General features: G+C 52.8%; 15 protein-coding genes, 2 long non-coding RNA genes and 1 pseudogene across 54 annotated transcripts in view; 12 read left to right on the top strand and 6 right to left on the bottom strand.

Annotated features, from left to right (window-relative positions):
* Nucleotides 1–7,338, top strand: part of MIER2 (MIER family member 2) — a 16,518-nt gene extending 9,180 nt beyond the window's left edge. Inside the window, exons 8-13 of one of the 2 annotated variants that reach the window (XM_074808622.1) lie at nt 681–832; nt 1,559–1,640; nt 1,744–1,838; nt 2,641–2,744; nt 3,770–3,906; nt 4,637–7,338. In XM_074808622.1, the coding sequence (XP_074664723.1) occupies nt 681–832; nt 1,559–1,640; nt 1,744–1,838; nt 2,641–2,744; nt 3,770–3,906; nt 4,637–5,112 (1,046 nt within the window). In that variant the 3' untranslated portion in view covers nt 5,113–7,338. Of the gene's footprint in view, nt 1–680; nt 833–1,558; nt 1,641–1,743; nt 1,839–2,640; nt 2,769–3,769; nt 3,907–4,636 lie in introns of both variants that reach the window. The other variant, XM_074808621.1, reaches the window with a different exon arrangement.
* Nucleotides 7,339–10,582: 3,244 nt separating this feature from the next.
* On the top strand, nt 10,583–15,273 carry PLPP2 (phospholipid phosphatase 2). Its single transcript, XM_074808766.1, has 6 exons — nt 10,583–10,742; nt 12,828–12,979; nt 13,316–13,593; nt 13,778–13,835; nt 13,969–14,145; nt 14,230–15,273. Exons 1-6 carry the CDS (start codon nt 10,691–10,693, stop codon nt 14,365–14,367), a joined length of 855 nt encoding a protein of 284 aa, XP_074664867.1. The 5' UTR covers nt 10,583–10,690; the 3' UTR covers nt 14,368–15,273.
* A 7,602-nt stretch (nt 15,274–22,875) lies between these two features.
* Nucleotides 22,876–35,714, top strand: LOC141916274 (transducin-like enhancer protein 1). Of its 5 annotated transcripts, none has more exons than XR_012621094.1 (21): nt 22,876–22,969; nt 23,399–23,521; nt 24,038–24,186; nt 24,824–24,887; nt 25,334–25,378; nt 28,531–28,593; nt 28,789–28,863; nt 29,459–29,654; nt 30,130–30,146; nt 30,473–30,577; nt 30,710–30,754; nt 31,012–31,167; nt 31,478–31,607; nt 31,684–31,868; nt 31,943–32,019; nt 32,329–32,578; nt 33,688–33,935; nt 34,048–34,191; nt 34,273–34,423; nt 34,814–34,890; nt 35,103–35,714. XR_012621094.1 is itself a non-coding variant. In XM_074808611.1 (21 exons), exons 2-21 carry the CDS (start codon nt 23,498–23,500, stop codon nt 35,208–35,210), a joined length of 2,280 nt encoding a protein of 759 aa, XP_074664712.1. In that variant the 5' UTR covers nt 22,876–22,969; nt 23,399–23,497; the 3' UTR covers nt 35,211–35,714. The 5 variants fall into 5 exon arrangements, 3 of the variants coding, with proteins under 3 accessions (XP_074664712.1, XP_074664710.1, XP_074664713.1); XM_074808611.1 differs by having other exon boundaries at nt 28,789–28,830; nt 34,044–34,191; XM_074808609.1 differs by having other exon boundaries at nt 34,044–34,191.
* A 754-nt stretch (nt 35,715–36,468) lies between these two features.
* On the bottom strand, nt 36,469–54,437 carry TLE2 (TLE family member 2, transcriptional corepressor). Of its 16 annotated transcripts, none has more exons than XM_074808953.1 (21): nt 54,232–54,416; nt 54,057–54,154; nt 53,413–53,476; nt 52,080–52,124; nt 50,028–50,090; nt 49,715–49,789; nt 49,073–49,265; nt 47,061–47,108; nt 46,876–46,892; nt 43,539–43,640; nt 43,223–43,267; nt 41,817–41,957; nt 40,581–40,722; nt 39,211–39,371; nt 38,728–38,804; nt 38,140–38,389; nt 37,704–37,951; nt 37,448–37,595; nt 37,216–37,366; nt 37,018–37,094; nt 36,469–36,871 (listed from the first exon to the last, which is right to left on the bottom strand). In XM_074808953.1, the coding sequence occupies exons 1-21, from the start codon at nt 54,253–54,255 to the stop codon at nt 36,659–36,661; spliced, it is 2,382 nt and encodes a 793-aa protein (XP_074665054.1). In that variant the 5' UTR covers nt 54,256–54,416; the 3' UTR covers nt 36,469–36,658. The 16 variants fall into 16 exon arrangements, 12 of the variants coding, with proteins under 12 accessions (XP_074665054.1, XP_074665056.1, XP_074665061.1 ...); XM_074808955.1 differs by having other exon boundaries at nt 49,073–49,262; XM_074808960.1 differs by having other exon boundaries at nt 36,469–36,935; nt 54,232–54,413.
* A 7,909-nt stretch (nt 54,438–62,346) lies between these two features.
* Nucleotides 62,347–71,911, bottom strand: TLE5 (TLE family member 5, transcriptional modulator). 2 transcript variants are annotated; one of them, XM_074808968.1, is made up of 7 exons: nt 71,710–71,911; nt 71,158–71,255; nt 69,717–69,780; nt 67,319–67,363; nt 65,751–65,813; nt 64,237–64,311; nt 62,347–63,610 (listed from the first exon to the last, which is right to left on the bottom strand). In XM_074808968.1, the coding sequence occupies exons 1-7, from the start codon at nt 71,734–71,736 to the stop codon at nt 63,392–63,394; spliced, it is 591 nt and encodes a 196-aa protein (XP_074665069.1). In that variant the 5' UTR covers nt 71,737–71,911; the 3' UTR covers nt 62,347–63,391. The 2 variants fall into 2 exon arrangements, with proteins under 2 accessions (XP_074665069.1, XP_074665068.1); XM_074808967.1 differs by having other exon boundaries at nt 62,347–63,613; nt 71,710–71,907.
* Nucleotides 71,912–72,348: 437 nt separating this feature from the next.
* On the top strand, nt 72,349–76,495 carry LOC141916309 (uncharacterized). Its single transcript, XR_012621100.1, has 3 exons — nt 72,349–72,849; nt 74,315–74,404; nt 75,194–76,495. It is a non-coding gene; the product is annotated as an uncharacterized LOC141916309 (long non-coding RNA).
* Nucleotides 76,496–87,919: 11,424 nt separating this feature from the next.
* Nucleotides 87,920–103,806, top strand: LOC141916521 (guanine nucleotide-binding protein subunit alpha-11). Of its 2 annotated transcripts, none has more exons than XM_074809139.1 (7): nt 87,920–88,093; nt 92,500–92,684; nt 94,314–94,468; nt 95,457–95,585; nt 96,996–97,125; nt 97,812–97,965; nt 99,513–103,806. In XM_074809139.1, the coding sequence occupies exons 1-7, from the start codon at nt 87,958–87,960 to the stop codon at nt 99,701–99,703; spliced, it is 1,080 nt and encodes a 359-aa protein (XP_074665240.1). In that variant the 5' UTR covers nt 87,920–87,957; the 3' UTR covers nt 99,704–103,806. The 2 variants fall into 2 exon arrangements, with proteins under 2 accessions (XP_074665240.1, XP_074665241.1); XM_074809140.1 differs by lacking the exon at nt 87,920–88,093 and adding an exon at nt 88,278–88,739.
* Nucleotides 103,807–110,320: 6,514 nt separating this feature from the next.
* LOC141916323 (granzyme E-like) lies at nt 110,321–113,882 on the bottom strand (annotated as a pseudogene).
* A 2,874-nt stretch (nt 113,883–116,756) lies between these two features.
* LOC141916313 (mast cell protease 1A-like) lies at nt 116,757–118,798 on the bottom strand. Its single transcript, XM_074808679.1, has 5 exons — nt 118,706–118,798; nt 118,464–118,608; nt 118,137–118,272; nt 117,562–117,813; nt 116,757–117,232 (listed from the first exon to the last, which is right to left on the bottom strand). The coding sequence occupies exons 1-5, from the start codon at nt 118,767–118,769 to the stop codon at nt 117,098–117,100; spliced, it is 732 nt and encodes a 243-aa protein (XP_074664780.1). The 5' UTR covers nt 118,770–118,798; the 3' UTR covers nt 116,757–117,097.
* Nucleotides 118,799–125,987: 7,189 nt separating this feature from the next.
* On the top strand, nt 125,988–131,583 carry S1PR4 (sphingosine-1-phosphate receptor 4). 3 transcript variants are annotated; one of them, XR_012621113.1, is made up of 4 exons: nt 125,988–126,147; nt 126,252–126,388; nt 127,277–129,661; nt 131,025–131,583. XR_012621113.1 is itself a non-coding variant. In XM_074808827.1 (3 exons), the coding sequence occupies exon 3, from the start codon at nt 127,471–127,473 to the stop codon at nt 128,695–128,697; it is 1,227 nt and encodes a 408-aa protein (XP_074664928.1). In that variant the 5' UTR covers nt 125,988–126,147; nt 126,252–126,388; nt 127,328–127,470; the 3' UTR covers nt 128,698–130,930. The 3 variants fall into 3 exon arrangements, 2 of the variants coding, with proteins under 2 accessions (XP_074664928.1, XP_074664927.1); XM_074808827.1 differs by lacking the exon at nt 131,025–131,583 and having other exon boundaries at nt 127,328–130,930; XM_074808826.1 differs by lacking the exon at nt 131,025–131,583 and having other exon boundaries at nt 127,277–130,930.
* A 196-nt stretch (nt 131,584–131,779) lies between these two features.
* On the top strand, nt 131,780–145,572 carry NCLN (nicalin). 3 transcript variants are annotated; one of them, XM_074808885.1, is made up of 16 exons: nt 131,780–132,042; nt 134,903–135,093; nt 135,312–135,456; nt 136,069–136,163; nt 136,394–136,474; nt 136,688–136,791; nt 137,232–137,320; nt 137,497–137,636; nt 138,063–138,241; nt 138,457–138,544; nt 138,637–138,675; nt 138,792–138,955; nt 139,587–139,640; nt 139,731–139,809; nt 141,181–141,280; nt 144,750–145,572. In XM_074808885.1, exons 1-15 carry the CDS (start codon nt 131,862–131,864, stop codon nt 141,238–141,240), a joined length of 1,689 nt encoding a protein of 562 aa, XP_074664986.1. In that variant the 5' UTR covers nt 131,780–131,861; the 3' UTR covers nt 141,241–141,280; nt 144,750–145,572. The 3 variants fall into 3 exon arrangements, with proteins under 3 accessions (XP_074664986.1, XP_074664985.1, XP_074664987.1); XM_074808884.1 differs by having other exon boundaries at nt 141,464–145,572; XM_074808886.1 differs by lacking the exon at nt 131,780–132,042 and adding an exon at nt 132,061–133,158 and having other exon boundaries at nt 141,464–145,572.
* Nucleotides 145,573–146,035: 463 nt separating this feature from the next.
* On the top strand, nt 146,036–149,747 carry LOC141916432 (activated RNA polymerase II transcriptional coactivator p15-like). Its single transcript, XM_074808893.1, has 4 exons — nt 146,036–146,480; nt 146,749–146,865; nt 147,095–147,200; nt 149,112–149,747. The coding sequence occupies exons 1-4, from the start codon at nt 146,412–146,414 to the stop codon at nt 149,189–149,191; spliced, it is 372 nt and encodes a 123-aa protein (XP_074664994.1). The 5' UTR covers nt 146,036–146,411; the 3' UTR covers nt 149,192–149,747.
* A 5,457-nt stretch (nt 149,748–155,204) lies between these two features.
* On the top strand, nt 155,205–196,645 carry CELF5 (CUGBP Elav-like family member 5). Of its 7 annotated transcripts, XR_012621119.1 has the most exons (14): nt 155,205–155,493; nt 162,824–162,906; nt 176,155–176,206; nt 183,797–183,925; nt 184,525–184,604; nt 185,583–185,729; nt 190,593–190,737; nt 191,399–191,545; nt 191,757–191,819; nt 191,907–191,987; nt 193,069–193,212; nt 193,326–193,490; nt 194,506–194,829; nt 194,961–196,645. XR_012621119.1 is itself a non-coding variant. In XM_074808891.1 (13 exons), exons 1-12 carry the CDS (start codon nt 155,205–155,207, stop codon nt 193,451–193,453), a joined length of 1,485 nt encoding a protein of 494 aa, XP_074664992.1. In that variant the 3' UTR covers nt 193,454–193,490; nt 194,506–196,645. The 7 variants fall into 7 exon arrangements, 6 of the variants coding, with proteins under 6 accessions (XP_074664992.1, XP_074664991.1, XP_074664990.1 ...); XM_074808891.1 differs by having other exon boundaries at nt 176,155–176,203; nt 194,506–196,645; XM_074808890.1 differs by lacking the exon at nt 194,506–194,829.
* A 1,783-nt stretch (nt 196,646–198,428) lies between these two features.
* Nucleotides 198,429–200,697, bottom strand: HSD11B1L (hydroxysteroid 11-beta dehydrogenase 1 like). The gene is given in 5 exon segments (XM_074808351.1): nt 198,429–199,062; nt 199,364–199,490; nt 199,493–199,528; nt 200,387–200,480; nt 200,644–200,697. Coding segments are annotated over 5 exon segments (498 nt in total). The 3' UTR covers nt 198,429–198,875.
* MICOS13 (mitochondrial contact site and cristae organizing system subunit 13) lies at nt 200,650–204,179 on the top strand. Its single transcript, XM_074808487.1, has 4 exons — nt 200,650–200,724; nt 201,940–202,096; nt 202,848–202,899; nt 203,961–204,179. Exons 1-4 carry the CDS (start codon nt 200,696–200,698, stop codon nt 204,056–204,058), a joined length of 336 nt encoding a protein of 111 aa, XP_074664588.1. The 5' UTR covers nt 200,650–200,695; the 3' UTR covers nt 204,059–204,179.
* An 8,098-nt stretch (nt 204,180–212,277) lies between these two features.
* Nucleotides 212,278–232,124, bottom strand: LOC141916212 (scaffold attachment factor B1-like). Of its 2 annotated transcripts, XM_074808482.1 has the most exons (21): nt 231,747–232,123; nt 230,121–230,208; nt 228,877–228,941; nt 228,585–228,791; nt 227,222–227,284; nt 226,624–226,651; nt 225,222–225,720; nt 224,746–224,795; nt 221,603–221,703; nt 219,742–219,891; nt 219,570–219,646; nt 218,483–218,622; nt 218,063–218,154; nt 217,552–217,658; nt 216,077–216,370; nt 215,650–215,787; nt 215,144–215,186; nt 213,655–213,776; nt 213,093–213,205; nt 212,912–212,963; nt 212,278–212,644 (listed from the first exon to the last, which is right to left on the bottom strand). In XM_074808482.1, the coding sequence occupies exons 1-21, from the start codon at nt 231,933–231,935 to the stop codon at nt 212,515–212,517; spliced, it is 2,748 nt and encodes a 915-aa protein (XP_074664583.1). In that variant the 5' UTR covers nt 231,936–232,123; the 3' UTR covers nt 212,278–212,514. The 2 variants fall into 2 exon arrangements, 1 of the variants encoding a protein (XP_074664583.1); XR_012621083.1 differs by lacking the exons at nt 212,278–212,644; nt 212,912–212,963; nt 213,093–213,205 and adding an exon at nt 213,853–214,031 and having other exon boundaries at nt 213,659–213,776; nt 231,747–232,124.
* On the top strand, nt 214,031–215,955 carry LOC141916216 (uncharacterized). Its single transcript, XR_012621085.1, has 2 exons — nt 214,031–214,320; nt 215,623–215,955. It is a non-coding gene; the product is annotated as an uncharacterized LOC141916216 (long non-coding RNA).
* Nucleotides 232,125–232,394: 270 nt separating the features above from the next.
* Nucleotides 232,395–249,996, top strand: LOC141916213 (scaffold attachment factor B1-like). 5 transcript variants are annotated; one of them, XM_074808483.1, is made up of 21 exons: nt 232,395–232,715; nt 233,598–233,685; nt 235,143–235,207; nt 235,296–235,574; nt 236,757–236,819; nt 237,642–237,669; nt 238,642–239,140; nt 239,565–239,614; nt 240,398–240,498; nt 241,473–241,622; nt 241,721–241,821; nt 242,773–242,918; nt 243,705–243,793; nt 244,331–244,467; nt 245,512–245,805; nt 246,345–246,482; nt 247,240–247,279; nt 248,099–248,211; nt 248,991–249,103; nt 249,311–249,377; nt 249,598–249,996. In XM_074808483.1, exons 1-21 carry the CDS (start codon nt 232,524–232,526, stop codon nt 249,722–249,724), a joined length of 2,880 nt encoding a protein of 959 aa, XP_074664584.1. In that variant the 5' UTR covers nt 232,395–232,523; the 3' UTR covers nt 249,725–249,996. The 5 variants fall into 5 exon arrangements, 4 of the variants coding, with proteins under 4 accessions (XP_074664584.1, XP_074664587.1, XP_074664585.1 ...); XM_074808485.1 differs by lacking the exon at nt 232,395–232,715 and adding an exon at nt 232,782–232,963; XR_012621084.1 differs by lacking the exon at nt 248,991–249,103 and having other exon boundaries at nt 249,598–249,770.
* Nucleotides 249,997–270,338: the final 20,342 nt, after the last annotated feature.

Raw genomic sequence — 270,338 nt, 5'->3', positions numbered from 1 at the left:
AATCTCAATATTTCTGATTATTTTTAATTGCAGTCTTTCTTCTTGCTTTCCTCTGTGCTCTTACTGTACTTAAACGTCTCTGCACTGTCGCGTGCCGTGTTCTTATGGACTAAGAGCCTCAGAAGCTGGACGCGCAGGAACCGCTCGGTGCTGCAGCGCGCTCCTGCTGCTGGGGGGGGTGTGGAGGGGCGTCACAAGCTCTCACAGGGGAGGGACAGCCTTGCAGCTCCTTAGTTTTGTGTCTAGGACAGGGAGAAGGTCTTGAGCCTAGGCCAGCGTTGTAGCTCAAACCTGCCTTCGCCTCCCACCCCTTTTGTTCACTGTGTGCTGGAAAAGACACCTTAGAGCCTAGGGGTTTTTAGCTGCCAGGATTAATGAATCAAAGCAAAGGTCTTTGAGAACGTGGTAACAAAAACCTTGTCAGCCCGCCCTCCCGAAGAAGTGGAAGCAAGCTGAGCCTGTGCTTAGGGCTCTAAAAGAGGTATAAAGGGTATTAAGCTTATCTGCCCTCAAAATCAGGAGGGCAAAGGCAGTACCTTCGCAGAGATGGCTGTCGTCTGGCGTGCCAGGCATAGATGTCCTCCCTCCTCCTGCCTCTGCCATGCACGTACATGCGACCATTTCTCAAAAGCAGCAGAATTCTCTGTTTGATTAGCTTATTTCAGTGCTTTTTCTGTTAGCTTATGAGAATGAAGATCAGCTGCTTTGGGACCCAAACATACTCCCCGAGAGGGAGGTTGAAGAGTTCCTGTACCGCGCAGTGAAGCGACGGTGGGACGAGCTGTCTGGCAGCGGCCTGCCGGAAGGGGAGATGGTGAAGGACAACGAGCAGGTACGTGTGGGGGCTGCTCGCAGCCTGCGGGGGCTCTGGTGGTGCTGGCGCCGACGTGCAGCGTCCCGAGGAGATCCTGGGTGAGGGCAAACTCCCGTGATCCTCTGCGCAGGCCGGTGAGGCTGTGCGGCTCGGCTGCGGTTGCGGGAGGATTTTCACCTCCCGTTGGGAAGACGGGAATGGCCGTCATGGAGCGGACCACGGGCCTGTCTAGTTTAGTACTTTTCTTCCAACACAGTAACAGATGTTTGTGGAAAGCGTGTAATGGACTGGGCAAGTAGGGGATGGGTGCTGCCTTGACTGCATTCTCCCAGTATCCCAAACTCTCTGAGCCAGGGCTTGCAGCAGGAACATCCTTTTGGGTCTGTCCTCTAGAACATCGCCCAGTTCTTCGAAGCCAGCAGAAGATTAGACACTTGGCTAAGAAACCTCAGAGCAGTTGTGTTTCCTCTAAGCAGCCAGGTTAGACTCACAGTAGGTCTGCAGGAGTGGAGGCACAGCTGTAATCTGCTGAGCTGCTGGTAAAGCTGCATCTTTTCAGTCCCAGGGTTTGTAATCCGGTGCCTTGAAAAGTGAAACAGTCTGTGCTGGGGGTCAGACCGGGGCTAGTGGCAAAGTGGCTCCCGGGAAAAATAAGTTTTATGAGACAAACATGAGTCACAAGCAGGTTGGTTTGTGGTGTGTTGCTCAGGTACATGCTGTGAGTAATTTTCTTCTGTTTCCTAGGCTTTGTATGAACTGGTTAAATGCAACTTCAATGCAGAAGAGGCCCTGCGGAGGTTACGGTTCAACGTGAAGGTTATCAGAGGTGAGAGCCCCCAGTGTTCGGGTTCTGCCCCAAGCATCAAGGCACATGTACAGAATCTAGAAAGAGTTACGTCTCCTCCAATTCATCTTTCTTTCTGCTACAGATGAGCTTTGTGCCTGGAGTGAAGAAGAATGTAGAAATTTTGAACATGGCTTCAGGGTCCATGGGAAAAACTTCCATCTTATCCAAGCAAACAAGGTAAGGACACTCAGCCCCGCACACCACTAAGGCAGAGGAGAGGAGGCTTGTGCCTTTGCTCCAGAGGTACATTTTGAGCCTCGGCTAATGCAGGAAGGTCAGGACCGCCGAGTTCCAACCCCAGGCTTTGTGTTGACTCATGCTCGCAGGTGATGGGCTGTTCACTGCCCTGCTCTGCCTTATTTTCCAGGTGGGAGAAGTCACAAACAACACTGACCTGCATGAGTGATGTCAGTTAATTACTGATTAGCCCTTTCTGGAGTCTCAAAAGTTCTTTCCAAACTCTCAGCCCTTGCAGTACTTCTGTGAATGAGTGAGTTGAGCATGTGGATGTTTTGTAAAGTCCCCTGGGGTCCTCTAGAATGAAAGAGGCTGTTGTAGGGAGAGCTGGGCCCCAGGACATACGCTGCTGTGCTGGGAGTTGGCAGAACCAGAGAGTCCAGTTCTACTGCTGATTAATTGTGGGCATGTCGATGCTGGCCAGTGCGAATGGATGCAGGTTTGCTCTCCCGATGTTCAGCGTGCTGCTGGAAGCGCAGGAAGGTCCTGCACAGAGGTACCGTGTGTGAACCCACACTGGGGGCTGCAGCAGCAGTTGTGCACTCTGGGGAGTTCTTTCTCTGGCCAGTTACCACCTTGGAAATCTCAGTACGTGCTTCTGTTCCGCAGCGTAGATGTGTCTGTAGCTATATAGATTACTGCAATGCACTTAATTTTCTGTGCTGATCAAATGGGAGAACAGGCCTTGCTCCCCGTGGTGCACCTCGGGGCACGGCGTTCTGACGGCGATGTTTCTCCCCAGGTCCGCACCCGGTCAGTGGGCGAGTGTGTGGAGTATTACTACATGTGGAAAAAATCAGAGCGCTATGACTACTTCACTCAGCAGACTCGTTTAGGAAGGAAGAAGTACGTCCTCCACCCTGGAGCCACGTGCGTGGAATATTCTCACACTAAAATTAGTAATATTAACCTCCCAGTGAAGATTCCCGCTGCCAAGCGCCTCTGCTTAAAAGCCTGAACTTTCTGCTCTGGGAGGTTTCCTGGGTGGGACATGGAGGGGTGCAGTGGCTGTTCTCAGAACATGAACACTGTTAGTGTGGGCAGGGAGGATGAAGCAGTTGTTTGCTTGGATATGGACTTTCTTGTGTCAGAAAACACTGTTTTCAGACAAGTGCATCCATGGAAATCAAGGCTAGGGTCAGGGATTCAGGGCTGATCTCAGGAAATAGTTCAGTGCAGTTTTGGGAAGGGAGATTTTTAAGTTCGAAAATACACTATTTCTGATGGTTTGGAACCTGAATTAATTTCTTTCCCTGCTGCCACCCTTTGAGGCAAATTCCTCACTTTGAAATGCATGCTAATTACAGAAAATACTTTTCAAAAAGGTTGAAACTGAAACATTTTAAAAGGCCAAAATGAAACATTTAAGTTGAATCAATTAAAAACGTTAGATGAGGTGTTAGATTTTCTTTTTTTTTTTTTTTTTTTTTTTAAATTCTGATGCAGAACAGGGAAATACCTGAAATCTCAAATCTCCCCAGGGTGGGAAGATGTTTTCCCACCACTTGCTCTCTGCCGGCACCCCAAGGCTGTGGCAGCCGCTGCGGTCGTTCTGGGGAGCCGGCTGACCTGGGGGAGAGCGTCTGGCTGTTGATTTCGCTTTGGGAGGGGCTGAGGCTGGGGAGCTGGGCACAGCTCTTTGTTTTGGAAAGCTACAGAGCCCGTTCTGGCTTGTGTGGGCCGGGCTGAGCCGCGCTGAGCTGGCTGCGATCACCCCAGTGCTGAGCCCAACCGGGACAGACATTCGCTCTGGTGAGGTCTCCACAGTCCTGGAGCTTTAGTTGTTGGTGGTTTTTGGTCCCTGTCGCCGTTTCCCGCCCCGTGCCTCTGCGTGGCGGGTGGTGGCAGCGCTTGTCTCTCTGTCCCCGCAGGGATTACACCGACAATGACTTGGATGGGGGTGAAGTAGAAAACACCAGTCGTTCTCGGAGCTCCCCACCGATTCCCTCTGCAACCAGCTGCCTGGATGCTCACTTCAGCCAGGACCAGATGGCCATGGAGAGCGCAGGTAGCGTGGGGCTAACGCGGCACAGACCCTCCTTCGCCTTCTTCCTGTTGCCGTTATCCAGCCGTTGCTCCCCTCGCCCGGGCGCTCGCTTTGCCCCGCCTCAGGGACCAGCCCCGCGCGGATCTTGGTGCGAGCAAAGGAGACTTGTCTGTCTCTACGTTGGCCAGTAGTGACTTAAAAATTGAGTTGTTCCTGCCTCAGGCTGGGAGGGGCAGCCTCAGTCGTTCCCAAAGCAGAACGGTTTGCAGTAACTTTGGGCAGCAGCTCCTCCGGAGCTGGTTTAAGGCACCAGCAGTCAGGCGGGGCCGAGCAGAGCGAGCGTCTGCGAGAGGGCTCAGGGCAGCCCCAGATGGGTTCGTTCCCTCACCGTCCTGCTGCCGGTGGGGGCTTTGTGTGGGCACCTCCCGGGGGCTGTCGGCTCGAGGGGACAGGATTTAGGATTTGGCTTATCTTGGAGTGTCTCTGTGAGGTTTCCTTTACTTCCCATAGAAACACTGATGGTCTCCCATCTGCTGGCTGATCTCGCCTGCCTTTGGTGCGTGCTGGCAGGGATCTTGGTTGCTCTCATACAGAAACGTTTGTGCCATCAGACAAACACTGCTGTGATTAGGTGGGATTGAACTGGTTTCTGGGTTCCGTATGTCGCGCACTCACTGGCTTTCTTTCCCTTGCTGTCCCCCACCCTTTCCTCCTCCTTGTCTCCCCCGTTTCCCCCCTTTGTGGCGCGCAGAGCCCCTGAGCGTGGAGAGCACGGCCTGCAGCCTGGGCAGCATCAGCGAGTCGGGGCAGGGCTACGAGTGCAGCACGCCTTCGGAGACCAACTGCTCCTTCGACCCCGCGGAGGAGGCGTCCTCGGGAGCCAGCTCGGCGCCCTGCACGCAGCCCGGCCTCGCCCCCGCGGAGCCGGGGCTCTACGCCTTGCCGCCGGCAGGACCAGGACTCGCAGAGAAGCAGGAGATGTTGCAGAGCTCTGGTGAGACGATAACCATGGACTTCACTCTCCCTGCAGACATTAACGAGGGTTTGCCTTTAATTGCTGGCCCTGTGGATTTGGACAGAGACCCAGAGGCAGTGGTGGCCCCTGCGCAAGTGTCCTTATCGGTCACAGATTTTGGCCTCATCGGCATTGGAGATGTAAATAGTTTTCTGACTGCTCACCAGGCTTGCCCGGCTCCTGTGGCTCGGTCAGAGCCTTTGTCGCAGTGAGTCTCCAGTCACAAACCTGTCGCAGACCCAGCAAAGACTTTGAGCTGACTGAGTGAAATCCTGGAACTTCCACTGTTCCACAGGGACAGTTTGGAGCTGTTGGTCAGAATCTGTCTTTCCATCCTCCTTGATCCAAGGCTACAGTGAAACCAAACACCTTTCTGCTCCAGTGTGTTCTGACACAATCATGCAAAGCTGGCGGCCGGCTTTAGTGAGGGGGGGTCCATCACCCGTTTCCTTGACCACGCGTCACCCCAGGTAACGGCAGGCTGCTGGGGGGGCCCCTGCCTCGGGGCGGGGGAGTCATCCCTGGGCCCTGCAGGGACGCTCTGAGCGCAGAGATGCCCCGAGAGCGCTCGGGGAGCTGGGACAGAGGACGCGGCCTCCCCCGCGGGGAGCTGGGTCCACCCGTGCCGCGGGGCCGTCTGCCTGCAGAGACAGGCACGGCGATGCCCGGGGAGGCTGAGGAGTCGCGGCCCCTCGCCCAAGGCCGTGCGGGGCAGTGGAAGTCCTGCCCGTCCCCTCCCGGTGCCAGGGCAGCCGCGCTGCTGCCATCAAACCTCCTGCAGCTGCGCCCGTCGTCCCCCCGCTCTGCCACCGGTGGGATGTGGCCGGTCCAGCCCTTGGGCAGGAGCCTCGGGCGTGGTGCGGTGGCTGCGGGCGCTCCTCGCCTTCCCTTGCAGCGCCGGGTGGTGGAGAACGTGCGAAGGGAGTTTCTAGACCCAGAAGCAATGTTGGCCCCGGCGGCACAGCGCGGCTGCTTCTCTTCCTGGCGGGGAATGACTTGGCCCTCGCCGGCCGCTGGGTGCAGGGGGGTGAAGCGCAGATGGAAATGCCTGTAAGTGCCCGGGTCGGTCAGAGTTTGTCGGCTCTGGGAGGAGGTTGCGCAGCCCCCAGGGCACCGAGGCCAGGAGGTCGGTGCTAGCGCGATCCCGGCAGGAGAGCCGCCGGTCCCTGGGCATCCCCGCCCTTCCCACCTCACAAAGCTCTCTGTTTTCTGAGAGGAAAGTGTCTTTACTGCCATCAGCAGCGTTCAAGCAGGTGACGGTCCCGCGTGGCAGCGAGGCGCCCGCTGTGCTGGGACCCGCGGTGGCTGTGCTGGAGCCCAGGGCTGTTCACTGCCCGACTCTCTTCCCGGTCCGGGGTTTGCCACCGGCTTAAATCCACATGTTCTCATTCCCCTTTTTTTCCATGCAGGGAATGCTGTCTGCTGACTTGCTGGGCAAGGCTCTGGTGCAGATGTTGCCTCCCTCCAGCCATTTTCTGCACTTGGGAAGGGGTTTGGGTTGAGGTTTTCTACTTGTTTTGGTAGAGGCCTTCGGGCTGTGATCCTGCAGTCGGTTCTGCTGCCAGTGGATCTGGAAGATAACTAAACCATTAGCCCGCATCCTCCTTTCACACGGCCCCGGGAAGTTGTGCTCAGCCCGGCCGTGGGAGCGCGGACACGGCATCGGGCAGCTGCGCAGGGTGACAGGCCCAGAGCCTGTGTCTCCCCCTCCGCGCTGGCAGGGGTTTGCTTTGGTCCCCGGCCAGCTCTGCCCCGGGGTGCTGAGCCCCGACTCCCTGCTGCCGTGACCCGGCGTCGCTTTGTCAGCCAGACGCGGTAACCGGGGTCTCCCCTCCGGCTGCTCCCAGTTGCTGGAAACAGAAAGCAAATACGAGTGCCCGCTCCATAGTGGAACTGCCCAGGCTGTGATTCCCCTTTTCTGGGGGAGAGAGGAAGCTCCTTGGCTGGAAGGAGAAGGGGAGGCAGGGAGAGAGCACAGGCAGCCCTCCCAGGGAGGGCCAGGCCTTGGCATCTCCTCTCCATCAGCCAAGAACATCCTTAGTTTTCCTGAAACCATTTTTTCTTTGGTTTGTTTCAAGCCCTAATGAAAGGAGAGGGGAGGCTGGGGGAGGCAGAAATCTCTTATTTATGTTCTTCAGTGTTGTTTACAGATTCGCATGGGGTCTTTCAACATGAGTGCAGCGCTTTTTCCACATAACTTTAAGGGAGAGGGGTGGAAAGGGCTGGGACAGGGAGGGGGAGTCACTTGGGGAGGAGGTTTGGTTTTGGTTTTTTGTTGGGGTTTTCTTTTTCCTTCTTACAAAGCACATTCACTTTGAGCCGCTCCCAATGCTGGACTCTTTTCCCCTTCCCCCGCCCAAGCCCTACACTGTGAAGTGATACTGCCTTGAAGACCCCTCGCCGTTATTTATTTAATTAAAAACCTAATTTGAAAGTGAGCCGAAGCCTGTCTTGTTTCTGAAGACTGAGATGCAGCGGTCCTGTGCGTCGCCATGGCAGAAGCAAGAGCAGGGGTCCAGCACAGCGCTCAGGGTGCTCCTGGTCCCTACACGGGGACACCCAGGGCAGGGCCTGGGGCTGAGCTCCGCTCCTGGGTCAGTCCCTGGAGCCCTGGGGGACGGCTCCTCCCGTCCCGGGCGCTGCCGTTGCCTCGGAACAGCCTGAGCTCCTGGTGCAGAAGCTGAACTCGACCCGCTCCTGAGCGCAGCGGCCTCTGCCTGGCGAGGACCATCTCCCTCTTGTGCCTCCGGCCGGCCCAGCCCGTGGTCGGGGTGTGTGTGAGCTGCAGCTCCTGAATTTTCCCTCCTGCCACCGTCTGCGGAGGGGACCGGGGTGCCCGCTGCTCCTACAGGTGCCCCGAGTCCCCCGCAGCCCTGGCAGCCGTCAGAGGGGGGGGTCCCTCCGTGTCTCGCTGCCTTCAGCCAGAAATAACATCCTGGAGGCAAGAGAAATGTTCCTGCTGCAACTGCGTTGTGTGTTTCCGCAAGAAGGCTCGTTCCTCACCACAAAGCCTCTCTGTTTTGTCAGAAACTCCTTAAATTCTGTTCTCCAGCTCTTGCCTGGCTCTTAGCTTCTGTCCTGGGGCCTTGGGGGGGGGGGGGGGGGGGGGGGGGCGGCAGGGGCTCCCCTCTCCCTTGCGCACAGCTGGAAAATGCCACCCGGAAAACCAGCAGGAAAGGGGCAGCCCAGCCCCGCTCTGCGTTTCTCTGGGCAGCTCCAGGCAAGCCCCAGCCGGTGGGTGTGGGAGTGGGCAGAGGGTCCCGTGGGTGCCACGGGCAGGCCGGGGGCAGCTCTGGGCCCCAAGGTGGCACAACCCGCTGCGGGGCTGGGGCTGGGGCTCAGCTCTGCCCCACGCCTCGGACCGGGAGGTTCGTGAGCTGCTGCCGTGCTCCGACCCCGTCCAGCACAGCCCGAGGGGTGAGGGACAGCGGCGGGTTCCCGCTTCCTTCGAGGCCCTCAGGGAGGGTGGGTGTGCTCGAAGCCCTCGGGTGGGGCCCTTGTCCCTGGTTTCGCCGCCTTTTTTGGCCCCGCGTTCCCCGAGGGATGTTTCCGAGGATCGGCGGGGCCGACACCCACCGCAGGCTCCGCATCCCCGCAGGGCCGGGGGGAGGTTTCCCCTCTGCTCCCCGCACGGTTCTCCGGGCGCGGCCGCTGCAGCCGCGGCGCTTGGACGGCAGAGGGGGCCGCAGTGCCGCGGGGGACCCGCTCCGGGCCGGGGGTCCCAGCGCTCGGGGGGCCGGACCTTCCCCCTCCCGCCCGCTCCCTCCGCGGCTGCAGCGACCTGGGGAGGGGGCTGGGCCGCCCCCAGCAGCCCCCACCCCCCCGCCTCCGGCCCGGGCCCGTGGGGGGCCACGTCCTCCCTCCCGTGCGAGGGTGCGGAGGCAGAGACATGGGCAGAGCCCCGGCAGCGGGGGGGGAAGGGTCCCGGTGTGTCCCCCCCCGGAGCAGAGCATCAGCAGACCCCCGGGATGGGGTCCCAGCGCTCCCCCTCGGGCTGGGAGGGGCCGGGACCGGCGTCCCGCAGGACTCCAGGAAAAGCCCAAGTTGGAGGAAATCGAACAGGGCCCGGCCGCCGCCAGGCCTCCCCGCGCCCCCCCCGCAGCCCCACACGGCCCCTTCTGCTGGCCGGGGCCTCACGCGGATCGGGGGGCTGAGCCCCGCTGCCCAGCACCCGCAGGATGAGCAAACAGCGCGGGGCCGAGCTGAGAGCCGGGGCTGCTTCCCGTCCCCGGGACAGCCCCGGGCGCTGGGCCGGGCTGTTCCTGGGTGGCTCCCGCCGCCCCGGCACCCCGCGACACCCACGGCCCCGCGTGGGGCAAAGTCCCGGCCGCAGCCGCTCCGCGAGGCCGCGGGCAGGGGAGCAGCCGCCTCCTCTCGCTCCCTCTGCCCCGCTCTGGCCGCGCCGGGGGTCAGCACAGCCCCACCGGGCCGTGTCCTGCCTCGTGAGCCCCATGAAGCGCTTCGTCTCCGGCCGTGAGGGCGGCCCAGAACAGCCGGGGGCTGTGACAAGAAGGGGAGAGGCACCAGCGGTGTTCGACGCCGCGTCCCCTCCGTGACGGAGCCCAGGCACCCCACAGGTGCCGGCCAAGCTCCCCTCCCGCAGCCCCTCCGCTCTCCTGCCTCGGGGCTTTCACCTGCCCCACACCAAGTTTCGGGGCCCGCAGGCAGCACGTGGGGGCAAACCCTGTTCCCCAGCTGTGCCAGGGCCCCGCGGCACCGAGGGCGGGAAGGGGGTTGCACCGGGGCAGATCGAGGGAAGCCGGCGGGTGGTTCTGCCTCTCTCCTTAAATCCCAGGGCAGCCCAAGAGCGTTTCCAGCTCTGCTGGCTTTCCGCAACAGCCTCCACATTCTCCACAGGCCACTCACGCTGCACTTAAATAAACCAGCCCAGGCACTATCATTTGGGTGGTTTCTGTATTATTTATGTTTCCTTCCTCTCCTGACCAAGAGTCGGGCCTGCGGCCGTCCCCGCTCCCACCAGGGACTCTCTGCGGGAACCGTGCTCGACCCTTTGCTCCCGTCCCCGCTCCGGGTGCCACCAGTGCGGCACATCCCCGGCCCAGTGAGCGGCACCGGGAGCCCGTCCTGGTCCAACAACACCTGAGGTTTGGGAAAATACCACCCCGCGTTTCAGCGGTTAAATCGCAACTTAAAACAAATATGCGCCCCATCCTGTGTTTAAATCCGGCCTCTCCGCTGCGTCCGAAGACTCCAGGGGAACCCTCCTTCCCCCAACACCACCGCCACTGACTCAGCCGGTATCTGCTCCGCAACGAGCAGCCGCTGCACCGCGCTGCTCAGCCAGAGCATTTCTGTGGCCGCGTTCTTCCACTCTCGGGTTTTTCTTTCCCCCCCCCCTTTTTTTTTTTTTTTTTCCTCAGGCAAGAAGCCCGGGGCTGGCGGGATACACACGGCTCCCACATGCGGCCTCCCTCTCTTCCTCTCCCCTTCCTCTTGCCGCAGCGACTGGAGCCGGGCGGGGGGAGCCGGGGGGGGCCGAGGGGCGCCGGAGCCGAGGACGCCGGAGCGGGGTCCGGGGCAGCGGCTGGGGACGAGGGGGGTCCGGGCCGCCCCCGGCGTGGCTGGACGGGGCCGCGCTGCCCGCTGCCCCCCGCCCCCGCCCCCGCCCGCTGCCGCCCCGCCCCAGCCCGCGGGCGGGGGCACCGGCTGCTGGAGCCGCCCCGTCCCGCCCCGTCCCGTCCGCCCGGACTTTACCTCCCGGCCGGGCCCGCGCCGTTCCGGGCCATGTGAGCCGCGGGGCCGGGCCGCGGGGCCGCCACCGGCAGCGGGATGGAGCGCAGGAAGGTCTTCGTGGTGCTCGACGTGCTCTGCCTGGCGGTCGGTGAGGGCTCGGTACCGGCGCGGCCGCGGCGCCCCCGCCCCGGGCGGCTCCGGAGCGTCCCCCTGTCCCCCCGATCCTCCCCGGTGGGGCGGTAACCGGGGGTTCGGGGGCTCTGTGTGTGTGTGTGTCCCCCGCGCCAGCCCGTTGCCGGTGCTGCGGAGCCGGGCCGGGGGCAGCCCGGGGGGCACCTGCCCGGCCCCTGTCCCGGGGGCCTCCCGAGGACCCCCCTCGGGGCGGCGGGGCCGGGCGGGCGCCGGCTCCTGCCCCAGAGCTGCCGGGCCCCGTCGGGGGTCCCGGGGCTGCCCCGGCGTGGGGCCGCCCCATCGTCCGGGCGCCTTGGGGGGGGGCCCCGCTGCGCCCCGGGGCCGAGGGGGGGCCGGGGGGCCCCGGGGCGGGTCCGGCGGCCTCCCGCGGGGAGCCGGGGGCTGGAGCCGGTCCCGGGCCGGCGGGGCCCCTCCGCGCTGCTCGGGCAGGACGGACGTTTCCTTCTCCGGGCCCCGGGGGCGGCCGGAGCGGGGCCGGGGGACTCCGCACCCCCGCGCAGTCGGGTTTGGGGTGCCCCTTCCCAGCCCCCCCGCAGCCCCCCCCGCCCCCGGTGCAGGCAGACGCCCGTTTCTAAAACTGACGCTGACAAGCAGCTACTTAAGACGGACTAAAAATAAAGGCCCAGGTCGTAATTTCAGCCTGAGCCTCCCGGCCGGGAGTTACTTTCTTGGGCTCTAAGCACCGGTGGGGAGAGGCAGGTTCCTGTTTTTGTTTGGGTCGCTTTGCTCTCTCGTGTGCCGGTGTCTTATTTTTAGGGGAGCTTTTTTGGAGGATGAAATTATCCAGAAAGAAAATTGGTGTCTAATTTGAGCTGCAAATCAATGTCTGAGGCGTCTGCGCGCCCCCCCTGCGCCCCGCAGCCGGAGCGGGGTGGGGGACGCTGGGGCTCGTTCCTGGCTCCCTGGCAGCGCTTTTTGGCTGCTGCTGCCTCCGCGCGGGGGGGCGGGGGGCGGGAGGCGGCGGGATGGGGGTTTATCGGCGCTGGGGGAGCGCAGGAGGCGGCGGGTCCGGGCGCGGAGGGACCCCCCGGCTGCGCCCCGGGGAGGAGGGTGCGGGGGGGGCGGGGGCAAAGGTGCGTGTTCCCGGGAGATGGTGGAACAAGGGGAGGCGGAAACCGCCGGGAAAGGCGGAACCGGGAGAGGAGCCCGGGCTTAAGGTGGACTGCGGGCCGCGGGGGGAGCGCGCTGTGCGGGGCCTCCCCCCGCGCCCGGGACCCCCCGGGGCCCTGGCAGGGCCGGAGCGGCTGCGGGGGCAGGAGGTCCCCCTTCAGCGGGGGATTTGTGCGGGGCAGGGACCCCCAAAACCCCTTTTGATCTCAGCGACGATCCGGTCCGGGGACGAGCCCCGTGATGCCTCTGGCCGGGTTGGGGCGCGCTGGGTGAAGCCTCCTCGCCCCGACTGATCCCGCAGCTCTCCAGAGCCCTGCTGGGAGCAGGGGGAGGCGCGGGGGGAGCGAGGGCCGCGGGAGGGCGAGGACGGGAAGCCAAGTGCCCTGGGGTCTTGCCGTCACCCACAGCATCTCTGGGACTGGCTCTCCTGGAGCTGGTGTGAGGGTCCTGCTGGGGCTGACTGGGGCCTGGTGGCCCTTCCCTGCTGTAAAACAGGTTTGCAAGGTGCCTGTGCTCGTTAATTCTAACGAGCTCCATCCTCCTGGGCCGAAAGACCCTGGGGAGTGTGAGGAGAGGGCGCAAGGTCAGCCCCAGGTCTCCCGCACCAGGCCCTGCGGGTGCTGCGTCTGGGGAGGAGCGAGGCAGCCGGGGGGGCTCTGCAGGTGCCCGGTCCCGGCCGTCTCGTGTGGTATCTGGGCGCCGCAGGCAGCTGCGAGCTCTGATAGGGCCCTATCAGTGGCGGGGCCAGCGCTGGCGGGTGCAGGTCCTCCTGCCTGGGGTGCAGGTGACTCAGGACTGCGTCCCCCGGGGCGATCGATCTGTGCCCAGCAGCAGCGAGCAGAGACCCGGGGGCGAGGGGTGGGGAGACGGCGTGGTGCTGGGTGCCTGCGTGGGGCCTGTCCCCAGTCCTCACCTTCCTTCTGCCTCGCAGCGTCTCTGCCCTTCGTCATCCTGACGCTGGTGAACTCCCCCTACAAGCGGGGCTTCTACTGCAACGACGACTCCATCCGCTACCCCTACAAGGCAGACACCATCACCCACGGCCTCATGGCCGGGGTCACCATCACCTGCACTGTTGTCATTGTAAGGACACCCCTTCCCCCTGGGGCAGGGACATCCTGGCCCATTGTGTCCGGGAGCTGGGTCCCGGCACAGCCCATCTCCAGACCCCTGGCCACGGGACCCCCAGGTCAAGCCCCGCTCTGCTGGGGGTCAGGAGCTCCCTCGGGGGCAGCGAGACCCACGTCCCGTGGGGCTGGTTCCCTGTGGGGAGGGGGAGAGTCCCCGGGAGCTCCTGTGGCAGGCGGGTGCTGGGGGCTCCTCCGCCGCAGACCCGAGAGCCGCAGTGTCCCGTAGCCCTGGTGCTGGGGAGCTGCTTGCTCGCCCCAAGACCCTCACCCTGCCCCTTGGTCTCCGCAGATCTCGTCGGGGGAGGCATACCTGGTCTACACAGAGCGCCTCTACTCCAAGTCTGAGTTCAACAACTACCTGGCCGCTCTCTACAAAGTGGTGGGGACCTTCCTCTTTGGGGGGGCCATCAGCCAGTCCCTGACCGACCTGGCCAAGTACATGATTGGCCGCCTCCGGCCGAACTTCCTGGCCGTCTGCAATCCTGACTGGTCCAAGGTGAACTGCTCCATCTACGTGCAGCTGGAGAACGTCTGCCAGGGGGAGAGCAAGAACGTCACCGAGTCCAGGTGAGCTGGGGCCACCGGACACGTCCCCTCCGCCCACCCAGCGGTGCTGGGCTCCTGCGGCTGGTGGCAGCCCCGGACGGGTATCCATGCTCCTGCTGCGGGGCAGAGCCCGCCGAGCGGGTGTGGGGCTTGCAGGGCGCTGGGGGCCCGCTCTCATGGCCTGGCCCATCCTTTTTGCCCTCAGACTGTCCTTCTACTCTGGGCACTCCTCCTTCGGGATGTACTGCATGATGTTCCTGGCGGTAAGTGCCGCGCTCTGGGCGCGCTGTGCCCCCACGGGTCCCATCCCCCAGCTGCACTGGTGCCCCGAGCACCCCGTCCCCAGGCTGGTCGGTGTCCCCCACGCTGGGTGATTGCTCCCCCCTTCCTGCCCAGCTCTATGTGCAAGCCCGGCTGGTGGGGAAGTGGGCCCGGCTGCTGCGCCCCACCATCCAGTTCTTCCTCATCGCCTTCGCCATCTACGTGGGCTACACCAGGGTGTCCGACTACAAGCACCACTGGAGCGACGTGCTGGCGGGGCTGCTCCAAGGGGCTCTGATCGCCGTCCTCATCGTGAGTGTCCCCTGCGCGACCCGCTGCTCCGCCGGGTCGTGCCGGAGGGCTGCCCAAACCCTCTTTCCCGTTGGCCTTTCCCAGGTCCGCTACGTCTCTGACTTCTTCAAGGAGCGTCCCCCGCGGCAGTGCGGCGAGAAGGACCCAGAGCGCAAGCCCAGCCTGCCGCTCACCCTGAGCGACCCCGACTGCAATCACTACAGCTACCGGGGCGCCCCGTGAGCTGCGCACGGGCCCGACCGCAGACCTGCCCCTCGCCACGCTCTGCTCCCGGCGCGGGGGACGCTGGCTCCGGGCCTCCCGCCGCCGCAGGTACCTGCGGGTGGCCCTGCCCGTCCCCGCTCCCGGCTCCCCGCAGCTGCCGGTGCCCGGCCATCCCCGCACCCTGCCCACGGGAAGGGAAGGTCCTTGGTCCCCTGTGCATCTGAGTCACCTCCACGGCTGCTGTCCCAGCCCTCCACGGGAAGGGAGGGAGGGGAGGGTGGCATGTGGGGGTGGATTTATTGGGCTGACAAACCACGCCAGGCGAAGAGCAAACTCGTCAGGAAGTCTGAGGTTGCCTGTGCTGAGTGTGTGTTATCCCTGTCAAATTATCCAGCCTTATGAGTACAAATCCTCACAAGCACAGGGGGAGGAGGGCAGCTGCTGGGCTAGCAATACTATTTTGGAAAGGATTAAAGCAATCCAGAGCTCTTCCCTGTTCCCTGATTACCTTTAAAAGCATCCCCTGGGAGCGGAGGGTGCGCGAGCCAGGTCTCCTCCGGCGGTGCCTGACGCTGCCGTGCTGGGAGCGGGGGCTCCTTGCACCCTGCTGCTGCGTGCCTGGCTCGGGGCGAGGGGGATGCTCCAGCCTTTGTCTCTCCTGCAGCTTCAGCTGATGCTTTAGGGGGTGTAGGGGGAAGGGGAGAAGCTTTCTGTGGTAAAGGGAAATAAATGGGGATGTGGAGCTGGACACAGGACTCCGAACGCCCCGGGAAGGTGGGGAACGGGCCACGGAGCGGTCCCATCGCCAACGAGTGGCTGCCTCCACCACTGGAGCGCTGTGGGCCTCTCTTTAAACTACATGCATTATCATTATGATGTGTTTTTATAAAAATGTGTTTTTTAAATTAGATCATCCTTAAAGAATGTCTGTGTCAGGCCTGTTCTCTTAATCCATGGATGCTCCTTGCCTTGGATTGGGTGAGCTTAAGTGTTTAGGGTTCCCTTTTCCATGGGAAAGGGGTCTGAAGCCCCTCGCTAGTGGGGAGGTTTACTGGGGGTCTGTCAGGGCTGCTGAGCCCCTCTCCCAGTTGGGCCGGGAAGGCTGGGCTGGGCCGGGGCTGGTGGGACAGTGAGGGGCCCATGGGAGCAGCATCGTCCCATGGGAGGGAGCCCCGTTGGGGATGGGGCTGGCCTGGTGCTCCTCGCCCCGCTGCCTGTGGCGTCCTGCCTTCCCCAGGGTTGTTCTTTGGCCCTTCGAGAGGTCAGCACAGGGCTCCAGGGCCTGTCCCAGCTCGGCCCTGTCCTGGCGCTGCCTTCGCCCTGACCCCAGGAGCCTCCCGCGCTCCCCAGCACCGCGTCTGGCCTCTGCGAGGGGGAAGGGAAGGCGGGGAGAAGCTCTCGGAAAAAGTGACGTTTTGTGCCGGCAGCTCCCTTGGCTGCTTTGGCAGCCGGAGCCGAGGGAAGGCAGGGCCGTGAGAGAGCCTTGGCACGGCCGCCCCGTGTCCCTCCTGCAGCGGGGACGAGCAGCAGCTGGGGGGGCACGGGGGGGGGGGCCTCTGCCCTTGAGCCCAGCCTTGCTGGGGCACTGCCAGCAGGGGGGGCACCAGGAGGCAGCGCCCTGGCAGTGCCCCAGCAAGGCTGGGCTCAAGAGTCAGCAGGGCAGTTGCCCGTGATGTCAGCAGCAGCCCTGCCCGGTTCTGGGGTCCAGGTCGAGACGGGGGAGCCCAGCTCTGCCCACGGTGCTCGAGGCCACTTGGGTCCTGCCCGCAGCTTGCTGGAGGTGGGCAGAGCTGCCAGTGTGGCACGGGGACCCCCAGGGTCCCGGCTGCTGTAGGCTCCCTCTGCCTGGGCACGTCCCAGGCTCTGCAGGGTACCGAGGCCTGGGGGGTCCCCGAAGTCACCCCAGTCGCTGGGGGGGTGGGATGGCCCATCCCGGGGTCAGCTCTGCCTCCAGAGCCTCTTGCCTGCCCTTGGTCAGCGCAGCCTGGTCTGTCCTGGCCGGGGACAGCAGGTGCCCTGCGTGCCCTGGGCTTGCTGCGTGGTGTCGATGTGCTTACGCAGCGCCTGTTTCTCCAGTCTAGACAAGCCCTGACCAAAAATACCTTCCCTGTGCCGAGGGAACTCCCTTGCCACACGCTGCTTTTCTGTTTTCCTTTGAGATCTCTCCTCCCGCAAACCCTTCCCTAGTCCCCCAGCAGGGTCCTTCCTCCTGTCCCAGCCCTCTGGGCTGGTTGTTTAATATCTGATGGTGTAAAACAAAGCTGGTGGGAAGTGCCAGGGCAGGGCGTCTCTGCCGCAGGGTTTGCAAACAAAAGTCTGTAAGGGAGCAGCAGTTCCTGGAGTCGGGGGCAGCGAGACACGGCCCAGGGTCCGGAGCTCGTCTGCTGGGTTTTCCTCCAGCCGGGCTGCAGTGCTCAGCAGCTGCCCCAGCGCCTGGCACTGCCTCGACAGCTCCGCTGTGCAGCCAGGAACGTGCCTGCTCCCTTCCCTTGAGATCTGATTTCGCCCTTTGGATGCATCTCTGGAAAAACCAGCCGGGCCACAATGCTGCAGTGTGCGGCTCCGAAGGGCAGGGCAGCCCCGTGCGCGGCGGGGAGCTCGGCTGCTGCTTCCCTGGGTGGCTGAGGCTGCCTGTCCCTTCACAGCTCTGCCCCTGTGCCGGAAAGGGGCTGAGACCTGACCAAATTCATGGCATCCCCAGCTGTGAGCCACCTGCAGTTGGAGGGACACAGTGAGGGGCTGTGAGATGCAGCCAGCCCCTGCCCCATGTGCGTTCCCCGGCCCTTCTCTGGGGGGGACCTGCCTGTGGGGCGGCTCCTCGGCCCCGTGGGTGCCAGCAGGGCGCTGAGGAAGGCAAAGAGGGTCCGGATGCTGCTGTGGAGTCCCCAGCCCCTCCCGCCTTTGCTGTGGTCGTGGCTGGACGCTGTGATGGCTCCAGCTCCGGGCCAGACCTGCTGCGGGCACGGGGGCTGCCTTGAGTCCCCTGGTCCCAGCACCCGAGGGCCGGGGCCGGGCTCACGGCGTGGCCGGCAGAGCGGGGCTGGTCCTGCTCTCGGGAGCTGAGGGAGCGGGATCCAGTGGTGGGTAAAGTGCCCCCCAGCACCTCACGTGCCTCGCTTTCCTCACTCAGGGCTTGAGTTGCATCAGGCCCCGTGGGTCGGAGCTGTCAGGAGCTCCGGGTGTCCTGCCTGGTGGATCCCCGGCATTCAGGGCGAGCTGTGGCCCTGGGCACTGTGCTGGCTGGTGGCTGGGGTGTCCAAACCCCTTTGCAGTGGGTGACTCAGGCGTTAGGGATCCAGTCCTGGTTGTGCTGGGGCAGATTCAGCCGCAGGCTGACGCCAAGCAGCGTTGGCCCGCGAGGCACGGCTGGGACCTGCTCTCTGAGAGCCGTCCTGTTCCCCAGCGTCAGCAGCTCCACGCACCAAGTGCTCAGCCAAGACGCCTCCTTTCCAAAATAAGCTGCTTCTGGCAGCGCTCAGCCAGGCTCTGGCTTCCAGCCCCGCTCCGGAGGGGGCCCTGGGCTGCCTCCCCCAACCTGTGCCTCCTGGCTGCCTCCTGCCTTGCCACGCAGCATCCTCCCCCTCTCCCTGGCACCTGGGGCTCCTCCTGCCGTCCAAGGGGCTTCTTCGGGCTGCGCTCGCCCTGTCCCCATCCCCGGGTTGCCTCCTGCTCTGGCTCCATCCCCAGCTGACTGGGGCAAGAGGCAGCGAAGGGGCTGAGCCTCTCGGTGCCCGCAGCAGCTTCCAGGAGCGGGCAGAGGCCTCGCCAGGAAGGATGTTACTCATCCCCTAAATATCCCCGGCCCTGGCCGGTGGCCACGGGGGGAGGCAGCCACGGGAGGAGCCTGCGGCTGGGGGGGACTCGAGGTGGCCCCGCTCGGGAACGCGCTGGGGGGGGGGACGATGCCTCGGGCGGAGCAGGTCCCACCGTGGGACGGGGTGTTTGCAGCCTCGGGGGCATGGGGGGGGGCGAGGGCAAAGCTGGGGTGCGCGGGACCCCCAGGCCGCGGCGCCTGGAGCTGCCGGTGCTGCCCAGCGCGGCCCCCGGGGGCTGGGGGGGGGCCCAGCGCCGTTGCCGGGACGGGGCTCCCGGCCCCGCCCGTGCCCCGGTATCGGCCCCTGCGCTCCCGGGAGCACCGGCGGGAGGAGGCACCGCCCCGCAGCGAGTCCCGGCGCTGCCCGAGCGGGGCCGGAGCTGCCGGGGGCAGCGGGACGGCGGCAGAGGGCAGCAAGAGCCCGGCGGAGCCGCCGGAGCGACGCGCGGGGCCGCCCCAGCCCGGGGCTGTCGGGGAGACCCCTGGGGGGGCTCCTGGGGGGCCCCAGCACCGCGGGGCCGCCCCCCCGGCCCGGTGTCCCCCGGCGCGACCCGGCCCGGCCCGGCGGGACCCTGCGTGGAGCCCGGGTGCTGCCTTCAGCCTCTTCCTCTTCTCCTCCTCCTCCTCCTCCTCCTCCTCCTCCTCCTTCTCCTCCTTCTCCTTCTCCTTCTTCTCCTTCTCCTCCTTTTCCTCCTCCTCCTCCTCCTCCTCCTCCTCCTCCTCCTCCTCCTCCTCCTCCTCCTTCTCCTTCTCCTTCTCCTTCTCCTTCTCCTTCTCCTTCTCCTCCTCCTTCTCCTTCTCCTTCTCCTCCTCCTTTTCCTTCTCCTCCTCCTCCTCCTCTGATCCCATGAGTGCTGCCTCCCCCACACCCTTTAATCGACGATTCCTATGAAATCTGCCCGCTGCCACAGACTCGTTTGATCTCAGTAAGAGAAGGAAGGGGCTAGAGAAGAAATTAAATAGCAAAAGAAGGAGGAATCGAGGAGGGCAAAGCCCTGCCATGGGAGGCTGGTCAATGATGCCTCCCCCTCACCAGCGCAGCCAGGCAAGGGCCTGGCCCAAGCCGTTGCCCCGTCCCGCCGGAGCGTGCGGGGTCACCCCGCCCTGGGCTCTGGCACGTCCCCCCCAGCTGGGGATGCCCCTCCGCAGGGCGAGCGGCCGGGGCGGCAGCACGGCCGGGACCCCCCCAGCCGCATCACCCCGGCCCCGCTAGAGCCGCTCTGGCACGGAGGAGCTGGCAGCCCAGCCCGGGGAAGCAGCCAGAGGGTACGAGCAGCAGTTTGTTTTCCACCGCTTGCCAGGAGCCGCACGGAGCCGCGGTGCTGCCAGGGACGAGCTCTGCTCAGGGATGGCCTTTCCTCACCGGCCCTGGCTCCTGCGCAGGGGAAGGCCTGGCCTGCGGTGGAGCTCAGGGGGGTATTCCCGGGCTCCCTCCCCTCTCCTGCCATGACGTTCCCACCCAACCGGAGCTGCCCTGCGAGGCCACGAGGTCGCTGGAGGCCGCAGGTCCCTCTGCCCGGGTCACCCTCCTGCCAGCGTGTCTCTGCCTCTCGGGGCCGCTGCGGGAGACCTGGACAAGAAATGACCCCCAGGGCACGAGTGGGTCCGGCCCTGCCAGGCCTGCGCCTCTGCCCTGCCTGCGCCTCTGCCCTGCCTGCATCTCTGTCCTGCCTGCACCTCTGCGCTGCCTGCGCCTCTGCGCTGCCTGCGCCTCTGCCCTGCCTGCACCTCTGCGCTGCCTGTGCCTCTGCCCTGCCTGCGCCTCTGCCCTGCCTGCGCCTCTGCGCTGCCTGCACCTCTGTCCTGCCTGCACCTCTGCCCTGCCTGCGCCTCTGCCCTGCCTGCTCGGCCCGGGAGGGTTGGACGGGCGCAGGCTGGGGGGCCACAGCGGCAGGGCGGGGGGATCTGCCGGCGGCCTCGCTGCCTCCCTCAACCACGCTGCGATGGGGCTGCCCGGCTCTGCCCCATCATGCCCTCGCGCTGGGGCGGCATGACCAGGGGGAGCCCAGTTCCCCCAGTAACAGCCCAGCGCTGCCTCCAGCACGTCGCCTCCAGCACGTCACCCCCAGTATACGGGGGCACGAGCCCGGCCCCGGCCTGGCTGAGGGGTCCCCGCACCCGGCCCGGCGTGGGGAGCTGCTGCGGCCAGGGGAGAGGGACCCGGGGGGCTGCGAGGAGGAGCCGCCCGAGAGCGAGGGCACCGGGGCCCTGCCGGGAGCTGCTCGCCGGGGTCTCTGTTCTCTGCTGCGTTGGCCTCTCCCTCCTGCCAGCCCCCCGCAGCCGTCTTGGCCCCCCCAGCCCCGCGGGTGATGCTGGGCAGCGGCAGCGCAGGGACGGGCAGGGCAGAGGGGACGGGGTTCCCAGGCTGGGGAGGGGGCTTGGGCTGGAGGTGGTGTGTCAGTCCAGCCCTTAGCTGGTTTTTTTGTTGTTATTTTAATATTTTTCCCTTTTACACTCTTGCTGCCTTAACATGACCTTGGCCAAATTATTTCCCCTCCCTTTGAGATTTATGGCCCTCTTCCAGAAATGATCTGTTCTGTCTACGAAAATAGACATTGCGCTGTTATTACATTTTAAAATATAATAAGGGCCGGGAGGCCGCTCTTCTGCTGCTCTCCCTCCCCAGCCCCAGCACCCCCCCACCCCAGAGCACAAACCCCACAGGTCTCAGGGCCAAGAGCGGGTGCAGCGAGGGTGGGGGCATCCCCAGCCCTGTCCAGCTTCAGAGAGGGGGTGTCCCCCCTGGCTCCCCTCGGCAGAGCTGGGTAGTGGGAGATCAGCAGCTGCTCTCAGAAAATGCTGGGACTGCCAGGGCAGAGGAGGCGAAACGGGGTGGGCTCCCCACGGGGGGGTCCCTGGCTCTGTAAAGCCAGCGGGGACCTGGTTCATGGCTGGCAGTCCCTGCTCAGCGCCCGGGGGACGGCACAGCCCATCGCTCTGGGACTCCTGAGCCCTCCGGGCACACGCAGGGTGGCCTTTGCGCAGTCACACTCTATTTCAGTGGTTTTGTTGAGGTTATTATTATTATTGTTCTTTTCCACCAGGGCCTGGAGGCGAGCGGTGGTCCCCGAGGACGGGCCCTTGTCCCCCGCCAGCGCGGCGCCGGCGCGAGCGCTCCGCTGCGATGGTAGCGGGGAGCAGAGGCCAAGGCAAGTTCAAACCCCCCTCCCCAGCCCCATCTCAGCCGGGGGGGGGGGTGTCTGGGATCACGGGAGGGTCCTGGAGATGCAAAATGGCTGCAAAATAAACCAAACGTGAAAATCAGATCCAACGTGGACATTTCGGCTGTTGCTTTTCCTCCCCATTGCCCCGTTTGTTCCCTGACTCGTGCGGGCGTGTGTTTCCGTGTGCGACTGCGTCTCTGTGTCTACATTTTGGGGTAATTCACTCTGTTTTCCCCTCCTGTTGTGACCGCAGAGCCTGCTGCGGGCAGCTGGGAGCCCTGGGCGCAGGGAGGCTGCAGAGCTCAGCTCAGTTAAGGGGCGCATTTAACCGCAAATTCGACCTGCGCAGGATGTCCAGAGCTGGGGTCTGGACAAACACCAGCTGGGCAAAGGAGAGGCGCTGGGGAAGCGTCGGGGTTCGCTCTGCTCCCCGCCCGGAGCCCCCCATCACCCCGCGCTCCCGGGTGAGGACGGGCCGACCCCGCACCGGGAGGTTGGGGCTGCGGTGGGGAGGGGCCGGGGCTGCCGGGGGATTGAGGTTAAACAGGAGGAGAGGCTGACCCCGCACAGCTGCCGCGCTTCAAATGTTTTATTTCCTGCTCTGTGTAAGCCCGGATTGACCTGCAGGCAGCAGAAAATGTCGAACAACAAACGATCTCCCTGAAAGGAGAAAAACACCAGAAAACCCACAAGAAAAAGCCCAGTGGGTCGTAGGGAGGCCAGCCATGCGGCTGGAAACACGGGGGGGCTGCGGGGGGGGCAGTGGGGCTGGTGTAGGGCGAGGGGGCTCTGGCAGCGCGGGGCCCCCCCAGCTCAAGGGTTTGCCCAAGGGCCTGATGGAGCCGAGCAGCATCCCCGGGGCTGGGGGTGCGGAGGGGAGCGGGGGGGTGCGGGGGAGCGGAGCAGCATCCCCGGGGCTGGGGGAGCGGGACGGGGGCTCTCAGGACGGGGGGACGCGGAATTCTCGGTGCGCCGAGGCCTCCCGGGGGGGATTTCGGTGCCGTTTCTTTTCTTTAATTGATTAAAAAAAAAAAGGGGCGGGCGGAGGGTGGGCGGCAGCGGCTTCTTGTGTTTAGCGTTTATTAGGAAAAAGCCCCGAGCCCAGCGCGGCCGGGGGGGGCGCAGGGTCCCCCCTACAAACCGCACGGCGCCGTTTTGCGGGCGAAGCCGCGGGGTCCCCGGTGCCGGGAAGGGGCCGTGCCCCGCCGGCCGGGGGTCCGGGGGGTCCCGAGGGTTTGGGGGGGGCGGGTCCCCCTCCGCCCCCCCCCCCCCCGCGGCCTCCCGGCACCGCACGGGTTAACCGCCGCTCCCCGCCCGCGCCACCTCCCCAGATTGACACCTTCCGCGGGCGGCCGGCACCGCTGGCCAATGGAAAGGCCGCTCTGCGCGCCCCACGTGGGGGCGGGCCGCTCCCGCCCCGCTCCCATTGGCTGGCGGCCGGGCCGGCGGCGCGCGCGGGCCAGGCCCCACGTGGAGCTGGCGCGGGCGCTCGCGCCCGTTCATTGATCGCGGCCGCGGCGCGGGGGGCGGGGCCGGGACCGGGGGGCGGGGCCGCGGGGCCGGCCCGGTGCGGTGCGGCGCGGCCGGGCCCGGTGCGGAGCAGCTCGGCCCGTCCCGGCCCGGGGCCGCGGACAGCAGCGCGGTGAGTCCCGTCCCGCCCCGCCCCCGCCCGTTCGGGGCCGCCCCGGGGCTCCCGCGGGCCGGGGGCTGGGGGGCGGCGGCGGCGGGGCCGGTCCCTCCCCGCGGCCGAACCTGCTGCGGGCGGCGGCGGCGGGGCCATTGTCTGCGCGGCGCGGGCCTGGGCCGGGGGCGGCGGAGCCTGCGGGGGGGGCCGGGGAGCCGGCGGGGGGGGGGGGGTCCCGCAGCGCCCGGGAGGAGCCCCGGGCCCCCGCCCCCCTCCTCGGTGCCCGCGGGGATGCGGAGCGGCTCGGGGCGGGCGGGCGGCGCGGGGGGTCCCTGCGGGCGGGGCCGGGGTCCCGGGGCTCAGCCTGGCTCGGCTGCGGCTCCCGGCTGGCTGCGGGGGGGGCGCGGCGGCGGCGTCGCCGGGCAGTGACCCCCACCTCCCTGCCAGGGCCCGATCCGGAGCCGGGAAGCGTCCCCAGGCCCTGTCCTGAGCCTGCGGCGGGGCCCGGAGCAGCGAGAGGGACCCTGGGCCTGTCCGGTGCCGAAGATGTTCCCGCAGAACCGGCCCCCGGTGAGCCCGCGGTTCGGCCTCGTCCCCTGCGGGCCACGGGCGAGCACGTGCTGCGGCAGCGGCGCTGGCCCGGCCCCGCACGGCCCCGTGCCCCGGCCCGGGCTTCCCGCGCCCGCGGGAGGGGTCGGCCCTGGCCCGGGAAGTTGCGGCGCCGGCGCTGCGGGGGGTGGTTGGGCTCTTCCCAGGCCGGTGCTGAGCCCCGGAGCTGCGGGTCTGGGTTTATGTGACCGTGGGAGCGGGGGGGGGGCAGGGGCTGGGGGGACGGACTGGGGCGGTGGGGGGGTCCCCGCTCTGTGCCACCCGTGGCTGTGAGTCCTCTCCCGGCTCCGCGCCTGAACCGATGGAAAGGTGCGGAAGGTGCCCGCCTGTGCCCGGCTTCCCCCGCAGTGGCTCTTCCTGACGCCCCCCCCGGCGCTGCTCTCCCAGACGTGCCCGTAGCCCCTTCCCCGGTGCAGGAAGCCCCCGGGGTCCTGGCTGGGCCGGCAGCAGTGACCCCGGGGTCCCCTCCCTGCCCAGGCCCATCTCCAGGCACCCTCTGCTGCCTCGGGAGCCGCCGTCGCTGCCAGCGCCATCCCCAGCACCCCCCAGTCCCTCAAGCTGACTTACCCGGAGACCTTGGACCGCATCAAGGAGGAGTTCCAGTTCCTGCAGAACCAATACCACAGGTGAGGGGCTGCGCGTGCCGGGGGGGCGCTGGGCGAGAGGGACCCCCAGCGCTGGGCACCGGCGCAGCTGGCGGGGTGCCGTGGGCACTGCTCCATCGAGGACGGCTGTGCCAAGCCGCCACCTTGGGAGCCTGAAATGACACTGTTTGAGGGGGAAACTCGCCCTCCTCCTGCCAGAAGCCCTGGGAGGAGGGTGCCGGCTTCCCGGGCCCGGCCTCCAGGCTGAGCTGGAGCCGACACTTATTGGACGCGGAGCCCCTCTGTCCCCCCCGGCCAGGACCTTGCCTCCCCGTCCCCGCGCGGCGCTGGGGCAGAGCAAGGTTTGAAATGCAGCTCGGCTCTGCAGCTCGCTCCATTTGGGATGCAGATGCTGGGGAGGGGGTTAAAGCTCTGCAGATGGCTCCCTGACGCCTGGATCCCTTCGCTGTCCATCTCCTCTTTACCAGCCCCTTCCTTCCCACCCTCCTTCGGGTGGTTTTCTTGGCTTGTGCTGGGAGATGGGATCGAGTCTGAGAGCAGGAGGCTGGAGCACGTGGTGTGCTGGAGGGCTTGTGCTCCGTCCAGCCTGGGAGATCTTGTCTGGGGGGGACCAGAGGGTCTCTCTCCCTCCCTCCCTCTCTCCTCTTTATTTTTACAGCTTGAAGTTAGAATGTGAAAAGCTGGCAACAGAAAAAACAGAAATCCAGCGTCATTATGTCATGGTTAGTGAGCTCCACCTGAAGGGAGGGTGGTGGGGGATGTCGTCTCCTCTGAGCCATCAGACGCAACCCTGGGACTCCTTGGCTTCCCCTTGCGTTTGGGTTGTGTGGCCAGGCCCTGAGATATGGTTCCTGTGGCTGTTATTGTCTCTTTTCCCCCAGAATGAGCCATGGTGTTTGAGCAGGGCTTGCTGCTGCAGCTCCTGGGCGAGTTGTCTCCTTTCCCGCAGGCAGCGGGTGGGAGCCCCGGGAGGACCGTGTCGGTCTTTGGCCGTGTGTGGGGAGAGCTCTGCCGGGGAGGGGCTGGGGGCCACGTTCTCCTCCTGGCGTGGCCGCAGCGTGGGGGTCTCTGGCCGGGCTGACCCCCGGCGCCGGAGCCGGAGAGGACTCTGGTTGCGAGTCCCGCTGGGCTCCCCGGCCCTGCTGATGCTGCCGTCTCTCCCTCGCAGTACTACGAGATGTCCTACGGCCTGAACATCGAGATGCACAAACAGGTGAGTCGGGGTGGGACAGGAGCCCCGTCCTGGCTCCCCCATCCCAGCTCTCTGTCCCTGCCTTGGTGTCGGGGCCCTTCAGGTCGTCCCTTCCCACGGAAAACGTGGGAAGTCGCTCCCTGCCGCAGCCCTGGGAAGGCCGTGCTGGTGGGGGACGTGCTCCGTGCTCCGTGCTCTGGGAGCTCGGCGTCTCTCGGCGCCACGGCCCTGGCCTGCCCCGGTTCTCAGCGCACACGTGCGGTTTATCGCTGCCGTTTGTGGCCGGGTTCGGGGTGCGTGTTCCCGGCGGGGTCGCGATGCGCTTGTTGCGGTGCGGGGCTCGCGCTTGTGCGGCTGCTCGTGCCGGTTGTGAGTGGCCACTTGGGGACCGTCGTGGGGGAAACCGGCTCCCGTGGGGCGACGGGTGCTGCAGCCTCACGGCGGGGTGATGGGCAGGGTGACGAGCTCCGGTTTGCTGCCTTTGCCGCCGTCGGTACTGGCTGGCCCCGGAGGCAGCTCGCCTGGGGGCTGAGGAGCATCCCGAGGAGGGGGCTGGGGCGTGGGTGCGGGTGGGCTCGCACAGGGCTCGGGGCTGCACATCCCCCCTCACTGCCTCCCCACCTTTCCCTCCCTCCTTTCCTCCCGCTGTGCCGCTCCGGGTCACCAGCTGCTCTGAGACAGAAGGTTTCTTCTCATCTATTTTTAAAGAGGCTGCGGAGGAGCCCGGCGAGGCGTGCTGCAGCCACGGCCTCCCTCCTCCCCGCCCCGCGCCCCGCCGCCGCCTCCGACAACTGTTGCGTGGGAGCTGGTGTGGGGGTGCGGCCCCGGCCTCCAGTGCGGGGTGGGCTGACGGCCGCTCTCGCCGGCTTTGCGCCCACCGAGCGGCCGTTGGTGCCGCGGCGTGCCCTGCTCTGTGCCGCCGCGCAGCGCCCGAGGAGGAGGCGTGAAGCCGCCCTGGCGAGGGGCGATGCCGAGGCCCCGCCCGGCCCGGCGCCCCCTCCCCGGGGGGCTGCGTGCTCCTCTCATCTGGCTGCCGGTTCTCCCCGGGCCCTCGCAGGCTCGTGTTTTCTGCCAGCCCCAGGTGCCGCTGGCCGCTGGCCAGCGAGCTGTCTGCACTTTTAACAAGGGCCCGTAAGTCTGCTCTGACAGCCAGCGGCCATTGTGTGAGGGATGGGAGCTGCCTGCGCGGGAGCCGCGGGTTATCGCTGCTGTGGGGAGATCGGGTCCTGGCTCTGCACCCCTGCCCCCAGACCCGGTGCCGCTCACGGGCACGGACGGGGGTCCTGAGCGCTCTCGGCTGCCCCGGGACCCCCAGGAGGTTCTTCCCTGGGCAAAGCCAGGGCAGGGCAACCCCCGTCCTGCCTGCGCCCAGCCCAGCACCCCCAGGGCTCCCTGGGTGCCTGCTCCCGCGGTGCTGGGGTCGGCAGCACTGGCACCGGCAAGGGCCGAGGCACAATGACCTGGGCTGGTTTGGAGGGAAAAGGGGCTGGGGGCTGGGGGGCTGGCTGTGGGGGTGCAGGCAGCCACAGGCTCGGCAGGGGAGGCTCAAGACAAACGAGCAGGAGACGTTAATTTTTATTGTTGTTTTGTTTTTGGCATGGAAAGGGCCTGTAGCTTTTTATAAAACCACCTCCCCGAATCTGCTTGGCCTTGGACTTGCTCACCGCGAGCCAGAGGGGAGGTGACGGTGCTGGTGGCTGGGGGGGCTGCAAACAGCATGATCATTTTTCATGCTGAGAGCGTTAAAGTGCCAGTAAATTGCACATTAACGAGTGCGAGTGAATTGGAGGCAGCTCTCCCCAAGGAGCTGCTGCCCATCAGTGCATTAGGGAAGAGAATCCATCACTGCCGGCCCCGGGAGACAGCTAAATCCTTCCCAGAACTGCCGGCTGCCAAATCTCCTTGCTCCCCCCGCTTTCATTCTTTCCTTTCTCTTTTTTTTTCCCTCCCTCGGAAGGGGAAGTGAGGGTGGGTGTCGGATTGTTTCTGCTCTCTGTGGGTCTGGCAAAAGCGGGTCGGTGGCCGCTCTGGAGGGTGGCACGGGGTGTCCCCACGTCTGTGTCCCCGCGCCGGCCGGCAGCCCTGCGGCCCCTGGCCCTGGCCCTGCGGGGCCTGCGCCGCCCGGGCACGGGGGACGTGCTCAAGGTCCCGGTGGGGGGATCTGGGTGGGGGTCAGCTCCGTCCCTGGCTTTTGGGGCCCTGCAGCCTCCGGTCTCCTCCTGGGGCTGACGAGAGGGTCCGGGTTTGACCCCTCCTCTCACCCCGTGCTGGCTCCGCAGCACTTTCACCCTCCCCACGGGGGTGGGCAGGGAGTCCCTTGGGACGGCACCCTACCCGGAGCCCCCGGGCACCCCCCGCCTGTCCAGGGTTTAGAGGAGGGGTCCCCGGCTCTGCACAATGAGGAGCAGCGTGGGCATCTCTGCTGTTGCCTCGAGCGGTGTCTGCTCTGTGCCTGGGGCAGGGGCCTGGCCCCGCAGCCCCAGGGGTTCTCCCAGGATCGTGTCTGTGGGGCCGGGGATGGCTTAATGTCGGTGCTCTGCCCTAGCGCGGGGTGTGGAGCGTGGGGCCGGCCCTGCCCTGCTGCGGGCTGCGATGGGGACACGGCCCGGCACGCCGCTCTCCCTCACGTGCTGCTCCCACGCTCGGTGCTCCTGATTGCCAGTGGCACTCAAGTGGTGCAGAAAAACAGCAGCTGTAAGGAGAGCATCTCTCCAGGGCTTCCTGCGGGCTGGGAGAGCGGCAATTAGCGGCGGTGGCGCTGGCAGGAGGCTGGGCGGCGAGCGGGGGGCGCCTGCTGCGGTGCTGACCCGCGGGGCTGGGGGCTCGCCTGGGGATGGCCCCTGGCGTGTGGCCGTGGGGCTCCAGGTCCCTGGCAGGGAGGAGGCGGGAGCCATCCTGGGGCTCCGGGGGTGGGGATGGAGGGTGCTGGGCTCCTGCCTTTGGAGAGGGCGGTGTTAGGAAGGGGAGCTTTCCTGCTCCCCTGCAGGGTGTTTCTGCTCCTCGGTGCTGAGCAGCAGCTCCTGGGGCCGAGCGCCATCACCCCGCGGCTGCCTGGGTGTCGATGGGGAGGGGGCGTCTGTCTGCGCGTGGGTCTCCTGCGGCGTTGGGGGCCGCTTGGCACAGGGCAGCTTTGCCCCTCGCCCTGACGAGCTCTGCCTCTCTTCTGCTGCCAGACGGAGATTGCGAAGCGGCTCAACGTGATCTGTGCCCAGCTCATCCCGTTCCTGTCTCAGGAGGTGGGTGACCCTCAGGCCCCGGCTGGGTGCGCGAGCTCCTCCGGGGCACAGGAGCGTCCCTGCTCGGGGACTCGGGCCCTATGCTTTGGACCGGGCTGGGGGGCGCTGGCTTTGCCCGTTCCCTGAAGAAACGAGCCTGCCCCGGCCCGGCTCCGCGGCGTCACCCAGTGCTGACGCGCCCTTTGCTCCCGGCAGCACCAGCAGCAGGTGGTCCAGGCTGTGGAGCGTGCGAAGCAGGTGACTATGACCGACCTGAACGCGGCAATCGGGGTACGTCAACCCTCTGCCCACCCCCTCCCGCCACCCCTGGCCCAGGGTGCTGGGCTCTTGCCGGCGATGCTGCCTCCCATGCTCCCGCTGTCTCCTGGGCTGGGGACCCGTCCTGCCCTGAGCACGCGGGGGCCGGCTGCAGCCCCCCCCCCCCAGCACCTTCTCCCACTGTGGCTCAGTCAGGGGGAGGTGGGGAAGCCAGGCTGGTGCGGGCGGGGTGTGGGGGTGACGGGTGTCCTACCCCATGGCCTGGGTGGAGGAGGCGGTCGCCACCATCCCCACACCTTGGTTGTGCCCTCGAGACTGCAGTGGTAGGGTGGTGTGGATATGGGTCGGGTCCCCCATCCATGTGGATATGGGTAGGGTCCCCCATCCATCCCAGTAGCTCCTGTCGCTGGGTGGGAGGAGGTGGTGGGAGGGACGCGGTAGCCCCCACAGCCTGGGGGGGTACCGTGGGAGCGTGCCCTGCCCCTCCTCACCCAGCTCCCCGTCCCCTCGCTGCCCCAGCACTGCCGGTGGGGAGGAGCCGCCTCTCCCCCTGCCCGGCGGCCATCCTGATGCAGCCCTTCGCCTCTGCTCTCTCCTCCCGCTCCAGCACCAGCTCCAGACCCAGCACCTCTCGCACCACGCTCCCCCCATCCCGCTGACCCCCCACCCCTCCGGGATGCAGCCCGCCAGCCTCGCCAGCATCGGCAGCGCCTCGGGGCTGCTGGCGCTCTCGGGGGCGCTGGGGGCCCAGGCCCAGCTCCTCGCCAAGGAGGACCGAGGGGTCCATGACACCGAGCCCAGGGGTGAGTGGGGGGGGGCTGGGGGGTGTTGGGTCTGGTGTGACCCTCCCGGCAGCAGCAAACCCAGGAGTGGGTGGTGCTGGTCCCCGGGGCTGCCTCTGCTCCCCACGTCCTTCCCCTTGGGCACTTCCCCAGGGTGGGGGCCAGGGCTGGGGCGGGGCGGGGGTGACTTGTCCGTTCCTGGGGGCTCCTGGCCGGGCTGGCAGAGGGGGAGACTCGCTGGGCACGAGGGGTTTGGGTGGGGAATGTCCCTCACCGAGGAGCACATCCTGGGAGGGCCGTGGGGTGGGCTGGGGGGGGTCATCCATGGTGGGGGCCCGGGACCACGCTGCTGCTGTAGCGCTAGCCTGGCCCTGCCACAAGCACCCTGGCACCCACGGGAGGCGCGGGCGGTGTCCCGGGGGGCTCTCGGCGGTGGCACAGCGTGTCCCTCCTTTCCTCCTCCTCCTGCTGCCCCTCCGTGCTGCCGCGGCGACAGAGCGAGACCCCGGCCCGGTAAGAGCCTTTTCCTCCTCTTGCTCCGTTTTCCTCAGCCGGGACCCTGCGGGCGGGCGGCTGCGTGGGGGACGGGCCCTGCTCCCCGGCCGAGGCTCTGCTCCCAGCACAGCCGGGTGGGGGGTGCCCTCCCCGTGGGGACCCTTCCCCACCTCCCGTAGGCAAACCACGCCGTCCCCCTCCTCGCTCCTTCGGCAGGAGCTGTAGCCCGAGCTGGTGGCGTGGGGGCTGCACCGGGGCCCTCCATGCCCTGGGAGCCGCCGCAGCCCCGCGCCGGTGCTGCCGGTCCTGGGAGCTGGGCACTAACGCTGCGTCCCCCGGCCCAGAGCTCCCTGGCGCTGCCCAACGGGGAGCGGGCACGAGCCATCTCCGAGTACCTGAGCAGCAGCAAGAAGAGGAAGGTGGAGGAGAAGGATTTCGTTACGGACTATGTGAGCCCGGGGCTGGGGGGCTTGGGGCATCCCCGTCCCCTCTTGCGGGGTGAGGAGCGGAGCTGCCCACGCCTCTGGCAGGAGCGTGGGTGGCCTCAGTCCCTCTGGCTCCAACCAGCCTCTGCGTTTCAGGGCAGCGACGCAGACAAAAGCGAAGACAACTTGGTGGTGGATGAGGTCAGCGTGCAGGGAGCTGGGAAGGGGCTGGGGCCGGGGCGCACTGCCCGAGCAGGGGGCTGACAGGCTGCTACGGGCAGAGGTGGGCAGCACGCGGGGGTGGCAGTGGGACCCCCGAGTCGTGCTCATGGGCTGTTGCTGATGGCAGCGATGAGCCCCAGTGTCCAGGCTCCCAGCCTGGCCCTCGCTCGAGCCTGGGACGTCCCTGCACTCCCGCCTGCTCTGCTGCCGGCTGATCTCCCTCTCTGCCCCTCCAGGACCCCTCTTCCCCACACAGCGTCCACTCCTACTCGTCCCGGGAGAATGGGGTGGAGAAGGTCCCCCTGGGGAGGAAGGAGGCTGTGCCGCTGAGCCCGACCTCCATGGCCTCCTCGAGCAGCGCGTCCCCGTCTCGCAGTAAGGACGCGCCCACGGTACGTGGCTGCATGGGGCAGCCGGGGCAGTTCGCTCGGGGCTTCTGCTCGCGCCCCCCCCTGCCTGGGCTTGGCCAGCGGAGCTGCCGGACGTGGATCCATCTGGGCCCAAACCCGTGGGGTGAAGGCAACGCTGGGGGGACAGGGAGGGCTCCTGTTCCGCTAGATTCCCTCTTGTGTCCCATCCTGCAGACCTGGCAGTGCTGGGCCATCACGGGGTGGGGGGGGAGGGGGAACAGGGAGCAGCTGGCTGGGGGGACGGGGGAGACCCCCCATGCGGCTGGCAGATCTCTGCGCTCTGTTCTGGCAGGTGGAGAAGGCGGGGACGCCCAGCCTCAAGTCCAGTACCCCCACCTCGCAGGGTGACGCCACGGCCCCAGGCTCCAGCAGTGCCCAGCAGTTCCGCCCTGCTGCCGCCAAGGCCCCCGTGGACCCGCTGGGTGAGCTGCGCCCCGACGGCCCCCGCAAGGACCGACCCTGGGCCCCAATCCCTTCACGCTGCCTCTCCCCCAACAGCCCTGGGCCTGAGGAACCCGCTGGGAGTGCAGAGCCCCTACTCGGCCACCTTTGGCATGGCCCACCCCGCCGTGAACGGGGACATGGCCGGGAGTGGCGCCTACGCCAGCCTCCACCTCATGTCCCCGCAGCTCAACGGGGCTGCGGCTGCCGTGGGAGCCGGCAGCTACGGGCGCTCGCCCCTGGTGCGTGAGCTCCTTCCCCGCGGGGCCGTGGGGGCCGTGGGGCACGAGCTGCTCTCACCCACTGTCCCCCCCAGGTGGGCTACGACCCGCACCCCCACATGCGCGTCCCCGGGCTGGCGGCCGGAATGCAAGTGGGGACCTCGGGGAAACCGTAAGTGGGGCTGCGCTGGGCTGGGGCTGCGCGGGGGACGGGGCGAGGGGCCCTGCGGGGCTTCAGCTGGGCGGGGGCCAGCAGGGATGGGGAGCTCGGCCCGGGGGGCACCCGATTGCGGGCAGCCGCGGGCTGTCCCGTGCCCGGCCAGGCCTCACCGGGCACTGGCTCTGAAGCCAAACGGTGCTGCTCTGCTCTGGGCTCTGCGTCCAGACCGCACTGCCTGTGCCGGGCACCCGCGTCCAGCGTGGCAGCGGCTGCTCTCCACGCAGCGTCCTCGCTGGTGCTCACTGCTCTGTCCCCTTCCAGCGCCTACTCCTTCCACGTCAGCGCCGACGGGCAGATGCAGCCAGTGCCGTTCCCCCCTGACGCCCTCATCGGCTCCGGCATCCCCCGTCACGCTCGGCAGCTCCACACCCTGACCCACGGCGAGGTGGTCTGCGCCGTCACCATCAGCAACTCCACGCGACACGTCTACACCGGGGGCAAGGGCTGCGTGAAGGTGTGGGACGTGGGGCAGCCGGGCACCAAGACGGCCGTGGCTCAGCTGGACTGCTTGGTAAGGAGGGGCCCCCGCTGCGCCAGCACCACTCGCTTCCTTGCACTGGGCCACCGAGTCTGGGCTCCCCACCGGTGAGCTCAAGGGTGCAGGAGGAGTCTGAAAGTGGAGATCTGCTCCGGGGAGAGTCTCTGTGTTTCTAAGTGGGGGAGGGACGGTGGCTCCCCGCTCCCCTGCGCTGCCCCGTCTGCTCTGAGCGTCCCAAGCCGTTGGGAGGCTTTTACACCCCCAACCCCCTCCCCTTGGCACTGCTCCATCTGGCAGCACCTGCCCTAAGACAAACCTTTGCCAGTGTCAGCCCCCTCAGCCCAATACTGCGTCCGGGCCGGGATTAGATGGGCTGGAGCATCATTCAGATTCAGCTCTGTCCTTTCTGCTTTTGCTTGTGTGAGTCTGACTGGAGGGAGAACTCCTATTCCTTTTAAAAATAAATAAAATGGACTGTCAGACCACAGCAACTCGGCAGAGCCAAGCTGGAGGCACGGCTATCACCTGAGAGTATTTTTAACCTGTGTTCTTTGAGGTTTATTTAAAATGGGCTGCTGGAATTGGAGTCCCTGTGCCTGCTTTGAACAGCCCAAGCCCAAGTCCTTTCCTCGACTTGCTGGCCTCGGGGCCTGGGCAGCCTGACAAATATTATTCTTGGACGGTGCTGACCTTGAAGATACAGATGCATAAACAAGGAAATGACTGAGTCATGATAATTTCAAGCTGCATCAGAAATTCGGGAGCTGGGGAAAATGGTGTCTTAGTGCTCGGAGCCACGGGCTGTTTCAGCCTTGTTGGAGCTGCCTCCCAGCCGCCCCTCGACTCCTCCAGGATGGGCCGTGTCTGCCAGGCGGCTGCTGCAGGGATGCTGTGGGGCGAGGGGGTCCCCAAGGCCCTTGGTGGGGCAGTAACAGACTGAGGGGGGCTCCAGTGGGGGCTGGCCTGGGCGGCCACTCCAGGCGTGGGGTGGAGTGTCCCGGGAGGGGGGCAGGGGTCTGCCCTGCTCTGCTGCTCCTGCCCTCAGGACGAGCTGCTGGCCTTGGGGTGACCAGGCAGTCTGGGATGGGTGCAGCAGGGCTGGAGGGGAAGGGGTTAATGAGGTCCTCCCTCCTGCACCCCAGAACCGTGACAACTACATCCGCTCCTGCAAGCTGCTGCCCGACGGCCGCAGCCTGATCGTGGGGGGGGAGGCCAGCACCCTCTCCATCTGGGACCTGGCGGCCCCCACGCCCCGCATCAAGGCCGAGCTCACCTCCTCTGCCCCCGCCTGCTACGCCCTGGCCATCAGCCCCGACGCCAAAGTCTGCTTCTCCTGCTGCAGCGACGGCAACATCGTGGTGTGGGACCTGCAGAACCAGACCCTGGTGAGGTGAGCTGGGGCGGGGGCGCAGGGCAGGGACGCAGCAGGGTGCTGGTTCTTGGGGCACTGGCAGCCCTGATGGCCGTGTCCTCGCCCTCCCTGTCCCCTCTTTCCCAGGCAGTTTCAAGGCCACACAGATGGTGCCAGCTGCATCGACATCTCTAACGATGGCACCAAGCTGTGGACAGGGGGGCTGGACAACACGGTGCGGTGCTGGGACCTGCGGGAAGGGCGTCAGCTGCAGCAGCACGACTTCAGCTCCCAGGTAGGCGCGGGGGTGGCCGGGAGCAGCGCGGGGCCGGCTGGGACCTTCCCTGCCGGGGCCTGAGCCCATCTGTCCCCCCAGATCTTCTCCCTGGGGTACTGCCCGACAGGAGAGTGGCTGGCGGTGGGCATGGAGAGCAGCAACGTGGAGATCCTGCACGTCACCAAACCGGACAAGTACCAGCTGCACCTCCACGAGAGCTGCGTCCTCTCCCTCAAATTCGCCTCCTGCGGTAGGCACGCCCGGCCCGGCCCGGCCCGGGCTCTGGGACTCGTGGATGCAGTGTCCTCTCCTGGCCGCATGTCCCGGGCTCGTTGTGCCTGGGGCAAGCGCTGGATGTGGTAGCCAGCCCAGTCCTGTGTGGATGCTGGTGGCGGCCCTTGGGGAAGGGGCATCCATCCCTCCTGGAGCAACACCCGTGGCCGCACTCTCAGCTCTGTTGTCCCGGGACTCCCCTTTGTGTTCCTTAAACCAGCTCCTTGGCCAACGAGTGGCAGAGACGTTGCCTTCCCATCCCCACCTCGTGTTACGCAGCCTGGGCACGATTTGCTGCAGGAATGCAGCTGGTGGGCCTGGTTTTGTGACACGATGCTCCTCTTTGTCCCTTCTGTCCCTCCCACAGGGAAGTGGTTCGTGAGCACGGGGAAGGACAACCTGCTAAACGCCTGGCGGACGCCCTATGGCGCCAGCATCTTCCAGGTGCGGGGCGTGCACAGCCTTTGGGCCCGGGGGAGGGTGTTCCCCGGGTGAGGCTGCCCAGAGCTGGGACATGAGCTGTAAATGAGCCCCATAAGCAAACTCCTCCCTGCAGCCTCCCTGGGCACAACTCGGGCCCCGGGTCTCAAGGGGTGGGAGCGGGACCTTGCTCTGGGGCTGGTTCCTGCGCTTACCCCCTGCCCTCCTCCCTCCAGTCGAAGGAAACCTCCTCCGTCCTCAGCTGCGACGTCTCCACGGATGACCAGTTCATCGTGACTGGCTCAGGGGACAAGAAGGCAACGGTTTACGAGGTCATTTACTGAGGGCGAGAGAGGTGCCAACTGCGGGGAGGGCCCCCGCCCTGTGGACGGGTGGCCGGACTCTGCCGGCCCTGCTGCTGATTCCCAAAGAACGAGCAGCCCGCGGCGGGGGCATCCGCGCCGGAGGCGAGCGGCCAGGGGTGGAGGTGGCCCTGGGACCACGGCCAGGTGTCACACTGGGCTGGGACGTGGCGGCTGCTGCTCGCAGTGAATTTCCTGGGGACTTTCTCCTTGTTTTGGTCTTTATTTGTTGATTTGTTTCTAAATCTGGACTGGGGGAGTTGGGTGGGGTGGGGTGGGTCTGGTGGCGTTAGGGGGTTTTGTTTGGGTTTTTTGAAGGGGTTTTTTTTTGTTTTTAACTTTTTGCTGTGGGTTTTGTTTTGTTGGGGTTTTTTTTTTGTTGTTGTTGTTAAGGCTCTGGGCCAGGCCAAGGAGGATGGGCTCTGTCCTCATCTCCTTCTCTGCCTCCTAGGGTGTATTTAATAATAAAAACAAACAAAAAAAGCACAGCGGTGGCTTGGTGCTCTGTGGCTGGGGGACGGAGCCAAGTGAGGAGGGGTGAGCTGGGGGGGGTCCTGTCACCCCCTTTCCTGGCTCAGGGCAGGTTTGCTGCTGCTCCCCCCCCGCAGGCAGCTGCCTGCACTCTGCTCAGCACCGCCTTGGTCCTGTGCGCGGCACAGAACAGGCCCAGGGGAGGACGGGTGGTGGCGGCTGCTCTGCGGTGCCATCCCTGGAGCAGCCGCTGCCTCGGCGGGGTGTGGGGGAGAGGCCAGCGCTGGAGGAAGCGGTTTTTGAAGGAAATGAGATGTGAGCAGTCGGCGCTGGCTTATCGGTCTGGCTTCCTGCCAAAGCTGCTGGGGGGGGAGCGGGGCTGTTACCGAGCGCCTTGGAGCGCAGCCGGCCGCGGCGAGGGAAGCGGGGTGCTGCGGGGTGCTGCGGGGTGCGGCCAGGGCCGGAGCAGCTCCGCGGGGCAGGAAAGGCCTCTCCAGTGCCGCGGGGGCTCTCCTGGAACCCCCAGCTCCACTTCACCTCCCAGCCGGTGCTGGTGCCTGGGAGCGCCCAGCTGGGCCGCACTGGCTGGGGCCACCCTCGCTCTGGGGGGAAGCAGCTCCTGCTTCTGTGCCCCCCGCAGGGCTCCGCACCCCAACTGCCCCCATCCAGGGGCTCAGCCCCTGCTCTGGGGATGCAGCTGCAGGTGCCCTTTCAGGGGACAGGGACTGGCGGTACCACCCCAAGGACCCCTTACCACCAGACCAGCCACTCGTTTGTTCCTTTTTATTAGTAAGGGATTGAAAACACAGTTAAATACACTTTACTGATAATTTACAGCTGTTTCTGCAGCAGAAAATGCGTGCCATTAAATCAGTAGCAGTATTTCAGGAGCAACACTGTCACCTCGGTCACTCCTGGCCTCCCGCCCTGACTGACAGACAGGCCCCAGGGTGCCCGGATCAGACCCCGCCTGTGGCCACAACCAACGCTCCCCCCTGCCCCTCTGCCACGTGCTGGGCAGGGACCAGGGCCGGGGCCTGGCCTTGTTCTGGCAGGAGAGGAAGAGGAGGGAGAGCAGGGCTGCGGGAACCCCTGCCTGGATGGCGAGGGATGGTGGTGGATGGGGCCTCAGTAAACCACCTCATAGACCGTGGCCTTCTTGTCGCCAGAGCCTGTAACGATGAATTTGTCGTTGATGGAGATGTCGCAGCTCAGCACCGACGAGGACTCTTTAGACTGAACAAGAGAGAAGTGGGCGGTGAGGGCGGCGCTGGTGGCTGAAGCCGCCGTCATCCCCCCATCCAAAGCCTCCCCGCACCTGGAAGATGCTGGCGCCGTAGGGTGTCCGCCAGGCGTTCAGCAGGTTGTCCTTCCCCGTGCTCACGAACCACTTCCCTGGGGCAGGAGACACTGTGTGTCAGCGTTCGGGGCTCTGTTCAGGGGAGCTGGGCATGGGGAGGGGACACTGAAAGGCCCCGTCCAGGGCTGTACACAGCCCAAGCAGGTGCTCGCCTACCGCAGGAGGCAAATTTGAGGGAGAGGACGCAGCTCTCGTGGAGGTGCAGCTGGTACTTGTCCAGTTTGGTGACGTGCAGGATCTCCACGTTGCTGCTCTCCATGCCCACCGCCAGCCACTCTCCTGTCGGGCAGTACCCCAGGGAGAAGATCTGGGGGGACAGATGGGCTCAGGCCCCGGCAGGGAAGGTCCCAGCCGGCCCCGCGCTGCTCCCGGCCACCACCGCGCCTACCTGGGAGCTGAAGTCGTGCTGCTGCAGCTGACGCCCTTCCCGCAGGTCCCAGCACCGCACCGTGTTGTCCAGCCCCCCTGTCCACAGCTTGGTGCCATAGTTAGAGATGTCGATGCAGCTGGCACCATCTGTGTGGCCTTGAAACTGCCTGGGAAAGAGGGGACAGGGAGGGCGAGGACACGGCCGTCAGGGCTGCCAGTGCCCCAAGAACCAGCACCCTGCTGCGTCCCTGCCCTGCGCCCCCGCCTCAGCTCACCTCACCAGGGTCTGGTTCTGCAGGTCCCACACCACGATGTTGCCGTCGCTGCAGCAGGAGAAGCAGACTTTGGCGTCGGGGCTGATGGCCAGGGCGTAGCAGGCGGGGGCAGAGGAGGTGAGCTCGGCCTTGATGCGGGGCGTGGGGGCCGCCAGGTCCCAGATGGAGAGGGTGCTGGCCTCCCCCCCCACGATCAGGCTGCGGCCGTCGGGCAGCAGCTTGCAGGAGCGGATGTAGTTGTCACGGTTCTGAATTGGGATTTCAGGGAACGGGGCGGATGAAGAAGGAAGGAGCTGATCAGTGCATGGGGGTGTGTGCGGGAGATGGAAATCCTTTTCTCATCACAGACATGAAAGGACCCTCTTTCCTCCTCCACTGTGACAGGGGCACATTCCCCTTCCCAGCCCCCACAAAATGCCTTTCTCTTCCTCCTCACCAAGCAGTCCAGCTGAGCCACGGCCGTCTTGGTGCCCGGCTGCCCCACGTCCCACACCTTCACGCAGCCCTTGCCCCCGGTGTAGACGTGCTGCGTGGAGCTGCTGATGGTGACGGCGCAGACCACCTCGCCGTGGGTCAGGGTGTGGAGCTGCCGAGCGTGGCGGGGGATGCCGGAGCCGATGAGGGCATCGGGGGGGAATGGCACTGGCTGCATCTGCCCGTTGGCACTGACGTGGAAGGAGTAGGCGCTGGAAGGGAGCAGGAGAGGCTGAACAATCCCTGCCTGACGCCTGAATGCAGGAGCCGACCTCTCCCATTAGCTCTGCTTGAGCCAGGTGGAAGGTGTCTGGTGCACTCTGGGCTAATGAGGGATATAATTAACCAGCTCCTTGTTACCACCAGCTGCTCAGAACGAAATGATAGCCTTGGGCTCAGAAGTCGAGAGAAAGTGCAGCCAGGCCCTGCCCTACACCCGCTGGGTGTAGAAATGAGCCGTGGGGAAGGAGACCTCCCCCCCAGCCCGTGCTCTCGCCTCGGCCCCTCGCTGCCCACCCTCCCTGCAGCCCCGGCCTGGGGCCGCACTTACGGCTTCCCTCCGGGGACGGCGGAGAGCGAAGAGGAGATGGTGGAAGTCCTCAGGTGAGGGTGAGACTCAAAAGCCACCTGCACAAAGCAAAGGGCACAGGATGAGTGAAGTGCAAACCCCCAGGAGAGGACATGAAGGCTGGGTCCATGCCTGTCCCCGCATGCCCTGGGATGGGGCCAGCCCGGCTCTCTGCAACGTCCCTGCTTGCTGCTTCCTCCACATGTGAGTGACAGAGGCCAAAATGGGGTCCCAAAGCCACAGCTACACACCAGTAGGACCGGTGGGGGCTTCTCCAAGAGCTCTGCAGCCTCCACTGGCCCCGCAACCAGACGCCTCCAGAAGGGAGCCCCTCCTGTGGCTGCACGCGCGGCCCGAGCTCATCGCCGACACGGCCCGTCAGGGACAGCGTGTGTGCGGGACGGCGGGGGACACCGGCAGGGCCAATGCGTGCAGGCAGGGCGGGCCTGTCCCCCAGCGACTTACCATCGGGGCCCGGCCGTACATCACGGCGCTGCTGACCTGCGGCGAGAGGTGGATGCCCATGTAGATGCTGGGGGCCGGGAGCTCCCCGTTGAGGGTGGCGTGAGGCACCATCCCGAAGGAGGACGCATAGGGGCTGGACACGCTCAGCGGGCTGTGGAGAGCTGCACGGGGAGAGACCCGCTCACTGGCTCTGGCCGATGGGTGCGAGCAAGTGTCACCCTGGGGGAAAGGGCACCCGGCAGAAGCACGAGGCGGTGTCACCTCTGCACCGGGTCCAGCCAAGCCTGGCGTGAACCAGCGGCTCAGGAGGAGGGCGGGCAGGTCATGGATTGGGAGCCAAAGACCATCAGTCATGGACCCGGGATGCAGAGCCAGCGCGGGAGAGCAAAGGGCTCTGTCCCTCCACGGGATGCACCACGGACCAGCCACCGACCCGCAGCAACCCCCAGCTCGGCTGCCAATGCCTCTCAGTCTTGGCCAGGCCACGTTACTTGCAGCTGATGGCTAAGTGGCTCTACCTCTGGGGTTTCGATGGCTTATTGAAATCGATTCCAATTCAATTTTTGCTAAACCACTGTAATTTTCTAGCCAGACAAGGGTTTAACGTCTCCAGTCCTGTCTCTATTTCTCCCACGGGCTTGCTGTCCTCCTCCCATCACCTTCTGGCCCCTTTGGCGAGACAGTGGTCAAGCTGTTCCAGAGACCTTTTCCCAAGGCTCCCCTAGATGTCTTCAAGGAAACAGAGGCAGGAAAAGGGGGCACGACCAGTTCACCATCAGCCACCAGAGAGGCCACTACTGAGCACTCACTCCCTTCCCCTGTGCTTTCAGAAGAAGGTGGCGGCCATTGACCGGGGCTCCTGGGTCAGCTGGATCCCGCCCAGCATCTCTGCAGCACCCGGTGCCCCCAGACCCTCACCCCTGTGGAGATCCTCAGCCCCACAGGGACACTGGCCACGTCCCGGCCTCCCGCATCCCTGTGTGCCGGTGACGGCTCTCAGCCACCTCTTCTGCCCCTGCAGCCAAGCCCTGGAGCGTGTGGCTTCACATAGCAACAGCAAAATGACAACTCATCAGAGGAAAAACTGACGATCTCCAGACAAAAGACCCGCTCCCCCCCAAACACCCGCAGCGAAGAGCTCTGCACACTGACACCCGCCTCCAGTGGGTCCGAGCCCCCGGGAAAGCATCAGCGGTCGGGTAATTGCACGTAGGTGCATACGTTGGCTGCGGTCGACACCTTTGGTTACGCGGAGCAGAACGGTCGTCCCAGCTCTGCTGCCGGGAGGGAGCACCCTGCCTCCCCCGGGCCCAGCCCCGCGGCACCATCCGCGGCAGAGCGCGACCCCCCTGCCGTCCCCGGCCACTCACTGATGGTGTCGGTGGCGGGCGCCTTGCCAGGGGGCTGCCGGGCCGGGGCGGCTGAGCTGGGCCCGGGCGCGGGCGTGAGGGAGTTGCGGGTCGGCGGGGAGGTGCAGGGCTTGGTGGTGGGCGCGCCGGCCGGAGCGTCGGTCTGTGCGGGAGAGGGAAGAGCAGCCTCAGCAGTGGGACCTGCCCAGAGAGCGACCCCCCACACCGTGCGCCCGCCAGTGGCCTCGAACCGCCGGGGACGGGAGGGGGCACCGAGGGGCAGCTCCGGGCATGGCGGGGCCGGGACCCGGCCACCCTGCGCCCCATCCCCTCTCCCCTCCTCCTTCGCCCCGTGCACCCTCCCACGGGGAAGCAGCCCCACGTCCCTGCTCCCCCCTCGGGTGCAAACGCCCGGCACAAGCCCCGGGTCACCCCAAACCACCACAATCCTACAGCACCCTGCCGCCGGCACGAGGCCCCACGGGGCCGATACACAGATTTGCTGCTCCCTGGTGTGAAATCCCTTCTGCAGGGGGGACACCCCCATCCCCAGCCTGCGCCGAGCAGGACCAGGACGCCTGGGACCAACCAGCCTCTCTGAGCCCCACAGCTATTTCATTCCTCTCTTTTTTCTTGCCTCTCTTTCTTCCTCTTTTTCTGCCTGGGGATTTTGTCGACACCAGCAAAGGAAAAAAAATTAATAACAGAGAAAAGCTACGTGCTGTGCTGGCAGATTGCTCAGGGCGCTTTGTCTGCTCTAATCCGATTGTGCCGGGGAGCTGCTGCTCGCTGCTCCCCGTGGCCCCCAGCCGGCTCCTGACCCTGGGATGGCGGGGATGCATCGCTTTGGTCCCCGCGGTGGCTGGCAGGGCTGAGGAGTGGCAGAAATGTCCCTCCCCCTTCCCACACACTGATGTTTCAATCTGAGCATTGGGCTGGTGCTCGGCAAGGAGGAAGGGAAAAAAAAAAAAGAGAAAAATCAAAATCGATTGCTGAGAGCAGCTCTGGGGAATCCTGCAGGCAGCTGGATGGAAAATACCTGCAGAGCCAGGGCTGTGCCCAGCAGATGATCACCCTCCCTCTGAGGGCAGGGACCTCCGCTCCAGTGCCGGGGCTCTGGCAGTGGGGACAAGCACTCAGCACCAGCGTCTCCTCACCCACCTTCAGGCCGCAGCCGACAGGCCACAGACAAATTCGGGGCCACATCCCCGGCCCCGCTGCCCACCCACGGCCCGGGCTGCCCACGCCGCTCCCTACCAGGCTCTGGTCCTTCAGCTTGAGGGGCGTCGTGCTCCGGCTGGAGGCGATGGACGAAGGGCTCTCGGGCATCTCCCGGTGGACTGGTGGGAGCTGGCTGCTGGGCGCGTGGCTGGGGCTGCCGGGCTCCGAGGAGGGGTCCTGAGGGGAGAGGAGGTCTCTGTGGAGCGGGAACCCCAGTCCCTCTGCGCAAGCGGGCAGGCCCCGGGCAGCCACCCCCTGGCCCTGAGCCCAGCAGGGACCGTCGCCCGCAGCCAGCTCCCCACTGCCGGCCAGGTGAGCCACCCCCCAGCCGCTCGCCACCCCGAGGAGCATCTGCTCAGAGCCCTCAGCTCTGCTCCACCATCCCCTGGATCAGAAACCTCCTCGATTTTTCTCTTTGAACAAAAGTAGAGGTGACAGCAGATTCAGAGGACGCTGGTGGCCACAGATGCCTTTACGGGGAGGGCTGGTGACCAGCACACCCAAGGAACTGAGAAAGGGCCTCTTGGCAGCCCCTCGACAGCATTTCAGAGGCAAGGCCACCCATCAGTTCTTGCACTCCTATAACCATTCAATTAGGGCTCTGATTTTTATCACCATAATTACACTGACGAGCAGTTTTCGTAAGTGTCATTTTCTACAGAAATCCTTGCTGATGTTCCTTTCAGGGCTTATATTTTGTTGGGAAGTGGCAGGAGGAAAAAAAAAACAAAAAAACCCCACGTTTTGTTCCTCCTTCCAGTCTTCCAGGGGAGGAAAAGGGATGTCCCCGAAAACATCATCTCTGCCAAGAATAGCTGGGGCTGGGATAAAGCAGTGCTGCATCTGCCTCGGTGGGCAGGGAAGGCTGCACCAGAAGCACCTGGCGGTTTGGTGGCAAGAGACTGAAATCCAGCGCACTGCCTGCACTGAGACACGGACACAGGCTCTGCATCTTGAAGTCAAGGCTGCTCTAAGGCCAGGCACTGTGTGAGGCCGCGCAGCCAGGGCTGGCCGGGCTGGGGGCGTGCGGCGAGCTCTCCTTGCCAGAAGCAGCACAGCATGCCTGCCCACTCCTGCCTGCTCCTGCCACCTCCACGGGCATGAGTGGCCAGCAGCAAGCCCAGCTCCTTGGGGCTCCCATCCCAGCTCATCAGCCTCCCCATATGGGGAGAGGGGCTGAAACAGGATCGTGAAGCGGAGCCAAGTCCGTGGCTGGCAAAGCTGAGCCCTGGCTGGCACAACCTCCAACCCAGAGCACCGCGAACCGCAGTCGGCCTCGGCCGGCACGAGCACATCAGAGCAGGGCTGGCACGTGTCCAGCAGCAACGACCTGGAGCCTAACGAACCCCGAAGCTTGGGAAACAGAGTCCTAAACCTGACGACTACAGCTTGGGCTGGATGCCCTGCAAGGCTTCAGAACGCCCTTAAGGGTGTGGGCTTACCTCGTCCACCACGAGGTTGTAGTCGCTCTTGTCCCCGTCGCTATCCTGCAAGGGGGGAGAAACCCAGACAGGCTCAGCTGGGGCTGGGAGAGGCTGGACCGAGCTCTGGGCTCTGCCCCACAGGACCCCAGCCAGCACAGGGACCCCATTTGCTCCTGCTCATCACTTGTGGACCAGCACCACACCCTCAGGCAGCGACCTGACCCTCTACCTCCCATTTTGTCCATTCCTTTCTGCAGGATCACAGCCCTCTGCACCAGGGCAGGCACAGAGCTCCCGGCCCATCTCCCGCGGCCGCACTCTTTGGTGCACTCACATAATGCCCGGGCAGGTCCTTCTCCTCCCGCTTCCTCTTCAGGCCCGTGCCCCCCGTCTGCTCCTCGTCCTGCAGGCTCTCGGCAGGGGAAGCAGAGACGCTCTGAGCCAGAGAGGGGGAGAGGAAGGCGGGTGAGCGGCGGGAGGGCAGAGAGCCCACAGAGCCCTGCCAGCTGTGGTTCCTCTCTGGAAGGGACCTCCCAGCGCCGCTGGTGGCACCCGGCCAGCACCCAGCACGTAGCCAGCAGCCTGTGCAACCTCTGCCCCGGCCCGTTTGGGGGACAGGGGTCCCCGTCCCCCACCAGGCAGGTGTCAGGGCTAAAGGGGGAGGCACCACTCTCCCCCTCTGCACAGACACCGTCGCATCCCCTTACTGGTACCCTTGGCCAGGAGCCCTCTAAGATCCAAATGTACCTGGGGGCAGAGACGGGGTTTAGTCTGGTGCTTTAAGCAAGGCTGGGGAAGATGTTTCCAGATCCCTGAGTTCTAGCCCAAATTAATCTCTTCAGCTCTGATAGGGCAGAGAGAAGGGAAGCAGAACGGGGACGGGACAGTCCCTGGGGTTGCTGCCCGCAGGCTCCTGGCGTGGGCAGGAGGTAGATGCATTTTTAGGGTGCTCAGTTACTCTCCCACATGCAGCCCCAACACGCCATCTCCTCCCTTTCCCGGCCTGGCCCCAGAATGACTCCAAAGTGAGCTGCCCTCACCCCTTCCCCTTCCCACCCCCCCTCAAACCTGGCCAGGCCCCGCGCCCCAGAATTTGTCTGACCTATTCTTAAAGATCTCCCTGGGCAGGAGGAAGAGGGGGAGAACAAAGCCCTGCTGAGCCCCCAAACCCCCCCAGGCTCCCCATCCTCGCCGGAGCAGAGGGGTGGGTGCCGGGGCGGCAGCCCCAGCCAGCAGATGAGCCCCGCAGCGACAGGGATGGGGAGGACAAGGAGTCGCAGCCGGGACCTGGCCCAGCCACGGGCACCCAGGGCTGGTGAAGCAGGAGCGGAGGGCGGCAGCATCCCTGGCGCGGGAGAGCAGATCCGCCCCTCTGGGAGATAACAAGGCATGGCGGAGTGGAAAATCCCCACGGGAGACATCGTGTTTACTTCACCTTAACCTGCCGCTGCAGGAGCCAGCGGGCTGGGAAGCAGGACGGGGCTGGGCAGGACAAATGCCCCTTCCTGAGATGCTGCCAGCAGCTGCAGGGGTGTCTCACATCCCCACCCGCCCCATGCTTGCTGCCCAAGGACGATAATGCAATGAAGTGGTGTCTGCCCACCCGCAGCCCCCGGCAGCCCCCGGCTCTCTCACAGACCAGAGGAACACCAGGCTGACACCGGTTACCAGAGCGGCTGCCCTTCCTCCCAGAGCAGCTGGGGCAGTTTCTGGGGCACGGCTCCCCAACCCTCCAGGACTGCTCCACGGAGCTGTTCCTGCCAGCGGTCAGGGAGAAAACGACCCATCCCAGGGCTCCTGCACAGTCGATTGTCTCCAGCACAGTAGGATTAAGAGCCTCGACAGAGACAAGCAGGGAGCAGAAAGGATGGTCCCTGTCCCCTGGGTGATCTCTGGAGGAGGGCGCTGGGTATCGACCGTCTCTCCCTCCTCCTCTCCCTCCTGACTGCAAGCCTGTGAAGATCAATGCCAATTGCTCCCCAATGGAGGAGCTCGTTAACCCTTCCTTCCCCTGCTTATACCAGGAGCTGGAGCTCTGGCTTCCTGCAGCCACGGAGCCTGGGAAGGGAGTCACAGACATGGGACCCCTGACTGGCCGTGGGGTATCTGGAAGGGGAGGGTGCAGCCAAGCATTGCAGATGGGCTGACAGCACTGGGCTCAGGTAAGGAGACCTGTTCAGAGTGTCTCCTAAACTGGAAACTCCTTTAAAAGGACAGAGCTGGTTATTTCAGGAGCAGCCCTCGACCTTTGGATCCTTGCATCAGCAAAGACTGAACTGAAGTGGCTCAGAACCTTCAGCTACAAAACCCCGATGCAAACGCGGCCCACCCAAGCCAGCGAAGCAAAGGCTGCAGGGGCGCAAGAAGCAGAGCCCCTTGGTCTTACATCCTCCACTCAGACGTTCTCCTGGACTCCCCCCTCATCCCTGCTCACACACATCTGCCATTTGGCTGCTCCCACCCTCCACGCTGCAGCTGGATTCACTCCCCAGCCTGCAGCATCGTGGAGTTCAAGCCCGGCTCTGCTCCAGCCCGGACACGGCTGCGTTCCAGCGCAGCCTCCACCACGCGTGTGCCGTGGAGCGGGTGCCAGCTCGGGCGCAGGGGCCAGCCTGTAGCTGGACATCGGCAGTGCTGCTCACCGGAGGGACTGGGCTGCCAAGAGCCAGGGCAGAGGCGCTGGACCCAGCTCAGGGTGACAGCAGACGGGCTGGACACTGCCCTGGACAAAGAGGGGTGGAATGTGCAGCCAGACGTGGGTCAGGGCCCCCTTCGCTTGGCCTGGAAGGAGGCTCCTTCTAGCCCTTGGGGAAATCGGCTCTCCTGAGAAATAGGGATGACCCCAAAATTCCTCAAATCTGGAGACTTGGCCGAGCCTCATGAAGACCCCTGCGCTGCCTGTGAGAGAGGGCAGAGCTGCCCCAAGTCCCTCTGCCCACCCACCCCCAGCTCCGTGGCTTGCGGGTACCTTCTGGCCATGCTGAGCCCTTGCAGACTCGGTACCCGGGGGAAGGCCAGTCCTGGGGGCCTGTCACCCCGGTCACAGCCCTGAAAGGCAGCTCTCGGCAGCAGGGGATGTCCCCCACGCTGGGGACGGAGGGGCAGGAAAGGAGCCCACATGTTGGGAGGAATGGATGGGAGACTCGGAGCCCACCGCAGGAGAGCAGGGTGCCTGGGCTGGGGGTACGAGGGACACCTTGGACCCGCTCTCCCCTCCCGAGGGGCCCCGAGACCCCGACCCGGCCCCATGTGCACACGAAGCCCCAGTGCCTGCTGCTGCCTCCTCCCGAGAGGGAGTGCAGGAGGCTGCCACCAGACGAGGATAGCTTGGCTACCTCTGGGCTGTTTGCTCTGAAAAGGTCAGGAAACAAAACATTCCTGGAAATCCTACCGCGAGCGCTTGCCAAGGGAGCTGGCGGCAGCGCCCGCCCGCGCCAGCCGCAGCTCATGCAGCCCCAAAGCCAAAGGCCACCGCTGCCCCCAGGTCCCCCCGCTGCCCCCGGGGCTCCCCAGTACTCCCAGCCCTTCCCGGAGCTGGCAGCCAGCTCTGTGCCCCCAGAGCATCCTGGAGATGCTGGGAGCGATCCTGGGGGCTGCCAGGCAGGGCTGCGGCCTGACCACTTGCCCCCGTGTCAAGGCCACCAGCCCGGCCAGAGCCCGGCAGGACTTACCCGGCTCGGGGAGCACTCTGGGCCCAGCGGCAGCAGCAGGAGTGTCCGGCCCATCGGTGTCGGCGAGGCAGAGGGAGGAGAGGAAGAGGCTGTTAGTGTGGAGGCTGTGCCCGAGCACCGGGGTAGGGGGGAGCGGGGGGCACTGCAAGGCAACGCGGGAGGAGACACTGGCTGAAAAGTCACACCTGACCCATTTCCCACTTCGTCCATCCGCAGTGTGGATCCTCTGATGTCTAATAGGGGGTGAGCTCATCAGTCTTCCTCGGGGAAGCAGGGAAAATCTCTATCCACCCACCTACTTTCAAGAAACTCACTCCAGCTTTGGAATCTCTTCCCTGGACGCAGCGACGGGTCCAAGGCTGCCAGGAGGGGACGAGCTGGCCAGCCAGCTGAGACCTCCTGAATCACACCCATCCTGTTTCCTTGGGAAGCCACGCTAAAAAGCCCTGCTTGGAAACCCTCCGAGGCTTTCTGACACACACAACAGAACAGGTCCTTGTTTTCCCTGAGCTCAGGGAAGAAGCACCGGGAATTTGCTGCAAACCTAAGCATCGGGTACAGGCTGGGGTCTAGCAACCCTCCCTGGCTGATTTTCACTCCTAAGTATCTCACCAGCATTTGGAGAGAACAATCTCATCACAGTCTCTGCTGGCAAGAGGCGGGCGGGTGTCAGAGCTGAGGGACTGACTCTCCGTGTCGGCAGCTGCCTCAGGGCTGTGGTCAGCGTGGGGAGAAGGAGCCAGGTACCTGCCATCAGCCCTGGCTCAGCTTGATCCAAACCAGCTCTGGCTAACTATGGCAGAGCACCAGGGATTAACTCAAGCCATATGTAGCATTTCACTTTTTTTAAAAAAGAATTATTGTGGCTGTCTTTGTGCCCTCTGCCACGGCTGGGTGTCCCTGCCAAGGAGCAGCTCCGGGCTGTGCACGGCAGGAGCTGCCACGGGAAGCAGAGGCTGCCCGGGTCTCTAAGGGTTAAGGCAGGCACAGCACAGTCTGCTTTTATCCTCCCGGAGTTTGTTTTTCTCCTCCGGGGAAAGGCCATCCTTAAAGACACACGGACAGAAGTCCCCCGCAGACACCTTCGTGCAGGGGCGCACAGCACGCACCAGCTGCTTTCACCACCTTCAAATCTGACGAGCAAAACCGGCTCATGGTAGGAAAATGCAACAAACCCCTCCAGTGCCCAGTTCTGCTGTTACTGGGTCCTGTCCCAGCAGCATTTCCAGGCCCCAAATCAGGGGGGACATGAGGAGCAGCCAGCACCTTCCCCAGAGTCTGCAGAGGAAATTTTACTGCCTGTTTCTAGTCCGCAGAGCTGCCTGGCTGCCCCGAGCCCCTGTCTCTGCCTCAGCCTTCCTCTCAGCAAAAACACCCGACGCCTGCGCGCTGCAGAAGGTGACTCGGGCTCAGAGTGGCTTCTCCTTCACGCAGCACTTCAGCAGCCACCAGCAAAGCTGGGTGATGTTATTAATTTGGCCCAGGCCTCCCAGTAGCATTCAGAGCACTGATTTAATGATGATTAAATATTGATGATATTTGTAAAGCACTCTGTGATCCTGATAGGAGGAAGCACCCATAAGGCTGAGGAATTACTGCTATTCACAAGGCACCCCACAGGCAACAAGGCTCTCTGCTTTCGAAAACCCTTGCCACAGGCCCATGGCTCACACAATTTCTACTAGGGGCTTGCAACAGTATTTTCCCTTAAAGTCTCAGCTTCAGGCATCGGATCTCTATCTGGTGTAAACCTTGGTGTGAATACAGAGGGTGTCTCCGTGGTGGGGAACTCACACCCTCCCAGCTGCCTCACAGAGGAGGGACCCTCATGTGCCAGAAATACCCAGGGGAGCAGGAGGGCCCGTGGGTGCAGACACACGTGCCAGAGCCCTGCTGCCCCGCACCTGGGGTGCGCAGGCAGCCGCCCCCCACGCTGCATGGCAGCTGTTCCCCTGGTCAGAATATGAGCCAGCCTCCCCGGGGCTGCAGATATTTAATTAGCCGGATCTGTCATTCGCAGCACTTGCCACTCCCCCTGGCCCCAGGGAGCGGCTGCCAGGCACGGAGGAGCCCCAGAAACAGGCAGAGCAGGCGGCAGGATCCCTCCCAGCGCTGCCCGCACACCTCTGGGATGCCTGCCTGGCACTGACTCAGCCAGTCCTCAAAACATTGGTCCAGCTGTGCCTCTTCCCCTTACCTCTGTTCTCCCCATCCTGGGCCACTCTGTCCTCCTTGGCAGCCAGCTGAGACTGTGCCATCAGTGCCCCCGAGAGGGCCAGGAGCCCCGAGGCGCCACTGGCCCCGCTCAGGCTAGAAGGCTGCATGCTGGAGGGGTGGGGTGTCAGCGGGATGGGGGATGCGTGGTGGGAGAGGTGCTGAAGCTGCTGCTGCTGAAAGAGAAAGAGCAAATGGTCCTGGATCCGGGGGGAGACAGCCGCAGCCATGCCTGGCACCCCCCAGCCTCCCGCACGAACTGCGATGCAAAGCGCGATGGGATGAGGCGGGAGGGGAGCAGAGCTGCCGAGGCTGCACAGTCTGGGTTGCGTCACCCGTCCCTTCAGCCCAGGGCACCTCGAGCTCCTCCCCGGATGCGACCCCGACACACGGCAGACGAGCCCAAGCCGTGGCTCTGCCCTGCTCTGCTCGGGGCAACGGGGGCCAGGGAGGATCCCAGAGGCCGTCCGCCGCCTGCGGGACACAGCGACAGACCCTCTCACCGCAGGGACCAGCCCTGGCCTCACGGAAGTTGTGAAGACCCCGGCTCCCCCCATCACTGCACCGAGTGGTCCAAACCCGCGCAGGAAAGAGCCTGCACCCACGGCCGGGCAGTGTGACTCACCCCGACGATGCTGTTCAGCTCCCCCATGGTCACCTGCTTGGCCCGTTCCACTGCCTGCAGGACCTGCTGCTGGTGCTGGGAGGAAGAGCACGGCGAGGTCACAGCGCGCTCCTGGCTGGCGGCAGCGCAGGGCCCGGCATCGCCCCAGCTGCTGGGGGCTGCACAGCTCCTCTCCCATCCCTCCAGCCCAGGCACAGAGGGTTGTGCTCCCCCGAACCTCCCGTGGCTCAGGCTGGACACAGGTTCGCCCCTTCCCAAGGGGCTCGAAAGAAGCCTGAGCAGTCCAGCGTGCATCCCCTGCCTCCCCCCTTACCTCCTGTGTCAGAAAGGGTATAATTTGGGCACAGATGGCACTCAGTCTCTTGACAATCTCTGCCTGAAAGAGGAAGGAGGCATCACCAAGGTCGGGCAGGCTCTGAGCCCGTCCCCTCCAGTGGGGAGGAGGGCAGCCAAGCATCCTGCAGACACACGCAGCCCCTGCGGAGGAGTTAAACTCTCCCCACCCGCACCCGCTCAGCGCAAATCCTCCTGCTGCCTCGGCGTCCCTGCTGGGATTTCCTCAGCTGCTGCCAAGGGACGGCTCTGCCCAGGGCTGTGGGACCCTCCCAGGCTGTCAGGTCCCCCCAGGCACATGGGAGGGAACCTGACTCCTAAATCCCTGCGTGGATCCAGGCCAAGCCGAGCTCGGAGCTGTCAGTCCTTTCGCAGCCCAGCTGGCTCTGCTCAGTCCAAACCCATCTTGGCTTTGTGGGCTGCTGCGCTCACAGCCAGCGGGCAGGCTGGCAGGGAGGGAGGAGAGCCGAGCCGCAGGCGCTGGCAGCGGGCCATCGGCGTGCTGCTTGCTCTCTCCCCAAACATCGGACTCGAAGCCAGGGGGAGAGCAAGGGGAACGGAAAATTCACACAAACGAATTCAGCCCTCTCTGCACCGCGCCAGCAAAGCCCTACAAGGCACCGACGGTGGTACCGGCTCTGTCCCCCCGCTGCCAGCCCTGCCGAGGCCCTGGGCCAGTCAGCAGCTTTCCTGCTCCTTCCAGAGGGGAGCACAGAGCACCCCTGTCCCCAACCCCTGCCCAGCGAGCGGCAACGAGGAGACACAGAGGCCCTGGTGTGTCCTCTCCCAGCCTGCGGTTACAGACGGACCCGCAGCCCGGCCACATCCTACCCAGTAAGCGGCATTTCCCAAGGGAAGGGGCTGTGGCTTCCAGCCCAGCCTCTCCAGAAAAAAACCCGCGCCTCCCGGGGAAAACTTGATCTCCCTCACCCGCTGCAAATCCACCCTGGCACTGATGGAGGGATTGGCTGCTCTGAAGTGTTTTCTCATCTCAGGTTTCCGACAATCCCTGACAGCATTGCAGAGAGGTCAAACCACGCACAAAGCCGGCGAAGAACAAAGGGAACAGGTACCTGTGGCGCTCAAAGGCTGCCTGTGCCCCGGGAGCACGCCCGCGCCCCCAGCACCCCGGTCACCCGCGGGTCCTGGCTGCTGTGTCAGCCACCGCCTCAACGGGACCCCGGGAGCCAGAGACCACCCCCCACCTCCAGACCTCTCCTGCCCACGCAGAGCCAGGAGCTGGGCCCAGGTGGGCCAGGGCTCCCTCTCCGCAACCACTTGGCCATCGCCTCTGTCACCTCGTGGGCAGAGTCCCCAGTCCCGCGTGGCTCAAGCCACCCCCGGGTCACGGCCCCACCGGAGCTCAGAGCACGTGGGGATGGCAGGAACGTGCTCATGGGCGCTACGACTCTCCCTGCTAACAAAAGGAGCAAAGTCGGAGGGGCTGAGCCAGCTGGAGGAATATGGCAGTTGACTTGCCACTTTGTCAGGCATTGGTCCAAACTAATTTCCCTGGCAGAGAGCCCGTGATGACTAGATTGATAAATCTGAAGAGGGAAAGCAAATTAACGCTGGAACAAAAGGGGAACCAGGGAAGGGTGAAAACACTCCTCCAGCTTTGGGAAAGGAAAAGGGGATTAAAAAAAAAAAAAGAAAAGAAAAGAAAGACAACCCCTTTGCCTCTGGGCTCCAGCTCCTGCTGCTTCCTCCATGCCCCCTCCTGCATCTGGGGCCCCAGGGAACCGCCGTGGGGAGGTACGTGCCTGTGGAGGGCTCAAGGCCAGGCTCTGAGAGGTGCTTTGGGATGGCAGGGAGGAGGCCCCGTCCCAGAGCACCTGCCAGAACTCAGCAGAGCACATCCTGACAACTGCTGAACCCCTTCGCAGGCCAGTCCCTCGCACAGAGCAGTGCTACGTCTCCCGTGCCCTTACAGCTACATGGGGATGAGGGAGATAATTTTCCAACAAAAGTCTCCATACTCGGTCTCTTCCCCACCATTCCCTGCTGCTGGCCAGGACCCCACCTCACTTACCTGCTTGTGCATTTCAATGTTCAGCCCGTAGGACATCTCATAGTACTGAGAGCAAAATCACAACACAGCCTGGTTAGGAGCTGCCCAGACCAACCGGCCCGGGACCAGCCAGGGACTCGCCAGCCCGCCCGCCCCTGCTCCTCCAACCGAGCTCCACCGCTGCCGCCGAGGGTCCCGGCTGCCCCAGCCCACGAGGAACGGCCGTCCGGCACACATGGGCCCAGACCCGTGCCATGAGCCAGGGACAAGGGAGGGAGCAGCCACAGCGTAGACTGTTTAACACCTGGGATGACTACATGGCAATTTCCGCATTGGTTTAAGCCAGCCCCACTGCCCCCACATCCCCTCCTGGCCTGGCCTGTCCCCTCCCACTCCCCGGCGCAGCTGCCCATCGAGGCACACGCGTGGCCGTGCCCCTGCAAAAGCGAAGATGCCATCGGATTACCCCTTTCACCAGTCCCTAGTGACTCTGGCGGCAGTGACGGCATCAGACCCTGAGGACAGGGAGCAGGGGAGGACCGGAGGACCTGCCTTCCCCCAGCAAAGCCCATCTCAAAGGCAGCTGCCCACCTCTGGGAGTCCTGAGCCGCCCGGACGCTGGAAGGGACCTGAGCTGGCGGGTGACAAAGCCTAGCACAGCCCCGGCGCCAGGACAGGGCTGTCACCACCCAGGGCAGGGGTTTGCCCAAGTTTAGGTCTGTCTGCCTTTCGGATGGCACAACCCGGGTTCCCCCTTCCCCCAGGGGGGCCGGCAGTGTCAGATGCTGAAGGAGAGGGAATGCTGCTCCAGCTCTGCAGGCCCCATCCTCTCCCTTCCTTCCAGCAGCTCCCCCTCCTCCTGCCAGCGCTGCCAACAGAAGGCCCGGCGGGTCCTGAGGGTGGGTCGGTGTCAGGGCCTGTTACCCCCCCGCCCTGGCTCCTGCTCCTTGTAAGGGCAGCTTCCCCTTCCACCCAGAACACCAGCCTTGGGGGATCACTTCAAGACACCCCCTCCTCGGGAGAGGGGCAGGGAGCAGGGGGGAGTTCTCTTAAACGGCCAAACAGAAAAAGGAAAAAGAGAAAAAAGAGAAAATCTATGGCACGATTCCTGGGCTCCAGCAGCAGAGTGGCAGCAGACAGCAGCAGAAGAGCCAGCCGTTGCTAGGAATAACGATTAACCCCTTCCTAACTCACGCACCCCCCAGCTCCACCCCCAGGCCAGGCTCCCCCGTGGCAGGGGTGTCTCGGGGGAGGGGGCCGCCGGCCCCCTCGGGTGAGCGGCTGAGCACAGCCCCGGGACTCGCCGGCGGGGAAGCTCCGGGAGGAGCGGGGGGACAGGGCAGGGGCAGCTCACCATGACATAATGTCTCTGCATCTCTGTCTTCTCGCTCACCAGCTTCTCACATTCCAGCTTCAGGCTGTGAAGAGGATCCGCGGGTTTCATCCACGGACCCGCGTCTCCCGCCCCATCCCTCCAGCTCCCACTTCCCACCTCGGCACATCTCCCGCCTCCCCCCGCAGTCCCGTGGGGCCACAGGGGTGTCACAGCCCCCCCGGCAACTGGCGGTGCCATCCCCGGGGGACCCCAACCCCTGCGCTGCCCACACAGACCCCGCTCCCGCAGCGCTGCTGCCGCCCCCCCCTCAGCCGGGGGCAGAAGCCGCGGGCAGTGCCCGTGGGACCCCACTCCAGACCCGGCGCCTCGAGTCAAGGCTTCGCGCTGCCCCTCGGACCAGACCCCCCCCCTCCCGCTCTTCCCCGAGCGTCCCTTTTACCAGGGGCCCCTTGTCCGCCGCCTCCTGCCCCAACTCACCCCCGGGCCCGCGCACCGTCCTCCCCCCGCGCCCTCAGCCCCGTTACGACCCTTCTCCCGACGTCCCCCTCGCCCGCAGCCCTGTCTCACCCCCTCGGCCACCCCCGTCCCCGCAGCCCCCTCCTGCTCCACGCCCCCCCCCCAACAGGGTCCCGCGCCCGCAGCCGCGCTCCGCCCGCCCCCACCTGTGGTACTGCGCCTGCAGGAACTGAAATTCCTCCTTGATGCGGTCGCAGATTTCCAGGACCGAGAACTTGAAGGGCTGCCCGGGCTGGAGGGGGGTCTGGGGGGAGACGGCCCAGCTGGAGGCGGCGGCTCCGCCGCGCTGGCCCCGCCGCCCCCGCCCGGCCCGGTACTTACCGGGTGCCGTCCCTGCGGGAACATCCTGAGGGCCCGGGCCCCCGCCCCGGCCCCCCCGCTCCCCGCCCGTCTCCCCGCCCCTGGCGGGGGAGCTCCCCCCGCCGGGCTCCGGGAGGGCTCGGGGGTCCCTCGCCTCGACGCCGGCGGCGGGCGGGCGGCCGGGCCGCGGGCTCGGCGCGGAGCGGAACGGGGGGGGGTCGGCGGGGGCGCCGGGCGGCTCAGGCGGGGCGCAGCCGGCGGCCGTCGGGCGGGCGGACCGGGGGGGCGGCCCGCCGGGCGCGGGGGCTCCGCTCGCCCCCCATGGGGCCGGGGCCGCGGGCGGGGAGGAGGCGGGCGCGGGGGCGGCCCCGGCGGTCCCGGGGTGGCGGAGCCGCCGCCCGGCCCCGAGCGCCCCGTCCGCCCGCGCCCGCTTAAGGTGGCGCGTCCGCCCCCCCCGGGGCCCGCGACGGCGGCAGAGAGCGGCTCCGCCGCCCGCCCGGGCAGCACCGGAGCTCCCGCCGCGCCGGTCCCGCGCTCCCACGGCGGTGCCGGAGACCGAGGGGGTCCCGGTGAGGGGGACCCGCTGCTCCGGGACCCGACGGGGCCGCGCGGGAGGCGCCCGCCAAGGCGGCTGCCCCGGCCCCCCGCGCCCGCCGCGCTCGCCGCCCCGGGACCCTCCCTCACCCGGGCGCCCCCGCTGTTCCCCCACTCGCAGGCGCGGCGGCTCCGCGGGACCGTGCCCCGGACCGGGAGCAGAGCCGCGCCGACAGCTCCGGGGCCACGAGCAGCCCCGTCCCGGGAGCGCAGCCGGGCGGACGCGGCACCGGCGGGGCAGCTCGGGGGCACGGAAACCACAAACGAAAGCGGCGCGGCCGGGCCGGGGACCCCGGGGACTGCGGGATCCGGTGCGCGGCGATGCCGGCTCCTCACCCCGCCGCGGCCGCACTCGCCCGGCGGGGGTAACGCCCGGGGTCCCCTCGGGGGCGGGGGGGGGAACCTCGGGAGCGGCCCCTCGGCTGCCCAGGGCGGGGCGGGAGCAGCACCGAGGCCGCGCAACCCCCCGGGAGCGCCCCCGGTAACGCCCCCGGTAACGACCCCCCCGCTCCACCTTAACCGGCCTCACGGCCCGCAGCGGCGGGGCCGCGCCTACCATTGGCTGCCGCTGCGGGACCGCCAGCCAATCGCCCTGCGCCGCTCCCACATGGGCTCGTGACGTCACGCACCGGGGAGGCAATGAGAGGCGGTCGGTCGGTCGCGGGGCACGCCGGGAGTTGTAGTTCGCGGTTCGCGGCGCCGCCCGCAGCAGCGGCCGCCGGTCCCGGCCCGTCCCCGCCCGCCGCCGCCGCCGGGGCCCGGGGGGGCGGGACAGGCCCCCGGGGGCAGGACAAGGCTCCGGGAGGGCTGGATCTCGCCCCGGGCGGGCGGGGAAACCACGCGGCCCACAAGGCCTTGCGGCGGGTGCCGGCTGCCACTCAAAGTAACGTGGGACATCGGAGCCCGGGGCGGGGGAATGGGGGGACCCCGCGACCGGCCCCGGGCGCTCGGCTCCGCCGCGGGGGGTTCCCGGGAGCCCCCGGAGAGCGGTCGGGCCGGGCCGGGCCGTTACCCCGGGGCCGGCCCCCGCCTGGGGAGCGGAGCGCGGCGCGGCGCTCGGCCGCCCCCCGGGATCCGCCCCCGGCCACGAGCCCCCGGCGAGGCCGCGGCGGCAGCGCTGGCACCGACCCCCCGCCCCGCCGGGCTGCGGCCGAGCGCCCGCCCCGGGAGCCGCCGCTGCCCCCCTGAGGGACCCTCCGCTGCCCCCCCGCGCCTCCGCCGCAGCCGCTCGGGGGGGGGGAGCGGCAGCGGGAGCCCTCGGGCGCTGCGGGGACGGCGGTGCCGGGCGCGGCCCCGGGGGGCGCGAGCTGAACCCTGGCGCCCCGCGCTGCCGCCCGACCTGTTATTAATTGTTTATTTACTCGCTGCAGGCGGCGGCGGCCGGGCAGGGCCGAGGCACTGGGCACCGCAGGGTCGCCCTCGCCCCCTCCCCGCGCTGCCCCGCCGGGACGGGGCCTTCCTCCGGCAGCGGACGGGCTGGCCGGGCTTCGAGCCCCCGGGCCCTGCCGAGCCCCCGGGTTCGCCGGGCAGATCCAGTGCTGCCGGCGGGGACAGCCACGAGCCCGCTGCCTTGTCCCCAAAGCCCTTGAAAATCCTTTTTGTGTACGCGTGTGTATCTGTGTGTATCATGTATCTGCACACATGAATATACATATTTTAATCCAAATGTAAAGTTTTAGAGAATTTATTTTTGGTTTGTTGCCTTATTGGGGGAGTTGGTTTATTTAAGGAAAGTGTTTTTTCAAAAGCTGGAAACATTTCAGATCGTGTTTCAAGGGAAGGAGAGACTGAGAAGATGTTTTGCAGCATTTTTGAAAACTGCTTACCAAAAATTGCCGGTTTTCCTTAGGCAGTTTCTCTGTTTTCCTGTCTCGGAGAGTGACACAGGTAAACCTGGAACAGGCAGCTCTGGAATGACGGATGTCACAGGCGTCTTCATCACCCCCATTAATGATTGACGTGGGCCCTGGAGCAGGACAGCCTGCAACCCAGAGATTAATTTGCTTCAGCATGTGCTTGGGCCGGGGAGAAAACCACCACGGTTAACCCTTCGTGCCCAGGCCTCTGGATGCCGCAGCAAAGGGAGCGGGTCCCTCGGCGCAGGGACGTGGGAGCGGGGCAGAGGCTGCGGCCGAGACCAGGCAGCAGAGCTGGGCTGAGCCCCGGCGGCTGCCGCCCGCTGCAGGATGCTCGGCGGGGGCCCAGCTGCTCCCCGCAGCAGCCACGCACTCGTGCCTGGTAGCAGCAGCGCTTGGAAGAGCCCCAAAGGACGAGGGCGTTTGAAATCCATGCCAGGATCCAGAGGCGAGTGCTGTAAACAGCCCTTCTGTTTATAACCGGTGGAGAAACCGAACAAGCCCAGGCCTTGGGACACTCGGGAGCTCTGCTTGAACCCAGATCCAAGCAAAACAGGTTGCTGCTGCTGGAATTACCCCCATGATTTTACCTTTTGGCTCCCTCTGCAAACACAGGCCTGGGACATGGGAACACGGAGCCTCCAGCCCTTGCTGGGAGGGGCAGCGCCAGCTCCCTCCGGCTCTGTGCCTGGATCCAGTCGCTCCCCGCGGCCCCCCACACCCAGCCCGTCTCCAGAGGGGACAGTCCGGGGCAGGGACCAGCAGTTGCTCAGATGCCTGCGAGCAAGCGGGCTGGTGGCTCTCAGGGCAGCTGAGCCCACGCACAGGCTCTGCTCCAGCCCCCGTCTGGAACCCCCCGGGTGCCCCTTCTCCCTCCTGCTCTGCTCGGCTCCACTTTGCTCCGTCCCTCCCAATGCAGGCACCGGGCAGGCCAGCGGTGAAGAGCCACGTGCAGCCGTCTCGTGCCCGAAGGGTCTGCTCTGATAGCGCAGAGCTGCCACCTGCCCCTTTCCGCGGGTGTGTTTGGTGGCCTGGCAGGAGACCGGCGGGGATGGGAAGGGAGCGGGGGCACAGCTGGGCCCTAGTGCTGCCTCAGTCTCCGCGGCAGCTGGGGACACCCCATCCTCCGGTGGTTCCCAGCACCCACCCCTTCGGGTCAACGTGGGTTCAGGGCCCCGTTGGGTTTAGGCACGTGGACAAGCTCAGCCCTGGGCGGGCTTTTCGGCAGCCAGGCCGTGGTGGATTTGCATGTGGGGTTTTTTGGGTTGGTAGAGCCATTTTATGGGGGGGGGGGGGCAGAACCAGGGTCACCAGATTCAGAAGATTCAGATTTTCCCTACTGGGACTCAGTCAACCAGTTGGCCCGGCCTATGGAAGCAGGGAGCAAAGATGACCATGACGTTTCCAAACCATCCCATTTTCAGCTTCTCACTTGCATACTTGAATGAGGAGCCTTGAACTCAGTGGAGCCGAGTTCCTGGCACCCACAGACAACGTGAATTTCCCTGGGCGTTTATACCAGCAGCTGGCACAAAAGGGGGCCTTATCCTGGCTGGAGTCTGTCTTGGAATGAACATGAGATGAGAAGGGAAACTGCAGGAAGGGACTGGCAGCAAGTCAGCAAGAGCTGAGCCAAAGCTGCACTCGCAGTCGAGGTTCTCCAGCGCCGAGACACGCTCCTGGGACCAAACCACAGGTCCCCATACCCGGCCCCCAGGGCTGTCGCCTGCTCTTTAAAGTCACGTCCCCAGAGCGTCTGCAAGGCAAACCAAAGGCAGGAGCCAGTGGAGCTGGGGGGCCTCTCCCGCCACGGCCGGGCAGGACCCCCCCACACGCTGCAGAGCCCCCGCACTCCCACTGGGCCAGGGACACCTCGTCACCACAGGGCTGTGGACTGGGGGGACGCCCACAAAAAGAGACGTGGGAGCCCTTAGAGCAACCCAGCAGCTGACAGACTCTCGTCTCTGGCGCTGCCTTCGATCTGTACGTTGGCTCCTGTTTGCACTTACCGGCTCTGAGTGGTTTTTAATTATTGATGCCTCTTTTAGCTTTTATCTTGTGCTCACTGCAGCCAGGAAGGGCTTGGCGTTCCTGCATTAGTGATGAATTGGGAAGGAGGCCCTGCTCCACCGCGCTGCAAAGCATTCCTGGCTTGCAGGCTGTGCCATTGTTTCAAGCAAAGCTGCGCTGAAAAATGAGGAGGGTGGGAGCGGGAGGGGGATGTGGCGGAGGCGATTCCCGCTGCTGCCACAGAGGCGACAAGGATCTGTCCTACGGGAACAGGCTGAAGGGGGTGGGCCAAGAGTCGAACAGGTGTTGGAACCTCTTTCACCCAGTGAAAAACTGGCACCTGCTCACCTCATCGAGGAGGAAGATGCAGGTTTGTGACTCCTCCAGTGACAGGCAGGTGGAAGGGGGGGAGGAGATGTGGGGTGGCAGAGTTTTGCCAAGCCCCTGGCAGCTGCAAGCAGGAATCGATGTCAAACCCAGGCTAAATGCTGTTCTGCTCTGTGGTCAGTCCCTGGGGCACTGACAGATGGGGTCCTGCCCCTTCCCTCCAGACCCAGCCAACTCCTCACCCACCACAGCCAAAGCTCTTTGGGCAGCGGGACAGCGGCTGTCACTACCCTGCTCTCTATCCCCCTTTAAGGAGCCAGGGCTTTGCTGAGTTTTTCCAAGGATCCTGGTGCCAGGAAAGCTTCGGGCCAGGGCCCATCCACCTGTGTCCCTCTCCCACCCTTGTATCGCAACCTCTCGTGCACAAAGAGAAGGAGTTTCTCTACCAGGAGCCAGTCAAACCAACCCTCATTAGCAGAGCTGTGGAAGCCCCAGGTCACCTGCTTCTCACGAGCGTTGAGCCTCTTCTGCCAGGGCAGGAGCGGGGCTCATGGCTCCGGCTATGAGAGGTTACAAGGCAGAGCAGCTTGTTTGGAAGGAGAGACACTGTTTCCTCAAGTCTGCAGCTACTGAGAGAGTCACGAGGGAGGTATTTTTAACCCTTTTTTTGCTGCTGGTATGGGGCAGATTTTGGTATGTGGTTCGATTTGAGCCCAAATCTGGTGACGTGCCCTGTGAAGTGATGCCCTTCGGCCATCCAGAGCAAATGCAGCGGTTGCAAGCAGAGCCAGGCCGGAAGCGCAGCACTGCTCATCCCTGGGATGGGGTATCAGGGAGAAACACTTCGAGTGCAAAGCTAGCACGCTTCAGAAATGGGTCATCTGGTAAAGCAGGAGTGAGTGGAGCACGAGGTTCAGCTCAGCATCTGCTAGGAGGTGCAGGGAATTTGGAGAGCCCAAAAGCTCTGTCTTTATACTTTACAGTGGGTTGGTCTCCGCTAGGGAGCAGGGAGGTAGCCACAGCCCAGCTGGGAGCAGCTCCCCAGCCCCAGCCTGCCGGCAGCCGAGGATGCTCAGCCAGCAGCCTCGTGGTTTGTTCGACCCCCTGCCCACCGAACCGAGGCTGCTAATTAGCTCTAACAACAGGGACTCTGTTCCTCTGAAATCACCAGCCTGAAAACACCCCAGACCAATTTCTCCTAAGTCCTCCTCCCTTGCACATCCATCAGGAATAACATCCACTTACGGTGCTCCCTACCCCCAGGCTGAGTTTGAACCAGTGACCTGGAGGTGAAAGCGCTTGAAAAGCTCCAGCCCTCACCGCAGCCGCTCGCTCCCAGCGGGGTTTTCAGCAGCACTTACAGAGCAGAGATGGTTTTAGCAACTGTCGCATCGCAGCAGCCCCGACCCGGAGCTGTGCTGGCCTTTCACATCAGAAACCTGCTCGCTCAGTGTCAGCGAAGCCCTGAGCAGCTGCCGGCCCACGGGGTCAGACTGCAGCTACCGGCAGCGTTTCAGCCGGCTCCTGACCGCGAGCCCCTGCGCTTTGGTGGGGGGGGGGGGGGGCGGCAGGGGTTGGACCTGTCTGCCCAGTGCTCTGGCCCCTCCATGGGCACCGAGGTCAGGCCAGCCCCTGCCACGCAGCAGCATCTCTGCCCTCGCCACGGGCTCTGTGCTCTGGATCTGCCCCGTGGCGGCTGATCAGCCAGCGGCTGCTTCCCAGAGCACGGACAACAGCTGCGTCAGAAGCATCAGGCCCTGCATGGGGTGCCCGGTTTGGCAGGGGACAGGGCTCAGGGCCCCCAGCAGTCCTGCAGAGTCGCAGCCAGAGTTCAAAGACCACCACTGGCACCGTGGTCCTCCGCAGACCCCTCCCGTCCCCTCTGCACTGGGACCCCTGGCCCAGCCATCCCCCGGATCATGCTGGCGAGGCGGCGCAGCAGATAGCAGGAGCGTTGTCAAGCCCTCGCACTGCCCGTGGGCTCTGTAACCCATCCAGAGCCACAGCGCAGGTGTGCCAGGCCTGGCCAGCACTCCCGGGACAGTAGCGCGCGGGGCCGAGGCGTGCACCCGCCCCTCCATCCCCTTTGCAGCAGAGGAGACCCGAGGAAGGGGAAGAGCGGAGCCGCAGCCTGGGCAGGTGTTCGTGCAGCACCACGCACCTTTCCTCAAGCCTCTCCCACCCTGGGCCCGCTGCAGCAGACACAGCCCCAGCCCAAAGCGTCATCACTCTGGAGCCAGACCTGGTCCCAGGCCTGAGCCAGCTCAGCAAATCCCACCAAATCCCACCCTCAGACATTCAGCCTGACCTTCGCCCAGCACCAGCAGGACAGAGGCACAGTAGCCGCTGCTCTCCTTCTGGCTTTCACCAGGGCCCCCATCTGCACCACCCCTGTCCTCTGACCTCAGTGGGCAGTCAGGGGCACTGAGACCTCCCCCAAACGCGGCTTCCTTCCCAGGGGAAGGGGATTTTCCCACTCCAGCTGGCCCGGGAGATACAGAGGGGAGATGTTATCAGGGCAGAGCAGGCTCTGAAGCCAGAGGACAGCTCTAATTATTGACAGACAATTCCATTACAGCGATCTCAGCCCCAGGGCAACGCAGGCCAGATTTTCCAGAGGGGCTGAGTGCCATGGCCGTGGCTTATCCTCTGCACCCACATGAAAAATGAATTATACACACACAGAGCAGACCTGCAGCAGTCCACAGGGACCATTCCCACGCATCACCAAACCATGCTGCTCCTGCTCCAGCGAAGAGCCGAGGTGACACTTCGCTCCAGACCTCCTCGCTTCTCAGCCAGAGAGCTCCCAGGTCCCCTTTTGCCACCATCCACTTTCACCTTGTTCTCCAGCTTGTTTTGACTCAGCCTGGGCATCCTCCATGCCCTGGCTCCAGCAGACTCCAGCCAAAGCTCCGGCGTGGGCACGCGGCTCCACAAGGATGCCTGTAGGAGAGGTGGCAGGCTGGAGCAGGATGTGGGCAACAAAGATGGTCCCGTTCTGCCAACGGCTCAGAGACAAGAGCAGGAGAGGAGCCAGAACCAGAGGGCTCAGCGTTAACCCCCCTCCTCCTGGCTCACGGAGGAGCCTCCAGAGAGGGGCCCCCTCCCAGGAAGGGCAGCACAGGGCAGGGGGTGAGGCAGGGGCTGGTCTGGGACACACTCACCCAGAGGAGGGAGGGCAGCTCTGCCAGAGACCTCCCCCAGCCTGCGGGGAGCCCGAGGTAGAGTCCAGTGTTAGCCAACAGAGCTACCTGTTCTCCCCCGCTGATTCCCCTATCTGGGGGGCAGGAGAGGGAGGGAAGTATTTTAAAGCCATCCCAAAGGCAACAAGAAAGTAGGCAGCAAGTCACGGTTTTAACCAACCTTCTTATTTCTTTATTTGAAAGGCACAGCTTGTACGTCCTCGATACAGCATTTTCAGTTCCTCTTATTATAGGTCAAGTGATTAAACACAAAAAGCAAAACAAGATCTTTCTAAAGGACTATATACAAACACCAGATTATTATTTAGTTTTATTCTTTTTTTGTTCCATTTTTGTTTTTTATAGAAGACACGCTAGCGCACGGAGATAAGAACAGAGAAAGCTGCTGTATCCTCTACACGGGGGCAGGAGCGCAGGGATGGGGAGGACCAGGAAAGGCTCTCAGTCTGCCTGCCCCCCCGCCCAGCCACCCGAGCCCCCCGAAGCTGGGTGCTATGCCAAGGGGGAGCGGGTGGCCGAGGCTCCCCCTCAGCCCGAGGCCAAGGAGCAGCCGAGGAGAAGCCCCCGCGGCCAGAGCGCATCATACTGCCGCAGGACTGGTTAAGAACAGATACATGCAGAACAGCGAGGTGCCGGCCTGGTATTAGTGCAGGAGGGGTGCGGGGAGGGCAGGGACAGGGTGACACGAGGAGATCAAGAGCGCTTGGGGAGGGAGGAGATGGTTCCGGGCAGGGATCCCAGCAGGGAGTTGTGCAGAAACCGTCAGGATCAAGGGGCATCTTTAAATACCAAGGGGGGAGCAGCGGGCAGGGGGGAGCCACGTGGCACCGAAGAGCTGGGACAGCCGGGGGGCAAGCGGCCCCGGAGCAGCCCAAGCCAGGCTCTGGCTCGGCTCTGTGAGGGAGTGGAAGCAGGGACGGGGAAGCCAGGCTGGGCACAGGGAGAGCACGATCGGCCACACGGTTACTGCTACGGCGCCTGCGTTGCTGCGGAGCAGCCCCTTCGCAGGGACGGCGGTGGGGGCATCCCCCAGGCACTGCTGCCCATGGGAACAGGCCTGGCAAGCTGCCACCAAACAAAAGCCCCCGCGATTCTGCTGCACAGCAACTACAGAGAGATACTGCATCTTGCATCAACCCGCCTCCCCCACCCCCCAGACAGCCCCCTCCCCCCGGCCCCCCATTCACTCTAATCCGATTTCTCCCCGTCGTCATCTTGGTGGGCATCCCCGTCATGGCCGTTCTTGTCCTCCTTGGAGAGATGAGCCTGAGAGCCCAAGGCTGAGAGCGAGAGGAGCCCAGTGCCGGCACTGACGGCAGGGAGGGACGGGGGCTGGAGGCCCACGGGGAGCGGAGTCAGAGGCAGAGCAAGGGCTTGGAGCTGCGACAGCTGGTGAGCTTGAAGCTGCTGCTGTAGAGAACGATGGACAGACAGGACAACAGGAGAAGGATATTGTCATTTTGAGTGCCCTTGGACCCCAACCCAAGGGTCTGGGCTGCCAAGACAGACTGTGCCAGCAGCCAAGTTTCAACCAGGGACCTCAGGGTCCTGGAGAGCACTGCAGCCTCGGGGCAGGCGGTGGAAGAGATTCTAGAGTCCTTGGGCTGCCACAGCCTCAAGACTCAAGAGCGTGTCCCCGGCACGACACAGCCCCTAGCCCACAGGACATCTGGCCTCAGACTCTGGCATGCTCCAAGGAGGAGGTTAAAGCCCTCCCGACCTTGACCCAGAACAGATGGTGTCTTCATGTCAAGGAGCTGCTGCAGTTCCTGCTCAAAACCAAAGCTCCTCTCCTTGCACCCTGCTGGGACAGAGCAGGAGCCCGTGCTCCCCTGCAAACCCCGGCCCACGCCATAACAAGCCCAGAGAAAACGGGCCAGCCCAGCACTCAGCCTCATCCCAGCAGGGCTGCAGCCTGCTCCCAGCACACGGGCTGCGTCCCCAGGTCACGACGCCCCCGGCCAGCTCTGTCTCGAAGGCCAAAGGCACGAATTCCCGTCCCTCCCAACCCAAACTAAACGTGCATCACGTACACGGATGATGGAGTTCAGTTCTGGCGCTGTAACCTGCTTGGCTCGTTCAATGGCTCCCAGGACTTGCTGCTGATGCTGGTGTGGAGAGAACAGAGGGATTTGGGGTCATTGCTAGGATCACGGGGAAGGAGAGCAGGGACCCATCCCCGCCAGGTCTGACACACACACGTTACCTCAGCCGCTAGCACTGTCACGGCGCTGAGCCGGCTGGTTCACCCCACAGCTGAGGACCCTGCACGCACCTCGTCTGTGACAAGGACCTGATGCCACTGAGGCCCATGGCAGTGAAAAGCAGGGAAGGAGACATGCTTGTCTCATGCCAGTTCCTCACCACAGGGTTAAGCAGGTCTCCTCTTACTCCCACGCTTGTCCTGCTCTGCTCAGGCCCAGGGATCCATGGCCAGAAGAGCTCCAAGGGAGGGCCATGCCTCTTACCCTGCCTCCCCACTCCTACCCAGACCCGACACAACGCAGGACCCCCTAATTAGCAAAGCAAGCCCTAAAATCAGCAGCTTTTGGGAAGCTTCCCACTCCTTGGGACGCATCCCAGGTCCCAACTGCAGCAGCTGGAAGACGCTGCCATGAAAGAGCCTAGCATGGCTGCTCCAAACACAGGCAGGGAAAAACAGCTGTACCATGTGCTAAAAAAAAAAAAAAGGAAAACCGTACTTGCTCCTCTAAGAGCACAAGGTCTCCAAATGCCAGGCTGCCAGGCCTGTCCACTGCACTCCAGCAAGTGGATTTTTCTTTCCATCTTGGCAGCAGGACAGGGCTGGGGAGGGGGAAGGGGTTGCATTAAGATGCAAAAGGTTTAGTTGTGGCTTAGTTATTAGGCAGCTCTGATCAGCAAGCCACTTCGTCCTCCTCGAGAACAGGTGGGTAGGAAAAACAGCCTGTCCACCAACCCCACAACTAACCCAGACCGAGAAACTGCCTCCATCCCACAGCTAGTCCTGACCAAAAAACCAGCCATGAGATCAGCCGTAGGGCTCAGCCTCCATGAGGCTCTGTGGGGGGCTGGACAAACACAGCACCAGAAGTGCTTCATCTTCCTCCTGCCTCAAGCAGCAACTCCCAAGCCCTCCCAATTAATTTCTCAGGGGAGTGGGAGGAGCCCATCAGCCACATTAATTAATGAGGCAGACGAACCAGATCTCAAGGAGGAGCCATATGGAGGTATTTTTTTAAATGCCCTCCTCCCCCAATTAGCCACCCAAAGCTCCCACCACCCCTGCAGAAGTGGCCAATGACTCTGGAATCTCAGGCAGGAGAGAACAGAGCCCATCTTTGTCCAGAGCCAACAGAGGGGATGGATGGGTGGGCGCATCGGCCACCGCACAGCACCTGGAGGGCTGCCCCCAGGCCAAACCTGTCCTGAAGGGCTCTCCCTGTGCAGGGGCCAGGAGCAAGCAACAGGTTTCCTGGACCAGGGGCAAGGAGGTGCCGGAGGGCCATGGCGGGATGGAGGCCCCCGCTCCCCCGAGCCAGAGCCGAGGCCGAGCCAGGGGACTCACCTCTTGCGAAAGGTAGGGCAGAACCTGCGCACAAATCCCATTTAGCCTCTTGACGATTTCAGCCTAGAAGGTGGGAAGAACGGAGAGGAAAGGCATCAGACAGCTTGAGGCTGTCCCCGCTCCCCAGGCAGGGCCCGAGTCCCCACACAGCCCTAAGAAAACCCACTTTCCCCAGAAAGATGTTGGCAACGTCCTGGTGCCATGGGGGGCGAGGGTCACCTCACCCCCAAGGCCCCTCCCTACAGAGCTGAATGAATCAACGCTGTTGGCTGCAAAGAGCTGGTTTTCAATATTCTCTTCCCTCCCCAGGTCTCCAGTGTTCATTTAATGAACTGGGAGCAACCAGAGAGGAAACTTATTATAGACCCAGGTGGGGATGTGCTGAATTACATTTGCCATGCGGACAGAGACAGGCACAGGTGCTGCCTGCGCCAGGACCCCTGCTCTGCCCCAGGGACCCCCTGCCCCAGAGCAGCACTTGCCCACACCAGCCTCCCTGCAGCTGAGCTGCAGACCTGGGGCAATCCAGGGAGACCACAGGGACTGGACAGCTTCTTCACTAGCCTCATACAGGCAGGTACAATTTTTGGGGTGTTAAATGCTGGGAAAGAGTAAAGCTACAAGCCCTTTGCAAGTCACTTTCCACTGGAGTCAAAAGAAATCCAGAGCCAAAGGGTTTAGGCACGCACCGAAACCAGCGCCACAGGGGAGTGGACTGGGCTGGAAGACAATTCATGGGACAGCAGCGAGGATTCGTGGCTCAGATCCTTTATCAAGATGCAGGTTTTCCCACGGAAGCCAGTCTCAGGGGCTTACCAGTGAGGGCGATGGGATCAGAGGCACCAAGTGTCTTTGTGGGGAGCAGAATTGTGCTAAGAGGCTTATAACTGAGCCACGACACACAGATGACTTTGTGACAGGAAGCTGAAGCCAGACAGAGTCAGGCTCAGAGGAGGCTCATGTTGTTAACAGCACAGGTAATTAGCCACTGGGGATAATTAACAACTTAACCACCAGTGAGGGTAATGAACAAACCTATCCAGGCTGCAGCAGAGTCTCCATCACAAGGAGGTCTGCCATCCTGTTACCTAACCACAGCCTGAGAGAAGTGCTCTCTGGCCTGACTGCAGCAAGAGCTTGGGGGGAGCCAAAGGTGTTTTTCATGTTGGGGTGATCACCACAAGCCTTCCTGGGCATCAGGGAAGGTGGCAGGGCCAGGAACCCATCCGGGGGGACCCAGGGTCATCTCCCACCCTCCACCCCAGGTTTGTGTCTGCTGACCGACTCTGAGCTGCCACTCGCTCCAGACCCTGCCTTGTCTGGTGCTCAAATACCTGTTTGGGCCCTGGGGAGAACCAGAGCGCGCCTGCAGCCTGGGGTGGGAGCCCTCAGTCCAGGCACTGCAATCCCAAGAGCTGGGGGGGTCCCAGCATTTCAGAGGCAGCTCTGACATTTACAGATTCATGGCATTTCTAGTTCCTGAAATACCACTAAAGTGACAAGGGCAAAGCACAACAGACAACTCACCCTCCCCAGGAATTACAGCACTTGGAAATGCCTTCCCCTACCTGTTTGTGCATTTCAATATTCAGCCCGTAGGACATCTCGTAATACTGTAGAGCAGGAGAGAAGGGAACAAAATAAATGGTAAGTCAGGTCTCCACCACGTAAAGTGGCTCCATGCAGCAGCACTGGGAACTACTGCTGCTTTCCTAGCAAAGGCTGGGCAAGGATGGAAGGAGCGAAGAGGCCAGCCCTAGGAAACAAAGACAGCAGGAGAAAAGCCCAGACAGGGACCCTCTCCAGGCCTAAGGCAGAAGCACCTAGAGCCCAGGCGCTCCCTGCCCACCCTGTTCCAGCCTCACACTGCTGCAGATGGACGCCTGGGAACTTGCCGACTGGGCCCCGTGCCAGACTCCTCACGGACACCTCTCCGCAGTCTGCATCAAGGTGAGAGCAAGTGATGCTGCTTCAAACTTGGAAAAAGGCTCAGGGCTCCACAGACTTCCACATCCACAGCCAAAAGAGAGGCAGTGTGACTCTACAAGCTTTGCCTGGCCAATATCCTAAAGCCCACAGGGCTGCTTCAGCAGCAAATGGAAGAGATCACAACTGGGCTTCATCTAGCAAGTAACACATCCAGCTGCACACAGCTCCTGCTGTTTGGGAAGAAGCTATGTGGAAAAAAAAAAACAACCACCAAAAAAGCCACCCAGAAAACCCTCACGCAGCAGCAACAGGCAGCTACAATCTATTGGCAGGAGAAAGTAGTTCCTGACCCATGGAAGAAGCTGTTTTAAGGCTGATATTTGAGTTCAGAAATCTCCTCGCTCAGCTCGCAGGCTGCAATCCTGATTCTTCTGAAGGGAAGGAAAAATCCACATCTGCGCTCATTTAATTCAAGGAGAAGATCACTGGCGTTTTGGTACCGACGCCACAAGTCTGAGAAGCACCCAGCTTGGTATCGCCATGATCTCAGCCTGCTCCAACACCGCGGCTGGCTCTCAAGGCTTCTTTGCATTCTAAAGACTGAGCAGGAAGCAGGAGCCCGACCCCCAAGCTGCTAATTGTGACTTATTCAAAAATCAGAGCAGCTGTAGCAGCTTTGCACATTCACAGAAACCCTCCTCTTCGCTCCCCGTGACTCGCTGTGGCAGGGAGCGACAGCAGCTCTGCACGACTCCAGCTCAGCACACAGAGAAGGCAGGAGCTGCCGTGCCTGCAGAGCCTCCAGCGCTGCACAAGAGCAATAGCCCTTCCCCTCTGCCGCCGACCTGCTGATGGTAACATGAATCAATTACAGTGACTGTCAGCATTAAGGGGAAAAAAAAAAAATCTCAGCCACACCTGGAGATGAGCATCTCCACACAGGCTGCAAGGCCCAGGAAGCACTCGCTGACCAGTGAGGATGGGGCAGACTTCCCCACTGGCAGACAAGGAAAGCTGTAACCTCGTCCCCGGTGCCGAGCACACCCGGCTCCCCACAGCCGCGGAGTCTGGACACACAGGCAGTACAGGAGGATGGATGGGCCAGCTCCCTTATTCCTGGTTCTAAAGTCCTAACTCAGCTCTGAAGAGCTGCTGTATTAATTTCTACATCTTATCTCTTCCTTCCAGGGCAGGTGCAGCAGCTGGCAAGCAGGCACCAGCTCATCTTTATGGACAGTATCACAACCTCCTGTTAACTCCCTGACAGGAAGGGAACCACAGCCTTGCCCAGCATCCCTCCCCACTGCTGCAGGGCTCTTCCCCGTGTGGGAAGACCGAGGCTTTACCTGGCAGGCAAACCGTCACCCTGCCTGCACGAGCATGGCTGTTTCCTGGCAGATTTCTCTTTAGAGTTATGGCTGAGCCTGCTGCCCACGTGTGGCACCACGTCTCGTGCCGTGAGCAGGCGCCACACTGGGATGTGCATGCTTTGTGCCAGGACACACACACCGGTGAGACACGCCAGCACTTGGCACTGCAGCTCCGCAAGGCTGCCGGGGCCACGGGAAGGTACAGAGGGTTTAGCTCTCACACAGCAGCTGTTTTTTCCTTCCAACTCCCACCAGGCTCGTGGGGTTTCCCAGCTTCATGCCTTCTCAGAGCACCACTTTGTCTTTCACTGGCCATGACTCTCCCGGGGTCCCAAGGACCTTGCAGCTCCTCCTCGGGTGCCCGAGAGCTGTTGCCTCCCCCAGGGCACAGGGGTCGGCCGCTGTGCCCCATCGCCACCCAGCAAGCAGTCAGCCCCTGGGCCCGTCAGTTTTCCATGTCCAACAATTCCCTGCTACTTCCCCTCATTTCAACCATCCACTGCATGCAGACAACACAAAACATGAGAAAAGCCCCGTTTTCAGAAAAACCAATGCCAGCCTTGCCCAGAGACCTGCCGCTTAGGCTCCCTCCAGGCCAAACCCGGGCGCAGGCACCTGCTCAGCACCGGAGCCCCCACCCACAATCAGCTGCCGGGCCCGTCCTTACCATGACGTAGTGACGCTGCATCTCCGATTTCTCACTGGCTAGTTTGTCACATTCCAACTTCAAGCTGAAAAGCCAGAAAACAGTAAGAAAACCACAAACAGGAGGTGAGAGAATTGATCACCACAGAGCAGCTGCTTCCTGCAGGGCCCCATCCTGGCCAGGCCGCCTTCTCGGCCACCACCGTCCAGACCCTGAGGGGCGGCTGGAGCCGGGCTGCACTGGCTGGCACAGCGGCAACCTGGGAGCCTGCTCCCTTCTCAGCTCACGTTCCGGAGAAGTAACTCAAAGGCATCCACCAGCTGGACACCCGCCTCCCCCAGGAAAATCCTTCTGGTGGGAAGAGAAAGCTGGGCAGAAGCAGAGGGGGCCGCCCAAGGAGGGGTCTGCCTTCCCTTGGCTGGTCACTGGCAGCTGGGGACGGCTTCTAGCACCCGCCTGTCTGCAGCGCTCAAGGGATGCTCCGATACAACTTCAAAACCAAAGCCAGATCCATTTCTGGATGGTGGGGGGAGGCCCAAGTGCAGCAGATCCCTCCAGAAGAAAGGATTTTTTTCTCTCCCTTAGGTTCTTCACACCCTTCAGAGAAAGTGCTGCAGCTCCCAGTGTTTTATGAGACTCCAACTCACCAGCCGAGCAACTGCAGCCGGCATGTGCTGTGGTTTTATGTTTCAAACAAGAAACAGCTTCACCTACACAAAACCTGCTTCTTCTTGAGCAGATTAAGTCCGAGGGGGTGGAGCGGGGTGGGGGGGGACAACCTCCCTTCCAGCGGGCATGTTTCGTGGGCTCCCCTGCTCCCTTGCTGGCACTGCCCAGAGACACGGGGGCACCAGGAAACAGCCACTTCCCAGCAGTCTTTCTGCCTGCTTCTGCCAGAGCGACACCGCTGCAAACCTGTGACCTGGCGGAGCCGCGGCTGGGGGAAGGTGGGCGAGGAAGCGGCAGCCGCATGGCACCGAGGCATGAGCCGCAGGCAGCGCCTGCAGCCCGCTGGGCCGCGGCAGGGGCATCGCCCCGCCAACTCACCCCCAGAGCCTCACGTTTATTTCAGACACACACACCCACAAAGCAGCAGAGCGTCACAAGCCAGCTCACAGGTCAGCAGAAGTATTTCCACACACCCGCAGTAAAGCGGAAGCTTTTGGATTTAAGTGCTCCCTGCAGCATTCACCGTCCAAGAATGGCAGCCAGCGAGAAGAACCGAGGAGAACTCCCAGCAAGACGCGGGCGGCCTGGCAAAGCCCCCCCGGGCGAGCGTCGCTCCGAGGGAAGGACGAGGCGCGCTCTCCTCGCCCAGCCGACACGACGGGCCCCGGCCCGCGGCCCCGCTCCAGCCGCGGCGGCCCCGAGCCTGCCCCGGCGCTGCCCTGTGCCCTGCACGGCGAAGCGGCGGGACCGGGGCGGTTCTGGCGGCGGGGGCTGGCCCGGGCCGCGCACCTACCTGTGGTATTGGGCCTGCAGCAGCTGGAACTCGTCCTTGATGCGGTCGCAGGAGTCGGAGGTCGTGAACTTCAGCTGCTGCGGCAGGTGAGAGGAGCCCTTGAACGAGAGGAGACAGCGCTGGGGCCGGGGCGAGCAGCCGGGGCGAGCAGCCGGCCCGTCCCGCCCGCGCAGCGGCCCCCAGCCCGCCCGGGCCGCTCCGCCCCGCGCCGGGGGCCGAACCCCGTGGGAGCGGGCCGGGCCCGGCGGCCAGAGGCCCGGCGGGCGCCCCGAGGAGCCGGCGAGGAGCCCCGCGGGGCCGGCGCGCCCAGGCCCGGGACGCGCCCAAGGTCACCCGTGGGGGCCGCCGACGCCCGGGCCCTTCCCCCGGGCGCTGCCTCCGGCCCCGCCGCCCCTCGGCGCCGGCCGGGGCGGCTCCTCCGGCGCGGGGAGACCCCCCGCCCCCGTCGCTGCCGGCGGCGGGAGGCGCTGGGTTGCCTCGGCCCCGCCGGGGCCGCCACCTACGGGGAGGCCCGCAGCCCCCGCCGCCCCCCGGTGCCCGGCCGCGCCGTACCGAGTGCCGGCTTTGTGGAAACATCATGTCAGGCTGCGGCTCGGCCCCCGCACGGAGCGGCCCGGTGCCGCCGCCTGCTCCCGCCGCGGCTACCCCTGTCGCCGCCGCCGCCGCCGCCTTTGTCCGCGCCGGGCCCGGCCGTCCCGGCCGCCCCGCCCCGGCCGCGCCGCTCGCCCCGCGCCGCTCCCGCCGCCCCGCCGCCGGCGCCTATTGTCTAATGGCGGCTGCGGCTCCGGCTCCGTCCTGCGGCTGCTCGGCACCACCTGCCGCCGCCGCCTCCCCGGGCCGGGCGGGCCCACGGCCGCCCCCGCCCCCGCCGGTCCCCGCCCCCGCCGCGCCGCCGGCCGCGGGCACCGGCCCGGGCCGGGCCGCGGGGGCGGGCGGGGGGGACCGGGCCCGGGCCGGGGCCCTGCGCGGCCGCCCGGCTCCCCCGCCCCGCCGCCGGGCGCGGGGCTGCGCCGGGACGGGCCGGTCCCTGAGCCCCGGCCCCGGCCGCCGCGGTCCCGCCGGCGCGGCCCGGCCCCCCCGCACCCTCCCGAAGTCGCGCCCCGGGCCCCCCCCGCCGCCGCCCGCGGCCGAGCCCCCCTCGGCGGGGCCGTGGGTTCGCCCCGGGCCGCGGTGGGGGCGGGAGCGGCGCCGGGCGGGCTCTGCGGGGCCCCGGCCGGTCCCCGCTGTCCCGGGCCCAGCCGGGGAGCCCCGGGCGGGCCGCGATGCTGCTTCTCGCCCTGGACTCTGGCACGGGAGGGCGCGGGCCCGCCCGGGAAGAGGCTTCCCGTGGCTCCCGGCGCGGCCCCTCCAGCCCGCGGTGTTCCGGGGGGCTCTGCCGGCACCCGGCTCTGTCCCGGTTCTTAAACCCGCTGTGGCGGGGCAGGATCCGTCCCGAGGACGCGACTCGTGGTCACCCCCTGCCCTAGCCGGGAACGGGGTTTGTTCACCCAGGGTGGTGTTTTCCTTTATTTCACCAGGGAAAGCAAAGGCGAGGGAGTTCACCTGCAGCTGGCCCCAGACAAACTTCCCATCTCCAGACAACGGGAAATTCTGCCCTGGGTGCAAACTGTGGTCCTAAACCTGCTGCCTGAGGATCAGACCCAGCAGTCGGTGTCCTGGGGGATCGACTGCGTCCCCACAGAGAGCAGAGAGGTGCGAATTTAGCCACAGAGTTTGTTGCTGGAAGAACTTTGTTGCCATGGGGCCTCTTGCAAGCCACAGACACAGATGTGGCAGAGCTGGGGCGGGATCGGGTCCCTGGAATCCAGCCTGAGCACAACGGGCAGGGACACGGTTGGCGTGTGTGAGCGCACAGGGAGCTTTCATCAATTGCAGATGCTGCTCTCTGTCTATCTTTAAAAATCAGTACATTTTCTGATTAAAAATAAAACCCCACACGTCATGACTCCAGCACTGCGGGCTGGGCTGTTGTGGTATTTATTTTTGAAGAGAACAATATAGCAGCTGAGTTATTGTGACACCTCCTGCATATTGTGCAGTAGCTTTTTCACTTCAACATCTCCATATTAGTGAAAACTGTGACAGCTTCATGCCAAGGATTATTAATAGTGCAGGCAGGCTTTATGTCCCTGCAGAATAAGGGCTGGAAAACAGGGTAGACAGTCTCCTCCCAGCGCATCGGCATCCTGGTCCCCTTTTCACATGTAGAGAAACTGAGCCACCCCGGCGTGGGCTTTGCACAAGGGCAGCGGGATGCAGTTTGTAGTCGGTGTGTGCGGGAGAGCGGGCCGGGTCCCTGCTGTCCCCCTCCCTGCAGAGCCCAGGCTGAGCTCTGCGTGGAGCAAGGCTGGAGCACAGCCCCTGTTCCCTGCCAGGCTTGTCACCTTGCTGCGTGGGGGGAAGGAAGGGACAATGGGATGCAGAAGGGATTTGCCCTCAGCTACGTGATGATTCAGACAGACAGTGCCCGGGCTGAGAGCTCTGCCATCCCTGGCCCCCGGCACAGAACAGACCGGCCTTGCAGGTGATGGTCCCCACTCCATTACAGGAATTAGGTGTCTGTAACAGAGATGATTATGTTAAGTGCAGAAGAAACGTGCAGCATGCAAATGCTGTACTTGGAATCACGTGTTGGAAATCGGGGGCTGTGGGCGCTCTCCTGCGCTCTGCAGTGGGAGTGCTGGTGCAAGGTTGGCCACTGTGAGCCCATGCGTGTGGCCACTGAGAAGAATCTGGGTTGGGCCAGCTCAGCCTGAGCTTGAGAGCACCCGGAGCTTGGGATCCTCTTGCACAGCCGCTGCCCGTGGGGTTTGCGCTCTTCAGACTGCTCCTCTTTGCTTGCAGAAGGGCTCCCGTATTGTTCTAAGTTAGTCCTCTTAGTTGAAAAACCCCTTTGAGCGCATGTGTGGGTCGGGAGGCTCACGTTTACTGCTAGTTTGGAAGAACAGATTATGTGTATTCCTGCAGCAGCTAGAGACCTAAACCACAATGTCAACTGCCCTGTGCAACATGTACATGCATGTAAGAGATGGCCCCTAAATACACGGCAGGTTGTTTCTCCCATCTTACAGTCTTGGCCCACTCAGAGGCGCTGGGGGATGATCTGCCGTGCTGCGCCTGCAGAGCGATTGCTGACTGTTAGTATCTCCCCATCCAGGATGTGGCAGGGGTTGGTCGTGGTGCAGAGCAGGACAGACTGTGCGATGAGATCTCCGGAGCGTGTGTCTTGCCTTACCAGTCCCCTCAGGTAAGATGAGGAGGGCAGCCAGGGCCAAAGGCACGTTCTCTACCCAGTGCTGGCTGCCTTTCAGCACCTGTGTACGTACTTTTGTGAGACACTCAGGAATATCTGTCTGCTTGCCAAGCCAGGTAGCACCTCTGCTCTCCTTCTGCAGCTCACCCCTTCATTGCTCATCTAGATATTACAATTTCTTCTTTAACTCAAATGAAGTTTTTTCCAGTTGAGATAAAGCAGCAAAGTTGCCACATAGCAACCTGAAACACCAGGTGTTCCTAGTGATGGCACTGCCAAAGCCGTGAGGCGTTTGTCCTTGGTACGGACGGGACCAGGCTCTCCCTGTGGTTGATGAACTTCTTTAAACAACAATAGTGGTTACAATAGCAGATTGAACTTCCCAGAAGCCGACACAGAGGCACTCTTCCCGGGCCCCAGGCTGGCAGTACGGAGCTTCCCTCGGCTCAGCAGCACGCACCCTCGTTGGCTCGGACCTCGGCCTGCGGAGAGGGCTGGCGGTGCCTCTTGGCTGGGCAGCACCCTGCCAGCTTGCCGGCAGCTTTGGCCCCAGCCGGGCTCCCCAGCAGCGGGGGCGACAGGAGCGTGGATCTCGAGTCTTCCCTTGGTCACGGCGGAAGCACGGGAGCCCTGCTCACACTGCGCTGCTGTCCCTTCTCTCTGCAATAGCTCGCAGGCGCTCCCTTCCAAGCGGGAAATGAAATGTTCCTTTATTGGCTTTTATGTTGGCTACAAAATGTTCCATTTTATCTTTTTTTTTCCCCTCTCCTTACTTTCTTCCAGGAAACACACTAATTTATGGTATAATCTTGGCAAATCCCAGTCCACGGGAACACAAACTCGCCTGTGCCTAGTAAATGACTCTTTTAACGGGCCTGTCTCCAGCCGGGCAATGTATCTGCATCTGAAGAAGGGGGAATTATGACCTTGCCCAAGCAGCCGCCTTGCGTGTGTCAGCAGGGGTGAGTATGGCCTGAGCACAGCAGCAAAACAGTGCGTGGAGGAGCCTGCCTTGAACACCCCCTGGTGAGAGGAGGGGATTCCCACAGCCCACCTCAGATCTGGCTCAGGAAAGGAGGGGTTTCTCCAGCACAGGAAGGGAGCTCTGAACACGTGTGTAGGAGCTCTCCAAGTGAACCAACATTTGTCTGCTGTGAGGCTGTTCTACGGCAACGCTGGAACGCTGCAGCTGAAGCAGATGGGTCCCCCCCCACTCCCCTAACACCTCGGCCAGGAGCAAGGTCATGCCAGGCTTTTCTGCAGCCAGGGCTGGGCTGGGGTTGGGCTGATCTTGCAGATGGGTTTCCAGGGAGCGTGTCCACTCCTAGGGAAGCCAGACCACCCTTTGGAGGGGCCACAGAGGGCAGCCAGGGACTTGGCTGCTGACGTGGGCAGCTTAGTCGAGGGCCTGACACTGCATGGCGATTTGGTGTGGGAATCTGGCAAAGGGGTCTCCAGGACAGGGCGACCAGGACACAGGGGCTGGAGGAGCCACTTACCCTCTCCCACAACAGCCCGCTTGGCATCAGCCTTCCAGGGAGGAAGGAGCCATGCCTGCCCTCAGCATGGCTGGGAGGCACTGTGGCACGTGTGGCGACCTTGCAGTGTGGCTGCTGGCCTCACGTCTGCCCCAGCCCTGCGCCCCCAGGCTGTGCCACACCGTGTCCACACTGAGCTTTGCCTTTCACCATGTCCCACGCTTGCCCAAGCCTGTGGCTTGCCTGGCTGGAGAGCAGGAGCAGTCTCCAGCTCAGAGCCGGTGCAGGACTGGACCTCTCCTGTGCTGGTCTCCTGCCTGCAGAGGCTGGAGGGAAGATCCTGCCCTCTCTCCCGCTCGCCATGACATGCGTGCCTGGGGACATCCTCGCTCGCCAGGTCCCCTGGCCACTGGTGCTGGAGCCTGGTTACCCTGGGACCAGGAGTTTATATTTAGCATTGCTAATGGAGCAATGGGCTGTCCCAGTCCCCCGCCCCAGCAGGAAGGGTTCGTACAGGGGTGTCCTAATGAGACCAGAGCAACTTCCTATTCGTTCTTAAAAGGAGCAGTCTAACAAAGCTGCCAAAAATAAATCTGTTTAATGAAGAGCCTTTGTAAATTATTCAGATATTATATCCCACTCCAGCACTGGTTCAAGGAGAGAGGCTGTACAGACACTTTCTTCTCTGAAGCTCTGGACACAAGGTGAAAGTCATGCTGTCATTGCAATGGAAATGTAGGCTCTAAGATCCTGCTTTTACCCAGAGAATACTCTCTCTTTTACCTGGAGCTAAAAAGGAAGAAATAAAAAAGGTACAGCAGCAATTCAGGCCCTCAGACAAGGAGGGTTTTTTCCTTCCTGCCCACCCCCCCTCAGGACCACTCTTGAGTCCCAACACCTAAAGCTGACCACAGACACAAAAGCTTTGCAGGATTGAGTCTGAGAAATTCGGGCTTCCCTGGGCACCGCACGCCTCAGCGCGGTGTGGACAGGACCCCACTGGAGGTGGCGAGGTTCAGCCAGCAGCTCCTCCTTCGCTTCTCGGTTGTGGTTTCAGTGCTGTGGACTCTTTCCAGTAGAAACAGGGCTGAGACCCACCAAACTCATTAAACTTCAGCTGCCATCCGTACACCAGCTGCTAACAAATCCCAGTCCCTCCCCGGGATGTAAAGCCTGGCTTTGCAGAGTGCCGTCCCCCACTGCCACCCCATATTCAGACATCTGTGAGGCATTTTATCAGGCACAGTGGTCGGCAGCTTGTGAGCTATCAGCCACAGCCTGCCCGTGCCACCCTGCTGGTGCTCACGGGCGTCTCCTCTCCCACCCTCCCCGCTTTCCCAGACCATCGTCGCCCGCAGCGAGGCCGGTGCCTGCTGCGCCCAGCCCTGCAGCTTGGCTCGGGCTGGGGCTGGGCAGAGGAGTTGCCCGCTTCTGCTCACCCGCAGCCCTGCCGGGGCGAGCCCCACTTCCCCGGCTTTCACACGGCAGCAAAACCATTGTGCAAAGTTTCCCTGCTGACTTTAATGGGGAACCACGTGGTTTCCAGTGCTTTAAAGCCGCAGGGGTTAACTCCGTGTTTTGCTTCAGCCTCTCGGGACTGCATTTAGGTTTCTCTTTCTGTGGTTCCTCGCGCCCTGCCATCAGCGCTTTACTGTTGCAGACACTCAGCAGGGACCGGTGTGGGAGGGGGTAGCATCCCCTGCGGTGCAAGGAGAGGTGCTTGGCTCAAGGGTGGCATTTCCACAGAGCGTCTGGGCCGGCATCCCTCGGCCCGGTGGCCTGTGGGCCATTCCCACAACCCCGTGAGGCAGAGGCCGCTTTCTCCCGGCTCCACACGCTGCTGTGACGGGCCGCACACAGACTCATTGCCCGTGACTCAGGTCAGGGCCAGCAGGACCCCGGCAGCGTCCCCGAGGGCCAGAGCAGAGGCTGGCAGGGGGCTGGTGTCCGGGCACCAGGTTCCCGCGTGGCTGAGCTGCCTGTCAGCCTCTCACCTGCCCCTTCCCTCTGCCAGCCGTCACTGCGATGCAGCCACTCACGCCTCTGCAGCCCTGCGGCCGCCGGCCTGGTGTGCTCGGGTGGAGGCAGGTCTCACAGCCAAGGGCCCGGGGACCGGGCCGTCCCTGGGACACCTACGCCCCTTCACCACCCACCCGCCGTGGTGGGACTGGGGCCCCTGCTCCCTGCCTGCCGACCGGCTTCGCCTGGGGAGGCGAGAGGTGCTGGGGCGGTGGGGGAGGCTGGGTGCTGCGCCCCAGCTCCCTGCCACATCCAGGCCAGCTCTTGTGGGACCCAAGGCCACACTGTCCCTTATCACCCCTCTTATCATGGGGATTATTAGCTTTTTATATTAAACTTTGTTCAGATAGCATAACGCAATCTACCAGACGCCTGGCAAGGGCTTGGCAGCCCCAGGAGTGATTTATAAGCAATCTGTCTCTGCAGTCTCTCTTTCACATACAGGCTGTTTCCTCCTCTCCCTCACCACCTCCCAACTCTCCCCGCCTCTGCCGTTATCAGCCGTGCAAATCCCCCTGCTGCAGCCAAGGGCTGGAACCAGCCGTGGGGGTCCCCCACGGAAGACAGGTCCCCCCATGCCACCGGCCGAGGCAGCAGGGCCACCCCTGTCGCAGCCAGCAGCCACCTCGCCCGGCTCTCGGGCTGTGGGGACGCGGCCTTCAGGCCCTGCCATGCTCAGGTGGGGTAGGAAATGTCCTGACCACAGTGGTGATGGCACCAGTGCCATGACCGTGGGGTCAGGTGCCTGCATCCCACGGGGGTGTAGCCACGTCCCCCGGCACATGCGCCCCCGTCCACTACCACATTTCTCACATCTTCCTATGAAATGTTTCCCGCTGGCCTCCCTCAGGGACAGATCCTGAGCCCCAGCCATGGATCTGAGCCTGTCCTCTGCAGCCACCCGCGGCCTCCCCTGCCCTGCCAGGCGTGGGGGCAGCCAGAGAGGCAGAACCCTGCCTAGTGCCCCCCCATTACAGCTGCTGTCCTGGGAACCCACATGAGGGTGCAGCCTCTGGATGGCAAACACAAGGCAGGCTCCCAATTTAGTTACTGACACCCTGCTCAAGCGATAATTTGAAGCTGCCTCTGAACCCCGAAGCTGGGCTGGTTGCTGCAGCACTGTCTGGTGCAGGTTCCTGCACTCAGCCTGGACCAAGCGCAGGGTCCTGGTGAGACGGCTGCTCTGGCTGCTGCATCCCTCGGCAGATTTCACTGCTCCTCACTGAGATTCCCTTGCACAGCCGGAACCCTGAGCCTGGCAGAGGGATCAGAGCTGGAGCTCAGCAGCCAGGGCTGGTGCTGGCTGGGGCAGCTTTGTGGGGTCGTTCTTTGTCTTGAGCTCCAAGGAGCAGCTGACAACGCCCGGAGCTGGCAGAAAGCTTGTGCTACCCCCTCAGTGCCCTGGCAGTACCCGTGCTGTGGCACTGGGACAGCCTGGGGTGACCTGCTGCTGTCCCCTCTGCCCACATCCCCGACCCAGCCCACGCGCTGCTCTGCACTCTCCTCCCCCAGTTTCAGTGGCGGCCACCCAGGGCCAGGGCTCTGGGCAGCAGGGGCTCGCAGGGAGTGGGGACGACCTATGGCAGGCAGCAGTGCAGCACTGCCCACCCCGAACACAGGCTGGGCCGGGCACCAGCCAGGAGCCGCTCTGCAGTGCTGCCCCTCGCCCCCATCACTGCCCAGCCCCGGCTGCTCTGTGCCCCGGGACACCAGGTGCTCAGGATGGGATACAGCAGAGTCGCAGCAGCTCACCACTGGGCAGAAGACAAAGCACTTGTTCTGCACCACACGCCCATGTTACCATGCTCTTCTCCTGGGGAAACTGTCTTGCTGCTCGCCCTCAGAGACAGAAATGAACCCCATCCCAAATTCTCCACCTATACCAAGAAGAAAAATGAGAAACTGCCCCATGGATGTGCAGAGGTCCCAGCCAGGGATGGCCTGTGGGCAGAAAGGGCCTTTCTCCAAGAAGAGCCTTGCTCTGGGCAGGGCAGGCTTTTTACAGCTTTTCCCACCCTCTTTGATCCCGTTTTATCAGTGACTTGGAATAATTGGGTTCCATTCCTCATGGTGGCTGCCCCCCCTCCTTCTGCTGTGGCCTGTGTTTTTGCTGCAGACTGATTAGGGGTAATTATCATCCTTTTTACCAGCCAAAGTGCAAGGAACGGTTCACACTCCTTGCAGGAAGCAGGAAAGGGATTTTGCAACTGAGGCGTGATGAGGAAGCACATGGCAAGGATGCCTGAAATCGCCTGTTCCCGCGCCAGGGCTGGGGCAGCATCAGGCTCCAGAAAAGGGCTTAGCTCTGGTTGGTGTCTCTGAGGCATTTGGTGGGAGATAAACAGGAAGTTTGAAGCTACAACACGGTCAGGAGGTTCAGGGAACTCCACTCACCTGGCTCCTGGGCCAATTAGTTTCCAGAAGCAGCATTTGAATCCCTCTGCATAGGAAACAGAGACTGAGCCTGATGGTGATCAGCAGGGGCTGGAACAGGCAGAGGGGGGGCTTCCAGACCAGGCCTGCTGTGTGTCGTGGGCATGGCAAGGACTCTCACCTCTCTCCTCTGATTCCCTCGCTGGACAAAGGGAATCATGAGATACCAATTCTAAGGTCAAAGGGATCATCCAGGCTTTCTTCCTGCCTAATGTGAGGCAGATAATCTCTCCTGGCAACCCTACATCTCATTCCTCCTGTCCCTGTGCAGGATCAGTGCTCATCTACTGCATGGGAGCTCCATCAAATGAATATTTGCAACAATTTCTGAGATTTGCACGGGGAAGACAGATTACTACACCCTTAAATGTCTTCCTGTACTCAGCTAGTTTAGCAGCGCTGCATTCCAGGTAGGGAGAACATTTCTTCCTGACCTCAATTTATGACAAAACACTGAAGCATGAGGCTGGATTGATTGCACACGGAGATTGTGTCTTAGTAACTCATGTGAATGCTGCAGCAGCTGTGCTAATTCATCATTCCTTTATTTATGAAATCTATGTGCAGGTTGAGTGCAATTAAATGATGTGCTTTGGGATCTGAGGGGATGAAAGGATCACGGTAAATGTAGGTTTGTTATCCTGATTTACCGTGCACTGAGCCCACCTACAACAGCCATGACAAACCAGATGCGAAACATAAGGTTTAAAAAACTGTAATCCAGCAATTGCTGTCACGGGCTGTATTTGTCAGCGTGTTTGATCTGGGTGCCTTTCCCCCTCTTTTCAGAGAACTCAAGTCTCCTCGTGGCATCTTCCTGTGACAGGCAATTGAAGAGCTTGTAAAAGTAATTTGGGGGGAGGCTGAAACATCTGACACCTGCTCTGCAGTAATATCACCTGGCATGCTCAGGCTTTAGGGAGGGACCTTATGCACCTTGTAGGTATATATTAAATACCTCCTCTGGCCTCCTGAGCAGCATTTACAGACTGGGATCTGCAGCACTGGGAAGAAGATGAAGGTACTGATGGGGACAGGCATCCCAGCTCACTCACAGCCCCGCTGTCATGAATTTACTGGTCTCTGCAGGCCTGTGGCTTGCTGGTGCCCTCCCGTGGGAGGCGAGGCTGGCGTGGGTGTCCCATGCTCCCTGCAGCAGGCTGGAGCCTGCGGCTCTGGGTGGAGACAGTCGCATGCCCAGAGCTGGGAGCAGTGCTGGGGGGGGCTGAGGTAAGGCAGCTGTGGGGTGCCATGGGCAAAGGGGTGTGCTCAGGGTGAGGTGCTGTGAGACAAGCCTGGCTGAGACCTACTGGCACACCTGGGTGTCTTAGCACAGGCTGAACTGACCCAGCTTGTCCTTGGCTCTTGGTAGGCACCACTGGACCACTCTGCGGCTGCAGGTCCCAGCGACCCTCTCTGTCCTCTTCCCTGTTGGAAAGCATGTCCTGTTTTCTGTTGGCCCCTGGTTTCTCCTGCTTCTCTGTAACAGCTCTGTCTCTGCCCTCCTCGGGTCAGAAAGCCCTCCCAGTGCCTGGGCTGTGCTCTCAGCAGTGGCAGTTCTGCTGGCACAAACTCAGAATGTGCCACTGATGTGTGACCAGGTCCTCCGCATCACAGACATGATGCAAAGGCCCTGGTACTTTCTGAGGCTTGCTGTTACAGCCTGCCCCACAGCCAGCACTGGGCACGCAGCTCCCTCCCAGAGGAACTGTGTCTCCATTCAGGGGAGTGATGGCAGAGAGTCTGGGGAGGAAGGGATGCACTTGCCTTTCCATGTGCTTTGAATGTCGTTGCAGGTTAAGTAGGGAGGGTGTTTGACACAGCAAGGATGTATGTCATGCTGCCTCAGCTTGCCTAAAGGGAAGGACTGAATGCTGGAGTAACTCTTGTCCCATGACGGTGGGAACTTGCTGCTGTGCTTCCAGGGACTTAGGCAGCTCCCAGGGTGCTGGCAAGGGATGGGGGCAAAGGACAGACAGGCCAAAGAGGAGTCAGGGTGGATGACAAAAGCAGGCAGAGGGGAGGAGAGCAGTGGTGAACCTCTGTGAGAAGGGGAGAACATGGGGTGGGAGACATAGGTCCAGTATTTACAGCTGGGGAGGGAGTGGGCTTTGCTTTTTATTAAAAAAAAAAAAAAATCCCACCCACTGAAATTGTGTAGGTGATCCCATAACCTCTAAACCTGCAGGTTACGGTCAGTGGGTCTCCAGGCTTGAGCTCTAGCTCAAGCTGCTCTAGTCCTTAATTGTGAGCTCACTTTAAAAACACACAGATGAGAAATAGCTCAAGCGTCCTCCCAAGCACCTGGGTAGGAGTTGTTTTGCCTTGTTTTGTTCCTTAAGCACATGCACGCACCAGGAATTCAACTGTCCCTGCAGTCCTCACTGGCGGTTTGGTGGCCCTGCGGGGCTGACCTGGCTGCCATTCCCTGGCTGGTGGCTCAGCTCTGCCCCACATGTGAGGGGATGCTCCTAGGGCTGCTGCAGTCCCTCCCGCTTGCTCTGTTCTAGAGTCTGTTTCAGTCATCCCAGTGGTCCTGGCCACTCATCAGAGCTGATGAGAGCTCAGTGTAGTGTCTGATTGATGCCACCCCTTCCCAAGACGGCAGGAGGGAAATGCTGCTGCTGCAGGTGTAGACAGGAAACTTTGAAAGGGATGAAAAAGGAGGGGAGCAGGTGTGAGACCACAGAAACACTTGGGAGGGGTTTTAAAGGGTTTTGGTGTTTTTTTTAAATGGAAAATGGTGAGCAGTATGAAGTCCAGATCAGAGAGAAGTGTTGCGTCCTGTCCTGTTCCTCCCACCACCCAGCTTTAAAGAGAGCCTTACACCCTAGCACCGGGCCCAGCAGGCAGCAAAGCTCTGCTCTGCAATGTAGAAGGTCTTCTGCCTCTCAGAGGGGCAGCGTGGGGCTGGGGCAGCTCATCAGACTGCGCTGGCTGGTGGCTGGCGGGGGCACCCTGGCACCGGGTCCCCACCCCGTCAGCACCCGCAGAGCGGCCCTGGGGTGACTGGGACACGGGTCTGGTGGGGGGGTCTGCCTGCCGCCCCTCCTCTGCAGGGGTCGGGACGCTGACCCTGGGGGTCCCGGCCCCCAGGGGGGGCCCCGAGGCACGGCTGGGAAAGGCAGCGGGGGAGAGGGGGGTTTGCTTCAGCCCCGACTCTTGAAGCGGGCGCTGCTCCTGGCAGAGGCTCCGGGACAGTGACCGCCGGCTGCCTGCGCTTCCTCTTCCTCGCCTCTCGCAGACCGCCTCACCTCTTCCTCCTCCTCCATCCTCCTCCTGGTTCCCCCTTTCGTTTTGACCTTGCTACGTACTCTGAGTGATCCTCCTCTCCTTCAGACTACCGGGAGACAGCTACCAGCTCCTGATCCCCCTGCCCTCCCATTCCGCTTCCCGGGGGGGACAGCCACTGGACACCTCCAGCTTGGGAAATGAGATTCCAGCTCAGTTCCGTGGGATTGTCGGTTCCCGGAGAGACACTGAGGAGCAAAACCCCACGCTGCGTTTTTCCAAGAGCTGGGAGGTACAAAATGTTGACTGGCAGCAGGGCACTGGTAGCTGACAGAAAATGTCACCCCAAATTCCGGGGGGGGGGGGGGGGGGGGCGGGGCAGATCTATAACCCCGCACCACCTCTGCTGCTGAAAGCTCACCTGGGAAGTGAACTGTAATAACTAGTTCTTTCCAACAGCTGAAGGAAATGGCTGTTCAACTTACAAAATAATCGCAAAGCAGAAGATGTGATCAGGGTCCTGATTCAGCAAAGTACGTGCCGAAAGGGGCATGTGCTGGGCTTCCAGAGTAACCCCGTGGGTATGTGTGCAGCTGAACTGGGGATCTTGTGCTCAAAGCACCTGGTTTCCACATTAAGATGGGACCAGTTCTCGCTGTCTGGTTGCAAGCTGCTTATCTTTTTAAGCAATGAAAATTTTCCTCAATTAAGTTGTTGATCAAGCAGCTGCAGCAAACTGCAGCTGGGCTGTCCCTGCTCCCCTCTGCTCTCAAGAATCTGGAACTCAGAAGCACCTAAGAAAGAGAATGGGACTTTGAAATGTCTGCAATGCTCTCTAGTGAGGTGTGCTCGCATCCCGATTGTCCCAGTGACTGAACACCCTTTCCAAGGGCTGGACCTTCCTCTCTATAAACAAATGGGGTTCATCTTTGTGCTTAATATTAACCGCTGCAAACGAGCGCTGTGAAAGTAGTTGCTCTGAAGTGGCCTGACATGTTCAGGATCAGCATTCTGGGAAATGCTGTTCATTAAGTCCTTCATGCAGAACTCGGGAAGCCACAAAAAACACAAGGATCCCCCCTGCCTCTTGCCAGCCTGATGGAGAATAGAGGTGGGGCTGGGCAGCTTGGGAGGAACTCCCTGGCTTAGGCAAGCAGCTGCTGATCAGAGCAAATACTACTGGAGAGCCTGCGGCGGTGGGGGACTGGGGAGGATGCCTGGAAGTCACTGACATCTGCTGACAGCAGCAGCTGCCAGAGGCTGCAAGGGAAGGGTGAGCGGAGAGGAAGGTGAGGAGACACATCTGAGACCTGGGTGGGGCAGGGGACGGGGGTCTAGGGGATTGCACAGCACACTGGTGACAAAGCTGAGGGAAATCCCAGGTCTCCTGTTTTCTGGGTGAGCCCTCTGAGCACCAAAACCGTTCCATTAGGGCAGAAGGGGAAGGAGTGGACTGACTATCATTGTTTGGAGACCAGCAGTTCTGTCATTCTTAAATTGACAGTTTGATCAAGATTCATGAGAACTGATGTCTGTCAGCAGGAACCAAGCAAGTGGTCCAGAGGATGGATGCAAATTTTGTTACTCTCTTTCTTTTGGCAAGCTGTGAAAGCTTCTTTAGGATCTTCTGGCCTTTAGATTTTGATCCTGCCCAGGGGGAGGTAACCAAAACAACAGCCTCTAGCACACAGCACCTTGTGGTTCAAAGCAGCCTAGCAATCCTAACTAGATAACTCTCCAGCATGCTCCTGAGACACAGTATCTATCTCGAACTCGCAGCCTGAGGCCATGCAAAGAGGTTAAGTGACTTTGCCTAAAGTCAGAGCAGTGTTGCAGGGATTACAGAAATTTAAGTCTTTCTGCCTCCTTAAGCACCATCCATAGAGAGACTCCCAAAGGGCAGAAGGTCACACTGAGCAGCCCACTGTGACTTCGATTCTGGCTGTCCTGAGCACTGCTGTCTGTAGAATAATTTTTGGCTGCCAAAGCAAAATGACTATGCCTCCTTCACCAGAGATCAGTAGTGAGGGAGTAACAGTCCTCTCTCAGCTGTGGGGCATCTGGAAAAGGAAGTAAGAGATTGTAAGAATGGGAGGTGAGCATCAATGCTGTGGAAGGCCAAACTATGGAGACACCACTGGAAAAAAAAAGTTAGAATCATCTTTTAATTGAGGCCAAGAGCTCATGGAAATAGCACAGGTATAAGAGGAGCAGGTGGAATTTAAGTGGAAAACAGAACCTGTTGTTTGTGAGTATCTTGTGTTTCTGTCTCAGCCAGACTGCCATGAGGTAGGGACTGACAAGCCACGGCACAAGTCAGGCAGGTAACAAGGAAGACAGGTATGTAACAGCTCTATCGTGGCTTTTTGGACTTTCAGAAAGACTGTTTACATACAGACCTCCAGGCAGAGTAGTCTAGGAAAGGTGAGTGAGCCCAGCCCAGGAGCTGTGGGAACAGACTGCAAGCAGACAGAATAGGAGCTGGACTCCAAAACACCAGCAGAAGCACCCTCAAAAAGAACAAGAGACTGGATAAACTGAGGGGTTAGGGAAGTCGAAAGTGAGACAAAGAAAGAACACCAGATGGAGCAAGAGGAACCAAGACGAGCAGGGGGAGGAGAGGAAGGTGGGAAGAGCCTTCTCCCTTGGAAAGTTGTGTGCATCTGTTTACCTTGCCATGTGGATTATGCGGAGGTCTTGCTTTGCCTACCCCTCTCCTTCGGGGAGGAGAGATTTGAAATAAGAGACATGTACTAAGGCACTTACGGATCCCTAGGGCTGGGATGGAGGGGACCCTGCTGAATCAGGGTACATGACCATCCCAGTACAGCCCTGGCATCCATCTGAAAGAAAGGTGGAAGCTGCAGCACGAGGGTTTTGGCAGCATCTGCTGCGGCATGATTTGGCCATAGAGAATCTTCTGAATTTCCAGAATTCTATTGTTCTTTCTGTACGGAGGGCTGTGGGGAGAGCAGGTGGCTGGCGGGGGCACTCTGACACCGGGTCCCCACCCCGTCAGCACTCGCAGAGCGGCGGGTGACGCCTGACCCGCGGAGAACGGCCCTGGGGTGACTGGGACATGGGTCTGTTGGGGGGGTCTGCCGGCCGCCCCCCCCCCCCTCTGCAGGCGGGGGACCTCTGACCCTGCGGGTGGGGGAGAGGCGCTGGGGGTCCCGGGCAGCCACGCAAGGCAGCGGGTGAGCGGTCACGGGCGCTAGCGAACGGCGGGGGGGGAGTCCCGGGATCTTCTGCGGGGGGCAGGCTCCGGCGGGGCTCAGCAGCGCAAAGCTCCGCCGGCAGCAGCGCGATGAGCGTGTGGCTGCGGCTGGGGCGCCCGGCCCGGGGCAGCAGGGACCTAGTATGGAGCAACGGGGACACCGGGGCTGGAGACACCCCTGGGCCCCACGTCCGCCGGGCGAGGGAGGGCGCGGGGGCGGCGCCCGGAGCGCTTCGCCGACAGGCTCGGGTGGGCCGTAGTCGGGAGATGGCAGCACCCGGAGCGCCGGGCTGGCGCGTCGGCGCCTCCCGCTCTCTCCTCCGCACCGAGCACTGCCGCAGCCGTGGGCGGTAGCGGGAGGCCGGGCTGGCGGGGTCTGCGGGGCCTGAGGCGGGCCCGGCCCCCCGCGCAGGCCCGGCCTGGCCAGCTCCGCCGAGGCGGCGCAGGGCAGCCCCGGGGGGGGGCAGAGCGGTGCGGGAAGTGCCGCAACGCCCAGGCCGCGGGCCCGCCCTGCGCCGCCGTCCTAGCGGCCACCGCGGCCCTAACGGCCCGCGGGAGGGCGGCGCCAGCTCCACGCCCGGTCGCGACAAGGCCCCGTCGCGACACGGCCCCGGCCCGCCCCCGCGCTGGCCGCCCCCTCGCCCCGGCCCACCCCACGACGGGCGCCCCGGTCCGCCACCGTCCCACAATGCCCGGCGGCCCCGCTCGGGGAACGCCCTCCCCCCCGACCGGCCAACCAAACTTGCGCTCCGGTTGGCGGCGGCGCCCCGTCCCGCCGGCCCGGGCCCGCCCCGCCGCGCGCCGCGCTCTCCCAGTGGCGCCGGCGGCTGTCAGTCAGCGCTTGTTTTCGGCGGCAGCGGGTTGGGTTGCGCCGGTTCGTCGCTGCTCGGCGGGGCTGTGTGAGGAGGGAGCGGCGGGCGGCGCAGCCGGGCGAGGGCCGCGCGCGGAGGGGGGCGGCGGCGGCGCTAGGCCCGGCCGCAGGAGTCGGGGCCGAGGCCGGGGCCGGGCCGGGCCGGCGCCGCGGAGGGCGGGAGGGTGGGGAGGGGAGGGCAGGGGTCGCCGGGCGCGGGGCCGGGCCGGGCCGGGCCGGGCCGCCGGCCGTGCGGAGGACGGTGGTCGGTGCCGGGGGGGTGGGGGGTGGGCGGGGGCGTCCCGGCCGCGGCGCGACCATGACTCTGGAGTCCATGATGGCCTGTTGCCTGAGCGACGAGGTGAAGGAGTCGAAGCGCATCAACGCCGAGATCGAGAAGCAGCTGCGGAGGGACAAGCGCGACGCCCGCCGCGAGCTGAAGCTGCTGCTGCTGGGTGAGGAGCGCCGGGGCCCGGCCCGGCCCGCGGGGCCGCCGCTCCCGCCGCGGGGCCTGGCCCGGCCGCGGGCTGGCGGCTGCCGCGGGGCTTGACAGGTCCGGACGGCCGCGCGGCCCCGCCGCGCCCGGGCTGGGGCGGCGAGCGGGTGTGGCGGGGCAGCGGCGGGAGCCCCGGCCGATCCCGCCCCCGAGCCTTGCGCTCCGGGTGGCCGCCGCATTGGCTGCGCTTTGTTTGCTTTTCGTGATGATTTCTCTGTCAGAAGGGATTTTGACATAAGCAGGAACTGTGAAGCTGAAATTACTGGTTCTAAATGCAGGCACGCACACATGCGCGTGGAAATTGTCTCGAGGAAATGCTTCCCAGAGCGTCCTGGCCTTTATTAGCGTATGAAAATGCCCCGGCGGAGTTGATGCTTTTCGGTATTGCCAGTGAACTTCTGGGCCCCGAGCGAACGTCTGTGGAATAATTGGCCCCCAGCTCCTAAACCACAGAGTTCCCCTCGTGCTGTCCTGGGAGCTTGGTGTGGTGCATCTGGAGGGGGATGAAGCAGTGGGAATGCACGAGTTCTGTGTCTGACGAGGAAATGGCTGTAGTGTTCGGCATCACCTTCAGAGATGGAGATCACCTGTGCAGCGATAAGGGTGTAGGTGTTTAGATGGAAACAGTAGTGTTCGGTGGTTGTGCAGATGGATAACTGTTGCGTGTTTAGATAAGGCTTATAGGGATGGGTAATCAATTACAAGAGCAGCCAGCTAGGATTTCAGCATTTGCATCCTTCTTCAGCAGTGAGTTTGATGTTCATGTCTAGATAGCCCTCACATTTAAACTTAAGTTACAGTTTTCATAGGTACTGTGATTTATCATTGCTTGTGTATGTATCCTGCTCTGTGTCTTAAATACTTAATCATCTCAAGCTGAAATACGAGGCAGATCTGATGGATTGAGCTTATTCACTTGGGGTCTGTCGTGAGTTGGCAAGCCATTAAGGTACAGGTGAAGCATTAGGATGATCCTTGTGAAACCAAACGTAAAACTTTACACAAGTGAAATGAGGCCGTATCTGTCCAGTCCTTTGGGGGTCTCCAATGATGTTGTTGCATAGTGGTAATTGTTAAGTGAAGGCCAGGGCTTTCCTTCTCACTGTGAATCCTTGGTGATTAACGTGTTGCTGTTCTTCAGGTGAAAGGTAAAATCAAGGGCTTGACGTTTGTGCTGTGTTAGTTTCTGTAAGGCTTCTCGTAGATGAGGAAGTGTGTGTCTCATTCTCATGCTTCCCTCAAGTAGTCCCATAGAAGCAGCTGTTTCAAAATAGGTTGGCACTATAGGATAGATCTGGGTTAGGAAGATCCCACTGGATCTAAAGATTTCACTTTAGAAATAATGCAAATTGCACAGGGATCCTTTCTGCTTTTCTGAAAGATACGTTTAAGTAAGATTCAGCATCAGATTTACAAAAAAAAAGCTATATGAGGTGGTTAATATTGGATAAGCAACACTTCTAGTTTTGGGACGTGCTTGCTGGATGCTCTTCACTGGGTGCAGCACATTGCCCACCTCGAGTTGTGGCAGGTAATGGGTGTTCTCTCTCCTTGACATAACTGCTGCTTGCAGGGGTTTCTCCTGTCTCACTCTTATTGAGTGGAGTTCTCACTTTCACAAGTATTAGTGATTGCATTAGTGAGAAGGCTTTCCCAAATCTTCAGAATTTTGAAAAGAGTGCGTGTGTGGAGGGAGTTTCTGCCTGGTAGAAACTCTGGTAATTTTTCTTGTCACTACATCTAGTGACAGTTTGCTGAAACCTAAAACAGAAAATTGGGGTGAAGAAAAACAGCGCTAATGCATGATGAAACTTGGTAATAAGAAGTTTGATTTCAAGGTATTGGACATTGCCCTCTGGCATAAGGTAGTCATTCGTCTTTTTACTGGTGGGGAGGGGGGAGAATATTTTATACAAAAATTATGTGTGATTAGCTATGGGGTACTGTTGACTGAGTAATGTATTTACAAGTGCCTGTCAGGTACTTGGGGGTCATTAGTAACTTACTGTAAACAGCTGCTTTCACCTGTTGACAGAAGAAATGGTGAATTCCGATTATCTCCTTGTCTCAACATTGTCATATTAAAAGAGGTTATTGTGGCCTTACAAGTGTAGGAGACCATACCCACCAGACACTACAACGTTCCGCTGCAGTGCTGTTCTGTATTGTTGATGGCCTAGGTAAAAGCAAAAGGCACCTTTTTTTTAAAAAAAAAAAAACCAAAAAACAAAAACCAAACAGAAACAACCCACCTCAAAACCCAACCAAAAAAACCCCACCAAACCAACCAAATCAAAAAACCCCAAAATAGAGGTGATGGTGGAGTGACAGGAAGAATCTGTGTTTGAACTCTTTAAGTTCTGAAGTAAGTGAATGGCTGGCGCTGAGGTTGCTCTTATGTTTTCATTTATTAGAATGCTTTGAAGCACTACTTTTTCTTCTTCTTTTTTTTTTTTTTTTTTTTCTCAGTTTTGGTTGCTGTGGTAAAAGACAAGGAAATATTTCTCACCACAGTGAGAGAAACCACGAATGATTTCAGTTTCCAGTTTCCCCCTCCCCACTGATGGTGTAGCTTTCTGGTTGAAATGGAGATAGTTTGCTGCATATTAATGGTGTTTATAATGTTAATTTCTAATATGCTGACCTAATTTCTCTCAGTTCTTGGATATGGAGAGAGTTTGCTTATTTTAAACATGCTGCTTGTAGTTATGTGCTTGCTGCTTTTATGTGAGCATATTTGTTTGTTTGCCTTTGAGCCTGGCACTATAAACACGACTAATTGAGAATCCACATGTGAGTAGTAATTGTGTGTGGTGATGAATGGGATCTGCTCTTAGTATCTCTATCCCCTAGTGTAGGGTGAGTACCTGGTGGTTCCTGTGGTGAAAGCCGGGGCTCTGCCAGCACAAAGGGACCTGTCACTTAGGGACCTGTCATCTTAGTTTTTGCTCTCAGTAGTCAAGTGAGCTGGGCCGCTGTATTGAAAAGAGCTGTCTTTGTTTTTATATATATATATATTCTGCATATTGATAGCAAATTTTAGAAGATTGAACAAAAGTACTCAACAAAAGTGTCAGTGGTATACTCTTAGGCTGCTGCTTGTGGGATGAAGTCTGGAGGTTTGCTAATCCCGTGCAGGACTCGACCGTGTCCCCTCGCGGAAGGCACTGTGTGTGTGTAGAACGGAGGTCGCTGGGTGCTTCCCCCAATGCCAGCTGAATCGTGAATTTAACAAGGCTGCATAATGGCATGGATACTTTATCTGATGATGTTTTTCTCTCATACTCACCGTGTTAGGAAGTTCCTGCTGTCTTTTTATATCATCTGTTGGCCTTCACATGTTAAATGACACTTTTCTGGGGCCATAAATGTAGGAGTGGGAGGACCTGCCCAGCTGACTGTGCAGGAAGCAGGCGGTGAAAGGGCTGGACTCTTAACGCACTGGTGTGAGGGTGTCTCGCCCTGCCATCTGCTCCAGGACCCAGCTCCTCTGGGGCAGTGAACCTGCGCAGTGAGGAGTCGGCAGCCTGGCCGGGCAGCCTGCTGTCTGCTGGGGATTGAGAGGGAGTGCAGACAGCTGTGGGCAGCATCCTACTCAGTTCTCCCTGTCAGCTGCTATTTTTAACTCTCTAACATCCAGAGGCTGCAAGCAGTATCAGGGGTGTCTTGCCACAGTGATGATTATCATTTGAGCAAACGTTATGTTTGCACAGTGGTTTGGGATACTAGGCAGCTGCACTGATGGGAGCGCTCGTGTCGGATAGATAATCACGTAGTTCCTTGAGCTCCGTTCTCCTGTGGAGTTGATTCTTCTGTTGTGTTCAGTTCTTTTCTGTGACAAGGCAGAGTCTATAAGGTAAGGAACATTTTTTTGCCAAATCACAGTGAAAACTTGCTCTTTACTGTGGAAATAGGCTTCCCCTGCCCCCTCACTGTCATCTCAGTTTGCAGTGCTTACCAACTTGAGAGCACCTCTGGGCCCTCTCTGGCTGGTGCTGTGACTGGAGCATCTTGCCGGAGTATCTGGGAATAGGTCAGGTGTGACGGACAAGGGCCTTTTGACGCAGAACTGTGGGAGTGGCTGTAATGTGAGATTTGGAATAAGTACCAGAGCTGCTTTTGAAGGCTGCTGTAAAGGGCAAGATGTCTTCCTGCTGTGCTGCTAGGTTCGTAGTGGGGATGAGCAGAACCATCCAGACTGTCTTAATATTCTGGAACACAGCTGAAAAAAGTGGTTGGACATAGTGTGTACTTGGGTATAGTAACGGGAACTTTGGGGGAATGATGTGATTGATGTTCTCTTGCTTCCTTCTGTCCCCAGCCTTGCTTTTGATGGCTCCTAACTCTCTCTTTTGCATTCTGTAGGCACTGGGGAGAGCGGAAAGAGCACGTTCATTAAGCAAATGCGTATAATTCATGGCTCAGGCTACTCTGAAGAGGACAAAAAAGGCTTCACCAAGCTGGTGTACCAAAACATCTTCACTGCCATGCAGTCTATGATCAGGGCCATGGAAACCCTGAAGATTCTGTACAAATATGAACAGAACAAGGTAAGTTTCTCAAAATTTTTGCATGTGTCTTTAGGCAATGGGGATTCTAGGGTTTGGCTCCAAAGGTCCCCTTTGTTTGTGTCCTCCTGCATTGCAGCCTTAACCTCCCTGAATTCTTTCCCATAAATGTTTTGTGCTTAAGGGCTGCTTTTTATGACATTTGTTGATATCTGATTCCATTTACTTGTTTGTGTTAGGGGATAGGGCAGCTTTCTCAGGATGGTTTGTGCACTGGTCTGCAGGATGAGTGGTGGGAGCAAGGGACTGGGATACAATATAGGGTTTAGAAGAGGTGTTCTTTGTACTCATTTCAAGGACTCAGTATTGTTAAATGTGTCAGGCTCTTCTTTGCATGAGTTACTATTCACATTGGAACGTGGAGCTAATAAAATACATGCTGGACCTGAAAGAGACCTCTGTTGGTAGTTATCACTATTCCTGCAATCTGTCAGTTTTTCTGATAGGTACTGACCAAAGGTACAAACCTTTCTTGAAGGGTTTTGGTCTCAACCATGGAAACATGATTTGAACTAATCTGGCTTATAGATTTTGGGTCCAGGAATAAATTTTTCAGCCAGATGGCTGAAAAATATTTCAGGTTTTTTGGGGGAGGACGGGGAGGGTGAGGGCATGCCAGGAAATTAGATTTTTTTTTTTTTTTTTAGTGTGTTTTGCTTCGTTAATGCTTAGTACCTTAATATTTTTAAGTGAAATTGTATTTGTTCTGTCACACAGTATCTTGAAGCAGATTTTAATACCTGTTTGTAGGGACTGGATGGTGCACCAGGAGTTCTTGAGTCTGAACACCTTTTTTGCCTTTAGAGAGGTTCTGCAGTCTCGGTGATGAGAACAGGCAGGGTGTGAGGAAGCTTGCCTTGCCTGTGTGTGGTGGTGGGGGGTTGATAGGTATAATCTGCCAACTTTTACTTATCATAATGTGTGCAGAGCTTTGCTTTGTTTGTTATTTTTCCTGGTATAGGCAAAAGCCCCTTCCTGTGGCAAGTGTACCAAAGATTTCAGAAAGCAGCCTGTGTGGATAATAACCTCACAAATGCCACAGGCTGTTGTAATAACTGTAGTGCTTTCTTTGCTTATAGATTGTAGGGTGGGCATTTCTATTTTCTCTCTCAAAAGGGATCATAATTGAAGTATGCTGAAACAATGCCTCTATTGCTATTAAAAACATGCTTTAAAATTTTTTTGCTAATAAACTTGAGATATCGACTTGTTATCCACCTGTAGTTTAACCTCCTCAGAAGCTGGGCAGTCTGTGGCTCTTCACAGTAAATGCTCTGCCTTGGAAACCACCGTGTTTCAAAGCACCGGGTGATCTAATGATAGGTGGAACCTGCTGCTGCTGTACAGCTTATTCTGTGAAGGTGCATATGCCTTGGGGGAATTCTGCTGATGTCTGCTGTGTCTTAGATGTATAGTTTAGCCATCGTCCCTCTGACCTTAGCAACCTGATCCACAATGAGCATGTGGATCCTTGAAGTCATAATGGTCATAATGTAAGGATTTAGTTCATCTGAGAATTTTTTGCCTGCCTGTGACCAGTACCCCTTGCTCCTGACCACCACCAACCCTGTCCTTTCCCGCCCCCCCCCCCCTCTCCTTTTCAATCTCCAGGCCAATGCAGTGCTGATCCGGGAAGTGGATGTAGAAAAGGTCATGACATTTGAGCAGCCATATGTAAGTGCAATTAAAACGTTGTGGAACGACCCTGGAATACAAGAGTGTTATGACAGGAGAAGAGAATATCAGCTTTCCGATTCAGCTAAATAGTAAGTGTATAGTCACTGGCATGCACTGGTAGGTGGTAGTGATGGTCTAACAAATTTTTTTATTGAAGTCTAGAGTTTCTTTCAAAGGGCAGCAACAGTGCTGTAGATTTCACTGCATAGTTTGTTTAAAGTACCTTTTACCTTTTTCGTTGAGGCGCATGAGGCTTGCTAGTGTTTTAGACAAGCTGCCCAGTCTCTGCTGGCTATGTGTATTGGGATAAAAATCGGCATATGAGGAAGGCACTTTGCCTCTGTCAGCCAGAAGTATCCTTAGGAAAAGTTAAGAGGAAAGAGCAGTGGGAACAGGTAACTGGTAACTTGCTTGAATCTGGCTCCAGAAAGGCAAAGAGCTTTGCTGGAGATGGGGGAAGCTATGTTTATTTCGGGATAGATTTAGATCTGGAAATTCCTTACCATTTGCTACTTTTCATGAGGGTATGAGGTGTTCTGGTGGGTGATAAAGACAGTTGTTCATACATCTGCTTCTGGCTATACCTGAGGCTAGAATCTCTACCTTATGCCATCTGTGTTGGTCCTGGCTCTTAGGCAGCAGAAGTGTTGCTCTTTCTCTTCAGGTTTGTCCTGTGGCCTGCAGGTGTACATGGATGTGTAACTTAATGGATTTATTATTAATAAAATCAGAGTCTGGTGACATGAGGTTTTCTGTTTATAAACAAGCCTGTATGAGACTTGATTCTGAAACATGAGCATCCACTGTACTTAAACTTTCTCTGTAGTAAAGATTGTCTTCCATGCTCCTATGCAGAGTTGATAAAGCTGTCCTTAATATATCTGTTTATCCTCCAGAGAGGATGGCTAGTGAATTACTGTTCCCCAAAGATGTATTCTGTTATTTTTCCACGTCATATTTTAAATGGTTCAGGTGACTTCTGGCTTCCTTGTTAACGTAGCAGTGTTTAAATCTGTGTATTTGTGTGCTGGAACCTAAGGTAGGGTTGTTTTTTTTTTTCCATTGTGCTTCTTGCAGCTATCTTAGCGACGTGGATCGTATCGCTACCCCAGGATATCTACCAACTCAGCAAGATGTGCTACGGGTTAGAGTTCCTACAACCGGTATCATAGAGTACCCCTTTGACCTAGAGAATATTATCTTCAGGTACTGATGGTGTATTCATGTTACAGCTGGACTGAGAGAGGCGTGATGTGGTTTCAGGAAGGATGAGTTCTGGGTTGCTTTTGAGTGCCCAGGTGCTTAGTTGAGAGGCTTGAGCGGATGTATGTGCTGCGATGTTCTGAAGTGTCTGCTGACAGGCGCTCCTGTGATGGGGATGGTCTAACATTTCATTCTGATTAAGGGAAAACTCCAAGCTGAAGCACGGGCTGTCGGAAAGCAGAACGTGCTTTTGAATCAGTGACATTTAGAGCCCAGCTCACCATCCTGCAGGAGCTGGTGTCCCTGCTGGGAAGGATTGCCTTGCTGGCACCTGAGGCTGAAGTGGTGGCTTGCGAGCTGCACAGGGAGCTGTGGGCAGCGTAAGCCACCAAGGGGAGGAGGCGGAAGCTTGGTCTGGGCAGTGCTTGACTTGAAATGTGTTTCCCTTTAAAAATGCTTAGCTCAAACGACTTTGACCATTTATTTCTCCTTCAAAAACAGACCGCTTTTTGTGCAGAAACTCTTCCTTGTGTGTGATATCTAGCCTTCAGAGTTGTTTTGCTGTGCCTACCTTGTACTCTCAGGATGACACCAGAACTTGCTGCCTATGCTGCTGCTGCAGCAGTAGATGGTGTTTGGAGGCTTACACCAGCAATCAAGCATGGCGTAAAGGGCACAGTGACATGCCTGTCTATTGCAAAGCAATTTTCTTCCTAGCTCTCTGGTACTTACATGCTCCCTGCCCTTCTCTACCACAGTATTGACATTACAAGAGAGGACTAAAGAAGCCTGCATCATCTCTCTTAGACCGTTCAGTTACAGAAAGTTACTCTCCCTGTTCTGGTTTCCTGACCTATGAAATAGGTGTAGGGTTTTATCAGAGGTGGACTGTGTGTTGCACTTTAGGTGAGTGACAAAATAATTTTAGCATACGATACAGGTGGGACTTGAAACTGAGAAGCCAAAGTATGTAACTGTTAAACAGCACATTCTAAGAAAAGTTTAATAACTAAAGAAAGCTCTCTGTGTGAGAGGAGTTTTGAGGCAAGCAGATGCTTTAATAAAAAACAAAAATAGTTTGCTCATTTGACAGCAAAGTTTTGAAGACTTGTCTTCAGACTCAGGACTGCTGACTGCAGCTAAAGCAGAATGCAACTAAAAAGGGTAATGCTGATATTTGGGATTTGAATTTGGTATCACTCATCTGTGGCCATCTCTTCAGTTTGATTTATTTCTGGAACAGGATATTTTGTAAACCTGATGGTATTGTTAGCAAGCACGTATTTTTACATCCCCGTGCCAGGTTAATTTGAACGGTAAAGAGCTGCATTCGTTCTCATCGTATGCTGGTCCTTTGCGTTCGGACAGAACTGCAGCTACTTCTGTGATACTGTATGTATTTCTCTTCCTTAGAATGGTGGATGTTGGAGGTCAAAGATCAGAGCGAAGGAAGTGGATCCACTGCTTTGAAAATGTGACTTCCATCATGTTTTTAGTAGCACTTAGTGAATATGACCAAGTTCTGGTGGAATCTGATAATGAGGTAAGCCAAAGAATGGGAACTCTGAAGGAGGGTGGGTGGAAGGAAGGGAGGAATGTCTTTCTGGCTTCGTGGAGGTTGGTACCAAAGTGCTTGGTGCCAGGCTGGATTAGCGAGTATTGTTGGCTTTGGCCCTCAGGCCTCCCTATTGAAAGGGAACAGGATCCTCAGTGGGCCGTGATGTCCGGAGAATGCGCAGTGCGTTCAGGTCATCTGTACTTCCTAAAAATCACCCATTCCTCTTTTCCGCACTGAATTACTTCATGCTGTGACTGCTGTCTTGTTAGATAGTGACTGGTCTCTTTGAAGGTGCAATACTGAATTTTCACACTTGCTAATAGTTTAAAAAAAATGCCATTAAGGTAACATCAGTTTTTCCTTTTCTACTAGACAAAACATGTTCACAAAGTATCATGGCCAGTCCTCTCGCATGACTGTCAAAGCATAAAATGAATTTCAAAGCTTTTGATAGGAACAGCTTGGCAATTAAATGAAGCTTGAGTCCATCAGATTTTGCATTTCCTTTCCATTTACTGGTGCAGCTTGAGCCAGAACCCACCTGGGGCCAAAGTATTCTGTGTACAGTGTCTGAGATGCTGGATCGATACAGATCTGAGTACGTGTGCAGGTAGCAGAAAGGCATCTTGGTGCTCACTTGTGAAAACAAGGCTTTCTTTTTCTTATTTCAGAACCGGATGGAAGAGAGTAAAGCTCTCTTTCGAACCATTATCACTTATCCATGGTTCCAGAACTCTTCTGTTATCCTTTTTCTCAACAAGAAAGATCTGTTGGAAGACAAGATCCTGTATTCCCACCTTGTTGACTATTTCCCAGAGTTTGATGGTGAGTGGTTTTTAAGGAGGAACACTATATCTAGAAGAAGGGGTGCAGGTGGTTTGGTTAGAATTTTTTTGGTTTTTAAAGAAAACTCAGATCTGGAGATGGGGAAAACATCTTAATTTGAGAAGGAATACCTACAACAATGAGAAAATGTCACAAAATTGTCTTAATCATATGTAGGTAACTGGTATCTGATCAAATGATCAAATAATGAACCTCTCCTAGATGAAGAGGTTTCCCCCACCCCAATATGCACTTCAAAGTGTTAAATAATGGAAGTCTAAATTTCCTGTTTCATAAACACGAGACAAATTCACTCCTGTACTGGGCATTTTAACCCTCTAGTCAAGAGGTGACTTGAGTCCTTGTTTTGAGAAACTGACTGGTCAGACACCTAAGTTGTTCAAGTGATGGTGCTGAAAAATCTCAGGTAGCATGAAATTATTATTCCATCTGCAGTTGTGGAAAAATAATATTTATGTGAAACAGAAATTCCCATCTGAAACAAAATTCCTTAGCCAAAATAGCATTTCAAGCTCTTCAGTTGAGTTCATTTAACATTGGCTGGTAACACATCTGGACAGGGATGAAAATAAAAATACAAGGTAAAGGAAGAATTGCCATTTTGCAAAAAACAGCTCTCCTCTTTTAAACGACTAATGAAATTGCTCATTACTTGTCTTTTGGAACTTCATGCCCCCTGCTGTCTGAAAGCACGAGCACTCTGAAATTGTCAGTGGTGGAAAACATCTTGTTTTTACAGCAGGCTGGGAATGGCTGGTGAGCTTATTGGTCAGATAGTGCGTACTGCTGATATAACTTAACAGCTGGAGACAAGATCGCAGCATCAGGAAGTATCATATAAGTATTTATTGCAGCTCCTCCAGGGATGCTGCATGGCTTGTGAGTGGGAGGTAGCCCATCAGACCACGTCCCCAGAGGTGGTCCTTGCCAGGGAGAATGTGACAACACCAATCCTGTGAAAGAAATACCAGTAGGTGGCTTTTCTTCTGAGAAGTTGTCAGCAATATGAAGTAAATACTGGCAAAAATTCTGGTTTTTCTCTCCTATGAGTTGACCAGCCAGTTAGTACAGACCGCACTTTTGGATGAAGATGACCCTTGTTTGCAAAACATACACTTGTTTCCTTCAGTGCCTAAGATCTGTCTATATATTAGGAAGAAATACACATCCCATTTCCAGAGGAGAGCGTTGGGTTACGTATATCCAGCATCTGTCACTGTTACCTGGTGAACGCAGCGCGCACGGGGTTGTTCCACCTGCTGCATTTCAGAGCGTGGTCTGAAGTGACGCCTTGGAGTCTGTTAAAACTCTCAGCCTTGGAAAAATGACTTTTGTAGGTTGTGGTTAGATAACTGAAAAGCATACGACACTTCAGCTCCTGGGACTTTTATGCAAGAAATGATCTTAATTTCTCCTTTATAGCTCTGTAACACATAAGAAAAAGTGCACTAGCAATTATTCTGATGGATCAAACCGGGAGATGTGCTTAGCATAAATCCATTAACTGGTTTCTTTGTTTGCTGCAGGCCCACAGAGGGATGCACAGGCAGCCCGTGAGTTCATTCTCAAGATGTTTGTGGATTTAAATCCCGACAGCGATAAAATCATCTATTCTCACTTCACATGTGCCACAGACACAGAAAACATCCGTTTCGTCTTTGCAGCTGTCAAGGACACCATCCTACAGCTCAACCTGAAGGAGTACAACCTGGTTTGACCTGCTCTGCTCTTGGCCCCTTGAGAGGCTTCATTGTGAAGAAAAGACAAAAAAAAGAAATTTTAAATATGACAGGAAAAAAAGTTTTAATTTTTGATGATGTAATGATTGCAAATTGTCTGATCTGTGGAGTGGCAAGTGCTCGGTGTTATCCTGGAGTCTCATGTCTCTGTCCACAGAGTAGTTGATTTCATATTTTTAACAAATTGCTTTTATTTCACAGTTAACGGGGATATGCCTCATTTCTCCAGCACCTTGCTTACTTCTTAATTTTTGCCAAACAGCTAAGGCAGTCTCATCTTGAGCTTTCCTTTGTTGCTTAGCCACTCTTTTTTTTTTTTTTCCCCTTTTCATTCCCATGGTAAATATAGAAAAAAAAAAACAAAACTTTCCAGCTGAGATTGTGAATTCACTGGACTGTGGGAGTGCAGAATGCTACTGGTCCCTTTGCCTTGTGCTATAGGGTGCCTCTGGTGTAACTTGCTAATCCTGCTTGCTTCCCCCCGCTGCTTTCCCTTCCCTTCCCCAGGACACGCTCCATCGTTCACTGTGATGAAATGTTGGGGAGGAGCGATTGCTCTCCAACTATTGTGCAAAAAAAGAAAAAGGCAAAACAAAACAAAAAAAGCCATCACTTTTCCATTCTTTATATGTTCTAGTTCTGAGTTATTTTTTCTTATCAATTATAAAAGGTATGGAGACTGTGATTTTTTTTTTTTTTTTTTTTTTAAATTATTGACGTTCTATACATAGTTTGCTACGTGTTGCTGTATTTTGTTCATGGACTACAAATGATGGAAGCTCTTGGAGCAATAGCTGCTGAGCCTGGGGAAGTGCCTGACTGTAATTATTCTTTTTTATTTTATTTTGTTTTTATTTTTTTTCACACACATACACACATCCCCCACACACCACAAGCGTATGCGTGCGCGCGCACAAGGCTCAATTTGCAGAGAGAAACCATGTTTTCTTAAGTAGAGTATATGACATCAAGTGAGCAACTTCTCTATGCAGCAGATATCAAAAGCACACCGAGTAATTGTGGCATTTAAACATCAGACTGTCTGGATTGAAAAATCTTGGTCTCGTGCCACCCTCTAGTTCTTTTCTTGCTGCTAGTAGCAAACAAGCCTTGTTTATTGCATTTTGTGCCAGTGTGTTGAGTGACTTTGTAAGAATTCCTTGCTCCTGTCCAGCTTGTAGATTTTTAGAAAGGACCAGGGTTGGTGGGTGACAAACTTGGGGACAAAGGTAGGATTCTTACTTGAAAGGATTGAGGATAGCTCTTGGAGGGAGTGGCAGTGCTCTCTCTCTCCTGTTTCTGCGTTCCCCTGAGGCACATGCTGCTGTGTTTCTCTCTAGAGGACTGTGGATCCTCTGTGGAAGACTTGCACACATACTCGCCCCAGGGTGCGTGTGATAATCAAGTTACAGCGGTCATGGCTGGAGCACGTGGCTGCAGAGGGGTCCAGAGAGCCCTGCGGTGGTTGCACTTGTTTAGCAGGAGCAGAGGCAGAGACGGCAGCGTTTGCTGCTGCAGGTGGAAGTAGTTCTGGATTACAGATGCCAAATGAAACTCCACTAAGCAGAAGGATGCAAAGCCTTTGCACAGTAGAGAGCTTTCTCCAGTAGCTGAGGCAGGTGAACAAACGTGCCGAAGACCTGTTGCGGGTCTGGGAGATGTAACTGCGGTGTCAAGGCAGGGAGTGAGTTGGAAACGGGGAAATCTGACCCACCTCCAGACGCGTGTCGTTCAGCCATCACTAGTGCTTCTGTTTCAATTCCAACAAGTAGCATTGGGTCCAAATTCTCTGGATCAACCAGATTGCCCCCTTGAAGGCTAGCAGGCTGCCAGTAGATAAAGACTAAATGAGCTGCACTGTTGAAGGGGGCTGTTGATATTTTGTCTCTTTTGTAGACAGAGCACTACATCAGTGTTTTGCACAACATGTAAGAGTAAATCTTAACTGTCTGAGATGCTTAAGATGCTTTGATCTAGAACACTAAAATATGGAGGGATATAATTTTGAGTAATTCTGTTTATAGGTCCCTCTTGTTTTCCAGGATAGCTGAGGGAAGCCTCTGTGTGTCTCAGAGCACTACAGAAGAAAGCAAGCTCTGCTAAGAGTGATTAGAGAGCTCAAGTTGGAACAGTAGCCATGGGACCAACAGCTGAAGAGCCAGTCTGGCTGAGTGGCGATGCTGAGGGAAGCAGCATCTCTTTAGACCAGCCATGCTCTGGACTGCATTTAACACTTGGGAGGAATGAGAGGGATTCCCATGTGTCAGACATCTTTGCATCAGTTTTACTGCTTTTTTTGTCTTTATGCCGAAATGATCCATTTTGTAGAAACTGTCCTATAAAGAGGAATTTATAATCATCTTCGTGTATTCTAAGTGCTGTTCATCTGAAGCAGATGGCAGCACCAGCCTCTTCTGCTTCTGTGATCCTCTTGTAAATGGTTCACACTACAACTATTGCCAGCAACGAACCTGGCACTGAAATATACAGGTTCTTGGAAATAACTTCCCTGAAGTTTTTTTTCCAAGGTGAATGATGGTGGTCCTTCCACTTGAATCAGAAACTTTTTTTTGTTTTGTATCCTCCCCTTCTTTAAGAGCTGCTGCCCTGGCACAGGAGGAGGGATCGTGGCTTCTGTCTCTTGCAGAGTGAATCTGCGTTGTGGAGAACTGTGGGAGGCTACGGACAGGGATTTAGGCATGTGCTGTACCTTACTAAGCAACTGCTTGGTGTAGCTGTTGACCTGATAACTGACTTGGTGTGATGATTATTGCAAAGGGAGGGGGAGAACTTTATGCGATGGCTGTCGCATGAGTTCCTGAAACCTCATTCTGAATTAGGAGAGGAATGGGTCAGACTTGTACACATAATCTGGAGTTGTCTGTGGACTATAGTATATGTGAGAAGATACCAGTGTTAGCACGTGCTTTTCTTAGCAAGCAGTAGCTTGTGTGCCTCCAGCTTGGCCAGTGAAGCATTCCTGCAGAACTGGTTCACGTCTCCGTTGGCTGGCCCTTTGGCAAATACCTGCCCTAGCAAAAGTGCCAAACCTTAAACCAAATTTGCCTAGATCATCTTTTCTGAAAGTAAGGCTAGTTGGAATTTTCTGCAGGTTGAGACAACAGATTGACCTTCAGAAAAGAGGTGGAATTGGGTTCTTGCAGAGAATCTAGAATCTTGAGTCTGAGGAAGTGTTCTCTTGGCTAACCTCTGCTCCTTGTGCACTTTTAATCTTTGTTCTGCTGAAGAAACCAACATATGTTGAACCAGTTTGCAACTTGAAGTCAGTGAGGAGAGGACCATCCCATTTCTTTGCACCATTCTGTGTGGATTGGCTACCTGGTGAGCAACAGCCCCTTCCTGCTTCAGCGTGTCGTATTGCTCCTGCCCTTTCTGCCTGTCTCCCCTTCTCCTGGAGTTGGATTCTTTGGTCTCTTGTTGTTGCTTCTAGCAATGTTGGCCTTGCGTTCAACTATGGTTTTTCTTCATGTGTTTTATTGTTTGGTTGGTTGTTTTTTTTTTTTTTTTAAAGTACTTCCGGAGTGTGCTGACCATTGTATTGTACTGTACAGAGCCCAGGTTGTTAGAGTCCAGCAGAGATACAGTGTGTTACGCAGCACCCAGTTTTTTAAGAGTATGGTTTGTGCCAATGCCCCTTCTTTAGTAGTGCCAGAGACTCTTTACAAGTGCCAATGTGGTGGAAATTATTTGGTTATACTTGTATATTATAGGATCCTGATTTAAGACAATTTAAACATTATCCTATTTAAAAAGATACTATATAAAATGCTGTTTTTAAACCTTGTCATTTGCAATGCATGTATTGTTGTGTGTGTTGGGGTGGGGGGAGGGAAGAGGGTAGGGTAAAGGAGTTTCTGAATAAGATGCCCAGTGTCAGGATCTATTCAGGCTCCAAACTGTCTCATTCCAGTCCAGGGGTGTGATTGTTTCTTGGAATGATCCCACTCTGACTGCTGGGCAACAACCCTTATTACAGAAATATCTGATGGAAATTGATTTTCATATCTTTCTCCTGAAATAAATTCTCTGTTTGAAATTGGAATAAATTTTGTTCCTAAAAGCTGTGGTGGTCATGCATGCGTTTCTTCACTCCTGTCCCTCCTCTCCCCCTCCTCTGGTTGTCTTAACAGCTTCTGTACCCTGTGGGACCTGCATCCGGCTGAAGCACCCTCTGCCCTCCTAGCCAGCAATGTGGTCCCTGCTCAGAAAATCAGGAGTCTGAGGCATAGAAACAAAGTGTGTTTTGGTACGTGTAAGGTATAGTATGTAGTATCTATATATAACATACTGTCCTGATAATTCTGAAGTGTGAACAGTGGCTGACTAGGGTTTTAAGATGTAGAGATGCAATGGTGGCACCTTGACTTAGAATTTTACAGGATTTTGGAGTGAATTGCTCACTGAAGTTGTCAGTGTTCGCTGCTGCCTCTTGCTGCAGCATCAGCCCATTTCAGGCACACTTCCTGCAGGTTATACGTTGCCAAGAGCAGAAATGGTGGGACCAGGCCTGCTTCCAGCCTTGTTTGATAGCAACGTGGACTGAAGTATGAAACACTGCTTAAATTTATCCCTTTAGGAGTCCGGGGATGAACGATTGTGAAAGCTTTCACAAAGAGATTTCCTGGGATGGAGTTCCTAGAATTTCATTCTCCTTCCCTAGGGTTGTTCCCCAGGAATTTCAGATTAAATCAGCTGGGAGTGGGTAGAGATGTCTAACTTCCTCTGCCTAAGGTTTCCTGTGTCTTCAGGAAGCTACAACCAAGGATGTTCTGCTCCCTTCTCTGCCATTTAACACACAGGTCAAGTTGCAGGCACTGGACAGCCTGAGATGCTGTTTTGTCTTGGACCAGGAAGATCACTCCAACCTGGTTGGCCATAATACTGGCAGGTATTTGTGTCGTTGCTGTTTTCCAGTTAGGGGTAAATGTACGCTGCTTTTCTCAGTAGCTCTGTGTTCTCACCAGCTGGAAAGCATGAAATCGTAGCTGAAAGAAGTGCGTTTGGTTTGTTGTTTGTTTCCTTCAGCTCCATGTGTTGTGCCATTCTCTGCAAAAAGAGTACAATACGCTCCGTTTAAATAAAGCATAGTGCCATATTCAGACTCTTCGAGGAAAAGATAAAGTCTTAAAAGTAATGCCCAGTGTTCCCAGCTGACTGCGAGAGGACCTCGTGTTTTGGCCTTTCGTGACCTTTGGCTGCGATATGTCTGGAGCTGCCCGTGCTTGCCGCAGGGGCACGACACGGCTGCCAGCTCTGGAGCACCGCGCTCGCTCAGGGCTGTGCGGGAGGTTGGGTCTCTGCCTGTCTTGGAGTGACCCAGGGAAAGGGGCAGCTGGGAGCAGCAGATGATAGAACAATCTTCACAGGTCGCTCGCAGTTGCTGTCTTTCCCAAGGGCCCCTCAAACATCGACTGAGGAAACCGTTTCCAGCAAGCCTGAGCCCCTGGTCTCCGCCTCGGCAGCGGGTGATGAGGGCCCTCAGCTCCTTTGTCCTGTGCAGGAGGACAAAGTCCTGCCCATCCTGGAGAGGGAGGGGTACCCTGTCCTGCGGGGAGAGCTCAGGGGAACCCGGGAGTGGTCATGGTGTGGAGCAGCCTACTGCTGCCTGGAGCCTTCCTCTGGCCCGCAGCCCGCTCTCCGGGGTGCTGGGGAAGGAGGTCGCTCGGAAGTGGGCTGTGGGCGAGTTTCCTGTCAGGTGTGCTGGCCCAGGGACGGGGGTTTGTGAGTGCTGCAAGTCCCTTCAAACCTGGCCAACAGACGTCACTGCCAACACCAGAACTGGTCCTTGGGGTTCTGTATGTGGGTGGACCCACACATTAAGGAAATCAATTTCCATCTTTTTCATATTAAAACATCCCATGCAGAAGAAGAGGGCAAAGAAGAGAGAATTTGGGATTTGCCTTGTCCCTGGACAGCCACCATTCTCATAGCAGGAGAAAGCTCTTTGAGCATTACATTTGCTCTCGGGAAAGCTAGGGAAGCACCTGTCCAGCATGAGAAGAACAAAGTGTCATATGAAATTCATACAGCAGGAATATAATGCCTTCCTCTTCAGCTTTCTCTCCTGTGTCTGACCCCAGCTTGCCCTAAACGGGACTCTGCAGTCTAGGGCAGGCAGCCGGAGGCGTGGTACGAGCGTGGCTCGTTCGAATGGCAGCAGCTGGTTGACACAGCGGTGCTGCCAAGAGCAGTGACCTCCTGGGCCTCAGGCAAGGGGCATCCATCTAGCACTCTCGGCCTCTCGTTCATGTTTTTGTTTCCCCGTGCAGCACATATGTCCTCTGAAGGCTGCTGGGTCCTGCCTCCCGTTTCACTGCCTGCTTTTATCATACCTAGCAGTCACTGTGGCAAGCTCCAGATAGCTCAAGGACAGAACATAGAAACCATGAGTCCCTCCATTGCCAAAGCCAATCTCTTCTGGTGTGAAGGCATTTGAATAAATACTGCAATTACCTGTTTCTGAAGGTAGTGCTCTGGAATGCAGGTAGAGAAAAGCTGCCTGCCTTTTTTTTTTTTTTTTTTTTTTTTAAAGCAGTAAGAACTGATGGGAAATAGTCAGGATGGAAAGAAGGTTTTCAGGAACCACCTTGGACAAAATCTTCTTCCTACCGTCTCTCTGGTTTGTAAAGCGAGTTGAAAATAAATTGTATGTGTGGTCTCCTGTCCATGATATCTCAGCAGCTTCCCAGCAAAAGCTAGCACCATTAGTAATTTCTGAAATGAACTCTTGTCTGTATACTTTCTTCAGGCATACCAGTTCAGTATAGCTGGTTTTGAGCTGTTTTATCTTCTGTGATGCAGTCCAATCAGGAATTTAAGCCTCTACAAGCATTTTTTGTAACACCTGTATCACCTTGAGTTGAGAACTCATGGCTTCTGAAGGGTTTTTGTGGCTCCCATACCAGACTGTATGACAAGACTCAGCATTTGGGCTGTGTGAAAGCTTCTGGGTAACCAGAGTCCCCAGATGGGCGAGGATGTGGCTCAGCAGGGACTGCAGATGCAGGCTGGGGGCTCTTCTGCACACCCAGTCAGGTGCTATCACCTGTCATCACTGGCCACTCCTATGCACTGCTCCCAGAATTGCTCTTGCCTTCATCTCAGGTGTGTATCTGTAGCTCCCGGCCATCGACATAAATGGTGTTTGTGTGAAGCATCCAAAAGGCAGGTCTCTCCTGCTATGCTGGTTCATATACTCCACCCCAGTGGCTCAGACCTCCAGTCCCTAATACTGCAAACAGCTGATCGCTTCAGTGAGGCTCTTTGCAAAGTTAGAGGCAAGGTAGGATGAGAACATCGTTGGAATTCTTCTGGAAGGGATTTGGCAGCCTGATTAGAAAAGAAGTCTGAGCCCAGTGTCAGCTTTGCAACACTTGATTCAGAGCAGTTTAAATGTTGTAAAGAACCCCAGGGGAAAGAGGTGCCTTTCTCAGCTTAGCCACAAATTTACTTCCAAACTGGAATCTTACGCTTTGTTGTAAAAGGTTTTTTAGAGGTAAGTCTTCTGGATCAACTCAGTTGTTTAGACAGAACCTGAAGAACACGTGCTGTTGCTAACCCAAAGAGGGCACTGTGTGCACGCAAAACCCACAGCATGAATGTGCTCTCCTTGTGCAACATCATCCGCAGCAAAAATCACTGACAAATTTGTTTAGTGGGGCTTTAAGACGTTTGGAGGAGGCGTCTTTAAGACTAGGTTTAGAAAGTACTTGGAATCTTAAAATCTTAAAATGGTCTAGTGTTTTGTATCCAGTGCTGCTGCAGATGTTAATTGGCTCTAACAAGTCACCGTTATGCAAAGGCCAGCATAAGGAAAGACAAACACTCCCCAGAAGTACGTCTTCCTCTATCTCTTGAATCTTTGGGTGTGATTTCTTTCCTGGCACACCAAAACTGGGGCTGACTCTGTGGGGTTCATGCCTCAGTAACACAGTGGTTGGATGTTATCACAAGCTACAGGGGCTTGAGGGAAGAGAAGGGTGGCGATATGGTTAAAGCATGGGGACAGGAGTAGTGCTTCCAGTTACGTTTCCTTTATTGCTACTGGTTGACTTTACCTTTTTATGGACTGGCAGAGATCCAAGATAAAATCATGTATTGCACTAGTGCCTTGCAGCCGAGGCACAAGATGTTACTGTGTGAGGTGCTGTTGTCATCTTGCTCACAGTGAAGGTCAGCATTCTGGGCATCCACATTTTCTCTGGCTTGAACCAGGACCGAAGCCTTTGCTACTCTCCCAGTTGGTGCAGCTGACTTGTGTCCAAGCTCCCTGGGGAAGTTGCCTTCTGGAATGGACTGGCTGTACCCATGTGGAACAGCAATAGGTATAGATCTCTTCTGCACCCTCTGTTACCCGTGGTCAGAAAACACACAGGGATTTGACCTTGGTGATTTTTTTTTTTTCTTCTATTGAAATCTGCAGGAATGAAACGATGGTGTCATAGCCATGTAGGGTGTGGTATTTATACTGTGACATCCAGGGGCATGAGTGTATGCCTGCTTTGGGAGATGGTGTAAAGATGCACATGAAGGGGGACAACTGAAGGCATGAAGCTTGCTGGACAACTCCAATGCTGGCTACAGGCAGAGAAGGTCAAGTTTGGTGCTATCTGCCTCCACGTTGTCTAGCTGGGAATGCACTTGCCTCTGCTGGAGGAACTTAGTCAACTGAGTGCAGAAGAGAACTGGAAGTGAGTTAGCATGTACACTGTGGAGGATGAGGGGAACATGGCTTGAGGATGAGCCAAACTTGTGATGCAGACATGTGGCACAGCCCTGCGGGTCAAACAGACAGTGCTTCCTTGTCCCATGGCTCCCTGTGGTTTTCTGCCCCATCGGCAGTGGATAGCTGAGGGCTCTCATTCCCACTGTTCGGGATGTGCTGCAGAGCCAAATGCCTATGAGGAATACCACTTCTCAGTGCAGAATGGGATGTTAAGGTGAAGCTCCTGTAAAGAATTCAGCCCTTTGAGTGTGGCAAGTGCATGGGATTGCCCTTCTCCCAGACAATGTCCCTGAGCCCTGCCTCTTCCTTCTCTATCATGTCTCTTGTCCTTGGGCTGTCTCCCTTGTCTGCCTCTCCCTTCCCCAGTGGGAAATAAGGCAGCACCTACCATAGTATCCTCTGCTTCTGCTTGGGGACAGGTGCTGTGGTTATCAGGAAGCAGAGCCTCTGCCCCTCTGTGCCTTCTCTTGTTCGAAATGCTGCCTGCATCTTGAATTTCAGGTAGTTGAGTTCCAGCTGGCTCTGGTCTTCTGCCCAAGAGGTGGCTTGGCAAGGCTTCTGCTCACTTGCTCTTGGCAGGCTGAGAGGGCATTTGGGATCACATTTAGTAACTCATTTGATATCTGGTAACCTGTTGAGATGTGGCAGCACAGTCCTGGGTGACTCTGAATCCATGACCCGTGTCAAAGCCGTGGTCCCACCCACTGCCTGCCCAAAGGGGAAAACATTGCGCCTCTGGCTGACCCTCCATCCTGGCAGGATCATGGATGTGTGTGGGCAGAAGTTAGAGCAGAGGAAATGGATCTGCTGCTTCGAGAGTGTGATTGCTCTCATCTATCTGGCCTCCCCCAGAGAATGTGACCACTGCCTGGAAGCCAACAGCAAGGAGCTGAGAAGCTCACAGGCTGTGGTGGGAGGTGCTGGTGAAGGAGCTCGTCCGGTGGTCCAGGCGGGCGGGCGAGTGTCGGCGAGGAGTGCGGGCTGTCTCTACCATCGCTCCTCTGCAGCGGGGCTGTGGAGTTTGGCAGAGTGCTCTTGGAGGCTGGTGAGCTGGACGTCTGCCTGAGAGGGACAGCAGTCTCTGCGTGCGCTCCCCTCACTGCAGAACGGGGTGGTGGAGAGCCTGGCTCTGCTCAGGGCTGCCCTGGCTCTAGAGAACACCGGGGTTCCTCTTTCTGAGCAAAACCTCCTGGAGGATATGATGGCTGCCTGAGACCTGGCCCAGTACTTTACCTCCTTCCGCAGTAACATGCTCCTCCAGGCAGCTGCACGGCTGGAGCAGCCAAAGGTGTGGGGGCTGCTGCTCCCCCCCGCGCGTCCGACGACCTGAGCGAGAGGCAGCAGAAGCCTCGGCACAGCCCCGTGTCAGCTTGTCTCGCCGAGCACTGGGCACTGCACGGGCTGGAGCGTCGGCCCAGTTCCTGGCTCTGCTGTGCTCTGCAGGCAGGCTGCCCTCTGACGAGATGGGCTAATCCTGCCCACACCGGTGGGCACGGGCTGTGAGCGCACCCATAGCCCTGGGGATCCCTTGCAGCTCCCTCCTGCCTGCTCACACTGCAGCGTGTGGGGGGACATGATCTCCCGGCAGGCAGTGACTGATTACCATGTTTCTCAGTTTTGCCTGAGCACTCCACACCGGGGAGAGGAGTCCAGGAGTCTTCCCCTGCCCTGAAAATCAGGCTTGACACCTATTTGGGGGTTTAGGTGGGATAGTAAATGGAGGCCAGTGGTTAGGGTAGAAACTCCCAGCTTGGGATTCAGCTGTTTAAGCAGTGACTTTCTTCTGAGCTGTTCAGGGCTGGAGCCAGCAGCTGAGAGAAATCCACATCACAGAAGGAAAAAGGCTCTCAAATGCAGATGCAATTTATTGTTTTTATGTATTCTTACCATACTAGAGCTACAGCAAGAGGGGAGAAAAGAGGCAGCAGGTTTCAGAGGTAGGGGACACAGCAGCAGTACTGAAGCAGGAGCTGAAAGTGTTCTCCTGGAGCTGGGACAAATCTCTAACCCCAGGGCTTGGGCAAAGGGGGTCCAGGCATCTGATGTCACAAGTGCAAGGGGCAGGGAGGAGGCTGCTCTTTGGATCCGCTGATCTAATTGTATTGCCTACCCCAAAGGGCGGCAGACATCCCAACAGCTACTGTCACCTCACTCAGGGCTGTCCTGCTGCTTCCTTTCTAGAGCTGTAGCCACAAGCAGCCTGACAAAGGGGTAAATCAGAGCAGCAAAGTATGGAAGAGTGCACTGTGTAAATGGGCACTCCCTAGCATGCACAGGGAACAAATGCAATCAAGCTGCAATCTCTGCACCAAGCCCCCACTGCCATAGTTTGGCTTTGCCAGAGAGAAGTCCTTGCCATGTCCATGAGGATCAGTGGAAGATGTTTCCCAGGGAGAAAGGAAGAAAGAGCAGGTGAGCATGGGGCCTTGAAGCATGAGTTTTCCAGGGCAGCAGCTGAAGGGAGAGTAGGGTCATGCTGACTTCATGACACTGTTGACCCAGGGAAGGTAAGGAGCAATGTGTGTGTAGAAACCGGGCCAATTGTTATGCCTATAGGAGAAGATGCCATAGGCTTTGTTGTTGCAGACAAGTGGATCCCCAGCATCACCCTGTAAAATGGAGGAGGAGAGAGATCAGGGTTGATTTATGTGGTGTCCCCAGGAAGAGAGTGCATTTGCAAAGAACAGGGAGACTGCAAATACCAGGACAGAGCTTCCCCAGGAGAAGCTTGGACTCGCAACGGATGCTGTTGGCTCTGGGTCCAAAAGGGACCATTGGCAGTTTTGCCTGGGACCCAGCACAACTACAGCCGGGCAAATGCTGAAGCTTAAAGCATCGTTTCATTTCTGCCCTTCTGCTGGCTGCAGAGCACTACGAAGTGCACTCAGACCAGCTGTGAGACTTCGGGCGAGCCCCTCTTTGGCCATGCTGTTGTCCTGTTGTTCTGTTGCAGACTCCTCGGTCCTCTGCTGTGGGAAGACAAGGATCCCCTTATCCCTTTGCTTCACTCAGGGTGAGCACAAGCATGATGCCTGCAGTCAGCAGGAATGCTGCTGCTCCTTGGAGAGTCTGATCCTTGGAGATCAAGACCCAGGGCGCCTCTTGTGCCAGGACAGCAAGAGAGAGGGATGCTGGTGAGGAAGCATGGACTGATGCAGGGGAGGAGAGAGTGAGGGGACAACAAGAAGCAATTTTAGACAGTACCTTTTCAGTGAAGTTCTTTAGCCCAGATCAGGTTTGTGCCCAGCACCTGGCTGAAACCTCCCCTGCAGCTTTCTACTCCCCAAGTCAGAAACTGACCTTTTCAGGTACCCCAGCAGATCCACTGCGGCCACAAATCAAGTTGTCAGCAAGCCCAGGGTAGTGGCTGAGGCAGTCCCTTTGTTTGATGATGGTGACGGTGGCTTCGCGTAACGTGGCAGCAGGTGTTTTGTAGCCCCAGCCGGCTATGCTGCACGCAGTCCCACCAGGGACTTTTGATTTTTCAAAGGAAATGGTCCTAACGTAGCTGTTGCTGGTGGCATTGCCTTTCAGCTGGCAAAGGGGACAGGAAATACAGAAATAAATGCTTGGTCTGTAAATGCTTTGTGACGAAGGCTGTCCCTTCCCGCTCCAGGGTTACAGCTCAGCCCTGCACGTCAGGCAGATGGGACCATGCAGCTGCTCCAGGCAGGTAGTTACCTTCAGCAAGAGGATGTCATTTCCCTTCTTAGGACTCATGAAGTCTGGGTGGCAGTGATACTCTTGGACTTCAAATGTTTGCCAGCTTTCCTCTCTCCTCTGGATTGTGTGGGCTCCAAGGATGACAGTTAGAGGCTTGTGTCTGGTAAAATGAAGCGCAGTATATGTCATTAGCTTTCTCCTGTCTTCCATGGTAACACTGAGGCTCATCTCCCAGGGACATGGCCAGGAGAGACTGTCTGGGCTTTAAAGAGGAATGGTACGAGCAACGAGCTCTGCCAATAAATCTACCCAGCCAAGGGGCAGAGCAAGTTCCTGTCTGACAGACCAGAGCTCGCTCTGCGAGGGTTACTTTACCTCTGGATCTCGAGCTGAATGGATTTGGTCCAGTGCTGCTGCTGTGTACTAAGATGTGTGGACTGTTGGTCCAGGCTTCGCAGGCCCATGGAAGTCCATGGCACCAAGGAGGGATTTCTAAATCAGGACCCTGCTCTGGGCCAACGTATCTTTATTGGCCTCTACATCATCTGCAGAAGGGGCTGCCTGGAGGGCAGGGGAGGACACCCTGGGTACAGGTAGGAGTCCCTCTCAATCTAGCAGGTGGGGCTTGGGCATCTGGGCTCCTGGGTTCTGCTGATCCTCCTTTCTGCTGCTCAGATGTGGGGACTGGCCCTGAGCCTGGGTTACTGGCACCGGGGCAAAGCTGTCAGGCCTGAGGAGTGTAGTAGCTACGCCCAGAGTTACGCACACCTAGAAAAGCCCTCTGGCATGTCCATGCCCCAGTTTCTTCAGCTGGAGGGATGGAAGAGAGCTGGGCCAGCAGCTTGCTCATAAGAGATTATTAATTCTGATATCAGTCTTAGAGGTCTGTGGCAGAAAGGGGAAAGCCTGACACCAGCAATCCCTGCTATGCCAGCAGGTCAGTGACAGCAGGGGAAGAAGCCAGTCTGGCTTCTCATTGTTGATGTCTGGGAAGAATAAAATGAGTCATGGAGGGGGAATAACAAAATAAAGGTAAGTATCTGAACGTGAGCTGGGGAGGGACGTGGGGAAGGATGGCTCAAGGGAGAGCTGCAGACACAGCCCTGCTGTTGCAGTGGTAGCCCCCACAGCCTTGCCCTGCCCCAGCAGTGCAGCCTGTACTCCCTGCTAGGGAAGAGTTTGGCCACAGCCATGAAGGAAGCAACTCAGACTGTTAGACCTCCATCTAGATGGTACCCGGATCATGGCAGTGCGACAATCTTGTTGTGCCAGGTGCTGTATGAACATAGCAAAAACTTACACGAAGCACTGAGCCGCTGTCATCACCCAGTTCGGGGCCACTAGGAAACCTCCGCAGAAATGGTTGTCCTTTCCTTGCAGATAGGCCACGTAGGGTGTGGAGTGGGTCTTGGCTTCACCTCCTCCCTCCATCCGATTCCTGGAATAATCTGCAATGGATGGGACTGAGGATGAGGGGATCGGAGGACACAGGGCGCAGGATGCGCTGTCTGGGACTCTTCTTTCCCCAGCCCTCTCCTCGCCTCCAGGCTGCTCTACTTACTGGCTTTGGCGGGGGGGCATGTCACCAGCAGGAGGGAGAGCAGGAGTTTCTGCAGGTGCTTCATCATACCGTCCTTGGCTTCAGTGGATCCCTTGGAGGTGAGGCTGCAGCTGGGGTCTCTTCCTGCTCCCAGCTAGGTTTTATAGCCTGAGACTAGACTCCAGGAAACCACAGAAGTCAGACTCATCTGATTAATCTATCTGCAAATTGCATGCCTCAGCGATCTGAGAGGGGAATTCAGTCAGCCTTAGCCTTGGGCATCAACCCACCTTCATCTTGGGCCTGATCTGGGGTATCTGACGTCCTTCTAAACCCAGAGCCAATTTTAACCCATTGCCTTTGAACTGGAAGCTGCAGGGAGCATACCTACCCTCATCACTGCCTGCCAGTGTGCTTTTCCCTTGTGGCACGTATTTGTTCTTTTGCACTTGCAAACTCTTGATTTTTATCATGAGCCCTGCAAGAACAAGATTTCTTTCACTCAATGTACCAGTTCCAAAGACTGTGCAGTGGCAGTTGAGGACCCTTCTGCTCTTTCTCTGTAGGTGTGGTCCTGGCTAACTGGTGTGAGTGCATCTATAACACCACACTGGCCGTGGCTATGCAAGAGCAAGAAGTTGTTATGGCAGCTTCAGGAGCGTGGCCCACAGCAGCGTGACTGTTGCTGTTGACACGAGGTCTCTGTTCTGCACCAGCTGCTGACTTAGGGCTCTGATTTGTGCAGCAAAAGACACGATTTTATGTGTTTCTTTCCAGATGTAATTGTTCACCATTAAATTGGGGAGTTTGCTGTCTCACACCAGCCAGTGTGAGAGGAGACAAGAAGACTCTTCCTTGACCCTGGGTGAGGAGCTCACTTTCCTTCTGACGCATCGAGGGTGGATGGAGACAGAGATACAGCTTTGGGATTCTGCGCCTTCACTAGCCAGAGATAACCCAACGACAAGTCTCCTTGGAGCTGGTCTTGTTCCTCTGGGACGGGTCATGTCCAAGGGTGTCGCAGTCAGTGCTGACCCCACCCTGGCAGGCAGAGATTTTTAGATGCCAAACAAGTGCCAAGGTGCCTTTCCACAGTGCATAGTGGGGATCCGTCTTCCCTGGACCAGGCCCTGCGGCAGCTGAACACGGTCCCCCCAGCCCTGGCCCCCAGGATGTCCCTTTGCTCCCCAATGGCACCAGTGCACAGGCTCCAGTGATAGGCGGAAGGTGGGCATGTTTGTGAGACGTTCCTGCCTTTGGCTGTGATGAACTGGGGCTTGCTGCCCTCACTGACCTGGCTGCCAGTAAATTTGCTTTCCCATCTGCCCCCCCCCATGCCACAGGGCAAAACACATTTTTAAGCTAAAAGATGCCATTCTCGTGCAAAGACTGCAGCAGCTGGAGCTTCAAGGAAAACCCTGCCGTGACAAAGATTTGTACTACTCAGATAAGCAGTTGCAGCAGATTTCCAGGCTGATAGGCAGCTGTTAGCAGAAGCCCAAACCATGGACGCTTCTGTTTCCCCAGAGTGGCATGGGTGCTGAAGTCAAAGGTGACGTAGTTTCCCCTCATCCCTGGCAAGAACAGGGAGAACATAAGAGCAGACACCCAGGGCTGGACTTCAGGCCATCTCCTCCCTCTCACAGAGGTGGCTAGTGGGAGCCTTGGAAAGACTATGAGAACAGGGCAAACATCCCGTTCCCTTGAATTGCACACAGTTTCTGTATGTTTAAAATTTGCCACTGGGTTTCCCCGATGCAAACCTGTCTGATCTCTTCTGGAACTTGCACAGACATCTGTCATCCTGCACCAGGGAGTTCTGCAGCTCACTTATTTACCAGTGCCCTGTCTCTACCCCTTGTCATCCTCCTCCAGGGAAGTGTCTAGTACTCTCCTGTCTGTATATGAGAGATGCCATCAGAAACTAGCTGGAATAAATGAGACTAGGGCTTAGAGTTTAGGCCATGGAAGGAGAGGCTGGTGCAAGTCATTCAGACTCTAGTGCAGCGGCTGTCTGAAAATGGTGCTAGAACATCCTTTGTGGGGAGAAGCAGCTCACCTCTGAGCATCACTCATCTGAGGGGAGAGTCAGAGGCCCTTTTGGTTTTGTGCAACTGCTAGAACAGTCTCTGCTCATGCTGTGCTGCTGGGGCTGGGCTTGCCCTCCTGAGAGGGACAGAAACATGCCAAGAAGCTTCAAGGCAGACAGCTCCAGCTAGGACTCACCTTTGCCTTCTCCAGGGAAAGAGTCGGGCTCTCCCACTATAGTTGGCATGGGAGGAAAGGAGGAAGTGGCATGGGGTCAGGTACTTTTGCAAACCCACGTCCTTTATCAACCCTTTCAGTACAATCCTTTCAGAGACTGTATCAACACCTCTACCCAGGACATCACGTTGCTGTTCAGGAGATGCAGGACTGTGGCTGCTGGAGGATGGCAGAGGCAAAGACTGGAAGCACTGGTATGCAACAGCTGGGACTTGGAGTACGTCTCCTCTCTGGGATCCTACAGCCTTGTCCCTGGGATCTCAGCTGCCACTGTGCCCAAGGCGGGTCAGAAACAGCACAGTCCACAAAAAGTCTGGCTCCTTTCACCTGCTGGACCCTCTTACAGCTCAAACAGCTGAAAAAATTAGCCTGGTTTCCCCCGTGACCCGGTCTGCTGTTTTGGCTGCCCTGTGTCCTAGGGTGCAACATCACCCAGGCAGGAGGTCCCTGCGGAGGGGACAGTCATTACTTTGCAGGGAATGGCAGCTTTTGACCCCTGGTACCTGCTGACACACCACATCCTGGCTGTCAGCTGCTCCCAGGAAGGTGGTGACGTTGCTGGACTTGGTGAATGGAGTGTGTGCACATTGCTTTTCCCAGCCCATTTCTACCTGGGCAGTTTCTCTGCCTGCAACACGCTCACCCCCATGACCCCAGGAAGGACAACTGTAGCTCTTGTCCTCCAAGTCTGCCAGCAATTCCTTGGGTGCAGAGGTATGACTGCCTCTGTCCCAAGAGGCTGACCTCTCTCTTTCACCAGCTAGACTCTCCCTCCCTTCTTCATGGGGCAAGATGCAAGAAAGAAGACACACTCCGGGAAATGCAGCTTTGAGTTTACTGTGGGTATTTTAAGTGCAGCAGGGTTCAAGCAGGGACAGGGTTATCTCTGAAGGAAACGGGGCCTCTTTCTGGTGCCATCTAAGACAATCCCTGCTTCTGTCAGGGTGATTTAACATGGCCCTGAACTGGCTGCCTGAGATGGGCAGGGAAGGGGACAGCCAGCAACCTCAGAGCAGAAAGAAGGGGACCTTCGTGCACACTGGTCAGGTCACTCAGGTTCCCAAGGAGAGAGGAGGGAGCCAAGCCTTCAGCAGGGGCAGGAAGGAAACCAGTAGAGTCTCCAGGGTTGCACCAACGCCGGAATGAGTGCTACTGCTGCTACTTCTTCAGGGTTTTTTTGATCCAGGGCAGATAGTTGGAGATGCGGGCGTAGACACCAGGTGGGGTGTCATACCCGAAGGAAACGATGCCTTGTGCCACCTTATTGCATACCAGGGGCCCACCAGAATCTCCCTGAGGACAGATGAGAGACTGGTTTTAGAGGCCTCTTCCCTGTGGGAATATGTTTCACCTTGGTCCCTCCCTGCCCAGGCTCTGCTCCTGCCCCACACGCCCACTGAGCTGGAGGCGCTGTCCAGAGCAGGTGAGCCGGGGCTCTACCCCTGGAACTGCACAGGGACCGTGGTGTCAGGGCATCCAGAGAGCTAGTCCATGTGGGACCCACAAATCAAGTACTTGCCACCTCTCCTGGGAGCCAGCTAGGTCTGTGCCAGCAGCAGCCCCTGCTACCAGAGAGCCTGCCTGCCCTGCGGCCAAGCCCCCAGCCCGTCGGCAGCCCATACCTGGCTGGAATCCCTGAGCTCGTGGAAGCTGCCAGCACAGACCATGCCGGTGTTGAGATGTGGATAGAAGCGGATGCATTTCCTGCGGCTGTAGATGGAGACTTTGGTTTCAAAGAGCTTGTTGGTCACCTGGTCGTCATCGATCAGGCCCCACCCAGCTATGCTGCACTTGGTGCCCGTGGGGAGGTCGCTGCTGGTCTTGGGCAGTGGAATGGTCTTGACGTAGTCATTGAGAGTGGCCTTTGCTGTCAGCTGGGAGAAAGCAAGGTTTTTGGAGAAAGCTGTGAGCAGAACAGCTGAAGGACACTTTGTGCGCAGAGGTAGGGGAGGTCTGGCAGGACATAGAGCACTGTAAGTGCTGGTGAGCTGCTGTGAATGGGGCATGTGGCTCCAAGCCCTGCCCACGGTTCCCTCCCAGGTCTCTCCCATTCCTGCCTGTTTCCAGCACTCATGGGCAGAAGCAGCTGATGGTTTGCAGAAGGAGCTAACAGCAAGGATGTGCTCTGCCCAGACCCTGCTAGACCCACAGCCCCACTCGACCCTCCGATCCACTGCCCGCTGCAGGACTGCCTTGCCTTGAGCAGCATGATGTCATTAGACGTGGTGCTGGGGTCGTATTCAGGGTGCTGGTGGTAACTGAGAACTCCCCGGACCTGCTGGGTCGTTTCTGGTTCGTGGATGTTGTGAGCCCCCAGGATGACCGTGGTATTCCTGGCCATGGCAGCAGAGGGGAGAGGGGAAAAACAGGTTGGGTCTCACCCACGTCCCTCCCCTTTTGCAGGCAGGTGGAGAGAGCTGCTCAGCACAGGAGGAAGAGGAACCTACTCCAAAATTACTCCTGTGATGGACCTCATAGGTTAGGGGAGGAAGAAGGGGATAAAGCCCCTGTATGAAATACTCACCCCAGGCAGTGTGCGGCTGTCATCACCCAGTCAGGGGCCACCAGGAAGCCTCCGCAGGCAAACGCATCTGTCTTCAGGTATGCCATGTAAGGGTGGGAGTGGGGTTGAGCCTCATGGCCGCCCACAATCTGACCCCGAAGAGCACCTGAAAGATACCCCACCACAGGATGAGCCAGTGGCTGCTGAGGTCAGAGCCCAGACCAGCAGCCTCACGCACAGCAGTTTGCGGCGCCCCAGCTTACTGGCATTGGCCCATGGGCAGGAAAGCAGGAGCAGCAGGGCCAGCAGTGGCTTGGGTTGGCACATCTCTTCTCACAGCAAGACACTCCTTCCAAGATGCGTGGAAGTCTGAGTCTCCTAGTGCCCAAGGGCTGGTTTTATACTCTGGGACCAGCTGTACCCAGCAGCCAGGAAACCATGTGTGATACCCTGATTGTGCTAATCAGAGCAGTGCTGCATCCCTGCAGGTCTATCTGCATCTCTGCTGCCCCAGCCGGCTCACATGCCCCACATGCCCTGAGGCTGTGATTTATGAGTGATAGAGCAGGACAGAAAGGCCAGGGCAGAGAGAGCGTGGTATGCCACAGTCCCAAAGCCTCAGGGATGCTGACTGGGAGAGGTGTCCTAGGGTAATTTTGAGGTGTGATTTAGCATTTCTCCCACAGTTTGACTGCAGGGCTGGTCACATCCACCTGCTTCAAAGCCTGGTGTCTTCGCACTCTGGCAATCAGGCTCTCTTATACTGTAACTTCAGTAGCTCATGCCACTTGCTCCTGGGGGTGGTCAGGTCACTTCATGCTTTGTTGGCGAGTGCGATGACTGCAGATGCACTTTCCCCTCTATGGTTTCCCCTCTGCAGCTCGTCTGGCCACTGGCACATCTGTTTAAATGGACCAGGGGAAGCCTTCATCTACCCCGCTCTGGATTCTCTGCTCTCCCTTCCCTGACCTGAGTTACCTGCAAACTACGCTGCAATTGCTGTCTTCACTTTGCCCCTAGCAACATGTGATTTGCTTAAGTGCTAAACTGAGCACCAATCCTGCTGCATTTGTCTCTTCGTAACCTTGTGGTCCTGAACAGAAACCACCACTGGGCTGTCCCCGGTGACCCTGTTTCAAAGAGGTGACCAAATCTTTGTGTCAAGGGCACGGACCTGGGGCTCAGGACACCTGTGTTCTTCCTATTCCTGGCTCTCACACTGCCTTAGCTGGTGGCTGTCTGCTCTTTCCCTCTGATCTTTGGGCCTCCAATTGCCTAAGTATGGTTTGTGATGGCAGCTGAGACTGTCCTTTGTATGAAGAGCTGCCTGACTCTCTGGCTGTAAGCTCAGAGGGAGCTGTGCTATACAGTCCTGTGCTGTTTAAAGTTGTCCTTTCTGTTCACACTTCCTAGCCCTTATCTACCTTAATTTTCCCCACTGCCCCGTTGTCCCCAGTTTGCTGCATTGTTTCTCGCTCCCTGGGGCTTGTTGCGTGCCCGCAGCAAAGTGTAAAGCTATTAGGGTTGATGCTGTGTGAAGTGTCTGATCTGCTCAGGAGGGATTGCATCCTGGAAGGGTATCTTTTCCGTGCTCACAGACTTTCAACAACTCTTGACTCTGCTCCAGCACGAGAGCATGTGAGGGTCTGGGGACAGCCACAGCAGAGAGGGGCCACAGAGGAGGCAGCAGCGTGCCGCACTGGAGCCATGAGGCCTCTCTGCTACCAGAAGGACAAAAGCTGTCATGAGAGCGCAGCCAGGTTCTGCACTGCTCCCGCACCCAGCCTCATCCCTCCTATTTTGAGTGTTGGTCAAGATTAAACCTTCCCTCAGACGTCCTCCAGAAATTTCCTCTGAGCCCTGACGTCCAGCCCTTTCCCTTGCTTTGCCCCATTGGCACCAAAGTCTGGCTCGGGGGCAAACCAGCAGGCAAGTGCCTGGCCACGGCCACCACTCCTCCCCAGAGGCTGTGCTTATGTGACAAGAGGGACAGAGCCCAGGAAATGTGGAAGTGCCACTGGCTTGTGTGAACACTTGCAAGGTAGGGCAGGGAGGCCTGTGCCCAGCATGCCAGTTGCTAAAGCTGGAGCAGTGCCCTCCTCTCCTCTCATGCCCAGTGAAGCTGTGGGCAGTTGCTAGCTGTTCTTAAGCAAAGCAGCTGCTCCAAAACATATTCCTCTACTGTGCAGATGAACAATTTGCTATTGAAAGGATGGGGAGAACTGGGGAGGTAGGGGGTAATACTGCCTTTTAATCCCTGGTTCACCTAGGCAGGAATCCTCCCAGAAGCTCTGTCTGAGGTCACTGCAGGTTCTCTGCAGGTATCTGGTTTAAATAAACTAATCTGGGCTTGTAACTGCAGCCAGGAACTGATGAAAATCTGCAGTCAGGAACTGTGAAAAAACACATTAGACAAAGGCAAGAGAACAACTAGCACACGGAGGCTTCAGTGCTGCACCCTTCTCCCCCCACCCCGCCCCACTCTACCTGAATTCTTGGTCCTGCTATGGGAGATTTTTCTGCTCAAAGACCCTGTTTGTGTGCCCATTCCATGGGGCACTTTCTGCCAACACTCCTCAGGGCCCTGCACGTCACTTGAAGAAAATTAGGCTTCCTTTAATCCTAAATCACCATCTCTGGAGCAGTCTCTGGTTACCAATCCTAAGGCAGGTCTGTGAGAAGTAGTTTAAACTGTCCAAAATCTGATACCAGCTTTGCTTCCTGCTGAGTGTGATTTCAGGTTAAAAAGCACAGACAGCTCCAAGGCTCCATCAAAGGATAATGGATCAGGGGGAAGACCTGTCCTAAAAACCCATTTGGCAAGCAGTGAGGGTGCTGCTTCATGGCAGACATGCCCTGCAAGGGCAGTGCTGCCAGGCCTGGCACAAGCACAGCGCTTAGGTGCTGTCATCACCTCTGTCTGCAGCGTGCCCGGCGAGCTGGTGCTGGGCTGATTTTGCCATCTTGGATAAGGTGACCTCCGGCACCCTGCTCACAGGTTAGAGAAGCACAACATTTCCAGCCCTTCCTCCCCTGTCCGCTTGGGACAGTTCTCACTGTTCTCAGCCAGGGCTGGAAGCTGGGGGACTCTGGGCAAGCTGACAGCGGGGTACCCGTGCTGGGGGCACACGGGCAAGCTGACAGGGCAAGTGTTCCAGGAGGGAGGGAGTGGGGCTGCGCTGCCAGTTAGTCTGCATTGCTGGGAGGAAGGCATCTGAGGGGGAGCTGCGGTATGAGAATGGAAAACCCCTGAGACAGTTCCTGGAAATAAAATCAAAGTATGTGTGTAGGTATAAACAAGCCAACAGATAAATAAGTGCCTCTCTTACTGCCCAGAGCAGTCTCCAGCATGTCAGAAGAGCCAGTGGGCTCGTAGCAGGGCTGTATGAACACGGGCAGAGAGGTCTGGGAGCAGGGGCTAACCTGCATGCTAGTCCTTGGGCATTGGGGCTTTTGTTTGATTAAAACCTTACTCCCAAACCCAGGGCTCCCACTGTGCTCTGATCCCTAGTTTCTCTCTGTGAGCAGCAGCTCTCTCCACGAGTCTGTATCCTGCAGTAACCTTGTGCAAAGGTCTTGCTTTCTCCTTGATCCCAGTGGTGCTGAGCTGAAGGCTCCGAGCTCAGATGCCCAGGGCCATTTGAATTTACTTCTTGCTCTGTTAACAGACGGTGGGTCAGTACCAGAGCCAGGCTATGCTGCAGACAGGAGAAACCAGACAGCAGTTCTCTGTCCCAAACTGCTTAGTATTCTTATGTATAACAGGCATAGAGGAAAAACAGCAGCTGGAGGAAGTGATGCACATGATGGTAAGCAGCAGAGTTTGGGATAAATTTGTGTTCTCCAGTCACAGTGCAGCAGCCCCAGCCCTGCTGCCAGTAAACGCATTGCCCCTGCCCCAGCCAGGCAGCACTAACCACAGGGGGGTATGTCCTTCCTCTACAGTGGTCAGGTTAGGTTTCAAACTAGGCGATTTCCTCCCTGTGGTGCTTGGCACCACACCCCTGCCAGCTCCCCCTTGCGCAGGCATCACCCTGCTGTTTACGCTGAGCCCTCCCTGCCCCATTTCCTGGGTGAGGACTGGTTCCTCCCTGCCATCCCTGCACGAACATGGGAAGAAACAGCTCTCAGCTCTGAGCCTGTGGGGACAGGTCTGGCCTTGAGCTAGGCCCAGCCCCAGAGGGTGCAAAACAACCTTGATGAGCTCACATGAGGGATTTTATGGGTCCCCAGGCAAGAGGCTCCAGTCAGGTCTCTGGAGCAGCCTCGTGGCCTTGGTCATGCCATGGCTGGCCATGCCACACTGAGTGGGGGTAGTGGGAGCACTGTGCAACTCCCTCCTGGGGATGTGGCTGCTCACTGGAGACATGGTTACAGGGCAGAAGATGCTGGGGGAAAGCTGAGCTTTTCCCAGGTGCAGTAGGAGAACCAGTGCTGGGCACAGCATTTGGAGACCAGGCACTGAGCTGGTCCAGCTTCTCCAGCCCCTCTGAGCTACCCAGGCCAAGATCCAGACCTAGGGAGGGGAGGAATCTCTTCTCTGGCAATTGCCTGTGGCTGTCAGGAGCTGCATGAAATGCCACACTGTAAAGAACAAGCAAGACTCAGGAGTCTGCATTTGTGGTATGCTCACTCTGGCGGGATGCTAAGGGATGAATGCCTCCAAAGCTCCCGTCCTGGAAATGCTCAACACCTTTCACTGCAGATCAGCCAAAAGGTTAAAATCTCAAACCTGTTGCAAAGGAGGGAGAGATGTGACACCATGGGAGACAGGGTCTGGGCTGGCCCACTGATAGTGTGTTTTATTGGGATGACTTCCAAGTAATTATATTGGGGGGTGGTGGTGGTGGTGGTGCGTTTTATAAAGCTGTTTGCTTTCTGTTTAATATTTTTGCATTGAGGGAATGCAAGTTTCTAAAGAAAAGGCACTTTAAAAAAAAATCAATAAAACTTTTATATTTAAGGTCATTATTGTGGCCTAACAGAGATGATCCTAAAACTTTCATGTTCTTGTTTTCCTTCAAATCCAGAGATGCACTTCAGAGACTCTTTTCCTACAGAGACCCACCATCATCACCACCCAATTTCAATGAACTGACATCCAGGCACAACAACTGTGCCTGGGACAGTTCTTTGAGCACTGTGAAGGGCCACGTCTCCAGGGTTTGGTGTCAGCCCACGTCAGAGGGGCTTTGCTGGCTCTTCCCAGCTCCTCTGGGGCCAGAAGCAACCTGCCACGTTGGGGACTGGGATGTGCCACTGGAAAGATGACTGCCTGCTGCTGCACAGTAGAAGAGACCAAAGCTAGGACATGCAACCAAGCAACTGCCAGGAACGATCAGTCATTTTTAAACCAGCACAACTCCACCCTTCCTGGAGCAGAAAAACACCTGCGGGCAAATGGATGCTTTGGCTGATGTTGAGCTGTGCTGAGGCCACACAGCGGGGACAGGATGGGTGGGTGGGGAGGTGGGGAGGGAGCCTTTGTGGGACAGAGATGGAGATGCCAGCTGTTCATAAGCCAGCTTGGGGGTTGCCTGGCTAGGCCCACCAAGCAGAGCTCTCCACAGAGCTTCACCCAGGGATTTTTTTTAATCAGAATGTTTGAAAATACAAGTTTTAATCAGAACTGTGCAGCAGCACAGCAGGAAAACCTCAATAGAAATCATCGATATTTTATCTTGCATTTGTAACTTGCTGTCTTTCTCCTGCAGCTGCTCATGGCCGCCCACAATCTGGAGCTGGATGCCCTCCCAGGACCAGGCGGTCTCAGGGCAGGAGTGGCCAGGCATGCCACTGGCCACAAACCTAGGGAGCCAGGCTCCAGGCTGCTTCTGGCCTGCTCCTCTCTGGGTGTCCCAGACTGCAGACAAACTCTTCCCTCTGGGGCTGAGGTTCTTTCGCCTTCCTGTTGGCCTCGGTAGGAGCAGGCTGTGGAGGGTTCCAGGGCTTCTGCTGCTGAGGTGCCTCACCTCAGCATCTGTGAAACCTGCCATGGCCATGGCACTTGCAGAGGGTTCAGGGGACTGCAGCTGGCCCCCATATCTCCCCTTGTCCTTCCAAGCCCAGCACTCAGCAGCTATCAGGCAGTTTCAAGCAGATTGTGGTCTTGATCTGAAGGAAAGAGATGAGAAATGTTTCAGGGTGGGGTGTCCCTCCCCCACCCCCCTTCATTTCAAAGAAAGAACATCTGAACTGAAACGGCAGCAAAAGAGAAGTACCAAGATAAAGCTCAGCCTGCGTCTGTGCAGATAGCAATGGGGAGCCGCTGCAGAACAGGAACTCTCCCTCGTGCAGGCGTCCAGATGAGGGGGAGCCTTGTTTGACCCCAGCTACGGAGCTGGGAACCCCCTGCCTCGGGTTGGGCAGCAGCAGCTCTGAGGGGTACGTGGGGCCCCACCCTGCTGAGCTGATTGCATGGAGTGGAGGGGACACAAGTCCCCCCAGGCCCCCCAGCCTATGGGACCATGGCCTGACTTGCCGTGGGATGGGAGCAGTGTTTGAGGTGTGACTTGCTGTGAGGCAGGAGCTCGGCAGGCTGTTGGGGGGCAGAAGCGAGAGGGTGCTGGAAGGGCAGCAGCAAGGGCTGGGATGCAGCTCAGGCAACTTCCAAGAGCCAGTCCCCCTCATGACGTGCTGCGAAAGCGTGCTGTGCCTCACAGGTACCCCATCCTCTCCGCTACGGAAAAGCCAAACAAGCCAGGTGCTAGGACGGAGTAACGAACAAGGTTTTGTCTCACTGGAAGAGCTCTTGACAAAATAATCAACCCTGCCTTTTAGGCAGCACCTGATGTGCTTGTGGAAGGGGCATTAGGAAAAGCCTACAATATTTTGCTGGTCCAGAGGACCTGGCACCCTATGGGTGAGTGTGTTGAGCTCTCTCAGCTGCTTACCTGCCTCAAGCACTCCTGCAACCAAAAGCACTTGCCCCCCACCTGTCTCACACTCTCTGCAGATCTCCCTGACAAAGAGCTCATTCCTATCAGATACCTCTTTCCTGAGACTGCTCACATGCTGCTGCCAGCTATTTGTGAAGCTACTTAGAGCCCCTTACAAGGAGAGTTTCTTCATCCTCTGATCTTTTAGGGGTGCCCCACCAGTTCTGTCCTGAGCAGACACATTAGCTGGAGGCTCAGCCTGAAGCAAGAAGAAAGCAGGGGTGATGTGCAAGAATCACATTGACCCTTTTGATTCCAGTGCTGTGCCAGGAGCATCTGCCCAGCCCATTTGGGAGTGTGCTCCTTGTGCTGAATGTGCAACCTTGCACTCCTCTGGACTGAGCTGCACTCATGGCCCAGCCTTCCTGCTGATTTCCGCTCCTTCAATCTTGGGGTCATCTGCTGACTTTATCAGCGTGAGTTTCTTTCCATGCTGCTGATAGAAAAGCCCAAAACACCAGCTGAAAGGGTGAATGTGAAGGATGGAGCCCTCAACTTTTTATGAAAACCACTCTTGCTCGCACATGACTTCCTGCAGCAGGAACTTCCTTTGCATTTTCCTTTGTCTATGCTGCAATTCAGCCTAGGATCTCTCCACTCATCACGCAGTGGATGGACCCCCCCCCACAACTCCCTGTTTGCCATGCTGACGGAAGAAATCACCACTCTTTGCTGTCAACCTGGGACCTCTCCATGGCCTCCCATGGCTGGAGTGAGAACACAGGTGAAAGCAGAGCACAGCTTCTGTTCTGATCCTGAGTTAAAAGGTGCTCTTTCTTTTCTCTATGCCTCTTTGCAGCTGTTTTGGGTGGGGTCCGTCCTGCACAGAAATGTGGTTGATGTTGTAACTTCCCTTTTTCCACTTTGGTAGGTAGAAGACTCACTTATTTTGCACAAGGAGCCCTCCCCACTACCTACTCTGTGCTGGGCCTGAGACAAGCAGCTGGAGAGCAGTGCTAGCTGCTGAACCTCCCTCTGGCAACAAGAGCCTCGGGCCAGTCATGACAGGTGAGTCATAAGGCAAATTCAACAGTCAGGGTTGGGAATAGCACATTGCAAGACTTTCTCTCCAGTCACGTTTTGCAGACACGGGGAATAGGTCAATGATAGACATTAACATTACAATTGTGTCAGGATTCCTGGGTTCTGGTCTCAGTGCAGCCCCTTGAGCCTTCTGCAATGCCAGGCAAGGGGCCGCAGTTTTGTGCCTCTGTTTCCCTGCCTGTGACCTAGACAGTGGGAAGATCCTGACCCATGTCTAGCAGGTGCTTGGAGAGCTGAAGGTGGACAGTGCAGTGTCAGGGCACATGCAGGGCTTTGACCAGCTGGTTTCCTTTGAACTGGGTGGAGCTGAGCCCTAGCTTCAGACACACAGATGCCTGGGCTTGCTGCATTGACAGGGCAGGACTTGGATGGATGTGTCCTGAGACACTGACAGGAGCTGGGCCCACAGAGGAGCCCAGAGTGGTGAGAGCACGGAGCTTCCTTCTGGAGGAGGGTGTATCTGGGCATGGGTGGTACACAGGGTACTTGATGAAGAGGCAGTTGCTCTCTGCCAGGCTCAGGGGTGAATTTTAATGCCACACAAGGCAAAGCACTTAGTGTCTCAGGCTGTCTGGGTGCTCTTACTAGCACTTGGCTTTGTGCAGCCCAACAGACCCTACCCATCAAGGTGGGAGCCTGCCTTGACTCAAACGGGGACCTGACACATTATTTCATTCATGTCCCACATTCACAACCACAGCAAAGCTGACCCTTACTGGGAAATTATGACAGCTGTTGGAAACGATGTCAATACTCTAGGTCACAACAGGAAACTTTATAAAACAACAGGAAGCCCATGCTCGTGTGTGGACTTACAAAACACCTCACCCTCCTCTCCCCTTGCTCTTTCAGTGCCACGGGGCTGGCAGACAGGGCTCTAACTCTCATCTCCACACTGGGTAGGACTGCTGGGATCAGCACTGGTCCTGTGTGTCAGAGTCTCACAGCTGTCTCCAGCCCTCAAACAGAGGGTCTGCTCTGCTCCAAAACCCACCTCAGTCCTTGATCCATCGTGCATCCCTCGGCTGCTGACCTAGGCTCAGAAGATGGATGGTCCAGAGCTGAGCTGGCTGGTGAATCGCTCCCTTCCCCTTCCAATGGGCTCTGCTCAATATCCTGAGCTCAGACTTGATCTGCTCGACAGGAAAGGTTCCTGCCTGCAGCTGGCTGCCATGAGGAATGTGAACCTCATCCTGCAGCACTACAATTTTACAGGCAAGCTGACCAACCGGCAGTCTGGGGATGAGGGCATGGGTCTCATCCGCACAGCCTTTGCCATCATCAGCTGCATCATCATCCTGGAGAACCTGCTTGTGCTGCTGGCCATCCTGCGGTGTCTGCGAGCCCGCCGCTGGGTCTACTCCTGCATTGCCAGCATCACCGTGAGTGACCTGCTTGCAGGAATTGCTTACCTTTCTAATCTCTGTCTCTCGGGCAAGAAGACCTTCCAGCTTTCACCTCAGCTCTGGTTCCTGCGGGAAGGCATCCTCTTCATCGCGCTGGCTGCCTCCACCTTCAGCTTGCTTGTGACTGCCATCGAGCGCTACAGTGCCATGGTAAGGCCGATTGCTGAGAACGAAGCCAGCAAGACCCTGCGCTTACGCAGCCTGATCATTTCCTGCTGGCTGCTGGCCTTCATCATCGGACTGCTTCCGCTGCTGGGATGGAACTGTCTGTGTGACTTCAATGCCTGCTCTGTCCTCCTGCCTCTCTACTCCAAGAACTACATCCTCTTCTCCGTAGTCATGTTCAGCATCATCCTCCTGGGGATCATAGGCCTCTACATCTCAATCTTCCAGCTGGTCCAGGCCAGTTCTAAACAATCCAGTTCTCGGCACAGCCGCAAACGGTCCCTGCGCTTGCTCAAGACTGTGTTGATTATCCTTGGTGCCTTCATCATCTGCTGGAGCCCTCTCTTTGTCCTGTTGCTCTTTGACGTCTTCTGTGAGACCCAGACCTGCAAATACCTCCACAGCCTGGACTGGACCTTGGCTCTGGCCATGCTCAACTCAAGCATTAACCCCATCATTTACTCCCTCCGGAGCGTGGAGGTGCGCCGTGCTGTGGGAAGCCTGCTGTGCTGCTGCTGTCTCAGCATTGGGCTTTGCAAGCCTGGGAACTGCGTGGTCATCACAGACATCAACTCTGGTTCATCCACGGAAAGCTCCCTGCGCTACCGGGAGAGTTTCCGCAGCTCTGTAGCACTGAATGCCCGGCCCAGAGCACCTCTCTCCAGCAACTCCAGCATGATGAGCAATCTCCCCAGCCTCTGAGAGGCCACGGGGAGTAAGAGATGCCAGACAGCCCACCAGGACCTCATGCTGCTGGTCCTGGCCTGGCAGAACTGTAGCCTACATGCAGCTCAGGCTGACAAGGTGCAGCCCCACCCCGGTTGTAAACTGTGGCCAGGCTTTGTGGTCCCTTCAGACCGGGATGTTGCTTCAGGGTGGGTGCAGCATGGGGGGCAGGCATTGCTCTTAGGATGGGAATGAAGGAATCAGGCACCTTTTGGGACTGATGCTGAGACAACTGCTGTGGCTAGGTTATAAGTGGACCCTGCTCTGTGTGTGCATGTATATAGATGCCGTACCTGCCCAGATGAGGGTGCTTTGCCCCAGGGTACAGTGACAAATAGACAACCAGACTGCTCCCCAACCCCTTGGGATCAGGCTAGGCTGGCAGTGCTGCCACTGCGTGTCATGCAGGGCTGGAAGCGATATTTGAGTCTTCTCCTGCAGTTTACAGCCTTCTGGGAACTGCTGTGATGGGCACAACTGCTGGGAAAGGATGCAGGCCTGAAGTCTTACCAGGGAGTCAAGAACAACTGGGTTTGCAAGTGCAAGTGTGTGCATCTGTGGGGCAGCTCAGAGGCTCCTGGCCAGGAACCAAGTGCCCACCTGTAGTGCAGCACAAACCAGCCACAGGATAGCAGTGGGCTGCAGCAGCAGCCCAATCCCTCACCGGAGTGCAGAGGCTGGGCACTGCGCCTGAGCAAATGCTGTGACGCTGTTTACAGCCTGGCAGCAAGAAGTAAGAGCCCTGCCATGCCCCTGGGCATGGGGCTGCACCTGCAGAGACAGCCCTGGCACCACCACGGGCAGAAGGAGGTACTTACAGTGACTGGGGAGTCTGGTGCCATCTTGCATGGCAGAGCTACCTGCTCCCATCTGGCTGAACCTCTCTGGTAACATACGCCTGTTCAGCAGAGGGTTTGCAGTGCTGCAGCCTCCCAGAGAGGTAGGTCATGCTCCAGAAAATCTGCCAAGTTCTAAGGTCCCCACACAGGGGGAGGTGCCCACTGTGGTGGGCACTGGAAAGTTGAGCAGCAGCTTCTAGATGGCTTGGCATTCAATTGTCTCCAGTGGGGGTTTGGATCACACCTGAACAGAAGCAGCAGGAATTGTTTCCTCTTCCTCTGGGCCGAAAAGACTGCATCCTTCCAGAAACGTTTCCAAAAACAGTGTTTGCAAGAAAATAGATTTGCAAGAATCACTTCAACAGCCTGGAACAGAGTCATCACCTGGAGGCAGGAGTGGGGTGGAGCATGCCCCAAGCCCTTCTGAAGTTCAGCACAGCTGGGGAAAGGGATGGAGGGGTCTGATCCTAGCATGTTTGCTCCAACTGCTACCACATTTGGAGAAGGGGGTTGCCCATATTCTGCCAGGGAAATGTTCTGAGGGTCTCCACCTCCCTGTGAACTGGGCAGCATCAAACAGCAGAGACAGTACCTAAGGATTCCAGGAGCCCCAGGTTCACAGCAGTCACATATGGATTCCCCCTGCTGCCCCAGGGCTGAGCACTGCTGCTCTGGCCTCTCTGAACGCCATGCCTTCTCTCCCCTGAGCTTGCAGGCCAGTGACTGCCTGGCTGCAGTCTCTGGCTCTGTCAGTTTGCTGGCTGGTGTCTCTGAAGTAGCAGGAGATCCCAAGTTGCTGCAGCTTCATAGACACAGCCCAGCTGGCAGCAGAAATGGACCTTTCCATGGGCAGGCAGATAGCTGTGCTGCATGAGGTTGGTGGGGGACAAGGCTGGCTGAGGCCAGGAGAGGCTTTTGCAGGGCTTGGAGACCTTTACACCAGGGCTGGCAGGGCTGGGGCTGTGACAGGGGTCAAGCAGCACTATCAGCTCCTAAGGAGCTAACAGAACATGTAGAATGCCCCCTGGCACAGGGAAGGGGAGGGGGGGGGGCACAACGACACCCATGTGCCAGACCTGCAGGTTGCAGAAGTTCATTGGGACCAGGCTGCATCCCTGGCACTGAGAGGACTGTTCAGTGCTACAGAAGATGTCTGGGTCCAAAATAGCCCCATTCCTGCCTGTGTCTGATAGAGACCCAGTGGGGCCCAGAAGGCACTGCCAGCTTGCACCTCAAATTCTATGCTCTTCTATTCCCTAACCAAGTGAAAAATCAGAGCAGCACCCAAATGCCTCCTCTCACCATGCAAGGAGGACAAAACTACCCAAGCACTGGGAAGGAGAAGCTCCTGATGACTTACAACCTGCTGGCAGGAGGTGCTGAGCTTCCAGCCTATTTGTTTTGCAATAAACCTGATGATAAGAAAGCCCCTGCTAGATTTGCTGTGATTTTGTCTTCCTGCAGGTCAGGTACCCGATGGCTGGTACCACAGGTGAGGCGCCTCCGCATGGCAGCCTGGAGGTGTGATACCGCCGAGGGAGGCAGCGAGGGGCCGGAGCAGGACAGGGCCGCCAGCTGGGGCAGGGCCGCCAGCCTGCTCGGCACACCCGTCGCACTGCCGGGCGCAGGGCCTCGACGACTGCCTGCCCTGTGTCCAGGCATGCATGCGGGAGCCTGTAGGCCCAGGACAGCAGGAGCCTGCCGTCCTGCTCCCGGGGCAGCAGGATCACCCCTCTCCCAGGGGCGGCGGGAGCCCTCCGCTCCCCTTCCCTTCCCTTCCCTTCCCTTGGCCACACAGCCTGAGGCAGCACGGCCCGGGGGGCGCCGCGCCGTGCCCCGCACAGGTGCCAGCACCGGGTGCTTTCGCCGCCGCTGTTGGGTGACGCGTGTGACATGGCTTCGCGGGTTCGGCTCACAGTCCGCAGGGCCGCAGGCGGCCAGCGTAGCCAGCCCTGCCCGCGAGCGTGGCGCGGAGAGCGGCGGGAGGGGACGCCGGGGAAGGGAGGGGGCAGCGGGCCCCGGGGGAGGCCGCTGGAGGCGCCGCAGGCACGGCCCGGCCGCAGCCGCCGGTATCGCCGGTGCGAAGCGGAGCGGCCCCTGCAGGCCAAGCAGGGCGCCAAGGCCGCTGCACAGGCCGCCGCGACTGCAGCTCCCAGCGCCCCTTGCGGCGCCGTGGGAACTACAGCTCCCGGCAGCCCGCGCGCCGCACGCTCCCTCGCCGCGCCGTGCGTGCTTCGCCGCGCCGTGCGTGCCGTGCGTGCCGGTGGAGCAGGCCGCAGCGGCGGGGCCGGGGCCGCGGCGATGCTGGAGGAGGCGGGCGAGGTGCTGGAGTCGGTGCTGAAGGCCTCATGCCTGCCGCTCAGCTTCCTGCTCTTCGTGCCCGCCGTGCTCCTGCTCCTGGGCCCGCCGCCCGCCGCCGAGGCCGCCCACGAGTTCACGGTCTACCGCATGCAGCAGTACGAGCTGGGCGGGCAGCCCTACGGTGAGAGAGCGCACGGGCTGGCCGGGACCGGTTCGGCCGCTGGCCTGCGCTAGGCCTCGGTTCTCCGGGCGGGCGAATCCTGGTAGCGGCCCCGTTCAGGGCCGATGGGGCCGTGGGAAGAGCCCCGACCCCGGGAGGAGCCCAGGGTAGGCCGCGAAGCCGCAGGAGGCCCGGGGAGGGCAGCCCGGCCAGAGGAGGCTGCAGGGGAGCTCGGAGGGCCTTGGGAGGCTGTAGCCGGGCCCGGGCCCTGGGGAGGCTGCAGGCGGGCACCATCTGGTTGAGTTTTACTGCCCAGTCAGCACCAGCGGGAAGGTGCTGAGGGCTCCCCCATGGTGACTTCGAGGTGGCCAAGGAACCTGACCTGTCCTTGTAGGCTCCTGTTTGTGGGCTGAACTCCCTGTGTTTCAAGTAGCCCAGCTGCAGCCCTCTTGCATACTGGGGAACTTGGTCGTGAGCTCACTTTTGTTCTCTTGCCTTTGACTCCTCCAGTGACAGGTTGGTTTTTCTTTGCCCTTCAGCCTCTTCTTCAGTCTCAGTCAGCAGTGTCTGTTGCTCCAATGTCTCCATGTGAGAGTTATTTCTTTTACGATTCTTCCTTTATGTTACAATTGACCTCCAGTTCCTCTTCTCTGTTGCTTCCAGGCTGCTGATTGTGCAACACGCAGTCTTTGAGTCAGAAACGCAACCTGTTCAGCGAATCACTGAAGTGTTGTAACCCTCAGCCTTCACCTCCCTGTACTCACTAACCCAGAATCAAGCGTTGTTTCTGAGTCTTCCATAGATATTTTATTCCAGATGATGAGGGCATGTGTTCTGTCTGTGAGTGACTCTTCCTGCTGTCTGTTTTGTGGCCCAAGTCTCAGACTTATGTTAACAGTCTGGCGTTACAGCCCCACAATTATTCTGTACTGTCCATGAAACTCAGTCTCTAGATCTTTCAGATCTTCATAAGATCAAACATCAGTAGAAGTTATGAAATACCAACTATGCCTGCACACTTCGTAAACACTACAGGTGGTTTCTGAATATCTGGAATTATTTCTTGGTTCTTCCCAGTTTCTCAAAATGTGTCCACATCTTGAGATCTCTGCTGCTGAGAACCTCACTGGGTCCGAGGTAGGCTCTCTCATGGGGGTATTAAGCTGTGTTTTTTCTCGTGTGTGGTAAATCTTTGTTGTCAGGCTTAATGGGGGCAGCAGGCATGTGTTTCAGCTGACTTTGACTTTCGTTGCCTGAGTGTTCTCTATAGGCAAGTGCTCACAACATATTTTGGAATAGTTTGTGAACTCCCAAAAAGCCACGTGTTGTTTTTTAAGATGCTTGCAATTAACTTTTTATGCTGTTTCTTTTTCTGGAGCCTTCTAGCTCCGTGCATTGTGTGTTTCCTTTGTTCCTTGACAGCCCCTTTGGGTAGCTGATGTTCCTGTTCCATGTGTGTCCTGAGGCCAGATGTCCTTCAGGATAAAAGCTATTTGTTGTTCCAGATTCTCATATTCTTCTCCAAAAGGACCAAATAGAAATTGCTGCTGAGCCTTTTCTTGCAGGGAGGGAAGAGTTTTTTGTCAACAGTCATAGAGCAGTTTAAGAACAAAGTTGGACTTCCTCTAATACTGTTAGAATAGAGTTCTTTGTAAATGAATGGTTATTAAACAGGTCTGTGTAGCGAAACTACAGAAAATCAACTTGTCTTGCCGAAAATACTGTTAGGTCTGCTCTGCTTAGATGTCAGAGGGTTGAGCTGGGAGCAGAACTCTGGATCCACACTTTGCAGTGCTTACACATCATTGTTTTGGGAATGGTGGAGGGATTATTGTCATGATGGATTGTTTTACTCTGATGGGGAGGGGCTCTATGTAGAAAATTTAGATCGAGCCTTAACTCTGTTTCTGGGTGTATGGCCCTCACTATGCAGTGGAAGTACAGATTTTTCTTGTTTAGGTGATTTGACCTTTGATGAGGCCAAACTGATGTTGGAGTTAAGTTAAGCCAGGTTTAAATCTAACCTTTAGCAATGCTCCTATTTGGCATAGGCTGAGATGCCTTCTGGAGCACCTTGCTTCTTCCCTGGCTGTGTGGGGTCCCAGTGTGATGAAGTCTTCAATGTGTAGGTGCCAGAGTTATAGAAGAAGAAATGGGATTTGGAGCATTACAAATTGTAAGGTGGATTTGAACATCTCTATTTATACAAGATGTCTTTGTGGTCCTCTCTTGGAGAATGCTGGAGCTGCTGGCAAGCCTCCAGACTGCTCTTCTCTCAAAGGATTGCATTTTCATTTTGGGGATTTGGTATGCTGAAACTGAGAGTAGGAGAGAGCGAGCAGTTAGAAGCAGCTGGCTCGTTTGTAATTTTCTCAGCCACAGAAACATCCCAGTGCGTGAACTGGAGCAGCCCTTTGGATGGACATGAGGTATCCTTCTGTCCTTTCACGAAGTGGTTCTGCACAGCTTGCATCCTCTGTTTGCAGACATGATCCTAAGCTGGAGGATGCAGTAGGTTGCATAGCAAGAGGTCAGGCCTTCTCCAGATGTATTGCCGTCTGTAGGTGTTAGGTGCTGGCGAGCAAAGAGGTAGCCTGCGTGGTTGTGGTGGGGAGGAGGACTGGCAGGTGGTAGTGCTGGAGTAAGGGGAGCCTCTGAGGACGTGACTGCACAGAAGTTGCTCTGATGGATGCAAGGAAAAAAGACAGACCTCTGTTCCTTCTTGGATGAGGTGGAAGAGATGAACTTAGTTTTCTGCAGTCCTGGCTGCTCTGAAGTTCATCAGACTCTCACCAAGACTGTTCTGAGAAGGAGCTAGGCTCAAGCAAAGGGGGGTGTGATGAAATCACTTACAAAACCTCTTGCTGTGCCTTCCTCACAGGCACCAGGAGCGCAGTGCTTAACACAGAAGCCCGCACCGTAGAAGCAGACGTTCTGAGCCGCCGCTGCGTCATGATGCGGCTGGTGGATTTCTCCTATGAGCAGTACCAGAAGGCTCTCCGCCAGTCAGCTGGAGCTGTGGTGATCATCTTGCCACGATCTATCTCTTCTGTCCCGCAGGATGTCGTAAGGGTAAAAACAGAAGTTCTCTTTCTCTTCCAATGGGAGATGTTTTTAAGAGGGAGAGAGGCTTGAGTTGCTGCAGGACTGAAAGCTCCTGTTGTAATGCACTGCAAATCATGTTCTAATTTTAAAACTTACCTTTCTCTCTCTGCTTTAGTTGTTAATTTTTTTTCTGCCCTCTTGCATGTTTAGCAGATGCTAAGTTTGTGTCTCACTTAAATCCTAAGCAATTCATGGAGATAGAGCCAGAAATGCTTGCTATGGAAACCATTGTGCCAGTCTACTTTGCAGTGGAAGATGAAGAGCTGCTGTCTATCTATGAACAAACACGGGCTGCTTCTGCATCACAGGGCTCTGCCTCGGCTGCAGAAGGTGAGTTCTAACAAAATTTTATGGGGGAAAGTTTTGGAGGAAGACAAGCCTGATCCCACCCCTGGGAGGAGTCTGCTGTGTCATATGCACCATGAGCCAGTGTTCTGTTGCCTTCATGTTTATTCTGTCTTTGTTAAGGTGCTTTGAGATTTAATGGAAGAAAAACACAGTATAAGAGAGAGTATTACTTGACTGTACTTGGAAATACAGTTGCATAGAGTTGAGTTCTCAGCTTCACACTGTCGCAAGTAAGATAGAAAGCAAAACTCAGGTCAGGAACAGCACTGAAGATGTTAAGTGACTACAGAGTGTTGGCAGAAGCTGAAGGATTTTGTCTGACCACAAGTCAGTTCAGTGCTTCTATGTAAATAACTTCACTATCTTACTGACCTGCTGCTCATGAGTAACTTTAGGACTGCTGGAGAAAAGTTTTTGTTTTAGCCAGCTCAAAATATTAAGATTTCAGGTCAGAATGAAAATGCATGGTCACCAGGATTCCATGTCAATGCATAAACACAAGCAACAACTGAAAGGGCTTAAATGGTTTAAAGCTGGTCTCTCCAAAGCTCAGTTAGCAAGGGGAATAAAGGTATACTTTTTTTTTGGTTCTAGTTCTGCTGCACACAGCAACTGCCAATGGCTTCCAGATGGTGACCAGCGGGGCTCAAAGCAAAGCTATCAATGACTGGCTCATACCCAGTGTGGAGGTGAGTTGTATATGGATTCAACGTTGATGGGATACCGTCTTTTATTGGGGCTTCATCAGACATTTGGACTGATACGGAAAGTCAGGGGAGTCTCAGACAGCTAAGTGTCTGAATGCAGTGTCCTTGGAATGCAGGCCACTGCAGACTCAGCAGGCGTGTGGCAGTCAGGCTGCCTTTATGCAGGCACATGAGAGGCGATGCTGAGTGACACTGATGTCTCTCCCCTGCAGGGAAGGCTCACGGGGCTGGGTGGAGAAGACCTGCCCACTGTTGTGATAGTTGCCCACTATGATTCTTTTGGAGTGGCTCCAGTGAGTATTCTTTCTTCCTGCAGCTCTCTGTTCCTGTCTGTGTGTTCCTGTCTTTTTTTTCCCCACATGGCCTCTGTCCCTATGTTTTTTCTTGGCCTTAAAGGTGTGGGGCAGTTATAAGCGAAGTGCGGTGGTGTGCTATCTTGATGACTGTTCCGGTACATCATAATAAGTGTAGGGTTGTCACCTTGTCTGTCCCACTTCATCCTGCAGTGGCTGTCCCATGGTGCTGACTCCAATGGCAGTGGTATCTCAGTGCTACTGGAACTAGCCAGGCTGTTTTCCCGGCTCTACACCTACAGACGTACCCATGCTGGGTAAGAAACTGCCTTATTCTTGGTTGAATGTGTGTAGCTGAGATCAGGTAAGAAGGGCTTTTGCTCCAGACCCATAGGGTGTTACAAGCAGTCCTTCACTTCCTTTGCTCTGTTTTGTCTCCCTCTGAGTACAGCTGCTGTTAATGGCCAAGCTCTTTCCTTTGGTTTCCTTGCTGTAGCTCTGCTCAAGCTTGGGGACAAGTGGAGGGAATGATGTGGGAAGCAGATTCCATCCTGAGGCACTGGAAACTCCTCCCTTTTACCCCATCCTGCCATTACCTTAGTATGTGGCATGTAGGAAGCGTTTATTAATAGACAGTTTGCCTTGAATGTTAGGTGCTAGCTGTTGTGAGTTCACCACACCTCTGAGGCTGAGTAAAGGAGTTCTATAGCCATGGAGTGCAGCGCGCTAACACTTTTCTGTCATTTTTGATGGCCAGGTATAACTTGCTGTTCTTTGCATCTGGAGGTGGGAAGTTTAATTATCAAGGAACCAAGCGGTGGCTGGAAGACAATTTGGACCATACTGGTGAGTAAGGTGCTGGTGTTCCAGCATGTTCTGTGGCAAGGCCTCTGTTAATACGATTGTGTTAAGTGTCTAGTATGTCAGCCCTCCTGAGAGAATCTCCTTGTGTGGGCCTTGCTTTTTTGGGATGGAAATCCCAGCACAAAACAGCAATAAAGGTTTGGATTTTTCTGTTCCAGATTCCAGCCTGCTGCAGGACAACGTAGCATTTGTCCTCTGCCTTGATACTCTGGGCCGAGGCAATAGCCTTCATCTCCATGTCTCAAAGCCTCCCAAGGAGGGGACCTTGCAGCATGCGTTTCTGAGAGAACTGGAGATGGTAATGAAAAACATTGTAGGTAGATGGGAACTTGGGACTTACTATGGGGAGCTGCAGCTCTCCCAAGAGTGGAAGGAAGGAAGGAAGGAAGGAAGATGTGAAGAAAGGGTGTGCCATTGAAATATTTCATGTATTGTTTATGGTCACTTGATTTGAAGTGCAGACAAATCCTCATGCCACAGTCCCAAATGAAGCAGACTAGATCTGCTGCGTTTTTCACTGCACTTCCTTATGGCTTGTTGCTTGCAAAAGCTCCCCTGTAGTGACATTAAAACAGTTTTTTAATGGCAGTAACTGCACCTTACAGGTGGAAGTGTATTTGCCTTCTGGAACACAAAAAAATTGGGTCTAGGTGGACTGGGCAGTGCAAGATGGGACTGTACAGTGGGCAGCATGACACCCTGGATGGCTTGTGCTTTCCCTCAGGTTGTTGCCAGCCAGTTCCCAGAGGTGAAGTTTTCCATGGTGCACAAGAAGATAAACTTGGCGGAGGACATGCTGGCATGGGAGCATGAGCGTTTTGCCATCCGACGCTTGCCAGCATTCACCATCTCCCATCTGGAGAGCCACCGGGACAGCCTGCGCAACAGCATCATGGACAGGAGGTTAGGGGCCTTCAGGAAGGCTGCAGCTGAAATCCAGCCCGTAAACCCAGATTGGCCTCGTGACTGTTCGTGCTCTTCTGATGGTCAGAGGATGGGTGAAAAAACACTAGGAGCTGGGCCCTGGGTTCAGGCTTATGCTTGATACTGTGAAAAATGGTGGTTTTTAGAGAAAGCTGATCCTGTTGACAAGTCCGTAATCCCCTCTTTTGCTTTAGGGCACGAATAGACACTAAGGCACTAACCAGGAATACTAGGATCATCGCTGAGGCTTTGACGAGGGTGATCTACAACCTAACAGACAAGGTAAGAGCTGCCCATGGAGCAGTGCTAGCCAGATTTGTCCTGCCTGACCAAGCTTGCTCTCACCAGTAGCCTGGATTGTTTTTCCCTTGCAGGGAGCGCCTGCAGATCTGCAGATCTTCACGGATCAGATGGTAAGCACGGTGCATTTTTGTAACCTGTGGGAAGAAGAAATCAACGGTCTGGGAGAGAGGTCTGGTCTTAGCATATGTGTGGTTGACTCCCTTTCTTTGGTGGTATTCTTCTGCAGCAGATCCAGCAGGAGCAGCTGGAATCAGTGATGGACTGGCTGAGCAGTCAGCCCAGGGCTGCCCAGCTGATTGATAAAGACAGCACCTTCCTCAACACCTTAGAATATTATATGGGTCGCTACCTGAAGGATGTCAAACAGCATCATGTAAAGGCAGACAAACGGTAAGAAAAGAGATGAAAGAACCAGTCAGGGCATGCAAACTGGCTTCCCCCTCCAGTGAATTTTGTCTCTGAGCTGCAGCTTTGCTGGCTTCTTGGCATGTAGCTGGAAGTGATTGCTCTTTTCTGCTCTCCTGTCAGTTTTGGTTCATGCTCTGTTCTCCCAGAGAAAGCTCTTTATCATTCCTCACAGCACAGTAACAAGTCCCAGCAGCTCCCTCTGAAGAGCTTGTTTTTTCACTGTTTTGGTTCCACCCTTCCCACTCTTGAGTGGTGCTTCTCTCTGAATGCAGGAAAAGACTAAGGTCCCCTAGAAAGCTTGCTTTAATTGCAGAAAGGCAGCTTCCATCCTGTCTAACCTGCTTGGGTTTGAAGCAGTTTGATGAACCCAGTGAAGCATCTTCCATGTGCCTCTTCTGAGACAGCTGAACAGCATGTGTTCTGAATTGTATCCTTAGGCTTCTGACTGTAGGAAAAGAAAGACTTGACGACTAAAAGCAGTTCAAAACTGGTATGTAGGGTGGTCAGGCTTATCATCTGGTTGGATGCACTCCTTGGGAAGCAGAGGTCTGGGCTGTCCTTACTGCAGTGTCAAGAAGTGTAATACAACCTGAAGAATTTGTTCTTTTCACAGGGACCCTGAGTTTGTTTTCTATGACCAGCTGAAACAGGTGATGAATGCATACAGGTATGGGATCCCCTTGGGCATGTTGGGCTGTTGTCTCACTCTGTGGCAGTACCTGCTGTAGCAATTTCATGTGTTCTTTCTTGATCGCAGGGTCAAGCCAGCAATCTTTGACCTGCTTCTGGCTGTCTGTATTGCAGCTTACCTTGGTGTTGCCTATGTTGCAGTGCAGGTAAGAGAAGCGAAGCAGGAGACAGATGTATTATTTTCCTCATAAATCGCGTTAGTTACGGTAACTGGTGCTCACACCATCCCAACACCAAAGTTGGAACAATAATGCCATCCCACTCTAAAAGTAGTAATCCAAAATGGCTGGCTGTTTTGATGTGTATGTTTTTGAGTATCTCAGTTGACTGTGCTGAAGGCAATCTCTTGCCATTCTAATGCAAAACTATTTTATAGACCTCCTTTTCTTGGTCAAGGAACAACTTGTCAACTCACTTGTTAAGCTATTTTGGCTATGTAACAGCTTCAGACTGAAACTTCTCAGGGTAACTAAAATCTGCTGTAATGTTAAAGGTTTGAAGCTTGTAGTAAGTTAGGAGTGTTAGGAGATCCTTCCAGTATTTGAACTTGGGATGCAGTTTAGAAATGCATCTTCGGGGTTTTGGTTTAGGTTTGTGTTTTTTTTTTTTTTCCCAATGAAACCATAAATAAATCCTGTGTCCATACTCCTGGAAATGTGATACTTCACATCTTGGCCAGCCAGCTTAAATTTAGTGGTTTTGTTTAGGTGTTAACAAAGCCATTGTGAGCTAGATTTCTGATCCTGGCTGGGTTCTCTGAAGAACCTGAATGAAAGGGGAGCATTTTAGGTCAATCTAAATTTTGGTCTCTTCATGTTATTTGTGTTTATGTGTTTGAGGAAACAATAAGCATTTAAAAATCCAATGTAGCAACATAAACAAGAGGGAAAACATACTTTGATTTCTGTCAGCTATCTTCATTATGTTTATTATTACAAATTATTTGAAGCCTGGATCTTGTTATATCTGTCAAACATCTGAAGTAGCTGTTATCGAATCAAAATGCAATTAATGAAAGCAGAATCAAAAGAGGAATTAAGTGAAATGGTGAAAGAGAAGCTCCAGTTAAAGGATTGTGAACTACTGGGAATCTCTGTGTTTGCCTGGTTAATTTTTACATTCCTGAAACTGCTAGCAGCAGTGTTTCTGTAGTGACCAGTATCATGCATGTGTTGAAATCTGAAGCTTTCTTCTCCCCTTCAGAAGGAACAGAATTGCATCAGCAAATGTAAAATCTTTAACAAGTGTTTGCATCTTCACAATGGGGTGATACAGGCCTGCACAAACATTTCTGTATAACTTCAAGTAACTGGCTTCATTGTAATAATTCCTTCTAATTTACCAAGTCCCACTCTGTCTTCAGCATGAGAGTGCTTGTGGATGATCCAAACAAGGTATTGGATTTGCACATCAGCATTGTTTTAAGTCTTCTAGTAAGTTTTCTCTCTGTGTAGAACACAGTCATTTTATTAGAATTGATAAGGACTCATGGTTACTTACTTTCCTTCTGTTTCCAGCACTTTGGTCTCCTTTACAAGATGATACAGAGATTATCCCTTAAAACCAAGCAGCAGTGAAGCAACGAGTCATCACCCATACAGCAGCACTGAGCCATCGGTGAGCCCATTGGGAACCTTCTGCCTTCCATTGAATCCTACTGATTCTCTTCCCCTGTCTCCCCTTTGCAACTCTATAGAGGGGAGGAAGGCAGAAAGAAAATGAAATTTTAACTCTTGTGAACCTTTTAAGTGCTTTTTTTCACCTTCTTCCCCTGACTTGCACCATGTCTGTTTTCCTTAGCTTTTTGGCGAGGGAGAGGCTCAGAGACTTCAGTAGTTCCTGCGGGTTGTTTAAACACTGAACGGCTGATTCTGAGCAGCTTCTATGAGTGTAAAACCAAGTCCAGCACCTTCATGGACACATGTGCCATACAGCCAACTCGGAAACGGAAACTACAGAGTAGAGTGACGTGTTATATCTGCCCAGCAAACAAGGACTTGGAGCAGTTGTTTAAAAGAAAAAAAAGTTCACATGCAAATTAAAGAGAATACTATTAGCATGTTTTCTTATGGCACCTCTTCCTTAAGTTCACTGCCTGGCTTTAGGAAGGTGTGCTGAGCAAGCAGTGTCTGCAGCAAGCATCTTCTTGCATTTTGTTTAGACTGTGCAATAACTCATTCCCTTTTAGGAGGTGCACTGTAAACGATCTTGACTGTTATTGACAGAATGAGGAAAGATTGTTGAAACGGCTTCCTCGCATTAGGGTTCTTACCAGGGCAGGTTCTCTCCTGTCTCTGTTGGAGGATGCATTTTGCTGTGTTCTTGATTTCTCTCAAAGTTTATGGTTCTGGAACAGTTCATGGCTGTGCTAAACTCTTGCTTGGTTTTTAAGGCTTGTTCTATAGTCCCAACTGCTGCAGGATCATGTTCTGTGCTGTTCCATGTATTTAAAGAAGCTGGTTATATTGACAGCAAGAGCAGCCCAGCTCCTGCTGAGCTCTGGTCTGTAATCCCTTCGATCTTCATTGCTTAGTTTTTACTTCCAGATGGGTTCTGGATTATGGGGTGTTTTCCCATGTTCACCTGCATCTCAGGGTCTCATTTCATATTTTTCAGCTCTATTACTTCTGGAAACACTGTTCCTGGCCTGCACATATGAGCAAGTTCTAAAAATGCTTGTTGCTATCCTTTCATGTGCTGCCCCCAGTATGTATGAAGGGAGGCAGGTCACTTAGCCATTAAAAAGCAAAACAAAACAAAAAAATGAAGTTTTATGAATGTCATTTTAAACACGGCTGTTTCTAGAACTGTACCTAAGAGAGTGTATGTTGGAACACAAACTCTCTGTTACTTTTATCCTTGATCGATCCTTATTTTTAGTTTGCTGATGCTTCTGGATGGAGAGAGATAGGTAGTTGCCCAAAATAGTTGGCAGTGCTGTGCAAAGATCAGGAGGGGCAGGTAACCAGTTGCTCAAGCATTGTCATAATCTTAAGTCTTTCCTGAATTCCATCATCTAAGGTAAGGAGGATACTTGTCACCACTTTCTCCTGAGAGCTGAATGCCCTTTCTGGGCAGTGTTGCACTTTGTTTACACTCAAGTTCTTCTGGAAAATCTATCAAGATACTGACTACAAGTCCTAGGCTAGTTGTTCTAGATGTCCTGATTGAATACTGCTGTCCTGCCACTCAGCAATGTTTGAGTCCTGTGATTTGTTCTATGCACATGAGGTCTCTTCACAGGCCATGGTGACTACCTTTTAGAATGACTACTTTTATTTAAAATAGTATCTTTTACTGAGACTGAAAAGCTCTTGTAGGTTTGAATGGTGTACCCTTTTTTTGTATGCAAGGAAAATTTAAGCTGTGCATCCTTGTCTGCCAGAGCTGCTGTGTGCACACTTGTTAGAAAAGGGGTTGCTGTGGCCAGTCACTGTCCTTGTCCTTTGGATGGGGACCAAAGCACTGATTTCCATCCGTCTTTGTTTCACTGTAGCCTCCTCCTTGGAGTACCCTTACCCCATGATGTGTGCTTTCTGCTACTTGAAATGTGTAGCAACTTGTTCTTTAAAGGGTCTTGTCTTTCCCGGGAGAGCTGGCTCACTGTGGTATCAGCAGGTGGCATGGTACCAAGCACTCCTGAAATATCAGCCCTACAGGGAAACTTGCCTTTTTCTGATCTTTTGAGTGCTTATTTAAAATATGTCTCTCTGCATGCATGAAGTGTTTGTGACACTCCTCTGCCAAATGAATTTATAATTACATCAGAAATTGCTGGAGTGGCTGGAAGACAAGCCGTGATTGTTTTCCACTGGCTTGTATGCTCTGCCCTCAGAGACTACGTATGTTGTGCTGTGGGAAGGTGCGTGGACAGTGTTGGTTCAGAATGTGCACGGTATGGTGGCTATCTGAAGAGCTTCTCTGTAGGCTCTGAGTATCTGCAAGTAGTTTCAGAGGCCTCCAGCAGCATCATACATTTCTAGTGTTGCGCTTGGAGAGGGGGTGTTCCTTCTAATCCAGCCAATTACTTAACCAGGCTTAATGAAACTCCATTACTTCACCAAGAAAAATAGAAAAAACAAAATTGTTAGCAATCCTGCTGCAGCTTGACTTGATGCATATAAAATTTGCAAGTTTTGGGCAAGAGAGAACAGAACAGGCCTGGATCATCGTTCCTTGCAGTGGAGACTGTCAGCCTTCGGCCTTCCAGACAGGAAGCTCAAAGTTCAGCATCAAAAACTTCCTCCAAGGCAACCTGGTGTGGTTGCAGCTATGTCGCTGTCAAGGTTGTAGCATTAAAGCATGCACTTTAGCTCCTTGTAGTCTCAACAGTGAGCTGCTGACACTCGTGATGCAGTGCCAGAAGCTGGTAGCAGCTATCTAAAAGAAAGGTGGATGAGGTAAATGAGAGGGGAGAGTTCATAAACCTGAAGGGCATTTGGATAGTACATTGTGTTCTCCCACACGGGGGTAGTTTATTCTATAATCTGATTGGATGCATTTTGTGTATCTGTAGCTGGCTGCTGTAGAAAGTAGTTATTACTACAGATACGGGTTTTATGTTCTTGATCAAAGTGCATGTGCACTGAAACATATACTCAAATCTGAGATAATCAAATTCCAACTTTATCATAGCTGGAACAGAGTGCCCATCCTGGGAGCAAATTTAGTTCCCACATTGCTGTTTCCTTTGGGAAGTTGACAGAGAAGCTTGTAAATAGACCCTGCTATTCTGCTAGGTTTTGGAAAAACAAGAAAAAAAAAATGGTGCTGATCCATACTGCAGCATATCTGATCAATTCTGTCACCAATGCGACATGCAACAGCTGTTCTGGTAAAATAAAAGTTCACACCATTGCAGAAGAACTCTGCATAGCTGATTCTTGTTGCCCCTATTACCTGTCCTTTTTATCAGGAGTTTTCATGGCCTGGAAGGAAGAAGCATGGAAAGCATATGTCTACTCGCACACAAGTGGCTAGCAGTTGATGCTTTTAGCCATAAAACAATTTTCGTTGCTGTCTGACTTTACCTGTTGTCCTGGTGCTGTCAAAGTCTGCAGCTCACAAAAATCTGGTTTTCCAACAGGGTTTAAGCACTGAAGCTTGTCATTCCTTCTGTCCACTCCCACCCACACGGGCACTAATGGGGATTGTATGCGCGTGGTTTGGACTGTTGTACTTGATCTCCCAAGTAAGAGAGGTTGGTTCATTGTTATGACAGACGTACTCCTGTGCAGTATGAGCTCCACCCTTGTACTCAGTGCAAAGAGGGAAGACCCTGAGACCAAAACGGAAGTAGGTACCCCCTGTCTGTGGCTGGAGAAGTCACCACAATCTACTTAGACATTTGAAACCACAGATACCCAAAATTGTAATGAGGCTTGGTTTTGGGAGGGGTGGTTTTAAATCGTGCGGTCTCATGTTGTTCATAGCACAAGCCAAAATTCCGAGCTTCTCTTGCGCTTGTGGCCAAGCTGGGTTTTACATTTAAGAGCCATTCAGTCTTGACTTACTGATCTGAAATGATGGGGGTGCTACTAGATGTCTCAGTAAATGGGGCCTCTGGGTACTCAAGTGTGGACTCCTGCTTGCTCACTTTGATCTGTTTAGTTTCCATTTGTAGTTACTGGATAGCAGCTTCAAGGTTATAATCTGGAATATTTGCAGCTCAGGAAAAAGAGTTGATTTATCTAGCAATGTTAACTCAATTATTTATCTATTGTGTGTCCTAAAGAACAAATGTATATTGAGGTGAATATTTAAAAGCTAATAGAAAATTCAATGCAGTTGATTTACATATTTTTTTCTGACTGTAAATGTAATAATATTTAAGTATTTTAACATTTTTAATTCTCTTGTTTGTCCCCTTTTCCCTTGGTAAAATAAACCGAGTGAGTAGGTTTGATGAACAGATTTGTTGGAGACCTATTTGCTGCTGGAAGCTCAAAAAAATGGAATTTCCTTGCATTATTTGGAGTAATAGACCCCCTGCAAAAAGTGAGAAAATGCATGTGTTTAAGAGCTTACATCATCCCTTCTCTATAGTCAAAAGTAAAACAGTATGACAGAAATCACTTACAGACCTTGAGCAAGATGCCAGCACCTTGAGGGAAGCAAATTCCCATTTATTCGAAAGGTTTGTGCTGAGTTGAAGCAATTAAAGTTTCTGTGCATGACAGCTGTGAAAAAACAGCTACCTGAGAAGCCAACAGCGTGTATGCTACTGGTAGATTGTGGCGCTGTCATTACCAAATAACTTTTTGAACGCTTAGAAACTATTTATTCAAATTACAAAGGTTGCAAGAGATCTGCTCCCCGAGCCGGAGTCAGTCCAAGGCAAACCACCGTGCTCGCAGCGGGAGAGGGGGGAGAGGCGGAGGTTGCGCTTTCGCTGCGCCGCCTCACAGCGGCCGCGTCTCTGAGGGGTTCTCGGAGGTGAGACGGGCCCGGCCAGCACCAGCCGCCGCCCCCTTCCCCCCTGCGCTGTGGGGGACAAAGTCGCGGGCGGCGGCTCCCGGCGGGCGGCGGCTCCCGGGGCGGGGCGCCGCAGCGATTGGCCGCGTGGGGGGCGCGGAAGGCGCGGGATTGGGCGGCGGCGGGGGGGCGGGGCTTGTCGCTTCGAGAAGGCCGCGGGCCGGTTGCGCGCTGCTCGCGCCGCGCTCGGTCAGGTACGAGCGGCCCGGGGGCGCTGAGGAGGCCCCGGTCCCTCCTGGGCTGACCGGCGGCGACGCGCGGCTCCTCCCGTAGGATGCCCGAGGCCAAGGAGTTGGTGGGGACGAGCAGCTCGGAGAGCGGCCCGGAGAAGGAAGAGGGGAAGGTACTGCCACCCCGGGGAGAGGGGAGAGCCGCCGGCAGAGCTTCCCGGTCGGATTTCGGTCCCGAGGGCGGCGACGCGCCCTTCCCCCCCGCACCGCGGGGCAGGAACCCGGCGGAGCCCCTTCTCCCCGCCGCCGGCAGCAGAGGCACCTGGCAGCTGCAGAGCGCCCAGTAGCATGAACTGGTCTGCGGTGGGAGACTCCGGTACGGCCCGGAAGGGCTGTGGCTCCTCAGACCAGGCTGTTCAAACTGGTGATCTCTTTTTCTAGAAAAGAAAGAAAGAAATGTCTTCCAAGTCAGAGAAAAGGCTGAAAACAGAGGCCAAACCTTCAAAGGTGACAGAAGAACCTCTGGAACAAGGCAGTGAAGAGGAGGGCATGTTCCAGGTATGGAGGGCAGGGATCTGCTCTTGGAACACATCTTCCTCATCCTTTTTATACAGATCGTCTCTACCTCCTCTACTTGTAGCAAAGCATTTTAATAGCTGAGCTGACCGCCTGGGGTGCCTGCTGTCCCTCCACGAGTGCTCTGGCATGTTGAGTGCCCCAACAGGCCCTATGAGCTGAGGAGCAGCTTGTTGCAGGGCTTACTTTAACAGACTCTGTGTCGCCACAGATTGGGAAGATGCGTTATGTCAGAGTGTCCTGCTTCAAGGGGAAGGTCCTCGTGGACATCAGGGAGTTCTACGCTGACGAGGGCAGCATGAAACCGGGGAGGAAAGGTACAACTGCATTTGCCAGGCAGCAGCCGGGTGCTGCACCGGCTTCTCCAGCTCTGCCTTAACCTGTCTCCCTCGGTGGTAGGGCAGCCTGTGCGTGCCGCACTAAGGGGCTGGGGAGCTGAGCAAACCACAGGGGAGTGTTTAGCACTTTCTCAGCCTGGGTGGCAACAACTGAAGAAGAGCACAAAGAACGAGTGAGAGCCTCCAGTGAGAGCTGGAGCTTGGCAGGACCTCTCTGAGAAGCAGTGCAAGGAGCTGCTGTGCAGGACTCTGGTTCTACCTCTGATCACCAGTCCTTTCTCTGGCTGTTGGCAGGGGCAGAGCTGCAAGGTGGAGGAGGGGAGGCTGAAAACACTGGCTCTGATGTTGCTTCCTTGTGTCCTACTTATAGCTGACAAACTTGTGTTTTGCTGCTGGTGATGCCTAGGGCAAAAACGTTGCATTTTGTGTGTTTGCCCCCTAATCTGTAATGGTGGAGCTGTGCTTGGTGGGAAGAACCCCCCCCTGGAAGTAAATCCATCCTTCCCTATCTAGGTGGAGACAGGAAGGTTAAGACCCTTCTGGATCCCTACCAAGACACTCCAATGCTGCTGTGTTAGGTGTTCCTTGCTCTTTTGGCAAGGTGTCTGATGATGTGGTATGGTGGCACAACTTGGGTGGCCCATTGCAGCAGCACTACATGAGTAGGTGGTGCAAGCAAAGGCAGCTGCGGAAGGCAAGACACATTTTTCTCCAGAGCTTTTCAACTGATGAGTCAATACTTAACTTAGGACTTTTGCTTTGGGACTTTTGACAGTGACTTGCCAGCTTGCCTCTTAGTTCACAGGCCCTGGACTCTTTTTACCTGTCCTGTATTTTGTGCCCAGCAAAGATTCAGTTAACGTAGGGTTTCTTGAGGAACCTTTTGGTCCCTGCTATAGATTTTTGTGTCAGGGCAGACAAATTTGTTTCAGCTCGGTTTGCTTCATAACCACTAAGCATGGTTTTCCTTCCAGAAATTAATTTCCTTCAGAGAAGTTACAAGTATAAATTACTCACTTAGAAGGAACTGTGTACCCTGTAATGAAAATGCTGTAATGCAAAGCCCTCAAGCTTTTCTGTGCCATTGGGGGCAAAGAGGGAAAGGAGCACAGTGGACTCTTTCCAGGCTGGAAAAAGCAGACACACAATATAAGACAGAAGGATCTGTTAGTTAAAACAGAAATAATGAAGAAATGTTTTTTTCATTTAAATACTGCCTCTGCTGTTTTTGTCAAGAGTCTGGCCCCTGATCTTTATCTAGAGAATTTAATAGAACTTAGGCCCTGGTTCTTTAATGTGATTCTTAACAAAGCCAAAAGGAGTAAGTTGACAACATCTGTCTGGAACCCACACAGCAATTTCACTACCATGTTTGTTTTGTAAGGGAGAGGGACAGGACATCAAGACCTTATCTCTGTTGGATCTAAAAAGCAGCCAGTTCTTCTCTAGTGTTTAAGCCACCCCAGTGATTTCTTGTTAGCAGCAGTTTTTTTAAATAGAGCTATAGTTGGCATTATTTCCTTTGGGCAGTTGAAAGGATGGTGTCCTAATTGCTGTGTGAAGTAAGGTTCTCCTAGATTTTCTTCTCAGTTCATGTGGGTGGGAATTTGTGCTAGGGAATAGGCTATAAGGGGCTGTGGGAATCTTGAAAGGAAATTTGAGTATATATTCTTGTACGGTGCTTATGTGATAGCATTGAGAACTTCTCGATATGGATGCCGCAGTGCTGGCACAACTGCCACGCTTAGAAGGCTGCTTCTGTTTCTGGTCTGTGCCTCTGCCTTAGATTCCAACTTCCCCTTCTGTAGGTAGTCTGAAGGAGCCAGTCTGGTGTGCTACTTGATGCGTATCCCTTGCCACATCTGAAACCTCTCCTTCTGCTGTTTTTAGGGATTGCCTTGTCGGCAGAACAGTGGAACCAGCTGAAGGAGATTGTTCCTGAGATCGATGCTGCAGTCAAGAAATTTTAACATGAATAATCTTGGACACCTTCAATCTGTTTCCTTTCCCTTAAGTGCACTGACAACTGTAAAGCCAAGAATTCTCATCTGGAGGCTTCCCATAACCTTGCTGGGGCTTCCTCACTGAGGTGGTGGTCATGCTGAAAAGACCAGAGACTTCTATTTTCAAGAAGTAGCTTGTAATGAGCGCCTGGAACTAGAGCCAGTGCTGTGAAGTAAGACTTCAGCACCTCTGGTCTCCAGCAGACTCGAGGTCTGTGCTGGTGAGGGACATGACCCCAGCCTGGCTTTCCAGGGGTGGATGGCTTCAGTCTGCCTCGTGGAGTACTTTAACTGCTCTACATCTGTTACTGTCTTCCGCTTGGCTGACTGTTGAACAAGATCGTTTGTATACCTTATCCTCTGTGTTTCTTCCACATGTCATTGTGGCTATTTCAAGTACTGTCTGTATTGGTGAGGGTTGTTTGGTGTTTTTTTGGTTGGGGTTTTTTTTGAGTGAAGAAAGGGATTATTATACTTTAGCAACTGGTTTGTCTGTAGAGGGTGAATATGCACAATAAATGTGTTTGCATTATAAAAAGGAGAGGCATAGTGTTTCACAGGCTGGCACCTCAACTTTTTGTTTCAGGCACCCTTCTTCGTAGGTTGCTGCTGGATTTCCCTTTCAGAAGGAGAGTGCTCTGTAGTGTTTATTCTCATGATATGTTCCCAATAATCCTGCTATACAAAAGCAGTCAGACAGTGGTCTACTCCAGGTCATGGGAAGGGCAAGCTAGAATGTGAATGGTTCAAAGGAACTGGTAATTAGGATGCCTGTTAAATAGAGGGGAAATTAAAGGCCTAAGGAGGAAAAAGAATATTCCTTTCCCTGTGGCAGAGAAAAATGGCAAGCTGTGGAAAGAGTGAAGAGAGGACATTTTATGCTTGAGCTCTAAATGGATCCTGCTCTGGGATGAGCTGCAGCAAGCACAGCCTTCCTCAGCAAGACTTTTCCAGACTTTTCAACAGCTTGCGTCTTCCATCTATTTTTGGTTTTTCTCTTGCCCTGGTTTCCATAGTATCTGAATGCTTCATGCTCTTAAATATATCGTGACACTTGCAACACCTTGGTGAAGTAGGAGGTACTAAGACCCTTGCTCTATAGAGGTGCTGGGGCTGTAACAGCTCAGGGTTGTGTGGAAGATGTGGGGTGGAGCAGTGAATTGAAACTAAGCTTTCCTAAATGCTGAATTTGTAACTGCTCAGTTAACCTTTCACTAGGGATAGCAGGAGAAAAAAGAAATTTCTTCATAAAACTGTCTCTTAAAAAAGGGCTCAGTGCTGTAGCTGCTTGGAGCAGGGGTGGAGATGGGTAGACTTGATGACTGAGGCATCCTCCTCTAATCCTGTGTTCAGCCATTCTGTATTCGAGTGTCACATTTCTTTCTCGACTAAGTGAGAGAGAGCATGAGGATACTAGATGGTGTCCCGAAGCCAGTTTCCTCATGCCGTAAACTTATTCCTAGGAATATTTATAACATGTCTTAATACAGTGTTCAGAAGCTAAAGGTAATGGGAAGATAAAGAATTTACAAAAAAGAAAGAGATGAAAGAGAAGCAGATGGTGTGGGTATGAACCCAAGATGCTAGGGATGCTCAGTTCTTTTAAATTTGTCCCATCTAAAGCATGTGACAGAAACAACCATCTCTGCGCACAATGCGTGCTCCAGGAGTGTTTGGGGGGCAGAGGGAGAAGCCAGATCAAATCAGTGGAGTTTAATATCTTTGCTGATTAAAACCAGGTCCAAACTGAATTTGATCAGCTCAGTTGAATATTGCATGGTTCTAGAGCTGATAAGTGGCCTCCCCTTAATTGGGAAAGGGGGGCTATGTTTTGTTCTTTTCTGACTAGCTTTCTTTTAAGTGTTGGAAGAAGTGGTTTGAAAACAACCCAAACTTTTTGTGTAACAGGCAACAAGGCTTTTTTTTTTTTTTTTTTTTTTTTAAATCCTCAAAGAACAGCTGCTCTTGATCAGAAAGATATCAGGAATCTTTGATGTGCATTTCCAATCTGCCCACTGTTATAGACAACTTCCGGTCATAAAATCCACAAGCTTTAAAACTTAGGGTTTTTTTTTTTTTTGTTGCAAAGTTAAAATACGAAAAAAGCCTAATCTTAAATTGGTTGGGATAACATATATCCAATGAAAGGTAAATGGCAAGGTCTTGGTAAACAAGAGAGGATGAAAGCTTATAGCAAGTTGTAATCTTTTACACCGAGAGGGTGTTTTTGTTTTAAGCTGTTAATCTGTCTGTTTTGGAGCAGTTTTCTCTGCAGAACCTTTTGCTCCAGACCAGAGACAATCACATTACAGGAATGAACTTTTATCTTCTTGAGATACTATATTGTTGCTTGGATATTTTCTGCCAGGGCTGTCTTAACTAGTCCTTTGACTCTTTTACCTGGGGAGCAAACAGGTAAAGGAAGGCAGATTGTTTTGAAGAATCCTTGATATATCCTTCCCTCCTTCTTTTTTCTGGGCTGCTGTGAGGATTTCCTGCCTCAAGTGCTGTCTCCTAGGAGATGTGGAAATTCAGAGCTCCAGCTTGTATTTTCTCCATTCCTTGATGACTTTAGGAGCTGGAAGGAAAGGGCAGGTGCTCCTAATGCAAAGTATATCTTGCTGTTCCTGTGTCCTTTGTTTGAGCCCTTCTCAAATTTGGGCCACTGGACTGGACCTCTTCACCTTTTATCTTAAGCTGCCCCTGTCTAAATCCAAACACTCATATTCCACAAGAAGCCAGGAAAGTATAGATGTGTTTAAAGTAAACACCTTGGGTATTTTTACTAGCAAATGTCTCTCTGTAGAAGAGAAACTTCCCAGGCACACAATGTGGTTTTCTTTTAACAATTCTTTTTTGAAGCAATGTCTCAGGTTTGGGCAGAGTCTGTTCCTTCATCCCCTGGTGGGAATCATGCATCTGAGCTCTGCTGTGCCCCTTCTAGCTCTCCCTTGCAGCCTCCTCAGTGACAGATGCAACATGTTTCTTCTTCATCTGAAAAGTGACCTGTCATTTCCCTTTTTCACTCTCTCTTGGTGCTATGACTATCTTTTATCTACCCCTTAATCTTATTACTGTGGTATATAATTCTGTGTCCAGCTCTATAAACTTTCCAGGTGCTGATTGACAGCTGTTCTATTTTTCATTTATCAGCAGTGTTTTCATGTCTGTTTTTCTCTGCTGCAGTTGGGGTGATTATATGTCCATTCATGGACTCCAAAAGATACTGGATAGATCTTTCCTTCTAAATAGACATTTTCCACCTGAGGCAGTGGGTCCCTCGAGCCGTATCATAAGCCTAGAGCAGCAGCTTGTGCTGCAGCAGCTAACATGAAAAAGCAGGCTAGGCATGGAAAAGTGCTTGAAAACATTACTTGTTTAGCCATGATTCATCCAAGGTGAGGTTTGCTGCTGTTGTGATAAAGATTTCTTGGTTTTAAGATTGCCTTATCTGTTTGCAGCTGTTAAAAATGAGAACAGCTTGGCTTGTCATAGGTTTCCCAGCTGATGCATCTGTGGCTTCCGAATAGATGGCAGAACTCTGCAAGAGATGTAACAAGAGATGTCTGTCTGGTGTGGGGAATTCTGTGGGTTTTAAGGTGAATTTTAGGAGTGGTACCATCCTCAGACACAAGGCAGCTCCACAGTAAGAGTCTTGAGACACCTTGGAATGGCCCCTGGGTTCAGGCCAGGCTCCAAAAAGCTGAGGGCCTTTGTGAGTCCGTTTCAGCAAAAAGCCTGGATGCAAATTCCAGGCTCTTGCATCTGCTGGACTTTAAGTTCTGGCAACTCCACACACAGGTGAGGACAATAGCCAGGGCTAGAGAAGGACGGGTGCAGAACTGTAGCTTGCTCTTCTGCTGAGCACGAGAGAGAAGAGGAATGAATCCACAGTGCTTTCCTACTGAGGGCCAGCACGTGCCTCTGGTTCTGCAGGGGCATCTGTCATTCTTGCCATGACTTTAGCCTGGGAGCCAAGTGGGTGCTCATACATGAACAGTGAACAGTACCCTCCATTCCTCCCTCTGTTCCCTAGGATTGGGACCCCACTTCCCCTGATAACCCACCCTCTTCTTCCTAACCTTTCCTGCACAGATACCAGCATTGAAACCTGCTGCAAGTATCTCCTGTTGCAGAGGCCTGGAGTTAGCCCTCTACTTTCTGGGTAAAATCAAGCATAACGGATCTGGGTAGTACTTGAGCCAGTGCCCTGGGGGGTGAGCTGTGTGAGTTAGTATGTGGGGCACTGTGGGGAAAAGGCAGGAAGGAGGATGGGACTTGGGGAGCCGGCAAGAGGGCAGTCCGCTGCGTCGGGCTGCTGTGTGGGCGCATGGAGCTGTTGTTGCGCTGGGTATGTGTTGGATAGCAGGCTCCTCTCTTCCACTCACTGCCTCTGTCTGTCTGCAGGATCCAAGGGCAAGAGTGGTGGGAGATGGTGGAAAGCTCCTAGCGGAGACTAAGCAAGGGGAAGAGAGGCCGGGTTGTGCCTGCACCGTGGTCCTTTGTAAAGCCTCGGGCCTGGCACATTCAGAAATGCTGAGCACCTGGGTCTGCCCAAGCTACCTCTGCAAGCAACCCCCTCCCTTCTCCCAGCATGAGGGTGTGGGAGTCCATTCATCTTCAGAGACACTGGGACAGGATGACGGGATAAAATACATGGCGTGACCACAAAAGCCGTGCCCGCTGCAGAGGAAATGTCCTGTGGGATACAGGTGGTGTGTGGCTGTGGGCGGCAGAGCTGGGCTGGGCCGCATCCCTGCAGCTGCGCTGCTGAGGGCCGCTGCTCCTTGTGAGCACGAGCTTTGGGTGTGCTGTGCCTCAGCATCGCCTGGGCGTACGAGGTGGAGCAGAGTGGAGACAGCCCGGGCCACCTGGACTGTGCTGCTCAGAGCACTGACATCTCCTGCTGCCTCACGTCGGCTGCTAGAACTGGAGAGGCTGGCGGGAGAGCGATCCTCATCCTCGCACGAGGAGTCGCCTCTGACCCTGGTAGCAATAATGGCTGCTTCAATACGGATACGTGACCAGCTTCCAGCCACCAGGCAAAGTCTGAATGGACCTGGCTGGAAAAACCTCTGCTGAGCCGCTGTCAGGAGGGGGCTGAGCTTCCCAAAAGAAAGGGGGCTTTGCCCATGAGGGCCTGCGGCAAAGACACCTAGCCAGGGTTGTAGACCTGGGGCTTCCCATCACAGCTAAGCCTCCCCCAGGACTGGTGCTTGTGGCTGTGCTCACTGCCCTGTTAGTTTCTTCACTTTGCGGGAGGGCTGTGTTAGGAAAACTTCTGCTTTAAATAATTTATTTTCCTCCAGACCCTGGCTCCAAGACACCGAGAAAAAGGGGGAAAACACTGATTGCTGCTGTGGAAGGGCACTCCGTCTTGTCTTTTGTTCGCAATACAAGAGCAAGCTCTTATTTTGGAAGAAGCTCCGATGCCTAATTTCCTGGCAGCTGATGACAATTTGTTCTTCTGAGATAAGTACCAGGTGCTACAAATAATACCTCCCACGCCTGCTGAGCACACGGGACCTCTTCGTGGGTGCTTAGAGCTCTCCCCCTTGCTCCCAGGGCCTCGGTGTTTCCAGAGCTTGGGCCCTAAAAATACGCCCCGAGAGAAGACAGGCGCTGCCTCCTCCCGGGCCCTCGGGGCGCGGCCGCAGCTGCCGCGTCTCCTCGTCCGTGGCCGCCAGCGCGTTGGTGGCTTCTCCCCGCCGAGGGGCCCCTCCCGGGGGGCTCGTCCCGCCCCCCGCCCTGGCCCCGCGCAGCCCGCGGCGGGCCCGTTCCCGCAGAGGGCGCTGCGGCGCGGCTCTTTGTGGCGCGGCGGCGGGGCCGTTCCCGTTGGCGGCGGCGGTGGCGGGGCCGTTCCCGTTGGCGGGGCCGTTCCCGTTCCCGTTGGCGGTGGCGGGGCCGTTCCCGTTCCCGGCGGCGGGGCCGTTCCCAGCCGCGCCGCCGCCCCCGCCCGCAGCCGCGCCGGGCGCGGGGCATGGCCAGACTCACCGAGGGCGAGGCGAGGAGGCAGCCGCCGCCGCCGCCGCTCCCGCCAGCGCCGCAGCCGCCGCGCCCGCCGCGCCGAACCTCCCCCATGAGCAGCAGCGGCGGCGCGGAGCCCCCCGCGCAGCCCGACAGCATGAAGGACCTGGATGCCATCAAGCTCTTCGTGGGGCAGATCCCGCGCAACCTGGAGGAGAAGGACCTCAAGCCGCTCTTCGAGCAGTTCGGCAAGATCTACGAGCTCACCGTGCTCAAGGACCGCTACACCGGCATGCACAAGGGTGAGCCCGGCCCCGCGCGGCGAGGCCCGCTCCCGGGGCGCGCACAAAGGGCGGCGGGTCCCGCCGCCCCCCGCCCGCCCTCACTCGGGTCGCTCCACGCGTGACCCACCGCGACGTGCTGTGTCCCCCGCCGGGGCGGCCGCGCCCCCGGACCCTTGCCCGGGAACGCGTCGGCGTCCCCGGGCGGGGGTCGGAGCCCTCCGGCCGGGCCCCGGCGCCCCGCGGGCAGCGCGGGGCCTGGCGGCGGCGCGCGGGGGGGCGCGGGGCGGGCTGAGGGTGCTGCAGGTCGCGGGCGCCGGCGGTGGGGGCCGTCCGTCCGTCCTCCCGGTGGTCTCTGACCCGCACCCAGACACGAACACGGCGCTGCAGTTCTGAAATCCGCGTAACAAAGAGCATCGGCCGCAAACCTGCTGTTGCCCACGGCGTTTGGGGTAGATGAGGGGCCTTCTTGATGGTAGCTTGGGAGAGATGAGGGCTCTGTCATCGCTGAAGGACCTTTAGTGGATGCTCAAAAGTTTGAGGCGGCTTCCTTAGCAGCACTTACTGTTGTATTTGAAAGCTGTATTTTGGAAAGCTGTGGCGTTCAGGATGTCAGCTCCCTTCGGTGGAGCCGTTCTAGCCCACCCCCAGCAGGTGTTTGGGACCTTGTGATCACCACAGCTCCAGCCATGAATGGGAGTTCACGGAGCCGTTTGCTGTGAGATCTCAGAGCGTGATCGCAGCACCACTCCCTGGCACATATAGAGCAAACCTGCAGGGATCCTACAGTAAGTACGTTGAAGGCTGTCAGTGCTCAGCCCGGGCCTCTGTGACCTAAAACGATTCGTGGTGGGGACATGTGCTGGTTCACGCCGGAGGGAGCGTGAGTGGTGTTCAGTCCCGATGCCTCTGGTTTCAGATTTAGGAGGAAGGTTAAGAAAAACTGTGAGTGCCGTGGCAACTTGAACCATTCTAGGCTGAACAAAGTGGGAAGGGGATAACAGAGAAATAAGTTTATTTTCAAACAAAAGGCCAAATCTAACCCCAGCACAAAAGGAAAACACTTCCTCATTGAAGCCTGTGGGAGCAAGGCTGGCTTGAATTTAACTGAAGTAGTATGTCTGGTGGGACTTCAGAACCAAAATGCCATGTGCTTGTGTGTCTGTGTGTGCAAGGGACTGAGTCCAAACCTGCTACCATCTGACAGTGAGTTGCCAGGTTTCAAACCCAGTGAGGAGGAGAATGGGCCTGAGGCAATTGCACATTTCATTTCAGTTGACATATTAAATATAGACTGTGTGGTCTGAGGTCAGGTTCCAGGCAGGGGATGGATTCTAGGGATCTGCCACTTAGATGTGGAAATTAGAGGGGGCAGCACTGGTATTAGCTAGATCTGTGTGACATTAACTTGCTGCTAAATGCGGGATTCCTGCAGCAAAATAAATCTATCCCTTTGGTTTTGACATTTTTGAGTGGATGCAGGTGTTGGTCAGGGGTTGTTGGTGCTCTGTTCTGTCCAGAAGAGGCCATTGAGATGTGTAGCTTCTTCTGGTGGCTGTTGTACAGTCATTTCCACATGCCTTCAGTTTCCTCTGGCTGCCCCCGATTTAGTACAAAGTGAAAGGTGAGGATTCCTCTCCTGGTGGCATGGGTTTACATGTAGACCCTCGGCCTGGTTTGGAAATAGGCAATATACCTCTCTGAAGAAGTCATTCCTCCACAAGGATGTTGTGGGGATTTAGCATGCGGTGAAGAAATTAGACCCACGGTCCAGCCAACCCTGACCCTAGCCTTCCCCTCCCGTCTTAGCAGGTCTGGCTCTGTTGGCTTAGGCTCTGTGCAAGAAGGCCAACCTGGCAAGGAGCCGCTGCTCCCGCTGCTCCCGTTAGCATCAGCAGGCCTGGAGGGTGTCAGGCCTGACTCAGGAGCTGCAGTGGCCTCGAGCACTATCAGAGGAACTGGCCAGGGCTTCACAGCCCCTGAGCAGAGGAAGACTTTAGGAAGTCTGGGTAACTGTGCACTCATTCCTGCGCCATACAGAAGCCATAATCTTTCTGGGCAATTGTAACAGCAGATTCAGTTTTCTCTCCCCATGTTCCCTGATCTGCAGTGAGATCCGATTGACAGCTCACATGCGGCTTCCATCTGCTTTTTCCCTTTCTTTCCCTAAATGGGGAGAAGCAGTTGTGTGAGAAGCCAGCACTTCTGGTAAAGCCCAGCAACTCCTCTTGCAATTCTTTGCAGCTTGATATGGAGCTGAGCAGCTGCCTCTGCCCCCAGGGACGAAGGAAGGGTGGAAAAGGCCTGCCAGGGGCCTCTGCCAGGGGTGTGAATTGGGCTGCAGAGGCTGAGAGCCCAAGAGCTAGCTAGGACTGACCTGTACAGGTGCTGAGAACTGAAGAATTCACTGAAGGCGGAGGAGGATCCTACAGGCCTGCGAGAAGCATGAGCACCGTTATGAAACGGTTTTGTTAGTGCCTGACTATTCATGTCTCAGCAACCTGACTGCTGGTAGTTGATACTGTTCCAGCCTCCTAATATTATTCATTAGGCAGTTTTATGTTAATCACAGATACATTTGCATGTTAATGGCAATGTTTGTCTTAAAGCTAATATTTTCATGGGAAGAGCAGGGAGGCATTTGAACAGGCTTTTGGAATGGATCAGAGGAGACCAAGCAGGGAGAATCAAGTGGAAATTTTTTGGCCTTGTGTTCCAGGATTGGACAGAAGGCAGTTCTTCCATGAGTGTCAACTGTGCTCTCCTGGATGGGTTTCCTAGCCATGCCTGTGGTAGGGAAGGTGGAGAGCTTCTGGAGTGTGAGACACTAAACTGAACTGCAGGAGAATGGTGGGGCAGGAGCAGTCCTCTCTCAGGGTGTGTGGAGTAAGTGCACAGTGTGTGGACAGATGGGTGGCTTTTCCAAAGGTCAGGGAGGCAGTAACAACGTCAGCCTAACTTCCCCCACTGGCAGATGAGTTTTGACTCGGCTTCTTCAGGCTTGTAGATAAGCTCCCTGCTGAAGTATTTGATGTGATTTCTAATGCTAAGCTGAATCTAGAGACCGCTCTCTTCTGCAAACTGACAGCCTTTTCTTGCTCAGGGCTTTAGACTGCTGATGTCTGGAGTAATGTTTAGGATCTGAAGGGACTTTAAATCCCAGAGTCAGTGTGTGGTTTGTAGGGACAATCAGGCACAAAATTTTTTTTTTTTTTTTTTTTTTTTTGCTGCAGTCTCTTCCAAGTGGAACTAGGCTGGGTTCTGCTTACAGGGAAACCCTCTGGGAGCCGGTGGGAGTAGGGTGGTGTCACCCCACACTAAGGGAATATATAGGTTCTTTTAGGGATCCTTGTCAAAATGATGATGGCACCAAGTCATAGTTACACTTAAAGCTTTATTTTTGTAATAGAATTTTGCAATTAGCATAGCACACAATTTGGAATTAGAATGGCACAGGATTTCTATAATCAAAATCACTATAGTACAGTCTGTAAGTATTATAGTACAGCTTAATTTACAATTTCCAGTCACCTGGAACCCCTGCAGATCTGGTCAGATGTTAATATATGGTTTGTTGTATCAATATAACAATTGTGATCAAGACTCAAAAAGGTGAGTCACTCAGTCCTCAGAGGAAGCAGACCATGTCGGAGGCATCGCTGGCCACCAAGGGTCACGACTCTCACTGTCCAGCAGCAGCTCCGGCCCAAGTTCCCCCTTTTAGGACTTGTAACAGCTTGATTTTATAGACAGTGCTCTGGGTGCTGTTATGCTTCCCTGTTCTGTGACTGGATCATCAACACCACCTGGTTGGCAGGGCGGCTGGGACCTTCAAGGCTGGTACTTTTTAACACCATGTCCCATGTCTCAGCAGATGTGGCTGACTTGGTGTTAGAAGTGCCCAAAGGGGCATAAGCCTGTCGACCTGAGTTTGCTGTTAACTAAAGCAGGAAATGCAGAAGTGAGAAAACCTCGTGAAAGCGATGGGCCCCTTTGCACCTCTGTGGACATCTCACTGTTGAGTGGATCCCTGGGTGCCTCTGTCAGGCTCAAAGTTTTAGGAGCCTGAAGAACCCATGAAAGACATGGTAAGCAGGGTCCTGTCACAGCATGAAAGCCCTTACTAGCTGGGAAAACGTGGCTTTCCTTGAGTCTCTGGTACTTCTGTAAGCTTCAGGCACCTGGGTGAAGGCAGGGGACAATGGGAGACTGTGGAAAATGCCTCGTGCTTCACTGACTTGCTGTATCCTAAGGAGCAGCTGAAGAGTTAGGTTGCAAGAGATAATGTCTCTTCAGGAAGGAAGGTTCTTTTTCCCAAATACTTGTTTACACAGTTAGGCTTAGAGTGTATTGTTTCTGCAAAACCCCTTTCTGTATTTCTGACCAGGACTTTGCAAGGAGAATAGAATTGACTCCAGCATCCTACCTCCAAAACATCTGGCTGTGGAGGACAGTAATCATGTTTTCTAAAGGATGTAGCTGACCTCTTTAGCTTCCTTCTTTCCACAGCCAGTACAGCCTCACAGATTCCTGCCATTTGGGAAGTAAGAACAAGATGAAATGAATGAGCTGAACGTCCTGAAAGCTTAGAGACACAGAGAGCTCAGGGATGGAGCAGCAGACAGGACTGTCCTGTGCCCATAGGCTTGCTTGTCCCAGTCCAGCCCAGACACAGCCTGTTGTTAGAGGCTGCCCAAGTGTGTTTCATGCTTGAGTGAAGGGAGGAAGTACAAGCGGGCTCCTGTTGAGCAAGTATCCACATGCTTGAAAAGCAGACCAGCAGCAAGGATTGCCCTGGGAGTGAAGCAGGAGGCTTGAGTGAGGCATCTTCAGGCTGCATAGCTGCAGGATGATTCAGTCTCCAGAGGCTGCTACCTCTTGGTACAAATACTCAAGACAGGAGCACCTAAAAGATGAACAGTATTTTGGGCTGCCTTTGCTGTAGGGAAGAGAAGGACTGGAGGGCTCTAGGGAAGGGATTCATGGCACTTTTTTGGATTGGTGCTGGTGAGTGTAGGCGTTGCTGGGCTTTACAAATCCCTTATCTGGCATGATAACAGTACCTTGCAAAATAACTCTTTATCCCCATGTGAGGAGTGTCTCTCATTTATCCCCACTAAACGGTGCACCTTTGTCCAATCCTTGTTTTATCCTTGTCCTTGCATGGGCTGAGGTCTTTGAGCCTGCCACTGTGCATTACCTCAATTTTGATGTTCCTGAGCACTAGAATTGGGACTCAGTGGACTGGGTTTGAGTGCTTAACTCGGCAGGTAGCTTCATATATACTTATTCCTCTCCTAGTCTTAGTTTTCTTGGGTTTGATGGCTAATTCTCCTGAGGCAAGGATGGTGTCTTCATTGTACATGGGCATGGTACCAATGCACTGAAGCTCTCAGTGGAATAAATTACTTAGTCCCAACTCCTGACTTCAGAGTTTTGTGTGCTAAACTTGACCCCAGTTATCTTAGAATGGGTCTCGTGTGACTTGCAAAATAGCAGACTGGAGCAGCAGGTGGAATCAAGCAAGCATCTGTGTTTGGGGCTTTGGTGGCCAGGCCTCTAAATCTGTTAGCCATAGGGTTTGGGCTCTCTGGTTATACAGGTGCTTCTGAGACTTTTTCTGATGCTTGACATCACAGCAGTTGTGTGAGGGGAGAGCAAAAGTGAAGGGGTGCTTCCCCCCGCAGTAGAGCTAGCTGCCTTTGCCATGAGAAGTGAAGGTCACCTACATGCTTCCTGGCCTCACTGCATCTGTTAAATTATCTGGTGATCCCACGTCTGGCCTTGGTGCAGCAGTCAAAACCTGGGCAGTAGGGAGCTTTAGTACCTGTTAGAGATACCTAATACTTGTATGCTGTTTATGGAATTTTTTTTTTTCCTAGGAAGAGCTGCGAGAACAGATGTGATTTGTTTAGCAGCAGCAACTGATTGGAGTTGGGATGGAAGAGCAGCGTAATGCCATGGGTTGGGATTGTCTTGAGCAGCTGGCTTCTGCATGGCCTAAAAGTGTTGTGTACCATGGAGTCATTCTGGGGTGGAGGGGACAGACCCGGACAGTCCCTGTCCTGCATCCACCTTTGGGTCTGTGGAGAGCTGAAGCAGCTTTGGAGTACCCAAAGCCAGACACAAGAAGGTGTGGGCAAAAGAATGGGCCTCTCTGTTTGGGCCATAACAGTGCATCTGCAGCCCCAGCACAACAATATAGACATGGACATTTAGCAACAAGCTGAAGGGACATGTCCTGCCTTTGCTTAGAATGTGAAATGCCACTGCGAATAGGAGGGGGATGAGTGAGGGGGTCAGATGCATTCTAGCCTTTGAGTCTATTCACCAGTGCTTTGCCCATCCTCATCTGAAACAATTCAAGTGATGGAGCTCCAGGCACTTCCCTGGGGAGATCATTCCACAGTCTAATAAATCTCTCTCTGCTAGGAAATGTTTCTTGATAACCAGCCAGATTTTTCCTTTGCTTAGTTTCATTTGATTATTCTTAGCATCAGAGCACCCAGAGATGATTCCTCCTCTTTCTGGAGGGGCTACAATTCCTCCACTCCTCCCCTGGCCTGGTGTTAGGCTAAAATGTTGAGTCAGATCTTGACTAAGAATGTCAGGATCTGGCCTTTTCCATGTGCTTTTTATCTTGCTTCTAAGTTGGCCCTTGCAGAATGCATTATGCTTTGCTGTTCTCTGTATTTCCCTTGTTATGCATATGTATTATTTGTGTGTGTTTGTGCATACTGTATGGGTGTATGTATGGCACAGAAAGCCAGGCCTCTCCTTCTGTATCTTTTCATGATTCTGTGAATCTCGATCATGGAGCTTTCACATGAGCCTAAAATCCCAGATGCTCTTCCTCTTTCCTTTTTATTTTTTTTTTTTTTTGTATCAATAATCGTACTGGTCCTTGCATCTCCTCTGATCCTTGGCTATTTCTCCCACAGGCAACGTTAGCTTGCATTTTGCTCTCCTGTTGTTTCTCACCTTGTTCAACACCTGTTTCAAACCTATTTGATTCACTAGGGCCCTTTTCCAGGACTTCAACAGACCTTGGATGGGGCCTACAAGTCCTTTCATGTTGTTTGTCTTTTTCCTAGAGTCTTCAACACATCCAAATTAGGTAACATTTGCACCTTTAATTAGCAAGCCTCCCTTTCTGCCCTCCCACCCCGCACAAGGGCTGTTCCTAGGCACTTCCTCTGTACCTGAGCAGAAATGTTGGGGTGGAGGCCTGATGGAACAGGGCAGCATCTGTAGTTCTTGTACTTCGTTCACCTGCTGTTACCGAATAGGAACGTTGTGTTGATGTGCATCTGCAACTGCATGTCTAACTTGACGTTTGTATCGACTGCAGGTTGTGCGTTCCTCACATACTGCGCCAGAGACTCTGCCATCAAAGCCCAGACAGCGCTGCATGAGCAGAAGACTTTGCCAGGGGTAAGTCCCAGTGAATTGTGCCTGGAGCTCATGGCATGAGCAGGCAAATGGGGGATTGTCAGGGGAGGAAGTGAGGGTGAGAAGTGGCTTAGATAACTTCCCTGCTTGTGAAAGGGAAATGTGGTTTGGTTACAACAGGGGATGTGGGAGTCAGAGCACAGTGCTGCTCTTCACAGAGCTGCTGCTCTTTTCTCCAGCTTGCCAAGGCTGCCCCATGTAACTCCAGCCAAGCCTATTTCTGTGCTTCTCTTTGGTCTCTGGTGTGACGCAATGTCTTCAGCTATCTGTCCCTGTCACTAGGGAGCTGTGGGCTTTTGGGTGAAGTGTGTGGACCCAGCCTGCACAGTGGGCATGCTGGAAAGCTGACAGGAGACAAAGCAAGGTACCCTTTTCCTCCAGGTGTGCAGAACTTCCTGGTACATCTGCTCTTAGTCTGCCATTGCCCTGCAGGGTGCCTGGACAATTTCTTGGGCGACTCGGTGCAAGACCCAAAATGACTTCTAGTGCAGTGGCTGAGTTGGATCAGCTTCTCAGAAAAAAAAATACACTTGCACATCCCACTGTTTGCAAGAGAAATGGGTTATATAGGTGAGACCAAAACTGCTGAACTAGCTGTGGTCTGTTCCTGGGTCCTGCTCTCTCTGCAACTGGTGTTGGGAGAAAAATACAGTGGAGATCTCAGGACGCCAGGCACTGCAGAACAGGTCCCTCCTTGCAGGGAAGTCCTCTGTCTGCCTGGGACCTGCTGGTGAGCTGAAAGGAGTTCTGAATTGTTGCCATTCCCATTTTAGTATGATTTGAGAGCTTTGACTGGGCATTTTCCTTGCTGTGTTGAGGGGATTGATGAAACACTTTGGAAGGATTCATTTGGAGACAGGTAGGTGGAGGAGTTGGGTACTTACAGAGGGAAGCTCACTGGAGGCCCTGAGTGCTCAAGGCAACAGAATAATTAATGTAAACCAGGGGTCTCTGGAGAGGTGTTAGGAATTCTTAACCATAACATTTGCTCTTCAATCCATACAGGTCCAAGTAGCTTCCTTCACCTCTCCCAGCTCCTCTGAAGACCTCCACATGCACACATCCTTTTCCATATTTATTTACCTGTGCTTCCTTTTTGCATGGGTCCGTGTTGGCATTTTGAGGGCTCGAAAATGCACGTAACTTAATTGCCACTTAATAGGATCTTTACTGTTTCAGGTTATCTCAGGGCAGCAAGGGCCAGATTACCAGGTGCTCAGAATCTGTTTGAGTTAATTTTGTGTGAGGAGAAAAGGTCAGCCTTTCAGGCCAAAGCAGTGTAATCTTCTGTGGGTGTTGGTCCAGGGCAGAATTGACAGAGTCTATAAAGAACAAGTCCAGGGATGGAGGAGCAGTCATGATGAGTCATGGTACAGTGCTGTACACAATGGAGAAGACAGACATGTCTCTACCTAGTACCTGCAGAGGGACTTTGAATGGTTATTCATGTGAGGCTCAGTAAAGTCAAGGCAATCTCAGTTTTGCTGCAGTTCTACACTGGGAATTTGTTGCATGTTTCACTATGTTCTCTACTGTTTGTGCTCTCAGTGGTTACAGAGTGCTGCATGGAGTAGTATTTAAAGCGGCAGTTTATCTGTGTTGGTCTAAAGGCTTTTTATGTTAAGGGAGGTGTAAGAAACTGCTTGGGAACGGTAAGAAGTCTGTGCTAGCTGAATACTTTCGAACGTGTTTGTCTGGAGACAGTTAATGAGCATTGTGGTGTAATTAAGCTTCAGGATTAAAATAAAGGTGAGCTGTGCTGCATTTGGAGCTGTCTGTTTTCAGGCTGGCAGTACACCACTTCATCACATTTAGTTTCTCTTTTGGAAAGTCCCTCAATGACCAAGAAAGCAGGATTCTCTCTCTTTGGTCATTTTAGTGGTCGTTTAGAGACGGTTACTACCAGAACAGAACAGACCTCCATCCTGATGTTCATGGAGTCAGTCTTGGCACGGACATGGGCTGGCTGGCTTGAGGTAGCTTTCAGCACTGTTTTCTTAGCCTGGTTGCTTGTGTCTGTATAGTATTACAGGTCCCTCTGACCCAACTGATGACAGACAATACTCTGGAAAGGCAGGAATGCTAGGTAACTGATTGTTTCCTATTTTGGGAACAAGGCTGTGAAATTTCATCTCTGTACATTCACATCTAGATCATCTTTTGATGAACTCTGTGGCAAAGCCTCTCACCAGAAATATAATGGGGACCCTAGCATAGAACAGAGAACAGAATGTACTGGACCACACTGCTGGGATTTCAGTAAATGGGCCATAGTCTGGTAAACAAGTGACTTCTTGTTTGTTTTACACATTAACTATCTCTTTATTGCACATAGCAATAGCAGGAAGAAAGTTTAAGAGTGTATGACATCAGTGTAGGGTGACACAAACTGTCATCTGAATGCATGACCAAGCATCAGCATGTTTAGAGACAGCAAGGTGTCAAAGAGGCATAGAAAGGATCTTGTCGGTAATCCTGTACTTGCCACTGTATTGCAAAGCAACCACAGATGCCCCAAGTACCCAAGTATGTTGGTCTCAATGCAGAGACTAGTGGTTGATCTCAACAGTTCATGAACCTGGATAGAGACAAATGACTTGCTTAGTCTAGATTGGGGGTTTGGTAAGGAAGTGCTTTGATATGGTTTGTGATAGGTCCGTAGGCTGTGATCAGGCAGCTGGAGCAGGACTCCTGGGTTCTCTTCCAAGTCTGTCACTGGGTAGGCCTGTGCCCACAGAGGTATTGCTTAGGCCCTCCAGGTCTGATGCTAACGATGTCAGCCCATCTAGGAATGCTGCCACGTTGTTTCCTGCAGGGCCATACCTGCAGTGTAGCTTTCCTGAGGTTTCATGTTGTAGGTTTTCCACATAAGTCAATAGGAATCGCCTTGGTCTCTCTCTGGTTTTGTGGCATTTCTGGCAAGTTCTTCTTTTGGGAGATCAAAATTCTTGTTTATTTTTAAAGTGAGAGTTGTTGGATGTATGGTAACTAAATAGAATTTAAACTCAAAAAAGCTTATTTTTTGACAGTAAGGCTTAGTATCTTTTTCTGAAGGTAGACAGATTTTTGGCTTTCACCTCCTTTTTGAAGGGCTAGTGTGCTCAGGGTGTAAAGCAAGAAGACTGTCAGCTGTATATTGTATTATCTAAAATGCTTATCAGCCTTCAGAGCTGGTGAATTGCTATCAGTGCAGTTGGGAAGTAACAAATGCATGAATCTTTTGGGGAAGGAAGGATGGAGCTTCCTAGAACAGAGAGGTAAAGTACATTCTCCGTGAGTTAGTAGAAGTGTCTGATCACCCAGGCTTGGTAAGGAGCTTAGAAGGATGCCAAGTGTCTGTGCCCTTGATGTCCGTGGGGGTGGGCAAGAAGAATGCCTGCCTTGTGGCTGTGTGGGCGGGAGCCTGTTTCCACACATTGTGATGTGGACCCTCAGATGCGGACAGCAACGTGTGAACCTCAGCACAGCCGGAGGGCAGACACGCATCAAGACAGGCTTGCCCATCATCCTGGTTGGTACAGGTGACAAGCGGGAAGCACATCACACCTTGCTGGCAGCGAGTCGTGCTGTGCAGCATCCAGCATCACGGTCAGTTCTCCGCCCCGCACCATCTCCTAGCCAGCCTTGACACACTCCTGCTCCGTGCCCTTCACAGTACTTTCTGTGTCCTGCATGTGTAAAGATCCTGTTTCACATTCCCCAGTTTTGCTTCCTGAGGACAAGCTGGGGAACTGCACAATTAAGTCTGACTCAGTCCCAGTAAAGCAGTTTGACAGGCTCCAAAGACTCAACAAGAGATGGGGACAGATCTGCCCGAGGAACAAAACAGAAACCAGCTCCCTTCATGGCCTGAGTCCACAGGGCTTGAGGAAAGGTGCACAGCCCATGGAGGCTGAACAGACGAAGTCTTCGGATCTGAAAAACAGAGAGTGAATCAAGCCCTTAAGCTTCTTCCTAAATCTAGTGTCCTCTTCAGCTGCCAGCCAGTGCAGTGTTTCACCTTCTCCCCACTCCCTGGCACACTCCTCCCTGGCTCAGTGAAATGATATTATATCTCAATAACCCATGCCTTTGATTCGTGATTGTGCCTTCACTTTGCTGAGTTCTGAAAGGAATTGGAGAGGTTATTAATGACATGCAGTGATCACACACCAAGTTAAAGGCTCTTGCTAAGTGAAATTTGAGGGAGAAGCAGCCAGCTTTTCAATATTTCGCAGAAACGCTTTGTGTCTCTTTTCATTTGCAGCCAGACAGTTGCAAATTACATAAAATTGCTCCTGAAGAAGAAGGGGAAGAAGAATAGAGGAAGGAAGTGGAGGGGGGGAGGTTTAAAAAAGTAATTCTTCTGGCAAGGTACAGTTACAGTTTTATTTCTGTGCAGAACAAAGAAGGGCTTGCTGAAAGATAGGCAAGTAAGTGGCAGAAATTGGTATTGATCCAAGCTGGGAATATGGGCAGTTTAAGAGCAGTGATGGGGGTGCTGAAATGTGGCTACATCAGGGGGAGAGCTCATGGATGCCATGATGGCTTGGGAACGCAGGGACATGGGAATGGAAAATTACAGAGAGCAGCAGCATTAGAGCAGAGAGAGACTCTGGGAATGCACCAGGGGTTGAGATGCTGCAGCACTAACTCAGATGGTTGGGCACAAGGATTAATGCAGAGACCCAGCAGAGCTTGAGCAGAGGGCACCCCTGTGGACAGGCTGTCTCCTGTGCTTCCGGGAGCAAGGGCTCACCATGGGCCATCTGTCAGGATCCACAGCCTGTGATGATATAAGGGAATGCAGGTGACTTGGAGGGGTTTTGGTAGAGAGGGCAAAGCATCACATTCTCCCCCCCACTCTTTTCACACAAGTGCTGGTGTGAAGCCAGCCTGGACCAGTACTTGAGTTTCTTCATGTGAACACTACAGGATATTGCAGCTGGCAAAGCTGAGAGACATTCTGAGGGAGCGGAGTAGGGGGCCTGAATGTTTGGTTGGGGGCTGAAACTAGACTCCGTTTGTTAATCTTTGAGGTGGCCTCTGCAGTTTGAACCTTTGGGCAGGATGGAGAAGTTTTTCCCCTGTCCATCCTGCAGGTTTGATAGACAATATCAGCAAATTCATGAGAGCCATGCAACATTATCAGTAGAAGGTAGCAATACAGAGAGCATGTCAAGGCCGTCTCATTGAAGTGGCAGCACCAGGACAGGAGGGTACTGCAGCCCCTGGGCAAGGAGCAACAGAAGTGCCTTTTCACTGCAGAGAGAATTGCAATTGCTTGTGCTGGTGGGGGTTTGGCATAAGGGCCTGAGAACTATCAGTGAGGCAAGGCAGCCGCCCTACGAAGTACATACCCTGAAGAGGCAGGGGAAGAGCAAGCTGCCAAGGCAGACATTGGCTCCTGCTGCCTACAGAATTGGAAGGATAATGAAATTAAAGATTAGCACCCGTTCCCACATGCTGACCAAATGCACACATGCAGGCTCCTGTCCCTTTCTCCCTAGAAATTGCTACTCTTTGCACAACCGGACACTCACATCTCCTTGTAGCACAGAGCTTAGACTTTTGTCTCCCAGAGCTGGCATGTTTTCTGGTGAGCTCACCTGTGCTTGTGAACACACACACACACACACACACACACCTGTGCACCAACCCACACAGACCTTCATCTTTGCAAAGGCACCCACAGTCCTGAGTGGGACTCTGCATCCCCATCTCCCCAGGGTCATTTGGTGTGTGTGCATGCACACAAGAGTTTGTGAATATGGATATAGAATCACAGAATAATTTATGTTGAAAGAGACCTCTGGGGTCTCTGGTCAAACACCACTCAGAGCAGGGCTAGCTGCATCAGATCACTGAGGACCTTCTCCAGCTGGGTTTTGAATACCTACAGGGAGATCCTGCAATCACTCCGGGCCTCTCTTCCACTCTATGAGCACCCCCAAAGTGAAATGGTTTAGCTGATATTAGCCATAACTTTTGTTGTTCAGCCTAGAGAAGAGATGGCTCAGGGGGTTCTTATGGTGGTACTGGAACTCAGGCCTACTGTCAGTGGATTTTCCCGTGGGCACGTCCTTAGTCCTTACTGCAGGAGGTTTTGCTCTGCTTGGACCGGTAACAGTTGCCATGGGAACTGGTACACTCAGCCTATGTGCAGCAGCCGGGGCTAAAGGTCCCTGCTGCCGTCGGCTTGGCCCCGTCTGCAGCCACCAAAGTATTTTAAATTAGCAGAGACCTCTTTCCCCATCCACTGTAATTAACCTGCCGTGGGGGGAGAAGAGGTGGGGGCATGGCTGCATTGAGGAGCTACTAGTACCCCCAGCTGTCAGGCCCAGACCGGCCGCAGAGCATTAACCATCCAGCATGTCCACGAGAGGCCTGTGCAAGCTCTCTGCAGACCTGGCTGCATCTGCCAGCCAGGCTTCCTCTGCCCCTTGCTCTGCCCTTTGCCAGTTTGCTGAGGTCCTCGGAGGCTCCCACTTGTGCATGGCAAAGCACCTGAGCATGTTGGCTGGACCAGCTGTCCCGTGGAGCGGGGTCAGCAGTGCACCACTGAGCATAGGGGAAGATGGGTGTTGGATGTCTTCTCCAAACAGCCTGACAGAGAGATCAAAGCCAGGTGAGTGTGGCAGTGCTCCCAGCCTTTCCCCCTGCAGCCTTCTTGCACTTGCTCAGAGTTACTTGCTGACCCATTTCATAGCATCTTATTTCTACTTTTTGTAGGCCTGCTAAGCACTTTCCACCTTCCTTTGAGCTGGCAGTGGCTCCTGTGATTAGAACCTCCTTGGGCAAGCCGAGGATGGCAAGACCCTGTCTCTGCAGAAGCAAGATCCTGCAGCTAACACAGGACTGTGGGCCTGAGCACTGAGCTGTGCCTGGGTCCTCAGGCCCGTTGCTTTCTGGTGGCCAGAATGATCTCTTTGTGGTCTTGATGAACTTGCTAGAGGAGCTTTTTGGATTTTCAGTTCTGTCAGCCCTGTCTTGCAAGAGTGGGGAGGAAGGAGCAGGAGAAAGTGTGGGGCCAAATACTACTACTCTTTACACTGCTGAAAAGTCCCCTTGAGAAACCGGAAAGGTACTCGCCTGAATTTGGCCCAGGGTTTTCTTCCTGTTGCATCTGGGGAAGAGTTGTCCTAGCACCTGTAGAAAAGGATCCGAGAAAGTTGTCACTTTCCTCTTCTCACCTGAAAGCTCCTTTGACCTCCAGTAGCACTAATCACAAGTGACAAGAAGAGATCAGGGCAACAGGGAAGATCATCTAATGTCCTTGATGTGGTGCCCTGTGGTGCACTGAAACATCAAGGAAGGAGCCCAGTGAGGACAGGCTGACCATGGAGTCCTGAGAGACTGCACTTAAATGTGTCTGCCAAACAGTCACGTACATGATAGGGGCTGTAATTGCTGTGTTGGGCTGGCCTCCCTGCTGGATGTCTGATGTTAATGCACAATAATGGTGGTGTCACTTCCATAGAGCTACCAAGGAGATCCAAAGCCTTTCTGAATCATGGCGATAAGTTGCTTGCCTTCCTCCCAGAGCAGCACTAACTGCAGTGGGGACAAGGATATCTGAACTGTGTTAAGGGAGAAGGAACACAGCAGAGAATCCAAGAGGCAAAGCAGCCAGTCTGTATGTGTTGTGGCCCGCACGCTGCTCGGATGTCTGCTTGCTGATTCCTGCATCTGCTCAGCTTTGGTGGGGAATGGGGGTTAACTTCGCTGCTCTGCCTGATTTGCCCTCTGTGCTGGGGCTAGGGAAAATACCTCCGAAAGAAACTTGTGAGAGGAGTTGGAGTTTGAGTCCTCCTCTTGGTGACAAAAAGCAGTTGGGTAAAGTCCTCCACCAATCTTTCTTGCTCATGAAAAAAGAGATGGCCTTAGCCATGCAGACAGGAGCTGTGTGGTTTGGACTGTGGACTTCACATCCTGCTTCTGCCACAGACTTCCTGCATGACCTTCATCATCATGTGCCTTGATTCTTCCTCCTGAAACACAAACATAGTACTATAATTATCCTTGTTTCCTTCATAATGGGATTGTATGGGGTGAATTCATAAGCAGCCTTTACAGCTGGAACGGTGCTTGGTGCTGATGTTGCTCGTGTTTCTGTGCGAGACAACTCCCCTTTCTCAGGGCAGGATGGTTCTTCTGGATAGGACTGAGGTACACTGAAGACGTCAGTGGAAAGATGCAAGCAGGAGACTCGAGCACTGAGACTGGCACCAATCCATTGCTGCTTGCATTCCTGACCAGAAACAGAATCCAAATGAGCAAATCGGCATTTAGATTTGTGTGCTCTGCACAGCTAGAAGTGGTTGTGATCATTCAGGCAGGGCATTTTTAGCTGGCCGGAAAAGGACCAGCCCACAACTTGCATAGTCTAAGAGCCCAGGACCTAATTCTGCCAATGGCCTTGGATGCCTTTTGGTTCCTGACATCCCAGAGGAGCCAGCCTGCATTGTGTGTTTCATGCTTTCTATCTCTGACCCTCTTAACACTGTGAGGTTCCCCTGCTCTGCACCTGAGGGGCTATTTTACATCACTTACTCCTAATTAATAGAGAGGCTTGCCCTGCTGTCCCAGGGGGCTTTCCCCCTCCATCCAGTTTTTGCAGTTTGAAAGCTGAGGAAGCAAGAGCTGGGGGTCACTGCTCCTCCTTGGAAGACATGGCTACCAGATTGCTGATATGACAGCTTGTGCTGGGCATCAGTGGGGAGCTAGTTCACCTCCAGAAGGGTTTTTTTGGGGTGCGGTGAGAGAAATGGTGCATTTTGGCCTTCATGAAACCAATAGCAAAGCTTCCTCTGACTTCAGCAGGGCTAGGGATTTTCTTTAGATCCTTGATTCCAAGAGTGCTACAAGGGTGGGGGAGAATTTTGTTGAAAACAGGGAGGAAGCCCAAGCAGAGCACAGTTCCCCGGTTTTCTGTGCTGACCAGATGCTGCGGGTGGGGTGGGGTGTAATCTAGACACTTGCCAGTAAGGCCTCTCACCTCTGCTTCTTCCTTAGGAACCTCTAGGCTCCTCTGGGCTGTAGTGACTTGTACCTCCAGCTATCTCCTCACTGCTTCCTGAGGGCTACACAGGAAATGTGGCTGCTGTGCTTTGTAGCATGTAACGCTCCAGTGGTCAGTATAGCTTCGTGCCCCCATCAGGCTGGCCAGTTGCTTCCCGCTAGTAACCCCAAAGAAAGCAAGTGGGGGTGAGGGACTTCTGGCCTGTGGTAGCCTGACAGCATGTGGTAAATGTTAATGTGATATTCTTCAGAAATGGAGAATAATAACGCTGAGCTGAATAATGAGGAAAATAAAGCTCAGCTAGTGAGGCAGGCACAGGCTCATAAATCATTTGCTTAAGTTCTCCATGCCACATACGTGTTCACATATGTTTGTGTTCTTGTGTGGTAACAGCATGCATGTCTGTGCATGTGCGTGTACTTGTCACTTGGAATTTAATGCAGGCACATCCTGACTCTTGGATTCTGGGCCCAGCTGAGCATGTACAAATACGGCTTTCTTAGTCAGTCAGGTGTGTTCTCTGATTACTGTGTAGCTTGAGATGATGACTGGAGGCCAGAAGAATTTGTGCTTCCGGAGTTTGATGTGCAAGCCAGAAGTGTGTCCTCCCTGCTGTCCTGTTACTCACTCTCTCCCTCAAAGGGAAGGGTAAAGCTTGACCATCGTTTCTGTGCGTTGAGTTTGTGTAGGGGACAGAGCTCTTTGTCTGAGACCTGTATACAAAGTTTAGGACCCCACAGGGACACATCACAAGGCCTTGTGACCTATGTTGTTGAGTTAAAATAACTGTGAACTCTCTTTGCATTTGTAGGGTTGCACCTCTGCTTGGGAGGCCTTTGATATTTTGTTCATCTTTGATGGCAACATGGGATTTAGAAGGATTAAAGTGGTGTTGTCCTCTTTGTGGAAGCCTCTGGGTGTCCAGTCCTCTGCAAGGAGGACCATGCCTGCCTCTGCCTCAGTCAGGAGACTTCCCGTTTCAGGAAGCAGCAGGTGGAGAATCCTGCTGCTGTTCTCCAGGCCTCAGCATCTGGACAAGTTTCTTGTATCTTGTTTTCTCCTCTTTACCCCCATCTTCCAGAGCAGATGAAGACCAGACCTCAGTTTGGTAGGTGGCTCTCAAAAGTCACTGGTGCTGGCAAGGTCTCTGGAAATGGCCAGCCCTCGGCCAGGGGCTTGGTCTGACACTGGCAGAGGGTGAGTCTTCCTGTGCCCCTGCCAAGGTGCTGGGCCAGGTAGGCAAGGGTGAAGCTGTGGCCACAGCTGTGGGGTGCAGAGCAGCCCACATGCTTGATCTCATCACAGGCAGCCCCTCTTCCTCTTGTCGCCCCGGCCGAATGCTGCCTCCAGACTTGTGGCAGTGTTAACCCGCGTCACTGTGCTGGCATCAGTGCTGGCACCTCTACTGCCAGCGCTGTCCTACGGGCATCGTGCCGTGGCCCTGCTGTGGGCCTGTTGCCCCGCTATGGGTAGGTGACCCTGTGGGGTGCCCTCCCCCATGGCGGGCAGATTCAGTAGGGCCAGCCATGGCTCACCCCCCCCGGGGAGGGGCCCTGCAGTGCATTCTCGGCTGGGAAGCAGTCCCTGGGATGGGGGGAAGGGAAGGGGTGGACAGATGGGTAGAGGGGGCCCCCTCCCCAGAGATGATATCAAAATGTCTCTTTTGTGCAAAGCAGAGGGAATGCCCCCAAGAGCTGGTTTCCATGGCAACCGCAAATGTCAGGTTCCATGTGGTGAATAACCGTTTCCATGACAACATCTTCTTTACCCTAGGTGCTGAGAGCTGGAGTGACAGCCCTGTTGGGGGAGGGGATAGGGAGATGTCTTCAGGTACTTAACCCCCTCCCTCACCTCCCCCCATCCTTTCCAACTCCTTGCCCCAAGCCCTCAGCCACAGCATCCCTGGGTGGGTCCATGCTCACGTGGGCATGTGATGCTCTGGCACCCCTTCCTCCCTCCCTTCCCCCAAATGGATTTGCTCCTTGCAGAAGCTGAGATCCGAGTCTGTCCCTCCATCTCCCTCCCCATCTGTTTAGCTTAATCCTGGTTTTGCATCCTGAGTAGAAACAAAGCTATTTCTCAGTGCTGTGGGAGCAGTGGGGAGTGGGGTGGCCAGCTGCCCCTCTTGGCTCCGCACTGAGCCCTCTCTTCCAAGCACACATCTGGGCTGCCTGCCCTCTCCCACCCAGCCTGCTGCCGAAACACCCCCAGCCTCGGCTTGCACAGGCATTTTGCCAGAGGCTGTGAGCTGTGATAGGAGCCACTGCCTCTCAGCGAGGAAGTATGAGGCTTTCTGAAGCAATATCTGACCGCGTCCTTCTGAACCCTGCCCCGCATCCCATTCAGCTCATGGGCTGAAAGAGGTGCCTGGTCCTTGGCAGTTCATGGGGGGAGCAGCAGCCCAGAAGCTGATGAGTGTCAGTGCTGCACATGCTGGGGCCACGTGGCAGCACAGTGGGATGTTAGGAGCTCTGCAAATCCATGCAGCTGATCAAGAGCAGGAAAGGGGCCCTCGGCCTTTCCCTCTCCCCCAGATGACACAGCAAGTCCTGGGAGATGGAGTTGGAGTTGGCACTGCTGCCTACCGAGGTGCAGCATGGCAGCAGCTTGGCCTTCCTTTTGGGAGCTGCCAGTCAGTCTCTGGCTTTGCCAAGCAGCCCCATATCGCTCCTTGAGGGAGGGATGGTATCGCTTGGAGCTGGTCCCAGCATCTGCTCATCCTGTCTGAGATTCACCAGTCAGTGGAAGCCAGCTCACAGCCCCCAGCTGCTGCAAGCTCTCTCCCGTGCCCAGCAGTCAGGCTTCAGCAGCGGTGTGCCATATCATGGCAGCCTGTGACCTTCCGGTTGGCATCTGTGTCCTATGAACTGCAAAGTTACTTCACAGGTTTCCTCCTGCTGTTGTGAATGTAGGCTCTACCTCTGGTTTCTGGCCAGTCTGGCTCAGCCACCACTTGGAGACTGACAGCAGTCCACATTTTGCATGGTGGCTTCTAAGCACATGTTATTTGGTGACTTTTATGGCTTGATTTCATTTTTGTTGTTGCTGTTTTACCTGAGGGTGTTTCCTAAGAGAGGGGGCAGACTATGCCTGGACCTGCAACTTGTGTGCAGGTCTTACATGTGATATTCTTACTGTGTTTTATTATGAGTGTCACTGATTCAAGTCACTGTCAGCCTCTGTGAGTGATGCTGAGAGACATGGAGTGAGATGTGCCGTGAATGTGGAAATCTGCCTTGTACATTGTTCCCTGGAGGAGATTCTGTCTCAGTTGGATCCTGCTAGCTGGGAAGGAGGCTACAGCTTGTCAGTTGCCTTTCTGGGCAGCATAGGACCCATACACCTTCCAGCAGAGGACAGTTTTGCCCTGCTTTGCAAATCTGACAGTTAAAGCTGTGGGTTACTTAATGCAGCTACTCCTGGGTAGAAGTGTTCTTCTGTTTTACCTGGAGAGTCCCCATATCACGTGAGCTAAACTACCCCTCAGGCTTGTTGCTTGTGGTTGGATTATTGCTGATGACACTATTGGGTACAAGGGAGGTAAATGGCTCTTCCCCACAAATAAACAAGAGCAGTTTTGTGACGTTTGACCTGAGCATTCCCCTTGTGGGCAAGGAGCTGTTGCTGGAGAGCAGCACTGCCCTTCTTTAGAGCCACCCTGGTGCACAGAACTCTGACTACATGAGGGCTGGGGAAGGGGAAACATAACATGTTTGCTTGCTGTGCTGCTTCTAGCCAAGTTCAGAGGCAGTCTTTCCTCCCTCCTGCAAGGAAAGTAAGTGGCTCAATTAGGCGAGGTGACCATGCCTGCACTGAGTCCGGGCAGGTATAGGAAGAGCTTCCAGGCATACTCTCACCTTAGGCCACCCTGACCACTGTTCAGGCTGCAGTCTTATGGTGATGAGCTGCTTCCTTGGAGTCCTTTCTTTGCCACTTGCTGTGTCTGAGGAGGTGGAGGTTTATGCACGGTGGGCGTTTCCAGGAGAGCTATTCCCTGCAGGCAAGCAGCTGAGCAGGGAAAAGCGCCAGGTTTCCTTCTGAGAAGTCTGAAATCCATGTGGTCCCTTCTCCAAGGGTTTTGGTTGCCATCATGATGTCTTGGTTCCCTTCTGCCACTCTCCTACTCTGCCCAGCAGGCAGAAAGGGGCACCCTGGTGCCACTGCCATCAGCTCCGTGTGCCAGGCAGATGGTCCAGGCTCTAACCCTCTGCATTTCTCTTTCATTGCAGATGGCGCGCCCGATTCAAGTGAAACCCGCAGACAGCGAGAGCCGTGGAGGTAGTTGTAATCTCTCCTTGTTTCTCCTTTGGCGGCTTTGTGCTTGTGAGGGGGACCAAGCAAAGAGACAGGCTCCTGCCCTGGCCTTCCTTTCCCCGCAATCTGTATGAAGGGATGTTTGTGTGTGGCAGGGATTTGTGGGGGCAGGAGGAGACTCTAGGGGTAGGCTTTGATGAGGAGCCTTCAGCTTGGCACAGCAGGAAGCTGAGAGCATCCCAAGTCCTAAGGGTAATAACGTGGCTGCCCACTTCACTCTTTTTCCCAGCCCTTTGAGCCTCACGATGTCTGCCCCAGGTTACTGAAGCAGGCATGCACTTCAGTGTATGGCACCAGGGGTCCTGGAGGGTAGGGTGTAAGCAGTTGGGAAGAGGTTTCTTCATTCTTATACCTGATCAGCCCAATACAAGCCAGATCCCTGCAGCAGCACTGGCTTTTTAACCTGTTCAGTTTACTGCTCTGCAGCTGATTGTCCTGTCTGCAGCTCACTTCTCTGCCTCCCCCATCACTGCTGGACTGTCTCAGCCTCTCCGCTCTCAGTCCTGCAGGAGCCCCCATCGCACTGTCAGGGCCCAAGTGCTGTTGCAGAAGATAGCATGTGATGGGGACATAGTGTCTAAAGGGAAAGGATCCTGGGTTTAGGCCTGAGGTGAGGTGGAGGTGGTGTCAGCCTGTAGGGGACCAGCTTGGTTTAGAGCAGCACATACCAGGTAGTTCAGAGCTGGAAGGTTTCAACAGGAGAATCTCTGTTAATTTAATGGGGAGCTCACAGCAGCTCAGATGCCTCCTCCAGGTGGAGTAGGTTTGCAACTCCAGCCCTTTCCAAATTTATGAACGCCTATTGCTGCTTTTCCTTGTCTTACTGATACATTTCTTTTCCTCTTCTCTCCATTCCTGCATCTGCCTCTCCATGCCTTGTGCTGTTGGTGCTGCCTCTGAAAGCAGTTTAGTAGTGGGGAGAGGAGAATTTGTGTGAGACTGTTTGTCCTGTAGGGCAGCATATCCTGCGTGCTGTGTTTAGATTTGGAAGGCTTTTGTTTTAAATTTTAAGGGGTCACTTCCAAGCAATTTGTAGTGACTTTCAATTATTGCACTGGCAGGAACATGAGATATATTTTACATGAATGTGTGTATTTATGGTTGTGTAAAAAAAAGTTTATCTGTTTAAGTCAGATCATTTTTCCAAATAGAATCTGTGACTTTTCATTATTTACTTCAGGGATAAGACACCTGATTTTTACTGAAGTCTGAGCATTTTTATTCCCTTGGGCTATACTGAGAATCCCAGACATGTCACCACCTACAGACCCGCTCCTTTTCAAAAGAGCCATAGCTTAAGGCTCCCAAAGAAACTGGCATACCTAAAACACATAGGACTGGATTCATCTCACCTTACTTCAGCCCCTGGGTTCAGGGTTGAGTTTAAGGTCCTTGTCCATGCTACAGACAGTAAAAAGAGACCAGTGCCTTCAGGGTGATCACTCTCTCCCTCTTGACACTGGTACTAAGAGTGGATGAGCTGTTCTTTAGAGGTGCCTGCAATGGGGATAGAAGCAGCTGACTGCTCACTGACACGTCATATTGCCTCTAGATACAACCATTAGGTGGTCAATCCTTCCCCCACCACATTGATTTTAAAAATTTGCACCCCAGATTTCTAATTAATTCAGAAATTGTGTAATTGTATCTGAGGTTATTCCTAATGAGTCTTAAAAACACCAAACAAGCATAGAAGACTAGGAAAGCCTTTGCCAGTCATACCCATAACTCAACATCACAGAACCATTACATATACACACTGGCAGATCCCATGCACTCTCAGGCTGCAAGTCATGGCTGCGTAGCAACCTTCACAGCCAACACAGAGACACAGACAGATGTACCTACAGATGGATGCCCCATGTGTGCACTGTTTTACAAATACATACATGTGCCCACTTGACACACACATTCGTAGGCAAACGCACACGTTTACCTTCACCAGTACCACCCAAGCACAGCTGACGCCCCTGCGTTAAGCCCTCACAAAACAGCAGTAAAAATATACCAGACAATTCAGGCTGTGAACAGACCGACCACTACAGCTTTGTTTTCTTAACAGTTTGTGTCGCTTTGATAAGCGCAACTCCGGAATCTCTGGTGTCTAATACTAGGCTGAGGTAATTTCTGCAGTCTTTATTTTGCTGGTGGGGCACTACTATGAACTCTCTTCTATACACAGCCACCTAGTATCACAGAACGTGTTGCAACTTAACATCTCTAATGCCTAAGCTCCTCTGTTAAACTGAGCTGAAAGAGGCCAACAGGTTCAAAAACAGGATGTTGATTTGGAGGCAAGCTTTTGGTCAAGGCATTGGAGTCTGAAATCTCTAAGCTTATGAAAAGTGCCACTGTCTCTAATGACTGCAAACATCAGGGAGTCAGCTCTGCTTTCCATGGAGAAGGTCATAGAGAAGAGCAGCCTTTGGAGTCTGAACACTGGCCTCCCTCTAGCACATGTGCCCAGTTTCCTTCCAGCTTCACTGCAGGGCTCAGAAACGAGTAGCTCCCACAGGATCCATGACAAACTGGAATTTTTCCTGAGGCAGAAGCAGTATCAAGACAGCACCCTATATTTATCTGAATCAGGTTGCTCTTTCCAGAGGTTTCTGTTATGATGTTCCACTTGTCAGAGAAGTGGATGAGCAAGTTTGCAGATATGGGAAGAGCCATTCCCTATAGCAATAGCCCTACACTGGCAGGAGGTAAAAGAAAGATTTGGGGCAGGGCAGAACTGCTTGGACTAGGAATTTATCAAGGGAACAACTTCATGCGTCAGTGAGGCTCTGTTCTGCATTATCCTCAAAGGGAACCTCTTTTATCCTCTCCAGGGACTGACATCTCTCAAATTAAGCACCCTGAATTAAGTACATGAAGTTAGAGCACCAGGATTTGTCTCCTGGTCTAAGAGATGCTGATTTTTGTGCCAAAGGGGCAGTTTTGGCCAAGCCCTGCAGGGACTTGTGGGGATACCTGGATGCTCAGTGTTACTGCAACCCTGCAGAAGGAGTTCACTAATTAAAAGATGCTGTCTGCATTAGTTCAGAAGGGGACCTGTGATTCTGGCACAGGTTTTACCAGCTCTTTCCTCCTTTCCCTCACGCCCCTGATGAGGCTGGGAGTGCTAGGAGGAGATGGAGTGAGGGGGCAGAGGAGCTTGACTGTGCTTCTTGCGAGACCTGGAGCACTCTGCTGCACTGATGTGATGTGACAGCTAGCCCAAGCCCATTAGCACTGCCTTAGAGACAAGGAAGGTCTCTGCATACCCAAGGAGATTTGCTGCATCCTGTCCGTAGCCAACTGTTTGAGTAGGCTTCCTCCCTCTCCCTGACCCTTGCTGCTGACAGCAGCTAGCCAGGTGACCTAAATCCACTGGGTTTAAAGAGGAGCAGTGTCCAGTGCTTGTGTGCTCTCCTCTCTTTCTCATGGCCAAAGCATTCAGCCTTAACCCCTCGCTTGTTCCTGTGGTATCTTCATCAGTGACCTGCTCTGCACTGGCCCTTCTCTTGCTGCCTGGGTGACTGACTGTGCCCAGACCATGTTTCCATGGGAACTCAACAGTCAGAGATCAGAGACAATTTTCCTGATTGTTGGACAGCATGGGAAATTGCCAATCAGAGGGTGAAAAACAAGAGCTGGAGAGAAAGTGAAGAAAAAATGGCAGGAGGAGGGTGTGGTGTTACAAACTGGGGAGAGGAGATCTTCCAGAGCTGCACGAGTCCCTGCTGGGGAGCCAAAGGAGCCAGTGACCCACAGCAGTGGCTTGAGGACGCCACCTGATTTGGGATCGACCATTTTACAAGTGGTTTCAGCAGACATCAGGTGAAAGGGCTTGCAAGGTTTTGGCCCAGTTGTGGAGAGATGAGACAGCTTAGTTATTGGTAGGGGAATGCCCCTATCTGGAAGCTGCCCGAAGTGAGAGGTCGTTTGGGCTCCAACACACAGAGAAGGAGAGAGATCAGCAGCAGAGGAGCCCTTTCACAGCTTCCCAGTTGCTGCAAAGGGGCATCCCATGGGAGTAAGCCTGGATCCTTTTCCTACAATCTTGGGAACTGGGCTGTGTGAAATGAAAATAACTATGAAAAAATCTTACGCTGTCAGTGACTTCACCCCCTTCTAATATTGCCGTTCTGGGCATTCAGAAAAGATTCAAAACCAATAGGTGTGTTTCTTTATGTTTGCCTTTACAGCTTGAGTCCCTAAGGTATCACAGTTTTAACCTGTTCTACATAGCCAGGAAGGCTGGCATTTTTTTCTTTCAAATTCAAAACAGAAAAGCTGAAATTCCCACATAAACACAGGACTTCCAAAATGTTCAGTTAGTGAGCCCTGTCAGACAACAGAAGACCTGCAGTAAGACTGCAAGAATGGAGACTAGCATCCACTGCTTCAGTGGACCTTTCCCAAAGTGCAGGGTAAAAAAAAATGCTTTTGATCCAACAGAAATGGCATGAGGAGGGAACCACAAGAATTATCCAGGAAATTTCAAGACCCTCTGAAGGAGAAAGCAACTAGTAACTCATAGTTTTGATTGCAAGTTGACAAGGTTCCTTTTTGTTCAGTGCCTCCATTGCAAAGCTGTGGCCTCTTGCATCCATTAGACTGTTGCTTAGTGGAGGCTTAAGCTTTGGGTGGCTGTGGTAACCATTAGGTCTTTGCACTGAATTAGTCGTCAGCCAAAATTGGAACCACTTAGCCGACTCTCTACTGGTTACCCACTATTCTTCCACAAAAACCTCACTTTACACAAAATCAGATCCAGAAGCAAAAGGCCAGCGTTACAAAAGTCACGTTATGTCCATGTAGCTATATGTTCCCCCCATCTAGAGTGCCAGCTTTTTAAATTTCTAATATAACTGACTTTCCAGTTGTCTTGACACCCCCCTTCCACGATCAGACAGCCTGCTGGGGTCCCTAAAGAGCAAGGCAAGACCATCAAGTGCATTTCTGGCTGTTAAGTCCTAGTCGACAATTACTTGCATGTTAGTTCAAAGAACAGAGGATTATTTTACAGCATCTAAAGTCAGTACAAATATTTCCCAGTGTGTTTTTCCCCTTTGTTGATGTGTTTTTTGAGGAACTCCTGATATGTTTGCAATCCAAAGGCTGCAGCATGGTGCACATATCTGAAATAAGGCCTGGCTGCAGCTGCAATATAGATTCAGGGCAAAGGAAGGGAGAACACTGCAGAGCTAAAGTGTCCCCTCCCACAGCCAAACTGGGATCACATATGGCACCAGGTGATTTTAATGGGAGCACAGAGCTACTGCTCCTTTAGTTTCCATTCTCCTCTCCACCTCCCAGTAAATATGTTCCTGACCAGTCCCATTTTTTTATCACTCCCCTTCTGGTCAGATTTTTCACCTTCTCTATGTGCTATTTTTTTGGCTGGTTTGCCCACCAGCTTTTCTGAGCTGGCCCTTGGGTGAGGGCAGATGCTGTCTTACTGCTAAGAAGGCAGCTGTACAGCACCTGGTTTATTAGCTACTGTGCCTTGGCTTGGGATTATTGGGCATGGCCAGAGCACTAAATTTTGGATGGACTCAATCAGCTGAAATAGTGTCTCCAAAATGCAACCACTGTCATGCAGGTGCAGGAAGAAATGTAGAAAGAAAAGAATCACAAGCAAAATGGAAGGGGATGAAATTCCTGCAGGTTTAGTTATCCAGGGAATCATGAAAATGGGGAAGCTGGGAAATATGGCCTTTAAGAAATACACAAGGCCATGTATTTCAGCCACTTCCAGTGATATAAATCAGGAGTATCTGTTTGGGACTGGGTAAGAGCCTTAGATGCAACACTTTTAACCCTTTCTCTGTGGTGGATCAAAGTGGCGTCTGTTGCATGTACATCTAGTGCCTAGTGGAGAACTGCGCCTGCATGAGCTTGTGCTTGGGCCCTGTGGGGTGGTGCAGCTGTACAAAGTTGCTCCCTGTGGTATCTGCATGGTGGAAGAGCACATCTGTCTGCACATCCCTCTTGCTCACTGAGGAAGTTTGTTTCTGAAAGCTGGGTCGACGTGCAAGCATGTTCCTGTGCATGCATCAGCCTACATGCTTGTCCATTAATGTTTTGTGTGTGCATCTACTTTTCTGCAAGGGACCAGTGGCACGTGTAGATAGATCCTGCATGTGTTCCCAAGTGTGTCTGTGTGTGGCAGAGCGGTGGCGGGAGGCAGCTTGCTTACTTACCTGGGTGGGAACAATCCTCTGAGCCAATGGGTGTAAGGAAGGGGCTGGGGGGGCTTTGCCGGCAGTGTGAATGTGTAATGTGTCATCCATTCCTGCCATACATACACACCACCACCCCTGCAGCCTGCTTTGCTGCTGTAGCTCCAAGACCTGTTGTTTTTCAGGTCACTGCACTCTCAAACAGATAGCAGCTTCCTTGCTATTTTCCCTGACGTGTGTCACATTACGTTGGTTTTGTTTGAAGCCAGCCCCTCTGATCGTGTCATTAACAATAAGGAATCCTCTCTCACTAGCTATATCCTGACACCTTTGCTCCTATGGGTCATGTCTCCCCATGCATGTTTGGGGCAGTGAGGGAGGATTGGCACAACCATCTCCTTGCAAAAATGGAGATTGGGCTGGCATTAAGGCTGCGATTTTAATGTTGTGCTGTTTTAATAGCTATTCACAGCAATCTGTGGAGGATGTTGCCCCAACTACTGCTGTGTTTGTGCTTGACTGGATGGCATCAGGCTGTGCGATGGGCCCCTCTGTGTACTGATGGGGGTAAAGAGGGGAAGAAAGCACTGTGCACCTTTCTTCCCACCTCCACACTTGGCCATCCCAACGAAACCATAATCCTTCCTTCTCCCTTGCAAGGGAGGAACCCAGAAGGACCCTAATCAAAGTCCTGGATGTGTTGGCCAGCCTTCCACCCCCCGACAGTGTCACACAGGGGGAAGTGAGGACCGTGGAGCTGTTTGTTGGCCCTCACCCAACAGTCTTGCGTTTGGCTGATCCTATGGTGAGGCAAATTGGGACCCAGGATGCCAGGGTTTATTCCCAGGCCTTAGAGGACAGCTCGGTAGACATACTGGTTAGACTGGGGTAGGGAAGGGCAAATTTAATCTAAGATGCTTGGTTACGTAGCAGCTGTGGAAACAGTGATCTTGGAGAGAAGGAAAGGGAAACAGAAGCCAAGGGTCCTGGAATTTATTCGTGTTGCCTGAGTTGGTCTGCTCTGTTTCCTAAGGTACCTCTTGGACTTCGCATACTGTTCAATAAGGGTATAATTGCCCAGGCGGTTTTTCTTATTACCATTTGTGTTGGATCATTCAAAGGAAAGGGCTAATGAATAGAAGGAAATTATTAACCTTCTTTTTCCTTTGGGAAGGGTAGGAGAGGGGAAGCCACAGAAACCTTTGCAAGTGTGAGGAGCTTAGGAGGACCCTGCATACTCACCCCTGGAAGCTTTTCAGCCAACAGCAAATCATTTCCATGCCAGGCATGTTTTCAACACTAGGCTGTTTTGTGCTTAAGTGTCCCAATCCTCCTGCCTTGGACTGTAAGCCTCATAGAAGGTTGATGTTTCTGTGTTTGCCCCTAGGGGACAGGAAGCTCTTTGTGGGCATGTTAAATAAGCAACAGTCTGAGGATGACGTGCTCCGGCTCTTTGAACCATTTGGGGTCATTGATGAATGTACAGTGCTCCGTGGACCTGATGGTAACAGCAAAGGTGTGAACCCCTCTGTGTGTCATGCTCATTTTCCCCCTGCTCTTCAGGTAGCGCTCACCTGCCTCACCATCTGTGCCTCCTTTCCACTGGGGCACTTATTCTCCCACCCCATCTTTATGGGAACCCATATCACAGCCAGGCATAGGAAGGAGGGCAGGAAGAGTTGTCTGCTGCAAGGAAGGATTGGGGAAGATGGGCAGAGACTGAGGTGAAAGGAGGGGAAGCAGAGCACGATGAGTAGCTGAGTTATCAGGATCACTGGTGAGCCTGTTGGCTCAGTCTGGGTCTGCGATTTGAAATGTTTGTAACCACAATTAGGAGTGCATAGAGAATTTGGGGAAGAGGTAATCAGGGGCAAGGGTGGAGGTGGTGACATCATCTATAGAGTATATCACTGAAGTAACAATTTGAGACCCTTCCTGTTTTTTCCAGGATAGAGAATTTGGGATGAGTCATCCTTTTTGTTCCCTGCTTTCTTGGGGTGGCTTTCCTTTGCCCTGCCTGAGATCCAGATACTGTCCCTTGCATGATGATGCAAGGGGCACTTTCACAGCAGTCCTGTCACTGCAATCTCCTGTGCTCTTTCTGTCCCTTTCCAGGCTGTGCTTTTGTAAAGTTCTCATCTCACACAGAGGCTCAGGCAGCAATCCACGCACTCCATGGCAGCCAGACAATGCCCGTGAGTATAAGGCCAGGGTACCTACCTTCTTCCTAATCCTCTTCCCATCACCCTGTTGCAGGGACCTCCCCTCACTGTCCAAAACCATGACAGGTTCAACTGCAGTTTCCAGCTTGTGTGGTTGTGGGGGGGTGGGGGATGTGCTCTTGTCTTTGGGAACCATCCTGTCTCCAGGGCTGGTGTGCGTATCTATGTCTGTCCAGGCTGGTGGTAACAGCAGCTATAAAGGCTAAATAAAAGAGAGACAAGAACCAGGCCATGAATTTGTCTAGGAGATAGCTACCTGGTATAGTTCAAAACCAAGCAGGGTGCAAGCTAATGATTCAGCAACAAGAGCAGTCAAGGACTCCAGTGTCTGAGCTCACTCCCAGCCTTCTCTTATTTAGGCAGTGGAGGAGGCCTCTGGGGCAGGCTGGGTGGGGATGTGAACGCTTTGTGCACTGTGTGGGGTTGTGTAGCCGCAGCTGTGCCTTCTTGCGCAAGCGGAGCTGCAGTTGTGATCTGTCTCTCACAATCTCTAATCTGGATCGAGGCACCTTGTGAGCAGGACAGTGCATTGCTGCAGCAGGGGTATTTCCAGCTGCCGGGAACTGCTCTGCCTATTCAGCCAAGCTTATGGTGGTGGAAGGATGGTGCTTGTGGCTGACGCTGTCCTGGTTGTTCCTGGCTGCACCGTCACCTGGTGAGCGCAGCCAGGGATGTGTGCACCCACTTGTACAGCTGCGTGAGATCCAGGGTGCAAGGGGAAGGGCGGGAGAGGGAAGGGTTGGATGGACGGATGGATGGAGAAGGGCGCAGCACAGGTTCCAGGCAGCTCCCGAGCACTTTCACGCCAATATTTGCTCTTCTGCTCCTCTTTCCACTCCTCTCTGCTGCCTGCTCTGCCCCATCCCACCTTGCCTGACTGCTGACTCTCTGGCTGTCCCACGGCCTCTTCTTCCCCTGCCTCCTCTCTCTGTCTCCTCTCTCTGTGCCTAGGGCGCCTCCTCCAGTCTAGTGGTGAAGTTTGCTGACACAGATAAGGAGAGGACCCTCCGTCGTATGCAGCAAATGGTGGGGCAGCTGGGGATATTCACTCCATCTCTCACCTTGCCGTTCAGCCCATACAGCGCCTATGCGCAGGCTGTGAGTATCACGCGTGTGTGTGTGGGGAAAGGCTGTCCTCTTGGCTGTGGGGCAGCACCATACCTGGGCTGGGAGACCACAAACAGGTCTCTGTAACAAATGCGTGAAAGCTTGCCGGCACCTGGGAGTTATTCCTGGCTTCAGTTTCTCCAGTCAGCAGCCTAGTCTTTGTGCATTTCTCTCCTGGAAGGGGTGACAGGAGAGAGCTGGGACCTTCTCAAAGCAAGGCTGAATTTCTCTGATGTGATGTAGACTGGCGGAGGTGTCTGGGAACAGGTCAAGCATGACCCAGTGTCTTTCTGTCTTGTTTTGAGGACAGCTCAGAGCCATGATTCCTGGGTGATGTCTGCCGGACGCGACAGTCGGCCAACTTGTGAATTCTTCCTCTGGGTCTGTGGCACAAATGTGTGTCTCTGTTTTTGGAGCACCGAGAGAGCCCTGGGCCCAGCTTCATGTGTTCATTTCTCTGCTGAAATTCTCAGGAGGGCCCTAATCCCCCCGGTGCTGTCTTTGGCTCCCAGGGTTTTCTCTCTTGGTTAGTGTGACTGTGAGATTTGCAGGATGCTGGAGAGGGACCAGTGGGTAACAGAGGGTCAGAGGTGTTTCAGCAGTCTGGCTGCCTCTGGCAAGACTGGCTGTTCTTTGGATCTTAGTGAGAGAGCCTCATTGCCTTGGAGCGATGGTGGTGATTCCGTTAATGTTTGAGGTAGGTCCCAACCTCAAAAAGTCACTGATCAGCTGTGGTAGAGCATCTTCTGGGTTGTCTTGGTGACTGTCATTTTCAGAGGTCTCTGCTACGAAGCATAAAGCCCATGGAAGGAGGCTCAGAAATTGCTCAAGGCATGAGAGATGCTTGTGTCAAAGAAAGAAGTCAAAAGTAGATACTGTTACTGAAAGTAATTTTCTGGGGAGGGAGCACAAATAAACCTGTTCTTCTCATATATGTGGACACCTCTTTCACCTCTGGCTTCAGTAGCTATTCGGTGTGTCTCCCATCTACACGACAGAGAAGGAACTGTTTCTCAATTGTTGGCCGTTTCGTCTCAAAGAATGCCCAGAAACTGCCAAATTCCATTTAGATGTGTGGCAAGAGCATGAAGTAGCAAAAGAGGCAATACATCTGAGGCTCCATACTGATGGGGTGGTTTTGGGAACCAAACGTAGAATTTGTCCAACACAGATTATTTGACTCTTCTTGTGTAATGAGGCTGAGAACAGCTATACCATTCCAAACACCAAGGCTTCCAGCAGAATGGTTTAGAAGGGAGAACCGTTTCTGGCCAGACATCAGTATCTCTTGCCAGGACTAGTCTTTTCTATGCAGCCCTGTAATCCACAAGCCAGCTGTACCTGAGGTCTAAGGTTGTAGCTTAGCTCAGCTGTGAGATGATCGTTCTGGTGTGTCTTCTGCTGTCATGGAGGTGGTGCTAACTTGGGCATGGTATGATGGTGAAGGAGGCAGGAATGGACCACACGGTGAGGTTATGGTGGCAGTACTTTATTAGCTTATGGTCCAGGATGTTAAGGAAGGAGAGCAGCGGGACCTTCTAGACTCAGTCTTTAAGTACCCTCCAATCTTCAGAAACTCCTGCTGATGACAGGAAGCCAGTCAGACCTCGGCTGTGCTCCCTGCTTATCTGCATCTTCTTTCTCCTCAGTCATCTGTAAATTTGTTGCTTTGATTCTTCACTGGCCTTTCCGCTCTGTGACTTTATTTTGGCTTTTCCCTTGACTCAAGACTCAGCCTGTCTCCCACTCTTTCAGGTTTTTTCCTCCTTTTACTTTCCACTGGTTTTGGTTCTCCTTTCTGAGGCACTGACCTCACACCTGATTGTTTCTTCTCTTGTGTCATCCCAGTCTTTGGTCTCCCTTCTCCTGGAGGAGAGATCCTAGCCAGTTCTCATATGCATACACTGTCCCCATCAGAGGAAGAGGGTATCAACCCTTTGAAATGACATCTAATATCTCTGGAAGTGGGGACAGAATCTCCTTACAGCACCTTCAAATGTCCTGCCATGGGCAGCTCTTGGGAGCTGGGACCTCTGGTAAGCCAGGGCTCAAGGGAACTCCAACACAGTTCATGCTTGCATGGTGCAGGGCTTGGAGTAGTTAAGTGCTGCACCCAAGGTTACTCACAGGCCTGGGAGATGCAACAGAGAGGAGTGCTGCTGGGGTGAACTGGTGCATCACAGACATTGGTTCTTATGTTCACGATTTAATACACCAACAACTTTCTCTCCCTGTCCCCGTGGGATTTGCTGCCTTGCCAAGCCAAAGCAGTCTCCAGAGTACCTGGCCTAGGAAGAAGTTTGGAGCCTGGGTTGTTTAGTTTTTCGGGTTTTTTCAGTTGGATGTTTTAAATTTATATTAATTACATTTTCCTTTAAAAACTGTCTCAAACATTAAATAATCACAAACTATGTTAGGTCTAAAGTTATTCTGATCTATTCAAATATACAACATAAGATACTAAAAATAGTGAAACTGTACATGTTAGCTGATACAGTTTGTAAGAAAAATTCTCATGCTTATCCGGGAAATAAGACTGGCTGAGCATCTGGAAGCAGTTTATTTCAGTGCTTAAACCAGGTTTTGATCCCAGGTGCCTCTTCTGCAAGTGAAAAGTATTTCCTTCATTTCAGTTTATTCAACAAGTTGAATTCAGTGATTAGGTCAGATGAAATCAGGGAACTGATTGAGAACTGAAAAAATAATAATCAATACAAAAAAGGCCTGAAGTCTTAAAAAAGCAGCTAGTGCAATTTGCTAACTGCTTATAATGCTTGAATATTTCTTGTATTTCATAAATCAGTTCTAAACACAAACCAGTTTGTTCGTGCCCCCCCCCCCCCCCCATCTTCCTGCTCTTATGGTTCATTATGGTTATTTTATTTAAGTAATGAAAACAATTTCGGAATGGTAGTTTGGTGCATGTGCAGTTGGATGCAGGCCTTGTTCCAGCCAGAGCTTGGCGCAGAACAGTCATCAATGAGAAAAAAAATCAATATTCATCTAGTAAATAAGAAATGCATTGGTTCCTACATCCTTAAATGGGGACAGTGTGAAGATAGGACTAGAAATATGTGCAGACTGATTGCCATAGGGACACCTTCCTTAGCAGAGTTTTGTGCTCTCAGGAAGGCCACATTTTGCTCTAATCCTGGCTTGGGGGGAGTGGTTCCCAGTAATGTGAGCCCTGCCTGAGTGGAATCACTCCAAAGACAACATGTTGGCAAAGAGATGAGATGATTTCAGGGCACTTGCTTTCTGGAGTCAAGCGGTAGTGAACCCCTTTGCTGTCAGTCAGTCCTGCCTGCCTGCAGAGACCGTGCTCTGTGGTGTGCCAGAGAGTGTCCCACCTCTGCCCCAAAAAGGGCTCTCCCCTATCCCAGCACTGCCCACAGAGTCAGTTCCACCCCAGCTGGTTGGTTTGTGCCAGTTTACAGACAGCAATGCCATGAAATTCGGCAATTCCTCTTCTTTTTACGCAACAGCAATAATCAGCTTCTGTGTGGAGGAAACGAAGAGAAGGTTTAGCTAGCCATGAACATTTCAGAGTTACCAGATTCCCCCTCTGAGACCTGGGCCAAACTGGCTTACTGACTCAGCCATTTGTGGATGAGGCAGGTTACTTGAGTGCTGTGTATTTATGTTGCAAAGCAGACAGTGGGATACAGCTGTCGTTAATGTAAGGAGGATTTGTGTTTTTCTTGGGTTTTGCCATGTGCCGCCCCCCAGCTCCTCCTGTGGAATTGTAGAGTTTCCAGAGAACTGTGCCTGTGCCTCCCCTGCTCTTGCTTGATGGTGAAGGCTTATAAAGGGGCTAGGTAATTTTGCATCCAGAACTAAGTCTTTGTTGCCACTGTACTCCGAGCGCAGTCTGATTTAATCTTACGCTCCAGAGCACCAACTGATGGCCAAATAGGACTGGAAGGATCTTTCTCTTTCTCCTCCTGCGGGGCCAGAAGGAGCTGCCATCCCAGGGTGCAGGCCACTGCCAGAGGAAAGACTGAGCTCAGTGGATCACGGGGCAGACCTCAGATGGCAAAGCGTGCCATGGGAGCTGGGACCGGGTGGACACCCTGTTGTACGCAGGGTGCACGGATGAGAACGAGCTCCACGTGTCTCCCAGCAGCACGGTCTCCTTGTTGAGGCCGGGCAAAAGGAGAGCGATTTGGGCCCCGTTCCGCAAGGCAAAGCTGTGTTATAATACCTGGCACTGTCCCGGGAGAAGTGGCAGCGCTGGGAGAAGGGGCCGTGGCAGTGGCCGGCAGAGCGGTAGGGCCTGTGGTGCCAGGGTGCTGCTGGCTGCAGGGGCGCAGCCCGCTCCCCCCCCCCCCTTCCCCACTGCAGGAGCGCTCCGAGCGGGAAGGGCCCTCGCTGGTGGCCCGGCGCGCAGCCGGGCGAGCGAAGACCCCCCCCGGGCCGCCGGCGTGCGGAGGGGGCGAGGGTGGGCGGAAGGCGCCCGGCTGTGGCCGCGGCTCGGCGGGGGACGCCCGGCCGCGGGGCAGGAAGCTGCGTGCAGAGCTCGGGCGCTCCCCGGCACGGCCCTGCCTGGGCAGGGGCGGCCCCAGGCCCACCTCGGGGCCCCGGCCGGACCCGCGGCGTGGCTGGAGGCCCCGGGGCGGGCGGCGGGAGCCCGGCGACCCCCGGTGGCGGCTGGCGGGGGTGGCGAGGCCGCGGCTCGGGCCCGGGCCCGGCCAGAGGCAGCGGCGGGGAAGGCGGCGGCCGAACCGCGTCCCCGAGCCCTGCCCGCGGCTGCGGTGAGGCCCCGGCGGCGGGAGGCCCGGGGCCGCGGGTGGCCCTGAGCGGAGCGAGGCCCTGAGCAGCTCGGAGCCTTGACTGCGCGGTCCTGCCTTGCAGCTGATGCAGCAGCAGACGACAGTTCTCTCCACCTCCCACGGCAGCTACCTGGGCCCAGGTGTCGCCTTTTCTCCCTGCCACATCCAGCAGATGGGTGCCGTCAGTCTCAACGGGCTGCCAGCTGCTCCTCTGGCACCAGCATCAGGTGAGGGCCTGGCATGGGCCAGGACGCAGCGAGTCCTTCACTGCCAGTGAATGTCCTGCCCCAGCACCCGGCACGGTGCTCACACAGGTACAACGGCTCCCACATAGCTCCAGGCTCAGCATCTGTATTAGGCCACTCGTTTCTAACAATGCAGCCTCTGAGGACAGCAGTCTCTAGCTCCGTGCAAATTTCGGCAACCTCCCTGACACCTCATGCTTTCAACACACATCCTTGTGCCCTACTGCTGTTCCACTCTGCTGCTGTTTTAACCTTGGATGTAGTAAAGAGGGACCAGGTTCCCAGGATTGCACCTGACTGGGTGCAGCAGTACTATTATTCATTATCACCATCCCCCACTAACAGTATCAGCAATGATGCATATTGGGTTTGAACACCTGGCAAGAACAGGGCTGTATCATGCTAGGTGTTGTACAAACCTGGATGAAAAATGTTCCATCCCAAAGCTCTGACACCAGCCAGGACTAGCAATGCTGCGCACTCTTCTCACTCGTGCTGCCTCTAATTTTGTGAAGGCTCCATGTGCCAACTAGAAGAGATAATAGCTTCCTAACCAGCAGTCTTGCTAGGCAGATGGAAGGAGGGAGGGTGGGCTTTGCAGGGCCTCGTCTCTCATGGGATGTCCTCTCTTCTTGCTCTACAGGGCTACATTCACCACCCCTCCTGGGAACAGCAGCCATGCCGGGACTGGTGGCACCCATTTCAAATGGATTCACTGGAGTGGTACCATTTCCAAATGGGCATCCAACCTTGGAAACAGTTTACACCAATGGCCTTGTGCCATACTCAGGTACAGAGAGCAGGGAAAAAGAAAACCATCCCGAGACCTCAGAAACTGCAATTAGCTCCTCTTTTCTCGATTCCCCACACAGAACACTTTTTCTAGCTCCCTACCGGCTGGGCACTGAGACTCACTTCGTAGGGGGGTTGGAGGGAGAGGGACAGAGACAACCCATGAGTGACTCCCTTTGCTGAGCTTCTGATTATGTTCTTCTCTGCAGCCCAGAGCCCTTCAGTAGCGGAGACTCTGCACCCAGCCTTCACAGGAGTTCAGCAGTATGCAGGTACCAGCTTCTCTTGTCTCCCTCAGGCCCTTGTGTGGCTGACCAGATCCTCAGGTAAACAGTTTGTTCTGTCTCCCTGGAATACAGCTGTGTATCCAACCACTACCATCACCCCCATTGCTCAGAGCATCCCTCAGCCACCTCCCATCCTGCAGCAGCAACGAGAAGGTGAGGAACAGGGTGGGAATGTGTGTGTCCAGTTCTGGTGGGGGGGGAGCGGTGTTTGTGTAGCTCGTTTTCTGCACCACAGAACCAGTGGAGAGGAGACAGCACTAATCTTTGTCCACTCTAATCTTTAATACTGGAGCTGGGTTACGGAACCAACCATGTCCCTGCAGTGAGTGGACTGGAAGGGTTCAGAGGATGCTTGTCATGCAGACTTTCTGAGCTCACCCCTGGCCAGGTGCTGCCAAGTACAAAGGGGACAGCAAGCACTAGAACACCAGGCTTTGACACCAAAGGGTACAGAGTCAGCACCTTCCCTACACAGGCCGGGGAAAAGAGCACTTCCCCCTCATCTTTACTTATGCCAGAATGACACTGGAACCAGTCAAACCAGCCTCTCCAACATACTTGTCCTCTCTCTTCAGCCTTCCTAGCCTCCTGAGTTTGTTTTTCAGCTTATTTCAAAACTGGCCTGGACAGAATTTGGAGGCAAAGGCATTCTCTGTCTGTTCCTGCTTCATACAGCAGGTGTCATCGAGGGAACAGCTCCTTGTGCTCATTAGATTCACAGGGAGCAAGCGAAGGAGCGGACAGGACCAGGTCAGCCCATAAATCAGATGTGTGGCAATCCAGATTTCTGGTTGAGGCTGCGGCTTCTGGGCTGAAGGCAGCCACTGCATAGCTGTGGGCAGGGAATGTGAGAGCAGCAGCTTTCACATAACAGTGTCTGCTACTCTCCTAGGACTGGGAGAGCTATGAACAGGGAGTTGTCACATAAGCTAATTTCCTTTCAGCAAAACAACACCCAGACACTCACAGTTGTGTCCAACACTCCACATGGGAATTGGGCAAACTGTGAAAGTGAATCTGTTCTCCAGAAACTCTAGCTCTGCATATTGCCTCCTATCTGCTCTTAGAACCCTTTGTGGACCAGTGATAAGAGAGACAAGCAAGGGGAGGTCAAGACAGAAGGAGGCAGTGCTGGGGTTCTCCTCCAGTGCTGTGCTCTGAGTTGAGGCCATTTCTCTTCCCCTTCCCTTTGGGGGCTCTGTTTGGTCCATCCCTATTGCCCCCATGCCTGCAGGTCCTGAAGGCTGCAATCTCTTCATCTACCATCTCCCTCAGGAGTTCGGAGACAATGAGTTGATGCAGATGTTCCTGCCCTTTGGCAATATCATTTCCTCCAAGGTATTCATGGATCGTGCCACCAACCAGAGCAAGTGTTTTGGTGAGTGCTGATGCCAGTGGGCAAGGGAAGCATAATGGATAACGAGGACACTCGTGCAGTGGGCATGGCACCAACAGTGCCATTACTATGCATGCCTGTGTCCTGTCCTTCAGGTTTTGTAAGCTTTGACAACCCATCCAGTGCACAGACTGCTATCCAGGCCATGAATGGCTTCCAGATTGGCATGAAACGTTTGAAGGTGCAGTTAAAACGACCCAAGGATGCTAATCATCCCTACTGACAGCAGTGAGCAAGCAGGAGTCGCTTCTGCAGCACAGGTAAAGCTGGCATCATCACAGCACAGTTCCTACACAGTGCTGGCCAGTGTCAGGGGCCAGCAAGGTCTGGCTGCTCCCTGTGGGGTGGGAAGCCAGGAGCTGAACACAGTAACACAGCTAGCAGGGCAGAGGCCTCGCCTGCCAGGGCCCAGCCCCAGCACCTAAGCAAGGTGACCAGGGCAGGCCTGGAGATGATGGCCAGGTTCAACCAAGAGTCTAGATCATCAGGCAAGTTTGTGGCAATGAGGCAGGCCCAAGGTCAAGCCAGAGAGTCAGTCTGCTGGTCAAGATCAGGATCAGGTCTGGTGAAGGTAAACAGGGTCAGACATACTCCAGTGATTGCCAAGCAGGTCTATAATGAGAATAATAAACAGATCCAACATCTAGATGGGAAGACAATCAAGGGTTGGCGTCCAGATAACAAGATCCATGGACAGAACTGGTCCATGGACAGGTGGAGACTGGCACTTCCACCATATAGCTCAGACAAGGACTGAAGGCACAGGTCTGAGCTGTAATGAGAATCCTGGGCCCATGGACAGAAAGCTGGTCAAGGCCATTAAAACCCATTAGTGCACTCAGGGCCCTGACAGGCAGATGGGTTCAAATTACCTGCCTGTGGCTAAGCATGGTTTCAGTCTTTCTGACTGCTCCCAAAAAACATTCATCTTCCTAAAAAGGTTTTAAAACCCAGTAGTTTTGTTTTCAGTTGCTACATGTACCTGGAAATTTGTCTGCAGAGAATGCTTTCCAGGTTAAAAAAGGACAATCCCATGATTCACAAGCATTACAGAAAAGCAGAGAAAAGGTGAGACCCTGAAGGGCCACAGAAAGAGCTGGCTGTCAAAGAGCTAGCTCCTATCAGCCAACAGGCTGGGAGCAAGGGAGGGCTAATCTTGGTCCCTTCTAACTGGGGTCATCTTCCTCCACGTTAAGCAACAGCAACTCAAAGCCAGAGGTTTGCATAGATGTCTGCCTAACCTCCCAATTCCCTCCCTCCTCCCTTTCTATTCAGGTGAAGGGAAAGTCCAGAGGAAGAATTTCTGCTTCAGGTTGATTTACAGAGAGGCCAGTAAATTTATCAACTCTTTTGACACCACCCCTTTCCTTCCTCTGCTCCCCACCTACCCACCCCATCCTCCTGCCCTCCTCCCCAAAACATGCAATTAAAGAGAAGGCTCAATATCTGCCCAGCAGGAAGATTCTTGCCACAACGGACTCTCATATTTGCTGCTAATGTGGTGCATAGCAAAGGGACCAGAAAACCAGCAGCACCTGGGGACCTGAAGCTCTTCCTCTTGGGGTATGCCTGGAGTACATGGACCAAGAAAACCCACTGGTGTGTCTCTAGGTTACTGCAGTGATGTATGGAAACAGCTCCGTCCCTCCCTTCCTCCCGCCCTGTCTCCTGGCCCTTTCATAGTTAAATATAAATATATATATATATACAGTCTCTATTTTTTTTTAAAGTGGCTCACAGGACCAAACTTTTCCATTCAGAGACTGACTCCTTGCAAGAGGGATTGGAAGTTAAGTGTTTACCTTTGCAACAGTGTTTTCTCAACAAGCACTGCAGATAGGCCTGAACATTTTGAGAGGATGCTTGGATGGACAGAGAGCAAGAGAGAGAGCAAGCGCATCTCTCTGCTCAACATTAGCAAGAAGCAAGGAAAAAGAGAACTACATACCTCCAGGATTGGGGCGCAGCCAGCTGCTCTGCTCGAGTCACTCATCCACCGACCTTAGCACCAGCCTGGTTAAGGATCTCAAGAGCTCTCAGTCTTACCTTTCCAAGGGCTTCTGCAGACAAAGCTCCTGGAATTTGGTGCCAAAGCCTAACCTTAGCAACTCCTCGATTAGGCTGAAAGCACAGGAAACGAGTCCCTTTACCTACAGGAACTGTACTGCCTCCCCACACGTGGCACAGATCCGTATTTCATAGCTCTCCATGGTAACGGAGCATTTTCTTGATCAAGGCAAGAGAAGATGAGAGAATGTGAGCAGATGCAATCTCCAAAACAGAGTAACAGAAGCCTCCCAGGGGCTACACACTGCCTCCCCATGTTGGAAGTAACCTAACGCTGGTTAGCGGGCAGTTCCGATTCCCAGATGAAACGGGACATCTTCTCCATCAGAATTTAGAGATGACTCACCTCTCACACCCTCTGCTAAGCTTTTCGAAGCAGACACAAGGATAGTATGATGGAAGAGGGTTGCCATTCTGGTTTTTTCCCTACCACCCCCTACAAAGGACAGATTATACATTATGCAGCATATATAGATACAGCTATATACACATACACTTAAGCACAGAACATAGTTCAGAGCTTGATTTAACAAAAATCCCCTGAGGCTGGGGGGGTGTGCGTCATACTGACAAGGCATAGCCCTTGAAATAGTCTCTTTAAGTTTCTACCAAAATAAGGAAAGAAAAACGTAACGAACCAACCCCACAAACCTTCTGAATGATTAGTTTCAATATTCCAGAGTTTGATAAGGTACCAAGAACATTCCCCGTTGTGTGTGTGTGTGTGTGTGCGTGCGCGCGCGCGCACGTACGTGCATGTGCACGTTCAAACATGAACAGAGGGTTGGTGGAGAAAGGTTAATGCAGTTGATAAAGTGAGATATGGGGACTTTAGAGAACCTCAGTCAATTCTTATCCTCCTCCAGTTTCCCTTTGTTCAGATGTTTGCGGCACAGTTAAGGACCTTCACATCTCCTCAACCATCCCTCTGTATCTGATGCTGAGAGTTTGAGCAATGGATGAAGCTGTGCGAGTCAGTGTGTTTCTATAGTCCATGTTTACTTACTGTAAATACCATTTTTATACTTAACATCTATTATGTACGTGATTTGTATAATGTACTTTATTTCTGCTACAAGTAATTTCATGAAGTTTAAACTTAATCTAATTTTGAACAAAACAAAAAACAAAAAAAAAAACCCCCAACAAATGCAAAATGGGAAAAAAAGGACTTTGGAAATTCTAGGTCAAGCTGGTTTAAAACAAGCATTTACAGTTTCTTCCATCACAGTTACTGATGTGACTGTACAATGTTACAGGTGCGATACAAGCTTCGTCAGTGTCAAATTCCTCACTCTGGTAAAAAAAATCTTAAATTTATTTAATAAAAGTTTTACTTGCTAAGTAACTGGGGTTTTACTTCGTGTGTTTGTTGCAAGTGCTTTTAGATAATGCATACACTTGAAGACAATCACCAAAGGCCTGGGGCAAGGAAAGTCTGTTTCCATTCAGCAAATCATCTGTGCAATCAGTTAAAAAACATTTCACAGGGGGATGGATGACAGAGCTCGAGTCCTACAGAATACAACCCTGCCTTACTCTGAACACCACACAGTGTCCCTGTGTCTCTTAAGAAGGCTGTCTGTGGATTTTTGTTCCAGTCTGCAGTGTATGATCCCCAAAATGCAAGTTTGTTATATTAGGCCAATTCCAATGAATGAGTTTAGCAGCCAAGTTCCAGCAGAGCTAAACACAAACCAGTCACAGCTCTTGTGTGCAGATACCAGACACCTCTTAAGAACTCCTGTGTACTCTGCTCACACTTGAGAGAACAAAAACAGCACCTTGGAGGAAATCAGTTGAGAGCCAGAGCCCAGCCCATCTGGTGCTATGCACAGAACCAGGGAAAGTGAAAGCAAATGCACAGTCTTCATCTCTGCCTTGAAGGTGAGGAACATGCTTGGGGTTGGTACAGAACCAACTCCAGTTGCCGTGCCCACAGTTCACCCCCTCCTGTAAAAGCACTAGTTTCCCTGGGACTTTCTACTGCTTTGAAACCCCCATTTAATGGTGCTGGAGAAAAGGAGACCATGAGCAGAGAATTAAATCTAGGACTACCTCAATTTTTGATGCCTCCTTGCCCCTGCACCAACACAATTCTGCAGTGACTGGGCCAAGGTGTATACCGCAAACTGTCATGAGAAGCAGGTAGGTGTGTGTTTTAGAAGCAGGTAGGTGTGTGTTTTAGAAGGGACAAGTTCAAATGCCAGAGACTGTGAATTGTGGTGAGTTCTTATTTCCACATAGCTTCAGAGAAAGCTTTGTCATGTCAAAAACCAGTCAATGGCAAGGAGAGAGGAAGGAAAATACGCAGCTGGTGCCTGTTTCTGTGATGTGAATAAAATGTGCTTGCGACTAAAAGTGCCACACACCATTCCCAGTAACAAGAACTCAAGCTGCAGTGACATCTCTTTCAGGCACACAAGTTTTTATATTTAGCTCAGAAAAAGAGTGCATTTAGTCTAGCACCTAGCTGCTGTCAACAGAGCAAAGAAGGAGGGGGGCATGCAGTGACCCTTTCGTAAGAAGCTGCCTCTCACCGGCTAGGATGTACCTACCCCTCAACCTGCTTTTTTTCCTCTCCTTGGAGAAGACCAGCTATGACTGAAGAAAGACTGCAGTTGGCAAGGCTCTGCACTCTCCATTTTAGTTCTATATCCCCTAGACAAGCCTGGTTTTTAAGCAATACCTGGCTGTGCCAATAAATTCCAAACCTGTTAACCAATTTCTACAAAATGTTCCGCTTTCAAAGCTGCTTAAAATCCCTTCAGGAGTCATGCATTGCGGACAGGAACAACACACAAAATAACCTCTCAGACACCAAGGAGCCCACATAGGATCTATTATCCATCCTCAGCCCAGGAGGATTCAGGCAAAGACTGCTTTTTCTTAGCTGTTAGAACTTACATGATACATATCCATAGGAATAATGTGTTAGGGAAGAATTCCCTCTATATTATTTCTCCTGTTCAGTGCAGGAATCATTAACCCATCCTGGATTTACAGCAAGGAAGAGCTGATTTAACAGGTCCTGTGCAGTCAGCAAACATCTAGCAACATGCCTGTGCTCACAGAAGCCAGGTCACCAGCCCTCCTTCATGGAGGAGGCATCAACATGTAACACCAACACATGAGAAAAAAGAGTTTAATTAAAATAGAGATTAAAATTCTATTTATAGGAAGCAAGAAGTTTCACAGAATCCACAAAATAATGAAGCAGTGGAGCAAGATGTACTGATATTTCAGGACACCCTGTACAGACCAAGGTTAAAGCTGGAGCTGAAAGACTGGAGGCAATACAGACAAGTGAGGCTGAAGGAGGAGAAATGGGTGCAAGGCTAAAACAAGTGAACAGTGGGAAAGATCTCTGACTGATGGGTAGAAATATCAGAACTGTGGCTGAAGCAGGATGAGAGGGAGACCAAGATGAGTCTTATGAAAAGAGCTAAGGTTACTTTGCCACCACTGCTGCCCTGCTCCTGCTTGACAACAATAGTTGCATGGAATGCTTAGTTGGACAGGGGAAATGTGATTAAAAGAGATGTAGGATGGGAGAGGAGACTGAGACTGGGCATCCTTTAAGGACTGCTGTAATTATAGTAACTCTGTAAAACTTGGTCCCGGTCATTGGGGAACAAAACCCAGAGGCAACACATGTGCTGCAGCCACCATGGGTAGAAAACCTCCTGCATCCGTGTGGCACCTCCCTGGATGATGGTGAGTGCAGCTTCAGGACCAGGAGAAGCAGTTATGTGCACTTTGCCCCTGTAAGGTAACAGTCAAGAGGATCATTTGGAGCCAGACAATCCTTGGTGTGGTTTTACCTGTGCAGGCTGACTACCGCAGGGTTCTGCACGCTCATGTCCCATGCTGAGGTGGACGTGCACAACCCCCATGATGTACCCAAGCAGATGCACTCTTCCCATTAGTTTTCTTGCCCATCCAAACATATGTGCACATCATCTTAAACACAGTTGTGGTGCATTTTTTGCATGCTTTCAAGAAGAGACATGTTCCTGCAGACACACTCCCACCCAGACTCCTACATCCTTCTCCAAATACGCACCTGGTATTCTGTAATGCCATATCAGTATCAATCAGACCCAGGATGCATAGTGTGATAGAGACATTTCTCTTCTGCATGATGAGTTCATGGCGCAGCGAGCTGAAGAATCCATCCAGTGCAAACTTGTGGCAGAACAAGAAGTGGTAAAGGGAGTGGGTATTTTCCCTGGAGAGGAAAAGGAAAGAACTGAAAACATCAGGGAAGTTGCTGTCAGGAGAACGCTGCCATGGAAAGGGAATATGGGCAAAGACAGAGGCTTTGCCATCCTGCATCAACCCATGTTCTGTGCAGGTGAGTTTCCCTCTATTTCTAGTCACACACAAGCACTTAGAAAATTCTACCACTTTGCGTGAGCACATCCCAACACAAGAGCCACCACCTATGTGGATAAGGGAAGGAAATTTCTTGTAACTTACACAGTAAGCAGGTCACATGCTGGGCTAAAAAGCCCAGTGTGATGGTCTACCTGCAGCTTTCCCGTTCCCCATCACATGCAAACAAACACATTGACTGGGTCACATGCTGGGGCATCTGGCCATAACATTTCCCTGATACCAAGGCACGTTACATCACAAGGCAGGGATGTCTGTACTTGTGTATGGTGATGCAGCTCCCTTGAACACACACTGAAGACTTTCCCCTGGCCTTCCATCCCCTACAGTAGATGCAGCTACTCAGCAGCCTGCTACTCAGGCTGGCCAAAGCCAGAAGGCCTTAGAGTGGCAGGATGGTCTTAATGCTGTGTCAGAAATGCATGAGATGGGCCTGGCTGTAAGGGACAGAATCCAAACATGCAGATCTGGGCACATGGTGAATGAAGAGCAAAGTTCCAAGGGAATGCAAAATGGTGCAACAGAGAGAAGGTCTTCCAGAAAACAAGGACAGCCACCCACCATCCTGCTTGCTACTATGAAACACACAACTTGAAAATGTGTTGAGTGGTTGAAGGACACAGAGAAACGTGGTGTGCTGGGAACCACTGTCTCCACAAGGCCAGTGCTTATGCCAGTTAAAGACACTCACCTGTGAGGGAAGAAACAACCACCAGAGAGCCTTTATTCTTCTGCAGGGTGGGATGAGCTGCTGTTGCGTGTGCCACATAACTGAAGAAATTCACCTGGAATGATAGTAGACATGGAAGAAGCAGGAGGGTTTGGAGGGAAGGTCAGCGGCGGCCCCAACGCTCCAGCGGCGGGAGGGGAAGGGAGGGGCTCGGCTGCCATGGCAACCGCCGGGGCGGCCGCGCTTTCCCGCGCTCGCCGCCGCGCGCCCCTGCCCACGTGACTGGTTCCCGAAGGCCCGCGCGGCCCAGCGCGCCGCCCCCGTGCAGTCATGGCCGCTAGGCTCGTCCCCGCCGTCAAGTGAGTTGCTGCGTCCGCGCTGTCCTGCCCGGAGCCCTCGGCCCGAGTGCGCGCCCGCCGCGGGCACCATCCGGCCCGCGCCCCCTCTGCGCCGCGCCCGCGCGCGGAGGGTGCTCCCCCGGGCCTGCTTCCTCGCAGCGCCTCGCCCTTGACCGCGTCTGCCCCTCTGCCGGTCTTGGCCTCCATCCGGCGGCCTCTTTGCGCGCCTCCAAATGTCTGTCAGGAGTCTGGCGGTTTTCTCGTGGCGAGCACGACTACGTAAAATAAACCGGGAGTGCCGCCCAAGGGCGCTTGTTTGCTGAGGGAACGCTTTCAGATCTGGATATGCGGCCCACTCGAAGGGAGAAGGTGTGGAAGGGTGCTTTTGGAAGCAAGTACAGATAAATCCCTTTTCCCCAAAATACTCGTGAATAGATGGGTTTAAATACTGATTCTCTCTTGCCTCTCTCAACGGGTGGATGTAGCATATGTTCTACTACTGCAGTACTGCTATCTGCCAAGTTTTTATTTGGTTGCTTTTTTTTCCTAGGTGCGCAATAGCTTTTTGTTTGTTTTTTAAAGGGGAAACAACTCTCTGACCTGTGAATTTGAAAAAGTCAGTCTGCCCAGATCTCTATAACGAAAAAGTAAATAAAGGTCAAATATTCTCTTCATGTCTTTCATTTTGCAGGTTGCCGCTACAGCTGTAAAACTAGTGTTTGCATGCAATGCAGTCTACTGGGAAACTTTAAAAGCTTAGGCAATGCAGGAACAGGCATGGCCAGGTGCTAACTGGACTGTAATGAGATTAACAAGATACTGGTGTCTGTCAAATTAGTCAGATTGCTTATTAACAAGACAGCAAGAACCACGTGATTCACATGGATGTCTTACCCACTGCAGAATCCTTTAGTTCCTTTTATCAAAGGTATATGCCAGTGATTCTCAGACTTTAAAAAGTGGCACATACTCTGAGGTGTTTGACACTTTTTCATTTTTTCTTGAAAACTGTCACTGATAAAATGCAAATAGGTATGGTTTCAAGCGGCTGACTGGGAATAGTTGACCTAGGAAGAAAAGGAAGGTAGCTAGGTATTTTTTCTGCTGCACATTAAAGTGTTTGTGACCCTCAGATTTCTTTATCGATACCCTCCCTTTGATGGTCACAACCTACCAGGAGAGATGCACTGATAGTCATAATGTGAACTGAACTGTTGCTGCTTTTGATTCTTTCAGGTTTGTCATCAAAGGAGGCCTGGCTGGAGTTGCCGTGTATGTGGCATATGATCAGGGGCTGCTGGGCAGTGGCACACAAGGTGCTGAAGCCCTTAAAAAAGCTCAAGCAGCACTGCCTCCAGCTATCCAAGAGTGGACAAGTTATATAGGCTGGGAGGTAAGGACTGTGCAGATGAAGACAGTCAGCAAAACAAATGCAATCTCTGAATGAGGAGCAGAAGACATTGGGGTGATACTCTGGTTCCAGTGATGCTGGCAGTTTTGCTGTTGAAACTGGATTTCGCACTGAGAATATTTTGAAGAGGATTGAAATGGAAGGAGGATAAAATTTTAAATTTAAGGGGAGACATTGCTCACAGATGTTATTTCAAAGCATAAGGGGTAACTAGCCTGTGCAGGGTCAAGGAAGGGATTGCAAGCATGCCCTGGGAGGTATTTCACTATGTAGTGGTATTCCTAAGCTTCTTTTGAAGGATCCTACACACTTTAAAAAAATGAATGAAAAGATTCCCCTCGCAATTTCTCAAGCTGCTAACAGTTTGTCAAGTTGAATTTAAATTGCCTGAAGAGGCTCTTCTCTGAGTAATTCTTAGTTTTTAAAATCATCAGAAGAAGCCTTTGCTGAAAGTTTGAAAAGCATTTTTCATATTAGAGACTATCCTAAACTAATAGATAACTGTAAGGAGGCAGCCATGGAGATGATTCTTCAGGAGCACCCAAATGATAAGTACTACCTTTTGCCCCTATTTTATACTGGAGGAAAGAGCAAAGTCCAGACTTTTGAGATCCCTTTTGAGACTTAGAGAGTAGGCACCTAAGAGATGAAGAGGCTTCTCCAAGGTGATGTGAATCCTGTTATAAGTGAAACCCCTCAAGTGCTGATACTTTGTCTCTCTTTCTCTTTTTAGCTCCCACCCACTCCAAAATTTGACTTTTCCCCCTCTGATGCCTGGAATAAAGGTAAAATAACTTTTCACCAAACTGTGAAAGGAGCAAGGGGCCAAGAGTGATGTAGATTATACCAGTTTTGTTTCAGTACTGTCCTCCTAAATTGAATGGTGGAGGAGGTGATACCTATCACCAATCTGGTGGAAGGAGCATTGGGACTGGGACTAGGGAAGCATATTCTGCTCCAGGCTTTACCACTAGCACACTGAGTGACTTTGGACTTAATTTCTTCTTGTTCCAAGTGTGAAATCAGGAGGAGGGTGTGTGCCCATAAACCTGTCTGTCTTTTCTAACCAGAGGAGCTGGTGTTTCTTTTATCTACAAAGCTTGCTGCCCACCTGTGCCCCAAGACAAGCATGCCTACGTTATCCTAGGATCTAAGATTGAATGTTTCAGTGAAGTGTTTGGGGACAACTGTGGCCCCCACAATAAATAGATAGAGTTTATGCTCCAGTGAGTTCATCAGCACTGGTAGTGATCAGGGAAACTAGAGCATAAAAATAAATGATGACTTACTCTTAAGAAAGGTGAACCTCTGATTAAAGATTGAAGAGTTTATAAACGGTTCAGATGCTGGTATGTTTGAACTCAGCCTCTGACTTTTCAGAAGGGATGAATATTCCCATTATTACGAGAATTTTAGAGATCTTGTTTGAAGGCCAAAGCATGTTACAAATATCTAGTAAGTTAATTTATAGTTTTTATGGTGCGGCAAAAGGTATTCATGTAATTGTGGGGAAACATGGTTCACAAATATTGTGACATGTCCAACATTACCCATGGAATCTGTGGCAAGACCAGAAATAAAATGGAACTTATTTCTTTGTTTCAGTCTTGTAATTGTCTATCCTTTATACTGGTCCTGAACTTGGAGTTTCTCTGTGTCACAGATGCTACAGAGACAAACCTGTACTTGAACCAAAGATCATTCAGGCCTAAGTGTGTTTGAAAGCTTCTGAGATAGAGCTAGATTTTCCTCTCAGTGTTTGAAGAGATCTACAATGCTAGAATAACATTAGGAAATTTGACTTGAGTGATGCTCTTGGGATAATTCTTCTCTGCTTTCCTTGCAGGAGTGCAGACAGTCATGTCTGCCTTGTCTGTAGCTCCCGCCAGGGCCTGTGAATACACTGTGGAAGGCTGGAAGTATGTGAAGGATCTTGTCAAATGAACGGGTTCTCCCGGGTTCGTGATTCCCTCTGTCCCGTGTTGTCTTTGGGATGATGCATAGTCCATTGCTCTAGAGGGCAGCTCAGCCATGCAAGGGCTACAATAAAAGTCTTTGGAACTTCCATTTGTATTTGGGTTGGTTTTAGCATACAGACTGCAGTAGTTGCTTTCTCTCTTACCAGTGATCAGAGGCTTCAGCAGAGATCAGGGATCAGTTGTAATGAAGTGATGGCCATATGCTGATGCCCCTGTTCTAAAGCTGCCAAGCTTGCTAGCTAAACAGATTATTCTTATGTTGAATTAATCTTAAAGGTGAATGCCATCTAATTCAAAACAACAAGAATTAAAAAAAATATATAAAAAAATTCAAGGTAATAGTAAAAGATGTCATTTGAACACAAAGCACTTATCTTCAAGCTAGCTGAGGAAGAAGTGCCTCTGTCAGACAGAGTACATTATTGATTTGAAAGCAGCTTCCAGGTGCTCTGTGACTTGTTACACAACTGGGAGTAGCCAGTACTAGTGGCAATACTTGTTGATGACACTGTGCAATAGAAGGGAGTTTATGTGTCTGTGGTGCAGAACTCTAGCAAGTCATAGGAAACTTTTAACACCCATCCCCTGCCCAGTCTGTTTGGCCTGTGGGCATTGCCAGTGTTCCTAGTACCTGAGCTCAAACATCAAAATCACAGTACTGTTTAACTGTAACTTTTCCAGCAACTGATCCAAATATGCCCTTGGATGCATAGTCAATAACCAGTAGCACTGTTAAATTTACACCTGTATCTGAATTCTCAGCTCCGCAGTATAGGTTACTTGGAGGCAAGGGTTTAGATTTTAAATTTTACTAGCTGTTGGCTAAAACTAATACTTGAAACAAGTATTCTGTCTGCTGGCTTCTTTAAATGCCTGTGTAATAGGGCTGGAAGTACCTTTAAGATACTGGCATCTCTGGGTGTAAAGCTTTTTGACAACTGAGCAAGAGAGATAATGGAAACAGGAGGTATCTCCAATCACAGCAGAGTCCCCATGGAAGGAAGAATGAAGCTGAAGGATTTCCCACTTCATCTAAACCTAGTGCCCCTATGAAGAATCAGGTAGAGGTACCTCAGGAACAGAGCCCATGGACTGCAACTATGTGTGTTATAAGTTCTTTGCAAAGGAACGGTGCTATTCTGCAGCTGAGTATGAACAAATACATGAACGTGCCCTAAACTCAGAGCTGGCCACTGAATAACTTCGCAATCTGCGTGGACATCTTTTCATTTTCTTATTTTTTGAATACCTAGAGACTTCAAGGTGTGTTTTCCTACCAGACTTTCTCCTAGTTTTTGCACGTATAAAACCAGAAATGCGATTTTTCTTTTTTTTTTTTTTTTTTTTTAAAACCAGAAACCTTGTTTGCTGATAAGAAGCAATACAAAATGGGAGACAGGAAGGGATGTTCCTGGAAAGCAAGAATATTCTCTGGCTCTCCATCTCTTCTTCCACAGGAGATGGATAGCTCCTCTGAAGAGGAGAAGGAGCAAAGATTGCAGTGTACTTCTCAGTTCCCTGACAAAATGTAAGTAGGTCCAGAAGATGCTGAAAGTAACAACTAGCTGTTAAATCAACACAAGAAATAGGGTAAACTTCACTCTGGCAGGGACCATCACGAACATGTAACCATGTGTCTGGGATATACGGAGAACCAGAGTTAGCAGCAAAAAATTTGTATGCTGGTGGTAGGCCTCTGTAGAAGAGGCAGTCAACAACTTTTTTGGTAGAACAGAAGTGTGCAATGTACAGTTAGATTAAGGCCTGGGCAGAAAGTGGTTTCCTGGCAACTCATTCCTGCCATTAATTTTCTGAGGATTTTTTTTTCACATGAGCAAAAAGAATGTTCGTATCATGATGGGTTAGGTACTAACATTTTGTTCTCCTGGTGGAAATAGTAGTGGGCACATGCAGGCAGGGATGAGGGTTGCTGTAGAAGCTACAGAGATGTTTTATTGTGGTGGTGTTTCTAGGGATGGAGAACGAGGATGTAGCATGGCAGATTTAGAAATCAGAAGTAGCTCATTGGCAGGACATCTACAGTAATTCATTCCAAAATACTTCTGATGTATGTGTTCAGTCGTACTACTTTCGAACCTCTCCAGCTACGTTCAAGACACAAAAAGGCAGGAAACAGAAGCAGCTAATGAGTTATCTGGAGTTGTCTCTTACCTTTGCTGCTATGAATGGTTCTTGCAAAAAGGAAGACAATACCAGTTGCTGCCAAAGTGAGGATTGTCAGAAGCATAATCCACCAGCATGTCCAGAGGACAAAAGACACATTAAATGCCAATTCTCTGCAGGCTGGACTCCAGAGGGAGTCTGGGAGTCGCATAGCTTGGACCTATCAGGCCTTGAAGGTACACGTCTGCAAATCCCTTTCAAGTGATTTCTGTACATACCCACTGATGCTGGAATATGTCTGGGTGATTAGATGTCTAATAAGTTTTTTCCTGAATCTAAGTTAAAGTTTAACCAAGAGGAATTATACCAATAGACAGGCAGTTTGCCAGACTTGCACAGTTCAGCATCAGCATTGTATTGTTGTGAATCTCAGCACCTTCACTGGGCTTTAGTCTTTCCTTCCTACTGGCACTGTTGAAGCTGGGCCGAGGTGGAGAAGCAAAATCCTTCATGGATGCTCACCTTCAAAGTGGCAATGTCTTCCAACTCAATCTGAAATGGATCAAGATCTAAAATGGAGTCGCTCACTCTTCTCTGGGTCCATCATCATCCGCATGCTGTCAGATGTGAAACTTTTCACAGTAGGCCATCTTACCTCTGCAGGAGGAAGCTGGTGTCCACAGGAACTCTGTGGCATTGTAGTAATGTGCCAGTGGAGAAATGGATCGGTGGCACATGCGCGTGGATGGCCTAGGATGATTATACAAGCGCAGGGAGAGTAACTGAGCGAAGTGTATCCGCGTGAAATATTTTGCTAGCTTGCAATATGTTCCAGTTTGTGGACCGAGCATATTTTAATTTTAATGTTGATGAAAACTTTCCTGAGGTCAGTTTTCAGTCACAGCCAAGACATATATAAGAAGCACTGATGGCCTAGAGGGCATCAGTATTGTAAGATGGAGTTACAGATCTATTCTATATTTTTAACCCTTTGCGATGGGATTGTGGCATGGCATAGCATCAGTATGAATCTGTTTCCTCTTCACAGGAAGCATCTGTGCGTATATCGGATGGGTTGTTGTAAATACACAGCTTGTAACCTCTGTCCTCGGGTGTCTGTCCCAGAGCTGCTGCTCATGCTTCCAAAACTAGGGACAGAGATTGTCCTCGCTGTTTGAGATGGGGCAAAGGCAGCATCTCTCCCACATTGATGTGCTAACGCAGTTGTATTGTTCTAGTCTGTGCTAGTTGCAGAATGAACCAAGACGCAGCTACAGAACAGGAAATAGTCAGGGGTAGGTAGGGAGAGTAGGGTGAGTGCTTACTCAGATTAGGAAGCAGATTGAAAACACAAGAAGAAAGGATTTGTGGGGGTTTTGTTTCCTTTTTTAAATGAATAGCTATATGATGAAACTTACTGCCAAGAGATTTCAGAGGATTTGGTTAAGGTATAAATAGCTTTAAAAAGCCCTTAAGTTAATTCCTGGAGAATGGGTCTATCAGTTGCTCTTAAAGTTAATGGTGCAGTAAACCTTGGCATGCCAGACACTGGGAGTTTATCACCAGATTGCTCTACGTGCATCCTGTTCCAACAAATTTTTCTTTATGCACCTGCCTCTAAAAGGGAAAGAATACTGAGTGGGAAGGACTTCTTCATCTGACCCAGTGTATCTATTCTCATGTTACATCTTGATGATAATGTGTGCATTCAGTAAGACACTGATCTTTTCATACAATTGCTGGATTTAAGTTGAATGTTTTGCCAAGTCTAGTTTGTGACATACAGAAATAATTGGTAAGACAGAGTGCTAATCAGATTCCGTTGCTGAGCAGATGGACTAAGCGGCAGTGTAGAAATTTACTTGTTAAAATAGTACCTGTGCTGCAACTCACAGAATTTTTGAGCCTGGAAGGGACCTCTCAAGATAATCTAGTTCAGCTTCCATGCTCAAGCAAGGTCAGCTAGACAAGGTTGCCCAGGACCATATCCAGCTAGGTTGTGAACATCTCAAAGGATGCAGACTCCACAACCTCTCTGGATGACCTATACCAGGTCTGACTGCCCTCACAGTAAAATAATGTTTTCTTTTGTTCAGCTCACCCAGTATCTTTTCTCTTTCTGAACATGGTGACACTGGATACTGCCAGAGTGGCCTGGCACCACTACACAGAACAGTTCTGGAACATCTTCCTCACAAAAAGAGTTAGCATTAGTGAGTAGATCTAAAAACTCCCCAGTGCATTTTGGAGTTGTGTACTCTGTTCTTGCATGAATATCCAGTCCGCCTTTTCAGTTTTTAGCTTTTTGCTTCATAGATGTTTTTTAATAATGGCCTTCACAAGCTACCTTTTTCTGGCACCAGTTATCAAGCACCCTGGCTGTCTCTAGTGGACCTGTACTACAGAAGGATAAAAAGTTTACATCTGTCAGCATTGTGGCACTAAGCAGGATTATGGGATACTCCCATGCCACCTCCAAACGTAATGATATCTTTTCAAGCCCTTAGTATCTCTGGCTACACACTGGGAGAAAGAAAAAGGGGAAAGGGCCCTAATGGAATGATCAGTAACCCACCCATGAATAGGTATGGATGTGTGTACAGTCACACTATCTTGGCCTGTGATTCTTTCAGTTTCTTGTAGTGCCCAGACTACAGCTAAAATTTGTTTTTCCATCAGGGTATAAGATATAGCAGAGCCTTGTAATGTCTTGGACCAAAATCCTGCAGGTTCGCTCTGATTTTTCAGCCCAGTCGTCTGCCACAATCCTCACAAGACTATATCATCTATCAAAAGGATATCCTTGCCTAGGAGCGTGTAATTGCGCATGCTCAATCAAAGCATTCTTGGAGGCATCAAAGGCTTGTTCCTGTTGCTTGGTCCACTGCCGAACAACTTTCTTCCCAGTTAATTTCTGCAGAAGGCCCATTAATACTGCCAGAGGTGGGATAGAAGTTCTCTAATACCTTCAAAGTCCCATAAAGGTCTGTAACTGTTTTACTGTGGTTGGTGCAGGAAATTGCTGGACTGTTTGCTATACCTTATTTGGTATTTCTCTAATCTGTCCATGCCAAACTATTCCCAAAAATTGTACAGTAGTACTAGGGCCCTGTATTTTCTTTGGATTAATTGCCCAGCCTTAGTCCTGTAAATGTGCTTTCAGCGATTCGTCAGTGGCTCCAGTTTCTTGTTGTGACTCTGACATAATCAGTAGATCATCAATACAAAGGTAAGCGGTAACAGTACCTCACTAGAGTGCTACATCAGCTGCTGTCATTTGGTGGCAAATGGAGGGACTGTTTGTGTCCCTGAGGCAATACTTTGAAAGTATATTGCTTTTTTTGCCAAGTAAAGGCAAACTGGTCTTGACTTTCTGAAGCAATGGCTATCAAAGAGAAAGCATTAGCAAGATCTGTCACAACTTTCCAGGGCTGTAAATTTTTGCTAATTTTTTCTGTAAGTGCAATCTTGTCCGGCACCTTAACTGCAAGCGGTGGGGGTGCCTTTATTCAATTCTCTATAACCTGCAGTCATTCTTCAAGTGCTGTCTGGTTTTCAAACAAGCCAAATAGGGTTATTAAAAGCAGTTATCGATTCCCTAATGTTTCCCACTTGTTGAAGTGCCTTAATGGTTTGACTAATTTCCTTCTCCTCCCCTGGAATATGATATTGTTTTACAGCTACCACCTTGGCAGGCACGGGCAGCATAAGAGGATCCCACTTTGGATATCCATGCAAGACGGTTACAGATCAAATAGAAAATCCCACTTATGAAGTTCTGAAGCAGAAGGAACCATTTAACATTTCAACTGTTCGTCCTGCCAACACATCGATACCCAAGATATATTCTTTAATTGGGCAATTAATACCCTTGCAGTAAATGGCATAGCATTTCCTATTGTTAAGGTAATTTAGCGTGGAGGGCAAGGGTTGGATTTCCCTCCAGTCCACGGATCTGTGATGTGGCTTCTTTAGTATCAGTATTGCTATGCAATATTGTAACCTCAGCTTCCGTATCCACCAGAGCCAATACATATAAAAACCCCCCAGACTGCCACTCTATAGTTAAAGGAACATAAGGGTGTTGGTTTCCCTCATGGTAAGAGGCTACAGCGGCAGCAATTCTGGGAAACCTGCCAAACCTTAATTTCTGCTGTTTTGTCATTTGCCAGGTAATGTCTTGCATTGAGGTGGCAGGTGGGGCGAAGGGTGGGCGCAGAGTTGATGGTGGGGCTAGGGGTGGTCAGCTTTTTTTGTGTAAACACTAACTTCTGCCATCGGTGAAACATTTCTGATGTTGTGATCCCATCTATTTCTGATTGTGGGATACCAGCTCATAAAGATCATTGCACGTTTGTTCTCTTGTCACCCTTGCTGTAACTCCTTTTGGCTTTGCCGGCTTTCCTTTATTCAGATGGTCCCAAAATTACAGCCCCAGTTTCCCTTAAGGTGTCTGCTAGGGTGCCTGTATTACCTGTAGCAATTGTCACTGCTGGTATAATCAAGGGTTTTAGTGAGGCAGGTGCTCCTCTCAAAAACTGCATTTTGATAGTCCAGATTGGATCCCATAACCAATGCATGAGCCATCCCCATCTGCTGCACCAAATTAATACCTTCTTCCATTGTACACCAGTTCCTGAGGGACAACACTAATTTGTCAGGTTCTGTATATGCTGTTAAAACTGCTGCACACAACCGCTGATATAGCATAGGTGCACTAAGACCTCACCCATCAGGACCTCTGTTTAGTAACTGAGCATATCCTCATTGTATCTGATCAGCATTGGCTACAGGCTTAATAAATCTTTGTCATCCACTAATAATGGATACAGCTTCGCTAGCCCAAATTTGCAAAATCCATGCCAGTATGCATTCCCCACTCTTTTGCTGATCTCTAAAAATTCCCTTAACTCTTTTGGAGTGTAAGCACACATGATCTGCGCTCCCCCATCTGCTTGTTCCTGCTGCCCCATCATTTGTATGAGGGGGGTCTTGCTTCTACCACCTTCCCTACCTTTTAAGTCCAGATACAAATTCAAACTCAATCTCAGAGTCTGAGGATTCACTCTATTTCCATCTCATTCCTTGGGATCCCATGACTGTTTTATGGTGAAGCACAAACTCGGGAAATCGAAACCTTACTATTTCCCTATTTGTGCCTTTGTTTATTAGCAATACGTGCTACAACTGCTTTACGTTATCTTGCAGCCCCTAGCACTGCTCTCCTTCAGTGATCATCTTTGCATCTTGTGAAGTCCTGCCTTCTTTTTCCAATTCTCTCATTTTTAGTCTGTAATGCAACAACTTCACGGTGAAGAGCCCTAAGACCAGTAGCTAACAACCATCCCAATCTCCCTGCTAATTTGTGAGCAGACTACAATGCTGCTTTCCATGGCAACCCACACACAGCCATTTCAATTGTCTGGGGGGTTAACCGCTACCCTGTCATCTATTTCAGGCCATGCTTCCAGCAGAGCCAATTTAGCCAGGAAAGCAGCCACAGGACTCCATGTTCTCAACCCATTCTTAAAATGATGCTAAAGCACAGCCAAGGGCTGTTTCTAATCTATGTCAAGGAAATTGTGGATTTCTAGGTAAAATTACTGGCCTACCCTGATCTATCAGAAGCAAAACAAAAATGATTCTGACTTGCACTTGAAAGTCATTGCTTTCACAAATGCCTGTGCTTTTTGGCTTATAGAGGCTGTGCTGGTAACTCAGCAAATAGCTGCTTTCAGAGAGTGAAGAGTATTATGTTGCACAATTATGAGATGAGATCAAAAAAAATTCTTCACCACTTGTCCTACAGGATCCTAAGCCAATTTTGCAGTGATAGGGTGTTCAAACTTCAACAACTGCAATCTCTCGTGCTGGCGTATTCTAGTTAATTTTGACATGTCTGAAGTAACACAGTAGTTCAGTGTATTTCTGGGAGCTGTGTGCTACTGAAAGTGCAAAGGGACACCTGCAAGGCACTGTGATAACTTCATCTTTGAAAGAAAGTTAGATGGTTTAACATACAGCTGAATAAATTAAGTTTTCCAAGGACTGCTGAAACAATTAACTGTAAACTGGCTTTTATTTATGGAAAATGGAATGCTTCATTAACAAACATTTTAAATGGGGTATGAACAACACATTACAAAACAAATGAGTTCACACTGGCTTGAGTGACATAATATGGCAGCAGCTTAAAAAAAAAAACCAAAACACAGTAGCCCGTAAGTTACAATTAATGGTAACCCTGGGTAACAGATTCATTTCAGTTGCCACCTTGCGTTAAAAATTAAAACACATTCAGTAGCGACGGTTGAAACGAGGATCATTAGGTCTGTTTGCTCTCTCCTGCCCAGCAAATCCTTCTCCTTGCATTCCTCCTCCATGCATCAACTGACCTTGGTTGCCACCTTGCATGAAACCTCCACGCCTACAAAGTGATTCAGACATTTTAGTTTTCTCTTGTGACTCTGGCAGTCAGGGTGATATAATGGTGTTCTTTTAAAACTTTTTGCATGATTTTTCACTCTTCAATAAGATGCACTATATAAAAACCATGGGAATATTTTATTATTCCTTGACATGTAAATAGCAAATCAGGTGACTGATGCTCCCATAAAATGTTTCTTTGGCCAATTTAAATAGAAGAGATGCCCTTAAAAGGGAATTAAATGCTTTGCTTTTTTAATGTTCTTACCCTGACATGCCTCCACGATGCATCACATGGCCAGGTCTGCCTCTACCTCCACCTAAAAAAGTTCAAATGCTTCCTTTATATCCACAGTAATAGTTTCACTTTATCTTCAAGGATAATAATGCCTGTATTTTCTGCTTCATGTAGCACAACTAATGAGTGAGCTGTTGTGCAAGAACCATACCTTGCCATCTCTCATGATCCCGTCCTATCATTCCTCCATCCACACTGCTCTGCCATGAACGATCTTGATGTCCTTCAAACTTTCGACCGTGATCTCCCCAGTCACGTCCATCCCTGTGAAAGTATGAACTTCTTACCTTCTCACATTAGCCAGAACAAACAAAATAGACTGAAGTAATTCAATTATAAACTTGTTTTCCTTTCAAAGGGCTGACAAGATGGTGCTTCCAACAACTATAAACTGGGGAAGAACCACTACCCTGAAAATACCAAGCCTTGATAGTTACGTTCGGTAAAATTAATTGAAAACATGAAGACTTTCAGATGTGAAGTTATTAAAGAAAAAAAAAAAAAAAAAGGAGTAAAACATCATGCCAAGATGCATGTTTTGATGCACAAGGCAAGCTGAAAGGGTTACTCATTTGTAATCCATCCAACAGAGAACAGACTCAGGCGAAAGTTGGAAAAAAAGAATTGTACTTCCAAAAACTGCATCCCACTTTTGCATATGGAAATATTCCTTAGATGCAAGGGAAAAAACATTTTCAGGGAAGCGTACTAACCGTGACTGTGGGGGTATCCCTCTACTTTCACTCATTCTTCTGTCGGATCCATAGCTACCCCAACTTTCCCGAGAGTCTCGTGAATGACGGTCTGGTCCTCCATGGCGCTCATCTGGATAATGCTAAAAAGCAAAGAACACTTACAGGACTGCCCAAAACAGACTCTTTAATTGTTTAAAGTTGTTCAGCTGTAATTACTCAATTCCAGAATCATTTCAGATGGAAGGGACCTCCTGAGATCATCTAGTCTAACCCCACTGCTCAAGCAGGGTCAGCCAGGACAGGCTGTCCAGAAGAGTCTCCCATTGGGTTTTGAATATCTTCACAGCTGGAGACTTCACAACTTCCCCATGCAACCTGTTCCAGTGTTTGACCACCTTCACAATTTAAAAAAAAAAAAAAAAAAGAAAAAAAAAGATTTGTTTTGTCTTCAGATGGAATTTCATGTGTTTCAGTTTGCGCTGACTGACTCTTGTCCTGTCAGTGAGTAGACCCTGGCTCCATCTTCTCCATACCCTCCCTCCTGTGAGGTATTAATACACATTGATAAGGTAACTTGAGCCTTCTCTTCTCCAGGCTGAATGGTCCCACCTCTCAGGCTCTCCTCATACAGAAGATGCTCCACGCCTTTAATCATCTTTGTGGCCCTGGGCTGCACTTACTCCGGTAAGCTCTTACCTTTCTTGTACTGGGGAGCCCAGCGCTATACACAGTATGCCAGATGGGTGCCAAGTAAAGAGGAAGTATCACCTCCCTTGACCTTCTGGCAACACTTCCTAATGCAGCCCAGGACACTACTGACCTTCTTTGCCAGGAGGGTGCAATGGTGACTCATGGTCAGCTTGTCGTCCACCATGACTTGAAGGTCCTTCTTCGCAAAACTGCCTTTCGTGTAGTTGGTCCCAAGCATGTACTGCTGCACAGGGTTATTCCTCCCCAGGAGCAGGACTTTGCATTTCCCATTGTTGAACTTAGTGACACTCCCCTCTGCCCAGTTCTCCAGCCTATCCTGGCCTCTCCGAGTCACACATCTTAGCCATCAGTAGAGGGCACTTGAGGATTCTGTGACTCCACCAAATTTATCCCTTACTTCTTGAATGTGCCCTGAAGGTCTTTCTCCCAGTCCTCAAAAACATGCAAACATCTCTACTAATTCTGCTGTTATTTCCACACAACCTCATAGAGTGAATTTTATGCATACTTTGTACCTTTGCCTTTTCTACACAATCTTTTGGAATACTCTACCTTTTTGACACAATTCACTTGTTCTATTTGTTTGATCTGTACCAGAATAACTAGATCTAACTTTTATAATAAGTCTTTGAACTAAATGTCATGTTATTAAAGAAAACAAGACAATCTGATTATTGATACATATTTTGGGAGGCATAATTTAATTCTTAACTACTGAAATTTAATCTGAAACTCACTACAGAAAACCAGGTTATAAGAAGTTAAGATGTTTCTGTAGCTTTATAAAGCAACTCACTTGTCCATCCCGATCTCCAATCATTGTCCGTGATCCATCTCTCCTACAAATAAGACACTTAAAATCAGACCATGGTAGTAAAACATTCAGCAGTCTATAAAAGTCCATCTACATAACAACACGGATGAAAAATCCTGCTTCCATGTAGTGCCAACATTATCTACAAAAGGCAGAAACAGCTGGAACATATGGAAACCATGACACATCCTAAGGTATAAACCAGAATATTCTCATTAAGGTGCTAGGTACAATATTATTTAGAAGTTTTTCAAAATCCTACAAACGTGTGCAACAGCATTGCGAGAACACTCTGAACAAGCCTGCCAGAAGGTTTAACTCATGGCACAGTACAGATCTCTTCATGGTTATGTAAGAAAAAGTCCACAGCCACTAAGCTACACTTAAAAAACAAAATGCAAAGCCAAATTGCAGCACGGGCAAAATGTGACATTAAATACATTTTTGTCTTTCAACTTCAGGCAACACAGTGGAGGTAAGACACCAACCTGTCTATTGAATGCTCTTGATAACGGCCACGATCCCTGTGATCAAAGTCATGGAAGCGGTCCTGGCGACTGAAATCTGAATGGTACCTATCATTCATTGCCATTCGTTTTGCCTCTGGCCAGTACGGATCATCTCTCCTGAAAGAATGAACATACTCATTTTAGTCAAGATAATGATTTTTGATATTTTTCCCTCCTTCCAAACTGTGCAAACCAGAAGAAGGGTAATTAAGTTCAAAAGGGATTTGAAAAGCCTCAGAGAGAATAGTTTGACTGGGGCTATTAAACATGATCATCTCAATGCGATTGACAACTGCTGATTAATGGAAGCTGAGAGCATACGGATAGCTTTTTATAGCAGAAGCTGATGAGACAGAAGCTGGCAGCAATGTTTTCCACTTGCATCATTTGTATTTGCTGGCTTTACCTGCCATCTATGTCATACGGTCTTCTCATTGCAGACCGACGTTCTTGTTCATAACGCAGTTGTTCATGCTGGCGTCGCAGCTCTTCTCTTTCTCGCTGAATGCGATCTTGTTCTCTTCTCCTTTCATGCTCTATGTGCATTCGTTCTCTTTCCAGTCTTTCTCTTTCCATCCGTTCTCGTTCAAGACGCTGCCTTTCAATTTCCAGTCTCTCACGAGCAATCTCAAGCCTCTCCCTTTCTTCTCGTTCCCGGATAGTCTGCAGGTGCTGCTGTCTCTCCCGACGCTCACGTGTGCTGTTTTAACAGAAATAAAAGGTTACAGATCTAATACTTCAACAAATAAAGGAAGTTAAAAAGGAAATAGAAGAAAAAAGCATTAAAAATTACAACCACAGTGACTGCAACTTGTGTCAGCTCCTTGAAATTATACCTGGGTGGGGGAGGTGGGGGGTAAGGTGGTAGGAGAGGGAGGGCACAGAGGGGAGTCACAGAGGGAAGACACACAGTGTACACATGAATTACTTGTATTTAGAGACTGATCATATTACTCCCACAAAACCAACCTGTGGGGGCAAATAATCCTGTATAGTCAGGAGAATTTGAATCCAACTGCCCCAAGCTCATTCCTTCTACTCAAATAAAACATTCAACTCTGAAGAAGCCAGAACAGTATGCTGGATAATATAACTCCATTAAGGCTCAAAAATCTACCTATGAGAGAGAAACTTTTTCCTCTCCACTAAGAATGCTGAAAGCATTTTACCCCTGTCCAACTCAACTTACTTTAGGTAACTAATGCAGTTTTGTAATGTGTGGAAAATGTTTAACATGGAATTCAGGTCACAGTTTTAGCAAGGAATTTGAAGGATGGCCATGACCATCTTTATCCTCTATTAAATATAATGAAAACAGAAACAAAACCCCACCAAAAATGATTCAATACCTGAATTAGGTTCTTAACAAAAAAGACACAATGTGGAAACTTTGACGGGCTGCTGGAAAATCCCCCAATTTCTCTATAGACACAATGTATTTAAATACAAAAATATCTTGTTTTATTTCAAACACTATGGAGACTTTGAATCCTATGACAAGAAAGACAACTGTTCTCCTGGTCCTTCCCTATATATTTGAGTGTGACAAGTTTAGAATTATCATTTCACCTCTCCTACAATGCATACTCAGCTAAGGAGAGCAGCATATGTAAATCAATCTAAACCACAAAATCTACAAAATGGAACAAGAACAAAAAACAAACTGCAATTTTTTTCCCTGAATGCAATTTCAAGCTTAGTATTAACAAAGTCAATAATTGGAGCTTTCCCAATTCCATAGATATGTGAACCACAAATTACAGAACAAATTATAAGTAAAAAACAAATCAACCCTCTTTATCTCTTAGTCATTTTAATGAAAATAAAATTACATTAATTCTAGAAAAAAAATATTTCAAACAATTTCACTGTTGCTCTTACCGGCGCTGCTCTGCCTCCCTCATTTTTCGCTGTGCTTTGATTTTGTCAAATGGCACAATGCCTTGTCTCTCTTTGCTCTCTGATTTGCGATCCTGGCTCTTAATGCTCTGTATGTAATATTGAAGTAGAGAAACTTAACAGAGTACATTTATAAAAGGACAACTATCACAAACAATACTTTACACTCCATTTCCATTCATATATACCACATCTCAAAGCTTGGTCCCTGCATTTTTAAAAAAAGCTGTTCTTTTTTAACATTACAGACACACTGTACATTAACACAGTAATACTTACCTTCCCACCTTCATTTGGCAGGTTTTCATTGCCGAATATGGTATCAGCCGTACGAAAGGTATTTTACTAATTAAGATCTAAATCCACATTATGGAAACTCCCAATCAGACAGATCAGCAAGACAAGCGTGGGTTAAATGTAGCTTCGCAGGATTCAGTATTTGTTTCTAAGGAAAACTGACACATAACATCTTCCATGCAGAAACATTACTTACTCTGTCTTTTGATGCAGTTGATGTTTTCACACTAATAACAGGTTCTCCTTTGGATTTATCCATTACTACTGTTCTCTCTGTTCCTTTACTTCCTAAATAAACCAGAGGTTGAGGGGAAGGACATGGAAAAAACAATCAAACTACAGAACCTATACCACTCATTGCTATGCCAGTTGTGTTCTCTAAAATGTGAAAATGGGCATTTAACCCCCTCTTCAAAGATCATTTTTCACTATACCTATTTCAAGTGCTTCTGTTAAGGGTAACACAATGTCACACCCCCCACCCCCCCACACCCCTTTATACCTTCTGGATTTCCAACTAAGAACATTGGCAGTTCTTTGGAAGGAACTACCTACAATTAATTATTCATACTTCACCATACCTTTTAGTCTATGAAAAAAAGAATATCCAAATTACCTGACTTAATAGTTTTAGGTTGTTCTGATGAACCTGACTTCAGTTCATCTTTATCTTTTTTTTCCTTTTCATCTTTGTCTTCTGTTTTTTTAGGCTCATCTTTTTGGTCAGATTTCTCATCCCTTTTAACACTGCCAGGTCTATAGATAGATATTGATATAGATTAGACTAATAGAAAGTAAGAGAAAAGAAAATTAAAGGAGAACACTAGCAACACAGTAACAAAGTAGAAATCTGATGCCAGAAGACAGTCATAATTAGACTTCCAAAGATTTCCTTCTACAACTTCCTACAACCATAAAATATAAGACAATCCGACCATACTGTGCAGTTGTCATAAAAATTGGCCGTGATCTTTCCTATCGCCTCCAGTTGAGGCAAAAGGAAAAATTCAAACCACTATGTGCTTAATGTCCACAAAGTTTCTTATACAACATGACGATTATGAACTGCCAATGTGAAGCAGTTTTGTTGGGCAACTAGGTGAAATAAAGACAAAAACTTCTCAGCAAATAGCATTTAATAGAAGTTACACCTCAAGAAGATAATTAAAGCAAAGGACTTAGCATCTTATTCACTCGCTGAAGTGTCTTTTTCAGCTACTTTCAGTAATGTTAGAAAGAGCATAGTACTGAAGAGGAACATGTTCTGGAAACAGCATCTCGGACAACTGATCTTTAAATGTTTGTGACCACAACCACCTGAGAAAGCCCTATTCCAATGACAGAAAAATTTAATGAAGAAACAGTGACATACTGATCAAAATTCTCAAATGACCTTTCCTATAGATTTATGACATGAAAGCACCACAATTTTTAACAAAACCAAAATATAGCTAAATTAAAAGTCATGCTTGAAAATGCAACTTTCCAATGCCTACCTTAAAGCACATAACAAAAACATGTAAAGTTAGGCACTGAACATCAACAGAAGCTTATCTTGTAGTTAAAATTGGAAAAAATGCATCTAGCGCTCTTTTTGAATATTTGCCACAGAAAATCTTACTGGAACTTTGTTTTGCCTGACAAATCAACATAGACTGAAGAACAGCAAAACACCTTTGGATAGAGATTTTTTAGAGCAGTACCTCTCACTGACTGTTTCCTTCTTTGCTTCGTTCTCTTTTTTTTCACTAGGCTTCTTCCCAGCAGGTTCATTTTTTGCCTAAAAATTGTTTTGGACATAATCAGCTGAGAATGTGGTCTCGATCATTTGTACAATCTGATGGTTATAGGTTATCTTTGAGGATCCGTACTCACTTTTTCTACAGAAATTATTTTCCCATGTAACTCTGTTTTATGAAGGTGAGTAATACACTTTGTTGCTTCCTCTGCTGTAGACATCGTAACAAAGCCGTAACAGCGAGCACCAGGGCTTCGAGCATTGGTGACCACTTTTGCACCCACCACCTTTCCAAAATAGAAGAGGTATTACACTCACTGTAACAAGTGCCTGACATTTAACAGCAAGAAGTACAAGCTCCACTTCTACTGTGTTTTATTGCTGTCCATCATCATTCAGGAAACTTCTATTTTTAAGAGATTAACAAATATAAAAGGAGCATTGCTTGGAGCCAATCATTCTTGTGTGGCCAATGTAACACTGAAAAAGTTGAATCAATACATGGGAGCCAAAGACTGAATTCTGTTCTGAAGAAAGACCGGTAAAAAAAAAAAAAAGAGACTAACTTTACATCAACATAATTTTGCTTAAGTATAAAGGAGTAAAAGCCTAAAAAAAATTTGTAAGCCAATTTCCACCCACATGCTAATGCTAGCTTAACTGCTAAGTCCTATCTCCCCTTGAAAAAATGTTTTCACGTCACTGCTAAAAGGCAGACCCACAATGTTATCTACAATCTTGTTTAAGAAACAGGAAGTTTCCCCAAAAAGTATAACTTGGAAAAGCCTATGTAGAACATCTGTTTTCATAAATGGTGCTTACTTATGCTCATATACTCAATACAGCTCATTTTGTATTACAGAAATCAATCATATTTCACAGAGGTGTCATATTTTAAAGTATAGCTGAATAAGGAACATACTTTTGAACACTGGATTTATTGCAGATGTACATCTACTTCTAGGAAGCTTCGCCTCTGCTAATACTCCAAAGAAAATAGCAGTAATTTTATTTAAATGACTAAACAGTACCATGGCATCTAAGTAGAGATAAATACTAGGTTGGCTGTCACACAGTTTTCAGTTACATTTAAAATTTTGGGGTACATCTCTATGATCAATGTTTCAGGTTACCAGATGGAATTCTGAACAAATAAATGGAAGTATTGCATTTTTACTGTTACAAGGATTACAAGGAACGTTAAAAAGGTTTTACTAGTCTCATGACTTTCAGACAAACTCACAAGCCGTGCTACACAATCCATTTTTGTACCTACTGTAAAGTCACATTTAAGTTCTAGAGTATTTTCATAGATAGCTAGCACATACTACAATCTGCTGACAGTCATCTTTAAATAGACTACAAAGGTTTGACAAAAATCCTTACTGATGTCTCTGACATCAGTCTTCTATTAAACTAGCTCTTTCGATTTCCCAACTGACAGGGAGATTTAACTTGGCATTTTGTCTATTATTAATAACAACTGCAAGAACACCACCGCCCTCCCCAGCCCAACGCAACCCTCCCCCCCACAACTACCCAAACAAGTGCTTTTGTTTTCTACATGAAAAGAAAACTTCAGGTACTAAGCCAATTCTTAAGATATTCGCCAATAACTATGTTTCAACGTTTATTGCCATGTTTTAATTAGTCCTAATGAAGTCTTTAATAAACAATGTTAAATTCACTGTTGACTATGAATTTCCAATGGGTGAAGATACTATACTACAGCACATGAGACAGAACTGTATGTAAGCAGTTATTGACTGTTTCAAAAAAAGGACCACAAATGGAATTTTGAATTTGCTTGGAAGTGGGCGACAGAATAAAAAAAACCCAGTCATTCAGCATGAGCTTCGGCAATTTTTTCCTTGATATCCCACAATATTTTTGATAATTTGATTCCTTTCAAGAAAATATCAGTGAAAGAAGCTTAAGAAGTCTTATTAAGACAGTTTCAAGTGAAAAAAAAACAAACCAAATCAAAGAAACCCTTACCTTCCCATATTTGCTAAACAGATTCTTCAGATCCGTGGCTCTGGTAGTGGAAGCCAGTCCACTCACCCAAAAGTTTCTACCAGAACCACTAGCAGCGCGACCTAATTAGGAAAACAAACAAACAAAACCAAAACATACAAAAAATCCTGTTTGTTTCAGAAACTACTTCTGAATTAAAAAGCAGTTCCACAAATCCTTTTTTAAAAATTGTAAAGCAAATAAAATGCAATGCATAACATTCTCCTGCCACGATTCACATTCCTGAAGGCTGGTAGTATTACAAGTCCAAAAAATTTAAGATGGAACTACAGGCTTTGATACATGCCACGGAAGTGTGTTATGTCATTCTTCAAGAAAGAAACTGGACTAGGACATCTCTGAAGTAACTGTGATTCTTCAGAATGTGCCTGGACAGATCTCAGTAACTCTGCACTTACAGGAAAAGACAGAAGACCTGCCAGAGTTGCAGGAACTACATTAATACCCATGTATACTCATGTCTTGCCATCCTCATCTCCTCGACTCCAAAGGAATAATGATGGGAGGCAGATTAACTGTATCTCTCAAGGAAAGACAGACATTCACCATAAAGCAAGCAAGAACATTTCTCTATTTCTGCCCACACAGATTCCACAGCTGGGGTACGAAGCCTGTGACTTCAGTTACAGCAATTAGAAAAGACCTAGCTTTCTTTAACTATGCAAGAACTACAGAACACCCATCCAATTTGGCATCTAAACTAGAAAAACAGTATTATAAATGCTTATGTACTTGCGAAGTCTGAAAACTCAAAGTCTAGGGATTAAAAAGTATTTGAGCTGAACTCCATGTTTAGTGTTTGCAATTCAGCATGAAGCACTTATGCAGGCATACTGTTTCCAGTCTCCTTTGAAATGTCTTTACTGTCCTTTTACCAGCCTTTGGAGTGTTCAGTTCCAAGGCTTCAATGAATGGAGTGAAGCAGGTTTCAGACCAGCTGCCTGCTTCCAAACCATCTGCCTTTTCGGCTCTGTCTTGGTGAAACATGGAATTTCCCAGACCTGCTTTCATCGAGGGGAGACATTTCTTCCAGAATCTTTCTATAATGCTCTTTTATTCAGGTGCCTTTCCATCTCTTACTTCCTGATAATTTTTGCCATCATCTCAAACATGTGCTTAGCACTGAGAACACTGTTGTTATTATTTATACAAGTTCCCTAGATCGTTTGTGCCAATCTCTTTAAAAAAGGTCTTTTGTATAAAGGAGACTAAGTCTACACCTGTCATCTTCTAGTCTCAAGAACCGCACGGACAAAGGTGTGTCATGTGTGCAAACACATGGGAGATACACTGTCCTAGTGTTTCAAAAAGGTGAGCCATAGGCTCTGATGCTTTTATTCCACATGCTTCCTCTAGAATTTTAAAACGGCCACCTATAATTACTCTGGCACCAGCATCCTGGAGAAAGAGAAAAATGAGCACTTTCTTCTTTGTTCTATTTTACCAAATATTTTTTATATTATTTGAACTATATTAATGTCCTTTTTGAATAAGCTTCAATCAGTCTTAACATCTCCAGTTTTTGCCCTCCTGTAAGACTTAAGGAGGTGATCCTGCAATGGTACTGAGCTTCCACGACAAAGAAAGACGGGGACTATAAAATCTTCTCTAACTTAGAAACTAGAATGATATAGGTATTGGGAGCCAACCCTCAACACTGGAGGTAGTATCTTTCAGATATGTATAAACTGACTGCCAAGTCCACCAGACATGAGCTCATAAATTTAATTTTTCTATACTCTTATTAATACAGGTCTCATAACAAATGCACGGAACACGAAAAACTTCTTGTCCTAAATAAAATCCTTTCATACAGGTGTGGAAATAGCAACGTGAGTCAGAACTGACTTGTATATAGCTCTGTACCTCTCTTCTGGCTCAATCACTTTGCTCTGCGTGCAGAAAATGTTACATAATCAAGTAGCTACCTCTCCCCAGTGCTGTTTATTAAGCCAGAAAATGGTTTAAACAAATGTTATGGAACACAGCACATCCTTTGGAGGAAGGTAGGCAGGGCAAGGTTGTTATCAGACACCCAAGTTCCTGAAGGTTCTTTTGAATGCAAACTTCAAGAAGAGTTTTCCAAGTCCACAAAAAAAATACACTCAAGTCCTTGAGTAAATGACAGCATGCACAAAACACTCCTTTAAATATTCTGAAATAAGAGAACACAAGATTACAGACTGTAAGCAAGAGGTAAATAGACCCTAATGGAGCTGATGGTCAGGTCAAGTAGCTTGCATAGACACGTATAACCCCGGATCTTGGAAAAAGCAGCTGACAATGAGTTCAGTCAGTGTTGTAAAACCCAATTAAAACCAAACAAATTCTTCCTGTCCAGCCAGCAGACAGATCTTATAATTGAGTTTCTTGCCTATTATAGGCATTGCTGGAACTTCCATGCTTACAGTGCTGAACTACCTGCCTGCAGTATGTAAGAAGAACGTTACAGTCAGGTCTAGATTTTCTGCCCTGGTCAGGTAGGAGAATAGAGAGGTGCGGTGAGCTGCAAAGACTCAGCAGCCTGATGTATTAAAAGTATGATGAAAAGAAGGAGCAGGCATCTGACAGTGTTGGTCAAGAAATTTTCATCTGGCTTATGATGCATATTTGCACTGTAAATAGGAACCTTGTGGACAAAGATTGTATAACGTCAATCTAATTTGAAGAAAACATTAAGCTGTAAATTTCCGTGGCATTTAAATACGCGAATACTAGATTCCAAATGTTTTCAGCAAAACAGAAGATGGTATGAAGAATCACAAACATATAGTAAAGCACACACAACTGCCAAAGGCTCTTGACTCACTAACAGCTGTTGGTAAGCATCTTCAGTGCCATGAAGGACATATTTGCCACGTATTAACGTCTACCTTTGAAGATCAAGATATAAACAAAAGGGTGCAACACAGATATCCTTAGGAAATGCACAAAAGGAAAAAAGGCTTTTTCGCATAGATTAAAAAAAATGCAAAGAGGCGAATAATTTATGATATTCAATTAACTGCATAGACTCCAATGCCTTTCTGCTGAAATACCCTGTCCAGTACAAAAACAGTTTCTCCAAGCAATCATTAAAGTTTGATTTTTGAAGAGAAACATACCTTTCTCATCCTTTGAGATTATCTTTGTATCTCTGTCCTCCTCAACAGGGCTAAAGACAAAACACCACATTATTCAAGTCAGAAAGAAAAGTGACAAATTTTAATTATGAAAAATGCTAAAATTAAATACCTACCAGAAAATATGTTGCAAACGAAAACACACCTTTGTATACTTGATTTAAGAAATCTGACAAGAAATAATGAAGTCAGATTCTTAAACAGGCTTATATAAGGAAGACATTTACAAATAAGAGTAATTTAAGAAAACAACCTTTGAAGGTTGAGGAAGGAAAGAAATCAAACCCTCTGTGTTTAAAAAAAAAAAATCTGCACATGGAGAAATAAAACAGACTCTTTAGGAATAGGCTACAATTTCATCAGTCTCGGTGGCCAATTGAAGGAAACAGCTTATTCGCATCACTTAACGACCAATGAAAAAAAGATAGCATCTGGTCTATAACGGAGAAAAAACAAACCTCTTTTTCTGATCACCGCCCTCACTGGTTGAGGACTCTTTAGTAGCAGGGGATTCCTCAGAATTAGCTTTGTCTTCTGTTTTCTTGGCATCTTCTTTGCTATCTTTGGCTTCAGGACCTGCGCCTTTTTCCGCTGTTTCCCCACTAGAGGCTTCCAGGCCTTGGGAGCGTTTGCTACTCTGATCGCTTAGGGTCTCTACTACTAAAGATTCAGAGTCCGGTTTCTCTTCCTCTATTGTCTGTTCACTTGTCTCCCCTTTTGCTACAACTAAACGCTTTGCTTCCTTCCTTGCCATAGCTTGTGCCGATTTGCTGTCCAAATCTAAAGCATCTTCCTCCAACTGAGCGGCAGCAAGAGCGTCCTCTTCCTCCGCTAGCCTCTTGCCTGGCACCACGTTACTTGCTTCCTGTGCATGCGGCCGCTCCGCTTCAGAAGTTTCTTCGTTAAGTAGTTCAGATTTACAAGTTTCCCCCAAAATGTCGAGTATTTTCTCATTTTCTACGGATTTAACAGGAATAGAATGGCACAAGATTTAATCACCAGGGAAATACAGCAATCACAAATGTGGAACTGGCATGGCTGCCACACTAACACCAAGAGAACTTCTAAGCTACACAGAGATTGGAAAACCCTAGTGTACACAGTGTTAAAAGTACTATGCTAACTGCTGTCTGACAAACTACCAAATCAGCCCTAATATGTTAACAGGGAAGAAAAATGCCCCCACAGACTTAACAAAAACCTTCTGGCTCATCCTTGATATTCTTCATGAAATCGTTCAGCTCTGTTTCTTCTCTAGTTAGCTTCCAGAGTCCAAGATGCTTAACTGAACGTATCAAGGCACTGAGGGTTCAATTTTTAAATTTCTGTGAAATTCTTTTAGCAGACAGTCCAACATGAGAACTGGGCATCTTCTGATGGTGCATGAGTGTGTTTGCAGTCCAGAAAGTGAAAAGTATCTGTATGAAATTTCCATGAAGAAACTCTCTTCTTTCTTCTGTATCCAGTAACTAATCTTTACATTTTAATGACCTACAATACCTTTTTACTGCTTTCACTGCTCTCTACTTAATAACAGAGTTAAGGTGTGTGCGATATCACAAGATCTGTTTACAAGTAGAATCTTTAGTTTTTAAACTGTGATTAACTTCTCTAAATCCATTTATGTAGTTTAACAGGTTTTTAAACCATTTCATTTCACTGGAAATATTTCAAAGATGACAAGCATCACTTCACAGATCTGGGGATATGATTGGGTTTCCAATCTCTATGACCCTGCATGATCTGGATTGTCCATCATAAAAATAATGTAAATTATGTTTGTTTGCTTGGTTTTTTAATAGTTAATGGTTTAAAAAGTATTAGTTGAAAAGACAGGAATATGTTTTTCTTTAACAGTACCTGGCTCCAAGTGTAGCTTCTCAATTTTCTGTTTGGGAAAATAAACACAGCATGAGGATTTTATAAAATGTATTTTGTAACACAGAATAATAGCAACTCCCCGCCCAATCCCAAGATGAAAACTACACCAATTCACCTACTATATTTAGCACTTTTTTTCACCATCCACTGCAACAGAGTTTTTTATATAGGTAATTTTTCTGGCACATTCAAGACAAATCAAAGTATCAGCCACAATAGCATTCTCTATCTAACTTGGAATACTAAAGAGACCAATAAAGTATCTTTGTGTAACACATCAACTGCAGGAGAAACAAACCCAGCTACTACTTGGTCTAATCCACAGGAGAAAGAAGAAGTCAACAGTACAAGACCACTTTTATTTGCCACAAATGTGGAGGAAGTCTTGATAGCTGACTGAAAAGTAGGGAAAAAACACAGGGTGTTCTCATTTGACAGACTATATTCTGAGCAAGATCATGTATGTCTTTGGTTCTGTTACAATTTCATATTGTGGTCGTGTTCTCTTTGTTGTAGAATGAGCACTGAGTGAATACTGATAACAACAATCTGAAACAGAGCTACATTTTCAATTTACCTTCATTTCAATTAAATCGGAAGAAGAGGCATCTAAATTGTTTTCAATTTCATCATATTCTTCCTAAAAGAGTAAAAAAGGAATTACAGCATTTCTTACAAAAAGTAACTTTAGGTTACGGAGAAATACTACTGTATTCAATTCTCCCTACCAATAATACGAGAAATATCTTCCAGTTCTCAACTGCTACTTCATGAGGAAGTATGAGGAGCAATATAAAAATATACTTGATGATTAAATACCCTTCTCCAGTTACCTTTCATTTTAATTTCAACATGACATTGTATATTTATTTAGAGAGGAAATTTATTTCACATTTCTGTGGTTACTGTACAAAAAATGTTTTTGCACTTTCCCACTTCTTTAGTTTCCAACTGAAAAAAGAAGTTAGAACTTAAGCTGACTTTGCTTTCTACTTTTCTGAAAACAAAACACATTCCTAAAATTTTCCTTCCTTAAGAGCTGTCAGTAAGACTCAACCAAAGCTCATCAGTTACATGATTCACAACGGCTCTAGTTTACAGAACACCAGGAAACTGCCTTTCAGGTTAACTAGATGTTGTTGCAATGACTCCGTTTTCAGAAGGTAAATGATAAAAAGTTGAGACACACACCACAGGCCTAAAATAAAAAGCAAATAAGCACACCCACAAGGAGACAAGGAAGGATAATATGTTTGGTTTTGGGAGCGAACATCCTAAAATAAAAAAAACCCGCAAGGATCCAAGGAAGTATTTATATATTTGAGGAGCGAACATAATACACAGATCACCCTGTTCGTTCAGTAGCAGGAGACTGCGCTGTTTGTAAAGGACATTGCAAGTTGTTCTCAAAACTAAGTCCAAAGCCCAGCAATGTCAGAACAGGGCAATACACAATACACAGATTTTCTTGTTTTATAAATCTCTATGACAAAACCGCACAACATAAATTCTTTAAACCAGAGCATTATTTCTGCGGAAAAGATTTCCGAATTACCTGTGAGTTGAAAACGTGTTTCTCCCTCTCCATACATATAGATATCTAGGTGGCTGGATATACGCGTATATACGCTTATACACATATAAGTGGGAAGAGGGAACACCAAAACTAATACATTACTTTCAATTCCAAGCTTCTTTCATGGCAAGCAAAGATGTTACTAAAAAGTAAAGAAGGCTGTGACCTGTCCACTGGGAACATTTCAAGCCTCTGATAGGTCCAAGAACATTTACCACTTAAGGAGTAGCACATGAGAGCTGTGAATGTGAAATAGAATTCATATCACATTCATGTCCTATATTCTATTACACTGAAATAATTAATTTATGTGCCTATATACTTATTAAATACCTTCTGAGAATCTACAAAGACTTCTACTCACCTCATTTTCTGTTAGCTGATCTGGAAGTTCTTTCATTTCTGCTTCGACATTGTCTTTATTATCAGACAAAGAATCGAGAATATTATCAGGACTATAGTCTTCTCCACAGTCTACAGCACTACCATTATCTATTTCAGCTTCATCTAACACACTAATATCCATCATGTCAATATCTTGCAAGGTATCCAGACTTGCTTCGATATCATCCTACAGAAAGAAAAAGGGTAGATGTGTATTTATTGCAGGTTAAATGATGCATATTCTTAGTAACAGCAATCACAACTTCACTTACCTGGCCATCTCTAGAGTTTTCTTCTAGTCCATTGTCTTCAACACCTTCTTCTTCTGGTTTTCTTCCTAAAAATAGCATCACCGAAGTGAGATATAGCACTAAATTTCGTAACATGTCTACTCTTTACTGAATTACTTCTTCAACACTGAGTTTGTTTCAACAAATAATCATTAAGACCCTGATTCAGAAGTCCAGGTCTGTCTGGATATCATGGAGGATAACTTGCCACTCGAAACAAGCAAACTGCATAAGTATAAACTAGAAGTAGCACAGCTACATTTTTCAACAGCTAGTCCTCCCATTGCACAACACTTCAACACCTAAAGAGACAGCACTGTCTAGGAAGGTGTTTCATTTAAAAGAAACACCCTATCATTGTTACAAAATCCCTCCCTCTTACCATTTAAATAATTAAACTGATTTAGAATTAATCTCCACTTTAAAAATCTTGGACACACAGATCATGTTTAGGCACATGTCATCAGCAAATGTTTATCACTATTCAAAAACAACTGCTCTTTCTCTATTTTTACCCCGTTATCTTAAAGGAAGCAGCTTAAAAGAAAGTTTCAGGAAGTATCTTTTTTGGAACTGGCTATAAGCAATTCAAATAAACCACAGGTAACATGGCCCACACAATGTTCAATGTTTTTAAAAGCAAAACATACTTAAATTACTAATGAGCTATTTCAGAACAGTTCATTTTCAAAACAACAGTTAAAAAATGAAATATGACACTAACAAAAGTTATACACATTTGTTATTTTTGCAACAATGGTTTTAATTATTCCCACTGTAATTTCTCACTTCTAAAAACATATCCTTATGATGATGGAGGTTCAACAGCTTCTCTATTAAAAAAGGTTATATAGCTACAGCAAGGAACTTAGTACACAGGGTGTTGTGGAGGCACCTCAATATACATTAGCAGAGCTCTCCACAGGAGCTAACACTGCAGCTGCTTGCTCTGTACCTGACACATTTCTACACTCATGGTCACAAGTACAGAAACACCTGCAACTTATGGTCTCATCTACAGGTTTCAAGACTTGCTAATGGAAGTACAATTAGGTGTCATGCTACCATTTAAACTTGTCATCACTCACTAACACAACAGAGTTTTACCATTTTCCGTTAGGAAAAAGAAAAAGTGCATTTTTTAAATTTTCAAATTAAACCAATGAAACAGAAGAAATCAACATTGTTGATGGAAACAAAGAACTGTATTTGTCTAGACTCTATACCTTTGCTAGTTCTTTTCGGCATTCTTTTGTTGGTCAGTTCTGAGGTCACAGGAATTTCATCAGGATCTCCTCCTTCATCCTCAATGGCCTATTGGAGACAGCAGTATGACATCTATTGTATTGTTTGCTGGTGTGCATTTATTGTGTCTATTTATGGGATAGTTAAATTTATTCACAGTAGTTCATATGGGGCTATGTTTCGGATTTGTGCAGAGAACAGCGTTGATACCACACGGATGTTTTAGTTATTGCTGAGCAGCACTTGCACAGCATCAAGGCCTTTTCCGCTCCTCACCCTGCCCCGCCAGTGAGCAGGCTGTTGGGAGGGGACACAGCTGGGACAGCTGACCCCAACTGACCAAAGGGATATTCCAGACCATATGATGTCATGCTCAACAATAAAACTGGTGGGGCTGCCATTTCTTGGGGACTGGCTCGGCATCTGTTGGCTGACAGCAAGCAACTCTTGTCTTTTACATCACTTGCTTTTCTTTGGTGTTTTTTGCCTTTTCCTCCTCTGTTGTTTTTTGGGGTTTTTTTTCCCCTTCCAATTTTTAAAATTATTAAACTCTCTTTATCTCAAATCCACAAGCTTTCTCTCACTTTTACCCTTCCAATTCTCCCCCCCATCTTGCAGGGGGGTCAAGTGAGCAGCCATGTGGTGCTTAGTTGACTACTAGGGTTAAACTACGACAACATTTTTAAGGATTTTTCAGATGGTAACATTAGCATCTCATCCTAGCTCAGGTCATACAGCCAGGCAGCCACAACAGCTATTAGAAACACAGAATAGTAAGCTGCTGTAACACAACCCCACAGCCAAATGAAGTTAAGATCGAGGAGCAAAGCTCCCCTCATCTGTAAACAAAGCTGGGCAGATAAGCACGCTAACTGCATAAAATTGAGAGTAACCGCTACAGAAACCCAAGCACATCCCGACAGTATTTTTTTCTCAACGTGCAGAACCATAGAAGGATCAGGAATACGCTGTTCCGGCCTCACGGAAGTCTGTGAAAACACATTCCGGAAAGGTGGGAGAGACGGAGTCAGGTGAAGTGCGTACAGAAGCAGCAAGGGAACAGATGCGGGTAAGGGGAGTGTGTGTATATTCTCGGGGAACGGGAGAGGAAATCGGTGAAGGACGCGGGTATGTCAGGGACAGGGAACAAGGGAAAGACCGAGGCCACCGCGAAGTCAGCAGTAGCACGCCAAAGGAACGGCTGAGATGCAGGGCAGCGGCGCGGGTGCCCGCACGCTGGAGCGCGAGCGGTCGGCGTGGGTCTCCGCTGGGGGGTTCGGACGGTGGCAAGAAGCAGTGCAGCGGCGGCACTGCTGGCGGTCCCCCAAAGGCAACGGCTCTAGAGCGGTCGGAGGAAAGGGGCACGTTGGCGCTAAAGGACAGCGGCTCCCCGGGACCAGCGCTGGGAAGCAGCGGAAGGACACGGTGGTCCGGAGCCGCGCGGCCACCACGGCCCAGCTCGCGCTCCCCTTAGGGCCTCCCTCAGGACGGCGGCTCGGGCTAGACCCCGCGCGCGCATGCGTCAAGCGCCCTCGAGCCGGGGACAAAAGGACCCGGATGACACCTCCCCCTCCCCCGCCCCCTCTCCCACCGGGTTTGCGCCTCACCTTCCGCAGCCGCTCCATAAGAACGCTCTTGTTGCCGCCGCTGTCTAGGTTACGGCGTTTGAGCTCGGCCCGCAGGTCGATGACTCGCAGCTCGCTCAGCCGCCGGGTTTCGGGTTCTGAGCCGAGAGCTGCGGCCCCACCAAGGGATGTGAAGTCCCCCAGCCCGACCGCTGATTGACTCTCCGCCATCAAGGCCCCTTCGATATTCCTCCTTAAGCCCGAACACACGGGAGAATATGGCACAATCAAGCAACTAACCTTGCGATCACAGCACAAAATGGTGGGGAGGCCAAAACGCGCTGAGGGGAGGGGGGAAAAGCCCGCTACGCGCAGGCTCGAAAAGAAGGGCGACGACGAGCGGGGGGGGGGGGGGGGGGGGGAAGGCGGGGCCTGGAAGAAAACTTGAATGACAACTCTTGCGCAGGCGCAGGCAGCGTCGCCCGCGTCTAAGGACGGCTCGCGCGCTCTCGCGCATGCGTACAAGGGCCGAAACAGACTGCGGTTGCGCATTCCTGAGGTGTGGTAGTCAAAGGCACTAGTGCGCATGCGCAGCTGCAATAGCGCCCCCCCCATACAGCGGGAAGGTTCCTCTCCGCATGCGCGCAACTCGTCCGGGCTTTCTGGTCAGCGCGCGTGCGGGCTACGGCTTCTTTCTTTCCCTCCCCCTTTCTCTACAGTGCGTCTCGGTTTTGCCACCATTTTGTGCTGCAGCCGCGGCTTTTCGCCGTTGTTTTTATCTTGCCTTGCTCCGTGCGTGCGAGTCGAAACAACGGCCCCATGGCGGAGAGTCAGTCAGCGGCGGGGCAGGGAGAATCTGCGTCCCTCGGTGGGTCTGGAGTCTCCGCTTCGGAGTCGGAAAACCGGCGGCGGCTGAGCGAATTGCGTGTGATAGACTTGCGGGCTGAACTCAAGCGCCGCAATTTGGACAGCGGTGGAAACAAGAGCGTCCTCATGGAGCGACTCAGGAAGGTGAGCGGGCGGACGCGCCGGGGCTGCCTGTGGGGGAGGCGTAGTCGGCGCGTGCGCGACCTCAGCCCGCCAGGCACTGCTGAGGAAAATGGCGCCAAAGGGCCGTGGAGCGGAGGGGATGGGGCCGCGGGGAGCGTGCGCCAGGGCCCCGGGTGGTATCGTGGAGCCGGCCAGCCCCAGTGCGAGCGTTCTGAGCGTGGCCCCGTACTCGTCCATCCCAGGCTCGTCCCTGAGACCGCCGGAGGAGCGTATGTGTGCCGAGACTGGCTTTTCCATCTACGTAGCGAGCTCCCAACCCCATTTCCTAGACCTGCACAGCGCAGCCTGTCTGCTGTGGCATTCGGCCCAAGTGTTTCTAGCCTCATGCATCACTGGGCTTTCCACCGTGCATTGAGTTCCTGGATTTACAGTTCTCTACACTGTCTGCTAGGCTTTTTGCTGCGTACTGAGTTTTTGTTTTTTTTTTTTTTTCTGGCTGGTAGCCTGGACACTGTATCCTCGTTAGAATGTTTGGTATGTTAGTAGTATACGGACTGCCTTCATTGAACTGATGCCTAGAGCTCTAGTGTCCTAGAGCTGAGGTTCTTACGGTGTCGCAGCGCCCCGGGGGTATCTGTGCACTGTTGCAGACTTTTTTTTTTGTCTAGGTTATGCTGCTGACTGCTTTCCAGAAGCTTTACACCAACACATTACTGTTCCCCGTGTGCTCGTTGCTTTGATCTGGTAGTCTTTGGTTTGCATATCCGAGTTGCTGCTGTCTTAATTTGAAGTGCTAGATTCTTGTTTCTGCCTCTGGTGTCCAGCTCTTAAACTCAACAGAAATGCGCAAACAGAATTTTTGTGTCTGTCTTGATGTCTATCTTTATCTTTTCCCCTTAATAGGCTATTGAGGAGGAAGGGGGGAATCCTGATGAAATTCCAGTGGTTTCAGAAAATATCATGAAGAAAACTTCAAAAAGAAGCAGCAAAGGTACAGGGCAGTTAGAGAGGATCTCCACCTGGTCCCCTTGAGTTTTCTAGCAACTTTTACTCATGAAATGGAAGCTTACTAATCTTTATTCTGAAGTCTGCTTTTCCTTTTGGAAAAGTGCTTGGTTTAATTTTGATACTGTTGCTGAATGTTTTGCAGTTCCAACGCTATAGCTAACGTTACTTGCCTGAGCCAGATTTGGATAAAATGGTTCTCTGGAGGAAATTTAAGCAAGCTTGAATCTTTTGTTCCTCAGTTCTGACCTTTAATGCCGTATGTTACTGGTACTCTTACCCACATTTGTGCTCAGGTTTCTAGGGATGGGTGGTATGGTATTAAACTTACTGGTCATTTATTCACAGAACTTCACGTGATTTAATAAGGTAGGAGGTGGTCCACTCAAAGGATCTGTTGGTTTTCTCAGAGTTCCCTGAGATCTGTAGCAGGAATTACTAAGTAACTAATCTGGTATTTTTCTAAGATTAATTAGCACAGTTTTTGATTTTCTTTTGTAATCAAATAACGTTGAAACTTTTTTATTAGAGCTTGCAGAATAACTAGCTTAGATGAAGGATTTTTAATTAATTTATTAATTTTGGTTTACACAAAAATGTAACTTTGGTAGATGAAGCTCAAATGTTTTGCCAACTAATTTGTTTGACCCAGATTTTTATTACTACATCCAGTTTGGAGCGGTATTACATTTGCTTGCAAACTAAAATGTAAAATTTTAACTGGAGAGAGAATAAATGTCACAACTGTGAGTAAAACCAGAGATCTTCGGTAATTTGATCACGTTCATTTTCAAGTCTCAGAAAAATACCTAATGTACCTTACAGCACTTTCAGTATTGGGATGGAAATAGGCATGATGTTCCTCTTGACTCTAAAACAACCTTTCCCTTTTTTTATTGTAATGTGCTTGTAGTTTTTGGGGAAAATGACATTCATAAAAGATGAAACAACTACTTAGCTCAGAGTTTCAGGAGTTACTATTTGGCGCTGAAGCTAGCGTACTGTTTTCAGTAATGTCAGTTCCATATATATATATATATATAATGTGTCCAGCTGGTGACTGGAGCGCCGCAGTAATGCTTACATGTAGAGTGGGTTTTTTCATTGTTTTGTGTCGGGTTTTTCGTTTGGTTTCTTTTTTTCTTCTAGTAAATGTCTGTAAAGAAATAAAAGGTTGAGGTAATAAATTACTGCAACCTCAGCTGAGCCAAATGTTCTGGGGAGTGCACAGCAGTGCTTCTTGAACTCGTGACAGACCTTGGACTGTAGCATGTTTCTCAGTTACAGAACTGGGATGGTATATGGTATGGTATATTCAGTTGTGGAAAATAAGGAAAAAACAGATAACTAAACTGAATGGAATACCATCTCTGATGAAAAAGTAAAATTTGAAGGATACATATTGTTACCTTCTTTTCATTCTAATGATCATAATGTTGTTAGGACGTAGACCAGATGAAGAGGGAGTAGAAGATAATGGCCTAGAAGAGGATTCGGGAGATGGACAGGTATGTGAGGCTGTGTTTTAAGTGAAATAATGATAGCATTGCTCTAAAGTTACAATGACTATTATACATACTTTTTTTCTTTTTACAGGAGGATATTGAAGCAAGTTTGGATAACTTGCAGGATATTGACATGATGGATATTAGTGTGTTAGATGAAGCTGAAATAGATAATGGCAATGCGGTAGATTGCGGAGAGGATTACAGTGCTGATAATATTCTTGACTCACTGTCTGATAGTAAAGAAAATACAGATGCAGAAGTGAAAGAACTTCCAGATCAGCCTACAGAATATGCTGTAGGTAACTTGGAGGCATCCCCACAATTTTCAGAAATTAAAGAAGAATCAAGAGAAATACCAGTAGCGATGGTATGCATCTCTTATGTGTGTGGAATCAGATTAATTTTTCCTTTTTTAATTTTTTTTTTTAATTAAATAGCAAAACAGTAGCTAAAGAGTATTTGAAATGATTTGGGGCTCTACCAGTTTTCATGGTCATTGCTTTTTCTTCTTCTACATATTTGTAGAAATAGCATTCTTGATTTTAAAATGCTTAGATGTTGTTTGTACACATATAACTGTACAAATTAATCCAGAAAGGCTTTTGTTTTAATCACGCTTTGATCTCTCTGCTTCACTTTATGTTTACATTCCCATTTTCATGTTTTTCCTTTATTTAGGAGGACATGTGAGGCGTACAAATGCTGTAGCCTTATTTACTTCACTTCAGCTGAACAGCAACATTCTGGGAACTATATTCTAGATTATTTTTCTGTTAAGATAGGGTCTTGCAGTTACTCAGTCGTTGAAAGTATTTTTATGTTGGCTTTCCGTGTTCGTCTGGCTGTTGCACTGTTTATTTGACATTGTCTGTCTGGGCTAGAAGATAATTTTTTCCCCAAAGTCAAGTGTTTACCTCCTGAAATGTACAACAAAGCATTTGAAGAAAGTTATTCCTGCCCTATCTAATAGAGAAGTATTAGACTCTTTGTTGTGTATGCGCATTGTGACATCAGTCAGGACTACAAGATTCTAAAGTTGGATGGTTCCCGCCCCAAATCTGAAAGCTGCAGAAATAAGTTTAACCCCCTATCCCCAAGCATATCCCACCTGACACAAGTCAAATAGAAATAAACAGAAAGTAGTTTTTTTCAGTGACTAAACTACTGGCGTCCAGGTCAGCTCCCGCAGTCTTCTTTTATCGGTAAAGAAAACAGCTATTGAGGCCCATAGGCTTTTTGTCTCTATGTTGTTGCTGTAAAAAAGAAAGAGTAAGAGAGTTTGCTGTTGGAATCTCCACCCTTAAAAGATTTTTCTGAGCCGCCCAACATATTTGAGAGGTAATGAGGAAGCTTATTCAGTTGGTGGGGATTGGGAAGAGGCCTGGGGGTCATTGGTCAGTTTTTACCCTTATTGGTTGTTTTGGATGCTGGATACGTTCGCTTAATATCAGTTGTCAGTGAAAGTAAAATCTTCGATTTCTCATTCAGGTTTCATTCACTGTACCATTCTTTTATAGATAACAAAATGTCTTCCATTTACTTTTTAAAGGTAGAGGTTGAAGATGTTGGAAACAGTTTAGATGCTGCTTCATCTGATTTAACTGTAATAAAGGTAAATGGTAACCAGTTTTTCTTTACAAACAAAAAGGCATAATATATGCCATATAAACTGTATGCTGAAACAGTATGTGTACAAGTAGTACACCGTGGGTGCATTCTTATTCTACAAAGAATAGAAACTAATGCCTTCCTAATTCAATCATGGACAAAGATACATATATATATATATATATCTTTCTGTATATCTATCAGGTCATATATAGATAATGTATGTATCATACTGAGTTTGAGCGGTAGGCTGGAATCTTTTTCTCTGTTGTATAAACCAACTCAGTGGCTTACATTATATCTAACTTCCATTAAAAGCGTAGGTGTCACATGTTGACAAGAAAGCTGAAATTGATCTATTCTTGAAATACAGGCCTTGTTTCCAGATCACTCGTGGTAGGTTAAGGACACTTGTAGCTCCAGGTAAAGCTGGCGTTTCTATCAATCCTGTTTTCAGAAAGCAGACTTTGTAAGGTAGACTCTAGAGAAGGGTAACACGAAGATAAGCTTTGTTCTATGCTACTTACAGTTGTTGATTTATTTACCTATGCAAATGCGTACTGTGTGTTCACAGTGTCTGAATTTGAGAAATAGTGAAGTTTTTACACATTTGGTAAAATTTGAAGGTGTTAAAAAGTAACATTAAACCTTCTTGTGAGAAATTTATTTAAAATTCAATATTTTCAGAGTTGACAGAGGCTAAATTTATATAGTAACTCCTTAAATTCTCCCATGTCTTGGGGGGATGAGAGGTGTCATTCAGAATAACATCATGACTTATGAAATACTGATATTTCTCCTTTTTTTAAATTTTTTTTCACTGCAGGAACTTGAAGAGTTACCTTTGGAGCCAGGTACTGTGGTTTTGGTTTTGTGGTTTTATTGGTTTTTTGTTTGTTTGTTTTGGTTTTTTGTTTGTTTAAATTAAAAAAAAAAAGAAAGTCCTGGGGATTGAAACAGTTCCATTCTTCATTTAATTATTTTTGTGTCCCTGGTTGTTTTTTTTTTTTTTTAATGCATTACTGTAGCGTACGTTATTATAGTGGACAATCCAGGTCATGCAGGGTCATAGAGATTGGAAACCCAGTCATATCACCAGATCTGTGAATAACTTCTTTTTGTAAACATGTATTTAATGTGAAGAAATGGTTCCATAGAACTGTTACCTACAGTGGCATTAAGGAATGAGCCTTAAAGATGTAAAGGTTCTGAAAACAGATCTTGTGATATCACACTGTACTGTAGTTCTATGAATATAAAAATACAGGAGTGTAGGTAAAACAAAGCTTTGGTACAGAACAGAAATTAAAGAGTGTCTGGACTTCAGAAGAAGGAATACGCTATCATCGCAGGAATTTTCTACAGATCCTATTCGCTTTCTGGACTGCAAACACACTTGTGCACCATCAGAAGATGCCCAGTTCTCATGTTGGACTGTCTGCTAAAAGAATTTCACAGAAATTTGGAAATTGAACTCTCAGTGCCTTGATACGTTCAGTTAAGCATCTTGGACTCTGGAAGCTAACTAGAGAAGAAACAGAGCTGAACGATTTCATGAAGAATATCAAGGATGAGCCAGAAGGTTTTTGTTAAGTCTGTGGGGGCATTTTTCTTCCCTGTTAACATATTAGGGCTGATTTGGTAGTTTGTCAGACAGCAGTTAGCATAGTACTTTTAACACTGTGTACACTAGGGTTTTCCAATCTCTGTGTAGCTTAGAAGTTCTCTTGGTGTTAGTGTGGCAGCCATGCCAGTTCCACATTTGTGATTGCTGTATTTCCCTGGTGATTAAATCTTGTGCCATTCTATTCCTGTTAAATCCGTAGAAAATGAGAAAATACTCGACATTTTGGGGGAAACTTGTAAATCTGAACTACTTAACGAAGAAACTTCTGAAGCGGAGCGGCCGCATGCACAGGAAGCAAGTAACGTGGTGCCAGGCAAGAGGCTAGCGGAGGAAGAGGACGCTCTTGCTGCCGCTCAGTTGGAGGAAGATGCTTTAGATTTGGACAGCAAATCGGCACAAGCTATGGCAAGGAAGGAAGCAAAGCGTTTAGTTGTAGCAAAAGGGGAGACAAGTGAACAGACAATAGAGGAAGAGAAACCGGACTCTGAATCTTTAGTAGTAGAGACCCTAAGCGATCAGAGTAGCAAACGCTCCCAAGGCCTGGAAGCCTCTAGTGGGGAAACAGCGGAAAAAGGCGCAGGTCCTGAAGCCAAAGATAGCAAAGAAGATGCCAAGAAAACAGAAGACAAAGCTAATTCTGAGGAATCCCCTGCTACTAAAGAGTCCTCAACCAGTGAGGGCGGTGATCAGAAAAAGAGGTTTGTTTTTTCTCCGTTATAGACCAGATGCTATCTTTTTTTCATTGGTCGTTAAGTGATGCGAATAAGCTGTTTCCTTCAATTGGCCACCGAGACTGATGAAAATGTAGCCTATTCCTAAAGAGTCTGTTTTATTTCTCCATGTGCAGATTTTTTTTTTTTAAACACAGAGGGTTTGATTTCTTTCTTTCCTCAACCTTCAAAGGTTGTTTTCTTAAATTACTCTTATTTCTGTCATCTGCAAAACAGAATTGACCATTTAAGGATACGAATCCCATATTTCCTGTCACTCTTCTATAAATTTGCAAAGATAGACTTTATTTCAGAACTAATTTACTGGTAGGTATCCAGTTTTAGTGCACAATCTAGAATTAATGTTCTTTTTGCATATTATTGGTTGAATAATGTGGTGTTTTGTCTTTAGCCCTGTTGAGGAGGACAGAGATACAAAGATAATCTCAAAGGATGAGAAAGGTATGGTATTTTTATTAAAAAAATGTACAAATGACTTGAAAAAAAATGTTAATGGGGTCAAATCTAACCATTACTTGTGACTTGTAGTAAGTAAGTAAGCACTGAATGGATTGAATAGAGACTAATAATAGTTCTGCTCACTTTTTGACTTGCCTTTCTTGCATTGCTTATTTTTCGTGTCTTAATTCCCTAAGAATGTCCGCATCTTCACTGTAATAGTTATACTGGAGTTGTAGCTTTGTGAATGGTGATAGGTACTGGCAAGACCAGGAGTTGTCTGAAAATTCTCAACAGATGCCTAAATCTATAGGTTTATACTCTGAGCGGCAATTCTGGTAGTGACTGTTAAGTCAGTGAACCCTCAATGCAGTTGTAACATAGGCCTTCAAAGCATGACTTGTAAATTTCATTTCACGTAACTTCTGTAACCTTACTAACTGACAGGCTTTTTTAAAAAAACAAGTCTCTTGTGAATTAACATTTAATACTTTGTAGTTCTCATAGAAGCGATTGAAGTGTAGTAATACAATACGTAGATGAAAACTCATTGAGACTACTCAAATGCACATCAAGTATGCACTTCAGAGGTTCATTTTTGCAGGCTGCGATGTGTTTATTGATTTTTTTTTTTTTTTTTTTTTTTTAAGATTGATTGGAAGAGATATAAGTAAAATTGCATTTGAAGAGGTTTATGAAGAAAAAAACATTTGTAGGGCGTTTAGGTTTTCACTGTTGCATTCTCTGCTACACGGTCCTTTTGTGTTTGGCTTTTTCGTACCTTAGGCCGTGCCGGTAGTGGTTCTGGCAGAAATTTGTGGGTTAGTGGACTTTCATCCTCTACTAGAGCTACAGACTTGAAGAATCTTTTCAGCAAGTATGGGAAGGTATGTAGTGGTTATGTAAATTAAGAAAACATTTTATCAGTTGCAAAGGATGACCTTAAATTTAGCTCTTATTTTTCCTAATGAATAACTGCATAGGCTAAACACTTAACTTTCAGATACAGAGTTTGAAAAGAACACAAGAAAGTAACATACTTTATAAAGAAGGTTGTCTGACATGGGGCCCGGGAGGGACTGAAGTCCAGGTTTCAGAGAATCTGTGCAATATCTGTAAGAATGAGGCAATTATTTACAGGAGAGACTGGTGGGTTGTCATCTAGTGCACTGTAGTCTAATTATACCTCTTGGGTGTCTGGCGATAGTTAATGCTCTTCTAAACTGTTCCATTTCAAGGGGTATTCCTTTGAGAAATCTAGTCTTTGAGGGCAGGCTTCCATTTGTTGTTCAGTGCCAGTTAGGTTATGAGAGCAGAAGTTGTGGAAGGGACCTCTTTCCATGACCATCTCCCCTTCCTCCTAATACATTTCTGAACATAATATTAAATGTTTGTGTCGCTAAGCGTGTGCCTCTGTGCTGTCAGAGATTGTCGTCTGTGGATAGAAACTAGCAGAGGTGTCCTGTAAGAAATGACAAAGTGGTGGTAGTTCTTGTTTTATACTTTTTTCAGAACAGGTGGAATAATCTTAAATTTGAACCCTTTCATCTGTGTTTGTGTTGCTGTTGACACGGGTGTAAATGCTGTTCATGTGATATTCTGTGAAGTAGTTTTTAGTCAGGTGCTTCTAGAACGCGGTTGCGCGACAGTATAGAGGTCAAGTTAAAATGGTAACGTTTGCTGCCTGTCATACGAGCCTAGCAATGCAGTCTTCTGAGAATGCCGATGAAACGTGTGCCGAGCGTATTTCTTCCCTGTGCTATGCTGTGTGGTACCGGTAGACAGAGCTGCTCAAATGGTGATTAAGTTAGAACTTACTTGGTGACAGATCTGCAAACACAGAATAATTTTTCTCCCAAAGGTGGTTGGTGCAAAAGTAGTGACAAATGCTCGCAGTCCTGGTGCTCGCTGTTACGGCTTTGTTACAATGTCAACATCTGAAGAAGCCACTAAGTGTATTAATCATCTCCACAGAACAGAGCTGCACGGAAAAATGATTTCCGTGGAGAAGGTAAGCGGTAGCTACTCCGTGACAGTGCAATGAAAATAAAAGTGTGCGAGTTTAATGTCTGTCTCTTATTGTAAAAATATTTCTGGCTAAAATTCTAGGCAAAAAATGAACCGGCTGGGAAAAAGCCTTCAGACAAAAAGGAAGGTGAAACAAGGAAGGATAAAGACAGGCACCATTCTGCAGAGTCCAAATCTGAGAAGTAAAGTGTTTTATGCTATTTTTCTGTGTTTAAAGGCCACTCATTTGAAATGCAGCCACATGACCAAAGTGAACAGTAACTGTAGTAAATCTCAATTTGCTGCTTCACGCTGCATCTGAAATAAGAGTAATATTTGAGAAAGTGAAATCGGTGTTCTACAGCAGCGAGTGAATCTTAATTGGCCCTCTGTTCAGAAAGATGGAGCTCTTTGGGGTTTAGTATCAAAACTTGTCAGTTATATCAGGAGATAGTTAATGAACTCATTTCTAGATAAAACATTATTTTTATCAGAATCACTCATCTTCTGATGTGACTCTGGCTTGGTCTGCTCTTCTCAATGACAAATATTTCCAGGATTTTAGTCTGTCTTTTTGATAGACTGTTTGGACAGTTAGTGAGCGATAGTTCAATATTTGTTTTTCAAGTGGTCTGTGGCTTTTAAAAGAGCCATTTTGCTTTACTACTTTTTGTTCTCTCATAACATTTTAAAAGATTTGGCAGAGGAGATGCTTTGGCAGGCTGGCCTGCTTGTATGTGGTGTTTTAAGTTATTTGTTTACAAAAGCTCTTCTGGGGAGCTCAGCCTCTACCTGAGTGGGCCCTCTTCCCCCTGTGCTAAACATGAACTTACAGGCAGAACAGAAAACTTTACTTCTAACACTTGAAGTCTCCAAATACTCAGAAGGATTATCTGTTTTTTCTCACTTCTGGTCAGCTTTAGCTTAGTATTGGTTGCTACTCTTAATCAAGTATACATTGGCTTCAGCACAGCAGCGTGGAAGGTACTGGGAGTGGGTTTTCTGAGAGTATGTTTTGGAGGGTTTTTGTGTTGAGGTTTTTAGGGTTGGGTGATTGGGTTTGGTTTGGTTTTTTTTGGACGTGGTTGGCTTGATGAGAGTGGATGTATAGCACTTTTTGTTAGGTCCCATATTAAAGCAAAGTTCACCTATAGGTCTGTTGGTATTAAGAAGGAGGAGAAGACCGACAAAAGAGATGATGCTAAGAAATCAGAAAAAGATGGAAAAGATGAAAAAGAAGGAAAAGAGAAAGATGAACAAAAGGCCGGATCCTGTGATCGATCTAGGGCAAGCAAATCAGGTAATTCTAGCTGCCTTTCAGAAATGTTTTCAAGGATACTTGTTTTTAAAAAAAAAAAAAATAAAAAAATTGGTACAACTACTGTGACAAAGCTTCTACTTTGCATCCAGAAAAATTTCCCTTATCAGCTAAGTAGGAAATGTAGGACCAAGTGTAAACTTTCAGAATTGTGGTTGATATGAAGACTTCAGCCTGTGCAAAACTCGGTGTTCTTATTGGGTGCGATTCATAATTTGGTAAAAAGACCATGAGGCGTACTTAGTAATACTGAGGTTTTCCTGTTGAACAAAAAAATACCAGAAAATACCTTGAAAACTTTTTTTTGTGACTTAGAATGCTAGTAACTTAGCAACAGAGTTTTCGTAATTACTGGGCTTTAAATACTCGAAATGGTAGACTGTGAATTTTATGGAACTACCGCTGGGTTTAGACCTAACACAGCATGTGGTTCTGTATGCTTTATTTTGGGTTTTCTTTTGTTGTTTTTTTAACTGTGGCAAAGGAATGTGTTTTGCAGATGGAAGAATGAAATTAAATTTGCTTTCTTTTAACTGTCATCCCTGCCAGAAAAAACTACTCTAATTTTGTGATAGCTTTACTGCCCCCAATCCCCAACTTGGCCAAATCTTGGTAAGCTATTTAAATCATAAATGTAATCTTCCGTAAGTTATTTTAAACCTCAATAAAATAACTTTTTACTGCTAAGTATCTTGACAGTTTTAGATCTTGTAAGACTTTTTGTATGTCTTGCTTATTATTTATTCTCAGATGTATTTTGTTTTCTAGCAAGTCGAGGAGCTGAAAGGACAGTGGTAATGGACAAATCTAAAGGAGAACCAGTTATTAGTGTGAAAACTTCTACATCAAAAGAGAGGGTAAGTACAACTCTGAGAAGCCTCTGTGTAAAAATAGGTGTCAAATAGCTTTAGATGCATATATTTGAAGGGTTTTTTTGTCTTGCATATTTGGAAGAGTTATCCTTTTATAACTTTTTAGAAGGCAGTAGGGTGTCAGTGATGGTGCAGAAGTAAATGCTTATGCTTCACCTTCTTTATAGTTTTTGTTGCTGCTGCCTTAGTTGGAGAAGTAGAGTTGCAACATGAAAATGGTGTTAAGATGATGAGTGTGGAGTGTGTTAATGGGTGACCTTTAAAAGGGTGTATCATTTTCCACCGGTGCAAGTCAGATCACGTGTTCTTAGTATTTATATATATTTAAAGTCTTTAGAAGTTCTAGCCAAATTCGGGGTACTTTTCCCCAACCTACTTTTCCACGAAATTCCAACATTATTTACGTCTGAGAAGGTATCGTACTCTGTTTTGCTCAGGTCAGCATAAGGTAGGCCTTTTGCCTAGGAATTTTAGCTAAAAATGCACCGTGGTCAGCTAATGTATTGTTTTGCTTTAACTCAGAGTACAAAAAGCCAGGATCGCAAATCTGAGAGCAAAGAAAAGCAAGATATTTTATCATTTGATAAAATCAAAGAACAGCGAGAACGTGAACGTCAGAGACAGAGGGAGCGAGAAATCAGGGAAACGGAAAGACGCCGGTGAGTTTTTCCCAGTTTCGCTCTAAACTTTGAATGGCACTTGTTTTTACTTCCCTTATCTGTGTTTCTGATCAGGCTGCAAAGTTGCAAAGTAGTGTTGTGCTGGCCCTCCAACATGAGTATCTCAGATGGATTTGATACTGTTCTGTTGCTAGAACAGACATGATGCCAAATTATGAAGGTTTTCAGTACTGAAATTGATCTTCTCTAAGCCTATGCTTTTTGTGAGACTCTTGCTGAATAACAACTTTCTAGGTGCTTTCAGGTCTCACGTTCTGCTTGATCAGATTTGAATTTACATACTTGAGGTTTTTTTTTTTTCCCCCCTGGAAGTTCATAAATACTTTCTGTTTGTCAGACTTCTGTCTTAGGATGTGCTGTGCTTTATGAAAGCTTTCTCAGAGCTGACTTAGAGTAGATACCGTGTTACTTAGGCAGAACGCTTACCCTTTCTTCTTTCATCTGTATGGACATGGACTTCGTTCCTTCCCCCCACCCCACTAAGCAGCTGCGATTTAGTTGGGAAGAGATCGTTCGCATTTAAGCAGGTAGTGGGAAGAATGTAGAAACTTTTTTTTTTTTTAAAAGGAGGGGGGACAAACAAGAAACCCCACTGTGTGAACCATCACAGGCAGGATGCAGCAGCAACCACAAAACCACAGATGAAACGCAAAGAGTAAATTTATTCTCGTTACCTCGTGACCTGGGGGATCTCTGCGGCAGCACCAGGGCAGAGGAATGCAACTGGGGACACTGGCACCACGGAGCTTGGTCCTTGCTAGCCAGAAAGAGGATAAGAAAGAAAAGACCTCGAACCTGCTGCTTTCGCCTGTGTATATTGTGAATTTTTGCAGGCGTAGCTTTCCACTGTGCTTTGATCTTGCCCACAGCAGGGCAGGAATCTCAAGAATGATAGGTAGGGTGCCTCCGAGTCTCCCACAGGCCTATATTATCTAAATGCAGACATTCTACCCGTCAAGCACACAAAACTAAACAATAATTAGTATGATACATGTGAAAACAAAATATCTCTTTTCCAATTAGAGAGAGAGAGAGGAGAGAACGAGAACAACGGCTTCAAGCTATTCATGAGCGGGATGAAAGGCAGAGGCTCCAGAGAGAGCGAGAACGACTTGAATTTCAAAGGCAGCGTCTTGACAGAGAGCGCTTGGAGAGGGAGAGATTAGAGAGGGAAAGAATGCACATAGAGCAGGAAAGGAGACGAGAACAAGAACGAATCCAGCGAGAGAGGGAAGAGCTGCGACGTCAGCAGGAACAGCTACGCTACGAACAAGAGCGGCGATCTGCCATGAGAAGGCCTTACGATCCTGACGGCAGGTAACAATAACTGTGATGAGATTCCAAACTCCTCAGCCGCATCCAGTTACAGATAGCGCATTCTAAAGCCTATGTAAATTGTGAGTACTCTTGCTAAAGCAGTCTTGGGAGCTCACAACCGAAAAACTCTTTACATGTTGCTTTTAACACTTTAATACCGATCTTGAGAAAGAGCAAATGTTATACTCGTATACCTGTAAGCACAGTTTTATTACAACAGGATTAAAATTCTTATTTCCAAAAGAGAAGTGACAGAGAATAGAAACCATGCATATTGTCTCCGAAGTAGGATTGCTAGTGGGAACAGATACTCATTCTCTTCTTGCATCAGCACATACTGAGATGAAGATTTTTGTTTAGCGTCAATACACCTAGCTTCCTCTGAAACTGAAATGTGATGCCTGCTTAACACACGAGGGATTTTGATTATAGATCAAAAAATAATTGTTGTGGCAATTGGATTAAATGAGGTTTGGTAACAAGAGAGGAGGAGAGGAAAATTGTTTTGAGATTACTAGTAATTGTGACCTTTTTTGTAGGCGAGATGACCCGTACTGGCCAGAGGCGAAGCGAATGGCAATGGATGATAGGTATCATTCTGAATTTAGCCGTCAAGACCGATTCCACGACTTTGACCACAGGGATCGTGGCCGATACCAAGATCATTGTTTGGACAGGTCGGCAAGGCGGTGTCTTTTCTTCCTGTACCTTTATGGGAATAAGGTGTCTTTTTGTGGCTTACTAATGGCTTGAAGGGTGTCAAAAGAGAAGAGCGAAACAAATGACCCTTGTGCATTTCTTGTGTCTAATTTTATATGCGCTTGCAATCATGCGTTTCCATTATTTACGAACATACCGGAAAGAGGTCAAGTCCTGATGTAGTCCGCTGTGATGCCAAGGGAGATCCTACAGGTTCTCTCAAGATGTATGGAAATCTGGTCTATGACTCCCTGTTGCTTAGCCTAAGATGTAGCCATTTCCTTTTGCTTCAAAACTTTACCTGCTTTCATCTTTGAAGCCTAGCTAACTCAGATTTTTAGTTCCACAGAATGCAAGAATAATCTCTGTGTAGTGCTATTGAGACTTCTGTTTTGCTCTCAAAGGATCTTTGGCAAAAACCATGCTGCTTTGCTTTTGCTGGTAACTAATTTCTGATACTGGTAGGTTCACTCAAGTATTCTCCCTCGGTACCATTGAGTATCTCACCATGCCACAGTGATGCCTTGCTTACCCATATTATAGTAATGGATGTTACTTTGATCTCTTTCTATGCTACGAAATGAGAATTTACTTGAATATTGTGCCCCTAAACAAACGTTGGCCTTCAAATTCACAACCTAACGAAGATAAATTTTCACGTGCTATTTCATACAGACATCGGAATTACGATTACTGTGCTGATTCAACTGAAACTTCTCTTTTTTTTTGTTCCAGAAGAGACAGTTCGAGAGGAATACCAGATCGAGACGGGCAGGTGAGTTATACCTAAATAACAGCTTCATTTAAAAACCCAAACAAACTGATGCCAAAGTGGAAAGAACAGAGTGCATGTGCAGTCTGGTTCTTAAATGCAACCACCACTGGGTTTAAACTGTTCAAGCAGCAACTGGTTTTCCATGCTAACATGCAGAATGTAACTTACTAAGTTATCCGCTCACTTAGGGCGGTAGCCACAGATTGGGGCGGGGAGAAACCTCCAAGCAATGGGAGCTACGGTACAGCATCTTTTCAGGCTGGTATGTGGCGATAAAAGTTTTCAGGTTTACCATCTTACTTGTCTGCATTGCGTTAAGAGGTAGTTACTGTAGCGTCTTAAACTTAGCTGGCAAGGGATCTCTTCTCTGCTCTGACTTTTATCCAAATGGTTTGTAGAAAACAACTGGTGTTACAATGGAACAAGGCAAATGACTGTAAAAGGACAGGTGTGAAAACCAGTATCGCAATGGTATATACACCCTTTCATTTTTGAAGAGAGGTAGGAAGCAGGTAGATCTTCTATGTTAAAGTTAACAATCCGGAGCCAGAATGTAAACCTTAAAAACACCCTACCAAACAAAAAAACCCCCCACCCCTTACCGAACAAAAAGCCTTCTCCCGCCAGTGAGCGGAGCTAGAATCTGCCTAGAGTGAACTGCGCACAGTGGCAACAATGAAACCGGTAAAAAACAAGACAGCTACCGTATTGTTTTCTGACAGCTTATAGAAAGGCAGCCTCTGAGGATCTGAATTTTTGCAATCCTAAAAGAAAACCTGTATTGATTCTTAGCGTAATTCTGTACCGTTTGCCTTCCAGCATTACCCAGATGAACGCCATGGAGGGCCCGATCGTCACTCTCGTGATAGTTGGGGTGGCTATGGGTCTGACAGAAGAATGAGCGAAGGGAGAGGAATACCTCCACAAACACGGTTAGTGCATATGAAATAAGGGAAGTGATTTGTTGATTCTTAAAATTTTAACACTCGGTGAACCTTTGAAGGGTGACAGCGGAAGCAGTTTGACAGGTGTGAATCCTCTCTCCAGATAGTTTCTTCCAGCATCTGGAGAAGCAAGGAATTCACACACGTAGCTCCCCCGTGCATCAGGAGGAGGGAGCGTTGTAATGAGTACAGAAGTGCTGCTGCTCAGTTAGCTCAGCTCATAACTGGTCTTCTTGGAAATAATTTTATTTTCTACAAACGAGGTTCAGTCCTGTACCAGATGCTTCCGTAACGTCTTCCAGAGTTACATTGGTGGCTAGCAGTCAGGTTTTAAGGACATAGAGTCAGAATCTCTGCAACAGTGGAGGTGGGGAGCTGAGACTCATCTGGAATCATAGCAGTTTCTCTTTAAACCAGCTAGATGAGCTGGGCATTTTCCAGATTCATAATGTTCAGTTCTACATAAATATAACAGACAGAGGAATGGCAGTCAATGAATTGTTCCATGTTTGAGTATTTTAGATTGTTGTGACACTAATTATGTCTCTAGATCAGAAGAAGACGAGCTTTGTTGCTGAACAGCATCCTTTGCACAAGTTTCTCGTCGTTTTTCTTTGACCAGTTTTTACTGCAATGATTGAGTGGCTATAGATACAGCTTGATTAACAATTTAATACACTTTTGTATGGGGTACACTGTTTGGCTTTACCCTATGCTGCTAAATGGATAAGGGACACACCTAGAAGATGTTCTTTTATTTTTTTAAGAGATGGACGTGACTGGGGAGATCATGGTCGAAAGTTAGAGGGGCATCAAGATCGTTCATGGCAGGGAAATGTGGATGGAGGAATGATGGGACGGGATCATGAGAGATGGCAAGGTACACTTGCTGCTTACCAGTGTGATCGTGGTTTTTTCTGTGAATTACTGCTGCTGAACTTCTAGCAGTAGTTAAAATTCCTATGGAGCTTTAACAGCATTACCGAGAACGCAAATAAAATTCTGGGAACGAGGTGGGTTTTTTATTAGGAAAACACAAAAGTCTGTCTTTTTTTTGCCTTTTTTTTTCTTTTTTTTTTAAAATTAGGTGGTGATAGAAGCATGCCTGGTCAGTCAGGACCAGGCCATGTGATGAATCGAGGAGGGATGTCGGGGTAAGAAGCTTTGTCAGAGCGCTTATAATGTTTTTATAATAGTTGACCAATCTGTATAAAAGAAGAAATCCCTGTGTCAATTGTGAAAAATACTACTTTCAGCTTCTACTTAACTATGGATTGGCAAGTAGAAAAAAAAACTAAGCAAACATCTTTTCTCAGAGTCACAGTAGTATTAACTTTTCTGGGCAACTTTCAGTTTATCTGGTCTTGTTCTTAGGCGCGGAGGCTTCACACAAGTTGGAAACCAGAGCCAGATGATGCAGAGTAGCGGAATACAAGGAGCGTTTGCGGGCCAAGAGCGGACAAACAGACCGACTGAACCTCGTTTTACCCGCCGCTACTGAAAGCACTATATATATACTTATATAAATATATCTTTTTTTAATGCCAGATGACAATGGTGGTGAGTTTTATTAAAACAGAGTCACCTTGAATTTGTGATTACAAAAAGCAAGACTGCTGCTGTGTTGTAGCCAAATAATAATGTCAACTTGTCAGTTTGTTGGTTTTTTTTTTTTTTTTGTAATAAATGTGTTCTTGGTCAAACATCACTTAAGGTTTCTGATAGCGAAACATTCCATTTTTCAAAAATAATAAAATCAGTTTATGGCTACTACTTTCTTGCTTCTAGAGTCTTTGAAGGAGGGTAAAAGGCATTAAAGGAAAGAGAGAATTTGCTTTCCACACCATGAGATTCCAAGGGATGTGATGAGGTGTCCTTAGATGCATTTGAAAGAGAGGGGGGATAAATGTCAGGCAACAGGCTGCTGCACGCTCCAGTCAAGAGGAAGAGGCTGGTCTCCGGGCACCTGGCGCAGGGCAAGCAGAGGGACATCCTGCACTGCCGATGGCTTTTCCCGAGGGAGCTGTGCTCTGGTTTTAGCAGAAAAAGGTGTCGGTCCCAGGCAGCTGCATATTGCTGTGCACAGCTCTTTGGCTGGTGTCTTGCTTGTTCAAGTAAAGGCGTATTTCTTGCCTTGCAGTCCTTCTGACAGGTCAGATGTTTGAGTTACAAAAGCCTTTTGCCATCAAAGCAAGATGACTGCTACATTTCTACCAGCACTGTATGTCAGCTGTGTTGCTAGCTGAAAATGGCTGGCAGGCCAGGAGATAGATGGGTCTCAATTAAAGAAAGTGAGGGTTGAAGTGTGTGTTGTAAGGAGGTGAATTAGGCAGCCAAAGGAACTGAGCTGCTCGCCTGACCCAGTGGCAGAACAGCCCCTCCAGCCCACCAAGTATTGAGTGTTGCAGGCAGCAAAGTGCTTGCTGGCAGGAGCGGCAAGGAGCGCAGGGCTCCGCGGCTGCCCGGAGCAAAGACGGACCCTCCCGGGCTCTGGGGTTCCCTGCTGAGGACATCTCCCAGCCCAACGGGTCTCTCTGCTTTCCCTGCCGCCCGGCTCGCTGCGCGCTGGAGGGCAGGCTGGGGAGGAACTTTGTGCGGCGTCTCTTCTCGAAGGGACAGGCCCTGCCCAGGGAGCCTGGTGTGGATGCCGGGGGAGGAGAGCAGAGCACCGGTAGCCCAGAGGTGAGGAAAGGTGCAAACAGCCGCGCAGAACCCGCGGGTCCCCAGCGTGTCATCGCTGCTGTGCAGCTCAGCCGCTGGCCCCGGCTCTGCTCGGCCGTGCTGTTCGCTGCTGAGCGCGGCTGCCCCCTCTGGCACAAAGCAGCTTTCCGTCTGTGTCCTCCTGCCTTCAGCACCCGGCTGTGCTGCCGCCGGGGTGAAAACTCTCTCTCTCTGCAGTGTCTGCTGCCGCGCTGCCGGCGCTGCCGGGGCCGGGGAACGCGAGCCCTGTCCGCCCGGGGAGCAGTTGCCGTGTTGGGATGGTAGAAGGGGGCTGCTGCGGGCGTCATTTCTGCTGCCGGGAAATGCTCAGAGGGGCGAAATGGGGAGATGGTGCCGCCCGGCGGGCAAATGTCGGTACTGCAGCGCGGGGCCGGCCTGGCGGAGTGGCGCGGCCGTTTTTTTGTGCCCAGTGCTGCCGCCCTGTGGTTAAAACCGGGTATTGCAGCGCGGAATTCGCTCACACGCAAAGGCGCCACCGCTTTCGTGAGCATATTCCTTTAGGAGGAGGACAGCCAGGCGACGGGAATTTCAGAAGAAGAAGAGGGGCAGGAGCAAGGAAGGAGAAAGCAGCATCTGACCTGTCAAATTCTCCCGGCAGTGATGAGAGCGAGAGCTGCGGTGAGTCCCAGGCCCTTGGGACCCTGTTGCCCCCCCCCTTATATGTCCCAGTCCCTTCTTGTCCGTCTCTTTCGTATTCTGTGATTTTTTTTCGTTTTTTCTTCTCTATAACTCTTCTTTCTATTCTTCTGTCCTGCTCCCCCTTCCTCTCTCACTTTTTCTCTCTTGTCCTGCTGCTCCCTTTTCTTTTTCTGTCTACACTTTTGAGGATGAGTTATTTGACAACTTGGCAAACGCACTAATCAATTAATTAACTTGTGAATGAAATTAACTTTTGAGTGTCATGACCGTGAACTACCTTCATTATAAGACTGAAAACCCAGCCCAGGTTAAGACCTTTTCCCTGAGCATGTGTAGTTGTCGAAGCATTGCTTAATCCATTTTATAAATGCATCTTAATGACTAGCAATTAATATCTAATAGGCGTGTTGGGAAAAGCACTAACTGCTGATTTTTGTGTGTAAAAGAAGACCGAAAAGGAGGCCAATATAGGGTGGAAGGCCAAAAAATGGTGGGAGGCTGGTGATAAGTAGAGGCCAGGAAAAATTGGGGGCCGAAATAGGCTCGGAGGCCAAAAAGGGGTGGGAGGACAAAAAAGGGTGGGAGGCTGGAGAGAAGTAGAGGCCAGAAAAAATTGGAGGCCGAAAAGGGGTGGGAGGCCAAAAACTTGTGGGAGGCTGGAGAGAAGTAGAGTTTAGAAAAAATTGGATGCCGAAAAGGGGTGGGAGGCCAAAAAGGGGTGGGAGGCTGGAGAGAAGTAGAGGCTAGAAAAAATTGGAGGCCAAAAAGGGGTGGGAGGCCAAAAAGGGGTGGGAGGCCAAAAAAGGGTGGGAGGCTGGAGAGAAGAAGAGACCAGAAAAGAACTGCAGGCCAAAAGTGAGTGGGGGGCAAAAAGGTGTGGGAGGCCGAAAAGGGGTGGGAGGCCGAAAAGGGGTGGGAGGCTGGAGAGAAGTAGAGGCCAGAAAAAATTGGAGGCCGAAAAGGGGTGGGAGGCCAAAAAGTTGTGGGAGGCTGGAGGGAAGTAGAGGCTAGAAAAAATTGGAGGGCAAAAAGGGGTGGGAGGCCAAAAAGGGGGGGGAGGCTGGAGAGAAGTAGAGGCTAGATAAAATTGGAGGCCGAAAAGGGGTGGGAGGCCAAAAACTTGTGGGAGGCTGGAGAGAAGTAGAGGCCAGAAAAAATTGGAGGCCAAAAAGGGGTGGGAAGCAAAAAAGGGGTGGGAGTCTGGAGAGAAGTAGAGGTTAGAAATAATTGGAAAACGAAAGGGGTGGGAGGCCGAAAAGGGGTGGGAGGCTGGAGAGAAGTAGGGGCTAGAAAAAATTTGAGGCCAAAAAGGAGTGGGAGTCTGGAGAGAAGTAGAGACCAGAAAAGAACAGCAGGCCAAAAGTGAGTGGGGGGCAAAAAGGTGTGGGAGGCCGAAAAGGGGTGGGAGGCCAAAAAGTTGTGGGAGGCTGGAGAGAAGTAGAGGCTAGAAAAAATTGGAGGCCATAAAGGGGTGGGAGGCCAACAAGGCGTGGGAGGCTGGAGAGAAGTAGAGGCTAGAAAGAATTGGAGGCCGAAAAGGGGTGGGAGGCCAACAAGGGGTGGGAGGCCAAAAAAGGGTGGGAGGCTGGAGAGAAGTTAGAGGCTAGAAAAAATTGGAAAGCGAAAGGTGTGGGAGGCCGAGAAGGGGTGGGAGTCTGGAGAGAAGTAGAGGCTAGAAAAAATTGGAGGCCAAAAAGGGGTGGGAGGCCAAAAAGTTGTGGGAGGCTGGAGAGTAGTAGAGGCCAGAAAAAATTGGAGGCCGAAAAGGGGTGGGAGGCCAAAAAGTTGTGGGAGGCTGGAGGGAAGTAGAGGCTAGAAAAAATTGGAGGCCGAAAAGGGGTGGGAGGCCGAAAAGGGGTGGGAGGCTGGAGAGAAGTAGAGGCTAGAAAAAATTGGAGGGCGAATAGGGGTGGGAGGCCAAAAAGCGGTGGAAGGCCAAAAAAGGGTGGGAGGCTGGAGAGAAGTAGAGGCTAGAAATAATAAGGAAAGCAAAAGGAGTGGGAGGCCGAGAAGGGGTGGGAGGCTGGAGAGAAGTAGAGTTTAGAAAAAATTGGATGCCGAAAAGGGGTGGGAGGCCAAAAAGGGGTGGGAGGCCAAAAAGAGGTGGGAGGCTGGAGAGAAGTAGAGGCTAGAAAAAATTGGAGGCCATAAACGGGTGGGAGGCCGAGAAGGGGTGGGAGGCTGGAGAGAAGTAGGGGCTTGAAAAAATTGGAGGCCAAAAAGGAGTGGGAGGCGAAAAAGGGGTGGGAGGCCAAAAAGTTGTGGGAGGCTGGAGAGAAGTAGAGGCTCGAAAAAATTGGAGGCCGAAAAGGGGTGGGAGGCCAAAAAGTTGTGGGAGGCTGGAGAGAAGTAGAGGCTCGAAAAAATTGGAGGCCGAAAAGGGGTGGGAGGCCAACAAGGGGTGGGAGGCCAAAAAAGGGTGGGAGGCTGGAGAGAAGTAGAGGCTAGAAAAAATTGGAAAGCGAAAGGGGTTAGGAGGCCGAGAAGGGGTGGGAGTCTGGAGAGACGTAGAGGCTAGAAAAAATTGGAGGCCAAAAAGGGGTGGGAGGCCAAAAAGTTGTGGGAGGCTGGAGAGTAGTAGAGGCCAGAAAAAATTGGAGGCTGAAAAGGGGTGGGAGGCCAAATGTTGTGGGAGGCTGGAGGGAAGTAGAGGCTAGAAAAAATTGGAGGCCGAAAAGGGGTGGGAGGCCAAAAACTTGTGGGAGGCTGGAGAGAAGTAGGGGCTAGAAAAAATTTGAGGCCAAAAAGGAGTGGGAGTCTGGAGAGAAGTAGAGACCAGAAAAGAACAGCAGGCCAAAAGTGAGTGGGGGGCAAAAAGGTGTGGGAGGCCGAAAAGGGGTGGGAGGCCAAAAAGTTGTGGGAGGCTGGAGAGAAGTAGAGGCTAGAAAAAATTGGAGGCCATAAAGGGGTGGGAGGCCAACAAGGCGTGGGAGGCTGGAGAGAAGTAGAGGCTAGAAAGAATTGGAGGCCAAAAAGGGGTGGGAGGCCAAAAAGTTGTGGGAGGCTGGAGAGTAGTAGAGGCCAGAAAAAATTGGAGGCCGAAAAGGGGTGGGAGGCCAAAAAGTTGTGGGAGGCTGGAGGGAAGTAGAGGCTAGAAAAAATTGGAGGCCGAAAAGGGGTGGGAGGCCGAAAAGGGGTGGGAGGCTGGAGAGAAGTAGAGGCTAGAAAAAATTGGAGGGCGAATAGGGGTGGGAGGCCAAAAAGCGGTGGAAGGCCAAAAAAGGGTGGGAGGCTGGAGAGAAGTAGAGGCTAGAAATAATAAGGAAAGCAAAAGGAGTGGGAGGCCGAGAAGGGGTGGGAGGCTGGAGAGAAGTAGAGTTTAGAAAAAATTGGATGCCGAAAAGGGGTGGGAGGCCAAAAAGGGGTGGGAGGCCAAAAAGAGGTGGGAGGCTGGAGAGAAGTAGAGGCTAGAAAAAATTGGAGGCCATAAACGGGTGGGAGGCCGAGAAGGGGTGGGAGGCTGGAGAGAAGTAGGGGCTTGAAAAAATTGGAGGCCAAAAAGGAGTGGGAGGCGAAAAAGGGGTGGGAGGCCAAAAAGTTGTGGGAGGCTGGAGAGAAGTAGAGGCTCGAAAAAATTGGAGGCCGAAAAGGGGTGGGAGGCCAAAAAGTTGTGGGAGGCTGGAGAGAAGTAGAGGCTCGAAAAAATTGGAGGCCGAAAAGGGGTGGGAGGCCAACAAGGGGTGGGAGGCCAAAAAAGGGTGGGAGGCTGGAGAGAAGTAGAGGCTAGAAAAAATTGGAAAGCGAAAGGGGTTAGGAGGCCGAGAAGGGGTGGGAGTCTGGAGAGACGTAGAGGCTAGAAAAAATTGGAGGCCGAAAAGGGGTGGGAGGCCAAATGTTGTGGGAGGCTGGAGGGAAGTAGAGGCTAGAAAAAATTGGAGGCCGAAAAGGGGTGGGAGGCCAAAAACTTGTGGGAGGCTGGAGAGAAGTAGAGGCTAGAAAAAATTGGAGGCCAAAAATGGGTGGGAGGCCAAAAAGAGGTGGGAGGCTGGAGAAAAGTAGAGGCTAGAAAAAATTGGAGGCCAAAAAGGAGTGGGAGGCCGAAAAGAGGTGGGAGGCTGGAGAGAAGTAGAGGCAAGAAAAAATTGGAGGCCGAAAAGGGGTGGGAGGCCAAAAAGGGGTGGGAGGCCAAAAAAGGGTGGGAGGCTGGAGAGAAGTAGAGGCTAGAAAAAATTGGAAAGCGAAAGGGGTGGGAGGCTGAAAAGGGGCGGCAGGCTGGAGAGAAGTAGGGGCTAGAAAAAATTGGAGGCCAAAAAGTTGTGGGAGGCTGTAGAGTAGTAGAGACCAGAAAAGAACTGCAGGCCAAAAGTGAGTGGGGGGCAAAAAGGTGTGGGAAGCCGAAAAGGGGTGGGAGGCCAAAAAGGGGTGGGAGGCTGGAGAGAAGTAGAGACCAGAAAAGAACTGCAGGCCAAAAGTGAGTGGGGGGCAAAAAGGTGTGGGAGGCCGAAAAGGGGTGGGAGGCCAAAATGTTGTGGGAGGCTGGAGAGAAGTAGAGGCCAGAAAAAATTGGAGGGCGAAAAGGGGTGGGAGGCCAAAAAGGGGTGGGAGGCTGGAGAGAAGTAGAGGCCAGAAAAAATTGGAGGCCGAAAAGTGGTGGGAGGCCAAAAAGGGGTGGGAGGCTGGAGAGAAGTAGAGGCTAGAAAAAATTGGAGGCTGAAAAGGGGTGGGAGGCCAAAAAGGGGTGGGAGGCTGGAGAGAAGTTGTCCTGGTTTAACCAGGATAGGGTTAAGTTTCCCCAGCAGTGGGGGGAGAGCTCTAGCCGCGTTATTCAGATAGCATGCGGACGTCACATCCTGGCAGGTCACATTTTTCCTGGTGCGGGAGCGCGGTGCACTCGTGGTTTTGTACATCGTGCTTCAAACTGCTGTATTTGGTAGCTATTTTGCTCTGTTCATTACTATCACTATTACTGTTATTGTTATTGCTGTTGTTTGTTGTGTTGCTATTGCATTGTTGTATTAAACCTTTCCTTATTTCAGTCTTGGGGTTTTGTATTTCACTCCCTTTGTGGGGGAGGGGCAGCGGCCGCGTGGTCTCAGACCCCGGCAGAGGCTAAACCATTACAGAAGTAGAGGCTAGAAAAGAACTGCAGGCCAAAAGTGAGTGGGGGGCAAAAAGGTGTGGGAGGCCGAAAAGGGGTGGGAGGCCAAAAAGGGGTGGGAGGCTGGAGAGAAGTAGAGGCTAGAAAAAATTGGAGGCCGAAAAGGTGTGGGAGGCCAAAAAGGGGTGGGAGGCCAAAAAGAGGTGGGAGGCTGGAGAGAAGTAGAGGCTAGAAAAAATTGGAGGCCAAAAAGGTGTGGGAGGCCAAAAAGAGGTGTGAGGCTGGAGAGAAGTAGAGGCAAGAAAAAATTGGAGGCCGAAAAGGGGTGGGAGGCCAAAAAGTTGTGGGAGGCTGGAGAGAAGTAGAGGCTAGAAAAAATTGGAAATCAAAAGGGGTGGGAGGCTGAAAAGGGGCGGCAGGCTGGAGAGAAGTAGGGGCTAGAAAAAATTGGAGGCCGAAAAGGGGTGGGAGGCCAAAAACTTGTGGGAGGCTGGAGAGAAGTAGAGGCCAGAAAAAATTGGAGGCCAAAAACGCGTGGGAGGCCAAAAAGAGGTGGGAGGCTGGAGAGAAGTAGAGGCTAGAAAAAATTGGAAATCGAAAGGGGTGGGAGGCTGAAAAGGGGTGGCAGGCTGGAGAGAAGTAGGGGCTAGAAAAAATTGGAGGCCAAAAAGGAGTGGGAGGCCGAAAAGAGGTGGGAGGCTGGAGAGAAGTAGAGGCTAGAAAAAATTGGAGGCCGAAAAGGGGTGGGAGGCCAAAAAGGGGTGGGAGGCTGGAGAGAAGTAGAGGCTAGAAAAAATTGGAGGAGAAAAGGGGTGGGAGGCCAACAAGGGGTGGGAGGCCAAAAAAGGGTGGGAGGCTGGAGATAAGTAGAGGCTAGAAAAAATTGGAAAGGAAAGGGGTGGGAGGCTGAAAAGGGGCGGCAGGCTGGAGAGAAGTAGGGGCTAGAAAAAATTGGAGGCCAAAAAGTTGTGGGAGGCTGTAGAGTAGTAGAGACCAGAAAAGAACTGCAGGCCAAAAGTGAGTGGGGGGCAAAAAGGTGTGGGAGGCCGAAAAGGGGTGGGAGGCCAAAATGTTGTGGGAGGCTGGAGAGAAGTAGAGGCCAGAAAAAATTGGAGGCCGAAAAGGGGTGGGAGGCCAAAAAGGGGTGGGAGGCTGGAGAGAAGTAGAGGCTAGAAAAAATTGGAGGCCAAAAAGGAGTGGGAGGCCAAAAAGGGGTGGGAAGCCAAAAAGGGGTGGGAGGTTGGAGAGAAGTAGAGGTTAGAAAAAATTGGAAAGCGAAAGGGGTGGGAGGCCAACAAGGGGTGGAAGGCCAAAAAAGGGTGGGAGGCTGGAGAGAAGTAGGGGCTAGAAAAAATTGGAGGCCAAAAAGGAGTGGGAGGTGAAAAAGGTGTGGGAGGCCAAAAAAGTTGTGGGAGGCTGGAGAGAAGTAGAGACCAGAAAAGAACTGCAGGCCAAAAGTGAGTGGGGGGCAAAAAGGTGTGGGAGGCCGAAAAGGGGTGGGAGGCCAAAAAGTTGTGGGAGGCTGGAGAGAAGTAGAGGCCGGAAAAATTGGAGGCCGAAAAGGGGTGGGAGGCCAAAAACTTGTGGGAGGCTGGAGAGAAGTAGAGGCCAGAAAAAATTGGAGGCCAAAAACGGGTGGGAGGCCAAAAAGAGGTGGGAGGCTGGAGAGAAGTAGAGGCTAGAAAAAATTGGAAATCGAAAGGGGTGGGAGGCTGAAAAGGGGTGGCAGGCTGGAGAGAAGTAGGGGCTAGAAAAAATTGGAGGCCAAAAAGGAGTGGGAGGCCGAAAAGAGGTGGGAGGCTGGAGAGAAGTAGAGGCTAGAAAAAATTGGAGGCCGAAAAGGGGTGGGAGGCCAAAAAGGGGTGGGAGGCTGGAGAGAAGTAGAGGCTAGAAAAAATTGGAGGAGAAAAGGGGTGGGAGGCCAACAAGGGGTGGGAGGCCAAAAAAGGGTGGGAGGCTGGAGAGAAGTAGAGGCTAGAAAAAATTGGAAAGCGAAAGGGGTGGGAGGCTGAAAAGGGGCGGCAGGCTGGAGAGAAGTAGGGGCTAGAAAAAATTGGAGGCCAAAAAGTTGTGGGAGGCTGTAGAGTAGTAGAGACCAGAAAAGAACTGCAGGCCAAAAGTGAGTGGGGGGCAAAAAGGTGTGGGAGGCCGAAAAGGGGTGGGAGGCCAAAATGTTGTGGGAGGCTGGAGAGAAGTAGAGGCCAGAAAAAATTGGAGGCCGAAAAGGGGTGGGAGGCCAAAAAGGGGTGGGAGGCTGGAGAGAAGTAGAGGCTAGAAAAAATTGGAGGCCAAAAAGGAGTGGGAGGCCAAAAAGGGGTGGGAAGCCAAAAAGGGGTGGGAGGTTGGAGAGAAGTAGAGGCTAGAAAAAATTGGAAATCGAAAGGGGTGGGAGGCTGAAAAGGGGCGGCAGGCTGGAGAGAAGTAGGGGCTAGAAAAAATTGGAGGCCGAAAAGGGGTGGGAGGCCAAAAAGTTGTGGGAGGCTGGAGGGAAGTAGAGGCTAGAAAAAATTGGAGGCTGAAAAGGGGTGGGAGGCCAAAAACTTGTGGGAGGCTGGAGAGAAGTAGAGGCCAGAAAAAATTGGAGGCCAAAAACGGGTGGGAGGCCAAAAAGAGGTGGGAGGCTGGAGAGAAGTAGAGGCTAGAAAAAATTGGAAATCGAAAGGGGTGGGCAGGCTGAAAAGGGGTGGCAGGCTGGAGAGAAGTAGGGGCTAGAAAAAATTGGAGGCCAAAAAGGAGTGGGAGGCCGAAAAGAGGTGGGAGGCTGGAGAGAAGTAGAGGCAAGAAAAAATTGGAGGCCGAAAAGGGGTGGGAGGCCAAAAAGGGGTGGGAGGCTGGAGAGAAGTAGAGGCTAGAAAAAATTGGAGGAGAAAAGGGGTGGGAGGCCAACAAGGGGTGGGAGGCTGGAGAGAAGTAGAGGCCGGAAAAATTGGAGGCCGAAAAGGGGTGGGAGGCCAAAAAGGGGTGGGAGGCCAAAAAAGGGTGGGAGGGTGGAGAGAATTAGAGGCTAGAAAAAATTGGAGGGCGAAAAGGGGTGGGAGGCCAAAAAGGGTTGGGAGGCTGGAGAGAAGAAGAGGCCAGAAAAACATTGGAGGCCGAAAAGGGGTGGGAGGCCGAAAAGGGGTGGGAGGCTGGAGAGAAGTAGAGGCTAGAAAAAAATTTGAGGCCTAAATGTGTTGGGAGGCCAAAAAGGGGTGGGAGGCCAAAAAAGGGTGGGAGGCTGGAGAGAAGTAGGGGCTAGAAAAAATTGGAGGCCGAAAAGTGGTGGAAGGCCAAAAAGGATGGGAGGCTGGAGAGAATTATAGGCTAGAAAAAATTGGAGGCCAAAAAGGGGTGGGAGGCCAAAAAAGGTGGGAGGCTGGAGAGAATTCGAGGCAAGAAAAAATTGGAGGCCGAAAAGTGGTGGGAGGCTAAAAGGGGGGGGAGGCCAAAAAAGGGTGGGAGGCTGGAGGGAAGTAGAGGCTAGAAAAAATTGGAGGCCGAAAAGGGGTGGGAGGCCAAAAAGGGGTGGGAGGCTGGAGAGAAGTAGAGGCTAGAAAAAATTGGAGGGCGAAAGGAGTGGGAGGCCGAGAAGGGGTGGGAGGCTGGAGAGAAGTTGTCCTGGTTTAACCAGGATAGGGTTAAGTTTCCCCAGCAGTGGGGGGAGAGCTCTAGCCGCGTTATTCAGATAGCATGCGGACGTCACATCCTGGCAGGTCACATTTTTCCTGGTGCGGGAGCGCGGTGCACTCGTGGTTTTGTACATCGTGCTTCAAACTGCTGTATTTGGTAGCTATTTTGCTCTGTTCATTGCTATCACTATTACTGTTATTGTTATTGCTGTTGTTTGTTGTGTTGCTATTGCATTGTTGTATTAAACCTTTCCTTATTTCAGTCTTGGGGTTTTGTATTTCACTCCCTTTGTGGGGGAGGGGCAGCGGCCGCGAGGTCTCAGACCCCGGCAGAGGCTAAACCATTACAGAAGTAGAGGCTAGAAAAGAACTGCAGGCCAAAAGTGAGTGGGGGGCAAAAAGGTGTGGGAGGCCGAAAAGGGGTGGGAGGCCAAAAAGTTGTGGGAGGCTGGAGAGAAGTAGAGGCCAGAAAAAATTGGAGGCCGAAAAGGGGTGGGAGGCCAAAAAGGTGTGGGAGGCCAAAAAAGGGTGGGAGGCTGGAGAGAAGTAGAGGCTAGAAAAAATGGACCAAAAAGGGGTGGGAGGCCAAAAAGGGGTGGGAGGCTGGAGAGTAGAGGCTTGAAAAAATTGGAGGCTGAAAAGTGGTGGGAGGCCAAAAAAGGGTGGGAGGCTGGAGAGAAGTAGAGGCTAGAAAAAAATGGAGGCCGAAATGGGGTGGGAGGCCAAAAAGTTGTGGGAGGCTGGAGAGAAGTAGAGGCTAGAAAAAATTGGAGGCCGAAAAGTGTTGGGAGGCCAAAAAGGGGTGTGAGGCCAACAAGTTGTGGGAGGCTGGAGAGAAGTAGAGGCTAGAAAAAATTGGAGGCCGAAAAGGGGTGGGAGGCCAAAAAGGGGTGGGAGGCTGGAGAGAAGTAGAGGCTAGAAAAAATTGGAGGAGAAAAGGGGTGGGAGGCCAACAAGGGGTGGGAGGCCAAAAAAGGGTGGGAGGCTGGAGAGAAGTAGAGGCTAGAAAAAATTGGAAAGCGAAAGGGGTGGGAGGCTGAAAAGGGGCGGCAGGCTGGAGAGAAGTAGGGGCTAGAAAAAATTGGAGGCCAAAAAGTTGTGGGAGGCTGTAGAGTAGTAGAGACCAGAAAAGAACTGCAGGCCAAAAGTGAGTGGGGGGCAAAAAGGTGTGGGAGGCCGAAAAGTGGTGGGAGGCCAAAATGTTGTGGGAGGCTGGAGAGAAGTAGAGGCCAGAAAAAATTGGAGGCCGAAAAGGGGTGGGAGGCCAAAAAGGGGTGGGAGGCTGGAGAGAAGTAGAGGCTAGAAAAAATTGGAGGCCAAAAAGGAGTGGGAGGCCAAAAAGGGGTGGGAAGCCAAAAAGGGGTGGGAGGTTGGAGAGAAGTAGAGGCTAGAAAAAATTGGAAATCGAAAGGGGTGGGAGGCTGAAAAGGGGCGGCAGGCTGGAGAGAAGTAGGGGCTAGAAAAAATTGGAGGCCGAAAAGGGGTGGGAGGCCAAAAAGTTGTGGGAGGCTGGAGGGAAGTAGAGGCTAGAAAAAATTGGAGGCTGAAAAGGGGTGGGAGGCCAAAAACTTGTGGGAGGCTGGAGAGAAGTAGAGGCCAGAAAAAATTGGAGGCCAAAAACGGGTGGGAGGCCAAAAAGAGGTGGGAGGCTGGAGAGAAGTAGAGGCTAGAAAAAATTGGAAAGCGAAAGGGGTGGGCAGGCTGAAAAGGGGTGGCAGGCTGGAGAGAAGTAGGGGCTAGAAAAAATTGGAGGCCAAAAAGGAGTGGGAGGCCGAAAAGAGGTGGGAGGCTGGAGAGAAGTAGAGGCAAGAAAAAATTGGAGGCCGAAAAGGGGTGGGAGGCCAAAAAGGGGTGGGAGGCTGGAGAGAAGTAGAGGCTAGAAAAAATTGGAGGAGAAAAGGGGTGGGAGGCCAACAAGGGGTGGGAGGCCAAAAAAGGGTGGGAGGCTGGAGAGAAGTAGAGGCTAGAAAAAATTGGAAAGCGAAAGGGGTGGGAGGCTGAAAAGGGGCGGCAGGCTGGAGAGAAGTAGGGGCTAGAAAAAATTGGAGGCCAAAAAGTTGTGGGAGGCTGTAGAGTAGTAGAGACCAGAAAAGAACTGCAGGCCAAAAGTGAGTGGGGGGCAAAAAGGTGTGGGAGGCCGAAAAGGGGTGGGAGGCCAAAATGTTGTGGGAGGCTGGAGAGAAGTAGAGGCCAGAAAAAATTGGAGGCCGAAAAGGGGTGGGAGGCCAAAAAGGGGTGGGAGGCTGGAGAGAAGTAGAGGCTAGAAAAAATTGGAGGCCAAAAAGGAGTGGGAGGCCAAAAAGGGGTGGGAAGCCAAAAAGGGGTGGGAGGTTGGAGAGAAGTAGAGGTTAGAAAAAATTGGAAAGCGAAAGGGGTGGGAGGCCAACAAGGGGTGGAAGGCCAAAAAAGGGTGGGAGGCTGGAGAGAAGTAGGGGCTAGAAAAAATTGGAGGCCAAAAAGGAGTGGGAGGCGAAAAAGGTGTGGGAGGCCAAAAAAGTTGTGGGAGGCTGGAGAGAAGTAGAGACCAGAAAAGAACTGCAGGCCAAAAGTGAGTGGGGGGCAAAAAGGTGTGGGAGGCCGAAAAGGGGTGGGAGGCCAAAAAGTTGTGGGAGGCTGGAGAGAAGTAGAGGCCGGAAAAATTGGAGGCCGAAAAGGGGTGGGAGGCCAAAAAGGGGTGGGAGGCCAAAAAAGGGTGGGAGGGTGGAGAGAATTAGAGGCTAGAAAAAATTGGAGGGCGAAAAGGGGTGGGAGGCCAAAAAGGGTTGGGAGGCTGGAGAGAAGAAGAGGCCAGAAAAACATTGGAGGCCGAAAAGGGGTGGGAGGCCGAAAAGGGGTGGGAGGCTGGAGAGAAGTAGAGGCTAGAAAAAAATTTGAGGCCTAAATGTGTTGGGAGGCCAAAAAGGGGTGGGAGGCCAAAAAAGGGTGGGAGGCTGGAGAGAAGTAGGGGCTAGAAAAAATTGGAGGCCGAAAAGTGGTGGAAGGCCAAAAAGGATGGGAGGCTGGAGAGAATTATAGGCTAGAAAAAATTGGAGGCCAAAAAGGGGTGGGAGGCCAAAAAAGGTGGGAGGCTGGAGAGAATTCGAGGCAAGAAAAAATTGGAGGCCGAAAAGTGGTGGGAGGCTAAAAGGGGGGGGAGGCCAAAAAAGGGTGGGAGGCTGGAGGGAAGTAGAGGCTAGAAAAAATTGGAGGCCGAAAAGGGGTGGGAGGCCAAAAAGGGGTGGGAGGCTGGAGAGAAGTAGAGGCTAGAAAAAATTGGAGGGCGAAAGGAGTGGGAGGCCGAGAAGGGGTGGGAGGCTGGAGAGAAGTTGTCCTGGTTTAACCAGGATAGGGTTAAGTTTCCCCAGCAGTGGGGGGAGAGCTCTAGCCGCGTTATTCAGATAGCATGCGGACGTCACATCCTGGCAGGTCACATTTTTCCTGGTGCGGGAGCGCGGTGCACTCGTGGTTTTGTACATCGTGCTTCAAACTGCTGTATTTGGTAGCTATTTTGCTCTGTTCATTGCTATCACTATTACTGTTATTGTTATTGCTGTTGTTTGTTGTGTTGCTATTGCATTGTTGTATTAAACCTTTCCTTATTTCAGTCTTGGGGTTTTGTATTTCACTCCCTTTGTGGGGGAGGGGCAGCGGCCGCGAGGTCTCAGACCCCGGCAGAGGCTAAACCATTACAGAAGTAGAGGCTAGAAAAGAACTGCAGGCCAAAAGTGAGTGGGGGGCAAAAAGGTGTGGGAGGCCGAAAAGGGGTGGGAGGCCAAAAAGTTGTGGGAGGCTGGAGAGAAGTAGAGGCCAGAAAAAATTGGAGGCCGAAAAGGGGTGGGAGGCCAAAAAGGTGTGGGAGGCCAAAAAAGGGTGGGAGGCTGGAGAGAAGTAGAGGCTAGAAAAAATGGACCAAAAAGGGGTGGGAGGCCAAAAAGGGGTGGGAGGCTGGAGAGTAGAGGCTTGAAAAAATTGGAGGCTGAAAAGTGGTGGGAGGCCAAAAAAGGGTGGGAGGCTGGAGAGAAGTAGAGGCTAGAAAAAAATGGAGGCCGAAATGGGGTGGGAGGCCAAAAAGTTGTGGGAGGCTGGAGAGAAGTAGAGGCTAGAAAAAATTGGAGGCCGAAAAGTGTTGGGAGGCCAAAAAGGGGTGTGAGGCCAACAAGTTGTGGGAGGCTGGAGAGAATTAGAGGCTAGAAGAAATTGGAGGGCAAAAAGGGGTGGGAGTCCAAAAAGGGGTGGGAGGCTGAAAAGAATGGGAGAGAAGTAGAGGCTGCTGCTCACCGTTTCTACCCGGACCCTATTCGCGTTTGCACCTGTCCCGGGTCACTGTTTCCACCCGGACACTATTCGGGTTGCACCTGCCGCGGGTCACTGTTGCCACCCGGACCCTATTCGCGGTTGCACCTGCCGCGGGTCACTGTTTCCGCACGGACGATATTTAGGGTTGCACCTGCCGCGGGTCACTGTTTCCACCCGGACCCTATTCGCGGTTGCACCTCCCGCTGGTCCCTGTTTCCACCCGGACCCTATTCGCGGTTGCACCTGCCGCGGGTCACTGTTTCTACACGGACGATATTTAGGGTTGCACTTGCCGCGGGTCACTGTTTCCACCCGGACCCTATTCCGGGTTGCACCTGCCGCGGGTCACTGTTTCCGCACGGACGATATTTAGGGTTGCACTTGCCGCGGGTCACTGTTTCCGCACGGACCCTATTCGCGGTTGCACCTGCCGCGGGTCACTGTTTCCACCCGGACGATATTCACGGTTGCACCTGCCGCGGGTCACAGTTTCCACCCGGACCTTATTCGGAGTTGCACCTGCCGCGGGTCACTGTTTCCGCACGGACGATATTTAGGGTTGCCCTTGCCGCGGGTCACTGTTTCCACCCGGACCCTATTCGCGGTTGCACCTGCCTCGGGTCACTGTTTCCAGCCGGACTGTACTCGTTGTTGCACCTGCCGCGCGGGTCACTGTTTCCACCCGGATTCTATTCGTGGTTGTACTTGCCGCGGGTCACTGTTTCCACCCGGACCCTATTCGGGGTTGCACCTGCCGCGGGTCACAGTTTCCAGCCGGACCCTATTCGGAGTTGCACCTGCCGCGGGTCACTGTTTCCGCACGGACGATATTTAGGGTTGCCCTTGCCGCGGGTCACTGTTTCCACCCGGACCCTATTCGCGGTTGCACCTGCCGCGGGTCACTGTTTCCACCCGGACCCTATTCGGGGTTGCACCTGCAGCGGGTCACAGTTTCCACCCGGATCCTATTCGGAGTTGCACCTGCCGCGGGTCACTGTTTCTGCACGGACGATATTTAGGGTTGCACTTGCCGCGGGTCACTGTTTCCACCCGGACCCTCTTCGCGGTTGCACCTGTCCCTGGTCACTGTTTCCGCCCGGACCCTATTCGGCGTTGCACCTGCCGCGGGTCCCTGTTTCCCAGCCGGACCCTATTCGCTGTTGCACCTTCCGCGGGTCACTGTTTCCCAGCCGGACAGTATTCGGGGTTGCACCTGCCGCGGGTCACTGTTTCCCAGCCGGACCCTATTCGCGGTTGCACCTTCCGCGGGTCACTGTTTCCCAGCCGGACCCTATTCGCGGTTGCACCTGCCGCGGGTCACTGTTTCCCAGCTGGACCCTATTCGCGGTTGCACCTGCCGCGGGTCACTGTTTCCGCCCGTACTCTATTCGCGGTTGCACCTGCCGCGGGTCACTGTTTCCACACAGACCGCACTCCAGGTTGCACCTCCTCCTGCACACTATTTCCACACCGATTCTATTCCAGTTTAAAACCCACATTACACGTTACAGCTTAGTAACACCTAATTACAACTGTAGGTTACAGCTTACACTGACACCTTAGGGTTACAGTTACACTGTACACCTTAGGGTTACAGGTTAGAGTTAGGGGGTGGAGTCAGGGGTGGGCTTAGGGTTAGGGGGTGGACTCGGGGGTGGGTGTAGTGTTAGGGGGTAGACAGGGGTTGGCCTAGAGTTAGGGGGTGGACTCGGGGATGGGCTTAGTGTTAGGAGGTGGACTTGGGGGTGGGCTTAGAGTTAGGGGGTGGACTCGGGGGTGGGCTTAGATTTAGGGGGTGGAGTCAGGGGTGGGCTTAGAGTTAGGGGGTGGACTCGGGGGTTTGCTTAGGGTTAGGGGGTGGAATCGGGGATGGGCTTAGTGTTAGGCGGTTGACTCAGGGGTGGGCTTAGAGTTAGGGGGTGGAGTCGGGGCTTGCCTTAGGGTTAGGAGGTGGACTCAGGGGTGGGCTTAGGGTTAGGGGGTTGACTCGGGGGTGGGCTTAGTGTTAGGGGGTGGAGTTAGGGGTGGTCTTAGAAGTACGGGGTGGACTCAGGGGTAGACTTATGGTTAGGGGGTGAACTCAGGGCTGGGCGTAGACTTAGGGGTTGGGCTCAGGGGTGGGCTTAGGGTTAGGAGGTGGACTCGGGGGTGGGCTTAGGGTTAGGGGGTGGAGTCAGGGGTGGGTTTAGGGTTAGGGAGTGGACTCGGGGGTGGGCTTAGAGTTAGGGGGTGGAGTCGGGGATGGGCTTAGTGTTAGGAGGTGGACTCAGGGGTGGGTTTAGAGTTAGGGGGTGGACTCGGGGGTGGGCTTAGAGTTAGGGGGTGGACTCAGGGGTGGTTTTAGGGTTAGGGGGTGGAGTCAGGGGTGGGCTTAGAGGTAGGGGGTGGACTCAGGGGTGGTTTTAGGGTTAGGGGGTGGAGTCAGGGGTGGGCTTAGAGGTAGGGGGTGGACTTAGGGGTGGGCTTAGAGTTAGGGGGTGGACTCAGGGGTGGGCTTAGAGTTAGGGGGTGGAGTCGGGGGTGGGCTCTAGGGTTAGGGGTGGAGTCAGGGGCGGGATCTAGGGTTAAGGGGCAGAATTGGGGGTGGACTCTAGGGTTAGGGGTTGGGGTTAGGGATTAGGGTCAGGGTCAGGGGTTAGGATTAGGGGTTGGGGGTGAGGGTTTAGGGTGATGGTGAGGGGTTAGGGGTTAGGGTGAGGGTGAAGGTGAGGGGTTAGGGTTTAAAAAAATAAAATTGGAGGCCAAAATGGGGTGGGATGCCCAAAAGGGGTGGGAGACCAGAAAGAATTGGAGGCCGAAATGTGGTGGGAGGCCAAAACGTGGTGGTAGGCTGGATGGAAGTAGATGCCATTAAAAGTGGAGGCTGAAAAGGGGTGGGAGGCCAAAACAGGGTGGGAGGATGGAGGGATGTAGAGGCCTCCCACCCCGTATCGGTCTCCCACGATGATTCAGTTTGAAATTTCTTCTGGCCTCTACTTCTCTCCAGCTTCCCACCCCTTTTCGCCCTCCCACCCCATTTCCACCTCCACTTTTTCTGGCCTCTACTTCCCTCTGGCCTCCACCCCATTTTGGCCTCACAGCATGATTTTGCATCCACCTTTCATGGCCTCTACTTCCTTCTGGCCTCCCACTATATTTTGGCCTTCCTCCCTGTTTCAGCATCCACTATTTTATGGCCTCTACTTTGCTCTAGCTCCCACCCTGTTTGGGCCTCCCACCATGGTTCTGCCTCTAATTTTTTCTGCCCTCTACTTCTGTCTGGCCACCCACCCCATTTCGGCCTCCCACCCCGTTTCGGCCTCCACCTTTCCCGGCGTCTACTTCCCTCCATCCTCCCACCCCGTTTTGGTCTCTCACTCCTTTTTGGCTTCCACATTTTTCTGGCCTCTATTTCCCTTCCAGCCTTCCATTTTGGCCTCCCACAGCTTTTCCGCCCCCTCCTTTATGCAGGCTTTTATGTGCTCTTTGCACTTCCGACACTTTGTCGCCCACCGAGCCCTTTTTGTTTCTCTCACCCCTTTTGGCACTCCACAGTTTTCTGCCCCGTACTTGCCCTTCAGCCTGTCACCTATTTTCAGTCTCCACTCTTTTCTGCCCTCCGTGTCCCCCCGGGACTCCTGGCATCAAAGGCCAAGGGTTCAACGGTAACCGGGCTCAAACATCCGGAGAGGCCCCGCCACGGCCGAATCCAGAGAGGCCCCAGAAAGGGAAAGAAGAAGAAAATCACGGCCATCTCGGCAGCACCCGCCTCCCACCGCAGGAAGAGAGACCCCGCTCTGCGGACGAGGAAGGAGCCCTCTTCACGGTCCGCAGCGGGCCAGAGCGCCGGCGAGCGCCGCAGGGTCCACGCACGTCACCCAGAGCGCGGCACGGCCACGCGGCACACGAGGGAGCGCGGCTACACGTACGGGAAGCCGCGTCTTCCCTTCGGGGCCCCGTCGCCGCTCTCACACGTTTCGGGCTCTCCCCCGGCCCCCTCTCTCTCCCGCACCGCCGTGATTTTTTTGCTTCCCTTTACCTCCGCTCTCCTTCTTCTCTCCCTCTCCCTCTTATTCTGTCTTCTGCTAGCTCTCTCTTTTTCTTTTTCTCTAGACGCCTTTGTCCCGCTTCCTATCCTTCTGTTTTTTCATCCTCCGTCCCGTACCCCAGCACCGGTTTTTTCCTTTTCCGGTTCTTCGTCCCGTTCGGCATCGGCGTCTTTTCGCCCGCGGCGTGTATTCGTTTGGCATCTTATCGTACGTCTGTTTTCGGTATCCGGTATCCCAAAGACGTGCGTCGTCAGCTTAGATCTCTTCTCGAGTTTTTCAGAGAAGAGGATCGCTTTCATCTATCGTCTAGGCATCTCCTATGGTTTTTTCTGTTAAGTTTGCATTTTTTTTTTTCGTTCTAGCAATTTAGGCGTCAGGCCGCTTCTTACGCTTTCTGATACATTTCAGGGAATTCCACGTTTTTTTGGTGTTTTCCGTCCTTCGGGACTCTTAAGGGAGTCAGTCGGAGAGACGGTCAAGGTCACTCCGAATCGTCGGCGACGCACAGTAAATAATTTATATCGGAACCGGTGATATTTCCGAGAAGGAATTCTTATAGGATCTAGTTCCGCTTCGTTCTTTAGCGCTCTCCGGGACACGGTTCCATTATCACAGAATCACAGAATCACAGAATCAACTAGGTTGGAAAGGACCTTGAAGATCATCCAGTCCAACCATTCACCTAACACTGCCAGTTCCCACGTACGCCATATCTCTCAGCGCTATGTCAACCGTACTCTTAAACGCCTCCAGGGATGGGGACTCTACCGCCTCCCCGGGCAATCCATTCCGCTGCCTAATAACCCGTTCTGTAAAGACATACTTCCCGACATCTAGTCTAAACCTTCCGTGGCACAGCTGGAGGCCACTCCCTCTCGTCCTATCGCTTGTTATTTCATTAAAGAGACTCATCCCCAGCTCTCTGCAACCTCCTTTCAGGTAGCTGTAGAGGGCCACGAGGTCTCCCCTCAGCCTCCTCTTCTCCAGACTAAACAACCCCAGTTCCCTCGGCCGCTCCCCGTACGACACGCGCTCCGGACCCTTCGCCGGCTTCGTCGCCCTTCTCTGGACACGCTCGAGTAATTCAATGTCCTTTTTGTAGCGAGGGGCCCAAAACCGAACACAGCCATCGAGGTACGGCCTTACCAGCGCCGAGTACAGGGGCAAGATCACTTCCCTGTCCCTGCCGGCCACGCTATTTCTGATACAGGCCAGGACGCCATGGGCCTTGTCGGCCACCCGGGCACACCGCTGGTTCACGTTCAGCCGGCTGTCAATCGACACCCCCAGGTCCCTCTCTGACCGGCAGGTCTCCAGCCACTCCTCCCCAAGCCCGTAGCGCCACCGGGGGGGCTTAGGCAGCACGCGCGGTCTCGCCAGAAAAGACGAGTCACCCCGCAGCCTTTCGGTTTTCACGTAGGAAACTAGAGCGCCTCGTTTCGGATAACGATATTATTATCGCATTTAGCCGACTACTTCCCCACGTAGCTTAGCACGATATCTGTCTTTTTCTATCTATACCCCAGAAAAACTAGGTTTCATTCCCGTCCCGGTCACATCGCCGACACAATAGACTTAGCGAAAGAGCGGATATCGTCGTAACCGGTAAGGGTCGTTTTCTTCCTACGGCATTTTGCAGGTCACAAACTTAAGGCAGAGGAGAAAACTCCCAGCTGCTCCCACAGGTGCCTTTATGCCTTCCGGTGGTTCAGCCCTCCCCTTTCCCAGGTGATCGTGGTCAGGGTGGTGGGTGGGGCCTGGGGTATATGAGCCACAGCCTCTCATCAGGGAGCTCATTCTGCTCTC

Source organism: Strix aluco, chromosome 29 (genome assembly GCF_031877795.1).
Source record: "Strix aluco isolate bStrAlu1 chromosome 29, bStrAlu1.hap1, whole genome shotgun sequence".
In the NCBI taxonomy this organism is placed as follows: Eukaryota; Metazoa; Chordata; class Aves; order Strigiformes; family Strigidae; genus Strix; species Strix aluco.
This window is presented reverse-complemented; position numbering and strand designations above follow the sequence as displayed.

What these genes read in the sequence shown, in the direction of transcription:
- PLPP2 (XM_074808766.1), top strand. Translation starts at nt 10,691, where the DNA reads ATGGAGCGCAGGAAGGTCTTCGTGGTGCTCGACGTGCTCTGCCTGGCG. An exon ending in CGTGCTCTGCCTGGCGGTCG is followed by an intron (nt 10,743 to 12,827) that starts GTGAGGGCTCGG and finishes TCTGCCTCGCAG; the next exon opens with CGTCTCTGCCCTTCGTCATC. An exon ending in AAGAACGTCACCGAGTCCAG is followed by an intron (nt 13,594 to 13,777) that starts GTGAGCTGGGGC and finishes TTTTGCCCTCAG; the next exon opens with ACTGTCCTTCTACTCTGGGC.
- LOC141916274 (XM_074808609.1), top strand. Translation starts at nt 23,498, where the DNA reads ATGTTCCCGCAGAACCGGCCCCCG. An exon ending in GCTACGGGCGCTCGCCCCTG is followed by an intron (nt 31,869 to 31,942) that starts GTGCGTGAGCTC and finishes TGTCCCCCCCAG; the next exon opens with GTGGGCTACGACCCGCACCC. An exon ending in TGGCTCAGCTGGACTGCTTG is followed by an intron (nt 32,579 to 33,687) that starts GTAAGGAGGGGC and finishes CCTGCACCCCAG; the next exon opens with AACCGTGACAACTACATCCG.
- TLE2 (XM_074808954.1), bottom strand. Translation starts at nt 54,255, where the DNA reads ATGTTCCCGCAGGGACGGCACCCG. An exon ending in GCCGTCCCCGGAGGGAAGCC is followed by an intron (nt 38,390 to 38,727) that starts GTAAGTGCGGCC and finishes GCTCCCTTCCAG; the next exon opens with CGCCTACTCCTTCCACGTCA. An exon ending in TGGCTCAGCTGGACTGCTTG is followed by an intron (nt 37,952 to 38,139) that starts GTGAGGAGGAAG and finishes ATCCCAATTCAG; the next exon opens with AACCGTGACAACTACATCCG.
- TLE5 (XM_074808967.1), bottom strand. Translation starts at nt 71,736, where the DNA reads ATGATGTTTCCACAAAGCCGGCACTCG. An exon ending in TGCAGCGTCACTACGTCATG is followed by an intron (nt 67,364 to 69,716) that starts GTAAGGACGGGC and finishes CCTGCTCTACAG; the next exon opens with TATTACGAGATGTCCTACGG. An exon ending in ATATTGAAATGCACAAACAG is followed by an intron (nt 65,814 to 67,318) that starts GTAGGGGAAGGC and finishes CCCACCTTCTAG; the next exon opens with GCTGAAATCGTCAAGAGGCT.
- LOC141916521 (XM_074809139.1), top strand. Translation starts at nt 87,958, where the DNA reads ATGACTCTGGAGTCCATGATGGCCTGTTGCCTGAGCGACGAGGTGAAG. An exon ending in ACAAATATGAACAGAACAAG is followed by an intron (nt 92,685 to 94,313) that starts GTAAGTTTCTCA and finishes TTCAATCTCCAG; the next exon opens with GCCAATGCAGTGCTGATCCG. An exon ending in TGGTGGAATCTGATAATGAG is followed by an intron (nt 97,126 to 97,811) that starts GTAAGCCAAAGA and finishes TTCTTATTTCAG; the next exon opens with AACCGGATGGAAGAGAGTAA.
- LOC141916313 (XM_074808679.1), bottom strand. Translation starts at nt 118,769, where the DNA reads ATGTGCCAACCCAAGCCACTGCTGGCCCTGCTGCTCCTGCTTTCCTGC. An exon ending in CTGCCCATGGGCCAATGCCA is followed by an intron (nt 118,609 to 118,705) that starts GTAAGCTGGGGC and finishes GGTATCTTTCAG; the next exon opens with GTGCTCTTCGGGGTCAGATT. An exon ending in ATGACATCATGCTGCTCAAG is followed by an intron (nt 117,814 to 118,136) that starts GCAAGGCAGTCC and finishes GCTTTCTCCCAG; the next exon opens with CTGACAGCAAAGGCCACTCT.
- S1PR4 (XM_074808827.1), top strand. Translation starts at nt 127,471, where the DNA reads ATGGATGGTCCAGAGCTGAGCTGGCTGGTGAATCGCTCCCTTCCCCTT.
- NCLN (XM_074808885.1), top strand. Translation starts at nt 131,862, where the DNA reads ATGCTGGAGGAGGCGGGCGAGGTGCTGGAGTCGGTGCTGAAGGCCTCA. An exon ending in TACAGACGTACCCATGCTGG is followed by an intron (nt 136,792 to 137,231) that starts GTAAGAAACTGC and finishes TTTGATGGCCAG; the next exon opens with GTATAACTTGCTGTTCTTTG. An exon ending in CAGGTGATGAATGCATACAG is followed by an intron (nt 139,641 to 139,730) that starts GTATGGGATCCC and finishes TCTTGATCGCAG; the next exon opens with GGTCAAGCCAGCAATCTTTG.
- LOC141916432 (XM_074808893.1), top strand. Translation starts at nt 146,412, where the DNA reads ATGCCCGAGGCCAAGGAGTTGGTGGGGACGAGCAGCTCGGAGAGCGGC. An exon ending in CGGAGAAGGAAGAGGGGAAG is followed by an intron (nt 146,481 to 146,748) that starts GTACTGCCACCC and finishes CTCTTTTTCTAG; the next exon opens with AAAAGAAAGAAAGAAATGTC. An exon ending in CATGAAACCGGGGAGGAAAG is followed by an intron (nt 147,201 to 149,111) that starts GTACAACTGCAT and finishes TGCTGTTTTTAG; the next exon opens with GGATTGCCTTGTCGGCAGAA.
- CELF5 (XM_074808890.1), top strand. Translation starts at nt 155,205, where the DNA reads ATGGCCAGACTCACCGAGGGCGAGGCGAGGAGGCAGCCGCCGCCGCCG. An exon ending in CAGCGAGAGCCGTGGAGGTA is followed by an intron (nt 176,207 to 183,796) that starts GTTGTAATCTCT and finishes GTTTGCCCCTAG; the next exon opens with GGGACAGGAAGCTCTTTGTG. An exon ending in TCCTCTGGCACCAGCATCAG is followed by an intron (nt 190,738 to 191,398) that starts GTGAGGGCCTGG and finishes CTTGCTCTACAG; the next exon opens with GGCTACATTCACCACCCCTC.
- MICOS13 (XM_074808487.1), top strand. Translation starts at nt 200,696, where the DNA reads ATGGCCGCTAGGCTCGTCCCCGCCGTCAA. An exon ending in AGGCTCGTCCCCGCCGTCAA is followed by an intron (nt 200,725 to 201,939) that starts GTGAGTTGCTGC and finishes TGATTCTTTCAG; the next exon opens with GTTTGTCATCAAAGGAGGCC. An exon ending in CAAGTTATATAGGCTGGGAG is followed by an intron (nt 202,097 to 202,847) that starts GTAAGGACTGTG and finishes TTCTCTTTTTAG; the next exon opens with CTCCCACCCACTCCAAAATT.
- LOC141916212 (XM_074808482.1), bottom strand. Translation starts at nt 231,935, where the DNA reads ATGGCGGAGAGTCAATCAGCGGTCGGGCTGGGGGACTTCACATCCCTT. An exon ending in GGCGGTGATCAGAAAAAGAG is followed by an intron (nt 224,796 to 225,221) that starts GTTTGTTTTTTC and finishes TTTTGTCTTTAG; the next exon opens with CCCTGTTGAGGAGGACAGAG. An exon ending in AAGGAAACAGTCAGTGAGAG is followed by an intron (nt 218,623 to 219,569) that starts GTACTGCTCTAA and finishes ATCTATCTATAG; the next exon opens with ACCTGGCAGTGTTAAAAGGG.
- LOC141916213 (XM_074808483.1), top strand. Translation starts at nt 232,524, where the DNA reads ATGGCGGAGAGTCAGTCAGCGGCGGGGCAGGGAGAATCTGCGTCCCTC. An exon ending in GAGAAATACCAGTAGCGATG is followed by an intron (nt 235,575 to 236,756) that starts GTATGCATCTCT and finishes TACTTTTTAAAG; the next exon opens with GTAGAGGTTGAAGATGTTGG. An exon ending in AGGGAAACGGAAAGACGCCG is followed by an intron (nt 244,468 to 245,511) that starts GTGAGTTTTTCC and finishes TTTTCCAATTAG; the next exon opens with AGAGAGAGAGAGGAGAGAAC.